This window comes from Dasypus novemcinctus, chromosome 4 (genome assembly GCF_030445035.2).
Source record: "Dasypus novemcinctus isolate mDasNov1 chromosome 4, mDasNov1.1.hap2, whole genome shotgun sequence".
NCBI classification, from domain to species: Eukaryota; Metazoa; Chordata; class Mammalia; order Cingulata; family Dasypodidae; genus Dasypus; species Dasypus novemcinctus.
This window is the reverse complement of record NC_080676.1, coordinates 16684169-16942013: the sequence shown is the minus strand read 5'-3', so window position 1 is coordinate 16942013 and position 257845 is coordinate 16684169. Positions and strand designations below refer to the sequence as shown.

Genomic DNA, 257845 nt, shown 5'->3' with positions numbered 1-257845 from the left:
CCTCATGTTTTTAATCTAACATTTTGTGTCATCTATGTATCTTCAAAAAAAATAATTTTTTTTAATTTATCAGCTAATAATTTAAGAGGAATTGATCCCGTGACTGTGGCAGATTAACAAAGTATTAACACATGAGAAGGAGACATAATATAGCCTTTAAATAGGTCCCTGAATGAACAAATGAATAAATAAATGAGCTGACTAAAGGGTGGACAGACTCACCAGGATGGGCGAGAGGGGAAACTTGAACTTAATGAAGCCATAAACTTGAGACCAGTCCTACCTGATCAACAGGTATCATATGTAATAACAGGAGCCGCTCTTTACACTTGCTCTGTTCCAGGCACTGTATAAAGTACATTTCCAACAATGGTTTATATAATCCCTATAAATATCTTCGGGAAGTTACTATTATCCCCATTTAACAGATATGGAAATGGGGACCAAGAGAGATGAGAAATACGTGCTACATTCCATGGCATGTCAGAGCTGAGATTTAAATCTCGTTCTAGTCTAATGGCAAAGCTTGTGTTATTAACCAATCCTGTTTACTGATCTGTCCAGAAAGAGGATACACCTCCAGTCTGGTGATTTAAGGTATTCGGGCAGTTCCATCTTTACAGGGATTGAAATGAGCAAGGGTAGTCCTTGGTTCGGGAGAAAGAGCCATGAAAGCATAAAGAAAAGGAAAGAGACAGGGTAGGAATTAGAGTGAGGCGGGAGGGAGGGACTGTGGGAGAAAGTTCTTGCCTCTCAGGAGAGCGGAAGTGCTCACATAACTAGCTGGGGAGGCGGAGAAGTGATCATGGAGGGACTTAATAGGAGGGCTATGGTGGGGACAGAATAGGGAGTCAGTTAATAGGTCCAGACCCGGAGTCATGCTAAGGAGCTCTGTTGAGGCCACCACCAAGCCAGTATTTTGTACACTTTCAACAGCCTCAGAATTGCCCCGCAACCCTGAGGGGCTCCCAGCTCCACTTTTTGCAGCACAGGACTTGAGGAGACTTTCAATTACATTTTTTTTGCATTTTATTATCTAAATCAGACTGCTGAGGGAAGCTTGGTTCATGAGGGAATGCACGTGCACAGTTTGAGAATCAGAATTAGGATATGCCTCTTCAAAACTATATGGAACATAAAAAATATATATATTTCTACTGAGTAGCTTTTCTTAAATATTTAGTAATATATTTAACAATATACTATGTCATTACAGCTAAATTATTGATCTATTTCATCTTATACTCCCAATGTCTAAAACCACATGACTTGGTTATTACGTTTTCCGATTCCATTGTAGTTAGGTAGCAACATTTGGGTTTTGGATTTGACACTTAGAGAATAACATACACAAGACGAACTCATACTCCATCAAAATTTTTACCTCAATTTTACTGAAAACCATTGCAGATGTATACTGTCAATAAGTACTAGAACAACAACAACAACAACAAATGTGTCTGAATTCCTTCCTAGAGTATTCCTAGATATTCAAAGCCAGTCTTCAGTGAGAAAAATTCAGAGATCATTCAGTATTTTGAATTCAGAAGTCCCCTAACATGCATACCACATTGTTCTGAGATGACAGAAATCATATTTTCTTATCCATTTTATATTATACCCTACCCATATTATATTACCCATAAATTTGAAACTGTAGCTGTCCATGTAGGATATTCTTCTCTTCACTTCACCTCAAAAATGGGAGTATTTAATTTACATCAAATTAAGAGAAAATTTTTTCACAAAGAGGGTTCTTGAGGTCACTTTCCTTAAATATAGTGGTGTTTGTGCATGAGAGAGAGAGAAGGTGGGTCAACATTAAATAAATGTTTTTAAGAATCCCGGAAAAGTTCCCATCTCTAAAATGTTGCCCACATTTTCTGAACACCAAGTCAGTGATCATGCTAACAGAGGATGCCAACTTTGTTATGCATCCAACAGATGCATCCATCAACCAACCACTTACCAGTTTTGTGAATATGGACAATCTCTTAAGCCTTGGTTCCAAAATCTGTAAGAAGGAATGATATTGTGTAGGTATCAGACAATTTAATAAGCAACTTTCAATAACATACATTCTACAATAGCTTCTGATGCCAACTGCAAATACTGCAATAACTTAATTTAATTCATTTCTGATTTTACCAGGAGTTAGGCCCGATTCCACAGGCTAAGGGAAATCTCTACAATTTTGTCCTTCAGTCACCAGTCATGAGGTAGGGAAGCTCAGACCTCCCACATTCTGACCAACTTACTACAAAAGTGAAATTATCCAGTCTGATTATCTGCTAGAAGGACTTTCGGAACTCACTGAGAGTGTTATAATTATGACTATAGTTTTATAATAGTAAAAGGATACAAATTTTTAAAAACCAATGTGACTAAAAGGACAAATATGAGAACATTCTCTCATGAACTATAGGAAATGTATTATATGAATACAGGGTGTTAATAATCGGGTGGGTTGGGGGAAAAATACACCAAATGTAAGATATGAGTTAGAGTTAGTAGTAGTATTTTGACGATGCTCTTTCATAGTTTGTAACAAATGTTTCGAAACAATGCAAGGTGTTCATGATGGGGTGACGGATGGGAGCCTTGTATGATGATATATGCATGTTTGCTTCGTAAGTTCAAAACTTTTACTATATATTTATGTTTTTTACTATATATTTATGTATTTAACCATACATTTATGTATATTCATATATGAATGATATACTTAAATAAAATTCTATTTTAAGATATAAAAAAAAGAAAAGTCAAAAGAAGAGACACATAGGGTGAAGTCTGGAAGTTCTCAAATGCAAGCTTCCATGTCCTCTCCATGTGAAATGAGAACACATCACCCTGTCAGCACAGCAGCAATATATTTTCTCATTAGAGCTCATTGGAGCTTGAGCATCCCAAATGGGGTCTCATTGCTAAGGCATGACTGATAGAATCAATGCCCACATGCTTGCACTCAAACTGCAGTGTCCTTCCCCTCATGTCGTATCCTTATCATATGAACTGTCAGGTAAGGTCTTGAGCCTAACAAAAGACACCGCTATCACATGAAATTCCTAAGATTCAGAGACTGCTTCCCCAGGAACTGGAGACAAAGACCAGCCAGGTTTCTCTTTATTCCACAATAATAAATCATCCATGAATTATCATGAGGTTTAAGTTAAACGGTGCAGAAGAAAAAGCATACAATAAGCTTTTACTTTTTGCTTCAGTATAATTTAGCGTTTCAATATCATTACAATGATGAGAAATACAGTGAAAATGAAAATTTAGTGAAAGAGTTAGCACACCAACTCAAATTTATACCAATGTTTACTTATAATCCAATATTTAGGGAAGCAGAAGAGGGTCAGAATACTGGACCTTGAAATAACCATGAATTAAATGCTGGAGGAATTGAAGACCCCACCACACCTGAATTCTATTGTCCATCATTTAGCAGATTTTCCCTTTATTGACTAAAGGACAGTTTTTCCTTCCCCTGTGCCTGCAATTTCAAATACATAGCAAATCCTTTTAAATAATAGGGTTTCATTAAGAAGGTGATAGAATAGAATGAGCATGATCTTTGAAGACGTACAAGTCTATGTCTGACTCTCAACCAAACTACCACTACCACATAAACTTGGACAGATTGCCCCTCAGAAGCTTAGTTTCTTTATCTATAAAATAGAGACAAGATTAACCATCTCACAGACTTCTCAGGAATTAAGCAAGTAATCAAATGTCTAGCACCATGTCGAACATACAACGATGCTCAAAAAATGTTAATTGCCACCTCTGCCCCTTTCTTTACAGACATGAATAGCTGAGACTGTAAGACAAAGTATATACCCCAGTTACTGTTTTAACTCATTAATATAATAATAAAAGTATATGTAAAAGATAATATTTTATGCAAGTTATTAAAGAAAAAAATCATCTGTTTCTTACAACAACCACATTGTCTTGATTTTACAAATCATACAACTGGTAAGGAGAAGAATTAGAATTTCTATGTAGGTCATTCCATCGTGATCCCACATGGTTTCCACTACACCATGAATATTAAAAATGTATTTGAGGCAAGCCACAGAACCAAGAGTTAGTTAAATAAATGCAAATGCTTGCAAATAGAGTTTTTGTCTCACTAGAATGTTCTCAACCATCCCTAACTAAATAGTAGACTCCTTTCCATGCCTGGCAATGCCTTCACTTTCAATTCAAAGCTCTCAGGAGCCAGATAGACCCTCCTGCCTTTTCCTGTCCATGACTTCAGGCAAGCCACCTGAAGCCTGAATTACGAATGTCCTTAGAGTACTTTCTCCTACTTTTGCTTTAATTTAGAATCACTGAGAGCTGAACTTCCTCAATCCTGGTATTTAGCTTTAATTAAGCAGTGAGGTTCTTGAGAAAGGGCTCCCTTGCTAGTTTCAAGGCAGACTTCCAACTTCTTTTACCACCTTCTCCATTTCCAGATCTTTTCTCTCCCTCTTTTATTCTTTCTACCAGAAAGAGGAAACACGGAGAAACAAACTATTTTTACCTGATGAATGTAAATTTTTATTCAGATCCTTTTATGTCATTTTCAGTGAGGAAGGTCAGCAACTAAATAGCACATTCATTTATTAACTCTCCCTTTCCTCCTTCACAAATTTTAGAATCACTCTTTGTCTACGCTTTTATAATCTGCATTTCATGGACACTATTTCTTATTTCCTGAAGTGCATATACTCTCTAAGAAATATTTTAAAGAAAATAAGCACTTCATCAAAAAGTTTTTAAATCTAGTTACTTTATGGTCTCTTTATAACTGTCATTAAAATTTTACCTAAGAACAGTTGTGTTTCTCTTTTACTACTGTGGCATTCAATTTTTTTACAGGAAAAGGTATACATGTATCCTCCCATCTCATAGACTATTACTGATCAACCAGGCAATCAACTTTAGGGAGTTAATGAAAACAAGTGTAAAGAAAACTAAGATGATGTTAATCAATAATTAAGGACTACTAATTTAATTTTTTAGTTTTATACACCAACAATGTTGGAATTCCTTAGATGGCATTTACACCCTGCAAAGAGGTAAAGGACTTAGTTGGTAATGTTTCTACTATCTAAATCTCTTTTACCTTTAGACTATTATTAGACAAACTAGTACATGAAGCTCCACTTGGTGGTGTATAGAGAAGAGGTGACTCAGGCAAGTTTAGCCATGACTTACCATTTACATGTCGATGCAGTATTAATCCTCTGTGGAATGGTCAGAACCCAAATTCATTGTGTGATGGGGATTGGTTGGCTTTCTTTCCTCTAGCCTTTGGTCTACCAGATGGAGAAGGTACCTTTTTTTTCAATAGCAATAACTATGTTCTACCAAAATTTTAAGTCTTGTAAGTCACCAGGGAAAGGCACAAGCACAAAAATGGGTTAAAGATTTTCAGTGGCTTTTTTTCTAAGATTAAATTTTTCTTCTCTTATAATACTAAAAATACATCTTCAAAAATCCACAAGAAAATATTGTTAAGGAATGTAGAGGTTAACTTATAATGGTTATTTCAACTATTAAAAACCTAGCCAAAATATTACTTTTTTTCAGGATATCTGGATATACGAACTAAATATAGATTTTACATAGAAATTTTTTCTTCCTCTCTCCTCTTTTATAGTGTCTAGCAGGCCCTCAGACTCTATTCTCTTATCAGAGTTGCCAAATTTGTTGCACTGTAACTTTGAGTTAAGAGTATATTGGCCTATTTTCTCAACACAAAATTGGGACATATAGTCTGACAAAAGATTCTGTGCACCTCCTAATGAAAGGAAATGTCTGGAGTAGATAATCTAGATGTAAAAATATAAGAATTCTGAGATGTTACAATACTTTTTGGTGATAGAACTATAATATTTAGAGTTAGAATATTTAGAATTTTCTATCCTAGGAAATTCAGGATTGTAGAGTGTGAGCTGTACCTTGCTTTTGAATATCTATTTCTCCATTGTTTTTGTATCCAACTTACTTGTAGCTTGTCTTAATGCAGTTCCAAAGTGCCCCATGAAAAGTTGAAACACACATGCGTTGTGCAAACTAAGGCCAGTGACTGAGCAGGACACCCTTCAGGGGCAGTGCTCACTAGGAAAGACCCCATAAACAATAGCAGTATCAGAGGTGCAGGTCGTCCAGAGCCTATTGCCAATCATCCTTCAAGACTTGGGAAACAAAAGCTCCATCCATGGAATGAGAGCAGTGGTCAAGGGTCAGGCACTGGGATCCAGGTCTTACAATTTACCAGGTGTTTCAAATATTTATAACTGCATAAAATCCCCCAAAGCTTGGTTCTTAAATAAAAACCAATTTTTTTATTACACCTCATAATTTCATGAATCAAAAATTCAGGTCAAGTTCTGCTATGTGATTCTTCTGTTTCCTGTGGCAGAATGGCTGTTCTAGAGAATCCCATATGCCTTCCTTCACATGTATGGTGCTTAAAGACAGGACTCAACTGATTATGTCAGCTAGAACACCCAAACATGGTATCTCCATGTGGAGAGCCTGACAGTCCCAGGTAGATAGATAAAACTTCTCAGTCTTTTTACCACTCAGTCTTGGAATTCAAATGGTATCACATCTGCTGTACAGTATTGGTCAAAGCAGTCAGAGATCCACCCAAATTCTAAGGGATGGGACCTAAACCCAACCTCTTTGTGGGAGAAAAGTTAAAGAATTAAGGCCATGTTTGTTAACAACCACACCAGGATTGAGTGCTTTAAGCATATGGTCATAGCCAAAATCTATGAAGGTTTTGCAGAAGACGAATATTTTTCTGGGAGACCAGACTACAGGAAATCATTCTTGAACAACTCAACCATTACTTCTTGTATTAGTCAGAATTCTCTACGGAAACAGAATCAACAGGAGATATCTGTCAATAATATGAGATTTTATAAGGTCTCTCACGGGACTGTGGGGATGCACAAGTCCAGGTTCTGAAGCAGGCAGGCTGCAAACCAGGGGCTGTGATGAAAGTCCAATGAAGGTCCTTGATGAGTTTCTGGAAGATTCTGACTGTCCAAAGACAAGCTGGGAAATTCTCTTTGAATGCTGAAATCACTTCCCCTTTTAAGGCATTCCACTGGTTGGATAAAGCATCACTCATTGCTGACAGAAATCTCCCTGAATGATGTAGATGTAATCAGTTATCTATGCAGTAAAGTCACTGGTGACTAATTGTATTACAATTAGCCCAGTGCTTGCTTGACCAAACAACAGGGCACAGTTCCCTGCCTGAGTTGACACATTAGCCTAACCCTCACACCTCTTAACCATGTGTCCCAAAAAGAAACTATTTTCATTGATATGTGTAAGTTTCTTCAAGGAAAATTAATATATACATTTCTTAAATAAAGGGCTACTGTAAAATTTTAAATAAACTGAAAACACCCTGCTCTAGTTATTGGAACAGAATATATATTACATACTCTAAACTGTATGTCAGAGTTAATTCTATTCTTTCCCTCTATATCAAATACTCTCTCTGCTATTCTACTGATCTGAATTAGTGATTCTTTCTACACAAAGATTAAATATGGCCATGAAGGCTTCCTAAAACCCACAGCCCAACATAATGTTTGAGTTACTTTCTCACTGTCTGTACTAATCGTTCTCCTTCCTTATATTGTTAACTCATTAGGTCTGTATTTTCTGACTACTCAGCAAAGATTCAAACTCCTTCCCCATAGGAATCATTGTTGTATTCTTCACAGTACTGTATTCTTCACTAGCAGATTGACTGCAAATTAATTGTTTACTGATTGAGTGATTGATAGACTATTCTCCATAGACTGTGGGAATTCCTTTGGTCAAAAACAGCTGTTAAAATGGACTTCAAAGAGTAACTCACATACTATGAACAAGTGTACACCAACAAATTAGATTAACCTAGGTGAAATGGACAAATTCCTAGAAACACACAAACTACCTACATTGACTCAGGAAGAAATAGATTTCAACACACCAATAACGAGCAAATATATTGCATCAGTAATTGAAAACTCCCCATCAATGAAAAGCCCAGTACCAGATGGCTTCGCTGGTAAATTTGGACAAACATTCCAAGAATTAACAGCATTCCTGCTCAAACTCTTCCAAACTATTAAAAAGAAAGAATCACTTTCTCACCCATTCTATGGGCCAGCATCACCCTAATATCAAGACCAAATAAATATACCACAAGGAAAACAAAAAACAAAAAAAGAAACAAAGACCAAATCCCTCAGGAATATACATGCAAATCCTCACCAAAAAAAAAAAAAAATACTAGCAAACCTAATTTAACAGCATATTAAAAGAATTTTACACTATAATCAAATGAAATGTATTCCAGATATGCAATGGTAGTTCAGCATAAAATCAATTAATATAATACACCATGTTGATAGAATGAAGGAAAAATAAATACATGATCCTCTCAATCTATGAAGAAAGGCTTTAGACAAACTACAGCACCACTTCTTGATAAAAAAAAAAAAACAAAGAAACAAAAACACTTCGACACTTAGAAAACTAGGGAAAAAAAGGAATTTCCCCAACATAAAAAAGGGCATACATGAAAAACCCACAGCTAACATCAAACTTGATATGAAAGACTGAAAGTTTTCCTTCTAGGATCAGGAACAAGAGAGGGATGCCCCCTGTCACCAATGTTATTTAACATTGTACTGGAAGATCTATCCAGAAAATTCTGCAAGAAAAATAAATAAAAGGAATTCAAATTGGAAAGAAAGAAGTGACAATTTCCCTATTTGCAGGTGACATGATCCTATACATAGAAAATCCTGAAAATTCCACTACTAGAAAAAATAAGCAAATTCAGCAAAATGATGAGCTAGAAGACCAAAACTCAAAAGTGAGTTGTGTTTCTACTCACTAGTAATGAAATATCTGAAGAAGAAATCAAGAAAAAATTACTTATAATAGCTCTCTAATAATCATTTTAGTAATTATATGAGATATATACTGTCACTACCTCCATTTTACAAATGAGGAAACTGAGATAAAGTAAAGCTAAGCAACTCGCCCGAAGTCATAGAGCTACCGAGACATAGACCTGGGAACTTAACTCAGATCAATCTGACTCTTAAGCCTGAGCTCTTAACACATACCCTCTGCTGGTCATTTATATAGAAAGGTTAGGTTATCAATATGATGTGCTCTCTGTAGAGAATCATGTCACTTAAAGAAGAATAAAATGATGGAATAAGTGCCTTGAGATTTTTTTATATCAAAAATTAAGAAGATAATAATGATAGTGAAATCTATAACAATTATACTTTCTTCTGAAACCATTACTGCTATCCTCATTTTTATTAGAACTTATGAAGTCCCAGACAAAGAGCTAAACATTTTCAAACATTATCCCATTTTATCCCTAAAACAACCTTACTTACAAGGTAGGTAGAATTATCTCTGTCTTGCACATGAGGAGGCTGAGGTCCAAGGTCATACTCTTGAACAAATGACAGATGCTGTGTTACTTAGAATAATTACCTTTTATTTACTCATTTCAGCTTATTCATTCTAGAGAGAATCATTCTTCTAGGTAATGGTGTGCAAATATCTCTTTGGGTGTCTGCTTTCAATTCTTTTGGTTATAAACTGAGATGTGACAATTACTTAACTTTCTGAAGCCCACCAAACTGTTTTCTGTAACACCTGCACCATTTTACATTGCCACCAACAAAGAATGAGTATTCCTATTTCTCCTCATCCTTTCCAATACTTTTAAATTTCTGGGTTTTCTTTTTAAATAGTAGTTATTCTAGTGTGTGTTAAATGGTATCTCATTGTTGTTTTCATTTGCATTTCCCTAATGGTTAATGATGTTGACAATGTTTTCATAAGCTTTATTAGCCATTTGTATATCTTCTTTGGAGAAATGTCTATTCAAGTCTTTTACCCCTTTTCAAATTCTGTTGTTTGTCTTTTTACTGAAAAGTTGAAGGAGTTCTTTATATATTCTTTTTTTTTTAATTTATTTGTTCCCATATAACCCACTCCCCACCTACCACCACATAATTTTTGTAAATTGTCTTTCTTTGAAGATATGTACATCCCATAAAAAATGTTACATTAAAAAATATAAGAGGTTCCCGTATTCCCCACATCCCCCAATCTACTCCTCCCACACCAACAACCGCTCCCATCCTTGTGGCACACTCATTACAGTCAGTGAACACATTTTGGGGCACTGCTGCTCTACATAGATAATAGTTTATCCTGTAGTTTGCCCTCTCCCCCAGTACATTCAGGGGTTATGGCAGGATATTTAAAGTCCAGTATCTGACCCTGCAATATCATTTAGGACAACTCAAAATCCCAAAAATTCTCCCACATCCCATCTCTTCTTCCCTCTCCCTGACCTCGGCAACTACTGTGGCCACTTTCTCCACCTCAATGTTAAAATTTCTTCTATTACTCATCACAATAGTTTTATAGTAGATTATCAGTAAGTCAACTCTAGTCCATTCCTCCATTCTTTGGACCTGGGATGGTGATGTTCTCTCCACCTCTAGATCAAGAGGGGGCTTAGATTCCACATGGATGATGGATGCAATTCCTCTGCTTGCAGTTGTAGGCGCTCTTGATTCCCTGGTGTGATGGTTGACTATCTTCACCTCCCTATTAGCTGACTTGGGTAAGACCAACGAACCAGAGAGTAGGAGTCACCACTCTGCTGAGGCTCAGGGCCCAGCTGGCACATGGGCAGTCCAGAGATCCAAGTCTCCTGAGTATGGACCATCCCTAGCACCAACCATAGGTTCAGTCAATTCTTAATATTAAACACTTCTTGGATATATGGCTTCCAAATATTTTCTTCCATTGTATAGGTTGTCTTTTCACTTTCATGATGAAGTCCTTTGATGCCAAGAAGTTATTAATTTTGATGAAACCTCTATTAGGCAGGGTTCTCTAAGGAAACAGAACTGATAGGAGATATCTGTATATAGTATGAGATTTTTATAAAATTGTCTCACGCAAATGTTGGGACAAACAAGTACAAATTCCACAGGGCAGGCTGTGAACCAGGGGCTCCAATGAGCTCCTTGATTTCTGAAGTAGAAATTGGAATTCTCTCTCTGAATGCTGAAATCACTTCCCCTCTTAAGGCCTTCAATTGATTGGATAAGCTGTCATTCATTGCTGACGGCAATCTCCTCAGTTGATTGTAGATGCAACCACAAGATGCAATCTACTCATTGATGATTAAAGGCCATGCGTTGCCCTTGTATTACTATTAGCCCAGTGCTTGCTTGACCAAATAAGTGGGCACCATTACTTGGCCAAGTTGACACAAATTAGCTTAACCATCACAAAGTTCCATTTATTTTTTTCTGTTGCTCTTGTTTTTAATATAAAATATAAGAAACCATTGCCTAACACAAGGTTCTGCAGGTTTTCTTCTAGGAGTTTTAGAATTTTAGTCCTTATATTTAGGGATTTGATCCATTTGAGTTAAATTTTGTTTGTACTGTGAGGTGTGTGGAGGGCATATTTTCAAATGTAGATCCACATTTTCCTAACTGTTTGTTGAAGAGACTGTTCTCTCCCATTTGAGTGGTTTTCACCACGTGCCAATAATCAGTTAGGCATAAATGTGAGAATTAATTTTTGAGCTCTCAGTTTGATTCCATTGGTCTATATGCCAGTTCTTGTGGAAGTATCATGCTGTTTTCATTAATATGGCTTTGTAAAAAGTTTTAAGGTTGATTTAAAAAAAAATGTGGGAAAAAAACAAGTTTTAAGATTGGGAAGTGTGAGCTGTCCAACCTCGTTTCCTTTTTCAATATGGCTTTGGCTATTCAAGGACCATTATCCTTCCTTTAAAACCTGATGGTTGGCTTTTCCATTTCTGCAAAGAAAGCTTTTGGAATTTTTACTGGGGTTGTGTTGAGTCTGTAAAACACTTTGAATATAATAGACATTTTAACAAGAGTTTGTCTTCCAATCCATGGACACAGAATATCCTTCCATATTTTTAGATCGTCTTTGATTTCTCTTAGCAATGTGTCGTAATTCTCTGCATGCAAGTCCTTTACATCCTTGGTTAGATTTTTTCCTAGATATTTGATTCTTTTAGTTGCTATTATAAGTGTAATTTTTTTTCTTTATTTCTTCTTCCAATTGTTCATTGCTAGTATATAGAAACACTACTGATTTGGGGTGTTGATCTTGTACCCTGCCACTTTGCTTAATTAATTTATTAGCTCTGTGAATTTTCAGGATTTTCTGTATATAGGATCATGTTATTTGCAAATAGGGAAGTTTTACTTTTTCCTTGCCAATTTGGATGACTTTCTCTCTTTCTTTCTTTCTTTCTTTTTTGCCTGAATCTCTGACTAGAATTTCAAAACGATAGTGGTGACAGTGGGCATACTTGTCTTGTTTTTGACCTTAGGTGAAAAGCTTTCAGTCTTTCACCCTTAAATATGATGTCAGCTGTGACTTTCTCATATATGTCCTTTGCCACGTGGAAGGTGTTTCCTTCTATTCCTGGTTTTCTACACATTTTTGTGTTTTGCCATATGCTTTCTCTGCATCAATGGAGATGATCATGTGTGATTTTTCCTTTGTTCTATTAATGTGGTGTATTAAATTAATTGCTTTTCTTATGTTGAACCATGCGTGCACACCTATGCCTATTTTGTCATTGTTTTTAAATTTTTATTCTGGTAAAATATATACAACATATAATTTCCACTGTAAACCATATTCCAATGTATAATCAGCAGTGTTAATTGCATTCAAAATTTTGTGCCACCATTACCACCATCCTTTACCAAAAATTTTTCCATTATCCAAAACAGTAAATCTTTACCAATTATGCATTATCTCCTCAATAGCAATTTTTTTTTCCATTAGTACTTCTTTTTTTTTCACCCCTCCCTGCCCCTTGTGGCTTTTTTTTGCATGCTGTCTGCTCTCTGTGTCCATTAACTGAATGTTCTTCTGTGTCTGTATTTATTTATTTTATTTCACCTCCCCCCTTGCAGTTTACTGGCTGTCTGCTTTGTGTTCATTTGCTGCGGGCTCTTCTGTGTTCTCACTTGTCTCCCTTCTTTTCGTTGCATCACCTTGCTGAGTCAGCTCTCTGCAGCCTCTGTGGGCTGGGTGGCGCTCCACAGGTGCAGGCAAGTCTGCCTTCACAAGGAGGCTTGGGGTGCGAACCCAGGGCCTCCCATATGGCAGACAGGAGCTCAACTGATTAAGCCACAGCTGCTTCCCACCCCTAGTAATTTGTATTCCAGTTTCTGGATCTATGAATTTCCTTATTTTAATTGTTTTATATTAATGGAATCATACACTATTGGTGCTTTTGTGTCTGGTTTATTTTACTCAGCAGTATGTCTTCAAGGTTCATCATCGTTGCTTTTATCAGAACTTTATTCCTTTGTATGGTTCAAAATATTCCATTCTTTGTATATACCACATTTTGTTCATTTATTCATCTGTTGATGGACACTTGGGGTGTTCCCCATCATTGACAATTTTGAATAATGCCACTATGGTCTTTGGACATTGGTGTGCAAATATTTGAGTCTCTGCTTTCAATTATTTTGGTTAAATACCTAAAAGTTGGATTGCTGGCTCATGTGGTAATTCTATACTTAATTTTCTGAGCAACTGCACCATTTCACATTTCCAACAAAAATGAACAAAGGTTCCTATTTCTCAATATCCTCTCCAACAGTTACTTTCCCTTTTTTTTTTTTTAATAGTAGCCATTCTAATCAATGTGAAATGTTTTCTCAACATGGTTTTGATTTACATTTCCCTAAAGGCTAAAGGTGTTGACTATCTTTTCATGTGCTCTTTGGCCATTTGTATATCTTCTTTGGAGCATTGTCTACTCAAGTCCTTTGCCCAATTTTTAATTGAATTGTTTGTCTTTTTGTTGTTGAGTTGTAGGATTTCTTTATATATTCTAGATCTTAAATCCTTCTCAGATATGTGGTTTCCCAAATACTTTCTCCCTTTTTGTTGACCATCCTTTTACTGCCATTATAAAGTCCTTTTTATGCACAACATTTTTCATTTTTATGAACTACCATTTATACATATTTTTCTTTTGTTTTTCATGTTTATTTTGTAAACTAAGAAACCATTGCCTATCACAAGTTCCTGAAGATGCTTCCCTAAGTTTTCTTCTAGGAGTTTCATGGTTTTCATTCTTATAATTAGGTCATGATCCATATTGAGTTAATTTTTGTATAAGGATATCCATATTACATATGGATCTCCAGTTTTCCAAGCACCATTTGTTGAAGGGAATATTCTTTCCCCATTCAGGGGACTTGGCACCCTTGTCTAAAGTCAATTGCCTCTATATGTGAAGGTTTATTTCTGAACTATTAATTTTCTTTCATTGTTCTCTATTTCTGTCTTTGACAGTACCATACATTTTTTGACTACTGCGGCCTTGCAGTATGTTTTCTGATCAGGAAGTGTGAATTCCCCCAATTCATTCTTTTTTTTTCAAGATGGCATTAGCTGTTCTGGGCCCTTTAACCTTCCATATAAATTTGATGGTTGGCTTTTCTATCTCTATAGATGGTTGTTGGGATGTTCACTGGGTTTGCATTGAATCTGTAAATTGTTTTCAGTAGAATTGACAGCTTAACAATATTTAGTCTTCCAATCCATGAAAATTGAATATCCTTCCGTTTATTTAAGTTTTCTTTGATTTCCCTCAGCAGTGCTTTATAGCTTTCTGTATACAAGTTCCTTTGCATCATTGGTTAAATTTATTCCTAGATATTTGATTTTTCAGTTGTTATCATAAGTGGAAATTTTACTCTTGATTTCTTCTTCAGATTGTTCATTGCTAATATTTAGAAACACTATTGACATTTGAGTTTTGATCATCTAGCCTGCCTCTTGACTGAATTTGTTTATTTACCCTAATAGCTTTGTTGTGAAATTTTCAGGATTTTCTGTATAAAAGATCATGTCATCTGCAAATAGGGAGCATTTTAATTCTTCCTTTCCAATTTGGATTCCTTTCATTTCTTTTTCTTGCCTAATTATCCACATAGCTCTTCCAATATACTATTGAATAACAATAATGACAGTGGTCATTCCCGTCCTATTCCTGATACTAGAGGAAAGCTTTCAGTCTTTCACCAGTTAGTATGACATGTTAACTGCAGGTTTTTCATATATGTCTTCTGTCATGTTGAGGAAGTTCTATCTTAGTTTTCTGAATATTTTTATCAAGAACATGTGCTGTATTTTGTCACAATCCTTTTCTGCATTGATTTAGATGATTATGTGTTTCTTTTTACTTCCTTCTATTAATATAATGTATTATATGAATTAATTTAATGTTGAACCACCATTGCATATATGGGGTACATCACACTTGATCATGATGTAAATTCTTTTAACATCCTGTTGGATTCAATTTTTGCATCTATACTTATCAGGGATATTGGTCTGTAATTTTTTTTTCTTTTCTGGTCATGTATTTATGTGGCTTTGATATTTGGGTGATATTGGTCTCATAAAATGATTTAGCAAGTGCTCCCTCTTCTTCAATATTGGAAGAGTTTGAGTAAGATGAGTTTTAATTCTTCTTGGAGTGTTTGACAAAATTCACCAGTGAAGGAAACCATCTGATCCTAGGCTTTTGTTGTTGAAAAATTTTTGATTACTGATTCAATCTCTTTACCACATTTCCAGGGTGAGTTTTGGTAGATAATTTCTTCTACTTTTTATCTTTAAGTTTAGAGCAATAGAATTAAGTTTGAAAGAAACCTTAGGAGTAATCTAACTCAACTCTTCAACTCTACCAAAATGCCTTATGAATGATTACTCAGGCTTTCATAGAAGGAGCCTCATTCCATCTCTGTTTAGCTTTAATTGTTTCATATTGCATCCAGTGTTCCTTTCTAGTAGTTTCATATTTTGGTCATAATCCTGTCCTTGGGGGTATACTGAAAATGTAAAATTGCTTTTTTTATTGAGTAAAATATTGAAGATCATTCTTATGTAATCATACCATCTTACATTTTCTCTTCCAATGGTTCTTTGATCGCTAGAACCTTTGCCATCTATGGTCCCACCACAAGACCATTTCTACATTCTGCTTAGTGGGAGCCAGAAATGAAAGCAATAATATGAATATGCAAGGCAGAGTCATTTTATTACCTTCTTGGTTCTTGGAACTAAAATTCTATTTAATGCTTCCCAAGTGTTAACTTTATTTTCAATTTAACTATGTCATTGTTTACCAGTGTCATTTTTTTCCAAGCCACATCAAAGACTGCAAAACTCTATGATAAATTTATCCTGTGTGATTACTATACATAATAAAAAGTTTCATTTCTAATACATAAAATGGAAAATGAAATTCAGGTTCCAGTCCATAAAGAACATGTAATCATAGAAACTTACCCCATAAAACAAAGTGAGTAATGGAAAAAGCAATTCTATAGACTACCCATTTCAATAATATTTTAAAATACATTCACAGTTTTAAAATCAATGTAATGACAGGTCTTAAGAACTAGTATCACATGGGATATTTTATTCAAATCAAATCTATGTTGATCGATGAGAAAATATTTTAATATAAAATTTATATTTCCAGTTTAATGTAATAACTTATAAGTACAAAGTTGATTTTTTTTTAAATGGTAAATTTAAGCTGACATTTTCAACTAAAATTTAGAAGACGTCTCTTGGAGGACTTTTGTATTGACCTAGTAGGAAAATTTTTGTGCAGCTAGCTCAAGTTGAAACATTCAAACTTATCTGAACAAGTTTATTCAGTCATAGTAAAGGAATATTTTTAGCCAAAATAGTTCATGGGCCTATCATGCTGTCACTGAGATTAGTATTATGGTTTATTTCATCCCACCTATGCTCCTCTTTAGGATTAAGGTTTAACTTTTACTTTATATCAACCACATAATCATGTCTAATATAATAAAGAAACAGACTAAAGGGAACTCAGAAAAAAAAACTTAAATCAATTTAAATCAAAATGTTTTAATTTTTTAATGTAGTAATAAGTCATTGGAATAATGACTACACATTATAAACATTTGTCAAAAAGAATAATAAATTCCTAGACAAGGAAAAGAGATTCTAATTCTGATTTATATCTGTAGTCCTCAGTACAGGGTTTCTGGAGTTATCCAAAAATGCCCTTCTCATTTGTAGCCAGAATGACCTGTTCTATTCTAGAATAATCAATTGCCACCAAAAATGTTAAAAAGTTCTGAGGCTAAACAAAGTATAGCCAGGTTTAGGGCATGTAATGAAGACCAACTCTCTAAACCAAAAAAATAAAAAAGAATTATTCTTAGACTTTTAGTTTCTTGGCTGCTAAAACAAATACCATACAAAAGGTTGGCTTGGCGGCGGACTTGGCCCAGTGGTTAGGTCGTCCGTCTACCACATGGGAGGTCTGCGGTTCAAACCCCGGGCCTCCTTGACCCGTGTGGAGCTGGCCCATGCGCAGTGCTGATGCGCACAAGGAGTGACCTGCCACGCAGGGGTGTCCCCCGCGTAGGGGAGCCCCACGAGCAAGGAGTGTGCCCCATAAGGACAGCCACCCAGCGTGAAAGAAAGTGCAGCCTGCCCAAGAATGGTGCCACACACATGGAGAGCTGACACAACAAAAAGAAACACAGATTCCCTTGCCGCTGACAGCAACAGAAGTCGACAAAGAAGAAGACGCAGCGAATAGACACAGAGAACAGAAAGCCAGGTGGGGGGTGGGGAGGAAAGGGGAGAGGAGTGAATAAATAAATAAAAATCTTAAAAAAAAAAAAAAAAAAAAAGGTTGGTTTAACAATGGGAATTTATTGGCTCCTGGTTTCAGAGTCTAGATGGCTTGCTTCCTCCTATGGTACATATCTTCTGGTTGGCTGGCAATCTATGGTACACTTTGGCTTTTCTGTCACATGACAATACACATAGCAGCATATTCTCCTTTCTCTTCCAAGTTCCACTGGCTTCCAATTTCTGTCTTCTCCCTGTGGCATCTCTCTCCATCTGACTTTCACTCTGCTAATTAAGGACTCCAAAAATCTGGATTAAAACCCCAGCTGATTCAGTTGGACCATACGGTCACTGGAGTAAAATCTTGATGAGGTCTTATTTACAATAGGTCCATACCCAACAGAATGTGAGCAGTTCCAAGAACATATCCAAACTGGGGTACACAATTCAAGCCACCACACTTAGGTTAACAATGCTTTGGAGCCTTCATCTCATTTTCTCATTTGCTACAGGCTATCACTAATACTGGGCAGAGTTTAACAGGCAGCAACCAGAAGAGCCAGTTGAGACTACAATGCAGAACCAACCACCAAAAAACTAATTTGAAATGTTTACTTCATATTTTTATCTTTTCTGATCTCCTCAGTTTTATTCTTTCCATCATTATGGATTGAGTTGTGTCTCCCTGAAAGATATGTTGAAGTCCTAAACCCCAGAACCTCAGAATGTGACTTTATTTAGGAATAGGATCATGACAGGTGGATTTTGGCAAGTTTAGATGCAGTCATACTGGAATAAATTGTGCCCTTAATTCAACATGCCTGGTGTTCTTACAAGAAAGGGAAATCTGGACACATTCAGAGAGACAATAAGAGAAGACAGCTATGTGATGGAAGCAGAGACTAAATTATGCCCAAGCTAAAAAACACCATGGATCGCCATCAAGACCTTCAGACTTCAGATGACTAGACTGTCACCTAGACTTTGAACTTCTAGGCTTCATAACTGTAAGGAAATTAATTTTTGCTGCTTTAAGCCACACAATATGTGGTACTGTTACACCAGCCCTTGCAAACTAAGACACCGTCTAAATGGAGAAACATGTTTCAAACTACACTGAGCCTTACGCAGTCATTTAATTTCATTGTGGATATAGACTGATTGTAGTCACTAGTTATCACACTTAAAAAAAAATCCCTGTGTCGAGAAGATATAAAACAGGGTGTTGTAGGCATTTTTAAATTTAAATATCCAATCTGAGCTCCCGTAAAAAGGAATCCAAATGACAGAGTATCACATTATCTACCAAGCTTCAGAAGAAAATAATATAGCCCTGTTTAAGCAACCAAATACAGTTTTGAATATCATAACTTTTTCAAATTGCATCTCATTTTATTTATTATTAACACGATTTCCTCATTAAGATTACTAACCAAAATAAATTCAGAATACTTTCAAATTCTTGTCAACTAGAATGCATGATTGTGGAGTTCAAAACTTTTTAAGTATTTTCTCATTAATTTAGGCGATCTGGTGTGTTAGGAGATGCAAATGGTATCTATCTCCTACAGAATTATATACAGTGGAATGGTTTCCTTCCCTCATAGAGAATAGTTTAATAAAGTAGATAGCTTCCCATCTATTCTATTCACTTGAGTGCTGAGATTTAATACTCTTGAATATCTTTTCACTGAAAAAGCATGGACAAGGAAGGCAGAAATCAAGCTCTGTTAAGGTTTATTAGCCAGGCTGACAGAGGATTTTGGTTTTAGAATCAGAAGGAGTTTCTATTAAGATTTTGCCTCATCATTTCCCAGAATTGTCATATGGCCTGGCAATCTAGTGAATGCAAACTATTAAGGGAAACAAAAAATGACCTGCTTATGCTATTAATTTTTAAATAATCTTTGATTTTTAAAATCCAGTAAATTTATTAGATACTTTTGTTATCCTCACTACATTTAGGTACTATTGATCCATTGATTTCTGAGAAAGACGTATTTTTAAAAACCCACAATGATTAGGCATTTATTGGTTTTATCTTGTTATTCTGTACCTTTTGCTTTACATATTTCAAGGATAAGTCATCGGGTGAAACAAGTTCACATTGTCTATCTTTTCCCATTCCTTCATTAAGTCTTTCTGTTTTGTTTTAGGTATGTCACTTATATATAACCAGGGTTTAAAGAAGCAATGTATCCAACACGAAAATTTTCCCCATTTAATAGATGAATTTAACATATATACACTTATTATGTTTATTAATTTATTTGGATTCTATTTTCAGAGAAAAATTCCAGGTCTATAGCAGGCATTCATGAAATACTTGTTGAATAACTAAATATATTTGACATATTTTTTCTCTGACTTCTTTCTCCTTTCCAGCCTTCTATTGTACTAAGTTTTCTTCATTTCCTCTTTCTTTCACTTTACTGGTTTGAAAGTGATGCATTCCATTTCTAATTTTTAGTAATATCATAAACCTTAAATGATTACTTTGATAATCAAATTTTACAGATATTAATTTTAACTATTTTAAGACATTGTTTATATATTTTCAGCACTGTTTCTCAAACTAATTTTCCAAACCAGAATCTAATTAAAATGACAATGGACCTGAGTCAGAACAGAAATGTTTACTACCTTGGATATTTAAATTTTATACTTGTTCAATTTTAGTATTAAATCAAGTAACTAAAGAATAATAAAACCTAAAGACAATAAACCAATATTTTAAAACCCTGCTTAAAACCCTAAGTACTTAAAACCCTAAGATGACATGTATTTTTTTTAAAAAAAGAGTATTCAATAAACAGAAATGCTTTGCTTTAAACTTCTCTATTTTTACAGAGTATTAAAATTACCAAACCAGGATGACATCCCCAATAAATATTCAAATCACGATGAGGTTTTGATTGTTATTCCTCATGAGGCTGCACTTACTATTGAGTCATTACGTGACTCAGTTTTTCATTGATGAAACGCTACGTTCCTTCAGTCAGTTATGTGTAATCAATTTTTACAGTTTTATTTGTACTGTCTACAGCAAAAAAGTAAATTGAGATTAGCATAAATCATTGTAACATTTAACCTTTTGGTTAGCATAAAACCATACATAGGAAATTTTTTTAAAAGGTTTATTTATTTATTTTTATTTCTCTTCCCTCCCCCTCCCCCAGTTGTCTGTCCTCTGTGTCCATTTGCTGCATGTTCTTGTTTTTGTCCTCTTCTGTTGTTGTCAGTGGCAAGGGAATCTGTGTTTCTCTTTGTTGTGTCATCTTGCTGCATCAGCTCTCTGTGTGTGCGGCACCATTCCTGGGCAGGCTGCACTTTCTTTAGCACTGGGCGGCTCTCCTTACCGGGCGCACTCCTTGCACGTGGGGTTCCCCTACGTGGGGGACACCCCTGCGTGGCAGGTCACTCCTTGCGCGCATCAGCACTGCGCGTGGACCAGCTCCACACGGGTCAAGGAGGCCCAGGGCTTGAACCACAGACCTCCTATGTGGTAGATGGTTGCCCTATCCACTAGGCCAAGTCCAATTCCCTACATAGGAAATTAAAGGAAGACACTACAGTTGGAAAGAATTAACATTTCCACAGTGTAGTTATTGATGGACAAAATCTATGAAAAATGAAATAAGAACAAGTATCCCTGTTAATTAAACACATTAAAAAATAGAACCCTTACACCTCAGCATTTTTAGAGAGATAATTCATTTATACAAATAAACTCTGGGGGAAAAAAAATCATTTTCCTCACTTGTGTCAAGAACTTTCCTAACAATGATATTCTTCTCTGGTGCTTATGGGGAGGGGAGGTGGAAAATTATACAGTAGCCTTTCAGATCTCATGGTAAACAGAATAATGGTTCCCCAAAGATGTCTATGTTCCAATCCCTAGAACGTGTGACTTACATGGCAAAATGGACTTTGTAGATATAATTGACTTAAGGATGTTGAGATAGGCAATTTAATCATCCTGAATTATCTGGGTGGGCCCCATATAATCACAAGGATCCTTACAAGCTAAGAGGAAGGCAAATGGGGCAGAGACAGAAAAGAGATGGGACATGGGAAGCAAAGTCAGAGTGATGCAATTGCTTGCTTTCAAGTTGGAAATGGGCCACTGTCAAGGAATGTGCTGGAAAAGGTGAGGAAATGGGTCTCTCCTAGAACCTACAGAAGGAATGCAGCCCTGCCAAGACCTTGATTTAACCCAGTAAGATCCATTTTGGACTTTTCTTTTTAAAGATTTATTTATTTATTTCTCCCTCCTCCCTCCATTGTCTGCTCTCTGTGTCCATTCACTGTGTGTTCTTCTGTGTCTGCTTGTATTCTCATTAGGCAGCTCTAGGAACTGATTCTTAGACCTTCTGGAGTGGGAGAGGGGTGACCATTCTCTTGCACCACCTCAGCTCCCTGATCTGCTGTGTCTTTTATTGTCTTTCCTCTGTGTCCCTTTTTTTTGATGCATCTTGCTGCACCGCTCTTCGTGTGGGCCAGCACTCCTGAGCAGGGCTGCACTCCTGTGCAGAGCAGCACTCCTGCATGGGGCAGTACTCTGTGCCAGCCTGCACTCCATGTGGGTCAGCACTCTGCATGGGCCAGCTCACCACATGGACCAGCTTGCCTTCATCAGGAGGCCCTGGGCATCAAACCTTGAACCCCCTATATCTTAGATGGGAGCCCAATTGTTTGAGCTACATCTGTTTCCCCATTTTGGACTTGTGACCTCCAGAAATGTAGAATAATAATTTTATGTAGTTTGTGTTTTTTTAAGCCACTAGATTTGTGGTACTTTGTTACAATGGCAGTAAGAAACTAATATAAGGTAAGAATTTCTGAGTGAAAAGGGTAATTCATTCCAAGCTGGAAGGAATGACAATTGAGAGGCAGAAAGATTAGAAACTTATCCAGTGTTATCCAGCTAGTTAGTGATAGAATCAGAATTCAAATGCAGATCTCTCTAAACTATTAATATTATTCCCTACTATATCCCTAAGAACTTAAAATAACTTCAGTGCCAAATGAGTGAAGGAACTATTCAGAAGCAAGTGGGAGATTGCCCTTCCCATGGTCAAAGTAATAGGAACATTTCAACTGGAAATTGTTGGAATCACCATAAAAATAAATACATTTAAAAACCATAAAAGAATCTCAAGTTTGTGCATAGTCCTCAAGATAATACAGAGGTAAAAAAAATCAAAAGCTTCTTTTTTACCCTGGAGTGGTTCTTGGGTAGGACAAAATCAGATTGAAATGAACAATGCACAATAATATTTCAGGATGAAGGAGCTTTTTGTAAAATGTAATTTTAAATGAGTAAGTCATAATTAGACCCTTGGTCAGGCAATTGGTATAAGTAAGCATTAATGAAGAGAAAACATTCTAGTGTCGAGGCATACATATTTTAATCATGAAAATGGTACGCGATTTTCTTATTTTCTAATTATTTTTCATTTTATTATCTAGGTTTCTCTGAGCATATCATCATATTAACTGTAAATAATGATAACTTTTCCAATTTCTTGCCAGTTTTGGACTATTATATCCTTTTAAAATTACATTGGCAATTAATTCCAGAAAAATGTTAAATAATAACAATGGGCACAATATTTTTGTGCTTCTCTATTAAGCTTAAGGCTTGAAATATAAACACTTTCATCCTGTTAAAAATGATCCATTATAATGGGTTTAGTTGTTTACACCCAAAAGATATGTCTAAATCACTGGTTTCTATGAATATGACCATACTTGGAAATAGAATCTTTGCAGATGTAATCAAGTTAAGAAGAGGTCATACTAGATTAAGAAGGGCCCTAAATCCAACATCTGGTGTGCTTTTAAGAAGAGGAGAGGACACACACAGACATAGACAGACAGGGTAAGAGGCCATGTAAAAATGGAGGCAGAAATATATTTAACAAATACAGTGCTAATTACACATTCAAATAAAAGGGGCAGAAGAACCATGTGCAGGGAAATTATAAATAAGTCTAACTCTGTTACTTTGGGAAGCATAAATGTCAAAGCGAGGCCCACTAACAAGATACTGAACTCCTGAGATTGTCTGCCCTGCTTATAGTGCCCAGATGTCTCTAGAGTCCTCAGAACCACTGCTGTTTGAGGCACTGTTTACTGTGGCACTCAGTGAGATCCTGCTGAGATATGCATAAGCATAACCTCTGGAATGATCTCCCAACTCTGAAATCTCTTAGTCATTAAAATTCATTTGTGTTTAATATTTCCTCTTTTGGTTAAGGTCTTTTTTCCAGATGTATTGCTACTTGGCACTTGGCAATAAACCCTCAGTGCCAGTGAGGATCATCCTGGGAGTCATGTCCCACACTGGGGGGAAGGTAGTGAGTTTATATGCTGACTTTAAATCTTCAGTCTGTTTATGTGCCAGCTGAGTCCTGAATCTCAGCAAAGATGCACCCCTACTTTCTAATTCATTTGGCTCACCCAGGACAACTAATAAAGGGATGATGTTGGACAATGCACATCCCAAGGAACAGAGAGTGTGTGCAAATGCAAGCAAAAGAGTTCCATCCATCTGCTCCATGGGATCTAAGCTCCCTCTCAATTAGAAACAGAATGGGCATCACTATTCCAAAATCCTCGAGATTGGTGAATGAACAATGGACTAAAGTTGACTTATTATTATTCTAGCAATGGAAGAACTTGTACAATTGATACAAAGGCAGTGACCACCAGAGGTTCTGAGGGAAGGAAGATGGAAGAATAGTTGTAATATGGGGACATTTTGGGACATTGGAATTGTTCTGCATGACATTGCAAGGATGGATACAGGCCATTATACATTTTGTCAAAACCTATAAAATTGTGTGGGGCAAAGTGGAAACTATAATGTAAATTATAGTCCATAGTTAGTAGCAAGGCCTCAATATGTGTTCATCAATTGTAACAAATGTACCACACTAATGAAAGATGTTGTTAATGTGGGAAAGTATAGGAGGGAAAATGGAGGGCATATGGGAATCCCCTATAATTTTTATGTAACGTTTATGTAATTTTTAAAAAAATAAAAAAATATGTATTTTAAAAGATGGAGGCAGAGATTGGAAGGAAGCAGGTACAAACCAAGGAACATCAAGGATTGCTGGAAGCCACTGGAAGCTAGGAAGGAGCAAAGAAGGAGTCTTCCTTCCAGCCTTCAGAAAGAACATGGCCCTGCTGATACCTTGATTCCATACTTCTAGCCTCAAAAATGTGAGAGAATAAATTACATTGTTTAAAGTTACACAATTTGTGATAATTTGCTATGGCAGCTGTAGAAAACTAATACATTCATTTATTCTTGTTTTACTAAGAACTTATTATCAAGGATGAATGTTAAATTTTATAATGCAGTCTTTATGACATCTATGGGGATGATTATAAATTTTTCTCCTTTGAGTGATTAATATGAATTATCTCACATTATTCTTTGAAGAATTCTATAAGATCAACAGTATCTCATGTTATATATAAGGACTGATACTCTGAGAGGTACAAAGTTAAGTCCAGGTCACACAACTGGTAAGTTCCAAACCAAAATGCAAACCTGTTCTGAATCAGAAATGTATTTTCTTTGCACTTTGGCAGTGGTGCGCTGCACTTTACAGCTCTGTGTTACTGGATGGCACATTGGTCATAACAAAATGCAGCGAGAAGGGAATTACAAACCATCTAATATAATCTCATTTAATTAATGTTTTAGAATAATGACTTCCTTTTATTTTGTAGGAAGGAGAACTATGCTCTTTAAAACAAATCAAGCAATACTAGAAAGCTCAGTGAGAAAAGGAAAAATGCACACCCAATCGCAGCAACCAGGAACCATCAAAGTTAACGTTGAATAAATACCCTCCTGGACTCCTTTCTAAGTGCATATTCAATTAGAAGCAGAGGGAAGCAATTTAAGAACCTGGGTTCTGGCATCAAACTGCCTGAATTTGAATTCAGACTTTAAGAGCTGTGTGATTCTGGGAATCTGATTTAACCTCTCTATGCCTCAGTTTTCTCACCTACAACATGAGAATAGCCGATAATATAAGGTTGTTGTGAGGAGTGAATTATGCAGTAACTTTTCTGTAATCTAAAACTTCTTTTTTAAAAAGTTTAAAAAATAAAAAATTACTGCAGCTCATAAAAGAAGCACTCAGTAAAAATAAACTTTTTCTAAACTGCTCAACAAAATCACATAGTCCTTATTCATAATCAGTTACAATTTCCCATTACAGAAATCTCTTCCATACATTCAACTTCAAAATTTTGAAATGTCCAGGTGTATTCATTAAGACTTGGTTTATTAAAGAGGTGGATTTCCTGTGTTCCAGCTCCTCTGTGTCCCCAGATGCCATGCTGCCCTCTATTTCCTTGGCATCGTTTCATTGGTTTCTCTCACTTTATAAGCAAATGTGCTTGTTATTTACTAAACAACAACAAAATCCTCTCTAGTCCCTGCCTCCCCATCAAGCTTCTACACTATATACCACTTTTCTGTTTACCAACATTCATGGGAAGGAAACCATACTTGCAGCATGTAACCTTTCCTTGTTCATTTACTCGTCTACCCTTGTCATCATGCTTCTGCTCCTCTTCATCTCCCAAATCATCCTCACGAGCATAGCGAACAATTTACTAAGTGCCAAGTTCAGGGTTCCCTTTAAGACCGCTCGACTGCAGCCGACACTGATGAGCCTTTACCCAGCTCTTCCTCCCATTCCCATCGTCCTGACCCTGCCCTTTATTGGCTCTTGCCTGAGACACTATAATAACGGGTTTCCCTCCAATCTGTCTTTTCAACCACCCCCAGTTTTCTTTCTAAAATCCACATCTGTTCAACTCCATAAGAATTTTTCTTGAATTACCAAAATAAAAAAGACATAGTTTTTAAGGGCAAATGCTAAAAATATATGATATAAATTGAACAAAGCAGGATAAAAAAAAGTGTATATACAGTATCATCACAACTATGTATGAATACGTGTAATGTGTACATATGTCTGTATTTGTGCATGAGAAAAGACATCAAATATTAACATGTTTTTCTCTGGTGGCAGGATTCTGAATGATTATTTTACAAATGTGCATTTATTATTCTTGTCATTTAAAATACCATGTGATGTGTAGTATGTTAGAGATCATTTAATTTTGCTTAAAGCAAGAGAAAAAATCTAGGAAAGCTAAGGAGCTTTAATATCATTCATAGTCACCTTTTGAAAGATGAAAGGATGTTTTCAGGTAGACAAAGAGAAAAATGGTATTCTAAGGTGAAGGAGAACTATGAGAAAATGCACAGAGGTGTGAAAGCACATTGCATATTCAGAACACAGATTATTCCAGAAGGCTATGGCTCAGGTGAGAGCCCATTATTATAACCTTCTCTACATTCCTGTTCATTTAATTATCTTTTCTTTATCCTTCAAACATATCTAAAAAGCCAATTCCTTTGTGAAGCTTTCCATGGCCACCTCAATTGCATAATATCTCTCTCATCTCTCTTCCCCTAGATTTAGAACATTCCTCCATATAACATTAATCACATAGAAGTAGCGTATCAAGCTGATTGCCTTGCTGGATCCCAGAAATTTGATTCCTACAGCCATTTTCCTACCTCCTACAATCCTGGCTTACATAGGTTGATTCTAGACAGTAACATAGCAAATGACAGATGAACCGTATATAGCCTATTACATACACAAACACGCACCATGTAGATTTTCCCTCTAAAATATGATGTTATTTCCAAAGGCATAAAAATACCGTGAAAACCAAACCACTGTACAGCCTATAAAAATGCCTTCCTTTCTTCAATATTTCCCTATATTCAAGATAAGTTCAATTAGAAATACAAGTAATCTGCCTTTTAAATTTGCTAGTCATTTTGGCGGAATTTCGTCTTGTGATACGGTTTCTTATTTTGGCACCATCGGTTAGTGCATAAAATAAAGTTATTTTTCCAAGTAACCTGCACAACACATCTTGTAGTTCAGTAAATCCTAGCCAGCAGAACTGTTATTCTTCCATTCAATTCAACCATTCAAGTTGGTATTAATTTTTATATGACTGGGTTGGGAAGATGGTATAGAAAATGGAAAAAAAATCCTGACCTGGCAAGTAGGGAAGTCAGGTTCTAGTCCTGGGAATGCTACCTAGCTGTGAGTCTTTGGGGAGATTTCTGAACTTCTCCTGACTCTAGCCTCCTCATCTTTAAAAGTCATTAATTGGATTAATTCACTTAAACACTTCTTCTAACTCTAAAATTCAGTATCTATTTTAAAAATTTTGTGCCAATTTACCATAACTTTGTATCTCATTTTGCACATTTGTAAATGACTGTTAACCTCCCTTCCAACACTGACTTCAAGTTTTACATTTTTTTTCAATAGGCAGCCAGATTTTTCAGACACTAGAATAATCTCACACTAAACAAAATGTTTTCAGGCCTCAGAATTCATCATTTCAGTAACTTTAGGTAAGTATTAATACTGCTATTTCCTCAAGAAACTCGTTTCTTACCTAAGACATATGAGTAATGATTATTTGTATCATATTTGCTATAACATAAACCAGGTTAATAAAACAAAATATCTATAGACTCATTCATTTTACTGCAAGATACTAGTTTTTAATGTATTAAGTGAATTACGATCTAAGACAGGTTAGAGTGTTAATCATGACCATGTGTTCCAACAATTATTTTTTTTTAAATAACACCTCAAACACTGAACCACATGCAGTTAGGCTCTCACGGTTTTAAAAAATTGTGCTGCCTTTCCCTCGGTGGGGCCCGCCCTATTCTACAATGGTGCTGGTGATCATACTCAAATCGATATAATATAAAGTCCAAACTAACGCCGTAATACCTAGCCAAACACTTTCAAAATCCTCCTAAGTAATCGGTGTTTTTACTTGGGTTTCATAATAATTTTCTTTATACAAGAAATATAAATTTTGAGTGATTCCCAGCACCAGTAGTTGTAAGGTAGAAATCAATTTCCTAAATTGACTACACACACTGATATCATCAAGCCAAAGCATTATAAAACAATCTTATCTCCTTTGAAGTGACAGAGGTCTGTCAAGAAAATCACAGAGCCAAAAGAAAACTCCAAAGTGATTTTAAAAGCTTGGAATACCTACAAATTCATATTTACCTCTTTAATTTATAGCTTCAGCATATCTTAACTACAGATATGTGACTATGAAAGCCAATGATACTTTCCAAGCAGGAATCCATTGAATCACTCCAACATGAAAAAAAAAAAAAACTCTAACTACTTTCCACTAATATTAACAAAAGTCACCCTAATAAATTAATGGACATATTGAAGTCATTCTTTAGTGCCTAACAACTGGAAAGAACAATCAAATCAGGTGTTGAAGATTTCAGATTTTAAAAATATTCGTTTATTTTTTGCTTTATAACCAAAGCCAGGCAGGGCTAGCACAATAAGTTACATTATTCAGTGCCTGTGCTTATGGCCAAACACATAAGGAAGATGGGGCCTTTATTTTCAAATAAAATTGTCCAGCTTAGATGTGAAATACTTTCTAAATCAGAACACCCAACTTCAAAGAGGAAAATTTCAGAAATTCCATGATCGATTAATCAGTTGCATAGCTTTCAACATAAACCAGAAAAAAACTCCAAAAATTCTGTTTTCTGGATTTTCAAAGATGTAATGAAAACTATAATGGTTTGTAAACATCAAAAAATTGTATTTTCATGTTGATTAAGTAATGCCTTTAACATAAAACTATAGTCATCAGTTTTTTCCCTTTGTGTCACAGAATTTTAAAATGTATGAGAAACTCGGCCAAATAACTAGTAAAATTACATTCCCACATCAGTATTTTTAAAAGCAAAAAAAAACATGATTTCCTATTATCATGATGAGACTAGAATTAATTTAAATAACTTTGGGCTTGATTCATGAAAAACAAAAATACTTACACAGTAGGGGGGCATTATTTCTGCATTTTTTTATATGCACAAGTCATGGTCTGTATTCAACTTCCAATTCAAAAAGAAAAGTTGCAGATTTATGAACGCAGGTTTTTGTGTAGTGCACAGTTCCAAAGTAAAAAATAAATAAGCCTGTTGAGAACTTATGCCTTTTAGTAGAGTGTTAAAAGGATTGCAGGCTGAACTCCAAGCAAAAAATCTCATCCCAATAAATTATTACCAAAATGTTAGTAAGCACTGTGTTGTCACACTCAGGCAGCAGGGACATAATGGTGACACAGAAGAAAACTGCCACATAAATCACTTCAAAATAGCCCTTTGCTCTGTACAAGGCAGAAACTTCCATCCTCAGCTAAATCTCATCTCCCTCCTTTTCATCTCTATGATAAAATGGCAAATGTCCAGATCACTAAAAATAATTTCAAGTAAATCCCTTGGAGAGGTTGCTGCCAAACCGAGTAACAGTCTTTCGTGATTAAGAAAAAAAAAACAAAATAGAGAATATGTAAGAAAAATTCTTTTCAGAAATGTTCTCCCTTGTAAATTTGAATTGGTAGAATAGATCACACATTTTAAACTACACCAAAGAAACTATCAATATTTGTTTTTTTCCTAATTCAGCCTTCTTAATTCTACTTGGGAAATACATCTTTTAGAAAGTATAGAAATATTTAAAAATGGATTATGTAAGTAAACTAATTTGGTATAATCAGGGCCATTTCAATAGAGGTGAATGCATTTAACTCATGAAAAATGTTCTCAGGATTTTTCTAAACTATGTTTGTAAAAGCCAATTTTAAGCATTCAGATCAGAGCTGAAATTAGTTTTTCAGGAAACATTCAGCAGAAAAATATATCTATTGTTATCTACCTTTGAATTCAGATGGATTTTGTTATTAATGATCATGAAAAGTCATTCTCATGGTAAGTAATGTAAATCAACATTATTTATAATTTTTAAAACATAAAATAGCTATCTGTGTTTTTAAAATGTATATACATACTTATAGAAATAAAGTAGGTGAGTTAAACAATTTTATTTTAACAAAGTATTTTTTAAAACTGTTATAATCTTTCATTCTCAAGTGTTTAAAGAAAACATTTTTGTTACTTTCTCTTTATTCCTTAAATTACCAGCTAATCTTGGCTATTTCATAGGTGCATCCTGTGAAAATTTTTTTCTTCAACTTTATTTGGTTCCTGTTTAATCATATCTTGAAAATGACTGGAGAATAAGCACAGACTTTGAAGATAATTTCATTAATCCTGTGAAAGCTGTTGGGAAAAAAAATGTAGACAGCACTCAACTCTCCTTGTCAATTTTGAAATAGAATTATTGCTGTTGCTGCTTTAAATTTAGCATCCTTCTTTAAACTGAGGGGGAAAAATCATCTTGCAATTTAGACAGTTACCAAATTACCAAAACTAGTGCAGCAATTCTTAATGAGCAAAACCATTAACAATTCTCCGACTGGAGCCCCTGTTCAAATACCTTGGACACCTTGTTAGCACAGAATGAGGTGTTCAATCAAGAGACTGGGAATTGGAAGTACCAGGGCACAGTTTTGAGTGGTGATTACAAGGGCGAGAGGGTGAGTGCCAAAGCAACAGTCTTCTACCCTGCAGGAAGCTGAGAAACCTTCAAGTCTACATTTGTAAATCAGGCCTGATGATTACAGCAGTCACAAGCAAAGAACATATGAAACAATTATTTGCACCATTCTTTCACTCTTTTAATTTGTTCTTAAAATGAACAAGATGATCCCCAGAGTCACTGGCATTTTGTCTTTATAAATTTAGAGCATGCTGTAGGAAATTCTTGGCACTGTAAGGAAAGGAAAAGACTAAAGGGATAATTTCAAAGAGCATTATTTTCTTTTTCACAAACTATTTTATTAGTCAGGTTTGTGGTACTTAAAATGTACAAAGTAGTCTGCAGGAGTTCAGTTTGTTATAGAGATTTTAGTTGACATTTTAAAACATGAAATTTGGAATTTTTGTTAATTATTAACTTCCAATTTTTTTGTTACTGTTTTCCATTGAAATGCAGTGACTTGGGCATTGAAACACTTACATTAAGTTGATGAGGACTAACACATAATGTTTCCGGTTTTTAATTATCTTAATCTGCTCTTTGACCACTGACAGTTTACAAATAATTTACTAAACGATTTTAACCTTGGGCTATAGAATTTTAGTTGTCCTCAAAACTCAGTAGCAAAGCAGTATCAAACTTGAATTTAAAATACCACATTTAAGCTAAATATTTTTAGAACAAGCATTATTTATCTGAAGTGAAAAAGTTGCACTGGAAAAAAAAACACTAAACCTTTCATATGCCAATACATTGGATTGACTCTATTGCTATTAAACGTATTTTAACTAAGTTGACTATTCAGACAAGTTATATTTTAGTTACCATAAAATGAAGTGTTTTTAATTGGAAAAAAGAAATGCAAATATGTATTTAAAAGTTTTGTTCTATGCTTAAAAAAATCTCAGGTATAAATTTTTAGTTTATAAAAAATGTGTATGTTTTCTCTTTATAACTGTTTAGGGAATGATATGCTAAATTGTTCAGGGGATAGTTTTGCAAATTAATTATAGACATGAGAGTTTGCATATAAGCTAACTGATCATGTTCTATATGTCTTTATAATTTCATAAATAACTTTTGTTATAAATTAATCTGAAAGACAACTTTCAAAAGAATTTGCTTAAACACCATTTAATTTTATCTCGTTTCATGCAAACATATTAGAGGTTAGATTCTAAACCTGGATTTTCTTCGATAGTTAAATACTGAAGACTATAAAGCATTTTTTAAAAGGCTTTGATCCATTTCTGAATTTGAAAATATTATAAGCTCCTGTTTATATAAGCATGAAAGGAAAATAATATAATTTAGCTTTACCAGCTGAAAATCTATTAAACAATATGATTAAATTTATTTTTGAAATAGATTTGTATATTTTCCTAGAGAGTCTTCTATTTCCTCTTGACTATTATTATTTCTGTCAGTTTGTTGACTGAATGGAGCAATACTGAGTTTCCAGATTTTGATTTCCCATTCTAAATCAATGGTTTAAAATACTATAAACTTATATGGGAGATTACCATATAATTTTGTAATATATTACAATCACATCATTTGTCTCCGTACCCGCAGTGATTGTTAAAATGTTGCTTTGCTCAATCAGTAAAATCTTTCTCATCATAAGTTATCCAAATGTAGAGGGCGCTGTTGTTCATATATTTTGAAAGTGTTTCATAAAGCAAAACACATTCAGCAAATACTTTGATGTTTGTTTTTGAAAACCTATGTATAAATTCCAGTGAAAGGGTTAATATATAGAGTCTGAAGCTAAATTCAAAGTAGCTAGAAAAGTGCTTATATAAACGATTAAATTTGCCATCAAGGTAATATGTTTTTTGATTTATCTGTCAGTTCTAGTTACCTATAATTCACTTAAAACATTCTGATTAATTCATAGAAATATTTCAGTTTTCTGGTATTATGTAAAAGAATGGCCTTGTGCTTAGGAAATACATGCTGAAAAAATTCAGGAATATCATTACTTTCAAATGGTTCTAGGGAAAATTAAGTAAAATGTGGCAAAACATGAATAATTGTAGATTCTAGACAGGAAACATTGGAGTGTTTGTTGTATTTTGTTTCCAACTTTTCTGTATGTTTTAAATACATTCTGTATGTTTCCAAAATCAAAAGTTGGGAAAATATTTTGATACCTTATATGAATTTCAATTTTTTTCTATAAGTTATTTCCATTTATTATTTTTCTAAGTGTGTGTTTTTTTAAAATTCACTGAGTTTGCTAGCTTCTTTGTGCTTAAAAAAACATATTGCAGTTCTAAAATATAAAATTTTACCCTGAATGTGTAACAAATTGACTATTTCTTTCATAGATTTCTTGAGATTGAGCAGGAAAAACAATTTTAAAACAAAAATTCGTATACATTCCTATCTTTATAAAAGGCTTAAAAATGAGTACATACTAGTGACTTCACTAATTTTTAAACTTTCCCCAGTGTCATGACTTCATAAAAGCTCTCTTCTTTTGTTCTTTGATATTATAGTTGCTGTAAAGAATTTTAAAATAGAGTAAAAAACCCAAAACAAATAATTGTTAGAACAATTTTGTTCTAAATACAAAATTTAGGTAAGGTCCTGGTGAATTTATAAAACCAATTTTAAAAATCTAACAACATGGCTGCATCATGTGTCTAGTGCACTGACTAAATACTACATAAAACTAACCAGCACCACATCAATAATAGTAAATGTTGCAAACGAATTACAAATGCATATTTAAAATGCATTAATTTAGAAAACTCAAACCAGACCCTAAAGTAGATTATATTCCAATGTAGTGTTCATTATTAGTTCTTTACATTTAATTTAATATTTAGAATAACGATTTTAATATCTTTCTGTGATATTTGTATATTTGTTCCATCTTAATGTATACTGAATATATTGATAAATGCTGAAATAGTTAAAAAGAAGATATTCTCTCTAGTTAAATAAAATCACATTTAGAATTACTCTGATTTTTGCCTCAACATTTCTTTTTCATTTTTTGCTGTCAGTCATGATTGAAGCAGCAATGATACACCTCTCTCCCTTTCTCTGTTTTTGTTTTGCGGAAAAGAGGGAGAGAAAGTTAGTGACTCCTATGTGTAAATGTGTATTCTATGCATGGTCATGGAAACTAAATCACTAGAAAGACACAAATAGAGCCTAAGGGAAAATTTTGAATGTAGCGTGGGCAAAACTTCTCACTACTCCCAAGTTATTTTAAAATTAAAATAAGCTTGGCAGAAAGTACAGGAAGAAAGAGGAATTGACTAAAATAGCTCATAACCTGACTTGTTCTTTGAATGAAGTATCTGAAACTTTGTCTGGTTAAACTGTATGTAATCTAGCACAAATAAGCATTGTCTGATTTTTATGGCATCCCTGCACATTCAAGTAGTTTTCCACCTTAAAAACCAGAGGGTGGGAGGGAATGGTAGGGGGCAAGGAATGATCCATAACTGAGTAACAGTTGTCTTTTATGATTGGCAAGTTCTTTGGGACCAAGATACCCCCAGCCTGACTGATGAGGACGCTGAGATGCAGTTCAACCCTGTCTTTATGTCAAATCACTGCCATCAAAACAATGGCTCATATTACATGAAAATCTTGTGCAAATGAGCCATAATGGGAGTGAATGACAATCTCGTAAGACCATGCAGCAGGGTCCTCCTTTGATCTGAAATACTGTTAATCTTTCTCCAGCATAGCACACTAAGCATACTTGGCAAATCCTGGATGAGAAAGTCCCTATAGTGCAGATTCAGAGATGAACAAGCTGTAAGTGAAATAGACACCAATAAAAAGTTCCATATTGGTCATAAATTTCCTTTTACTTGTTTCATTTTTTTGTTGTTCGGGGGGTGTTGTCATTTTTGTTTAGTCTTTGGCAGAACTCTTACACCTCACACATCCTTATTTTAAAAGCTTGATTACAATTGCTGTACTTGTAGTGGGTCTGAACTTTAAAGGGCTGTTGTGAAAATTATTATTTTGAAGACGACTTCCAAGGGTTATAATACTTTGAGAATGACCAAAATGCCTTATTTACATAGGCTTTGTCATTAATCATAGTGGACTCCGAGTGAAGGCTTTATGTGATGCAGCGCCAAAACCCAAAATAGAGAGAGACCTTTCAAGTCTGATGCTTTCTTCTGCAAGAAAAGAATAATTTAGGTGTTTACATTTCTAAGGTAGTTTAAACAACTACCTAACTATCTCATGAGGCATTATAGATCAGCTTTCGTATTATAAAAAGGGCTTTTCTTTCCCTCTCTAATATCAAAATCAAACTGTTTTGTTGGGTAGCCAAATATGTGAGGCACATGTAGACTAAGGCAAGCGGAGTCAATCATGGTAATTCAGAGCTGGTAGGAAATATGCCTCTTCAGTTGTGCTCTGCTTTTGAAGTGTTGCCTAAAAATCAACTATGGGCTTCAAAGAGAGAAGGATTATAGCCTTTATCCAGCAATTAATATGGCTGGAACGCAGAATGTCAGCCTCTAACCACAATCCTGGCTGGACAGTAACGTAGCAGGAATTCATTCTCCTTCAAGACCTGGACTAAATCATAAAAATGAATAAATAGCAGTAAATTATTATTAATGTGTGGATAGGAAAGAAGAAGAAGAAGGAAAAAAAAAAAATACCATAACCCGTCCGCTTCTAATGACCTGCCTGTTTTTTGACATGCAGACAAGACTTCCCAAAAAAGTGGTGTCCCCAGATCTTTAACCAGCCTTATCCACCTAGATCATTTTAATCTCCCACCAACTGTTAAGCAGAAAGAAGTGCTATTAGAGAGAAAGCTATTCCTTTCACCTCCTAACATAGATCAGATGGCAATCTCTCCAAGTCCCTCCTCCCTGTCAGAGTTCATAGGTTCAAAAATGGTCAGAATATCAAACAACAGAAAAGCAGTAGGATTTTGCAGGAAGATTTTAAGTCCATTAGATTATTCAGAGTGTTCAGAAGAGACGTTGGTGTTAGGTTTCATTTTTCTTTCTCCATCTCATTTTAAGTGCCCTCTGTCAATAGCTTGGAATAGGAATGATCCTTTTCTGCTACTGGGTTATTGGAGAATGCAAGTCCCTAGAATACTATTATTTCCATTTAATATCTTGTTACGTTTGAGAATGACTATTAAATGACAAACTATCCCTGTCTCCACACCAATAGATTACTTGGAATTAATATTGCAACATGGTATGTTTATTTGGGTTTGAAGGGAAAAGTGTCATTTCTTCTAGGAGTGAACAAAGATGAGAAGACTCTTTCTTGGATTTTGAGGAAATTCTCCCTCAAAATAAGTAGAACTCCAGAACAACCAAACAGTCTGCCCTTTAAAGCCTTACACAGTTGTTGCTGAATGTTTCTTCACAGATTTTTCTACTGATTCTAAGGAAAAATCCATGAATAAAGTATTTACATAAGAGTATCACTGCATCATGAAAGGCTGAGCAATGTCTTTCAATAATAAGCAATATTTATTGCTCAGTACAAGCAGTTTTGTATGGAAGATGCTTGAAGAATGATCACTATAAAATCAAATACTAATTAAAAATTTTGATATGTAATAGCCTCATTGATGTTACATACATATTTACCCCTGGGTCCCTCACATAAATATAGATTTACAGTCACAAAGGCCTTTGATTTTCTATATTCTTCTTGCATGTAAAATACTTTCTCTTTTATGTCACCTTTAATTTGGCACTCATAGTGAAGAGCCTGAGATGGCATTTTAGTTGCACAGAATGTTGGCAGGAAGAAGAAAGGGTTTTGATGGACTAAGTACCATAGAAAAGGCAAAATGATGCCCATAGTCTCCATTCTCTTGAAAATGGAGACAGTATGTACAACCTGAAAGAAGAATCCATCCTCCCTTTTCCATTTGTACCAACTTGCCAACTTGAAGCAGTGGGATTCCCAGGTCCTAATACCTGCAAACTCACCACCGATATGCTGCCATAGAACAATACAGAGTCCTTAGTGTTAGAAGACTTAAGAAAATCTTCAGCCAATAAAAAGAAACACTTGGGAATATGGAAGAGAACTCACATCTAATATTTCATCTGAATGATTTTTATAATGACTTAAAATCCCTTGAGAGTACAATATCATTATCCAACAAACTAGAAGATTTAGCAATGTATACTTACACAAAGGATACTGTGGAATAGCCCAACTATATATTTAGTTATCAGCAACACTTAGATGTCAGACCCAAACTGTTTAAAACTAGTTTCAGAAGAGCCATAACCTACTTGCTGTTTAATGTTACATTGACCCGTCCTATCCTATCCCTACTCCCATTAACACCTCTAATGGTCCCCCTCAGCTATACATAAATAGAATCTATTTAAGTGCACTTCTTTGTCAAAATGTCTTGCCAGGTAAAAATGTTTTATTGTTGTTACTCACATGAAATCAACATTTTTCATAGCAATATACACTGAAAACTAAAATGTTTTATTATTTTTAATGAAAAAAAAAAAACAAAAAACAAAGCAAAGTCCTGATTACTGTTTTCCATACAGTTGAATGAAATACTTCCTGGAAATCTTTTTTTTTTTTTTTTCTTTCATTATTTTTTATTTATTTATTTTTTTCACTTTTTTTTTATTGACTTTGTAATAATATTACATTAAAAATATATATGTGAGGTCCCATTCAACCCCACCCCCCCACCCCCCCTCTCCCCCCCCCAACAACCTTACTATCTAGGAAACTCGCTTCCAAGTCTTCTCATCCAGCATTTTAACATTTTTATTGATTTAATGTTTTGAATAAGTAATACGTTTACATAGGTTCAAAACTCAAAACAAAAATAAAATTGTGAACAAGTGGCAGTTCTCCTTCCTCTCCCATTCTCCATCCATCTAGTCACCCCATTCCCTAAACTGTAAATTTTAGGTATTTTTCTTGGATTCTTTATGTAGATACAAGAAATACAATCAATTACTACGGGCCCTTCGGAAATATCCACCTGCAGCTCCATCCCTCATGTTACCCTGGTCTCTTGTTTCATTGTCGTGACAATGCCCTCATTTTCCCAATATCGACCGATCTATTCCAGGCACATTTATCTTCTTCTTCCCTCCTCCACCCCCAACTATAGAAAAAGTGTTCCCTCTCCAAGCCAAGTCCAATGCTCTTGCAGGGATTTAGGCCACATCTTTTGTACTTCCTTAAAACTTTGCTCCTTCAGTTATCCCTTGCCGTCCTGCAGCTCCAGCTTCTCCTTCTCTGGGTGTTGGAGCTGGCTATTTAAATAGTTTAATAGTTTAATAGTTAAAATTAAGTAAAAAAAAAATATTAGTTCCTCAGTTGCATTAGCCACATTTCAAGAGCTCAATCGCCAATTGCCACTAATGACTATTGATTTGAACAGCTCAGATATAGAATAATTCCTTCATTGCAGAAAGTTCTATGGGACAGCATTGTTCTAGATCATGTTTCATAAATGATTGAATGGTTCAATTCCATTATTTACCATGGGTGATCTTGGCCAAGTTATTCTCTCTGCCAAGGTTCCAGTTTCTTCATCTTGTAAAGTGAGAAAAAGAAAAGAATCATATCAATTTCATGGGTTATTGCATGTGAAGAAAAGCTGTTATGTAAATTGCCTAGCATAGTGTCTGGCACATAGTAAGTGATATATAATTTTAGCCAAAGATATATTGTCATGAAAAATTTTGACTATCACTATAGATAAGGACATAGATAAAAGTATGGATACATAAATAGATACATTGAGATTAATTTTTTTGCAAAGCAATTCTTCGTTTTTTCCCCTGTAATGAATGATCTTAGCTACCTTGAAGTTGCATTTTTTTTTACCTTGGACAATGCTAATAACTTTTAATTCCCAAGTCTTTTAAAAGATGTGGACCTACATATATGCTTCCTTTCATTTTATACTTACTTTGAAAATAAGACAATACTACAGACTGTCTTAAGATGCAAAGAACGTAATATTGTGTATTGAGCACCAAACAAAGGTCCTGAGCATGTAACAAATACTCAAAAACTGTTGATGATTTTTTTGAAACTAGACATAGACACTGGATTTGTGTCTGAGAATCCCTCTCACTTCAAACTATACTTCCATTTATATGTTCAAATACCATATTTTCATTTTTTATCTTGCTCAAGAGTTAATAATCATATAAGTTTTATGTGTCTTAAATGTTCAAATCTGCATGAGTCCATCTCAATTGCTTTAGACTCTTTTCCAATTTAATTTTCATTAAAGAATCTACTTCTTGTCAGAAAGTAATACTTGCCTACCACTATTTACCAAAATAATTATTTTCCTTTAAAATCTTTGATTGTCCTTTCAAGGCACTATTATTTGAAGTAAAATAATTTAAGAGAAGTCCCCAAAATAATTAGTGGCATGACTATTATACCTTGCACTTATATTTCTGCATACAAAGTCATTATTTCTGAAGAAAATATTATTTCTATGATTTAGGTGTCTGTACCAAGATATTTTAAATATATGCTTTAAAAGGTTGCTAATTTTATCTTTGAAAGTTAAGTATTCAATAAAAATATGATAAAAATATTAATTTAACTATGCTCAGAAGTAAATGCATTGATTCTCTCATGTCATTCTCAGAGTTCTGCATTTTTTATTACACACATTACAGCTACTTATTAAACATTTGATAAAATGATATTTTGCAGAAAGAAAATTTACACAAAAATATAAAACAACTGTATTAACATATAATTTACTTTTCGTCAATATTTATAATTAGCATCGATTGTTATGTGTTTTTACATACATCCTATCATTTATTCTTTAAAAAAGTTTTATGTCTTTTAGGTATTGAAATTTATTTCACACAAAATCATTTTGTACATAAATTTCTATAAATATGATGACCACTCAAAGACATGTACATTTAAAATGAAAGTCTTCTATTGTTAAATAAATCAGGACCCATTCATAAAATGGAAATCTGGAAAGTCATTACAAAGAAGTAAAGTAGATAGCTATAGCTATAGATATGTAGATATAGATCAATCTCTAGAACATATTGTTAAATTTAAAAGAGAAAGATTGCCAAAGGAAGGGAGCAGTTTGCTAGTACTTATGTAAATATATATATATATCCATATACATTTATATCTTGAAATTATTTAGAATATTTCTGGAAGGATTAAAAAAATACCTCACTGAGAACAGTAGTTGCTTCTAGGATTGGGAAAATGGGGTGGGAAAAGAGGCTCAGAAGTGGAAGAACAACATTTGTTCTGTTTGAACTTTTACCCAAGCTTCTAAATGCTTTATTTTATCAGATTAATGCCTTCAGTTGTGAAGGCCTTAAAATAACAACAAAAATCAAAAGCAGTTTGCTGACTTATATCTCTTTACCTTCCAGACCCTTTTTGCCAAGGAAAATCTTCTCTCTTTGCCTCCATATTTCCAAATATTACACAAACCCTTCCCACAATCCATCCTTTGAGATTACATATTTATTCAAGATTTGTATGTTTGTGCTGTATAAATATTGTTTCCTGTTGAGTCAGATAGGGTACTACGATTATTTTTCCATTCTTGCATTACCTATTATTTTTCATAAAGTCAATATTTGCCTGTTTTAAATGTGTTATTTGACTGTTGTACTATTTGCCTTTAGTTAATTCCTCCTAAAACAATAGAATTGTAAAATTTATCTCAATATCATTTACTCCATGGTCAAAATAAACCAGGTCATTTTCCCTCTCAAAATCCTTCTCTTTGGGTCCTCTGATTTCCTGTAAAATTTGATCTAGTTGCTCTCTAGCCATTACATTAGAATTTTGCCTATGATGAAACCTAGATTTTTCTCTTCCTTTGTTAACTATTGTATTCTAGTGTGCACATTCTGCAGTGTCTTCCTAAGAAAAAATGTATGGAAGGTAATTTACTGAAATCTTTTATATCTGAAATCATATTTATCTTTTTTCTTACATGAAAAAGAGTTTGGCTAGGGATAGATTTTTAGGTTGAAAATAATTTTCATCAAATTTGATGCCAAATACTTGGTAGACCTTCTAAAAATGTTAACCCAGCCCTTCAATCCAGGGGCATTTTTTATATTATATTTCTGTTTTCTCCATTCTTTCTTTCTAGACCACCTATTCATTTTAAATTGGGGCTTCCTAGAGACTCCTCTTATGTGTTTTTAACATCATAGTATCCCTTATTTGTCTTTTTATACTATTATTTCAACAATTTTCTCCAGTTTATCTTTTTATCTTCCAATCCTTTCATCCATATTTTTTATTTTGTTTTTAATCCCCAAGAGTTCTTTCTCATTCTCTGATTGATTGATTGATTGATTGATTGATTGATTGATTGATTGATTGATTTTTTAGGTAGCAGTGCTGGGGAAACTGGCACTCAACTACTGAGGCACATTGGCTCCCCTGAGTTGGTTTTTTCATTTGTTTGCTTATTGTTATTTGTTTGTTTGTTTGTTTTTAGAAGGCACTGAACACTGGGAACTGAACACTGGACTCCATGTGGGAAACAGGTGCTCAACTGCTTGAGCCACATCTGCTTCTCTGTTTATTTTTATATCATCCTGTTTTGTTTCACATTTCCTTTTTTGTCACTATGATTATATCAATTGGTTTTTGTTTTCTTCTGTTTGCTGAATTGTCTCTATTTCATCACAGTTTCTTTATAATTTGCTTGTTTCAATCTCTGTCTTAACACTTGGTAGGCTTTTCCCAAATGTCTGGAGATTCTTGTCTCTCATTTGTGATTTTCTCAGTTAAGAAAATATCACCCAGAAGCTCTGCTTGAGTGGGACAGGATTAATGATTAGTAGAACCACCTTTTTTTGTTGTTGGAAGGCCTAATATTTTTATCTAGATGTATGCTTGGCTGGATATTTTCATTTATAATTAATCACATTGTTGGTGAATATTAGCCTGCCTACTAGAAATTTAGTAGCCAGGTGAGATGATTTGGTAGGAATGCTACCATTTCACTTACCTACCTCATCTCCATGCTCTTCTTTGCATTTGTATCCCAACTCTCATCACCTTATTTTATTTTCTTTATTGTTTCCGAGTCCTCCAAATTCTGGACATTTCCAAGTTTCTGTCAGACAAGTTGTCATGCTTCTATTTGTTATCTCCCTCTATAGGTGTTTAGGTTTCTACTCTTTCTACTCTGCCAACTCATTTACTACCTTTCCATTTGCTTTCTACCTTCTCAAAATCTGCTGACCCACTCCCTATTATTACTTCTCTTATACTCTTTGTCCCATGACTTTATAAATTTTGTATGCCTGTCATTTCAGTTGAGGAACAGTGGTACATGTATGTATATAGTTTGCCATGTTTAATTTGATATACATGCATTCTTTTTAATAAATATTCAGGAAGGTCCCTGAAGTTATAGGAATGTTCATATAATTTTCACCACAAGAAAAATACCAAAGTAAAGAAATCTTCTCAATGGGGGAAGAACTTGAAGTATTTATCATTGGGAAAATACAGTGTACAATTCTGTAACTAGAAGCAGCAGCAATCCCATGTCTCCTTCCTGGGAAACCTGTTTTCAGTTCAGAGAAATGGTTACTCTCCTGAAGCACCTGTAGGAGGGTAAATCAGTTCAACATTTTCAAAGATCTATTTAGAAATTTGTATTAAGGATCTTAAAAAATAAACATACCCTCTGATCTAGTGATTCCGTTGTGGGAATTTATCTCAGAAAGTCTTAATATATCCGTCTAGTCAGGGATCATTCTGTTGCTAAAACTAAATGATGAAAGACTCAAAAGATAAATGAAGGTTGGTCATAGGGAAATCTCCTAAAGCACAGTTGCTAGAAAGACATCCAAGCTTCACTGAGCTTCCCAGTGACTCATCTCTGTTTTTCTTTGTGCCTCAGCCTCTGCTTTCTCATAGCCACATCAATACCATCGCAAAACGACAGTTTGAGCAGTAGATGTACAGGATCATCTAGTTTGTTCCACACAGCTAAATGATTCAGTCACCATGTCCCAATCCATTCTCTGGGAAAATGAATCTGTTGTTCTTCTCAAGTTGGTTGTCTCCAGCACAGGAGGCAGCTAGTTGGTACAACCCAATGCCTCTTCTCAGACTACTACAGTTGGGAATTTCTCTAAGAAAGAAGTGTGGGAGTCCAGAAAAAATATTGGCACCTCTAACACAACAAAAGAACCAGTCCAGATAGTATTCAGATTATATAGTACACAGTCAACTAGCTGATTTTGACCAACTTTCAATGGCTAGTCTAGATTCAAAGATTGGCTAGAATCATGTCTCAATCTCCATCGAAGTTGTTTTAAATTCAGATTGTAATCGATCTACCAAACAAATGGTACAAAGAATAATCATCATATCAAGGATATAATTTAGTATAATTTAGAATTAGTGAATGCAGTTTCAATTGCCTCCCTAGATCCTCAAAGTTCGGTCCAAATTTCACCATGCTTGGCAGCATTCTAGAATCAAACACCTGACAGATCAGAGGCTCCTATAATCTCAGATTCATCTTTTTCTTTAATTTGCTTATATTTTATTTGAGTCCTGGGCTAGGAGATGGAAGAGAAGAATGCCAGCACTCAGAAGTCTTTCTTATTGCCAGAGAAAATACATTTAATAAACTTGATTACATTTTACACATTACATTCTTTTCTGTATTATCACCAAGTCTCCTGGAGATTTCATTGTACATGGCTTGGCAGTGGCCACCATAACATGTAACAAGTATATAACATGGTAAGAGTGCTGATAAAATGGTAACAGACACCTAGCCTCAGCATAGACAAGAGACCTGGTATTAGGAGAAAACTACAGTAAATGAGAGAAAGAAACCACTATCAAGTTCCAGGTGATTATATTTCATGTATTATATTTGTGCAAAAGAAGTGTTTCTATATTTTCTGTGTGTGTTTTTTTAAAGAAGACAGATATTCAGATTTTTATGTGACATTTCTGGATTTTGAAGTGTTGGCAGCTATCAAGATACTTTAAAATTGTGTTGTCAAACAAAGCACATCAGCTGATAGTCACAGCTGCCTACAGCTAGTTTGTGAACTTATTTACACAAATCCTACCATACATAGACAAATACATACACACACTCCATCCGCAAATAAGTATGGATTTTAATTATTGTCCCTAGGCTAATACCCAATATACAAAGAAGGAGAAATTTAGTCTCATATGCAATTTTTTTCACAAAATCACAGATTATTATAGTAGGAAAGAATATTAGAACTCAATTGTTATAACTCCATTATTTTATAGTTGCTGATTAAGATTCCAACTTAATCCTGCTGTGTCTGAAGAGTTTTAATAACTTGTTCAAAATCATTAAGACAGTAAAATACATATATGTAATTATTTGGGGATTTTTTTGAAGGATGGTAAGATCCCTTAAATTCTAAGTTAAAATTCATAACTCTGTATCATATCTCCACACACTTTCTCAAAAATTCTTATTTTAGTCCAAACCATAATTTATTTAAAAGCTTTATTTAAATTCCTTTCATAAAACCAACCAAAATTACTTCAATGTGCCATCTAGAAGCTTTTATGTAACTAAAGCGCATAATAATAGTGTGATTATTCAGAATTCAATAATATTGACATTAGTCTTTATGAACTTTTGGCAAGACACCTACCTTTAACCACCCACTTCACTTTAGACATGGACTGGTAAAATGCTATATTTATTTCAGGGTACATTTGCCCAGGTGATTTTCAAACTTCAACCGTGGCTCTTATGCCCAGATTTTTTTTTTTTTTTTTTTTTAGCTCTTTTGATTTTTCACATTGAAATTTATGGTGCATTTCACAGTATTCCCTGCTGTGTGCCTCATCAGGTCCTGGCTGCCAGGCCATTGGGAAACAAGAAATGAATGCTTGGAAAACCCTGTGGCTGTTCTTAACTAAAGAACTGCAAACATGACCAAAGTTCCGGGCAAATCCTCCTAGACTGTCAGAAGAGAAATGGCAACAAGCTGCAGCCATTCAATGAAGCAATATTTTCCGTATTACTTGCAAAGTCTTTTATTTAGCCTCAACAGAATCATATTTGAAATGATTTTATGACTGCAGGCAATACTTGGGTAGCCATCTGTTCTCTCAGATTAGCTGTCAGATGAGTAGAGTGTTTTTAGTCAATGTTTTCAAATTGCTTTAAAATATCAACAAATTCAATATTTGTTCATGGCATTGAAGGGGGATATTTTCATATTTTCATCCCAAACAAAAGTACGTTTTCCAATAATTTTGCATTGTCTCTACAGTCACTGGTATAAATAGGTAGAGTCTAACTGGCATAAAAAATGAAAGGGGGCCAAGATACCAAGATGGGTCTGTTATATCAGAGTTATCTTTGCACTTGCATTTTAAAAGCAAACCTTTAATTTAGAGATTTCTGCCTACCCACCATTACAAGGCCCTTCAGGGCAATGATCTATCAAGTTCTCACTTTCTCAAACTGTTTGTGCCAGATTCCACATCGATCACACTCGCACTTGCTGCACTTTCAACCAGAGAGCCAAGAAACAATAATTTTCAATTAAGAAACTAGCAGAAGACTCGGGGATTTGATTTATGGTGCATGACTAATTATCAAATAGCTGGCCTAATGAAAATTAAGCTGCTGGTTACTACAAAGATTTAACTCCATTTTCTTGAAGAGATACTGATATGATCCAGAATGTAATTTACTGAAGTAGCATGATGTATTTTTAAACTCATAGACATGTAATTGAGATAATTATCATTTTAAATCACAAGACTAATTATTTATATTATGATGCATTTTATGTTCAGGGTAGATATACACCTGAAATAAAATATTATCTTTCCTCTAGATAATGATTTTCATTTCCTTTTTACTCTACTGAAAGATCTAAAAATATTGTACAAATATAAGGATTGGATTATCTTTATCAAAAAAAGAAAATTAACGTGAATAGTTTTACATTTTTTGAAAATTCCTGGGTGAAAATTCTTCAGAAGAAGCAAATGAATGAAAACTTTAAAATCATCTAAGTATATAAATGAAAACTTCAAAACCATATTACCAAGTAGATGTAATAGCCATGTATATGTTTTATGTTAACTCAAGCTTTTTTTTTTTTTTGGATTTTTAAACATGGAGTTATGAATGCAAATTCCTAAAACAAGCAAACAAAAATGCTAGGATGCAGTTTACCTTTGTTTCATAAATGCAGCAATGTACCAATATTAAGGTAGTGATTATTACCATTATTAGCATTATGAACGTTATCATACTAACGTAAGGGAATACTTACAAATACTTATCTTACCACTCTGCTTTTGCTCTTCTTCACCTAAAACATTCTCCTGTACAACCAAATGGAACCACTCCTTTTCCTCAAATATCACATTCATTTCCAGTCTCTTTTCTTTCACTCACATTAGTCTCTCTATATATAAACTTCCAGAAAATCCACATTTCCAAATTCTGCCATCTTTCAAGCCTAATCTTGGATAGGTCATTTTCCATGGAACGAGCAAAATTTTTCTGTTTGTCTCTCCACTGCAACCTGGAAGGACACTTCCTTTCTTTAAAAGTCCCACAGCATTTTCACCCTATTCCTACCAGGAGATCAATGGTTCTTAATCCTGTTGCCATGAGGGGGCCTTCTGGAATCTTGTAATATTCTGTTTTGTGATCTCAGTGCTAGATCGTGGGTGTTTTCAGTTCATGACTATTTGTCAAACTATATAATTCTGTGCACTTTTCTACATGTATTAATAAATTGTACCTTAATTAATTGTACTGAAAAATATCTGTAATGGTATTCCTTCCCAAACCAATTAAATCAGATTATCTAGAATATCCGAGGGTGGAACTTTGAAAATTGGTAGTTTTAAAAATCTCCCCAGAATATTCTGGCATTCAGTCTTCTGTTTGAAACTAATGTCTTAACTAGTATCTTAAGAGAGTTTTCTTTCCTTTCCAAATTGATAATTGCCACTGGGATAGCCAAATGTGCATGGATAGCCAAAGCTGTAGTACTCCTAACCATAGACAATCTTCCAAGGAGTTTTATATTTGACCCTCTTCTATGTGATATGCTTCTGACATAATTACTGCCCTTTTCACAGGGTTGACCAGATGTTCTCTAAGACTGCTCATTTCCAAAATATGATAATTTCTATGGGTTGACATTATTGTAGAATTTGTAATACTATACTTCTCATTACAGTTTTATAGAAATTGCATTCGCCCCTTCTGATTGTGTGTTTCTTGAGACCAGAGATTGGGGACATTTTTTTAAAAAATGTTTATCATAGCACTATTTCAATGTTGTTTAGCCAACTCTGAAGCTAAAAAAGTAGGAAAGCGGATCTGGCTCAAGTGATTGGGCTTCCACCTACCACATGGAAGATCCCAGGTTCAGTTCCCAATCTCTCCTGGAGAAGGTGAGCTGGTGCAGTAAGCAGGCATGGCGAGCTGATACAACAAGATGACACAACAAAAGAGACACAAAGAGGAAAGACAATGAGAGACACAACAAACCAGGGAGCTGAGGTGGCTCAGGCGATTGAGCACCTCTCTTCCATATGACAGGTCTTGGGTTCAGTTTCCAGTGCCTCCTAAAGAGAAGATGAGAAGATGGGCAGATGCTGAGAGTACACAGCAAATGGACACAGAGAACAGACAATGACTGCAAACAATGAGATGGGGGACAGATAAGTAAATAAAATAAATCTTTTTAAAAAAATAGAGGAAGAAAGGAAAAGTCAGAGTAAAGTAAACATGAATGAGATAAATTTTGTGTCTCTCTATGCTTAGCTATGACATTTTAAGATGGCAAAAATATTAGAAATAATCTCATAATTATTTAAATCATGATACAGGAGTGATCAGAAAACATTTATTGCAATAGCCTGTCTTAAGCATATTTTTAACTACTCTCTGATATTGCTACCAAATTCATTCATACAGATACTTGTGAAGTCTCACTGGAATAAAGCATCTTACTGACAACCCTCTAATTGATCATTAACCCTGTGTATAATGCTGTCTCTCTAACCTGCAAATCTAAATATGTCACAAACTTATTTCAGAATCTTTATTATGTACCTATTTCCTAAATCCTTAGTACTCAAAGTGAGGTTTAGGGACCAGTGCATGGGTTGAAGCTTATTAGAAATTCTGAATTTCTCTGAACCTAAAACGGCCTTTTAACAAGTGAATTATGTGCACATTGAAATTTGAGCAGCTCTGACTCAAAAAAGAGGAATGTCCAAGTTCTTCATTATCTGTGTCTCCTTTCCTTCTTCCAAATGCATTCCCAGCTAATCCTTCCCACTCAACCCATGTCCCCAGCCATGTAAGCCAACATTTCCAGGAATAAACCAGCATTTTCTTGTATTTGCACATGCTGTTTGCTCTATATTGGCTGCCATCCCAAATATTTACCTGGTAAATACTTCAGTTCAGCTTATTCTCCTTCACTTGAAGTCAGACCTTCCCTAATTTACCAACTAGAGTTAGTGTTTTTTCCTCTTGTTTGCAAGGCTTTATTTTGAGTTATCACACTGTGTTTTGCTTTTTGTTGTTTTTTTAATTTTTTTTTATTTTTAAAGAAGCTTTAGAGTACATATAAAGAAATCCCACGTCTTAAAAAAAAAAAAGACAAACAACTCATTTTAAAAATGGGCAAGTGATTTGAACAGATACCTCTCCAAAGAAGAAACACAAACGGCTAAAAAGTACATGAAAAGATGCTCAATATCACTAGCTATTAGGGAAATGCAAATCAAAACTACAATGTGATATCATCTTATACCCGTTAGACTGATGGCTTTTTAAAAAAACAGAGGACTACAGTGTTGGAGAGGATGTGGAGGAAAGGGAACCCTCATCCACTGCTGGTGGGAATGTAGACTGGGGCAGTTATTGTGGAGGACAGTTTGGTGGTTCCTCAAGAAGCTAACTATAGAACTGCCATATGATCCAGCAATCTCACTGCTGGGTGTATACTCAGAATTGCAAGCAGGGACACAAACAGATATATGTGTTTTAAATAGTATATACATGACTGTGTTCCTTTAGATTGTGAGCTCCTTGAGAGCAGGAATTGCATCTTATTAAAAGTTGCATACCAGAAATCAAAACTATAATGGGGTATCATTTCAAACCCACTAGGATGGCCATTATTAAAAATATTAATAACAATGATGTGTCGGCATGGATGCGGGAAAGTTGGAACACTTGTCACTGTTGATGGGATTTTAAAATGGTGCAGCTACAATGGAAATCAGTTTGTTAGTTCTTCAGAAAGTTAAACATAGCATTACCACATGTCACAGAAATCACTCTTCTGGGTATATACCCAAAATATTTGAAAACAGTGATTCAAACAGATATTTGTACTTCAGTGTTCATAACATCATTATTCATAATAGCCAAAAGATGGAAACAATCTGGATAAACAAAATGTGGTACGTACATAGAATGCAATATTATTCAGCCATAAAAGGAATGAAGTTCTGATATATGCTGCAACATGGATGAACATTGAAGACGTCATATTGAATAAAATAAGCCAGGTACGAAAGGGCAAGTATTGTATGACCTCACTTACATGAAATACCTTGAATAAGCATATCTGTAGAAACAGAAAGTAGATTGCAGATTCATGTGGAGAGGGGAGGTGTGAATTTTTGCTTAATGGCTGCAGTGTTTCTTTTTGAAGTAGTGAAAAAATTGGGGCAATGGTTGTGGCTGATGGCGGCACGATATTGTGAATATAATTAATACCACTGAGTTGTACACTTGAAAGTTATTGAAATGAGAAATTTTGAATTGTAGATACAATAAAAATTTTTTTAAGAATTGCGTTCCTACCCAACAATATTGTAGACACCGGGAAATTGGTTAACAAATGATTTTTGTGTACTAGATGAGACCATTCCTGAGGACAAAGTATTGCAGTGTTTCTTTTACAAGAGTGCACTTAAACACCACAGATTTAAAAGCCCTTGACTGTGGTTATTTATTGACTCCTCCACCTGTAGTAGAACAAGATTTACATATAGGGTTAAAAGAGACGGGAAATAATCTAATCAGCAATCATTCTCTTTCAGTGAAGATGATATCAAATGATTAAGTTTTCCTGTCATCAGAGATAAGGTACATTTACAAATCTTTTTACCCACTCTTTATTTCCCTATGAAACATGTTTGGTATACAGACTGGATATTCAATAAATGATTTCTAAGTAAAAGCCTATAAACTCATTAACTTTTTATTTATTATTTTCAAATGCAACCCCCACTGACCTATATAAAATAACATAAAGCATTGAGCACAGTGTTGGTATAAAGTAAGTGATTAATAGCATATATATCCTCTTTTTCCAACCTATTATCCAAGCAGCAATTAAATTTCATTTTCTTTGTTCAGTACCAGAAGAAATGAAAAGGTAAAAATGAACAAATAATTCCCCAAATTCATCTTAGTTAAAAGGTAACAGAGAACCAGCAAATAAAAATTTTACTCACTTGTTTTATTTCTTTTGCCAAACTTCAGAAAAAGGTGCCAGTGCAGAGGTTTGTTGTTATTGTTGTTGTTGTTGTTTTTGTGCTGGTGATGATTTTGTTTTGCTTTTGAAAATACAGAAAAGAACTTTTGTAATACAGTATTAGCTCATCTATATCTGAAGAAGGAAATGTTGAACTAAGGTATGGGTTGTTGTGCTTCATCTCTACTTCATTTATTGACAAAATTTTTTAACTTCTTGCATTCGTGTTCTATTCTCAAAAGTTCTTCTATCCCAAGGAGAGAATGGATTACAAGAATTAACTCTGCAATAGGCTAACTATATAAGATTGTTTTGATCAGAGGTTACCACTAAGCATTGCTCAAATCAATCCAAAAAAATCAACAAAATTCTGACACACCAGTAAGATTTGAATGAATACCCACTGAAAAAGGAGAACTGCCATATTGTTTTCATTATCGTAGCCTATGAAATTGTCTTTGAGAATAGTGATACTCTTTTATGGTTTTCTACTTCTAATGCTAAATTTTCCATTTGAAATTTTGCCCCCTAAGTCAATTTATTCTCTTTTTGCTTACCATTTTCTAATGAAATAATACTATGTACACTTTCCAAGCTTACAAATTATTTAAAGTGAGACACAACTATTTGTGCTCATAGTGCATTGATGTGTGTATTTGTAAATGTCTAGTATATTTGCATGGAAAGGAGAATAAAAGTCAGAATTAACAGTGGTTACTCCTGGACAGTGAGCTTGGAGTTGACAGTAGAAAAAGGAAAATGTCTCTTGCCCAAGAGCAACCACAGAAGCAAGACAAAATGGACTGCCAAGATGGGGGAGAGACAAATATTGAGAAGGATCCATCCTTAGGCTCTGCCTAAGACTGAGGCTGGACAAGGAGAACTGAGAAGTCCTCTTAGCCTCACCCCAACTCCAGCACCTGGTCACAAACACCAGCAGCTACCACTGGAGGAGGGGGCAAGAGTGTGGAGAGAGCAGCTGTGGCGCAGGCACACATAGACTGCTGGAAGCTGGGAGTGCAATGAGGTATTACCCATACCCCATACTAAGCATCAAGTCCCAGCAGCTGGAGGAATTTGACACCTGTGGTATACTGAAGGTTACTACAGAAATAGCAAAATCCTAACCAAATTAAAATCACTGTAAAATACCCCTACATACTACTAGTACCACTACACACCTACAAAAATGACTGGGAGTTGGAGGGACGGACTCTGGCAATGCCAAGCATTTGTAAGGATACAGAGCAAGTGGAACCTTCAGGCACTGCTGATGGGAATGCAAAATGGTACAGCCTCTTGGGAAAACAATTTTTCAGTGTCTTATAAAGTTAAACATATACCTAACAAACAACCCAGTAATCCCACTTCTAAATATATATATATCCACACAAAGACTTACGTGTAAATTTTATAGCAGCTTTACTCATATTATCCTCCAACTAGAAACAATGTAAATATCCTTCAATTAGTGAATGTTCAAAAAGCTGTGGACTAGCCATACTACTCAGCACCAATAAAAAGGAGCAAAAATACTTCTATATGCAAAAACATGGAAAAATCTTAAAAACATTATGCTAAGTGAAATAAGCCAGACACAAAAAAAGCTATACACTGCATGATTCCATTTATTGGACATTCTGGTAAAGGAAAAAAAAATTAGGACTGGAAATCAGATCAGTAGTTGCTAGAGGCTAGAGGTTAAGCAAGTGGCTTGAGTACAAAGCAACATAAGGAAACTTCTGATATTGGAAATGTTCTGTAATATGATTGTGATGATGGTTAATACAGCTACGTAGGGAAACAGATGTGGCCCAGTGGTTAGGGCATCCGTCTACCACATGGGAGGTCCGCGGTTCAAACCCCGGACCTCCTTGACCCGTGTGGAGCTGGCCCATGCGCAGTGCTGATGCGCGCAAGGAGTGCCCTGCCACGCAGGGGTGTCCCCCGCATAGGGGAGCCCCACGCACAAGGAGTGCACCCGTAAGGAGAGCTGCCTAGCGTGAAAGAAAGTGCAGCCTGCCCAGGAATGGTGCCACACACACTTCCCATGCCGCTGACAACAACAGAAGCGGGCAAAGAAACAAGACTCAGCAAATAGACACAGAGCACAGACAACCGGGGGAGGGTGGGAATTAAATAAATAAATAAATCTTTAAAAAAAAAAAATACAGCTACGTATATTGGTTAAACATCACTGAAACACCTAAAAGGGTGAATTTTACTGTATACAAATTATACCTCAATAAATCTGACTTAAGCTAATGATTGGCCATTATATTCTTGGAGCATATATAGTTGATGTTATCATAGTAACAAATCACTCTACAGACTAACTTTTATATGGGTTAGAACAGTTATTTCTGTATTTCAGTAACTGATTTGGTTATTTCAATTTTTTTAAATGGTGAAAGTTTCTCGGTCTACATTCTATAACCCAAGGAGGAACCCAATCTGGTTTAATAGACTATTGGATGGGTGCGTTCCTGTTTTCATAGGCATGCTACTAAAATCCCAAAGCTAAAGAAATTTGAAGCTAATTGCCTCACAAACTAAAGAGTATCACCAGCACACCCCTAGAGAACTTACCAAGAGAATGCAGAACTGCTTGGTTAACCCAACCATCACCACAGCACCCTGGCAAAAATTAACTTTAAAATAATAATTATGGTCATAATATTAATTAGAACTTTATTATTATTGTTATTACTATATAGGAATCAAAGACAATCATTATAATAGTAGTATCTCCTCTGTCTTACCCAGAGATAGATGAGAAGGACTTAAGAGAATCTTTTAAAAACTCTTAGAGGAAACGGACAATTCATTTCCCACTTAAGTTTTTGTTTATAAGGTGAACTTGTTTGTCTATCCTTGGTACTTATTTAGGTAAAGAGAAAAGAGTTGGATAGACATGGCAGAGCAGAGGCTGCATCAGTAGTGGAAGAAGCTTGTGCTCCCATTGTTTGACTTGAAAAGGGTGTGCAAGTTAACTATAGGTTGCTAGGACCCTAGAAGCAGCTGAGCTTCAATTGTTTCGCCGTTGGGCTTCCAGAGATGACTACCTTCCTGATGAGGAAGCTCAGCAGCCAAAGGTGTGGGCATACTGCCTTGAGCGGGAGCTGGATGGGGTGCTAAAGAAAGAAGGGACAACAGAACAATCTTTCAGGTCAGGGACCTACGGTAGGAGACTTCCTGCAGGTCATCCAAATGATACCCAGAAAGTATTCAACACCAAGGGAGAAGAATACAGAGCTGTTGGCTTCTTTTCCTCTTCTCCATTTACCCACAACTGTGCCCCAAGGCAGCAAGGAGATCAGAAAGAGAAGAACGAAAGAGTAGATTATAGCTCCCTTGCCAGCAGGCCCTTTTGCCAAGGACTGTATTGGCAGTGGGAGATTAAAGCTTGAACTGAAATTGAAACTTCAGCTTTAATCTAGACTGGACTGGGACAAACTTTTGAAAACTTGGAAAAACTGGAAAGATATGAGTTCAACCTGAGATATTGTTTAAAAAACAAACAAAAAAAAAAAAAAAAAAACCCCAGAACAGTCAAATTCCGCAATGCATGTTTGAAAGCCTTCACAGGGGAAAAAAAAAAAAAGAATTTTGTGTCGATATCCCATCAAGATCATTATGTTCAACACACTGGCTTTCTGGTATTTTGTGAAGTTAAAACTACTGGTAATGTTAAAAATCCTCCTTAATTAGTAAATACCTCACCTTTTAAAGATAAATTTGGAAAGGCTCTGAAATTTATAGCTACTACTTCTCCGAGGCTTAGACCTTGAAGAAGTAGTTCTCAACTGTCTGCCTCCACCTCATTCATATGTCTTTTTCTAACACACGGCCTCCAGAACCAACTTCTGTTTCATGAACAGCATTCTTAGTCCCTTCAAGCACACATGTACACATCTCTGCATAAATTAATGCATTCGCAAGCAACTTAAGGATCACTGCTTTAAGGAATAAAGAGAGTGGGGAAAGCATACCAAGGAACTAGATGATATGTCTGAAGATTTCTTATTTTCTTTTACACCATATTTCATAGTAACTCCCTTAGAACGCAGCTAAAAAAAATAGAATTTGCTATTCCAGATTACCAGAACCATTTCATGTAGTTCTAAGATACAAATATACACACCTGGAATTTGATATATCTATCCATGTGAACCACTTAGGAGCAACTTCCAAAATTCATCTTGGACTAGGTTTTATGAAATCATCACTTTAGTCAATGACAATCATCCAATGACTGAATGAAAACCAAGTCTGTTACTTTACAAACATTGGCCCAGCAGATGACAGTGTATTTTTATTTATTTATTTATTTATTTAACTTGTAAGAAAATAAGTTTAGGATGTCAGTAATGTGTCAACTTTGAATTTAAAGCAGTATATAAAAGTTTAAAGAATAGAATGAGTTTTGGGGCATTTATTTTATGTATTTAATTAATCAAAGTTGTAGAAGTATAAAAAGACCTGAACTCTGTGTAGAAACTCTAGAAAAACACATAGACAATATTAATTTTAGGGGAAACAATCAAATAGACCACAAGACTGAAATTCTGGGGCAGTAAACACAGGCAGGGAACATTGAGGAAAGACAATGACGAGAAATGGGTCAAAGCGAAACACTTTACTGCAAGTAACAGTAACATATATGTAATCAACAAATGTTAATCAACCTGGAATTCTGTAATATAATAAATGTGTATTACAAATTTTAGGACAGCCATGAATTTGAGTACTGTTCTCATATGGTTAATACATCTTATTTCATGAAATACAAATATGCCCACTATGCACAAAGGAAGACCTTCAGCATGTCACACAGTCAGGCCTTTACTGAATCTCCTGTGCTTTCTGAAATCTGTAGCAAGTTATGAGTAACTTAAATGCCGCTTTCCCAAGAGTTCCTTACTTGTATTCAATAATGTTTGAATCTGAGGAGGATTTGACTGTTTATTTTACTAGCAACAAACAATGTGAATAAATAAATGAATTAATACTTTATCACTATCTTTTAATATCTGTGAATGGCAAGCATTATGTCAGGTAATAGTAAAAAGTATAACTTCCTATCCTTGATTTTGCTTTTTTCAAATTTCCACTTTTATATATCTTTTATCTTGTTGAAGTACATGTATCTCTGTAAACCACTCCAAGACTTCTTGTCTGAATAAGATAAGGTAGAAAAAGAAAAGAAAAAATAGTTGTTCAACTTGTAACAGAGAGGTGGAGACTTGTGAAAAGAAAAAGTCATAAACAATTTCTTTCATTTTATAAATCTCTCCACTATGCCTCTCTGGGGCAGGTTTTACTCATCCCTTTATTGATCAATTCTAACCGATTCCATTTGAGTATAAAATTTTTAAATGATAACTTTAGCAATAAAGTGTTTTACATATAAGATTATTTATAGTAATCTTCCTAATATAGGGCATGTGTGTGGTAACACACATGAACTGAAGGTTTCCCAAATCTTAGTATATCAGTATGATCTATGAGACTATTTGACATTTCCTGTCTAGTTCTTTTCCTTTTGTATGCTCACCTGTTACATCTGTATGCATACCCCCTACATACATGTTTGAACTGCCCTGGTTTTTATTTAGTTCATTATATAGACCCCTTTTATTGCCACATCTTCTCTCATATACCTTTTGCAAAGTTGAGTTCTTCAGTATAATAACGAATGTCTTTTAATAAACTGAGATAATGGAAGACAGAGAAATTGGTATGGATATAAATGACAGTTTTTTTTAAATGGACATCAAAAATGGCTTTTGAGACTATAATTCGTGAGAATATTCTCGGTTTACCTATACAGCTTACATGCGAATATGTTATTTTTATCACTTGAATTTGGAAAAGTTGGTAATTTGAAAGTATAGGCAAATAAATAATATATAATAATGATTCTCAACGCATTAGACCCAGGAAGTTTTTACAAAAATACGAATGCTCAATGCCCACCACCATTAGGGATTCTGATCTAATGAACTAAGAAAGAGGTTGGGTATGGGTGTGTTTTAAAAGCTTGCCAGAGACTCATGTGTATGTGAAAACCTCCACCTTAGCCTACCATTTTGCTTTGAATCTGAAGTCCTACTTTTTATGAACTTCCTTATGTAAGTTATAAAATTCACCTAAATACTAAAACTTCATTTGTAATATGGACATAGACTAACCTACTCCCTTAGGTTTTTCTCATGAAAGGAGAACTTGGACTATTTATAAGCAATAGTAGGTCATATTGAACTTGGCTTTAAGGAATAAACATCCAAAATGAAGTTGGCTTCAACAGCTTAGAAATCTCTCTCACTCTCATATAGAAAGCATCTGGAGATAAGTAACCCAAGTCTGCTATGTTGGTCCTAAAACATGTCTGGAAATTCTTTAACACTTCTTCTCCCAACAAGTAGAAGAGTCAAATTCCCCTCCCTTCAATATGGGCTGGCTTTAGAGACTTGCTTCTAACAAAGAGAATGCAGCAAAAGTGACATGCATGACTTCTAAGGCTAGTTTAGAAAAGACAGTATGGCTTCCACCTGGCTCACTTTCTCTTGGGATGCTCACTTCTGGATCCAGCTACCCTGCTGTGAGGAGGCCTAGACCACTTGGAGAAGACACACAAGCCTTAACAGCCAGACATGTGCGTAAAGAAGCCTTTGAAATTACTGCACCAAACAGTAACTATAGAGGGATTCAGAGCAAAAACCATTAAACCGAGCCCTGTAAACCCTTAGATCTTTGGGTGATGATAACAGTAAATGATTGATGTTTTATGCAGCTAAGTTTGGGGTGATTTGTTATGCAATAATAAATAACCAGAAAAGATGATATGGTCTCTTCACTCTCCAAAGTCTTCAAGACTCAAACTTCTTCTAATTCATGGCTCTACGTCCTTAGCAAGTGGCCTGCTTTCTCAAGATCCAAGATGTAGTCATCCATGTCTCAGGCAGCAAGCTGGAGTAAAGGACAAGGAAAAAGAGGCCAAGTTACTTAAGAAAAGTTCACCAAAGCTGCCACAGCATACTTACAATTGTGCTCCATTGGCCAAAATTTACTACTATGATGATACCTAGTTTTAGGAGACTATCCTACATGGTACACTCATGCTTTGATCCATCTGGTTGAATATGAAAAGAAATTCAAGGTCTTGTCCACTCTTTATTTGGGCCATTGCCGGGGCAGGTGGGGGGGGGCGTTCTTGTAGTAAGCAACCTTGGAGAAAAAAGTAAGCTCTTTTCTGGGACAAATACTAGGTTTTAATGCCAGGCACTAAAATAACAATGAGTTCTTCTAATTCTTCAGCTGTGATGCAAACCAACTACATGAAAAGGATAATAGCATCCACCTGTATTCCTCCAAGTTAGCCCCATGGAATTTGAGAGCAAGAGAAATCAAAGAGAATATGCCGATACTTCTGCTGTTTAATATGCCATGAGTAATAAAGTCCTTTGTTTCTGATCCAGGAATGTCATGTTATCCGTCAGAATCTATGAACATCAACAGACTAATTTATGGACTTTTAAGTAGGATAAAATCAAATCTTACACCTAACACTTAGCTGCAAATGAAGTTAGAAAATTTGGTACTTATTTTGAACAGACATGCTTAGTTGAAAATGTTATTATTTTGAAAACAACTACTTCCTATAACTGTCAATATCTCATCATTTCATTTGTTATGTACTTTTTGTTACTTCTACACTCCAAGAAATGCAGCTAATGACCAGAGATATTGTCAAATCCTTAATAAAGGATAGAAAAAAATGAAGCTACTGGAAATTGGTATGGAAGATTCAGGCATTGCATGGAACTATCATTGAGGCATCAATCTTCAATTTGTCATAAACTTCCTGCTGACTTTGAAAAGAAGCTGCTTAACTTCCAGTGACATGTAATTTAATTGAGGAAAAATTAATGTATTAGTTGCATAAAATAATAAAGGATCAGAATTATAGAATGAGTGTCAGTGGCATGAAATAAAATCTAGGAGACAAAAATTGAGCCCTTTTTAAAAGGTCATATCACAGAAGACCTTGATGTCAAAAAGAGAAATGTAGTGTGAATTAACACAGTCATCAACAATTCTGAGTTAAAAAGTGATTCAGTAGACTACATTCACACATAAAGAAGTTTTAGGATTACTTTAATCAATTTATTTCTCTTTTATTTTTCTGTTTATATAAGCAGAAAAATGATATGTATTTTCAAAAATATGTCTAATGTTTGAGAATGGATGGAGGTAATGGGAGCACATTTATTGTGAGTATAAATAACAGCACTGAATAGTAAATTTGATTGTGGTTGAAGGGAAGTTTAAGGTCATGTATGTCACTAGAAGAAAAGCTAGAGGATGAAACATGGGACTATATAACAGTGAACCCTGTTGTGGATGATGACTGGTTAATAGTACAAATATAAGAATGTTCTTTCATGAACTGTAACAAAAGTATGACACACTTACAAGGTGTTAGTAACAGGGTGGTACATCGGAAAGATAAAACTAATGTAAAGTATCTACTATAATTAACTGTAATATTGTAAATTTTCTTCAGATATAACAAAGGTACTATACCAATGCTAAGGGTGGATAATAGGGGAGTATAAAGGGTGAAGGTTTTTTCTTTTTGTTTTTCTTTTTCTTGCTTGGAGCAATGAAACTGTTCTAAAATTTATTATGGTGATAAATACAGAACTTCTGACTATACTGTACGCTGTGGATGGATTGTAGGGTATGTGAATTGCTTTAATTTAAAAAGTCTGTCCAAATAGATCTAAAAGAATTCTTTGTGCAAGTATAAAATAAAAATATACAAGGAATTAGAAATCATTGTCATATTTTAATTGACTAAATACATGAACCAATGGGTTGTGTTAACATACAGCATACAGTGACATATTAGGTTTAACAAAATAAGGTAAATTCTGAGATGAGAACATAATCTCTATACCCAACTTCTGACTCCCATCCTTAAAAAAGAAGCTGATAATCCTTAATCTTTCTCCACTGTTCTACAGCCTTTCCATGGCACCGGCAGCCAGCTCTGACCAAGCAGAGGAGGTCAACACTCCCTGAAATAGCAGATCAGCGATACAGGAAGACCTTGGTTCCTCGCATAATTCCATAAGCAAAGCCATTAACCTGTACTAGACACCTTTCTATCTCTGAACTGGTATACAAGAGGAGAGCAAAACAAACTTCTTTAAGTCAGATACTACTTTAGGTATTTCAATCACATTCAGTCCATTTGTTACAGCAGCTTATCCTACACAGTAGCTATTACAGTAAGTAGCAACCTAAAGCTAAAATTCACAGTGTATATATACTATATATCAGGCACTGTATTTATTGTGATTTACTTAACACAGAAACTCAAAAGGATGGCACTATTATTATCCCAATTTAAAAGAGAAGAAGATGGACACTGGAAGGGAATAGGTAATTGCTCAAAGTCACACATAAGAATTGAGGTTTTCCACCCAGACAGACAGACAAACTCCAGAACCCCTGCTCTTCACCACAGTACTATTACTGCTCCCAACTAGCACACAGTCCCATGAAGCATGTTATACTTGTGCAAGGTTTTGAACGGGCAGTTTCATCCATCTGTAATTCTGTGGAGCAATGAAAAGACCTTGCATCCAAAAAACATATAAATCACCATGTTTGACTTAATGTATACTAATATTGGACATATAATCATTAAAAATAAGTTCAAAATAACTGCACCAATGCAACATTACTTATAACTGATATAAATGGAAAAATAGTACCAGTAAAAAAGTGATAAAATAAAATTTTGGAACACAAACCCATTGAAATTATATGCCGCCTCAAAATTAAAGCCTTTTGCACTTCAAAGGAGTTTGCCAAGAAAGTGAAAAGACAGCCTACCCAATGGGAGAAAATATTTGGTAACCATATATCTGATAGGAGACTAATATCCTGCATATATAAAGAACTCCTACATGTCAAAAATAAAAAGACAAACAACCCGTTTAAAAAATGGGCAAGAGATTTGAACAGATGCTTCTCCAAAGAAGAAATACAAATGGCTAAAAAGCATATGAAAAAATGCTCAAAATCACTAGCTGTTAGGGAAATGCAAATCAAAACTACAATGAGATACCATCTTACTCCCATGAGACTGGCAGCTATCCAAAAGAGAGAAGACTACAAGTGTTGGGGAGGATGTAAGGAATGGGAACACACATCCACTGCTGGTGGGAATATAGAAGGATCCAGCCATTTTGGAGGTTAGTTTGGCAGTTTCTCAAAAAACTAGCTATACATTTGCCATATGACCCAGCAATTCCACTGCACCCAGAAGAACTGAAAACAAGGACACAAACTGATATATGCACACCAATGTTCATAGCAGCATCATTCACTATTGCCAAAAGTTGGAATCAATCCAAATGCCCATCAATAGATCAATGGATAAATAAAATGTGGTATATACATACAATGGAATAGTACTCAGCTATAAGAAGGAACACAGTACAAGCACATGGGATAACATGGATGAATCTTGAGGACCTTATGTTGAGTGAAGCAAGCCAGCATTGAAGGACAAATACTATATGACTTCTCTGATATGAAATAAGTAAACTAAGCTGTCTCAGAGAGCTAGAGACTGGATGGTGGGCTTAAAGGAAGTTGGGGGAGGGGAAGTTTGCGAGCTGACACCTACATGAGTGAAATCTATGATGAGCTGGAGGTAAGTATTTGTACAGGGAAGGGATAAGATGAGGGCATAGGGATAACTTTGGGTGGGACTTTGTGGGCTTGATCAGGGCTAGGGTTGGGAGGATGGGTCAGATGGCCCAAGGAACTGGGGGAAGGGCTGGGGGGAACATTTGAATATGGAAGATTGTCAGGTATGTGGTTGAAACTATAAAGGTGAGAAAACTCTTTAGAAAATATAATAAGGAAGTATTACCTGTTTAAGATGCTTAAGGGGGGGGGGCTGGCATCTGGCACAGGGGCAGGCTTCTAGGGAATGTGTGAGTGCGAGTGCTCATTTTATCACAGTGTGTTACATCATTGGGTGGAGACCCATACAATGAGTGTGAAAGTGTACCCACATCCTGGGGAGACCTGATTTCTCAGAGAGAAAAGAGTCTCTCGAGAGAATTGGTGGCTTCCAATGGATTAGGGCAGTCTAGTTTGTCAAGCCCTCAGCATTGTTGCAAGTTATCTATGAATCTGGTCCTTTAAGTAATGAAGATTGATTGTCACTGTGGGCCCTGAGGGGATGGGGAGAGAGGTATAGAAGAGATGGAATTAGGGTAACTGGGGGGCAATAGAAGTATTCCACAATATCAATGATATAGGACATGTTAAATTACACCAAAATTGTACAAAAGTCTATAGGTAACATGTAAACCATAATGTAAAACATAAGGCAATGAAAAATTTAGAAAATTGTACAGTCTAAAATATAAACAATAATGCAAACCAAAATGAGACTATGTTTCAATATTTGTACATCAGCTGCAGTAAATATTAATTGAACATAGAAAAAGATCATTGCTGGAGAAGGGGGAAAAGGGTTTGATGTTGGATATATGGGAGTCCCCTATATTGTATATGTGAATTACTGTGATCGAAAACTTTTGTGAAGACAAAATTAAAAATTAGGAAAAAGAAAAAAGAAAGCATGTAGACACTGAGGAAGAAATGAAAGAAAGTGCCTTGCACTGTACATACAGGGCAACACCTATTGCAGTGATGAAAGGCAAAATGTCAAAAACAAAATTTATAATATTTTCCATTTTTTAATACCCCAATTTATTTTTACTCTATTTTAGTTTTCCTAAATTAGTATGTATTCTATTTCTAATCTTTAAACCATCACTAAATTTCATTTTCCCATTAATTGAATTTGACAATATATTAGGCTTCATTTTTTAAGATGTTTTGGTCCACAAAGAGGTTCAACTATGGCAGGGAGGAACACTGGTGTGGGGTGTTATAGATGGGGGGAGGGAGTTCTCCAGGGCATGTATATAGGGTACATAAAAATGTTTGGATATATGTTGGGTATTTTCATAGCAGTTACAGTTACAAACAACAACTGAGGGAGTGCTGAGTTCCTACCCAGGGGAGCTCTATCACATTCCCCAGTGGAACAACAACAATCCCCCAAGTGCTATGGCAAAGACCAACAAAGAAGGATGGTCCAACAATGAGCCCTTGATACTGATGACTACACTTATGAGCCTGTGTGCCTGAAATATGAACTAGACCTAGAGCTGCAGGGTTACCTCCTAAGAGCCTCTATGTTGATCAAATGTGGCCACTCTCTAAGCCAAACTCAGTGTGTAAATGCATTACCTTCCCCCCAGCATGGGGCATGACTCCCAGGGATGAGCCTCCCTGGCACCAAGGAATTACTAACAAGCACCAGCTGGTGATGCAACTAGAAAGAGACCTTGAATAAAAGGGTCAACACAGACCAGCAGAATATCTCAGCCTACATGTTGGATCATGTGTTAAAAACTGCTTTTTGACCTTGAATAAAAGGGGGAAATGGCAAAGACAAATAGTTTATGTGGCTAAGAGTCTTCAAAAAAGAGTCAGGAGATATCAGAGGGGTTGCATTTATGCGCACCTCAGCAGGACCCCAGAGAGAGCCAAAGTAGATACAACCCCAGGTACTAGTTCTCCTGAGGGCTATGGAGATCCACAGGTTCTATGGTCATGGAAGATGGCTCTGGAATTCAATGCCATGTCAGTTGGCCCTACTTTGGAATTTGTGTTTCTGACTGTGATGGAGTTGGACTCAGATGTGCCCTTTCTACACATGCCTCTTCTGTCACTTTTACTGAACCTGTGTTTGGTGCTAGAGTTGGTGTATACTCAGGAGACTTGAATCTCTGGACTGTCCATGAGCCAGCTGGGCCCTGAACCTCAGAAGAGTTGCAACTCCTACCCTCTGGTTCATTGGACTTACCCTGGCCAGCTAACAGGGAGGTTAAGATGATCAACCACCACACCAGGGAGCAGAGCGTGCCTACAACTGCAAGCAGGAGAATTGCATCCATCATCCATGTGGAATCTAAGCCTTCTCTCAATATAGGGGTGGAGTAGACATCACCATCCCAGGGGCCACAGGATGGAGGAATAAAATATTGATTAGAGTGGACTTACTGATATTCTACTGGGGAATTATTATGACTACTAATGGAGGAAATTGTAGCACTCATGTGGACAAAGTGGCCACAATCATTGCTGAGAGCAGGTAAAGGGAAGAAGGATGTGATGTGGGGGCATTTTTGGGACTTGGAGTTGTCCTAAATGATATTGCAGGGAAAGATGCTGGACATTATATATCCTGCCATAACCCACTGAATGGACTCAGGGAGAGTGTAAACTACAATGTAAACCATTATCCATGTGGTGCAGCAGTGCTCCAAAATGTCTTCACCAAATTCAATGAATGTGCCACAATGATGAAAGAGGTTGTTGATGTGGGAGTGGGATGAGGTGGGGTGGGGGGTATATGGGAACCTCTTATATTTTTTGAATGTGACATTTTAAAAAAATAAAAAGATAGTTAAAAAATTATATGAAGCAACAAAAGTGTAATTATAAAAACTATACAGGCTTTCAAAATAATGTTTATAGTAAAATGCTATGTGGAAAAGATAGACTTGAAAGAGAAAAAGAAAGAAAATGCCTAACCTTTATTTAAGTGCCTACTATGTAATGAACAGTAAATATATTATGCAATTACTCCTTCTTCCCATCCACCATTTTGCAGAAGAGGGAGATTAGGTCCAGATAGTTAAATATTTCACTAAAGATCATGTAACTAAGAAGAAATGGTGCTGGAAATTCCAAGTAGGTCCATCTGTCACCAAAGAATATCCTTTCTATATCTTTCTATGCTACATCCCAAAATGGAATATACAACTTTGATTACAATTATAGAAAAATATGAATGAATAAGGACACAAAGTTAAAATAGGACATGAAAAATGAAAACAATATGTTGGAATGACAGGGTTATGACAATTTTTCTCCTTATTGTCATTTTTTCTTAATAGTGATTACCTTGTGTCCTAACTGCAAACAGCAACATCAATACATTTTTCCTCCACTTTTTCAGTATGTATTACTCTTGCTTAGGTGAGAGATGGGAAAATACTTAAAGGAAATACACAGTAGATTTGGGCATTGCCTTTTTTGGACCATAGGAAGAATAGTTCTTAAATCATCTCTAGGGGCAAAAAACCCAGGTTTTAATAATAAAAGGCATTTGGAAAACCAATACAATATGGCTTTTTTGTAGAACCATATCCATTCCAGAGTTTACACATGATCTTTTCCAGACTACAGTCTTATCCAGTATATAGCACCACATTGGCATGTAGTACCACCATTTATCCAATTGCACAAGTAACACATAATGCCTCTTCTTATATCATATCATATGCATCATCTGTTCCTCTCAGTTTTACTTTCTGAGATCTCCTGAATTAATTTACTTCATCCTCAATCAACTTGCCTTCACTTCTCACATTGACTAATACAAATAACCTAATCAATTAGTCAGATCTGTTCTTGACCCCTTCCAACCAGTTCTGTGTTGCAGCCAGAGTAATTTTTAAAATGCAAATCTTTTGTCACCCTATCTTATTATGAGGTTTCCCATTATCTCAGAACAAAATCCAAGTCTACAAGGCCTGAGGAACCCCCACGCCCAGGCTTATCCCCCACCACTTTTTAGTCATCCAGCCACTTTGAGATTATTTTACATTTCTCAACTGTGAAAATGCTCTCAGAATGTCCTTGACATGTGACATTCCCTCAACTGAAAGTGCTCTTTACTCTATCCCTTCCCTTCATTAACACCTATTCATTTCTCATATCTCACCCCAAATATCATTTCCATAAGGAAGTCATTCCTGATCCCACAAAATGTCAGGCGACCTTATTTTTCACTTTTATAGAGGAATGCACAATTCTTTTTAGCACTTAAAAGAATACCTTTGTTTTTATATATGTGATCATTTAATTCATGCCTGACTTTCCCAGGAGATTACAGACTACATGAAGATAAGATGAGCATATTTTCACTCATGTTGTACACCCAGCACTGAGCACAGGGCCTGACAAATGGCAGGTGTTCAACAAACACTTCTCATTGGATGACTGAATGACCTGAAAAAAGGGTGACACTGATGGTCACCCTAACAACCACTGTCTTAACGCAGCTGACATCAGATGCCTTTGTTCTCAGCTGCTTTGGATCAAAACTCATATGGCCAAAGTATATTCTGCATCAAACCAGTATGTAGATGAAACTTGCCTTTCCGTCTATTTGTTCCATTTCTGATCCTTTCATCTCCTCAATTGTATCCCCCATGCCCAGTGCTTTCTTTTATTCCCAAATTCTTGCAAGATTTTTATTTAGTTAGTTAACAAATAACAGTGAACAACTGTTCCACGCAGGGTACTGTGCTAGACACGGGAACAAAGAAATGTACAACAGTAACTCTCTCTAGGAGATAAGAATTACTACTAATAGTTGGCAGTAATTATTGCACACCTATCATGTGCCAATCACTGCTCTTTGTGATATTATCTATCCAGCTAAGACTAGATGTGAAGTACAGCCGTTATCAATGAGGTGAACAGAAACTTAAAGGCCAAATGGTCAAACCCCCAGCAGCCAGCCTATTCTTTGACCCTCTTACTTCCCCCCATTCCCTACTGATAACTTCATTTTTTCTCTTTGGGGGTTACCCAATACCAAAAGCAGGCAATAAAACAGGAATGTTTTAAAAGCCATTTGTAGCTGAGGCCAGACTCCCTGCCATGCCAGGACATCTGCTTGGAGGGAGGGCACGGAGGAATCAATCAGAAGGCAAGTTTAAGGCATGCGTTTAATGCAGCGCTCTGAAGTCTGTGTGTGTGTGTGTGTGTGTGTGTGTGTTTTAGAACTACAGATTCTCATGCAGTCTGTTAGTCTCCTACCTCAAACCAACACGGTCATGTAAGAATAAAGCAAACATTGGAATAACTCAAAGTTTGGAGGCCCCTGTGTCTCACTGCACAGTCAGTGGCTCAGCTGTGCTTTTGCGGTGCTGGGTCAACCGCAGTTGCAAATGCAGAGGCAGCAGCAAAACCAGGATCTCCAGGGAATGGGGACTCCCTTCTAGTGCCACGGATGACCTCCAATGCTCACTATTATTCTGAAAGTTGGGGAGGATTATTTGCATTTTATATGAGGAATCTGAGGCTCAGAGAGATTAATAAATTGCCAAATATCACCCAGCAAACAAATGGAAATTATTCTAACTTGGTTCTCCCTGTCTTGAAAAACCCATGTTCTTTCCACTGCACTGTGTGTTCTAATGGAAGGAAGCAATAAAAAACATTTAGAATTTACAGATTCAAGCCATAAGGTGGTAGAGAAGGCAGAGTTCCTCCGACAGGAGGGTGGTTGGGAAAAACAGCCTGGAGCACTGCAGAAAAAAATGCTCTTGACCAAAGTTACCAGTGATAGAAAGAACAAATTGCACAGTGTAGCTGACGTAAATGCTGTATGCAGGAAGAATACTGAAAAGTATCCTAGAAACAGAATGTAAAAGACTGCTGATTCTTGAACCAGGGTTATCATTGGAACCCTGTTTCTCCTCTTTAAATTCAGGCAAGACTTAGCTAATTAATCCCTGGAGGAAACCCCTACTGAAGACTTGTCATTACAATTTGCCATTACTATATCCCATAAGCTGGACTACTTGTATCCTGAATCTTGGGTATTTTAGTTTATTCTCTACCCTCATTAAATCCTTCTCTACATGAAGGTCAATCAACTTTCCCATTATATCTTTAAAATTAATTATAGTATAGCAATAACTTGTGAGCAAAGTTCACAAATTGTAGTCTTCAGTGGCTGGCAGTTATTGCAACTCTATGAAAGAGTTCTATGGACAAATAAAAGAGAGTGGTGGGGAGTTTGGCAAACTAGATGATATGCTTCCCATTCAAATGCATTCCAAGTCAAACTTTGTAAAACATCATATTTACCCAAAGTAAGCCTCTTGTTTACCTGGATGTAATGTCTGTGTTTTAAAAATATAATATTTGCTGACATTTACTAAGGGTATAATATGCACTATTGTAATTCTTTTAATTACATTAATTCATTTAATCCTCACAACCCCATGGACTGGGGAAATAAGAAACATTCCCATTTTGCAGATTAGAAAACCAAGGCACAGAGAGGTGGAGTAACTTAGTCAATGGACACTCAGTGGTAGAGCCAAGATTTTAAGAATTCCTTCTGGCTCCAGAGTGTGTGGTGTCCAGCACCCGGCTGTATGCCTAGACTTTATGCTCCTCGTGCTGAATGATGTACTGCTCCCAACCATAACATAATAGGAGCAAATATACTGGCAAATAATATCTCAGTCAACTCTCAAAAGCTCCCATAGGTTAAGCAGATATTTATTGCTCCTACTATACTCAAAATACTGGGTATCATCCACACAGTCTTCCTGACTCAAGCCAGAAAAATACACTCATGTGCTCGCAACCTCACCATAAATGTATGCTCCACTACCTAATCGACCTACATCACCCTTAAGCACCCAAGTGGAACAAAATTCCAACCAACAAACTCTGACATATGATTTTAATGTTACTACTGTAAGACAGAAGATTGACTGCAGGTATGAAATAAGAGTTCTTCGAGTCACAAGTTTTATCAATGCATCTATTCATAAAACTAACAATACAGTGGTCCTTGTTATCCCTCAGGTTAGTCTGGACTCTAGAGCAGCATTTCTCAGGGCCACCTGTTTCATACTCACCTGGAGAAATGATCTAAAATGCAGGATTATGTACAACCCCACCATATTAGAGATTTTTTGCAATGAGGCTCAGGGATCTGAACATTTAACCACCTCTCAGTATTTCTCATGCTCACTGAAGTTTGAGAACTACCAGTGAAATAAAGGATGAAAAAGGAGACTTAAACAACTTCCCGATAATGTTGAGGTCTATAAAAGAGTAATTTTCAGTAAAGGAGATATTCCTGATCTTTACAATTACACACCGTAGGATCAGGTGTGCTCTAAACATACAGCACCATTTTTTAAATACAAAAATACCCTTGTACTTTGAAAAATTACAACATTGAATAATTTGGCTCTCTATGATTATGCCTTTATATTTAAATTTCTAGAGCAATGTATGGGAATTCTGTTCATTTTCACCTAGCAAATGAAAACAAAACCAGAGGATTTTAAGCAAATAACTGTTTATTTTTCTCTTGCAACGTAAGTCCAGAGATAGTTGTTAGCAGTGGTACAACTGTTCATCCTTACCATGGAGGAACTCAAGCTCCCTGTCTTTCTGTTCTTCCATTCTTAGTACACAGCCTTGTTGCTTTATGGTCACAAAATGGCTACTTTTGATCCAGCAAAGCATTAAAGGCAAAAAGAAAAAGAAGAAGGGGTAGAGAAGTGCCAGTTGTATAGGTCTCAAAACCCTCCCAGCAGGTATCTACACAGGTTTCATTCATCTGAGCTGTATTATAACATCACATCCCAAGAGACCGAAAGATAAAAAAACATGGTCAGTTTAGACCATGGAGCAACAAACTATATCCCACAGGCAAAATTCTGCCCGCTATCTGTTTTTGTAAATAAAGTTTTACTGGAACACAGCCACACATTTTTTCCTCGTCAGTGCTTTCCTGATATCATAGCAGAATTGAGTAATTGCAATAGAAATTGCCTGGTCCACAGAGCCTAAAATATTTATTATCTGACCCTTTATTGAAAAAGTTTGCTGACTCCCAGTTTAGACTAATCATAATCCATCAAATGCAGCTGGGAAAATTGCAGCACTAGGAGTTCTGGTGGCAGAAATTAATACTGGATTAGCAATATCAGTGTTTGCCACACTGTGTGTTCTCAGGCACCATGCTTTTCACTAGATCTTAGCCAAAAGGCGGAAAAGTGATAGCCATTTTTTTTGTAATTGTTCTACCTATTTAAAAAAGAAAGGGACCTTCATAAAGTTGTATCTACCTCAAAGTCATTATTAGGATTAACTGTGAAAATACCTGTGAAATATTTAGCACAGTATCTACCACATAACAAAGATTCAATAATGTCAGCAATTAGTGCTACCATTTACATAAAACCTATTTTGTGTAAGCAATCTTTTGCTTTCCTGAACTGCTGCTTGAATTGCCTTCACATTTAGCAACTATTGAAAGTCCCTTTCAGGAGCAGATGTAGCTCAAGCAGTTGAGCACCTACCTCCCACTTGGAAGGTCCACAGTTTGGTTCTAGTGCCTCCAAAACAAACAAAAAAGAAAACAACAAGCAAAGCAAATGAAAAGACCAACCCACATACAAGGTCCCAGGTTCATTCCCCAATACCTAAAATTAAAAAAAGGAAGGTCCTCTTCACATTAAAAATTATAATTACAGAGTTGTTATTGTCCATCACCCTTTCTTTCGGCAGTTTATGATAATATGGACCTAAACACACATTCTAAATATATATGGGATACAAAAACTGATTAGTTAAATGTTCTAAATCCCAAAATTGACTTAGACATATTTACAACATATTATCTAGCATCAAATGTAAAAGAACTCTTCACTTATTTCACAGATACAATACAGTGATAAGCAATTTACCAGAAATCTTCTCTGAAGAATACTGGTGTTTTTCTGGGTCCACTCTGGTTTACTATATCTTCCAGTAGGGTTCCTGGCAAGCCACAGATAAATATTTCAGTAAATCTCACTTAGCCTTACAAGTTGTCCTGAAAGCATTCTTTTGCTGAAAGGTATTTAAAGGCTGCTTTATAATTTCTCTGTATTTATAAGAATTATTATCTTATTCTTCATAGTCAAGGAAAAAATCATATTAAATATTTCATTCCTTATAAAATGAATGGAAAATGTGTTACTAATAGAACAATACAAAGTTATTTTTTAAATATAAAAGCATAATCACAGAAAGCTGAACTCTTCTGTTTTCTCAGTGTACAATACTAAGTTCCTATATTAAAAAGACATGGATATCTACTTTCACAACATCGTTTGAAACACAGAGGAAAAAATGTTACATGCTGAGCAATGAAATTGAATTTTTTTGACTCTTGAAGGAGAGCAATCCATTTCATTCAAGTCTTTCATATTTTTAAGTTAAAAAAAATAGAAATCTACAAAATATTTTGGTAAAATCTGTGAAAATCTGCAGGGGTCCAGTGGGTAGAGTGACATTTCTTCCCTGCATCAAATGAATAACTCATCTTTGGGCCCCATCCTCATTTAGCTCCAATGAAATAATAACAGGAAGACTTGTAGAAAAATAATTTTCTGTCTATTACAATCTCTCATGCTTGTTCTAGAATTATTTATCTAAACCAAGATGTGTTGCTTATAGAATACAAGAAAGAGTTGCCCAGTGGCTTTAGGTTGGCAGCTAAGTATTTAGAGAGGGCTTTCTTTATGTTGTGGAAAAATACTCTAATACGCTCTTACAAGATAGGTGGACATGAGAAAGCAACTTCAACAGTGAGAAATTGGCCTGTACTGAAATTTTGGCCTTTAAAGAACACCACAATCTGCATTGCCAGGTATCAATAGAAATGTTGTTATTTCAGACAGGATCCACAATACAGTCAAAAGAATTACAATACTGGAATATTGCTCCCTGTCTCCAATCAGTACAAACCCTTAGACATTCAAACATGTAATGTAACACTTAAAACATTCCAAGATATTCTTTTTCATTGAGACACTGTCTGCATTGTATTCTAAGATTACCCAAGACATAGGCTTCTCAACAATGCTACTTAAAACACTTTCTAGGATTGTGGGAAGATGGCAATGAAATAACAGGCAGAGCTGAATACTCTCACAAAAACAATGGAGAAAGAGCCAAAAGCCGCCCAAGGGACCTGCTTGGGGGTCAACAGACCAAGTCAGTGCTACACAACTCCCAGGGGAGTGAGGAACAGAGGGACAAAGAAGCAAAAAACACAAATGTGAGCTACTAAGCCTCCTTGGCAGGGGGGAAGGGCTCCCCTAGCCCACCCCCAATATACTAAGTTGGGGTAAAACACCTGGTTCACTGTAGCCACCTGAGAAGGGAACAGACATCTTCCTCCCCGTCAGCTGTTTCGAGGGAAAATGGAGGGGAGGTCAGGGTGCTTTCTTCAGTGAATTCGGCCAGCACGGCCTGCTTTGAGTCTCCAATATGGAGATTCAGTGGAAGAACACGGGAAAGCCAAGACTGAAACATCTCCACGGAAAGGTGTGCTGACAATCACCATCTGGCCGGTCTGGAAACTGCATGTACAAAAACAGTTCACTCTCTGTATCCAACCCCTGGGAGAAAATCTGCACCCCTCTAGTGAGTCCTTGGCCTGATTTTGATAACTTCAGCTGGGCAATTTTAAAAACTGATAATGAGTTGAACCAAATATCATATTAAAGAAGAGCTGTGGGGGAAAAAAACAATAGGCAAAAGAGAGAAATTAGCCATCTGAGTAAATACACCAATACATTTAGATCCCTAGACATCAGCAAAATGTTACAAGCCATACTAGAAAACAGGAAGAGATGGCCCAGCCAAAAGAATAAACCAAATATCCTGAAGAGATACAAGATTTAATACAATTAATCAATTATAATCACACAATTTTCCTAAATCACTTCAAAGAATTTCAAGAAAATATTACTAAAGAAATAAAGGATATTAAGAAGACACTGTGAGAGCATAAAGAACAATTTGAAAGCCTGCAAAGAAAAGCAATAGACCTTATGGGAATGAAAGACACAATGGCTGAGATTCAAAATACATTACAGAGCGAAGTGGATTTGGCTCAATGGATAGAGCGTCCACCTACCACATGAGAGGTCCAGGGTTCAAACCCCAGGCCTCCTGACCTGTGTGATAAGCTGGCCCACATGCAGTGCTGATGCACGCAAGGAATGCTGTGCCACAGAGGGGTGTCCCCCGCATAGGGGAACCCCATGCACAAGGAGTACACCCCATAAGGAGAGCTGCCTAGTGCAAAAAAAGTGCAGCCTGCCCAGGAGTGGTGCCACACACATGGAGAGCTGACACAGCAAGATGATGCAAAAAAAAAAGAGACATAGATTCTGGGCACTGCTAACAAGAATGCAAGTAGACACAGAAGAACACACAGCGAAGAATGGAGACAGAGAGCAGACAACGGGGGGGGGGGGAGTCAGGTAAGGGGAGAGGGGAGTCAGAGAAGGGGAGAGAAATAAATAAAAAATAAAATACATTCCAGGCACATAAGAGCAGATTTTAATTGCTTCAAGACATAGTTAGTCCCTTCATAAGACTTTCATGCTAATGTGCTGGAGGTGCAGTTAATGTTGGGGTTTAAGATATATTTAGGGGATTTGAATCTCTGGACTGACAATGTGATAGCCAGGTCCTGAGCCTCAACAGACTCCAGCACCTACAATCTGATTTATTGGACTTACCACACTCAGCTAAGATGGAGTTGAAGAAGGACAATCACCACACCATGGAGCCTAGAGTGATTACAACTGAAAATGGGAGGATTGCATCCAGCATCCATGTGGAATCTGAGCCTCCTCTTGACATAGAGGTGCAATGGACACAACCAATCCAATGTCCACATAGAAGAGGTGGCATTGGATTGGGAAAAGTGGACATGGTGGACGATGGGTATGGGGAAAGGCAGGAAGAGATGAGAGGTGGAGGCGTCTTTGGGACATGGAGCTGCCCTGGATGGTGCCTCAGAGGTAATCACCGGACATTGTAAATCCTCACAGGGCCCACTGGATGGAATGGAGGAGAGTATGGGCCATGATGTGGACCATTGTCTATGAGGTGCAGAGGTGCCCAAAGATGTACTTACCAAATCCAATGGATGTGTCATGATGATGGGAACGAGTGTTGTTGGGGGGGGAGAGGGGGGGTGGGGGGGTTGGGGTTGAATGGGACCTCACATATATATTTTTTTTAATGTAATATTATTACAAAGTCAATAAAAAAAAAAGACATAGTGATTTTGAAGACAGAACATCTGAAATGGAAAAGATAGGAGAACAAAAAGAGAAGAGAATGGAAAAAATGGAACAAAGTCTCAGGGAATTGAATGACAATGCAAAGCGCACAAACTTTCACATTATTGGTGTCCCAGAAGGAGAAGAGAATGGAAAAGGGGAAGAGAGAATATTTGAGGAAATATTTGTCAAAAACTTTCCAACCTTTATAAAGGACATAAACGTCAATATCCAAGAAGGACAACACACCCCAAACAGAATAAAACTGAATAGACCTACCCCAAGACACCTATTATTCAGAATGGTAAGTATCAGATATGAAGAAAGGATTCTGAAAGCATTAAGAGAATAGCAAAGCATCTCATACAAGGGAACCTCAAGAAGAGTAGATGCCAACCTCTCATCAGAAACCATGAAGGCAAGAAGAAAGTGGTATGATGTGTTTAAGGTATTGAAAGAGAAAAACTGTCAGCTAAGAATTCTGTATCTGGCAAAGCTGTCCTTCAAAAATGAGAGTGAGTTCAAAGTCTTCACAGACAAACAAAAACTGATAGAATATATTACCAAAAGATCAGATTTTTGCAAGAGATACTAGAAGAGTTGCTGCTGCAGCCTGAAGGAAACATTAAGGGCAAGAGATTTGGAGAAGAGTTTAGAAATGAAGATTATTAGGAACGGTAAACTAATGGATAAGAAGACAGACAATAACACAATATGAGAACACAGAGCCAAAGGACAAAATGGATGAAACTATTGAAAATTTTCAAGAAGCCCTTCACATCTATGCAATGAACCCTCAAATATGGAAAGAAGACCTGTCTTGGGCAAGAACACTCCAGGAGCAGCAGAAAGTGACGCAGAGGATTAAAAAGAGTGACTCATCAGCAGAAGCAACAGATTTCTCACCAAAGTCAATCCTGACTATGACTTTGAAAGTGATGAGATTGCTGCTCTTTGTGCAGCTTTTGCTAAGAAACAGAAGACAGTGTCAACAAATAAAACCATGGCTATTGTGTCTGCTTCTGGGATGGTAGAGACTGTAACTGAGAAGGAAGATGGCGCTGCAACACCAGATGGCTCTGTTTTTATCAAAGACAGATGAAGGAAAGTGCATAGCAAGAATTATTTCAATCTGTCTTTTGATTTTCATTTAAAGTTTTACATTGGGACATTTATTCTGGAAACACAGGGCAAAACTGTTTGTGAGATAATTTTTTCAGATGAAGCATATAAATCTAAATGGTAGCATCATTGCATAGTGTTTAGACTATGCTTTGGTAAGTTAAGATGAGAATTCTGAGCAAAATGTTTTTGATGTATAAATTTAATGCAATCCAAATATATGGATGGATACATTTTAAAGACATGACTTGAAAAGCAAATTCTTGAATAGTAAATAACTTGGTCAGTGTTATTAAAATGTTGATATGTTGACTTTTGTTTTATGATTAAGGAAATAAGTGATTTCTTTCTCCCCTAGAAATTTACTGTTGTTACTATGCACTGTTTTCCTTGCTTCTGTAGAGTAAGTTTGTCACGAACTTTTAATATTCATTTTGATTCAAAGTTGCTGTATTGTTACATGTGGAATCTTTGAAATTTCAACCAGAAATGCATGCAAATGTGAACGTTCTCAAGTTTCTCTTAATTCTGATTTGTGCTTAAAAGTTTTTGGCTTTAAATAAGTTAAAGCAATGGTAGTTGCCTCCTTCAGTATTTGTTAGATGTGTGAAGTACTGATTAATGTCACAGTGATGATTTAGTTTTTAGATTATTACTGTAGGTAAATTAGTCCTTACCACAGGTGAGTCATTTTTTAAATGTGCATTTTTTTAATGAATGGCTTTTATAGATAAATCATAGTAAAATGTACTGCTACATTAAAAAAAAAAAACGGGATGATGTGTGAGAGGGATGGGGTACATGGGAATCCCTCGTACTTTCATTGAAACTTTTCTGCCACCTAAAGCCTCTTTTAAAAAAAACTTTCTAGCCTTTGGCTCTGTGAATCTATCACTACTAGGCAGGCAAAGCCCACTGTTTAATCGTGAAACCCCATTATACTTTTGTAAATACTTATATATGTAAGCACTCTGGTATTAATACCCAGGAGGAAAATTTTAAATTATAAAGCAGGACAAGGTTCTAGGAGGAGAGCGACCTCTCCCCACATTCTTTCATCTTTTCTCCACACACCTGCTATACCCTCCCCTAGGGCTACCAATGTCTTTCTACTTCCCCAGCACCTCTCTGGTAGTAACCAATCTACATTTTTCTTCCTAGAAAGTTCCCCTTCTCTGAACCTTTATGACATCTCTTTCATGTTCAATTCTTATCAACGTTCTGCCAAGTTATCCCTTGGACTATATCCAATTATATATATTTTAATTCATTCACAAACCACTGATTTGTGACCCCCAAGACAAAATGGCTAGGCATCATGCACTTTAACTACATGCATTTTAACTACAGTCAAGATCAAATGTGAGGCGGCGGACTTGGCCCAGTGGTTAGGGCGTCCGTCTAGCACATGGGAGGTCTGAGGTTCAAACCCCGGGCCTCCTTGACCCGTGTGGAGCTGGGCCTTGCGCAGTGCTGATGCGCGCAAGGAGTGCCGTGCAGGGGTGTCCCCCGCGTAGGGGTGTCCTCCGTGTAGGGGTGTCCCCAGAGTAGGGGAGCCCCGCACACAAGGAGTGCGCCCCGTAAGGAGAGCCGCCCAGTGCGAAAGAAAGTGCAGCCTGCCCAGGAATGGCGCCGCACACACAGAGAACTGACACACAAGATGATGCAACAAAAGGAGACACAGATTCCCAGTGCCACTGACAACAACAGAAGCGGACAAAGAAGACGCAACAGATAGACTCAGAGAACAGAAAACTGGGGCGGGGGGAGAAATCAATAAAATAAATCTCTGGAAAAAAAAAAGATCAAACATTAAATAATAAGTCTTTAATGGTAAAATGTCAGATATCAATAAAGGGAAGTGTATAAGGTATAATGGTTCAAGAAAGCCTTCTTGACATCTCTCAAATGATCAACTGAAGCTGCATAATCTAGCTATATTTTAAACTGGCTTCAGGGGGGAAAAAAGATTTATTGAGGTATTATTTACTTGCCATGAAATTTTCCCAGTTTAAATGTACAATCCAATCCTTTTTAGTCAATTTACAGAGTTGTGTAATCACCACAATCCAAAATTCATGGAAGCTTTCTTCATAATAGCCAAAAGGTGGAAAGAAACCAAATGCCCAACAAGAAGTCAATGTATAAACAAACAAAACCTGGCCTTCTTAATGGGGACACTGTAAGTTTCACTGACATCTTAAATCTGATCATATTATTTATTTATTTGTTTATCCTTGAAGGGTGGTTTGGATTTGGAGAAAAAAAGTTTAAGTAGTTTGAAATTCTGTTAATTCACCATGAAAAGTTTGTACTTAAGAAAAAGCCAGAATCTACTATTTTGATTATCACTAAAGGGTAGCAGAAGAAAAATTTACCATCTACATTTCTACTAGTTCCATCTACATAATGAATGTATTGTAACATTACATAAATAGGACTGTTTGTTCTTTCAGTGAGTATCAGTCCAGTTACCCAGAAAAAGACTTCAGAAAATTATCTTCCAGAGTCACGTCAGAATGATTCCAAAAGTACCGGACCCATCTCTATGTTCATCCAATTACTTATAGACAGAATACCATTTATGCTTTAAAATTTTAAATGATTCGCAGTTGGCAAAGAAAGATGATGGAAATAAATGTAGCACTGCAAAACAGTTTAATGTGTCTTATAGGATCAAATTCTAATATATTACTGTAATTTGAGTTCCACTCTGGGAAAATCCTATTCACCAAAAGCTGACCAAATTTTGGCTAAGGCAGAAAGCTTTTATTGGATGCACTCTGGGCCTTTCCATTGGGGGAAAAAAAGATTACAAAGACTGCCATTATTATATACATTTCTTCTCCCATATCCAAAAGTATACGTCAGATAGATTACATGAAACAGGAAAAGCCCACGGGAAAGCATTTCTACCTCAGCATGGAACGGTGTATGTCTCTGATGTCTCCTGACTGAAAATCAGATGAATCAAAAATGCCTTTAATGTCTTTTATACCCTTCCTCACTAATGTTAAGCCTTTTCAAAATTCTCCAATTTGTAAATAAGATGGCATTTTATTGTATTTATCAAGAAGCAAGCCTACTGTAGTTAGGGAATGCCTTTACTCTTAACCATTTTAAATCATGGCCTCTGGCTTACTTCTCTACTTGACTTTAAAATTTTATGTCAGAGACTCATTCACTGTATGTAAAATTGTTTCTGCCCATATTTTAACATCAGTTATGAATTTTATTAGAATTTATATTACTAAAGCTGGGTTTTAAAGAAACTGTCACCTGTATTTTGCTAATGTATCTGTCTTCATGTGGGAATACCAAACCCAAAAGTATTAATACTGTGAATGTATGAAAAAACAAAACATACAGAGCTCCTCGCAGAAAGAATTTAATGCCCGGTAGTTAATACATTGCCCTTGTCAATTTTTTAATTGATACCTAATACCAAGTTTTCCCAACTAATTTTTCACAATTCACCAAGCACTAATCTAGTCGATCTCAGTCCCCAATTTCTTTCAGATCCACCATTTTATAGAAGTCCCAGTTTTGTACTAATTTTACAAAGAAACTAGTAAGACTCCTGGAAATCCCACCATCCCTGCACATCCATTTATAGAGAGACTACAGATATGCCAAGACTGGGAGGCTACAGGAAGAGAATCCCCTCCTCCCAAGAGCTCCCAACATATATTTATCTGACAATCAACACTCATGGCCATCCCCTCCTACTGAGGATATGGCTTTCACTATTTAAAATATGCCCTGTTCCATCCACCTAGGAACACGAGGGATGGTGTTAAAGGTTGACTTAGCCTATGACTAACTTATCTCAAACAAGCAAATTATGAAAAAAAAAACTATGTTATTGAAAGAGTAGAAGTCTGTATTATTTGAAATGCTTCTAAATTGTACTATTATATATTTTAAACATTACAAGAAGCATTTTAGAGAATTTTTAAAAATCAATAATTTTCCTTGATGTCTGTCAAAATAATACCCATCTCATTCTGGAGGCAGGCGGAAAAGAACACTTTACATTTAGACTATCAGATGATATTGTTACTGAAGTATTGTAATATCATCAAAACTCTTTCAAAGTTGTCTTGGATTAGCCCAATAACTGATAAGAAAAAAAATCCTTGAAATAAATGTTACCATAATGCCTATAGAAACTATTTCTGCCTTTAAATTTCTACTCTATGCTGCTAATACTAATGCCCCCATTTTACATTTGGTGGGATCTGTTAGGTGACAAAAGAGACTATATTACATTATTCTCACATCCTCATGCTTTAACTCAGATTTTTTTCTTTATTGGAGAAGTTGTGGGCTTACAGAAGAATCATGCATAAAATATAGAAGTCCCCTATACCACCCTATTATTAAAACCTGGCATTAGTGTGAAACATTTGTTACAACTGATGAAAGCACATTTTGATAATTGTACTATTAACTATAGTTCATGGTTTTACTTAGGGTTCACTGTGTATTGCAGTTCCATGGATATTTTTAAAAATTGTATTCTGTTACCATCTATACAGCTTGTATATATTGTGTATACAGAATCAATAGTATTTCTTGAGAAGCTTTTTTTTAAAAAAAAAAATTTTTTAGGTGGTACCAGGGATTGAACCCAGGACCTTTTTTACATGGGAAGCAGGTGCTCAACCACTTGAGCTACATCCACTCCTCTTTGTGATTTTTTAAATATTTTTATACCAGTTTTCCTTCTCCTACTAAAACATGATTTTCATTTAAAAAATTTAATGGTTTAAAATTTGTCCTTCTTGTGTAGAAAGACATTTCCAATTCCTTGTCATTCAGACTATTTCTTAAATTAAGTTTCTCGTAGCAGTGTTAGATTTTTCTGAGCAACCTTGCACAGTTGCAAATATGTCTTTTATCTACTCATTACTCATCAGAACATTTATTGAGCATCATAAGAAACTTGCTGGATGTTGGCCAGGATAATTAGGTAAATAAAGTAATATCCCTGTCACCAAGAAGCCTGAAATCTCTGAAAGAAGACAAAACAGAGCTGAAATAAATTCCATACAAGGTGATTTGTGGTTAAGTGTCGTGAATAGTACAGATCACAATTATTCAGCAGGCTGCTACTATTGTCTCTGAAAGGGAATATCAGAGACCTATTTTTTTCTTTGTAAACTCCTATAGGAATGAGATTTATGTTCAAAATTAGCATTGCTATTAGCCAGTTGAGCAATGGGAAAATAAATGGAGAAAAAAATGATGTCTAGGATCTCTTCCTGGCATATTCTAGTGGGGTTCTCATAAAACCCATGTAAGAAATACAGATGCCTATTCAATTTTCAGATCTCAAAGACCAGAGGTTTTGTAACTTCCATTTATAATTCGTCTTTGCATGCAAGCTAATTTATAACAACAAATTCTTCATGTTTGGCTGAATTCATTTGATAGAATGTACATACACAACAAGAATCTCTATAGAAGTTAAAAACAACTGGACAGCATTCTAAAACAGCCTCTCTTCTGTGGCTTATCTGCCTCTATGCCCTTTTTATCCCCAGAGATCTCAAATTGTATTTATCTACTTCCTGTTATCTACCCTAAACCACTTCCTTAAATCTATCCTTTTCTTAAATTTCAATAGCAGAGCATAATATATTAAAATTCTAATTAGAACCTCTGAGCCCACTAGAAATAGCAGAATTAATTACTTACAATACGTTTAATTGCATTTATGTTAGAACTCTTGAGAATGTATTCTACAGAAATCTACACACATGCACAAAAATATTAATTTTGATATTTTTATATTACAAGATAATTTTAATAAGTTTTTAACAATAAGGAAATAGTTAAATTATTGTGCTGTATACATTTATATATAGTTAAATATATATACAGAGTTAAGTGGGAAAGACCTCCAAGATACAGAGTTAAGTGGGGAAAAGCAAGGCATAGAAAAATATACATATTCATAGAGATGTATGTTTGTGTACATATGCATCAAAAAACCCTTTTAGGATACTTGCCATTCTGTTAACATTGCTTTTCTATGTAGAGAAGAGTGGGATTGAAAGAGGATGTGTATGTAGAGCAGGTTATTTTCACTTTAGTACTCATGTATTCTTCAACCATTTAACACCAAACATCATAATTTATAAACACAATAATAACTTCAGAAGAAGTATTTTAGTTTATAAATATATGTTTCAGTCTACTGTTTGTAGACTAAGACCATCTGTATTCTCAAGCATTTAAAATAGTTGGTGGAAAAAATATTTTAGATAATTCATAAGCAGCTTGAAAGATTTTCAAAGCAAAATGCCTTGTTACTCTAGAATATTCTAATTCCCACTTTCTAAGGAAAAACTGCAATCTAAATTCAATTTAGGAATGTAGAGTAGTGATTAAAGTGAGTTCAGGTTAATTGGAAAAATCTTGGCTCATTAGGAAAAGGTAAATAAATGTTAGGAAGTCACTTCTTAAAACAGTTTATAAACTCTTCTGAATGTACAAAAATGGTTCAAAAGCTGGGCATTTTAAGAAACCAGGCTATGGAGGTTGCAGAAGGAGATGTAGAGAGAGAGGAATGAGAAATAATAGAAAGACAAAGATATGATTGAAATCTGGGGGGCACAGGGATATGGTTTAATTACGGGGCAGTCCGTTTAAATTGTAATCCTTGTGCTATACAAATTGACTTGAACTGCTGAGTTAGGAGGAGCAGAAAGGAGCAGCTATCTTTTCCAATTGTGGAAGAAATACTGCCCGTGAGGATGCTGGTGGGATTCGCATACTCTTCTTCTTGGGGGATCATAGTTGAGTAGCAGCAGCCTCAACCCCAACCCAAAAAGGGTAAGCATCAACTGCAAAACAGAAGACAAGCCAGGTTTCTAAAGAGGTCACATAGACACGAGACTGAGGTTCCTTCTGCCTGCCAGAGTGAAAGTCCTGGAGAACCACCACAGAAAGGCATGAAGTGGCACTAGCTTTGAGTAAATTGGCCCTTCCAGATGATATTTTAAAAAAAAGATATTAATGTTGTCTGGGTTTCTTATTTCTTCATATCTTGTACCAAATTGCATTTTCTTATGAACAAGCACCTCTTATTGAGTAGTAAGTTAATTACTACTATTCTGCTCTAGCTGGGTGCATTTGACAGCCTTGTCAAAAATCCCTAGACACCATAGATTCTGAACCATCGATTCTGTTCTGTTGGTCTATATGTCTATCTTTATGCCAGTACTATGCTGTTTTACCACTGCAGCTAGTAATATGCTTTAGCTACAGTGGTAGCTAAAGTCCAGACGTGAGAGTTCTCCAATTTCGTTCCTCCTTTTTAAGATGTTCCTGGCTATTTGGGGCCCCTTAATCTTTCAAATAAATTTGATAATTGTGTTTTCCATTTCTTTTTTTAAAAAAAGAGTGGTGGGATTTTATCAACATTGCATTGACTGTATACTAATTTAGGTAGACCTGACATCTTGATGATATTTAGTCTTGCAATTCCTGAACAGGGAATGTCCTTCCATTTATTTAGTTCTTCTTTGATTTCTTTTAACAATGTATTGCAGTTTTCTGCATACAAGTGCTTTATGCCATTGGTTAAGTTTATTCTTAAATATTTGATCTTTTCATCACTATTATAAATGGAATTTTTCTCCTGACTTCCTCCTCAGATTGCTCATTACTAGTGTATACAAACACTGTTGAATTTTGCATATTTATCTTGTATCCTGCCACTCTGCTGACCTTGTTTATTAGCTCTAGTAGTTTTGTTGTAGATTTTTCAGGACTTTCTAGGTATAGGGTCATATCATCTGCAAATAGTGAAGGTTTTATTTCCTTTTCCATGAGTGCCTTTTATATTTTTTCTTGCCTTATTGCTCTAGCTGGAACCTCTAGCACTATATTGAAAAACGGTGGTGACAGTGGACATCTTTTTCTTGTTCCTGATCTCAAAGAAAAAGCTTTCAGTTTTTCACCATTGAGGACAATATTAGCTGTGGGTTTTTCCTGTGTGCCCTTTATCATTTTGAGAAAGTTGCCTTCAGTTCTGATCTTTTGTAGTGTTTTTCTCAAGAAAAGATGCTGTACATTGTCAAATGCTTTTCTGAATCAATTGAGATGATCATGTGGTTTTTCTTTGATTTATTAATGCAATGTATTATACTAATTTATTTTCTTGTATTGAGCCACCATTGCATTCCTAGAAAAAAAACTCACTTGATCATGATGAATAATTCTTTTAATGTGTTGTTGATTTCAATTAGCAAGTATTTTGTTGAGGATTTTTGCTTCCATATTCATTAAGGAGATGGGTCTGTAAATTTCTTGTGTGTGTGTGTGTGTGTGTAATATCTTTATCTGACTTTGGTATTAGGGTGACATTGGCTTCATAGAATGACTTTTGTAGCACTTCTTCTTGTTCAGTTTCTTTGGAAGAGTTTGAGTTAAGATTGGTATTAAATCTTTTTTAATGCTTTGCAGAATTCACCTGCTAAACCATTTGATCCTGAGCTTTTCATTTCGAGGAGTTATTAGATGACTGTTTCAAATTCTTTACTTGTGATTCATTTGTTGAGGTCTTCTATTTCTTCTAGGGTCAGTGTAGATTGTATGTTCCTAGGAATTTTTCTCTTTCATCTACATTGTCTAGTTTGTTGGCATACAGTTGCTCAAAGGATCCTCTTATGATCTCTTTTATTTCTGTGGGATCAGTAGTAATGTCCCCATTTTCATTACTGATTTCATTTACTTACATTTTCTCTCTTTTTTTTTCAGTCCAGCTAAGGATTTTATCATTTTTTTGATCTTCTCAAAGAACCAATTTTTGGTTTTGTTGATTCTCAATTTTTTTATTGTTGTTCTCAATTTCATTTATTTCTGCCCTGATCTTTGTTATTTCTCTCCTTCTGCTTGCTTTTGGAATAATTTACTGCTCCTTTTCTAGTTGCTCTAGTTGTGTAGCTAGGATATTGATTTTAGTTCTCTCTTCTTTTTTAATGTAAGCATTGAGAGCCATAACTTTCCCTCTCAGCACTGTCTTCACTGCATTCCATAGATCCTGAAATGTTGTGTTCTCATTTTCATTTGTCTCAAAATGTATTGATTTCCCTCACAATTTCTTCTTTGACCCACTGATTGTTTGAACGTATTGTTTAATCTCCATGAATTTGTGAGTTTTCCCTTTTTCTGCCACTTGTTGACTTCCAACTTTATCACATTATTACCAGAGAAAGTGCTTTGTATAATTTCATTCTTGATGAATTTATTGAGATCTGCTTTGTGATCCAACAAATGTTCTATCTTAGAGAAAGATCCATGAGAATTTGAGAAGAATGTATATCCTGCAGTTGTGGGCTGTAGTCTGTATATTGTATTGTGTTTAATTTGTTTATTATATTATTCAAGCTCTCTGTTTCTTTTCTGATCCTCTGCTCAGATGTTCTATCCAATGATGAGAGTGGTGTATTGAAGTCTCCAAATATTATTGTAGAGACATTTATGTCTCTCTTCAGTTTTGACAGTGTTTGCCTCATGTATTTTGGGGCATCCTGGTTGGGTGCAGATATATATTTATGATTATTTCTTCCTGGTGAATTGTCCCCTTTATTAATATATAATGTCCTTCTTTGCTTCTAATAACAGTTTTGCTTTTAAAGTCTATTCATCCAGTGTAAATATGACTACTCCAATTTTTTTTTTTTTTTTGGTTATTTTATTCATGGAATAACTTTTTCCAGCCTTTCACTTTCAATCTTTTTGTATCAAGTTTAAGGTGAGTCACTTGTAGACAGCATATAGATGGTTCATATTTTCTCATTCATTCCACCAGTCTGTGTCTTTTTATTAGGGACTTTAATGCATTAACATTCAAAGTTATTACTGCAAAAGCAGTTCTTCACCAATTTTGATCTTTGGGTTTTATCTTTCATACTTTGTTTTCACCACTATTTTGACACTCATAGTTACTTTTTAATGATATTATCTTCATTTCTAGACTCTCTTCCAAGCCTCTCTTCCTGTCTTTTCTTTTCAGCTTGGAGTACTCCCTTTCATATTTCCTTCAAAGCCAGCCTCTTAGTTACAAACTACCTCAGTTTCTGTTTGTCTTTGAATATTCTAAACTTGCTCTCACTTTTTAAGACGATCTTACCAGGGAAATGGATGTGCTTCAAGTGATTGGGTTCCCATCTACCATATAGGAAGTCCAAAGTTTGATACCCAGGGCCTCCTGCTGAAGGCAGGCTGGCCCATGTAATGAGCTGATCCATGCAGAGTGCTGCACCATGCAGGAGTGCTGTCCTGTGCAGGAGTGCTGGCCCATGCAGAGCTGACACAGCAAGATGATACAACAAAAAAGAGACAATAAGAGATGTGGCAGACCAGGGAGCTGGGGTGGTACAAGAGAATGATTGCCTCTTTTCCACTCCAGAACATCCCAGGATTGGTTCCAAGAACCGCCTAATGAGAATACAAGCAGACAGAGAAGAACTTGTAGTGAATGGACACAGAGAGCAGACAATGGAGGAAAGAGGGAGAAATAAATAAATAAATATTAAAAAAATTTAAAAATTTAAAAAAAGACAATCTTGCCAGACACAAGATTCTTGGCTGGCAGTTTTTCTTTTGCCATAACTTAAATATATAATACCAGTGCTTTCTTGCCTTCACAGTTTCTGATGAGAAATCCACATTTAATCTTATTGGGCATCCCTTGTATGTGATGCATCACTTTTCTCTTACTGCTCTCAGGATTCTTTCTTTGTCTTTGACATTTGACATTCTGATTTGTATGTGTCTCAGAGTAGGTCTATTTGTATTTATTCAGATGGAAGCACAGTGTGCTTTTTGGACACAGATATCTATGTCCTTCAAAAGAGTTGAGAAATTTTCTACCATTATATCTTCATATATTCCTTCTACACCTTTTCCCTTCTCTTGTCCTTCTGGGACACCCATGACATGTATGTTTGCATGTCTCTTGCTATCATTTAGTTCCCTGAACCCTGTGCAGGGTTCTTTTCTTCAGCTGTTCTTTTGTATGTTTGTGTTCAGAGGCCATGTCTTCAAGCTCACTGATCCTTTCTTCTGCCTCCTCAGATCTGGTGTTATATGCCTCCAGTGTATTTTTTATTTCATTTATCGTGCCTTTCATTCTCATGAGATCTGCTATTTTTCCACATATGTGTTCAAATTTTTTGTGCTCACCAGTGTCTTCTTAATATCTGTACTCTCTTAAGCTGTTTCATTGAATTTATTAAGGAGATTTGCTTGAACATCTATGATTAATTGTCTCAACTCCTTTATGTCTTCTGGAGGCTTATCTTGTTTCTTTGACTCAGCCATATCTTCCTGTTTCTTGTTATGGATTGTAATTTTTTGTTGGTGTCTTGGCATCTGGTTTACTAAGATGTTATTTATTCTAGGGACAGTTTCTCTCTTTAGTCTAGTGCTTTCTATTTGATTGGCTTTATGCTACAGCCCCTCTTTGATACTTGAATCAGCTTAATTTGGAACTTTATGGTGGCTCATGTTTAACCAATCTGAATTTTTTCAGCTCTTTTTCATCCATTTCTTACACTTTTCCCTTACTGGTTGTGTAGTTGGATCCAAGTATGCAGTTTATACTGTAATTCATGGAGGCTAAAGCTGCCTACATTGCCCCAGGAATGAATTAAGCTTCTCCCACCTTTCTCCTCTGCCAGGGATAGGGAAGGAGCCACAGCCATGTGCAGTAATCCAAACCATGCAGGCCAAGACCATTTGTAGTTGCCTGTAAAGACTGATAAAGCTTTACACCCCTTCCTCCCCTGCCTGGGACAAGGATGGAGCCACCGGTGTGGGCAGCAAACTAAGCTGTTTGGGTCAAAATTGAGCACAGTTCATCAGGTAGACTGACATAGCACTGGCCCCCTCTTCCCCTGCCAGGGGTAGGGATGGAGCCTCAGGAATACCCAAAGAATCTAATCCCTGTGGGTTGATAGCACCTGCAGTTGCCTGAGAGGCTGAGGAAGAACTGTCCCTTCTACCCTTTCAGGGGCTGAGGTGGAACCACAGGCATCCAGCAATCCAGTCCATGTGGGCCAGAAGTGCCTGCAGTTGTCCAAAGAGACTGGGGAAACACTGTCCCCTCGTATCCTGTTCAGGGCTGGGATGGAGCCACAGGTACCAAACAATCCAGTGCATGCAGGCTGAAAGTGCCTACAGTGCCCAGAGAATGTGGTGCAGGTTCCCCCAACCTCCTCCTTGCGAGAGTTAGGACTGGAGCTTAGGCTATGGCTATTATCTCATCTAGGTGGAAAGAGGCCGGTCCCCACTGTCACTGTGATTTTCAATCAACCCTGCTTCCCCTCCTCATGCCAGGGACAGAGTTAAAGTGGAGACTACTGGCCTCTTTCTGACTTGGACAGGTTCAAACTTTAGCTGTTTCTAGAATTCTACTTCAGCCAATCAAATTCACTAATCAGTAGCTCAAGTCAGCAACTGACAGTCTCTTCCTCCCTCATTTTTGGGAAATGGAGTTTCCAACTCCAGCCAGGGAATAGTTTCTGAGGCGGCTTGCATCTCCTTTGGAGTATGGGCACCGGCCTCTGCAGCATGGAGTGCTTAGCACATGAATCTTCACTACAGACGGGAGTCTTCTCTTTCTGGTTCTTCCAAGGATGTTGCAGGATGCTCTTCTGGGCTCCCCACCAGGTGTTTTAGATAGCTCTGAGTGTTTACTAACTGTATTGTACGATAAGCTGACTCTTGGAGCTCCTTACTCTGCTGCCATCTTGCCCTCTCCTACAGTAATTTTCAAAGATTTATTTTATTTATTGCTGCTTCCCCCTGTCCCCCATTGTTGGCACTTGCTTTCTGCTCTCTGTTCATCTTCTTCTTAGGAGGTACTGGGAACCAAACCCAGTACTTCCCATGTGAGAGGGAAGCACCCAAACCCTTGAGCCACCTCAACTCCCTGTTTGTTGTACCTCTCATTGTATTACCTCACTGTGTCTTTTCATCACATCATCTTGCTGTGTCAGCTTGCCATACCAGCCCATTGCATCAGGTCTCTGTCTTGCTTGTCTTGTTTAGGAGACACTGGGAACTGATCCTGGGACCTCCCATATGGTAGGTGGGCACCCAACTGCTTGAGCCACATCCACTTGCCTCTACAGTATATTTTAAAGTTTGAAAGGGAGAAGAGACACCCTAAAGATTTCTCTCAGTCCTCAGTGACCTTAAGTTTTTAAAACCACAGTCTTAAATGTAGAATTCACAAAGGAAGGTAATGAAAAAAAATTAAGTCTAGTTCCACCCTAGTTCAGTGAGCCTGTTATCTAGCAAAACTTCCAGAGAATACAGCACATTTCACAAAAGTAGCAGTTGTAGAAAGCTGATTTGGGAAAAAATCTTAACCCTTCCTTTGTAGAACAGACTCAAAAGTGTGAAACACAGTATCATGATTTAGTTACATAGAAAATGCCCATGACATGTATCTGCCTCCCAGGGAGGATTCAGTCTAGGCTGACAATGTAGAAACTGCTAGGTATTTGTGCTTTAAAAAAAATGTTTTTAGGAAAATAATATCTTTTAAACTCAGTATCAAAAATGAAATGATACCATCTGTTTTTCATTCATTTACTCTCAATCAGAAAAAAAAATTAAGTTCTCTGTCAGCAAAGTGAATGGAAGTCTTCTGAAATAAACATTTAAAGAATTTATAGGGAAGCGGACTTGGCCTAATAGATAGAGCGTCCGTCTACCACATGGGAGGTCCAAGGTTCAAACCCCAGGCCTCCTTGACCCGTGTGGAGCTGGCCCATGCGCAGTGCTGATGCGTGCAAGGAGTGCCATGCCATGCAGGAGTGTCCCCCATGTACGGGAGCCCCATGCGCAAGTACTGCGCCCCATAAGGAGAGCTGCCGAGCACAAAAGAAAGTGCAGGCTGCCCAGGAATGGCGCCGCACACACGGAGAGCTGACACAACAAGATGATGCAACAAAAAGAAACACAGATTCCTGGTGCCACTGATAAGGATAGAAGCGGTCATGGGAGAAAAATAAATAAATAAATAAATAAATCTTTTTTAAACATTAAATTTAAAATAAAGACTTCATATTTGCAACCTAGTGCAAGAAGACAAAAGACTTTGTTTCAATAAGCAAGCATGACCTGGCCTAATGCTGTTTTATTTTATTACTCTTCAAAACAATGCATTATTTTTTCCTGTACATTTCAAAACATAACCAACTCACTTAAAAAAAAATAAGCAATTGCCCTCTTTTAACCTTCAATATCTAAGCTGGCAAAGGACATTTATATACCCCAATGCATGTGTGGGAAACATATTTTAAAAACACAAAAATTCTTCTGTAGGCAATTTACAATTTAAGGGGAAAAATAAACCTTTAATGAATGATTAAACACTGGAAATTCACATGGTATCAGAGGAAAATATTCTGACTTGTACATAATATAAAGTAGGAAAATAAATACGGCACATGGATAACACGTTTTTTGTAAAATATTCTTTCTATAGCTTAGATCCCATGTGATGTTGCAGTTGCTATAGTAACTGTATTTTTGTTCAGCAGGAAAATACTTATGTGCAGATCACTTACAGTCATACACCAAATCTCAGTGAAAATTTTACCAAATGCAAGTGATGAATTAAATTTTCAATGCATGAGCAGTTCATGTCCCTTAATTTTAAAATTACCAACAAATATTTCTATCAAGCATTATTTTCCCACAATACTATTTTTCATAAACTTCATTATCTAATAAACAAAAATGGCTGAGCTAGAAGGAATGTTTAACACCTCATAATTTAATAGTTTGCATGGAGCGGCAATACGCCAAAAAGATTAATTAGCTTAATTGATCGCAAACCATTAAATAAAAATTATACAAGCATTTTTTAAATTTCAGTTTTAAAAAGCCAATGAGCTGACTTCTACCCTTCCCCATACAAAACCTCCTCAATGGCACATACATTGAATAAATACCTCAACACACTCCATTTGCCAACAGAGTTCTAAAATCAACTTTGTAAATGTCATGATCTTGAACGCTATTGTGGTATAAATGAAGAGCGTTCCTTGAGTCCATTTGGCTAGGATCACGAGCGTACTTTGTTTCCCCAAGAGAAGAAAGAAGAGTAGTAAACCATTTTTGCAGAATGTCATTCTCCCACAACAGTTTATGAAAGAAACATCTGTGACAAGAATCTCTAATGCTTTTCTCAAAGCCACAGCTGACAGTAAAAGAGCATTGCTAAAAGTGGCAAATCAATCCCATTCCGCCCTTCCCAGAGCATGACACCTAATTTGCTATGTATCACATGTATTTTCCTCACATGTGCCGAGAGACTGTGACATTGATGTGGTGGCTTTCATCCAAGCCTCAGCTGAATAAACACTTGGGCCATACCGTGGGCAAGCTGGCATCCTTAAAAACGTCTTCTGTCCCAGGCAAGTTAACTTCACCTCGGGGAAGCATTTTTCTAAGTTTTAGTTTGCAATTTGGGCGCATAAATGGAATCTCTGAACGCTGTTTGGAAAACCTTAATTCACCAGCCATACACAGAGCACATTCTGTATTTTTTAAAACCAGTTTGCTTAGAGTAAAGTAATTTTTATGTGGCTACCTGAAAACATATGCAAATCCTACAGACAAAAACAAATAGCAGTACATAGCATCTCTAACCAAATAATCCCACTGCAGAACACGTGGTAAATAAATAAATAAATAAATAAAGACGACGCATAAGACCTGACCACATTATGTATGTCTGAAACATGTACCATTGTTTTTTGCAAACATTTTATGGAAGTATAAAATACATGTTGAACCATTTATAAATCTCAAGTGTTCAGCCTGATGAATTTTGTAAAGCGAATACTCTGGTGATCATTACCATCACCACAGAAGCTCCGGATTCACCTCCCTGACTAAACCTTTAACAAATGGGCCAACTCCATTTAAACGATGTCAGGAAAATAATTCAAGTTCTAGTAAAGAGTATAGCTATATCAAGGCCCCTCGAGTTAATGAGGATATCTCTTTTTTGTGGTCTTCAATGGACTGCAGAGAGTCTTTTTTATCCTCCAACAACCAGGAAAATCACCAATTACCATTCCCCTCCAATTAACCAAATTTTCTCCAATGAACTTTTCTAAAAATACAGGAATGGAAAAGAAAAAAAAGGAGAGGTCAGTCACCTCTGCCATGATTTGTTTGATTACCGTATTTCCCTTCCTTCCAAAGAATTTTAATGTAAACGCCCTTTTCTATCTAAAGTATGCATAACAAGGGAGAACACATATACTATAATTTTCCTGCCTTTTGGATTTCTCCTTAATATGATAATTCCCAAAGCAAACAAAAAATATATATTTTTTAAAGCTTAAGATTAATGGAGAGTACATGTGTTCTGTTATGCTCTTTGACCCACAGGGTGCACTTGAATGCTCTGTCTGTGCACTCAGTACCTGGTTAGGGCTCATGACCACCTGAAGCAGTACAAGCCTCTATTAGTAGCCCCAATCACACATTCTTGAACCTCAGAGTAGAATTTTAATGGTCCAAACTTACATACTCACTTCAAGAGTTCCATGTTTTCAGAACTTAATATTCTCTTTCTTGATTAAGTAACGTAGGAGCTTAAACATTGAGGTCATCTTTGGCACTGTCCCTTTTCCAACTATACATCCAAATGAAAGCAGGTTTTGTCACTACTACCTCCAAGCTGCGTTTTGAATCTTTGTCCTCCTTCCCTTTCCCACCGCCGCTGAGGTCTTTCCTCTTTCTTAAAAATGTTAGTGCATATGCCATTTCTTCTCTCTCGAATGACTTTTCTGTCTTTTGACTTGTAAATGCCTCCTCAGCCTTCAAAGCTCATTTGAGAGGGCTCCTCCTCCGAAGGCCATCGCTGACCCAACCAACACCCTGGAGCAGGACCCGTCCCATCATCGCTCCTCTCATGGCAAGCGTCACCTATAATTTCATGGTCATGTGTCTGTGTCTGTGTCCTCAGATGGAACAGGAATATCTCAGCTGGAGCAAGTCTTCATCTTTACGATGTGTGCCATAAGTGTATCACCTAGGATATAATAGGTACCAAACAAGCAGCGCAAGAATGAAAGGAAAGAAAATACGCTCTATCCAAAAAAGAATGGAATACCCAGAAGATGATTTTGGGTCACTCATCTGTCTGGATTTAATTCCTTAAATCACAAATGGATGTGCTGTCACATGGATGTAAGAGAGGGGTCATCAGTGAGAGTTTCAATAGCATGGGCAGAGAACCAGCAGCCTATATAAAGAATTACATTAAAAGCTCTTGAACAGGGAAGGGGATGCAGCCCAAACAATTGGGCTCCCATATACCACATAGGAGGTCCAAGGTTCAATGCCCAGGACCTCCTGGTGAGGGCAAGCTGGCCCAAGTGGAGTGCTGGCCTGTGCTGGCCCACGCCAAAAGCTGGCACAGCAAGATGATGCAACAAAAAGAGACACAGAGGAGAGATAATGAAATGCAGCAAATCAGGGAGTTGAGATGGTGCAAGAGAATGATCGCCTCTCTCCCACTCTGGAAGGTTCCAGGATTAGTTCCCAGAGCTGCCTCATGATAATACAAACAGACACAGAAGAACACACAGCGAATGAACACAGAAAGCAGACAGTGGAGGGAGGGGGGAGAGAAATAAATAAATCTTTTTTTTAAAAAAAGCTCCTAAACAGCAGGAGCCTGTTCTTTATTGATTCATTCAAAAAATGTATTATATGTATACTATATGCCAGGCACCATTCTAAATCCTGGGAATACACTAGTGAACAGAAGAATTAAAAATCCCTCACAATATGGAAGAAAGAAGGAAAGGCAGAAATGAGCAAAAAGCAAGATAACAACTAAAATAAATCATCTGTTAGATAATGATAAATGCTAAGGAAAAAAAAATAAGTCAGGAAATGGGATTATGAGAGTTTAAAATGTAGATAGGGTAGCCAGTGTCTTTTCAGTAAACACCTGAAGGGAGGAAACATATAATTTCAGTTAAAGACAGATGACATAACTCAGACTGTCTTTCCTGCTGAGAATAACTAAAAAGGCTGAAATAAAAATTTTAAAACGTGTCTTAAAAACATCAAGCAAGACAGGGAAGAATTACCAGGCCAAAATACAAGAGTCTATAAGACCCAAAGAGGCATGCCCAGGAGATGAAAGTCCTCTCTTGAGGAAGACACTATGATCTTAGGCCACAGATTATTTCTATAATCATTAAAATGCTTATAAGAAGATGTCCCAAGTAATTTAATGCCAATACATTTTTAAATGCTAGTGGAATGAGCTGGTCCCTTTTTTAAAAGTATAGAAAGAAGCTGATTTATTTAAGAAATCATACCTATGATTGATAATCTTTCCACAAAGAAAACTCAGCTCCAGATGGCTTCATTGGCAAATTCTACCATCCACTCAAGGCAGAAGTAATTTCAATTTATGAAATTCTTCCAGAGAATAGAGAAACGTGTACATTTCTCAACTCATTTTATGAGCCCACAAAACCTTTACAATGACAGGCCAAACAAAAGAATATTAAAAGCTAATTTCTCTCCTAAACGTAACTGAAAAATCCTAAAGAAAGTATTAGCAAACTGAAACCATAATTTTGTAAAAATAATAATACATCCTGGCCAAACTGGTTTTATATTATGGATCCATGGTCAATTTAATATTAGTCAGTGTAATTTACCACATAATCAGATTAAAGAATTAAAATCATGCAATCTTCTTAATAGATACTGAAAATACATTTGGTAAAACTCACCATCTGTAGGTGTTAAATCAAAAAACACTTTAGCAGGTCAAAATAGAAGAAAATTTAGTAATATTGAATATTAATATCTACCAAAAAAACCTATAGCAAACATCAAAATAAGTGGTGAAGTACAAGTTTGCACTCTGAAATGGAGAAAAGGACAAAGATGCTTTCTATCCACACTTCTAGTCACTATTTTAATTAGGTCATTGCCAGTGCTGTAAGGCAAGAAAAGAAATAACTGGAACAAGAATTGTAAAGGAACCAACAAAACAGTCACTACACTCTGATATCTACCTAGAAACCTTTTGGTTATTTACATAGAAAATCTATTATAATCTACACATAAATTACTATAATTAATAAGAGACGTCGTAAATTTTCTGGGTACAAAATGAATACATAAATCCAGTGCATTTTTCTATACAAGCTACACACAGAATATATAACTTTAAAAAATATCATTTACAATAACATAAAAAATACCTAGTATTTAGGAATAAATCTAATAAAAGACGTGTAAGACTGCCACAGGAAAAATTACAAAATGCTACTGAGAAACAAACTGAAAATAACTCAAGTCCAAACTTTGTTATATTCATGCAATGGAGGCACAATAGAGCAATGAAAATAAACAAATTATCAGTACTCACAACAACACAGATGAATCTGACAAACACAATGCTGGGTGAAAGATGTAAGACATCAAAGAGTACACTATGATTCCATTTATACATAGTTAGGAATTGGGAAAAAACAAAACTAGATATATTGTTTAAGATTCATATATGAATCTTCAAACTTAAAATAGGTCAGGGTAGTGATTAAAATAAAAGTGAAAATAACAGTTATCTCTGGTGGGGAGAAGGGGAATATGGTCAAAAAGAGACACATAGAAGCTTCTGGGTGTTCTAAATGTTCAATTTTTTATTTGGGTGATGGTTATAATAATGGATATGTTTTTATATATTCATTGTCTTATGAACTTTTCAGTATATATTGTGTTTCATAATTACGCAGACCTGTCTGGTCCACGCAAAAGCCTTCTTATTAACCGCCTTCCGGGACTTGGAGGGTGTCTTGCCCACAATGATTGCCCTGCACTTTCTGAACTATCCATCCACTCCCATGCATTCGGTTGTCACCACTTCCACAATCTGCCTCTTGGTTATTACCAGTGGATGATCTCCAAAAGCAACAGGTTCAAAACAACTCATTCTCTTCTCCCTGAGCCTACCCTCCTCGTTCATTCTCCCTAAACTTCTTTTATCCATTTTTTCCTGGTTAATAGAGTAAAAGTCCATCCAACACCTCAAGACAAAACTGTTCATGTCAAGTTGTTCAAGAACGATTTCTTTTCCTTATCACCCATTAATCCTACTGATTTCATCTTTCTATTCACATTGCCTCTGGTTGTTTGTTTGTTTGTTTGTCTTTCTAATCCAGAACTTTACTATCTGCCACCTGGACTGTTGCAGTGACTCAAGTCAAGCCTCTTCTCTTAATAGAGGATAAAGTCTAAACTCTTTAGTAACATCTTTAAGGCTATTTCCAATCTCTTCCTTCCTTCTCCCATTACTCCCACTGTCTATTTGTCTAACATCTCATGCAATAGAAAATGTTAATGACATGATCGAAGGCACAGATCCTTCTTCTCTTCCTCTGCCTGGTGACAACCTACTTCTTTAAAGCACAGCCTAAATTCCCCTCCTATATGAAGTTTTCCTCAATGTGGCCTCTGCATCTAGCCTACCCATACAAAGATTTAATCATATCTTTCATTCTGGTGACATAACATTTTCATATTGTTTGCATAACATTAATTGGATTATAAAATTCATTATTTTTCTGGACAGTTATGAGGGCAAGCTCTAGAATTTGTTAACCTGGGTTCTAATCCTAGTTCTAATACTGCTGGCTGTAGGATTCAGAGAAAGGTGATAAACTATAATTTCCTCAGCTGCAAATGGGGAGTAGTAATAATACCTATGCCATAGATTGTTTGAGGATTGAATAAAAAATACATGTACAGAAATTAGAATGAGTGCCTAGGAGGAAATAAATATTAAATAAATGTGGTTTTTGTCATATATATCTTTTAACAATGGATTAAGAACAATCTAGCAAATGTTCAATAAATGTTTCATTTTTGTTTCCTTAAACTTTATTCTAAATTAAGAACTATGCAAATACATATTCCAAAAAAAAATGCTATTTTGTGGTCATATTCACCTTTCTTTTAGATATATATTATCTCTCTAGATGTCTTCTCTCCCTATTCTTTCCATAACCACTGATACAAGAAGCTAAATGAGTGTTGCCCACACTCCCAAAGAAATAAACATGCCATAGCCCAGAATGAAAGTTCTTGATTATAGACAGCAGAACTTGTAACCTCTACCCTCATCAAAGAAAATTAATAGCCATGTTTCATTTATTACTAAAGGGAAAGGAGGCTAATGTGAACTAGGGACAGAGACAATTATAGAAGAACAGAATGAGTAAAGATAGAGGTGACAAAGAGACAGATGTCCTTTATCAATATTTTGTGAAATCAGGTCATTAAATCAACTCTCATAGTGATTTTTTTTTTAAGATTTATTTTTTATTTGTTTCTCCCCTTCCACATGCCCCAGTTGTCTGTTCTCTGTGTCATTTGCTGTGTGTTCTTTTGTCCGCTTCTGTTGTTGTCAGCAGCACAGGAATCTGTGTCTCTTTTTGTTGAGTCATCTAGTTGTGTAAGCTCTCCATGTGTGTGGCGCCATTCCTGGACAGGCTGAACTTTCTTTCACGCTGGGGGTGCACATGGGCTAGCTCCACACAGGTCAAGGAGGCCCAGGGTTTGAACTGCAGACCTCCCATGGGGTAGACTTGACGCCCTAACCACTGAGCCAAGTCCGCTTCCCACTCGTAGTGATATTGATGAGGACAAAGAACAAGAACAAAATAGTCCATATAGTCTAAAGCACTCTATGAAGATCTAAAAATATGAAACCCAACGTTATAGGTATAAGTGACATCTGTGGGAGCAGTTCTACATTAATTAAAATATATGCTCTGATAGAATAAATTAGAGAGCTCTATACTATAGTAAATAGATATAATGACATATATTTGGTCAAGAAGAGAAGAGACAGTTCACCACAGTTGGATATGATGCAAATACTATCCAGACAGTGACCAGAGGTGGTAGAACCAACTGAGGTGGCTGCCAAGCTCAGAGCTCTTCCCGAACATGAGAAAGGGCCAATGATGAAGCCGATGCTCTGTGACCTTGCCCCTCTGCCTGGAGATGACTTATCCTATGGGGATCCTGACCAAGGAGGGCCAGTCAGACTCCTTCCTTAGGTGTTTTCTGAATTAGAACTAAGAGAAGAGGTCAGTCCTTTGGGATGAGCAGGAGTCAGAAGTGATAAGACTTAGTGATGTCCGGTAAGCATGTATTCTATCATAGAAGAAGCCAATCTGAGGGACAAGAGATCTGAGAGAGCATTCAGAGAAAAAAAGCCACACAACAGACAGAGGCAAGAGTCCTGGCCACATTAAAGTCACCCAGTAGAGCGATCTCTAAGGCCCTCCTGCATCCCTGCCTTTTTTACAGACTTATGAGCGCCCTTTTTACCCAAACTAGCTTGACTTGAGCTTTTATTTAATTAAAAACTCTACTGGGAAACGGACTTTGGCCCAGTGGTTAGGGCGTCCGTCTACCACATGGGAGGTCCGCAGTTCAAGCCCCGGGCCTCCTTGACCCCTGTGGCTGGCCCATGCGCAGTGCTAATGCGCGCAAGGAGTGCCCTGCTACACAGGGTTGTCCCCCTCGTAGGGGAGCCCCGCGGGCAAGGAGTGCACCCATAAGGAGAGCTGCCCAGCACGAAGGAGGGAGCAGCCTGCCGAGGAATGGCGCCGCCCACACTTCCCGTGCCGCTGACAACAACAGAAGCGGACAAAGAAACAAGACGCAGCAAAAAGACACAGAAAACAGACAACTGGGGGAGGGGAGGGGAATTAAATAAATAAAAATAAATCTTTAAAAAAAAAAAAACTCTACTTATAAAAAATTTTTTCAAAAAAATAAAGAATGGAGAAATAACAGTTAAAAATAAATTTAAAAAAAGAACTAAAAAAAAAAAAACTCTACCTAGAAAATATAGGTAACTGGTTCCCACCCCCACTCCTCAGGGGCAATGTTTGTTCTGCACTAACAAAAAATTACTATAATGCACTTATAAAATAATAATTGCTGGATAATATATACATGGCTTACACCTGATACATCCAACAAATTGGCATTATGTATTTTACATTGATGAACTACATATAATTCATGAATCGATTCAATTGAGTATGCTGTATTCAAAATACATATTTTTCAGATTGAGTGTAGTCCCTAAATAATGTTAATTCACCTAAGGTAAGTTACCTAAAATTTATTTAAGAATGTGTTTCTTTATATTGATTTAAACAATTTGATCAAAACCAAGGAATGAAGTTTTCCTTCACTTAGAGCCATTTCAGTGTGCAAAGAAAATGTGTGTTATTCTGGCTAACATCTGAAAAGATCAATAAGGCAAAAGAAACTGTAGTAAGAGGTCAGATTTTTAAAAGGATGAAAGGAAAAGAGATTTTTAAGGAATGAAAAAATAGCATTAGAACGCATGCCCATTCACATCACATCATGTTATGCAGATCCCTATGCTATCTAATATTTACTTAAAATGGGTGATCTCCATGGCAACCAGTGGATCAAATGATACATGAGCTGACTGAGAAGTGAGGACATTTGTCTTTCTTAAAATAAAATGTAGTATATAAAAAAATGCAACCAATAATGGAGTTCTATTACCTTAACCTAAATATACGTAGGATGCTAAATTTTTAAGCTTGTGTTTTCCAAATGGAAGTTGATGATATCAATATTGCTTTTTCATGTATTCCTTCCCCTCTTTTAGCCTCCTATTTTTGCTTGGCAATTTAAAATCGAAGGTGAACAAAAATAAGACCAGTGAAATTTATTTAAATTGGATATGGTAGGCAGAATAATGGCCCCTAAGATGTCCACATCCTCATCCCTAGAACCTGTGAATAAGTTAGCTTACATGGCAAAAGATACTTTGCAGATGTGATTAATTTAAAGGCCTCGAGATGGAGAGATTTTCCTGGATTATTCAGGTGGACCCATCAATCACACGAGTCCTTAAGAGTAGAGATCTCTTCCCTGAGGTCAAATTTGAGCTGAGGTCAAAAAAGAGATGTAATGGCAAAAGAAGGCTCAGTGTGACGCTACATTGCTGGCTTTGAAGATGGAAAAGGGGGCACATGCCAAGGCTTGCAAGTAACCCCTAGAAGCTGGAACAGGCAAGGAAACAGATTCTTCCTTATCATCGCTGTAAAAGAACACAGCCTCACTGATACCATGATTTTTGCCTACTGAAACCTGTGTCAGAGTTCTGACTTCTAGAACCGTAAGATAATAAATTTGCATTTATTTATTTTCTATAGAATATGAATACACTAGGTGTGATAATTTGTGACATTGGCATAACTTCGTAAAGAAAGGCAGGAACAAGGTAAAGGAAAGAAAAGGAAAAGACCCCACACTCCCTCATCCCTACTACACGGAAATGTGATTTGACATGGAGCAAAGAACATGTCCCTTCAAAACAGTTGTGAGACTACTCACTATTCACTGACCAGTGAATTATACAGAAAAGTGATTTTTCCTAAGACAGTTTTGGAGATTTGAATGAGTGTTTGTGAATGAGAGTTTGTGTGTATATATACATATATATATATATATTTTTTTTTAATAGCTCATGGAAAATTTTTCCTCAGAACATTATTTTTCTTTCTGAATGGCCTTCCCCAGAGTGGCTATGAGGAGAAGGATGGAGGGAGAGATAAAGCACTTTCACATTCATTATTTCATTTATATATGAAATGTTTTTAAACAAAGGCAGTTTCTTTTCTAAAATGAAGTATGCAAAAGGCGTTTAACAGATTACAAGGATAAAATTGGACAGAACTCTCTTCTTTCTCAAATTATATAAGACAGGTGATCCAGATCCTCAAGATGAAAACAGTAGAATTTCTATTGATATTTATTCTTATATCACCTTTTGTTTAATTTCTATAATTTATAACATACACAATAAATGCTGCCATATATTTAGGAAAAAAAGTATTAATAAATTGAGGGAAACTCAAAAATGTTTTACACATAGGATCCATGATCAAAACAATTCAGAACTTCGGATTTAGGAAACTGCATTAATTTGTCCACAGTAATAAAGTAGATAAAGAGATGGCCAAGACTCTAAAAAGCAACTAAAAGACTTCTTAATGTGAGGACATTGATTTTAAAGCCTTTATATTTTAATGACGCAAACAAAAATCACAGCAAATTTCTATCAAAGAAGAGGAGTTTTGTATAAAATGTTGAATGTGGAAAATGTCTGTAGTTTTTCTTGTTTTCCATTTTATCTCTTCATAGGAAATATTCCATGTAGAAGAGTCACTTTTTGTATGTGGGTTTTCTGTGAGGCATATTTTGCATCAGCTAACTTTTCTTTATTATCCTATTCATTTTGAATAGTTCAACATCATATTCACTAATTTTTCTTGGGGAAAAAGTGAGACTACAAATTGTCACTACATTAACACATAAATTTCAAAGTAAATTCAAATGTAATTTCTAAATGGGTGGGTATTCTAGGTCAAATTCATTTCCTTGATCATCCTTAATGGAAACTGAGGTAAATGCTTATAACTTTAAACAATGATATTTTTATTTATTCCTTGCTTTTATAATCAGGCCGTAATCTACACTGCCTTTCTTTTCTCCCAGTATCTCCCAACACACACCCTCTTATCCCAACCTGCTGCAATCAGCTCACAATAGGTTGGCTCGAAGGGAAGGCAACGCAGAACTTTACAAAATAACAGAGAGAAAGACACAAGAGAGGAAACCAAGATGGGACCAGGGGACACATAGCTTCTGGAACTGAGAGCCTCGATCCTAGTTTCCACCTTGTATTTATTAGAAACTACCAAGCAGCTGTTTGCTATTAGAACTGCAACATCATCTACAATAGGAAACAACTACAACATCTAACAACTGCAACATCTACACTAGAACAGGTAAACCAGTTTCCCACAACACCAACCAGTTCTTTGTCCTCCAATTTAACTCTTTAAATCTCTTCATTTATAAACTAAGGTCCCTGCCTTCAAGGAATTAGTGTCTGGGGGAAGGAAAAAAACATTGCCACAAATGACTGCAATGCAAAGTGGATGGTATCCCAAGGAACATCAAAGAATATGCTTGTAAGTAGAAATGACAACTACCCACACAATCTGTCTTATTTTCCCAGCTGATAAAGCCAATACCATACAATGGATTGGCTTAAACATTAGGAATTTATTATCTCACAGATTTGAGTTTAGGAGAAGTTCAGAATTAAGGTGCCAGCAAAATGACTTTTTCCCCGAAGATGGTGGTATTCTGTGCCTGGCTTCCAGCAGTCCTTGGTCCTTGGCTTTTCTGTCACTTGGCAATGCATATAGCAATGTCTTCTCCCTTTTCTTCCAGGTTCTCCTGACTTCCAGCTTCTTCCTGATGCTTTCTCTATGTCTGAATTTCACACTGCTCATAAAGGACTCCAGTAAACCCAACCCGGTTGAGTTGGCCACACCTCAACTGAAAATAATATCTTCAAAAGGTCACGGGGAGTGGCTGTTGCTCAGTGATTGAGAGTCTGCTTCATATGTACAACGTTCTGGATTCAACCCCTAGTGCCTCCTTAAAAAAACATATCCTATTTACAATGGCTCACACCCACAAGAATTGATAAAGAACATGTTTTTCTGGGGTACCTAATTCAATCTACCACAATATCCACATTTCCTTCATCTTAATGCCAGATCTACAATATTATTATGGCCTAAAATGTTTCAGCCATCCTTGTAGTTAGGTATGGATTTGTTACTAAATTCACTTGTAGCTGATGTGGCCATGCCATGCTCTAGTTAATGAAATGAAAGCTGAAGTTGTTGAATTTCTTAGAAAGCTCTCCATAGGGGCACATCCTTTTGCCCTTCTTTAATTCTTCTTCCTACTGCCTAAAACTTGAACACAAATAGCTAAAGTTTCAGCAACATTGAAAATGTAATCCAGGGATGTGAGCATACAGAAGTTTTATTGATCCAATTAAATGCAGCAACATAAATAAAAATTTTAGAATTTCAAAATAACTGTATCCCTACCATCCCAGAAAAAAGACTTTATGATTCCTATAATGCTAGTATTTGCTAACACGTCATTTATATTTCCTGATTTTTTCTCCTTTATTTTGTCTCGTTTATGTGTCTTTATGTCCCTCCATTAAAACTGAGAATCAACTTTTTAAAGTTGGCACTTACATGCTGACAAAAATTAAACAATTACATTATTCTTTTTCAATTACTCCTATTCTTCCTATTCCTTTTTTTAAAATATATGAATGGTACTTGTATCAATTTCAAATGTCATAAATAATACTTTAGGCTGTAAAATGAATCAAATAGAAAAGTTATTCTTTACATTTTTCTTCTATCCAGAAGTACTCAAACATGTTTTATGACCTTTCACCATAAAAATAGCTTAGTGTACCATGAGAATCTATCCAAAACTGGATAAAATGAATTAACTGTCTAAGATAGGGAGGTAAGGTAGAGCTTAGATATTTCTTTTGCCAACAACTGTTTCTATACTAACAAGCTAATGTACTTTTTGGAAAGATGCCAAAGATGGTTCTATGGACTTTATTTTTTTCTTTTTCTTCATCCATATGTTCTCAAACAAAAAAAAAAAAGGTATAATATGAACATATAGAAGAAGTTTTCTTGCCCCATAGAAACAGGACATAAGTTTAATACTTTACGGTTTTTAAGGACCTGAGGATGAATTGCAGCACTGCTATTAACCAATTTGTGATCTTGGCCAAGTTGCTGGACTTTGATGAGCTTGATTCTTAAACAGCAAAATGAGAATCACAGGGTTGTTACTAATCCTTATTAAATAACATTTTATTAAACGCTTAACAGTCTTAGCATAGAGTAAGTGTCCCAAATATAGAACTATTATTAATATTGCTATTATTAGAAACACTCTGCTTGCTTTTCCTCTGCCTTCTGTGGGAGGCGGTCTTCTTGTTGGGGAGAAATCCCTCTTGCCACAAAACTGTCAACACGTAATTTCATATATCAAAATTGTTTATTAAAGTAGCAGTATATCATAGTGGGTATACAATTCTACTATCCTAAAATCTCATTCCTAGGAAGCTATAGCAACAACGTGGTCTTTGTGCAGATTTATAAATAAAAGCTTAAAAAAAGATGCTTTAAAGTTTAAGGTGGTCCAAATTTGTAATCTCTGGAAATCTTCAAAAGTGAGTTTTCAAGAGAAATGAGAGTAAAAGATAACCAGCTACATGAGGGGAAAAAACCAGCTACATGAGGGGAAAAACTGTAAGAATCTTTCCCCAGGAAGGGGAAAGAAGACTTCATACACTGATATTATCTCACAGAGATTACAAAATAACTGCTTACTGTGCATAAAGAAATGCACAACAAACTCAAAAATATCTGCAAGGTATAGAAAGCTAGAAAAAGTGACAGCTGATTTGAGAAATTAATAAAATCACAGTAAAATAAAATATGTTAAAAAACAACAAAGTAAAATACAAAATAATTACAGAATACAATACGATAAAATAAGATATATAAAATAAAATTTAAAAATATGTTCAGTGGACCTGCTGACAACGAATCAGGCACAGCAGTAAAGTAGTTCAAAAGCATATAATAAATTGGAAGAGGGATCAGGAGAAAACATCCAGAGTGCTTAAAAATAGAGATGAAAACATAGAAAACACAGAAGAGATGGTAAGAGACAAGAAAAGTATAGCAAAAAAGTACAAAAGGAAACGGTATTTCTAAATTAATATGCACCTAATTACAGATCTCAAAAAAAGACAAAATATTGACAGAACCAAAAGGAAAAACAAATCATTTATTTTAATGGGAGACTGTAGCATCCCTCTTGCAATAATTGGTAAAGTAAGCAGAGGAAAAAAATGAGTAAGATTACAGAAGATCTGACCAATATAATACATTCTACAATTTTAGGATTTTTTTCCAATACAAATAGGACATTTTGAAAATTACCCATAGGTTGCATCATAAAGGGAGTGTCAACAAATAAAGGATTGGAATCAAATGGAAGACTGGAAAGGGGCAGATGGACCTTCTTGGATGTTGCATTATTTTATAGCTTACCCTGTGTGGTAGTAACATGAATAGTCACTTTATAATAATTTATTAATCTCTATGTCTATATATTTTTCACAATAATTTTCAATAAATCTGAACATACAAAGTGTGCTCTGTGGTTCAAAATGAGATTATGTCAGAAATTCTTCACAAAATGAAAACTAGAAAATTTCCCAAATCCTTTGAAATTAAGCAATATATTCCTAAATATCACATACGTCAAAGAAATATAAAGGAAATTAGAAAATGTAGTGAACTGTATAACAAAAATTTGGTACATCAAAACTTGCAGGATGACTCTAAAACAGCATTTAGAATAATATTTGTAGCAAAAAATGTATCTATTAAAAAGTGAAATGTTGAAAACAATGGACTAAGCACACTAAATATCTATCTAAAGTAGTCAGAAAAAAAGAATTACAAAATTCCAAAGAAATTTGGGAGTAGGAAATGAATAAGATAAATATAAAACAAAACATTTTAAAAACTTCAAATAGAATAAACAAAGTCAAAGTTGGTTGTTTGAAAAGACAAATCCTCTGGCAAGATAGATCAAGAAAAAGAGAGTAAAATAATACCAAGACTGAACAGGAAGAATCACTGCAGATGCTGCAGGCATGAAACAGATAAAAAGAGGATATTATGAAAAAATATACAGATAAATTGCTAGAAAAAAAATGTAGCTTAAACAAAACTTGACTCAATAAGAAATGGAAAAGTAAAATCATCCTTTAAAGAATTGAATCAAATTTCTAAAAATCATAGAATTCTTCCAGAGAAATAGAAAATCATTTTAAAATCTTCAATTTATTTTATAATAAACTTGATAGCAAACCTATAGGATAATATGAGAAAGGACTATTAAAAGTCAATATCGGGAAGCAGACATGGCTCAAGCAATTGGGCTCCCATCTACCATATAGGAGGTTCAGGGTTCAATACCCAGGGCCTCCTGGTGAAGGCAAGCTGGCCTGTGTGATGAGCTGGCCCGTGTGGAGTGCTGGCCCATGCAGAGAGCTGGTGCAGCAGGATGATGCAACAAAAAGAGACACAGAGGAGAGACAATAAGAGACACAGTAGACCAGGGAGCTGAAGTGGCATAAGAGAATGATCGCCTCTCTCTCACTCCTGAAGGTCCCAGTAGTGGTTCCTGGAGCCGCCTAATGAGAATACAAGCAGACACAGAACATACAGCAAATGGACACAGAGGGCAGACAAGGGAGGGAGTGGAGGGAAATAAATAAATAAATCTTTTTTTTTAAAGTCAATATCATAGTCTCACCTAGAATACAAAAATCTTTTTTTAAAAAGTTCAAAAACAACATGTATTAATATAAAATCTATAATATATTATGAAACTAGTTGAATTTATTCCATATTAAAATATTGGCTTAATGTTAATAATAACAGTCAAATAATACATTTCACCAGGTTAACAGAAAACATGAGATAAACATATTATCATCATAATAAAATGCAGAGAAAATACTGATAAAACTAAATCCCTTGATGATAAAAATTCATACCACACTAAGAACAGTAGTGAGCTTTCTTAACCTAACATGAGGAACGTATAGAAAACCCATACCAAAGCAAATTAAATGTTGGTCTTTGGAAATTTCCTGTTTGAGATGAGGGAAAAGGTAAAAATGTCTGCTATCAAAATACCTATTCAATATTTTAGAGGAGTACCTATCCAGCCAGCACAAACAGGAAAGGAAGTAGCAGTCTTGAAAAGAACATAAAATTGTCATAAACAAATGATAAAATTAAAGGTATAGAAAATCCAAACTGTTCTGCAGATTAATAATTAGAATTAATAAGAGTATGGCAAGGTTATTAGAGTTAAATCAATTTAATTTTAGATGCTAGCAACAAATAAAAATAGAATTAAATATATAAACAATTTCATTTAAAATATAATAAAAATTATCAAGAACCTAGGAAGAAATCAAACACAATTTTCTAAAGAGAAAATTACCAAAAAATATTATCAAGCATTTTGAGACATAATAAAGAAATAAAGTCTAAATAATTAATAGCATACCATAACAATGCCCCTATTAATAATGATGATGACAAGATAGTATATATCATATCATATCATATCATATCATATCATATCATATCATATCATATACCACATAGACCAGGCAGTGTTCTAAGCACTTTACCAACAGTCACTCATTTAAAAACATTTGCTTTGTCTAACAACCCTACAAGGTAGTCATATTATAGCATGTTCAGAGATTGGAAGACTGGGTATTTTAAAGATGCCAATTCTTTCCAAATTGATTTACAGCTTAAAAAATGTAATCCCAATTAGAGTTTCAACAAGGACTGTTTGTTTTGGTTTTTTTGGTGAACCTTGCAAACTGATGCTAGAACTCATATGAAAATACAAAGGCCTGGGAATAATTATGATATATCCAAAGAAGAAATTGGGGAGTGGTTTGCTCGACCAGATATCAGTATCTATTAGAAAATTACAGTATTTAAAATTTTTTTTGTGTTTATACAGGGATAGACAAATAGACAAACGTAATAGAACAGAGAGTTCAGAATAGAACTACACATACATGGACACTTGGTTTTTGACAGAGGTAGCAGAGCAGAGCGGTGGGGGAAAGGTGGCCTTGTTAATAAACCATTGTAGGGCAGTTGGACACCCGTATGAAAAAAAATTCAGCTGGACCTCTGCATCACACTGTTCACAAAAAACAATTCCAAATGAGTTAAATATCTAAAATTGAAAACCAAAATTAAAAGGTATTTTTAATATGGTGATTCATGGGGAAATTACAACTAATGTAACGTATGGATGATAGTTAACACTAACATTATATTTTGCAGCAATGGTGAGAAGATTTTTTTCCGATACTGAGGGAGTATAAGGGGGTATGGGATTTTTCCTTTTTGGAGTAATGAAAATGTTCTAAAATTGACTAAGGCGGTGACAGCCCAACTCCATGATGAAAATGAAAGCCACTGAGTGTACACTTTGAATGGACGGTACAAGATATGGAGCTGTATAACACAGAGAATCCAGGGGTGGATGATGGACTGTAGTTAGCAGGACAAATATGAGAATGTTTTCTCCTGAAAGAATAACAAATATATAATACTAATAGAGGGTGTTAATAACTGGGTGGATTAAGGGAAAAATACACCAAATGTAGGATATGGGTTATAGTTAATAGAAATATTTTGATGATGCATTTTCACAGTTTGCAAAAAATGCCTCATAACAATGCAAAGTGTTGGTGATAGGGAGATGTATGATGATACACAAGTTTGTTTTGTCAGTTCATGATTTATATACTATTCATTTATTGTTTATGTATGTGCATGTGTGAATGATATACTTCAATAGAATTTTATTTTAAAATAATAAAATATGAATGTGAAAAATAAAAAATAAATTTTTAATTGTATTTTTAAAAGAATATCTTCATGACCTAACTTAACAAAAAATGTATTAAACAAGACAAAAAACACTAGTCATAAAGTACATGAATAATACATTTGACATAAAGTGAATATCTGCTATTCATCAAAAAACATCAAGATAGTGAAGAAGCAAACTTAAGAATGAGAGAAGATATTTGCAGCACAATCAAGAGACAAAGGCCTAGAATCTTACAAATCAAAAAGTAAATGATAAATGCGATTTTTTAAAAATGAGTAAGAGACAACAAACAGGCACTCCTTTAAAAATCCAAATTTTTTATAAAAACATATAAAGGACTCAGCATAATTAAAAATTTCACAAATGCAAATTAAAACCTCAATGAGATACAACTACTACAAAGACTTGGCAAAATCTTCAAAGTATAATATCAAGAGAATTTGGACTACCTGGAACATTCATACACTATGATGGGAGTGTAAAATTGTACAGTTTAGCATCATCCACTCAAGATAAAGATATCAGATCTTATGATCCAGAAGTTCTACTCCTGGTTTTATATCTTAGAGAAACTAATGCAACAATGCATCAAGAGAACTATATAAGAATGCTCACACCTGCAATGTTAGCAAGAGTCAAATACTAGAAACAAATATCTATCAAGAGTACAATGGATAAGAGAAATGTATTATGAAATACCATACAGCAATAAAAAATAAATGAAATAGAGCTATTTACCAAACATGGATGAATTTATAAACATGATATTGAGCTAAAGAAGCAAAATAAAAGGGTTCTATTTTTTGACCTGTGTTGTAGTTAACATGAAGTTTTTCTTAATAACCCTTCATTAAATATAGGTATATGTTGAATGTACTTTCCTTAAAGTATGTTACAGTTTGCAATAAAATGTTAGAAGAAGGAAAGAAAGGAGGAAGAAGAGAGAGAGAGGAAGGAAAAGAAGAAAAGTGAGGAAATTAGGAGAAAAAAATTTGGTAATTCCACCTTCCCAGCATGATATAAAGTTTTTAATGTACATGGAAAAACATACTAGTACCCATGAAAAGGTAATACATAGTTCAAAATGCAATTTTTTAAAAATAGTTATGCATTTCACAGACAGATATTTCATTTTCTCTCCCCATTTGAGCTGAAGCAAGATATAAACGTATTTGATGAATCCTTGAAACAACCAGATATATTTATTGATTCAAATAAATGTTGAGCACTTATACTGCTTAAGGAATTGTATTAGATTCTGAGGATTCAGAGAAGCAAAACATAAATCTTGTCCTCAAAAACTTTACATTTTAGTAGAGGAGTTGCACAAATAGAACAGCAACAATAATAAGAATAACATATTTTGAAAGGAGTGAGTTATTGAATCACTGAGGTTAACTCCTAACTCAAGAACTTGTGGGAGGAGAAAAGATGCCTGATAAAGGCCTATTTCTTGAAGATCTGAAGCTTCAATCTTGAAAAGTAAGTTAAATGTGAAGAGCAGGGAATAGGGAATACTCTGGACTCTTATCATGTGCAAATATTATTTTATGCATGTGAAATACTTCTCATTAACTATAAAGCAAGTTTTAAAATTCTTATTTATAGGTCAAAAAAAAGGTCAGAGAGTTTAGAGTTTAATTATCCTATCTAGCCTAAGCACATCATTAGTAAATGATGAATGCAAGAGTTAAATACATGATCTGATACAAAAGCACATGTACATTCATTTAACTCAAGAAATGTAAACTGTAGCTAGCCCCTCAGTAATTTTAATTCTACTAAGATTAGATAACAGTTGGCAAATAATTGTATCTATATGTTTGTGCTAATGTGTGTATGATAAAGATATAATTAACAACAATAATTTGACAAATGAGAACACTCAAGGAGAAAAATTAGATGCGAGAATAATTACAATTAAAGGGAATTATAGGACTTCCACTTCTGTTATTCGCAGAGTAGTTTGAATGCACCCTCCCATTGAAGACAACTAAAAACCTAGATGAAATATACATTTTTGCAAATATTGTTGCATTTCATTGGATTTCTTTTTCTTTTCCAGTTTCCTCATTTGCTCTTTTATCATAATTTTTGCCATTTTTAATTTTTTGAGCTCAATTTTTTTCATTTTTATGAGAAGTCGTGAACTTACAAAACAATCATGCATAATGTGCAGAATTGCTATACATTACCACTCCATTAACACCTTACATTACTGTAAATACCTTTTAAAATATAATGAGATAAAACTACAGTAAGAATTACCAGTCCAAGACCCAGAGAGGTAAATCTGATCCTCAGATTATATTCATACTGTGTTTGTCTTTTGGAGAACACTCAGGACTAGAGCAAAAAGAGAGTCCAGAGTTCACCAAGGGTGGATACTTCGATAACCAGCTCCCAGTTTAGGATGAGCCTCAAAGAGGTGCACTCTAGGAATTAAGTTGCACTTGAAGTAAACTAGCTCTAGAATGGACTGTTCGCTCGCTTCAAGTCATCTCTGATCCAATATAGCAAGCTCTGAATTTGTATTAAGGTAGTCATGAATTGCTAGTGCCTATGTGCTAGGACAGAGCAAAGAGAATTCTTTTTGGAGGAAGACAGCATCATCCTCAAATATTGTCTTCAATATGTTTTTCAAACACAATGACTAGCACATAATTGAACATAACCAGATACGCATGAAAACAAAAAACTATTTGATAGCCATAACTACTACTCTTCTCATCTATAAAACTACAATGGCAATTCTTTAAAGGAAAAAAGGAAGACAAAAGTAAATCATAAATCTTGTAGGGAGCTTGATTTGTCCCCAAAAATTCAATTGTCAAAGAAAATCACAGAGTATATTATCCAGGTCTTCTGCACAGAATACATAGTAGCTTCAAAGAATAAGTATAATAATCTAATTATAATAAGTATAATAATCTAATATTCTCAGTCATATATCAACGCTAAAGAGTTTTGAAATGTGTCATCATCACATTTCTAACAAAATCTTCAGGCTATATTTCCATGTAAAATCAAGCTTCAGTTGAAATTTTACAGGTTTCCAAATGAAGCAAGAAGTTTTCTCTTACATTTCAAGGAAATTATAATGAAATCAAAAGTTTATGTGAATACTAAATATATTTGGGCAAACCAATGATTTTTGATAAATGTCTTAGAAAACTCAATATGCCCCTCATTTTATAAGATAATAAAATGGAGATACTTAGCATGGCATTTCTTTGAGGTAATGAGTCTATGATTAGCATTATTTCTTACTTTTGCTAAATTGCAATTTCAATTTATTTTGGTTTTTGTGTAAGTCTAGTTACCTAAGATCTATAAAATTAGCATGTTGAAGTCTAGGATATAAAGCAAAACCCTTTATAAGTTTCCGTAGCAAGTTATTTTCTTAGGGGTTCAAAAGAGCCTGGATAGTTTGTTCTCTAAAAAGTAAATAGGTAAAAAAAAGAAAGCCATCCTTTAGGTGGCTGAGAGACTGACTCAAGCAATCTCATTTGGTTAATTCAGTTTAATTATCTTCTGTGAATTCAGTTCATTCAAATAATTTGTCAACCAACTAAGTTTTGCAAATCATTGATTCTGTTTTTTGCTAGTAAATACCAATTGGAAGAGTCACTGTTTTGTGGTGTTCTTAAGATTCTTGTATCACTCCACCTGTGTGACAATCAACTTCCTTCCAACTCAGAGGTCTTTTGTATGTTGCCCTATTTTCCTTCAAAGTATTCAGTCAATCTTTTTACCAAGGACATACCTTAAAGAGTATAACCTCTTTAGAAAGAAATGACTTCAGTACAAATAGGAGGAGGCACTTTATCAGCACAGAAATAACTGGTAAAAACTCTGATTAGAAAGAATTTGGAGAATAACTTTTATCAACAATATATAAGAAATTTTCCACATAGCCCAGAAATATTAAAATGTAAATGAGTCAATAGTGTCGCTGCCTAATGAGTCATTGCTCCAAATTGACTCATTTTCATTTTGGAATACAAGTTATCTTTAAGAAGTTGCCATTAAAAGAAAACTGAAGCAAGTTGAAGGGTTTACTAAATATTTCTCTTTCTTATTAAAAAATTAAATAGTACTTATGTGTCTAACATAGCTAAGTACAAAATTCTTTGTCTACCCATGACACTTTTATAATTTGCATCATAGAAGTGAATTTCATTCATGTTGAATGATACCTACTATTATGCTGCATGGTAGGTTTCATTTATTCGTAATTTTGAATTGTTTAAGGAAGCTTTTTTTTAAACTATGACTCCCCTTTCTGCTGTTCTTTGGAATTTCACTTTTTAATTTCTATGCTATAATGAGTGTTTGATTTCAAAGCTTGCAGAGATATGACAGCTGAAACATCCTGAGTTCAAAAACAGGAAAATTCAGTACAACTTCCATTTTACTTCAAGTTGCACATATTCTCAGAATCTGCTACAATTATCCCTGCTATTAAAACTAGACTTCTATGAGGAGCATTTGATCAGGAACAAGCTCTATTAGTAATGTTATTTAGAAAAATAACATCTTCGAAAGCTAAAATTCAATACTCCAAACTCTTGAAATAGTCACCCTTTTATTTTTGAAAAGTAAATTCCCAATACAAAAAATAACCAAATTTTAAAATTAAGTAATTTGCTTTCAGTATGGTTAGACTTTTAGAGGGGGAGGGGTAGCATTATAGCAATGAAAAGAATTATATATCAATGTTACTTTAGGAAATAGGATACAAAAGTATATTACAGAAACTAAAACCAAAAAAAAAAAAAAATCTGCTCCTGTTCTGGTAGTTACAATTCTATCTTTATTTAAATTACTACCTGAACAAATCTAAACAAATAACAATCTTTGTTACTTAATTTACCCTTTGTATATTTTGAAGAATGAAACTAATTTTTAAATCCCATAAAAGTGTACAGATAAAATAAATAGCTTGCCTAATAACCACCCCTATAGAACTAGAAGGGAAATAAATGAACAAGTGTTTTAATTCTGGTGTTATTCACTTCCTTTTGATTTTGAAAATAAAGTATATATACTTACATCATTCAAGAGTTTGTTTTAAAAAATTAAAATTGGTATAGGTTTTCTGATTTTTTAAATATGTACCAAAGAACATGAAACATCATCTATAATCCCACTATCAAGGAAGATTCAATTGATGCAATGTTTCCAAACATCTCTCAATACATACATATGTAGTTTTTTTTTTAAGTACATTTTTATTAGAGAAGTTATAGGTATACAGTAAAATCATGAAACAATGGAGTTCACATATATTCCCTGTATTAGTAACACCTTGCATTAGTGTCATACCTTGGGTATAATTGATGAAAGAATATTATTATAATTTTACCACTAACTGTAGCAGTTTATATTAAGGCTCACTGTTTACACTGTACAGTCCTATGGCTTTTTAATTATGATTTTAGTAACATATAAACAACATAAAACTTTCCTCTTTAACCACATTCAGTGCTGTTAATTACGTCCACAGTGTTTTGCTATCATCACCACCACCCATGTCATTTTTAATGGGCTTATGCTAAAATGCTACATTTTATTCTACATATTTCACTCTAGAGTATTTTACAGGAATCTTTCCTTGTTAGTAAATATAAATATACAATATAATTTTTAGTAATTACAGAGTTTTCTATTATCTGGCCAAATCATAATTTATTTCATGGATATTCAGGCTATTTGCCAGCTATTACAATGTTACTATTCCAATACGTCAAATCATCTTTGTCCAGTCATTTCCTATGAATAAATTTCAACAAATAAGTTTGCTGAATCAGAGTATATAAAAGTTAAAAATTGATATGGATTGTTAAGATGACTATACCAATTTTTATGCTCGTAACAGTTCAGGAGAGTACTCATTGTGCTTCATCTTTGCTAATACTAGGTCTTAATAATATCTCTCTTAATGTTTTTTCCTAAGTGAATAGTCAAAATGATCTTTTTAACAATTTGAATTTCTTCCTCTTGTAAAATGATTGACCATCTTTTTAAATGTATATTTCTTCTCATGAAATTTTAAAAGCAATTTCTTGATGCAAGTTTTCTTTGGCAATTCTGAAGTCTAGCAAAAAAAAAATGTTATGCAAGCAAAACACAGATCTGGCCTAAATAGAATAACACAAATATACTACTGAAACATGTGGCTAAACCATAGTCGCATCTGATTGCCCTATAAATTGTTTTGAATCAGTTACTTACAAATTAGCTTATTTCATTCACACTACTTCACATTAACTTGACAAGCAATTTTTAAAGTGAAGAAATGTGTGACTATTTTCAAGTTTGTTTGTTTTTAAGTATTTCACAATTGAAGGCATCTCCCTCAGTGACTGCAGAGGTTTTGGACTAGATTTTCCTTTATGATCCCGTATGACTGTCTCATGCTTATGATTCCTGCTTCATGAGGAATAATAATGGTCAAACTGGCATGTAAGGAGTACCCAAAGCCAGAGTGACATTCATGTACCAGTCTAAAGCTGGAGTCAGAGATATCAAGAAGACATGAGCTGTTCCCAAGACTTTGCATGAGCTCTAGCAGGGCTTGCCCTCACCTAGCTATGTGCACCTCTAGGGACTTCTAGTGACTTTATTCCCTCCATAGTGCAGATGCTCTCTTAATTCCAGACCTGAATATAGTACCAAGACACACTGCAGACCCAGTCCTGATACTTCCTGGATGTCTTCTGCTTAGCTAACACGTACAATTTTTATATTTTTTAAAGAACAATAACTACAGTTAGCTGGGGTTTTTGACTACTAACTTGGCCTTTTTAATTTTACCTATTTAAAAATAATTGTCTTGACTAAGGAAGGGAATAAAAACAGAGCATCATCATGTAAGTAGAGCCTTGCACGTCTGTCATTATTCTCCCTCCTCTCACACCAGACAGAAGAAGCAAGACTCGGCCTCTTCTCCAGGTTCCCAATAATAGTGTTTCTGGAAAGCCCTGAGAAAATCAGAATTCACAGAGGAAAATCCCATTCGCCTGCGATTGTTATTTGTGCCATTACCTTAAGGCTCTAAGCCAGCACTCAATAGTCTCCTGGGGCTCCTTTGTTAGTGGGGATAATACACATAGAATAGTCTTCTCGCTTTCCAGAATCCCATTTTAACTAGAACATGCCTATTTTCACAGACATCTCTTTCTGAAAACAAAGTAAGTATCTATCCCAAAGTTTGCCTCCCATTCATCTCTGGAAAAGAATGGTCAAAAAGATTTACTTTACAGAACACATTTTGTAAAAATGTCATTTTTAAAGCACATTTTATACTTTTCAAATCTTTTTATTTTTTTTCTTTTCCTTACTTCATTAGGTTATTGTGAATATCTAATTTGATTGGACTTACTCTGCCTTCAAACCGGAAAGATTAAATATAAATAATAGAAGTATATTTTAAAAATTCACTCAACTTCTTTCATTGTCAGGCAACTGGAATTTTACATGGAAAAATACCTGCTGGATAATAAAATCTCAAATAATTGCCCTCAATTGGGGACTAAACTTTTACAACTTGTTTACTTAACAATTGACTTAAATATAAAGATGCAGTGACTTAACGTTCTTCGTTGAATTGTCTGGTTGCTCCATCAGGAATGATGCTCTAGGGAAAGAGAAAATAAAGTTTTCTTCCTAGGATGAGAAAAGCTTGATTTCTGAGTTCTTACTCTCAAGAACATGAATGTTCATTTTAACTTCAAAGAATGCTGTACAGTGTCTGCTTATTCATGTGGCTTGGTTTAATTGCTAATTCAGTGTTGTTTCTGAGGTACTTAAACTTCCGTAATGAAGATTCACATAATGAAGTATTATGTAGACTAATTAATGAGTATATAATGCCACATAAAGTTATTGTAAATGCCAACAGTTATCATCATACATGTTAAGACTTCATTGTGCTTCTGAATCCACTGGGCTGGGTATCTAATTCCATATTCAGTACTTCATTTAGGATGGTAATGACCCTCAGCTCTTCCCTAGAGTCTCGATATAGGAACCTCTATCAATAGAAAATGAAAGGGCAGTCTGGATTTTGAATAAGGAAGACTATATATACAATTCAAATGTTACTTCTGCCATCTAATAGCCCAGTGATCTTGAGTAATACCTTTGAAATGCTCAGTGTCAGGAGATTTATAATGAGGGTAATAATATTCATTTAATCAACAAATGTTTGGTGAGTATATATCATGTTCCACCCCTGGAGAGACAGCAATGGACAAACACAGCCCCTGTCCTCTAGTAACCTAGTGAGATTTCTAGGGAGAATATAGGTCTACTAAGGACATTTTGAGGGTTGTGTTTTCTTTTAAAAAGATTTATTTATTTATCCCCCCCACCCCCACCCCTGTTGTCTGTTCTCTGTGTCTATTTGCTGCATCTTCTTCTTTGTCCGCTTCTGTTGTTGTCAGCTGCACGGGAATCTGAGTTTCTTTTTGTTGCATCATCTGGTTGTGTCAGCTCTCCGTGCGGGCAGGCGCCATTCCTAGGCAGGCTGCACTTTCTCTCGCGCTGGGCGGCTCTCCTTACGGCTGCACTCCTTGCGCGTGGGGCTCCCCTACGCGGGGGACATAACCGCGGACCTCCCATGTGGTAGACGGACGCCCTAACTACTGGGCCAAGTCCGCTTCCCTGTGTTTTCTTTTGAAGATTGATATCTGTCACTGTTTCAAGATCAAAAGTATCTTTTATAAGAACTAAAATAAAGTTCTAAGACTTAGAAATTTTATTTTCTATTACAAATATTTAGTCAGCTAAAATAAATATTTTTAAATCACTTAAGAAAAGAGGACTAGATAGGATGAAAGCCCTCCATATATAGAGGTTTGCACTAAGGCGAGGGAAAACAAGTGCTTTGATATTATTAAGTATATGTATCAGAGATTCACCAAGGGATGGATGCTCCTCTCCCACCCCCAGACGCAACCACTTTTCTGATGTTTTTCCATTATGGTTTAGTTTTGCCTATTCTAGAACTTCATGTAAATGGAATCATACAGCTTACTCTTCTGTAACTCAATTCTTTCTCTCAACATGGGCATTGCATATATCAGCAGTTTAGTTTTTTCTTTCTGGGGTATTGAAAATATTCTATACCTTGATAGGGTTTTGCTTTACCTGTCCTGTTTATGCATTTGTCAAATCTTTACATTATATATTTAAAATGTGTAGTTCACTGTAAGTAAATGTTACCTCTAAAAAAAAAACTATAAACAATTGCAAAAAGTCACAAAATTTAAACACTTAACAGAATCTATTTTTCACACCAAGAAAATTGCCCTATAAGCACAAAGAAATATAATCCTAGCACCAAATGTGGCTGTAGTAAACTGTTTACATAATGATAATGTAAATTTCATTTATTGGTTCTTCAACTTTTAGGCTGAACCTATACTCAAAATACAGGCGATTTATTTGTAGTTAGTAAGCAGAATGTAAATATTAACAACTTTGGCAAAACAAAATGTAAATGTTAACAGTAGAATGATAAAAACAAAAGTAAATGTAAACAGCTTTGGCCAAGAGAAATCAAGAAGTAGAAAGAGGGAGATATGGTGGACTGAAGGTAAGGATCAGCTGGTGTTATTTTACACACAGAGGATTTGAGATACTAAGAAAAAGTTGTTAACACAATGGAGTTATCAATATATTATTTAAAGGTCCAAAATGTATCCAACAGAAGATTTAAATATAATAAGATAGCTAGTGAAATTGGGGCCAGAAGAGAAGGAAAATTGGATTAGTGTGAACTGATTCTCATATTTCATCACAGAAAAATTGATATTATCATTAAATCAGGAAATTAGATGTATCTACATATTTTTGGCATTATAGAGCAAAGCAAGACACAAACTTAAAAAAAAAAGTAATGACAAAAGTTTGCTTCAGGGGGCTGAGACTGAAGACAAGAAAAGTATGACAGGAAACTAATGTTTTATATTATGCATTATTTATTATTTGATTTTTTAGCCTTGCTAATACATTTTGATTAAATTTTTTAAAATAAGGAAACTTACTATGTATCTCAAATATAGTACTTGTTCCAAAATATATAAAAGTAGTACTTGTTCCAAAATAATTCTCATCAGCAAACCAGATCTGAGGGTATATTTTATTAAATGATTAATGTAATTATTCACATTAACTTTACAGACACACTTGAGATGTGGATTGGCAAACAGAATTATTTATGAGTATCTCTATGTACCTGGACTTGTACTAGACACCATACAGTAGGATTATTACAAAATCAGAAGTAATCCCTTCAAGGAGTTCTCTTTCTGGAAAAAAAAAAAGTTATTTTAGACAAATATAAGTGTGCCTGCAGATCAATATTCTCAACCAATGTAGTTGGTGCCAAGGAATAGCAAACTTCCTCTTAATCCGGAAGGATGTATGAGGCAAGTTTCTTTATCCATCAAAATAAAGCAAGACTAGAAGAGAAGGAAAATGGGTTCCAGGTGAGAATGCTCTTAGGGAGTTTTATATGACACAAAGGAAAGGAAAGCACATTCATTTTCCTCTCCTCCCAACTGTTCTAATGGCATAAAGTGCTGCTGTCCTACCTACATACATCTGCTTGCAGCCCAGCATCTGCAGATGATTGCTTCCAGGTGTTTGCCTGAAGGAAGATCCTGAAAGTCAATGTAAGCTGGAAGCCTTGCCTCCAGGAGCAGATGCTGGCTTGAGAAACGTGCAAACCTCTGCAGGTATATTTTGAGAAATAAAGTTGAGATCAAGTTCCTGAAAAAGAGATAGTATAAATTAAGAACTTGGGGAATTAATTCTAGAATATTTTATATTGGCATATATAGAACATTTTTTGTGCGAAGCTCTGTGTGGTTCACGAATAAGAACCTCAGGTTCTGTTTCTTCTCAGAGAAAAAGAAGACTGCTATTATTCCAGACATTTCTATTTGCTATAACCAGTCTAGAAGCTGAGAACTTGGATCCCAAAGGGGCAAAATTCATTTAAGATAAAGTAACTATGGAAAACTGCAAGAGTGAGTGGTGACAGGGATAACTACAATGTATTTTTCCATTAGGGACTTCCTTTTCTGTTTTCTTTTAAAAAAACATAAGAAGAAATATCAAAATGTCATATTTATTGACACCACAAAATTAGCTTAACTCTTGAAAAATGTTTCTCCAATGAACATTCCTGAAATTTCCTGGATTAAGCTCAGGAGAGAATAGAGATGAGCAGATGATTTGGTCTTCTGTTAAACAGAAATGTGTGACATTTATTTATGCATCCCGGTTGTCCCCATGAGGGTGCTCTTGTACTATCTTACTATTCTGTCACATATTCTAGTACAGTTAATCAAAAATCACAGTGGTAGTCAAATTCTTACTTTGTTGCAGAATATTAATTATTGTGTAAGTATGCTCACAGCCACACACATTATTTAAGAAAGATAAAAAGCTACCATAAAAGACAAAGGATGTGTTTCTTTTTTGTGCCTTCCTAAAAACTTTAGACCTTTTCGACATTCAGTTCGAGATAGAATTCATTCTTTCCTTCATCTATTTACAAATTATTGAGGGTGAACTTTCCTAGTAGCTAGAGGAAAATTCAAAACAGAATATAGACACTGATCCTGACCTCAAAAATCTTAGGACCTTTGTAGAAAAGATGAAAAGATAAAACATGTATATTACCCATAATGGAAGGTAGAGCACATTAAGAGAGATTCTTATGAAGTGACAAGGGGTAAGAGATTGCAGACATCACTTCCAGTTAGGATAAACTACAGGTTTCACGGACACAGTGGTGTTTAGGCGCTATACTGATGATTGGTAAGATTTAAGGAGATCAGTGTGACAGAGGAATAACATTAGATACAGAGGAATAACTTGATGTGTAATTCCAAGTCCTTTTACAAAATATCTAAATATCTAAAGAAGGAGAAAGAGTAAATTACAACTTTTATGGTAATTAATAATTGGCAAAAGGAGAAACACAAATTTCTCTAAAAATCTAACTTGTATGAACAAGATGTAGCAATGTGCTTATATGAAACATTAGAGGTCTTAGACAATACAATAAGACAAGAAGAAGAAATAATATGAATGCAAAAAATAAAGATAAAGTAGTCATTATTCATGCATGATGTGATTTTCTATTAGGAAAATCCAAGAATTTCTACAAACTAACATACAAAAAATAATAGCCTTTATAACAGCAAAACCTAAGGAGTAGAAGTAATGCAAATAGCTGAAAACTGTTAAGAGCTATATTCTAGGCATGTGGTAACTCAGTTACTCTTTACAACATCCCTAATTGTGTTATTATTGTTCCCAATTTAGAGGCAAATAAACTGATTACATTACAGCTAGTAATTGGTGTACAACTCAGTACTTGTTCCAGAACCCAGACTTCTTCATCCTGTCTATTTACTCTAGAAAAAAAATCCCATTTACAATAACAGCATAATTGAAGAGGTTACTAAGGATAAGTCTAAATAAGTCTCTATATAGGTAAAACCTATATAGAGAATTTATGTATGTGGTATTGCAAAGTCTCTGCTAGCCTTGGTATCACTTTCTAGCAATAATTGAGAGGCAGTGTTTTTTTTTAATTCAAACATGCTTAGCCCATTTTAAGGAAAGATATTTTTAAAAAGCCTTTAAACACTGAAGAGATATACAATAACAAGAGTAGGAAAGACCCAATACATAAAGATGTCATTTCTTCCATAATTGATAGATGTAATGCAAATCCAATCAAAATACCAACATATTTTAATTAGATAGGCTTATCTTAAAATTTATACAAAAGAGAAAATGGCCAATAATGGCCAGTACAAAAAGGCAGGACTTATTCTAGAACATACTCAGGCATAATATAATAATATAGTAATTAAAATTCAGGGGTATTTGCATACAAATAGGTCAGTGAAACAGAAGCAATCCCATGCATGTATGGGAACTTGGCATACAGCATTAAAAAGCAATGGGCACAGGATGTTTTGCCCAAGAAAAAGGACCAGGCAAATTGACTATCCACATGAGATGAAATATAATAAGATCTATAACACACTCCATACACCAGAATAGATTCCAGATGGATTAAATACTAAAACGAGTAAGGAAGATAATACAGTGGAAAATTTCATCACCTCATGTTACATAAAAATTGTTTAAATAAAACAAATATAGCTCATATCAGAAAAAAAATTCTTAATTTTATCTGCCTTAAAATGCAAATCCTCTATATTAAAAGCACCATAAACATTTATAGACAAATCTGATAGAAAGAGGATATTTGCAATGTATATAACTCACTGTTTTATTGTTGTTTAAAAAAAAACTAGAAAAACAGGCAGATACATGAATAGGCAATTCACAAAAGAAAAACTTCACAGGGCAAATAAATGTATATTACTTTTTTCAGTTTCACTAGAAATCAAGGAAATGTAAATGTGCATGAAAATAATATGATATTACTTCAAATTCATCAAATGTAGAAGGACTCAGAGTACTAAACCATTTATGGAAGTTTTAAAACATGAAAAACAATACACCATTTTGGATATAGCTTTTATCTTAAAATGTATTAAAAATATGGAAAGGAAGTGAACACACCAATTTCAGAACAGTGATTTTGCTAGGGAGAGGAAGGGAGGTGAAAGGATTGAAGAGGGAAAAAAGGAACTTTACTTTTAAAATGATTTGAAGTAAAAATTATAAACTGCCAGTATTTGTTATGTCTGTTGGCTATTATGTGTATTTGTTAATATGTTATTTCCACACTCTTCTGTAGCTTTGAAAATAATTAATATATGTTAAAGTTTGATGATGATTCTCCAAGTCACTAAATTTCCACAGATTTTTCAAGTCTCCTGATTGTTCTAATGAGTGTAGTCACTACTTCAGTTCATTCAGCCCAGGAAACATAAAAAATGAAATTCAAGCCCTGCCTTCAAGAGTTCACAGTGTGATTAGAAAGTCATACATGGAAAGAAAGAAAAGATAATTACACAGTGGGAAGGGCTTGCACATAATATAAACAAAAAGGAATCTTAACTTTGAGGTTAGCTTAATATATATTACTTAGGTCTTTTTTCTATTTGTTTTTAAATTTCTTAGAGGAACTATATTTAGCTGTTATAGCTCCCTTTTCTCAAACCCCCTAATTTTGAATAACCTCCACCCAGTCTGCATCTACAGCCTACATCCTGACTCGTTTTGAATGTCTAGCACCATGCAGCAGGTAAGATACCCACCCTATTTTTCTACACTCACAATTTTGTTTGACCATGTCAAACCAGACTCCTTAGGAGAAAGAGATGATTTGCAAAAAAAGTGAATCATTTCCATATATAAGCAATAAGGGATTACTTTTTATAATTTAGCAGTAGTCTCCATTCTTCAGCTAGAATGATGATAGCTCCCTTACTGCAAAACACTGCTTCAGTAATTATACTGGTCCCTCATTTTTAGAGTAAGCTTAACATGGAGACAAATATTTTTAAAGACAACTTAATGTGCATTTGTAACATACATGAAATTATAACTGAGGAAGGGAAAATAAATATGTGAAAGAATTTTACAAAGTATTTTAGTTTTCCAAGTATGAGTGCTTTATAAGAATAAATTAAATTCTTCCAGAAAGAAAGAATTCCAGAAAAAAATCAAAAATGAAAGGATGGAGGAAAAAAAGGAAAGAAGGAAGGAAGGGAGGAAGGGAGGGAGGGAGAGACAGAGGAAGGAAAAAGAGAGAGAAAAACTGAGGGAGGAAGGGAGAGAGGAAGGAGAGGAGTGATGGAAGATAGGAAGAAGGAAAGAAATAAAGGGAAACAGAATATTGATGACTGCAAATATGATAGCAAGCAGGATTTTGGAAATAAAGGTGGGCAGTTATAAAATTTCAGTTCTGAATAAATGTACCTCTTGTATGGTGGCTGTTGAGGATGCTTCTCGGAGAAACTATAAGGAAATTATTTTTGAAATCATGGTATTATGAAACAGAATACATAATCTTTTTTTCAATGAGAGTATCTTAATAACCATGAGCCATCTCAAAATCTCCATAAATATTTAGTAAGTCTGTAACAGTTTGGCCTTCAGCAAAGTACATATCCAGTAGTATTACTAAAGTGCAGTTTCAGTGCTAGGAATTTAAAACTACAGCATAATGAAAATTACATACTTAATTTACTAAATCCCAACTTCCACAAATTATTATGAAAGAAAAGCTTTCTGAGGATGTCTGTAAGTATACGAACACCAACACAGAATTTGTCCTTGGCTTTTTATAAGAAATCACCTCTTAAAAAATTTTTGTCATTGTATTTGTTGAGGTATGAAAGACATTCCAGAAATTAAGATAGATAGGTATTTAAAGGAGAAACTTAGGAGTGGATTCCTGATGTTTTTACTTCTCAAATTAGGAAAGACCTTCAAATATTGATAAGAAAATATATAACGCACCAATATTCACAAAGATGTGACTCCTATTATGGCCCATTCCTTCACCCCATCTTATTCTGTACTGCTACAGAAACAACAAATAGGAATTTCTTATACTGGGGACACTGAGACCTTCATGATATGTGCTCTTGAGGGTTCTGGCACCGGTCTTAGGGTGCGGGGCTGAGAGGAGGGGATGACTGGGCCCCAGAATGACGCGCGGATAAACCTCATGCTGTATTCAACATTACTCCTTGCGATCTTAATCAACTACCATTCTGAGTAGAGCTCACACTTCCTTCCCATAAGGCTTTCTAACCCCTAAGAGTAAAACATCCCATTGCACCTGCCTTTCTGAAATTTACAGCCCCTTCAGATACAATTAAATTTATGATGGGATCTTTATAAAAGAAATATGATAAGAATAGAGAAAGATATGTGAAGCAGATAAAACATTTTCAGGTTGAAACTAGTCATGTTTCTAGAATATACAAAATTAGAAAGCTGCCTTTTCTATTGGATTTTTCATCCTAGGTTTCTGCTTTAAAACCTGAAAAGATATTACCTGGCATTGCTCACATTACCCTGGGAAATAGAGAAACGTGATTTCTATAAGGAAAAAATGCCTAACATTTCACATTCTCTGAGAGATAAAGTAAAACCTTGGATAGAAAAGAAAAAGAGTATCTATTGTAATATACTTTTTATTTTATAATGTCTTACAAAAAGATTTTGTTTCTTCACTAAAGATTCATTTTGGAGTTTTGCTTTTAACTGTGTGACCATGGGATTTCAAATAATGCAGCCTTTCTCAACTTTAGCACTATTGAAATTTAGGGCTGTAAAATTCTTGGTTGTCAGGATTGCCCTGTGCACTGTAAGATTTTAGTAGCATCCTAGCCTCCATTCACCAGATACCAGTAGCACCCCATTTGTCCCATCTTGTAAGAAACAAAATTGCCCCCAGACATTGCCAAATGCCCCCCAAGGAACAAAATCAACCAGGATTGAGAACCTGATTTAATGATTTTTCAAGGATACAGAGGTAAAATTTATTTGCCAGTCATTTAAAAAACTAAATTATGAGCTAACATGTTGCACAAACACCGTATTTGCTTTTAAGGACGTCATAGTGTGCTTGGAATTGCAAAATTTACTTGTATGCATATCTAAAGAGTAGAATATAATAAATACTCATGCAAGTGTATATATATATATATATATATATATGTACATCACAAGGAAATATATGGTCCAAGGAATTATCAAAATAATCGCAGTTCTGCAAGTCCAAATGTAAGAGGACCCATAAGGGAAAAATCAGAGAAGAGTTTATGGAATAGTACATTTTTATTTTAACCTACAAGTTTGGGATTGGAGGAAAAACACTGGGTAAGAACAATCTGACCCATATCTGCAAAGGCACATTTAGTGTATTCCGGAAATGAGAATGGTAAAGCTAGATGGAAAAAGGATTCTTCTCTTTCCATTTTTAAACATTTTATGCTTAATTATATCTGGAAATGAAAATGTCATTTCCCATGAGAAAGGGGATATTGCTACTGACCCCACAAAAAATAAAAAAATAAGAGGATACTATGAACAACCATACACCAATAAATTAGAAAACCTGGATGAAATGGACAAATTCCTAGAAACAGTGAATCAAAAAAAGAAAAGAAAAAAGAAAGAAAGAAATAGAAGATCTCAATAGAACAATAACAAATAAAGTGATGAATCAGTAATCAGAAACCTCCCAAGAAAGAAACTCCAAAACAAGATGGCTTCACTGGTCAATTTTACCAAATATTTCAAGAATTAACACCAATCTTGCTCCCATCTCTTCCAAAAATTGAAGAGGATGGAACATTTCCTAACTATTCTATGAGCTCAACCTAACCCTAATACCAAAGCCAGATAAAGATAAAAAGAAGAGAAAATACCCCTCATGAATCATAGGTGCAAAATTCCTTGACAAAAAAATTAGCAAACTGAATCAAACAGCACATTAAAAGAGTTACACACCATGATCAAATAGGATTTATCCAGGTAGTCAAGAGTGGTTCAACATAAGAAAATCAATTAATTAATGCAATACACTACATTAATAAAAGCAAAGGGGAAAAAACACACAGTCATCTCAAGCGAGGCAGAAAAGGCATTGGACAAAATCCAACACTGCTTTCTTGATTAAAAAAAATTTACAAAAGTAGGAATAGGAAGGAACTTTCTCATCATAAAAAATGGCATATTTGAAAAACCCACTGCTAACAACATACTCAATGGTGAAAGAAGAAAAGCTTTCCCTCTAGGGTCAGTAACAAGACAGAGATGTCCACTGTCACCACTACTATCCAAAATTATAAGGAAGAGGATTTGGCCCAGTGGTTAGGGCATCCGCCTACCACATGGGAGGTCCAAGGTTCAAACCCCGGGCCTCCTTGACCCGTGTGGAGCTGGCCCACGCGCAGTGCTGATGCACGCAAGGAGTGCCCTGAGACGCAGGGGTGTCCCCTGCATAGGGGAGCCCCACACACAAGGAGTGCACCCTGGAAGGAGAGCCACCCAGCGCGAAAAAAGTAGCCTGCCCAGGACGGGTGCTGCACACACAGAAAGCTGATACAGCAAGATGACACAACATAAAGTGACACAGATTTCAGGTGTTGCTGACAAGAATACAAGTGGACACAGAAGAACACACAGCAAATGGACACAGAGAGCAGACAACTGGGGCAGGGGGGAAGGGGAGAGAAATAAATAAAAAATAAATCTTTTTTTAAAAATGATACTGGAAGTTCTAGCTAGAGCAATTAGGCGAGAAAAAGAAATAAAAAGCATCCAAATTGGAAAGGAAGAAGTAAAACGTCACCTATTTGCAGATTATGTGATCCAAATATAGAAAATCCTGAAAAGTCTACTTGAGATAATAAATGAATTCAGCCAATTTGTTGGGTGCCAGATCAACATGCAAAAAAACAAAGTGTCTCTATTCACCAATAAGGAACAATCTTAAAAGGAAGACAAGGAAAAAAATCCATTTACAGTAGTAAATAAAAGAATAACACATCCAGGATTAAATTTAACTGAGTAAGGGACTTATACATGCAAAACCACAAAATATTGCTGAAAGAAATTGAAGTCTTCAATGAATGTAAAGACATTCAATGTACATGGATTGTAAGATTAATATTGTAAAGATGCCAGTTCTACCCAAAGGGATTTATGGATTGTTGCAATTCCAGTCAAAATTCCAATGTCTTCTTTGCTGAAATGGAAAAGCCAATCATCAGACTTATATGGAAAGGTAAAAGTCCCCAAATAGCCAAAAACAACTTGACAAAGAATAAAGCTAACTGATGCATGCTTCCTGACTTATTCCTAGTTACTTATTATTTATTCCTGGATTATTTCAAAGCTACAGTAATCAAAACAGAATGGTATGATAATATGTATATTTGTTTTGTAAATTCACAGGTTTTACTGTACACTTTTGGGTATGTATGTTCATGTATGAAGTATATATTTCAATAAAGTTTTATTAAAAAAACAGAATGATACTTCCACAGGGGCAGGTATATACACCAATGGAATTGAACTGAGAGTTGGGAAATAAGCCCTCACATTTATGCCCAATTCAATTTGACAAGGGTATGAATTCTACTCAGTGGAGAAAGTATAGTCTCTTCAACAAATGGTGCTGGGAAAACTGGATATTCATATGCAAAAGAATGGAGGAGGATCCCCATCTCATACCACATACAAAAATTAACTCAAAATGGATTGAAAACCTAAATGTAAGAAGGAATAAAACACTCCTATAAGAAAATGTAGGGAAGCATCTTCAGGTTCTTGGGTTAAGCAATGATTTCTTAGACTTTTCACCAAAAGCACCAGCAACAAAAAAATAAATAAAATATAAAATGGTACTACATCAAAATTTAAAACTTTTGTGTATCAAAAGATTTTTTTCACAGATGTGAAAAGACAACCTACACAATGAGAGAAAATATTTGGAAACCACATTTCTGATAAGGGTTTAATATCCAGAATATATAAAGGTATCCTACCACTCAACAACAAAAAGACAAAATTAAAACTTGGGCAAAAGACTTGATAGCTGTTTCCCCAAAGAAAATATAAACATGGCCAAAAAGCACATGAAAAGATGCTTAATATCTTGAGCTATCACAAAATGCAAATCGAAATCACAAGATACCATCTCACACCTTCCAGAATGGCTGCTATTTTAAAACTGGAAAATTACAAATGTTGAAGAAGGTAAACATTTGGTCATTGTTTGTGGGAATGTAAAATAGTACAGCTGCTGTGGAAAACAGTTAGGTGGTTCCTCAGTAAGTTTTGAATTCGCATACAACCCAGCAACCCCACTTCTAAGTATATACCCAAAAGAATCAAAAGCAGGGACTCAAACAGATATTGCACACTGATGTTCACAGAAGCATTATTCAAAATTGCCAAAAGATGGAAGCAAATCTAGTGTCCATCAACAGATGAGAGGATAAACAAAATGCGATATATACATAAAGTGGAATATTATTCAGCCATAAACAGGAATGAAGTGCTGATACATGCAACATCACGGATGAATCTTGAAGACATCATGTTGAGTAAAATAAGTCAGGCACAAAAGGTCATATAGTGTATGATCTCTTTGATATAAAATAACTGGAATAAGCAAATCCATAAAGTAAGAAACTAGAATACAGTTTACTAGGGGCTGAGTTGGGGGGGGAGGAATAGAGATTTAACACTTAATAAGTACAGAGTTTCTGTTTAGGGTCATGGTACATTTTAGTAATAAATGGTGGTGATGGTAGCACAATATTGTGAACATAATTAACACCACTAAATTATATGGTCGAATGTGGTTAAAGGGGGAAATTTTAGGTTGTATACTAGAATTCTAAAAAAAAAAAAACAGAGGCCTACACAACACAATGAATCCTAATGTTAACTATGGACTATAGTCAATATATAATTATAATAATATTCTTTCATGAAATGTATCAAAGATACCATAATAATGCAAATTGTTAATAATTGGGGGAAATATGGGCTAGGAGGGTATATGGTAACTGCATCTGCTGCATAAATTTTTTGTAAAAGTTCCACTTCCAATAAATTTTTTTTAAAAAATAATTAATTCAAAGAGAAAACAAATGTGTTGTAATATGCAGTATAATGAGGGAGTGGAGTGTAGACATTGCCAGGTAATTTTCAACAGGTAAAGAATTTATCACCATTAGGAATGAAATTTTTAATTTCAGAATAAGAGAATGACACTGTTTATAACTGTGCAAATACTTTTCAATAACAATTATTTTAGAATTTTTTTTAAAAAGTTTGCTGCTGCTTCCTTTGATTTTAATGAATGAAACACAATACTGAGATTTTAAAAGTTTTGGATATTTGACACTAAATGCAGTGATCCCCAATTATTATTTTCTGATTAGAACTACAAAGTCCCAATGACTGTGCTAGACATTTATAAAATGTTTCATGTATAGTTGCATCTTTATTCAACATCAGCCTCCAGATGGGAACTATTTTTCATGGTTCATAAAGCCAAATCCAGCTGCTACATTTGGACCTACATAAGGAATCCACAGTTTATTGCTTCCACAGTGCTTATAAAAGAATTGCTGTTGTTTCTTTAGCCATGGTGCAACTCACTCCTCTCGGTGCAAATGAGATATCCAAAAAGAACTTTCAGTGTCTTTTTATAGTTGATTACTTAGCAGTGCTATGTGTCATAGGATCCTGGTTTTACAACATTTTCTAGATATCTAAGCTAGCTTAAGCAAAACAATCTCCAACTGTAACCATAGATTGAGCAAATTACCAAAGTGTTCACACAATTTCCTATTAAAACCCACAATGGTTATTAAATACTTCTATAATCTTAGTTTTATTAAGAACAGGAAGTGCACAGTTTCCCTTCCCTCCTCACTCAGCTAATCTGGCGCTTTGATGGTCATGTGTTTGGAATAACCATGGGGTTTCTACCACAGTATAGTCTTCCCACAGCTAAATGGAATTAACCCTGTCAAACCTCAAAAAAAGGAAGAAAAGAAAAGAAAAAAAGAATGCATCTCATTGTTAGAATAGAAATACATTTGGAACTTTGAGTGATTAACAGTTATATTAAAATACAGTCAGTTTGTGCTTTGGACATTTTAAGTAGGGCCTCCAAGGAAAAAGAAACATCAATTTCAGAAAATGGAAATTATTTGCAAAGTAACTTATGGTTATGTTTTATTGTTATCTGTAGATGTCAAGTGTTTGGTATCTTCTCAATCATGTTCATTAAATACTTCTTAGATTCTGAAGTAACCTCAACTACTTTTGTGTGTGTGCCAAAAAAAAGAAAAAAGAGAGAGAAATCTAAAATCCTAGAAGAAAAAAGAGATGGAATAGTTAGTACCTAGTGAGTTAATGTAAGAGTATGACAGGGAAGTAAGTTTTCTATTAATTGGGAAACACAAACTATATTAAACCACTGGATAATCCTTGTCCTGCTGAGTTTCCCCAGAGGTCTGATACAGTGCCAAAGCCTCTTACGCATACTGAGACAAAGCTTATTCCAAGCACAATCCAGCTTGTGGAGCCACCATACTGCTCCCTGACAACCTCCAGTTGCACTGCCTCTGTATTTGTGTATCCTGCTGTTCATATTGACTTGGTCGCAAAGCCACAATAGCTATGAAAACAAATATTTGTTATCTATCTATATTGTTAGCTCTATCAATGCAGGTAAACTGCTCTGCTCCCTCTTTTCACTTGTACATAGCTCGTGCAAATAGTTTTCTAATATATTCTGAGATTAATTTGGTAATTATAAACCAGTTTAGAAACACACGTTAAACAGGTCATATAGTCACCGTTTCTATTTCAAGATAATTCTGAGTTTTGACCCTTGTGCAAAGATGAGCAAACGTGTATTCAAAAACAGGTTTATTTGGATTGTCCATTTCCTTTGCCTGCTCAGGAACCAATTGATATTCTGTTCGGAGTTTTACTGAAATCTATTTGACCTTTGACAAGAGATTGTGCTGACTTGTCTGACTTAAATTTTAGGAACAGGGCTTTAAGTTATTTTTTTTATTGAACTATGTAGAATATAGGTGATTTCAGAAAGGCATTTTTATTTTTAAGTCAATTCTATTCATTCTTTAAAAAAATAGGATTATGTCCATTGTGGCTGCATAAATATATAGTTTGCAAAAGTGTTTGTAGTTTTTCTAGTATAAGAATGTCACCTAAACCTCTAATCTGACAGAGGTAACAGAGTATCTTTTTTTTCAAAAAGGAAAACAAAAAGATTAACTTGAATGCAATCATACGTAAAATTCAAAACTGGACTTTAAGGTTTTTTGTTATTCAAGGCTAATATAAGCACTAAGAATAAAAGTTATTTCATAACATTTTAAAATTCTGTTACCAAATAAAGCTTTTAGAAAGTAAAAATAAAGTAATATTCCTGCTATTAAACTAAGATGTAGATCCTTTCTACCTATCCTGTAATTAGATAGATTATTTAAAACTGGGAAAGATATACAGTATTTAAAATTACATAAACAGAAAATACTGTATCAAATTTTTAATTAGTGACAGATTACATCACTGGTACAAGTTTTGAGAATCCTACTGGTATCAAGAGATGTATCCCTTCTTTTTCTGTTTAGTTATTTCTTCTATTTTTCTTTAATTAAGGGGTTATTCATATCCAGGAGAAGTTGGTATAAACTTTAAAATTCAGCATGTTTTTTTCCCATAGATGAATATTCAGAATCAAGACCAAAAAAAACATAAATAATCATTAAAATCATAATCTTGTAATCCATTAATAGCCTTGATCATGCCAGAAAACCACCAACTCATTTTCAGGCACTCCCTTTTCTAAACTATTATAACAGAGTCCCTATATTTAAAAAAATTACTGAAACTATAGAGAGAGAAAAAAATAGGTGGGAATTTAGAACCTAAAGAACATAGAAATATAAACAGGAAAGGCACCGTGTGCCACCTCATCCCAACTGGTTTACAGCTTTAACCAAAATATTTGACAACTACTTGCTTTACTTCAAACAAATCAACATTTATTAACTCCAGAAAGATTATATCAATAAGGAGATATTGTAAGCCACAGTTTTAGTAATTTCCTTCTTAAACATTTCAAGACAGAAAGTGGATATTTACGAATATCCTTTAAAGTGGAAATGGCACTCAATCGATGCAGGAGAATGAAATATAAGCCCGCTAGTAGCGTAGAAAGTGATCCCATATTCTAGACTGAAACAGAAAACCGTCAGAAAACTCGTTTACTGTTATTCCTCCTGAACTCATTTGCCATTCTGCTGTGACGTAATTTACAGCACGATGTCCTCTAATTTTCTGTGTCCATCATTTAGTACCTCACAGGGAAGCATCGAAAGGAAAGGAGTAGATCAATAGCTCTCAAAGGGGCTCTCAAAATGCCCAGGGGGCATTTTCCAGTGTCTGGGGACATGTAAGGCTGTCCCAGTTGAGGGTGAAACGCTCCAGGCATTGGTGGGCAGAGGCCACAGATGCTGCTGAACAGCCTGCAGCGGACAGGACAGACGTCCACAATAAGGGATCATCTGACCCCAAATGCCGATTGAGCCAAGTTGGAAAACAAAAACAAAACAAACAAAAACAACACAAAGGTTCTTTCAAGTGGTTTTCTTTTTCTTTTGTTTGCTTCTTTCCTGAGGAGAATGGATAAAGTCCCTGATAGGAACAGTCGCCCTCAACACAGACCTGAATCTGTTGCTGTCTCTAATTCTCCTCTAAAATAATCTCTCGAAGTTCCAGGGCTGTGCTTGTGGATATCAATTTTTGTTTGGAATGTTGCTTTCAAATCATAGATGCTACTTGGGTCTACTTCTTCCTCCTTAGGATCAGACACGCTTATGGGCAAAACTAACATTTTTCTGAACTTGGCCTGTGGAAAAAATTGCAATTTTAAAATGGGAGAAGAAGGGAAAGGAGAAGCCAGGAATCACAATCCTTTCTCCCTCGAAACTGGTTGGGAAGCTAACTTTACAAGAACTTCCCCAATGGAGCAGCCAAACAAGGTACAAATGTGGTGGGCCACAAGGATGAACTTTGTTCCCCCTCATTTGAAAATTAAGACAAGAAAACTCAATGATCTACTAGTTTAACATTTCCCAAAATGTATTCCTAATACCAAAGAACCCAACAGTCAAATAATGTCAGCAAACATATTAGCACCACCCTTAAAGATTCTCAATACATGTTAGTATAGTAAAAATTCTGAGAAATGCTGGAATAAAAGCCTCCTTTTAGAGTTTGGGTTATCTACTGTTTCTCACACTTGACCACAGAAATGCTTTTTTTGTGGAATCTTTTAATCCTAAATGCACCTACTAACATGTGGGAAGCACTAGCCCCGTTTTTCTAATGCAGAAATAAAGCATTTCTTTTTTCTAAAATCCCCCAGTGTTCAAATACCATCTAGCTAGTGCTGCATGCAGTGATAACTAAAGATGCTAGGGAAGCAAAACTCCATGAAATAATGCAAAATACCTTCCAATTAAAAACATTATTTCAGTCAAAACCAGTTATTAGGCAACAAATTCTCCAAAGTTTTCATTTCTGCTCACATGAACCTGCCCAAGGAACACACAAACCTAAATGATCAAAAAGCCTTCTTTCAGTTAATATTTCAAAAATTTAAGCGATTTTATCACTACATAAGATGTAGAACTTAAAAGGCATACATTCATCCAAAATATGTGGTTATTCTACTTTTCATTTCATTTTTTAAAAATTAATCTCGTTTCTCCGGCATTCTTGCAAACTATGTTAGGTATGTCCATTTGATCTTCTGAGTGAACACAAGCATCATGTATGTATCAAGAATTGCTCCACGTGTTTTATGCGTAGCAGCTCCTCCCCAGCAACCCTGCGCGGTAGGCACAAGTATTATTCCCATCTGAGAATCAGGTTTCAGACCAATTGCCCGCTTTTAACTACTGTAATCGCTTTAACCCCTATAAGGGCTGTACATTTAGCAAACACATCACAAACTCTACTTCCTTTGTGTGTGTGTGTGTGTCTATCTCTCGCTCACTCTCTCTCTCAACCTGCACACACACACGAGGATTGTAAGGTATGTATTACTCCTCTTGTTACATATGTGACGAAACAGAGAAAGAGAAATAACTTGCCCACGGTTACAAAGCCAGAAAATGAATCCCAAATATTAATCCAGGGCTGTTTCTACTACATGTTGCTGCTGAATCCTTTCAAGCCTTCTGGGAAACTCCTAAAGCTGCTCACAGCCCTTCTCTGGGACAGCTGAGAAGCATTCGCTAATCTCTGAGCTGCTTGTCCTTTGTGGTTTAGCTTGGCTGAGACATAAGAAGAGCCCGTTGAGAATAGCAATGATGCAGATGCCTGGAAATGCCCAGCAGGTAAAACGACCTGTACAAATAATGTCCTTATTGAAAAGGTCTTCCCACAGTTCTAGCTAGCACTTTCTCGCATAAATTAACTTTGTTCAACCTTTGTTCAGTGTTCACTGGCATCTGAGAATGTGTCATTTTGTTCACTGCAACCATAATAAAAATAATATTAAGGAAAAGGAAGATGAGGAAATAGACTCCATAAATAATACTAAATATTTTTCATTGAAAATTTGTCTAAGGTTCTATATTAAAACAACAGAATAATACTTGCATATTTGTTTGCTGGAAGAAGTATTTTCAGTAATTAGCTTCCTAGCCCTAGCATAGAATTTACCAAAGAAAGTATGTGCTGTAACAAGAGGTAAACTAATTTTGTTTGATGTTGGCATTTTGGTAAGAAGTCTTACAAAATGATGAAGGAATTTTAGGAGGAGATTTTATTTTTCTCACCTTAACCAAATTTATCACAGAACTGTTATCCTTAAAAAACATAATATATATAACTTTATAAGTCATCTCCTCCTTTAAGTAATATTTTGGTGCCCTTCAATATTATAGCTAGTTAAAAACCAAGAAACTGAGAGGTTTATGGACAAAACTGAACTAACAATGTAAATTGATTTGAACAATGTAAATTGACTCTATACAAATTATGAATATTTTAAATTCCAGCAGTTTACTCGAATTTTGAAATGTATCTGTCAATGTGCTTAGCTCTCTACATATATATAATTGTCACATGTTCTCTCAATTATGCTCATAATCAACAAAATGGGAAAGTTGGCCAGATGGCCAAATTATCTGCTGAGGTTTAGGATAATAATAACAATTACAAAACTAATTGCTAATATATAATAATATGCTTTATGCTAGGTGCTGTGTAAATTTAATTTAAACCTCACAACAATTTCATTAAATTTTATTTTATTATTATTATTATAAGTATTGTACTTTTTGGGTGATACTACACCCAATAAGCACCGTGCAAGGCCTTGCCCTTGGTACTTCCTTGTTAATTTGCCCCTCTTTTTGCTATCTAAAAGCAATTGACCTGCCTGGGAAGTTTTAGAACTCATCAAATCTTCTGGAAGAACTTCAGACTGGGGATGCCTTGAAACCATGCCATATCAAACATAGCTCCCAAGAGCCATTCCTGGGAAGCAGATGTGGCTCCCATCTACTATATCAGGGGTTCCCAGGTTAGGCCCTGCAGAGAAATGATGCAACAAAAGAGAGACACAGAGGAAAGACAATGAGAGACACAACAAACCAGGGAGCTGAGTTGGCTCAAGTGATTGGGTACCCCTCTCCCATGCTGGAGGTCCCAGGATAGGTTCCCAGTGCCTCCAAAAGAGAAGACAAGAAGAAAAGACAAGGACACAGAAGAACATGCAGCAAATGGACATGGAGAGCAGACAGGGAGTATAGGAAGTGGGGGAGGAGAATAAATAAAATAAAATATAACTTAAAAAAAGGCGGCGGACTTGGCCCAATAGGGCGTCTGTCTACCACATGGTAGGTCCGCGGTTCAAACCCCCGGGCCTCCTTGACCCGTGTGGAGCTGGCCCATGCCCAGTGCTGATACGCACAAGGAGTGCCCTGCCACACAGGGGTGTCCCCACGTAGAAGAACCCCATGCGCAAGGAGTGTGCCCCTTAAGGAGAGCTGCCCAATGCGAAAGAAAGTGCAGCCTGCCCAGGAATGGCACCGCCCACACGGAGAGCTGACACAACACGATGATGCAACAAAAAGAAACACAGATTCCTGTGCCGCTGACAACAACAGAAGCGGACAAAGAAGACGCAGCAAATAGACACAGAGAACAGACAACCGGAGTGGGGGAGAGGGGATGGGAGAGAAATAAATAAATAAATCTTTAAAAATAATAATAATAATAAATATTTTATAACTTAAAAAAAAAAAGTTATTCCCATTTGAAGCCCCATCATAAAACTTCCCAGAAGCTGTCTAACAAGGGCAGGGAAACATCCCTCAGTCACCTGAATATCTGTAACACTGAACAGCTGCTCTCAGGGCTAGAGCTTTGCCCAGTGAGTTTCAGGCATTCTCTTTCGAACATCAGGTCACTCCATTGGCTTATGAAGTTGAAAACAAGTCTTTGTCAAGTGATGGATATGGCACCTTATCCAAGTAATGTCTTCTTGTTCTTGGATTCCTTAAAAAGAAATTAGCTAAGAGAGAAGAAACAAATTTCCGGGACTCAGACCAGCAAGCAGTTTGGATATTGATTATATTCATGCTGAACAGCTAATATTTCAGGGGAACTGAAGATATCCAAGAGTCATAAACTAGAAACGTCTTTCAAGGACCATAATCTTTTCAGTGAGGATATGAAGAAAAGGGAGGCTAAAGAAAGTGAAATGTAGGAAGAAAGAAAAGGAGGAAGAAAGGGAAGGATGGAGAGAAGGGGGAAAACAAGGAAGGGAGGAATGGGTGAAACAGTCCATGGAAAAACATAAAATCCCAATCCCATACTCCTGCTGTAAAATCAACCTACATTGTTTCATTTTTCACATGAGCTGAAATGTGTCTAGTCGTATCATATTTCTGGGGTACATAATAGTAAATGTGACCAAAATGTGCTAGTTATATTATCAGATAATATATATGACTTGTTTTTTTAAGATTACATCTTAGTGATTTATATGAATCTGTTTAAAAGCATCTATAGAAGCTCGATAAATCTAAGTTAGGCCATATATGAACTGAATACTTATTTCTATATGTTCCCACTATTAGAAGAGTATCTTTTCCTTAGAATTAAATACAATGTGTGTGCTCCCCACAATCTCTGTCCCTTTTTATGTTGTGTCCTCTATATGTTATGTGTGGCCCACAGTCAACACATTACAGATGTATTTCTGAAATGTATTTAATTGAATGTAGGTTAAATTAGTAAATATTATGATTCCATAATTCCTGAAGTTGAACAAGAAGCAGAGGAGCATTTTCTAGCTTTCAAGTATCAGAAATGTATAAACAATATCATGTAAAAGTAAAGTTTTTACTCAAATCACCCTCATTTACTCCCAGCCAATCTCTCTACTTTGAGCTGTACAAAATCCCTTCTGTGTACTTGAACTCCTAGGAAGCATTTTGGGTGAGTTCTACTTTCTCTGTACCTAGAAACACATAAACATGAAATGCATTAACAACAGTGAGAACAAATCTTCACCTCTGTCATCCCATAGGGAGATGAAAATATTCTCTTAATTTTAAACCTATGCCATTTTGATCTTTCTGAAAATGCTTAGTTTCAAAGCTTCACATTTTTCCTAATTTCCAGGTTGCAGATTTTTTTTTCTTGCACCTATTTTCTGCCTTTTTCTATATCACCAAAAGAGTCAGTGAATTGAAAATCACATATTTGATGAACTTTTATAGGTAATTTTATAATGTGGTGGCTTCATTCTGACTTGCAGAAGCAACCATAGAGGAGTATGTTTGTGAATGATGTATTGAAACGCACATGTATTGGTCAATATTATGGTTTGCTGAGTGAATTATATATAAATGTATGAATGCCAATGATCATTGTCCATTTCTATCAAATTCGTAAAATATCTTACTTAGCCTCAAAAAAGTTATCACTTTTTTTCTTGATTATAGGCAATGTTAAGTCTGAAAAGCAAAACTACTCCTAGATTTTTGCACATATGTGTGATTTTCTCAAGTTTTGTTTTCATATCATATTGACTATCCCAGTCAGGTACAGATTAATTCTTATGACAATATGAGACTTTGCTGAGTTTTGAGAATAATAATAGATTTCAATTTGTAGCTTTCCCCTCCTGCCAACACTGGTTTTATTTTATTTTATTTTATAAGAAGCTCTAGATTTCATAAATGATACATTGAAAATTTAAGGAGATTCCCATATACCCCACCCCATCGCCCTCCCACACTTTCCACCATTAACATCTTTAATTAGCATGGTACATTTGTTACAGTTAACAAACATATATTGAAGCATTGCTGCTAACCATGGTCAAAAGTTTGCATCATAGTTTACACTTTGTACTGCAAATTTTTATAGGTTTTTGACAAAATGTATAATGGCCTGTATCTGTCATTGCAGTGTCATTCAATTCCAGTGTCTCCCAAATGCCCCATGTTATACCTATTCTTCTTCTTAGGGGCTCTTATGCTTTGGATCACCTTAATGATAAAATTGCTTTGTTAATTTAGTCTTTTAACAAGATTTAATTGGTACCTACACTGTTTCACATGCTGTGCTAAGCAATGGGGACACAATTAGGTAAACAAGAAATGGCTCCAGGCCTCCAAAAGTACATTTAGGGGAAGCAGATTTGGCTCAATGGATAGAGCATCCACCTACCACATGGAAGGTCCAGGGTTCAAACCCAAGGCCTCCTGACCTGTGTGGTGAGCTGGCCCATTCACAGTGCTGATGAGCGCAAGGAGTGCTGTGCCACGCAGGGGTGTCCCCCACATAGGGGAGCCCTACAAGGAGTGTGCCCCATAAGGAGAGACACCCAGAGCAAAAAACGTGCAGCCTGCCTAGGAGTGGTACCACACACAGAGAACTGATGCAGCAAGTTGATGCAACAAAACGAGACACACATTCCAGGTGCCGCTGACAAGAATACAAGTAGACACAGAAGAAGAAATAGTGAATGGACACAGAGAGGAGACAACTGGGGGGGGGTGGAGACAAATAAATCTTTTTTAAAAAAGTACATTTAGTAGGGAGGGAAATAAATGTTGTACCACAAGTGCAAGTTGTTTCAAAACTAATAGTATCAAATACCTATGCAAATTCCTATGCATAGGACAAATACATACATAGATTTTCCCATGAAATCCTTCCTGAATATTTTAATTGAAATACAAATAATCCCTTTACCACACATGTATATTAAAACAAGGAACTTGCATTTGCCTTTCTTCTAGGCATGGTGGAAGTTCCTGAAAATACAAGTCATTTTACAGGAAAAGTCCTCTTAAGGAAAAAAATCTAGAAAGGAAAATACAACTGTATACTACACGTGATAATGCAGTATGGGACATACTATATAAGATAAATGTGCGCAAATTACTATGCTAGAGGAAGAGGTGAAAAATATTTTTTAAAGAAAAAAATGGTTAGGATATCTCCATAGGGCTTTATATCAAAGCCATTGTAATAAATCACTCTATAATACTGACCTATTGTGTTCTGTATGTTCTATTTGGAAAAAAAAAATACCAACAAACTACATTCATATATCCATGCCCCTCACAAGTGCACAGACTTTTCTAAAAGCTAGGTGCCTTCCTCCAAACACGCAGGGCATTTTTATTTCATCTTATGCACAAGGCACTGGTAATACAAAGACATGTTAATTCAGGTAGCAAATGCTCCTGTTAATACAACAGGAGCCAGACAATTTTCTCAGAGAAGCCTTCCTAAATAGCAGCTAATCTATTTTGTGCTTGTCCACAACTCTCTAGTTAGACCAAATTAGGTACTTTATAGAATTTAACAACAACTCAGATTATGTTCCTCATTTCTCCCCCACTCCCCCACCTTGTCGCCTGTCTCTCAAACCCAGAAGTGTAGACTTCAGGAAGGCAGGAACTTCTTGTGCTTCCCTACTTCGCCCTCAGTGCTGAGAATCCCGACTGAGCCCTCCTGGGTACCCCCGAGATTTATGTTAAATGGCTAAGTAAGGAATACCCAGGGAAGTACATACAAGCACTGGTGCCCTAAGCCTACAGCACCAGTCCCGTTTTTACCAGTCATTAAAGTTTTGAATTTATTGGATTTCCAGAAAACTATGAATTTGGTTGCCAAGTGTAAATGGCTCAAAAATGCATAACCACGTGAAATCCGAATTCTACTGACAAACACAAAGGAATCTCTGTCTACCGTCTATCACGGCTAATATGCACCTCCCCTGTCTGTAAAAACAGTTACGTCGTAGCCACAGCAGCTACCGCAATGGTTTATGAAACTTGCATCGAGCTGTGAGCACATTTTTAAAACTCTATTTCACGTGTCAATTCTTAATTTATATGTCTTGTTTAGCGGGGTGGAATCCAGCTGAACTGAAATTATAATCACATATTTACCCATATCTTAATTATACTGCAATAGTATTGAAGCCTGAAATATAAGTAGAATTTTTTTCGCTTTTCAGGTTCAACTGCATTTTTTTTTCCTCACCCAGGCCCCCAAAAAGATATTCCTGAGGTAAGAACTGGCAATACAAAAATAATTATTTGAAAAACACTAGATGAGGTGAGTTGTTGCTTCTCTACTGGAGGCCGGTTTAAATTGAGCTAATTTGTTTTACCAGTAGCTTAAGAAAACCCCAGCACAGCGGCACAACAATTATATCCAGGTGCAAGGACTTAATTCAACTAATTCTAGGTGGATCCTTCCCGTCTGCATGGTGGGGCCCGTTTTCAGCTGTGGCGCAGAACAGATGCCTTGAAAAAGCTTCTGTAAACATGACCCAGCCAGGCCTTGAATAGGGATGTGGAAGTGTTTCTGCAAAATAAAAAAGCCATGATGTACGTGATACTCTTATGACCGTAATTCCAATATACATGGTGGGAGTTATTTGAAGTATGGGAACAGAATATGGAAAGTAATTTATTCCTTTGGATTGTTTTTCATACAGAAAGTACGGACATTTAAACTTTTAGAAAGTGTAAATATTCATACAAACTTTAAAATCCTTTTAATGACATAAATATCAACTAAAACCATTAACACAGATATAGACACGTGGCAAATGGCTTCTGAAAGGACTTTAATGATGCTCCAGACAGGGAAAGTATAGAACATCAGATGAAGGTAATGAGCCTCCAAACAATAAATGCACTTGCCCAAGTTCATTAAGCAGCTTAGCTCAAGATATCAGACTACAGTGGAAGTGCCCACAAACTCTCTTTCTTTAAGGCATAAATTTTTTAACCAAATAAATTTCAGGTTCTTGCCTTATTTGCTTTTTAAATAACTTTATCATTTTTGAGCAAAATAAATAAAAGAGCATTGTGATTTGAAAGCTAGAAATGTATAACCCTATAGGCAGTATTCTCTTTTTCTCATACACTTCTAGCTAATAATTTCCTTCAGAACCTCTTGTGGGTTTTTTTTTTCCCCACTCATTAATGATGAAATAAGAACAGGAAACACTTTATAACTTAATATTGTAGCAAGCATTGCCGTTTATAGTGCTAAAATACAGATATGCCAGCATACAATGGATTTTTACATAATTAAAATTTACTGCTAATTTTTACTATAGCAAGACTATCAGCTAAGCATTCTCTACGTGTTTCCCTGTAACCTTCGACTGCCAAAATTGTTGATTCTAAATGTGTTAGTAGATGATCCTTTCAATTTGGATTGGAAACTATATCGTAAGAGGTAACTAGTTTGACATCTCTGCCATTTCTCACTTTACCCCAAACAAGAGTTTTCTATCAAAGGCAGTTTTTAAAAACTAAAATTTTTCTTTAAAGCTTCTTTTAATTTTCCCAACTAACTCTAGCCACAAAGCTTGATTTTATTAGGAATACTCTGTAAACATTAACAGTACGAATTAGAAGTATGCCAGACAATTTGAATTAAACCATTAGGTAGTGCTTATTCAGATGTAGTGCGCATAGTCTGGACATTTTGAAAAACATCCAAATGGGACACAAATAAAAAACTGTCAAAAATCTAAATCAAGTTCAGCCAGGCATACAAGACCAGTTCCCAGGAACTGAAAGGAAAAATTAAAACCCAGTCAGAAGTCCCGAAAAATCATAAAACTAGATGACAACATTTCTTATTTTTTGCTAGTGGGTCCTAGAGAAGAAATTAATAAACTTTGATAGGTTAAAATCTCAGGGGCAGTGAACAATAAAATTAGACATTTACAACCTCATAATGCTCAATTTCCTCATATGTAACAAAGTAATTTCATGTGATATTCGGCTCACAATATTCCAGATCACAATTACATCATGATATCCCCATCTAAGTAGTAAGCCTTAACTCAAAGAATAAGTTTTAACTGATTCATCATAAATCATTTCTATGATATATAAAATCAACTTCTTATTTGAAGGAGAAAAGAAAGAGAAGATATTTGGTAATGAAAACGTTTTTTAAAAAACAGCAGTATACAGGATGTTCAAAAAAAGATATTTTGATATCCTTTTTTTTAATCTTTCAACAAATCTTTTTTGGGCACTTACACTTCATATGAGTCAAGGTAAAAAAAAAACTTAATTCTGGTCTCAGCAACTCAAAGTCTCATAAGGAACAAAACACACTAAATAAAATCATTACACTTTACTAACTCAACTAAAAATCACAGTATATTTAAATACTATTTTAAAGTTTATTTGAAACTATTGTATACATTTAAACTAGTTATCAGGGTTTAGATGTTAGTGTTAGTTTTTCTTCCCAGGTGAACAGAAATTTATTATTCTCTCCTGTGTCTTAAGTATTTAATGAAGCCTGAGAATTAAAGATAAGAAAATTTGACTCTGTAACTAAACTTTAAATACTAAAATCACCTAAAAATCTTTATTTTCACAGAATAATTTAACAGATGAGAGATAATTCCAAATCTCTGTGATCCCTATTATAAAACTTATTACAGAACATTAAAGTCTATGAGTGACCTTAGCGATGATCTAACTCATGACTCTCATTTCTCTAACCAGAAAAACAAGGTCCAGAGAGGATGAGTGACCTGCCACTAATTAGTAACAAAGATTTAGGTCCCAAGTCTGTTGTATTCCAGTCCAGAGAATGCCAACATTTTACTTTGCTAATACTCAGCTCAAATTTGTGTTTTTTCCCACATGTAAAATATATATGCAGAAATTGTTGGTATTATAAAGAAAGAAGAGTTCAAACTACTCAACTCTTGAAAATCAATTTGTAGCAGCTACCACCACTCTCTATCTCAAGCTAGAGTGGGCAGTGTTACAGGTAAATTCTTTGTTATTATAATCCCATAAGATAAATTTCCAGCATGAAAGAGTACTAAAATTGATAAGTATAGTGTCACAGATTTCTCAAACATACCTAGATAGTGAGAAGCTGTGGGAAAACGATCTCTAAAGAAGGAAGAAGGAAATATTGTTTCCTGATATAGAAAACCAGTTTAACTTCTTGAAATTACTGAATATTAACTCTGTCCATGTTAAGGTAAATATGCTACCACTACCAAAACTTCTTAGCTAAAATTAAAAATAAAATATGTCCCATTTTTCACTCTTTACATTCCTGTATCCCACTGGGTAAAACACCAATATTGGAAAAATAAAAAGCTCTTATATGAAACTGGTAGAAATGATGATAAAGCTGTGGAATAGCATTCCTCTCTCAGATTGTTAACATGATTTTTAGCACAGTTTAACAATAAGTGTAATTTTAGCTTCAAAGAACATTGTTTTTATTTCTATTTTTTTCTGCTTATACTTCATAATAGATAATTACAAGTATAATCATTTTTGGTCATTGGTCATTAATTTGTTTCAGCATATGTACCTCAGTGGGCAGTAATTACTGCACAGCCTTCAATAAGATATCATTAACAAAATGAGAAGATCAGAGAAAATTGTTAATTACTGTAAGTGCTCCATTGGCTCCTCCCTGGAATAAACAAGTCTAACAATTAAGATCACACTTACTTTTTGCCAGATTGTATTTTGCAGGGCAAAAAATTTTTAAAAGATGTAATGCTACATAAATTGAAGAAAAGACATTGGGGGGGTAATATTATTTTCCCTTTAAATTCATATCAGCAAATCTAATGGCTCAAAAATAGCACCTCTTGCATGAGGAACAATTTCATAAAGGCTTTTTGTTAATAATGAATGAAAACATTAATTGGCTACTGCACCCCATTATAATTAAAATGAGAAATACCTCAAAATTATGGAACTGTTTTAATACTCAAGCTATTTGTACATCAAGTTAAATTGATTTCCTATTAGCCCATGTATATAGACTGATGAATGTTTTAAATGCTCCAATTAAGAACAAGCAATATGCCACACAACACAATTAGTTTGGGTGGCCAGTATAGAGTTCCAAGCATTTCTTAACATGGTATTTACATGATCTGAAAGCATAATAAAATATCTGTCAATTCAAATCTTCTGGCTCGTAATCTTCACTCCTTTAATCCATTACTCCGAACTTCCTAAGCACATTGATTAGTCCTCCCTAAGCATTTGTTTTCTGTCTCCAGAAACATGTGTGTATACATACATACATACATACATACATACATAAATTTTCCATCACTGTACATTCAGGTCTTCTCCTTGACTGGGTTTGTTGTACATCTCAAATCCAAACTCTGCAGCTGTTCATGTCTTTCTTTTTTTTTTTTGCCCTGATCAAGTCACATCTCATTTTACCTTTATTCTTCTGCAGTTTCAGGCCTTTCCAATCTCCCTTCCAACTGGTCCAGCTGTACCTTTTACAACCCAGCTGTTGAGAGTCTTTTACAAAGACCCTCCCTCTTCCTGAAGAAGTCTTCCTCGCTTCTGGATTTTTCTGGCCTTTTTTGACGTTCTCTCAGGCTAATCTGAGTCCTTCAAATCCCTCTTGACTGAAGCCATTTCAAGTCTATTTAGACATGATCATGATCACTTGTAAAACTTCCCACACAACATTATAATCATTAACATATATGCAATATAAATTTTTCCAAAGTTCTAGGATATAATGTTTAGAAATATTATTTTCTAAATTCATAATATCAAGAGTAGTTGATGTCAAAAGATGATATGCTAAAAGGACCAGCATTCCAATACTTTTTATAGTCATTCAGAAATATGAGCAGCTAGATATGTTCTCTTTAAAAGAGTCCTTACCTTTGGTGATAACTCCCTTACAAACTTTCAGAACTAAACAAATTACCAAATGCTTCAAGAAATACTAGTACTGCAAACACAAAATAGTCTCTGATCTCTGCCCTTCACCTTCCGGCATCTCTTCAGCATTCTAGAGTCAATCTCCGTCTAATGTGTTCCCAGAATACCCAGGACTTCCTTCTTTAAGGAGTATTTAGGATTTTGAATTATAGTTCTGTTTCCTTTTCTGTCTTCCCAGCAGACTATAAAGTCTTGAGTAAAGCGGACTTTGTATCTCACACACAGTGCATGTTTGATGAATTAATTGAAATGAATGGCCTCAGGTAAGAATAAAGTTTTTTTTTTAATTTCTCAGAAGTCACCAGTGGTTTTGAGACAAATTTAGACTACGAAAATTTTGTTTTAAACAGTTTAAAGAGAATCTGAATTCATTTTTACGTGATTTATTTGCTTGTTTTGTTGTTTGTAATCATTATTGCAACTCCAAGCACATGTGCCTATTCCTTTTAAAAACCTATTGTTTTTTAACCTGCATAGTGCTGTTTGGAGTATTTAGAGACTAGCAAATCTCAGTTAGTTTCAGATTTCTGCATATAAATGTGTAACATGTAAAATTTATCTGCTCAGAAGTGCATATATATATCACAGAAGTGTGCTTATTTACATACCTATAACTCATGTATCTAATAACAAAGACTCTTTCTATTTTTTTGATGTCACATTTCCACAGATACCATATCTCAGCAAGACACAGGGTCTTGCTTTCACTAAACTTCACATCTCTTACCATAAAGAAAGCAAGAATCTAATTAATGAATTTAGTAACATTATTTCCATTTAATACACACATAAACATGTCAACAAATCTAAATGTGGCAACCAAAATGAAGGCTGTACCAAATGTAATTTTAAATAATTGAAGGGGAAAAGTACTTATTAAAATAAAACCAATCTACATGGTTTCAGAATATATTTTAACACTCCATTTTTTATAGCACATGTAATGATCATTAGCTAACTTGAAAATGATCATCAAAATAAGTCAGAAAACTCACAAGATGCTTCAGATTTTTATTCCTCTTTAAAAGCACTCTTAATGTTTAAAACGAACAAAATTTAAGGTTGTCTTTGGCTCCTACTGGCCATAGGAATTCATGACTTACAATTGTAAGCCATCTAAACACATATACTAATTTTTCAAGAAATGCATGAAGTCAAGGCTGAGGCATGATTCTGAGGTCTCTCTGGTCATCTTCAAATTAAAGTGTATTATTTCCTAAATTTGTGTTGCCCTTAATTTTATGGCTTGTCGTCACCTATGCTGGAAATCTTTTTGTACACATTATCATAACAAATTTTAAGAATACATTTAAATACCATATTTTTTTCATTTGAATGTGCCATAGAATAGGCACTTCATTCTTTATCATTTTAGAAATTCTCTTACCTCTCACCATTCCCTTCTATGCCCACAGTAAAAAACAAAGAATCATTACTGAATTAGGGAAAAGGGGAAACTGAGACTCCCTTTTTATGTTAAATATCTAGAATAGAATACTGTTTTCCAATAAAAGCAACCTTGATTATATTTCTTGAAATCTATATAACAAAAGCCAGTGACTTAGTAAATGCTAAATAAGTAGTTCACAATTGAGACTCCAATTTACACCAAAATAAAAAAAATACTGTGTTATTTTCAGCTTCCACTTAGAGAACCCATTTCTAAAGAGAAAAATGACTTCAGTGGGTTTACTCACTGACAGCAGGAATATAAACTTCTGAAGTCAAAATCTTTTTTTTAATATGCATTTCTGGGAAATTTTTAAGGAAGTTATTAGACTACTTTGCAAAGGTACAAGAATCAAACTCTTATCAAACTGTTGCAGGTATTCATGAAAACTGGTCATAACCAAACTGTTTAAGAGAAAATTGACTAAACAAGGTAAATAAATTATGGTACAATCACATAACGATTATATAAATAGCAAGGTAATGGGACCGCATTTTTTTTAATGTAATTAAAAAAATAAATAAATAAATGATTTTTTAAAAAAAAGAATAAAAAAAATAGCAAGGAAAGAAGCTTAAGGTATACTACAGAGGAAATAATATTACGCAGTGTAATGTATAGAATGAGCCTATTTACATATATATGTGCTATGGCAAAAACACACACAGACACCATATACATGTCAATGCTTTCCCCTTCGGGCTAGGCACATGGCTAAACTACATAGCCTAACATGAGCAGAAGTGGTTTTCAGCATTTTGTGACCTGAAACATATAAACATCACTCTTGCCATCCTCTCCCTTTCCCCACCATGGCTGAAGAGTGAGGTTGGTTCTGCCCTGAATGACTGCGTGGAACAGAGAACTGCTGCAATGCCCCAACTGCTGACAGTCCCCACATAAAACATAAACTTCTATTGTGTGAAGCCACCAATATTTTAGAGGGTATGTTTCAACAGTTATGATGACCTAACTAATATTATTCATTACAAAAGGGTAAAAGTTAATATATATCAAAATGTTAACGTTGTACCAATTGATTTTTTGTATTTTATATTTTCCTGCAATAAACACCTATTAGTTGTGTTAAGCTTTAGGAAAAGAAAATCTTTAGTAGTAACATCTCATAAATGGGATCTTTAACCCTTAAAGATACTGTTTTCAAATATAGAAAACTAAATCCCCATTTTCAATAACACAGTACATTTATACAATAGAAGGGAAGTATGCATTTCACTGACGCTGCCCAAATTATGCAATGTTCTGGTGTGATCATATTCTTTAGAAAACAATTTGAGCTTAATATGCAATAAATTGATTTTTAGGGGCATTTTTGCCTTGGTTAATGTCCTTAACATAATCCATAATTCACCCTCATAACTGTTGTTATATGGAGAAAATCCTCACTATAAGTCCATTTCTACCCCTCAAATCCTGAACAAATTAAATACCATCCCACACCATCTCTCCTCTCCAATATCTCCACACTTGACTGGATCATCATGACTAAACATGTCAGATCCGACAAATTCATTAGCTCTTAGAAGACTTTAACTCAGTTTTTAAGCCTTCTGACATACCAGTCAAAACTCTGTTAGTGTGATTTACAGTTATATTAAACATAAAACATCATTAAAATAATAATGAAAGATTAAGGCGTCAAGCTACAAATTCAGAGAAAAGAAAGTTACCCTGCACTTGGGAACTAAGTATAGTCTTTCTTAGCCAGCATCGCCTGGGCTGGATGGCTCAGAGGATCTTCTGCCAGGGACTGCTCAACTAGAATTGAAAAACATGGATTTGAGCATTTCAGAGCATTCATAATCTGCAAACAAAGCATGTTCAAATTTATCTTGATTTGTAAGAAGAAATCAACATCTTCATCTGTTTCTTACTTTGGCTTTACATCAAGGTTTCACATTTTACTTGTCCATAGCATAATCCCACTTTACAGATAAGGAAACTGAGGCATAGTTCAGATAGTTCAGCTCACTCTCACAAGCCAAGAGGGAATGGAGGTGTAACTCTTCCATCTCCACCACCACAATCCAACTCAGGATTCTTTCCCAGTTCTTCCCTTTGCTTCCTTCCATGAATGTCTTTTCCAGGAAAATAAATCCCTCAGGTCTCAGATCTTGTCCACCTTGATGACAGGTGGGAACTTCTGGCTCTCTACCTCCCCCCATCCACTCCAGTTCAGTCTGCAGATTTGACGTAAGTAGTCTGTTTCTCTTTGAAGATTTTCTACATTTGCTAGGGTGAACTCTTGTCCCTCAAAGACTTTCATTTCTGTAGGCTTGTCTGCAAGCCAGAAAATTACCTTAGACCAAACTATTAACTGTTCTGGGAAACTGGATTACCTGTTTCCTATTGTAAATGTTACACCTGTTCTATTTTAGATGTTGCAGTTGTTCCCTATTATTGTAGATGATGTTGCAAACAGCTGCTTGGTAGTTTCCAGTAAATACGAGATAGAAACTAGGGTCGAGGCTCTCAGTTCCAGAAGCTGTGAGTCCTCTGGTCCTATCTTTATCTCCTCTCTTGTGTGTCTCTCTCTGTCTTTTATTTCATAAAGTTCTGCATTGCCTTCCCTTTGAGCCAACCTATTGTGAGCTGATTGCTGCAGTTAACCCTCAGAGACAATATGTGTATCTTATGTAGTCTTATTTCCCCGGTGCCTAACATAGCTCTTAGGTCATTATAGGTTCTCAGAGGTAAATATATGAATGAATGAATGAATGAATGAATGAATGAATGAATCTACACCATCTTTAAAAGATATTAAATGAAAGGAAATTCACAATTACTATAAGTATATATCCCAACTTTTCTGCTTCTGTTAGAGTAGTCATTTCTATGTCTCCTTATCTACTAAGAGACATCTCTGTGGCACTGGCTTGGTCTAGCCAGTAATTATAAGCTTTCATTTGGGGCCCAAATTATTGTAAAACTGGGACTCAAACATTGTCCTTTATGAAATGTCCCCAGTCCGTTTTTCCTGTGGATAGATTATAACTAACTGAAAAGACATTTTCAATCATTTATTCTTTCTATAATTATTTATTGAACAACTACTAGAATCCAGAAACATGGGCTCTATATAACAATGTGTACAATCCAGTTTCAGTAGTCAAACCAATCAGAGCCTGGTTAAGACAAAAACAGACAATTACAATACAATAGAGAAACAGTGGGCATTACAGGTATCACAGAGCAATGGGCTGGGTAGAGGTAAGGGCATGAAAGAAGGCTTCTTAGAGGAGGCAACCTTTGATCTGAGCCTTAATAATTACTTTGAGTTAAATAAAAAAAAGAGGGGTTCAGGTTCCAAGTACAGAAGAGAGGATGTGCAAAGCAACTGATATGAGATTTGTGGAGAATAACAAACTCTAATTCTAAAGGAGAAAGGAGGGGGACTACTATACACCATATCGGAGTTTAGTCTTGGACTTTAAAGAATTATTATGTACACAAGAATCTATTTTTGACACAAGTATTTATCATTGAAGCATATCCTGCCTAGTCTACCAGGATTTGATTATTTTATGCATAGTATTAAAATAAGCAGTCATGGAAGGAAATATGGATACCAGTATTTAGGTATTTCCTTAAGTTCTTGGTTTTCTTTCTAGGAAGAAATAACTTTCTTCTTAGAGATTATCTGAGGGTAACTACAATAGCTAAAGACATATTCCCTCCATCCTGTTGGTCATATTCACGTCCTCTCACTCACTCACTCACTCGTACACCTGTTTCTCTCTCTGTCTCTCTCATTCTCTCTCTCTCACTCTCTCTCTCTCTGTCTCTCTCTCTCTGTCTCTCTCTTTCGGCCACTGCTATTGCTGTTTCTCTTTTTTCTGTCTCAACCATTTTGCCTTCTGATGCCATTTTCACAAAGGAACTTAATAACCATCTTTGATTCTCCTGAAACACTTTCCTAAGCTAACAATATGAAACATTGGGTCAAAATACAGCTCTCTATTGACCATCTTTATGCAGCAGGCCAGATCTTTTTCACTTGTCATGTCAGCATACATAAAACACATCTGGGACTTCGGTCTGCCCTGAATCTTGAAAGAATTGAGCATAAACAAAATTTTGGAATCCTCTGTTGATAATAACCCATTCAATATAGCACCTGGTGTGGTTTTTTATTAGAAAAAATAAGTGCTGTGCAAAGCGACAGTGATGCAGTTTGATGGAGCTGCCCCTAGAATGCAATAAAGAGCAGAGGACACGCTCCTTGGAGTGTGTTCCTGAATTAAAAGCCAGTGACTTAAAAGTTCACTGTAGAACCCAAACAGGGGGAGGTGCTTTCTCTGCGGCTGTTGGCAGCACTGAGCGCATCATTAATCTATCCTGGTTAGCTACTTACATCCAGGTGCAACTCAAAGTGCAGTGCATATTTTATATATATTTTTTGTAAAACTTTATATTATGTTTGGTGCTGGCTAACTTTCAAGCCAATGTACTTCTCCTGTAATGAAAATGAAGTTATACTGCTAATGGGTTCAAAATTCAAGGTCCATGTATCTAGAAGCTGTATGCTTTGTTACAGTCTAGATTTTGTAATTCCCGTTTCTCCTTAGTTTATCATTTGGGGATATAGTACACATCCAATCTTTTCTTTTTGAAAACATACAATATTATTGAGGAAAATATCTAAAATATTTATTCTCATTACTTTAATTTGCAATTACTATAAAATAGGTATCTTATGGTGATGAAAGGCAAAATGTAAAAAAAATTAGTATGTTTTCATTATTTTCTATTATCCAAAATTTTATTTATTTATTTATTTTTATATATTTTATTATTTCTAAAACTATCAATATTACTTCATTTTCTTATTGGTTGTGTTTGGCTATTTTATTGGCTTCATGTTTTAAGAAGTATTGGATTACAGAAGGGTCACAACTGTAGCAGGGAAAGATCATTGGTGCAGTGTGTCAGTGATGGTAGATACATGGGAGGAGGCTCACCTGGGCATACATACAAGGCATATGTGTTCAAATATTCATGGGTCATTGTCACAGTGGGTGGAGAGTCACACAATAACCAAAGGAATTCAAATTCCCATCCTGGGAAACTCCGCCTCATTCTCTAGTGGAACACCAAGAATCCCCTGAGTACAGGGGTATTGACTAGTGAAGGAGGATGGTCCATGGACAAGCCCTTGATATTGAAGACTATGCTTATGAACCTTTACTCTTGAAATGAAATCTTAGCCTAGTATTATAGGGTGCATAATAATTGCCTCCTGGGAGCCTCCTTGTTGCTCAAATGTGGACTCTAAGTGAAACTCAGCATATAAATACATTACCTTCCACCCAGCATGGGACATGACCCCCAGGGATAAGCCTCCCTGACACCAAGGGACTACTACCAAGCACCCACTAGCAATGGACCTGGAAAAAGACTTGACCAAAAGGGGGAAAAGGTAAAGACAGATGAGTTTATGTGGCTAAGAGACTTCAAAATAAGTCAGAGGTTATCCAGAGGTCACACTTATGCACATCTCAGCAGGATCTCATTGATTGCCAAAGTAGATACTACCCCAGATAGCAGGACTCCACAGGGCTCTGGAGAAATCCAGACACTATAGGCAGGGCAGATAGTTCAGGAGTTTGGTGCCTTGAGAGTGGGCCCTAGTATGGAATTTATGCTCCCCAGGGTAAGAGAGGTAGTGTTTCCCAGTTGTGGTTTCCTTACACATGGCTCTTCTGTTCTTCTATCTGAATCTATAATTAGTACTAGAGTTGGTAGATATATGTCCAAAAGATTTAAATCTTTGGTCTGTCCATGTGCTAGCTCGGCCCTGAATCTCAACGGAGTTGCAGATCCTACTCTCCAGTTCATTGGTCTGACCCAAGACAACTAACAAGGAGGTAATGATGGACAACTACCACACCAAGGAACCGAGAGAGTCTACAACTGCAAGCGAGTCCCATCCATCACTTTAATGGATCGCAGCCCCCTCTCAAATAGAGATAGAGTGAACATCACCATCCCAGAATCCTCAGGATTGGGGAATAAAATATGGACTGGAGTAGACTTACTGGTATTCTATTATAGACATATCGTGATACTAGCAATGAAAGAAATTATGTCATTGATGTAGAGACAGTGGTCACTGGAGGTGCTGAAGGCCAGGAGAGGGAAAAATAGGCACAATATGGGGTCATTTTCAGGACCTGGAGTTGTCCTGAATGACATTGCAATGACAGATACAAGCCATTATATATCTTGCCATAAACTACAGAATTGCGTAAGAAAGAGTGTAAACTACAATGTAAACTATAATTCATGCTTAGTAGCAATGCTCCAAATGTGTTCATCAATTGCAATGAATGTACCACACTAAAGAAGGATGTTGTTAATGTGGAAAAATGTGAGAGGTCTGGGAAGCAGGGCATATGGGAATCCCCTATACTTTTTATGTAACATTTATGTAACCTAAGTATCTTTAAAAAAAAAAAAAACAGTTGTAATATGGTGGTACTTTTGGGACATTGGAATTGTGAATGATTTTGCAGTGACAGATATAGGCCATTATATATCTTGTCATAATTTACAAAAAAATATGTAAGAGAGAATGTAAACTATAATGTAAACTACAATCCACACTTAGTGCCGATTCTCCAATATGTGTTCATCAATTGTAACAAATGTACCACACTAATGAAGGACGTTGTTAATGTGGGAAAGTGTGGGAGTGGTAGGGAGTGGAGCATATGGGAATCCCCTACATTTTTTATGTAACATTTTATGTATCTAAGTATCTTTTAAAAAATAAAAAAATAATAAAATAGGTATCCAAATCGAGATTCTTCTTATCATTTTCACATGAAATTCACAGCTTTACTAGATGTTTTCAGAGTAAGAGGAAATCCAAGAATATTTTAATATAAGCAGTTAGGAGAAATTGTTTAATGACTATACAATTAATCCTAATTTCAGATTATTTAATTTAATCATATTTTAGTTGTAAATAAGAAGTATCCAAATAGTCACGTCTTTAAAATAGTCGCTTTAATATCTTAAGTCTGAACCTTCAATTTTAAAGTACGCATTAATTTTATTATTTTATTATTTCTTCCACCTTTATGCAAAAATGTATTTTGCCAAATTGATAAAAATTATTAGTTATTCTGCATATTTTGAATAGACCAAATGACTCTGCCAAAAAAAAATCAGCAGGTACATTAATTCATTCATAATATAAAATGGAATTCTATGTTTTCACAAACATAATTACTAATATTTCCCTATCACTGCTAGGATCCTACTTTGAAAGTTTTCTTAATTATATGTATTACTGTTGAACTTTCATCATTGGAAAGCAATGAAAATAACTTTGAAATAAATATTTAAATAGTGATATCATCAACTATTGAGGTATGCTATAACATATTTATGATGAAGGAAAACTTCAAGACATAAGTTGCAAACAGACCAGCTGTTTTCTTAAAGACTAAAATCTGAACTTTAATAACATTTTAAAGAATTAAGTGTCTTTGGATCCTTCTGCATCACCTAGGCAACACAGTTCAAGTTCTCCTGATGCAGTCAGACATGGCACTGCTCCAAAAACCTAATCCAACTCAAATCCTATTTTAATGGATATTTTCAGAGATAAAATAATACAAAATATCTATTTTATAGCTGCTTCTATTCTTATTCCACTTAAGGGTGATAAATGTTCACAATATGGCAAAATGATTCATTTGTTGGCTCTATTTGGGAATGCCTATGATTCCTAAAAAAAAGTTTTGTGTATAATTGAATTGTATTTTAAAACATCAGAATTTTTATTCTTTATTATGCCAAGAAAGCATATGGAAATATGAACTCTGATGGGTTATGGTTTTTTCTGATGCTGGAGCATATTTGCTCCCTTGTAAACATTTCCTGTGATGCAAAAACAGATAGTTTTGTGTCCTAGTAAAATCTATTAGTATAGGTAGCATATTAGTCTTGACTTCTGAAATATGAACAAAATAAGAAAATCCAGTTTGTTAAACAAGTGACTGTAAATATTTGATACACCCCCTAAGCTAAAAGTATATGTTTCGTGCGCGAATGTGTGTTTAGTAGCTAGCTCAGTTATAATCTTTTCCTTTTTTTGCATTTGTTTTTTCAATTACTGAGTTTAACTCTCCCTGCAAGTCTAACAGTTGTAGAGCAAATATAATGATCCAATGGCCCCTGATTCTGAGGGCACAGATGTCATATCAACACAAAGAACAAACAAGTTAGTGATGTTATTCCACACCATAGTTGAGATGAAGAATATATGGTTTCTTAACTGATTGTTTCATAATCGTAAAAAATCTATGTTACAAATAACTTGGTCAATATTTTTAGTTTGTAAAAAAACTGAACATGAGCCACAAAATATTGGATTTTTATAAATTTTTGAAAGACTTTGTAATTTTCTGAATTATAAAGTACCAAATATAGAGTTTCCATGTTAACTCTAAATTCATGTTTAAAACATGAGTAAAGACTATAATAGTCATTGCAATTTTATGTGAGCATTTCTTTTCTAAAAGGAGTATAATTTACACTTACATTTACTTGTTAATTTCACCATTTCCCAAGCACGCGTAATCCATAAGAATGTTAAAACACAGATTCCAGGACACAGTAGCTCATGGGGTCCTCATGAAGTGGAAGTTTTAGAAAAACTGATTTGGATCTACATCTGGTTTTGTTTGTTTTTTTTTAATTTTACTTACTTATTTCTACACACACACACCCTCATTGTTTTGCGCTCACTGTCTCCAGTCTGAGTCCATTCACTGTGTGTTCCTCTGTATCTGCTTGTCTTCTCTTTTAGGAGGCATCAGGATCAATCCTGGGAGAGAGGTGCTCAATTTCTTGCACCACCCAGGATCCCTGCTTTGTTGTGCCCTATTGTCTCTCCTCTGTGTCTCTTTTTGTTGCGTCATCTTGCTGCACCAGATCTCTGCGCAGGCTGGCACTCCTACATGGGCCAGCAATCCACTCAGGCCTGCTCTCTGCTCACCTTCAGGAGGCCCCAGGATTCGAACGCTGAACCTCCTGTATGGAAGATGGGAGTTCAGTCGCTTGAGCTACTTCCATTTCCCTGCATCTGGTCTTAATGTCCTATGGCCTATGAATTGACTAAAAAGCCACAAGTTCATTCTTTAGAGATAGAATAGGGATACATGTACTTATAGATTTAGCTTTATACATAGATAATGCCATAGGCATAGATACCATAACAGAAACTTCTTAGTGAGAGAAAGATATATGCATAGGTGATAGATCTAGGTAGCTATCATAATACAGAACCATTTTATCAAGTTAATTCCATAAAATTACCAGTGGAAATCAACTGTCCTTTTTGGAGCAGACATATACCTTAAGCATAATGAACTCATGGAGAGAACCAGTACAAACTAGCAACTGAAACTATTCTCTATGTATCCTCCTACTTAATCATATATCTCCTCAAAGGTCTTTTTGCTTACTAACATATAGGCAGACTGCATGTGCGTATATGTGTGTATTCATGGAGTTTTAAAGCCATTACTAATGTGTTAAAATTAATGGCTAGGCAAGATTGAATTCAGCAAAATTAAATGTTTTGAAAACAACAATTTGAAATTTTTGACCTATTCTGTTCAAACAAAAACAACAGGGAAATAAAAATTGAAGAAATAAAACTACAGAATGAATCACCATGTTGATAGAGACACTATTCTTTTTTTTTATCACTGGCAACAAATACTGTCAGATGTTTTCTTTGAAGTGACAGGTTTATTTCATTCATTTTTTAAAAAAGCTTTATTGAGATATAATTCACAGACCATACAAATCACCCACATAAACAGTACCATTCATGGTTTTTAGTATATTCACAGATAAGTGCAACCATCACCATAATCAATTTTTAAACAATTTCATCACCTTTAGCTGTCACCCTCATCCTGTCATCCTCCACCCCCAGCCCTAAGCTACCACTTATCTATTTTCTGTCTTTACAGATTTACCTATTCTGGATATTTCATATAAGTGGAATCAAACAAGGGTATTTTGTTGACTGGCTTCTTTCACTTAGCACCTTTTCAAGATCCATACAATTTGTAGCATGTACTAGTACTGCACAATTTGTAGCATTTTGTATCATGTACTATGAGCATATATTAGTACTGCATTCCTTTTTTTTTTGTCCTAAAAAACACCCACTTATTGGGAAGTGGATCCGGCTCAAGCAATTGAGCTCCTGCCTACTACACGGGAAGTCCATGGTTTGGTTCTCAGTGCCTCTCAAAGAAGACAGCAAGCTGGCGTGACAGGCAGGCACAGCAAGCAGACACAACAAGATGATGGAACAAGAGACGCAAGAAGGAAAAACATAATGAGAGACACAACAAAGCAGGGAACAGAAGTGGTTCACCAGTTAGGTGCCTCCCTCCCACATCAGAGATCCCAGGTTCAGTTCCCTGTGTCTCCTAAAGAGACAAGGAAGACAAATAGACACAGCAAATGTAAAGAACAAGGGGGTGGGGAGAAATAAGTAAATAAAATAAAGCTTAAAAAAATAAAACACCCACTTATTATCAGTTTCCAAGAGTCTGGAGTCCAAGTACACCTTAGCCAAGTCCTCTCCTTTTGGTCTCACAAGACTGCAATTAAGATGTCAGCAGAAGCTGCATTCTGATCTGAATCTTGAAGTCCTCTTCCAAGCTCATGTAGTTGTTAGCAGAATTCACTTTTTGTAACTAAAGAACTCATAGTGGTTTATTTCTTGTAGGTCACCAAGAGTCACTGAGATCAGGGAAAACCTAAACCTTCTTTGAAGGGCTTACTTGTTCAAGTCAAGTCAACCCAGGCTAATCTCCTTTTGATTAACTCATCTGCAAATTTCTGCAAATTACATCGCAAATTTCTTTTATGAGTCACTATTCTTTGTGTCTCGAATTATCCTACTCCAATTTTCAGTCAATATTAGCCTGCAAAGAGCAGTTGAAATCAGTCCCTTTCAAATTTTAATGTGTATACAAGTCACCTGGAATCCTTGACTCTGATTTAGTTGGTTGGTGATGTGGTCCAAGAATATGCATTTCTAACCAGCTCCCAGAGTGCACCAAAGTTGCTGCTCCATGGAACACCACTCTATCAAGAGGAGATAAACAAAAGCTACAAAAGGGAAAATCCAAGACTCTACCACCATCCATACACTATTATAAAATTTAGGGGTGGTTGTCTTTCAACAATGAGGGAGAGTTTAAGAGAAGCAAAAGCTCAGGAAATGCATCACCGCTAGATCTTCCCTACAAACAATACTACAGGAATTTCTTCCAAATGAAAGGAAAGAACTCTTTACAGCACATTGCAACAGCATATAGAAATAAAGACTTCCAGTAAAAGTAATCACAGGGGTAATTAAAAATGCCAGTACAGGTGCAGATGTAGCGCAGTGTTTAAGTGCCTGCCTCCCATGTACAAGGTCCCAGATTCAATCCCCAGGATCTCCTTTTTAAAAATTGGCAGTACTATTGTATTTTTTTTGGTATGTAACTCCATTTTTTTTCATTCTTACAGGTTCTGACATGCAAATGCATAAAAAGTAGTGAAAAAGCTGTGGTCTTGGACACATGATGTATAAAGATATCATTTGCAGAGCAATAAAGAAGTGGGGGAAGGTGGGGTATAGGTACAGTGTTTGTGTAAGCTATTGAAGTTAAGTTAGTATCAGATCAAATGGGATTGGGGAGCAGATGTGGCTCAAGCAGTTGAATGCCTGCTTCCCACATGGGAGGTCCCAGGTTCAGTCCCCAGTGCCTCCTTAAAAAAAAATAAAAAAGCAAATCAAACATGATTGTTACTGGTTTAAGATGGAAAATTTAAGCCCCATAGTAACCACAAGAGAATACATGAAAAATACAAACAGAAAGGCATGACAAGTTTCTCAAAATGGCACAACACAAAATATCAAATGAATATGAAAATAGGCATTAATGGAAGAATTGAGGGACAAAGGGGGTATAAGATTTACAAAGACCAAACAGCAAAATGGCAGAAGAACATTGTACATTATCAGTGGTTACTTTAAATGTAAACGGATTAAACTCTCCAGGCAAAAGGCAGAGGATGGCAAGATGGATTTTAAAAAAAAAAGAAAAATAGCATGCCCTAACTATATTCTACACACAAGAACACACCTTAAATTCAAAGACACAAGTAGGTTAAAAGTTAAAAGATTAAAATATATATTCTAAGCAAATAGCAAAGTGTAAGCAAATGAGAGCTGGGGTACCTATATTACTAACAGACCAAAAAAAAAAAAAGGCTTTAAAGTCAAAACCAAAGAAGGCTACTCTAAACTGATAAAGGGGCAACTCAACCAGAAGATGTAACTATTATAAATATATATGCAACTAACAGCAGAATTCCAAAACATATGAAACAAATATTGACAGATTTGAAAGGAGAAATAGTTTTACATTAATAGAAGCCTTCAGTACACAATATACAGAGAAAATCAGTTGAAAAATAAAAAGCTTGGATAATAATATAAGCCAAGATTATTATAACAGAAATATATAGAACACTTCATCCAACAGCAGCCAAATACACATTTTTCTCTTGTGCACATTGAACATTCTCCAGGAAAGACAATATGTTGGGGAAAAAAAAGTCTCAAAAATTCAAAAATATTGAGAGGATACAAAGTATTTCTAATCAAAACAGAAGGAAGCTAGAAATCAATAATAGAGGGAGAACTGGAAAATTCACAAATATGGAGATTTAAACAAAGCACTTTTAAATAACCAAAGGATCAAAGAAAAAAATCTCAAGGAAAATTAGGAAATATCTTGAAGCAAATGAAAATGAAAACACAGCATAGCAAAACTTATACGGGATTCAGCAAATGCAGTGCTGAGGAAAAAATATTGCTCTAAATGCTTGGCCCAGTGGTTAGGGCGTCCATCTACCACATGGGAGGTCCACGGTTCAAACCCTGGGCCTCCTTGACCCGTGTGAAGCTGGCCCACGTGAAGTGCTGATGTGCGCAAGGAGTACCGTGCCACATAGGGGTGTCCCCCGCGTAGGCAAGCCCCATACACAAGGAGTGTGCCCTCTAAGGAGAGCAGCCCAGAGTGAAAGAAAGTGCAGCCTGCCCAGGAATGGTGCCGCACACACGGAGAGCTAACACAACAAGATAATGCAACAAAAAGAAACACAGATTCCCGTGGTGCTGACAACAACAGAAGCAGGCAAAGAAGAAAACACAGCAAATAGACACAGAGAACAGACAACCAGGGTGGGGGGGGGGGAGGGGAGAGAAATAAATAAATAAATAAATAAATCTTTAAAAAATAAATAAATAAATGCTTACAATAGAAATGAAGAAAATCTCAAATCAGAGAACTAACCTTACAACAAGAGACTCTAGAAAAAGAAAAGCAAACCAAAATTGAGTAAGAGGAAGTAAATAACAAAGATAAGAGGAAAGATAAATGAAGTAGAGAACAAAAGAAAAAAAGAGAAAATCAACCAAACCAAATGTTGGTTGTTTGAGAAGATCAATAGAATCAACAAAACTTCAGCTAAACTGACAAAGAAAAAAGGATAAGAATGCAAATAACTGAAATCAGAAATGAAAGGAAGGACAATACTATTGAATCCCAAGAAATAAAAGGTTTATAGTAGGACATTATGAACAACTGTTCACCAACATATCATACAACCTGGATAAAATGGTCAAATTCCTAGTAACACACAACTGCCTACACTGAATTAAAAAAGAAACAGAATATCTCAACAGATAAATACCAAGGAAAGACACTGAATAATTAATCAAAAAAGACCTCTTCACAGAGAAAACTGCAGGACCTAATGGTTTCACTGGGAAATTTTACCAAACATTCCAAGAAAAATTAACACGAATCCTGCTCAAATTCTTCAAACAAAATGGAAGAAGAGGAAACACTGCCTACCTCATTCTATGAGACCAACATCACTCTCATAACAAAGCCAGACAAAAATACCACAAGGACACAAAATTACAGACCAATATCCCTAATGACAGTAGATGCAAAATTTTCAACAAAATTCTGGCAAACCTAATCCAGCAACATATATTTTTTTAATTATACACCATGATCTAGCAGGATGTATCACAGGTTTGCAAAAGTGGTTCAACAAAAGAAAATCAGTTAATCCAATGCACCACATTAACAGAACTAAAGAAAAACCACATGATAATCTCAAGTGAGGCAGAAAATCCATGTGAAAAAATCCAGCATCCCTTCTTGATCAAAAAAAAAAATCTCAGATAATGAAGAAAAGAAGGAAACTTCCTCAATATGATAAAAGGCATATATATGAAAAGCCCACACCTAACATCATATTCAATGGTGAAAGCCTAAAAACTTTCCCTCTAGAATCAGGAACAAGACAAGGATGCCCATCAATGTTATTCAACATTCTACTGGAAGTTCTACCCAGAGCAATTAGGCAAGAAAAAGAAATGAAGTAAAAGACCTCCAAAATGGAAAGCAAGAAGAATAATTTTCCCTATTTTAGATGACATGAAGCTATACATAGAAAATCTTGAAAAATCCAAAGCAAAGCTCCTAGAGTTAATAAATGAATTCAGCAAAGTTTCAGAGTACAAGATCAATGTGCATAAATCAGAATGTCTCTCTACACTGTACTGAATTATCCCAAGAAGAAAACAAGACAAAAACTCCAATTAAAATAGTAACTGAAAGAATCAAATATCTAGGATTAAATTTAACCCAGGAGCAAAAGACTTGTGCACAGAAAACTACAAAATGTTGCTGAAAGAGATCAAAAAATATCAAATAACTGGAAGGACATTCTCTGTTCATAGATTGAAAAACTAAACACGGTTAACATGTCAATTCTACTCAAAGTGATTTACGGATTCAACACAATCCCAATCAGTCATGGAAAAGTCAGTCATCAAATTTATATGGAAGGGTATGAGGGCCTGTTTTAGTTTGCTTGAGGCTGCCCATACAACATACCTGAAATGTGTTGGCTTTTATCATAGGAATTTCTCTGGGATAAAATCTTACAGTTCCAAAGCTGTGAAAATGTCCAAATCAAGGCATTATCAGAGAGCTTTCTTACCATATGTTGGCTGCTGGATCCTGGACTCCTGCCACATGGCAAGGTAAAATGGTGGGTCTGCTAGTCTCTTTCTTCCTTCTCCTCCAGGTGCACCTTCTCTTTCAGTGTTGAGCTGTTCCATGGGCCTAGCCTCTTGGAGGTCTCATTGCTTCAGCTTCTCTGGTGATTCAAGCCTCTGGCCTCTCTCTGAGTCTCTCATGACTTCTCAGTCATACTGCAGCTATAAGCAATCCTGGAGTCCTTTCTCACAAGGCAGTGTAAAATGGAAGTTGTTTTTCTCTGTGTGGTTTTGCTTTTAGTTCTCTGCTTATATAAGACTCTAATAAGAGAGCCAAGGCCCAACCTGGGTCACGCCTCACTGGTGTAGGCCCTAAAGTGATCTAATTAAAAAGTCCTTTAACTGAATCCAACCAAAATGTCCCACATAAAATAAACTTTATTAAAAAATAGGCTTACACACACAGGAGTGGGTTAGCTTAAGAACATTAAAAATCAAACCAGGACAGAGCCCAAATATCCAAAACCAATATGAAAAAGAACAAAGCCTCAGGATTCACACTACCCATTTTTAAAACTCATTATAAAACTACAGTAATCAAACCAGCATGATATGGGCACAAGGACAGACACAGACCAATAGAATCAAATTGTGAGTTCAGAAATAAACCCTCACTTCTATGGCCAACTGATTTTCCATGAGGGTGCCAAGTCCATTCAATAGGGAAAGAATATTCTCTCCAACAAATGCTTCTAGAACTGAATATCCAAAAGCAAAAGAATGAATGTAGACCACTGCCTCATACCACAAACCAGAATTAACTCAAAATGAATGAAAGACCTAAAATAAGGGCCAAAATTCTGAAACTCCTAGAGGAAAACTCAGAGAAGCATCTTCAGAACTTTGTGTTAGGCAATGGTTTCTTAGATTTTACATCAAAAGCATAAGCAACAAAAGAAAAAGTAAATGGAGCTTCATCAAAATTAAAAGCTTTTGTTCCTCAAAGGCTTCATCATGAAAGGAAAAAGATAACCTACAGAATGGGAGAAAATATTTTGAAATCATGTATCTGAAGAGTTTAGTATCCTGGATATAAAAAGAAAATCTTACAATTCAGTAACAAAAGGACAAACAACCCAATTAAAACATGGGCAAAAACCCTAATAAACATTTCTAAAAAAAAGATATGTAAATGGTTAATAAGCACATGAAAAGATGATCAACATCATTATCCATTAGGGAAATGCCAACCAAAATCACAATAAGATCTGGTGACTGGCTGGTGGTCTTCAGAGCTGTGGATCTGTGTGTTCTGAGAGGGTCAATGCCACAGCCACTGTATGTGGGGCCCCTTGGGCCACAGTTGGCATTAACAATGTCTTTCATCTTTGAGTTGATCTAAAATGGCTTAAGCAGCATGCTCCAATTCCCAGGACTCTACAGAAAATGTGGGAAACTTGTGTTCTTGGGTTTGGACAATGTAGGCAAAACTGCTCTTCTACACATACTCAGAGATGATGAATTGAGTCAACATGTTCCAACTCTACATCTGACATCAGAAGAGTTGACAATTGATGGAAGGACTTTTTACAAGTTTTAATCTTGGTGGATATGAGCAAGCACATCTGGTTTGGAAAAATTTTCTCCCAGTCATTAATGGGATTATCTTCCTGGTGGACTGTGCCGATCATTCTTCCCTGATAGAATCCATAATTGAGCTTAATCCAATGTACCAACCCCTTGCATACACAGTGTGCAAAAGGGGCAAAGTTATGGCGAGGTTTTCCACTGACTTTCCCAGTATATTGAGTGGCGTTTAGACAGTGAAAATAAAAGTTTTACTTCTCTGGACTGATCCCATTCACAGTTGCCTCATGAATGTTTCTAATAGAACGAGGAAAGCTCTCCAACCATGTATGGAGATGAGATGCCAGGAATCTCTGGTCAGCTCTCTCATTGCCCACTGGTGACATGTGCTCTTCTCCACATTGTCTTTTTAACACTGCCTTGCGCTGGTGCATCTCAGGACTTAGAAGCTGGCAGGTTTTGCCAAGTAAAGCTGTTTGCCATCATGAGGCACCTGAAAAGGAAAACACGTCTCAGCACCATGGTTAATTTAAAAGACAGTAGTTCTATTTTCTTAAGGAAGTATTATTAATGTAACTGTGTCCCTCCTAAGTTTTTGAGTTCATAATTTACTTGGTCCAGAGTTTTCTATTCTTCTTTTTTAAATCCCATGAATGGCATTTAGATATTTCATAAAATTACAAACAGATACACACTGGAAGTGAGAACTCAGCCAGGTGAACTTACTCCTATTGAATTAGCAGGTTGATAATTGGAGCTCCTGAGCTCCCCTGAGCTATAACTTCCTGGTAGTGGGTGGCATCTCTTTGTGTGCAGAGAACGAGGAAAGGGACAGTACCCTGACCTTGACAGTTGCAGCAGTTTTCCATTGTGATGAGTAGGGTCATTCATCATCAAGGAATGTGGAACAGATTGTTTACTGAGGAGTTAATTATAGAATGGGTTATTTTTATTATTACTGTTATTACTTATAAAATTAGGAATTTCAGCCACTCTGCTTTTATACTGCCATGAAATTTCATTTTTCCCTATAGCATCTTCCTTACTCATTTCAGTTATAAAAAGTAACTTTAACTAATATTTCTGAATAAGAGAATCAAACAAGGCAAAGTTAACAGCTTGAGGGCTCTTAATTGTGCAAACTCAGGTCTAAAAAACCTGGTATTGTAACATTGGTTTGAATCTAGGAAAGATTTACTCAGTGAAATTTCCACTTGCAGAATTTGTTCTGTTTTATTAGGCTGGTCCTGAGATCTGTCTTTTACTCACATCTTTTCTCTCTATCAATTATCTATTTTTTGGTGTTTAAAGCAAAGATTAACATCTGTAGCTTTCTCATATTTTGGGGGGGGATCATGAAATTACCCTTTCAATTCCAGAAATATGCTGGGGAAAACATTAATCCAAGAACTCATATAGGGCTGTTCCTTTTAAGTCAGCACCATTTCTTGTTGGATAGTACACACCAGGTGTAAAAGTGTCAGCATCCCCAACGGTGTGCATGAGGATTATTTTTATAGCATTCTATTTCTTCTAATACCATGTGTGAAATTAGATTTTCATTATCTTAACCTAAGTTTCACCCTCATAGTAAAAGAGGAAGGGACTGGATAAGGTCTTAAGATTTGACGTTATCTTTATGCATTTTTCCTTTCATGAAAGTTTAGAGGTAGTTTCCTCAAAATTGAAAATTGTGATGATTATACTTATTTGCAGAGGATTGAACTAAATTCAGTGAATCCCTGCTGACGTGAGGATAGGGAAAATATGGATAACGTATTCCTTGGGATGTAAAAGTATTATTATTTAATTGGATTTGTCATTTTTAATCCTCACTACTGCTCTCTTGGTGAAACGGGTCAGGTACTGAACGCAGAGGCTCAGTGAAAATAAGTCTGGGAAGAGCATGCATGTCATTTATTGGCAAGGCATAGTGGATAAAGGCAAAATTATTGGTTTGGAAAGGAATAAAGCCTTAAGTGAACAAATCTAGCTAACAGTGAATGAACTAGGTAGTTGACTTGCATGCTTTTTATTTCCTTTGGCTAGGGGTTACCCATACTTCTCTATACAGGGGCATGAAAAGTATGGTCATTTCAGTGTTAGTGTTCTTGTTTTTTGTTTCTTTCCTTTTTGTCCCTAAATCACATGATAGTAAGCTAGAAATCTATGATACGGTGGCTCTTTGTGAACATGAATTATTTTGGTCACTGGAGAAAGAGGAGATTGAAAAGTCAAGTAGCGCCATCTATTTCTTCCCCACAGAACACCATTCATGTAATATTATATCTGAAAGAAAATGCTGTGAGGAGCTCTGCTCCAGACTGGGGATCAGAGCTTGGTATAAGAACTCCCATGAATAGAGGCTTCATTCTGTTTTATCAGAGTGCATATAAGTCCTAGTTCAGGAAAAGCAAAAACCGTCATTGATAAAAGAAAGTCATTCTCTATCCTAAGCATTTTAATAACATAAAACAAAATAAAACAAAATGAGATACCATATCACACCCACTAGAATGCCTACTATTAGAAAAACAGAAAATAGCAAGCATTAGTGAGGATGTGCAAAAATAGAAACATTGGTTCTTTGGTGGTGGGAATATAAAATGGTGTAGCCATTGGAGAAAACAGTTTGGCATTTCCTTAGAGTGTTGAAGTATAGAATTAGCATTATGACCTGGCATTACCACTTCTAGGTATTTTACCAAAAGAATTGAAAGTAGGGACTCCAACAGATATTTGGACACCTATATTCATAATGGTATTATTCACAATAGCAAAAAGCTGAAAGGAACCCTAGCATCCTTCAACCAATGAATGGATAAAGAACACAATGAAATATTATTCAGCTATAAAAAGAATGAAGTTCTCTTACATGCAACATCAATGAACCTGAAGATACCTGGTTGAGTGAAATAAGCCAGACACAAAAGAACAAATATTATATGACCTCACTGATATGAAATAATTAAATCAAGCAAATTCAGAGTCAAAAACTAGAATACAAGTTAACAGGGGCCGGGGTATGGGTAGAGAATGGGGAGTTAATACTTAAATAGGTGCAGAGTTCCCGTTTGGTTGATGAAAAGAATTGGTAATGGATGGTGGTGATGTTGCACAACTTGTGAATGTTCATTAACAGCATTGAATCATATATTTGAATGTGATTAATAGGGAGAAATTTTAAGTTCTATACATGTAACTAGAACTAAATTTATTTTTTTTAAAAACCTAAGACTGAACAATAGAGTGAGGCCTAATGTAAACTATGGACTGTAGCTGATCATACAATTATAATAATATTCTTTCATTGATTATAACAAAGGTAACAAAATAATGCAAAGTGTTAATAATAGGGAAAACTGTGCATGGGGGAGCGGTTGAAACTCTATTTTTTGCTTGAGTTTTCTGCAAAACTGCTCTAATAAAAAAAGAAAATGTAGGGATGGAGAAATAGATTGCAAAGGAAACTTACCATGGTAGCAGTCTGTTTTTCTGTGGAAAGACAAAAAACTAGAATAAAAAAAATTTGGTTGGTTTCAGAAAAAATTTTAAGTGAATTGAAGCATGTTTTGTTACTTTTTAACTTTCTGTTGGTTTTTGGGTTTTTTATTTATAATATGCAACTCTGTTGATCAGTTGGAATTTCACCACTTTATACAGTTATGAGTAACATCATCCATATCAATAAATATTTATTGTATTATTACTGTGTATAACTTATTAGATCCGATAAGCATACAAAGAAGTTTATTCTTAACAATTTATTTTATATTTTACTATTGTACTTCTAATAAATCAACAAATTATTTTGAACACGCACAATAAAACAAGAAACAAAATAAACGTGAAAATGGATTGAAGAGGAATAAAGTAGAAAATAAAAATGAGACCAGTCACAAGATCCAATATTAAAATAATTCATATAATAAATTCTTATGTTAATACATTTGACTCTGAGGCTGAGCTTTCTAACAGAGCCGAGAGGAACATGTAATCATACTCAAGGTCTCCAGGCATTTATTCGTGAAAACAGAACTTTCTGAGGAACTGATAACTGGCAAGAATTTCCCTGGTATGGTTCTATGAAGGATGCTCTGTGATATAAGCACCTCTGTCCTCAATATTATTGCTTCAATGCACACTCATTAGTAAATACAAGAAGAAAACATTAAGGGAAGCGGACTTTGGCCCAGTGGTTAGGGCGTCCGTCTACCACATGGGAGGTCCGTGGTTCAAGCCCCGGCCTCCTTGACCCGTGTGGAGCTGGCCCATGCGCAGTGCTGATGCGTGCAAGGAGTGCCATGCTACACAGGGGTGTCCCCCGCGTAGGGGAGCCCCACGCGCAAGGAGTGTGCCCCGTAAGGAGAGCCGCCCAGCGCGAAGGAGGGAGCAGCCTGCCGAGGAATGGCGCCGCCCACACTTCCCATGCTGCTGACGACAACAGAAGCGGACAAAGAAACAAGACGCAGCAAAAAGACACAGAAAACAGACAACCGGGGGAGGGGAGGGGAATTAAATAAATAAAAATAAATCTTAAAAAAAAAAAGAAAGAAAAAAGAAAACATTAAAAGCGTACAAGCTGGAAAAATAAAGCTTATCTCATGATTCAAAAGTTATACAAAAATAAAAATCAGCAATGTCAGTTAAGACATATTCCTGCTGCATTTGCTGTAATTATTAATTGCTGAGTGTGAGAGGTTTTAGCGAAGTGTTGAAGAATGAATAGTAACTTTAAGCTGAAAATGTTCTCAGATGGCATAATGGGAAGAAAATGACTCAAAAATATTGATACCAGTGGCTTGTAACAGAGTCAGCACTACCCACCTAAAAATTAATTTTTCCCTCTACCCAGCTTCCCTTCTAGCTACACTCACTCTCTCTCATACCCTCAACAGCCAAATTTCTCAGTAGCATCGTCCATTATTGATGTCTCCATTATTTCACTTCCCATTCACTTCTCAGCCATCTCCAACCTGGTTTTCACTCACATGATCCACAGAAATTACTTTCATAAAAACTGCCATTCCTAACTTACTAGTTGTGGAATATCACTTTGCAAATCTTTTCCTATTTGAATAAGAGAGGCAATGTCACTGCTATAAAAAAAAAAATAAGAAAAATCAGAACAATGGAAAGAATCTGGTGAAAATGTAGTTCTAGTTGGAATTGAAAGATTGTAAGTGCTATATATATTTACGTAATAAAATCGTAAGATTGTGAAGTATAAAATAGTCACAGGAGAGCTTAGCAAAATATAAGTCACAGAATAGCTTATGAAATATGTTGATATGATTATGTATTAATGAAAACTGCTATATTCCTTTACAAAAATGCTTAAATAAAATCTTCACTTAATAATAACAGCATAGACAAGCATAGTATTTATTTTTATATTAGTGGAATAATGCAAAGGGGACACATTTTTGTTCGATTATTCAATCATTCTTCTTTTGGCTCATGTGTCAAATTTACTTTTAAAAGATCAGTTTTCCTATTTACTGCAATTGATAGTAATTGTCTTTAAAATTCAAAATTTTAATGATCCTGAAAAAAAATATCATTATTTATAAAATAAATTTTATTTTCAAATGCTAATAAGGCCAAGAATCCTGTATTACTTAAAAACATTTCAACTCAGAACTTCTTCAGTGTATGACCCAGTACCTGCTTTGGAAAATACTAAGATAAATAAGACACAGTTGCTTTCCTCAAGGGAGAACAGAGATGATGACAATAAGAACTATAAGAGTTGTAAAGATAGGTACGGTAGAACGAGAAGCCAAAACCACCTGCAGATACATACCAGAGAAATCAGAGCTAACACCAGAAATTTAGTCTAGTCAGTGTATCTCACCATCCGCCCTATAGACACTGTGGGTTGGGCAATTCTTTGTTGTGGGGAACTGTCCTGTGCATGGCAGGATGTTTCACGATATCCCTGGCCTCTACCCGTACAGACACTAGCAACTGACTGAGACAGAGCCAGAGTGGGAATTGGGTGGCATCCTGAAATGCCGACCAAATCTGGGCTTGATTCAGAAACAAGTATAATCAGTAATAAGAGTAATAATGACAATGAACACAAACAGGTAGATTTAATGTGCTGAATCATCCAAGAGAGAGGAAATGATATTTGTTCTCGGCATTATCACAGATCATATATATCCAAGGTCTTATATGCCACATATGTATCTCACACATAAATACACAAACACACACACACATATAAACTACCCATGTTTTACAGACTTAGAAACTGTAGCTGTTGAACATTTTGTAACTTTCAGCATTCATAATGGCCAGCAATGATAAACAATGTATATGCCCAGCAATGAGGAGTGGTTCAATAAATTATGTTACATCCACTAAACATGATTTCATGAAACCATTAATAATTATAGTCACAAGACTTATCTGGCTTCAAAAAGATATTGCTTTTGCTCTAATGTCAAGGGACAAAAACAAGTTGTAAAATTTTAAGATCACTGTAATAATATAAAAACTATGCAACTAAAATAAAAATATATAAAAGAAAAAATAAGAAAAATTCATCAAAATGCTATCAATGTAGTAACATAATAGTTTTCTTATTTCTGTAATGTGATTTTGGAAAACCTATGAAAATATTTTAAAATATTCATAAATTATTTAAAACATAGTTTTCTATTATTTCTTTAACATTTCAACATGTAGATGACACATGATAACTATGATTGATCTTATTATAGTAATCCTCCCCTTCCTGGTCTTGTGGGAAAATTAAGTTTCCCTGCCCCCCCCTTGAGGTTTGTCAGAACCATGTGATTCAGTCAATAAAATGTGAGCATAAATGACATGTCACTTCCAGATGAAATCATTTAAAAGCTGATGATGATTCTCCCTGGTTAAATGGCAAACCTTGAAGCCTCATGTTGAGATGGAGGCATCATAAGATGGTAGAGACTCTATCCCTAAACCCCTTACTTATCTGGAAGAGCTATAGCAGATCCCCTACCCCCGCATACCCTGTACTGATATGTAGAAATACAAACCTTTGTTATTTTAAATTGTTGAGATTTAAGGGTTGTTTGTTACTGCAGCATAACATAGTGTATCCTGACTTAAAAACTCAGTCCTTGTTGTGTTGCTTTCTCATTATGGTAAGAATTTTCCAAAGACCCAGCCAAAATCAGATACCTGCCTGCTTTAGTCAAATATGTACAAATAAAAATTGCTATATAAATGATATTCTTTAAGAAATTTCAGAAATACCAAGGATCATGAGGGGGGCACAAGAAGGTTAAAGATCTTGTCAAACTACAAAATAAAACATCAAGGATCATATATACCCTTTTTTAGAGCTCTTTTAAGAATTTTTATTTGTTAATTTGATATTATCATCCTGATGTATGAAGATATACCCTGAGCAAATAGGCAGACATGAATAGTTTGACACAGAAACACAACTAACTAAAGTTATTTAAAACTTTCATTCCTTTACAAAATAAGTTTAACTGTGAAATAACATTTGAAAGATTTCTTTGAAGGCTTTTTTCACTCTAATTTGCACTGTGACCATGAGGTTTTGCACAACAATTTTGTTCCTTAATAATTGGTTTATAACCAAAATATCCCCCGTGCTTTAATACAATTTTCCTTTGCTTCAGAACTTTTGCTTATCTCCCACTTTGATTTTAGTAGACCTTGGATGAGCGAGACTAATTCTGTGTATATTCACTGAGGCTATTTAAGCCTCAGGGAAACTTGTTTCTCTCATGAATTGCTGCTTTTGGGAACCCTGACAATCAAGGCAGGAGGTCTCCTCACTTCCCAGTCCTTGGAGATAACAGGATTCTGGCAGCCACTGGACTGGAAGAGTGGACATTCAACCCTGAGGGTCGAGAATTCCACCAGGCAGCAATTTAGTCCACACTTGGAGCCATGAGAGAAAGCAGGGTCACTAATACTGGAAGGATCACATCTTGATTTTCTTACTGTCAATAATATCAAGTAAAACGAGACCTGGCATTCTCCAATGAATTGATTGTGCAGGCAATCAATGAGGCTGATTGAGAATGACGTTCACAAATCCAAAGACGCTATAAGATTCTTGCTTCCATTTGTCAATAATGGAATTTGAGCTGTTCAACAATAAAAAGTAAACTACAAGGAATGGTTAAAAGGAACGTGTTGGGAAAGCGGCCATCATGTTTCCTGTCACCCCTCCTTGGGCTTGCCCACTCAGAGCCCTCAGCCTGGAATGTTCTTATATTGGCAAGTTATGCATCAAACCTGTTTCTTAACTCAGATTCTTCTTTCATATTTGGATGCTCTTTCCCCATTCCAGAGTCACAGAAGTTTAGGGGAAGTTCTATTTATCACCTAAAAGTATGTATCATATGGCACCTGGCCAACCCCATGAGTATATCTGCTCCTGGCAGGGAGGGAATGGAGTCTTCCCCACTGTGGCATGGCAGGGGTGTGTGCAGTCCCTGCATCAGCCGTCAGGAGGGGCCTCATTGCCATGGGCGACCTATGCCCACCACTGCAGCTGAACTTGTTCTGTTCTTTCTCTATATGAATGAAGCATTTTTCCAACCAGTGTTTGTGTGTGTTGTGTCTGCTGTGGGAACTGTGATATGGGAACCATAGAGCAGGCAGATGTGCCTGAACTTCTATTCTTGATGACTGGTATATCTTTGCCATTCTCCATGGGGTGGGCCTTCTCCCCTCGTGGTAGCCCAGAGCCTTGACTCAACAAAATTGATGGACCTAAGTTTCGAGAAGCAAAGAACCTATGAGGGAGAGAGTGATCAAATACTTCTCATATCCCTAAAGTTCTAAATATTAGAGACTGGACCAAAGGGAAAACCCATTCATTTTGACTCTGTTTTGGTTTAGCATGGCAATTTTTTTGACACATTGGTAGTTACAATCAGATGTGTGATTTGCAAGTAATTCACTTTTCATACAAATGAGCACAGATTCAAGATTGTTCTTAAAGTAAGGTCACCCTCACATGCGTAACCATTTACATTCTTGAATGGAGAAGAGGGGAGCAGGTTTGTATGCCAAAATGGCACATTATCCACAGGTTGCAGTGTCAGTGCATTGGTCTATTCATAGTGCGTTGTTCACGGAATAGCATTATACTATGTGCTACAGTGGACAAAAAGCAGAGCATAAAGAACATCAGAGTGCAATGTTAGTCATACATTAGAATGGCTTGCTGGGTTATTCCTGTGCAATGTCAAGGAAAAAAACTTTAAGTTACTGTCTTAGCTGGTTTTAAGTTTTAAAATGAAACTTTCATAATACAAAATATTCTAGAGATTTTTCATTGCCCTTGAACCCTTTTCATCTTTTTATAAAATTAATTCTAAACTATGTTGTTCTTTGTTGTTTTCTAGGTTGCGAGCTGAAGAAGCCAGGGACTATGTTTATATTTTTATTAATGCTTCTAATACCCCACAGTGTCTAGCACACAGTCTACAGTCACTATGCATTAGATGAATTTAATTGGATTCTTTATTTTCAACATGGTCATTCTCCCTAATATCTTTACCTAGGCTTCAGATACTCTTGCATAAAAGAATGTATTGTACAGCATATAATGTCTCTTGAAGAGAGTATAAGAAGATAAAAGGCAGAAGAAGGATTAAGTTCTGTTCTCTTCATAAAGCCACTTACTCTTATTTATTGACAGGAATTGAAATGGTCGAAAAGAATAATGTGTAAAACATACTCAATAGATTATAAAATCAGAATCAAGGGGAAGACAAAAACAAATATTTTAGCCAATAATATCATATTGGTTCATATGACAAAACATTCAATTTGTCTCCAAGCTTCATAACGGCTAAATCACAAAAGAAACTTATAAAGGGGTATAGTTGTTAGTTAAAATAGAAAGAAATATCAACTCCTCACTGTATTAGTCAGGGATCTTCAGAGAAAAAGAACTGACAGTATATATAAAATATTATGTGTGCATGTGCGTGTATGTGTAAATACTATGAAGTTTCTTACAGGAATTGGCTCACATAACCATGGGGCAAGTCTGAATTCCATAGGAAGAGTTGGGAACTCCAATGAACGCTTCAGTGAATTCCCCAGGAGAAGCTGGCTGGCTGAAGTAGGGACAGAAATTCTTCTTTCTGATTGCTGAAATCATCAATTCTCCCTTAAAACCTTCCACTGATTGGTAGAGACATCTTTCTTTGCTGAAGGCAATCTCCTTTGTTGACTCTAGATGTAACCAGCCATAGATACAACCAGCTGAATCAACTGACTAATGATTTAAATTCATGAAATTCCTTCCAGAAGCAATCAAGTCAATGCCTGCTTGATCAAGCAATTGGACGCCATAACCTAGCCAGGTTGACACATGATCTTAGCCATCATAATCACAGAGGAAAATTCTAATTCTTGGTTTGTAAATTCTAAACAAATTTTCCTAAGGGACTTAATCTGGGACCTCTAAAAAATAAATAGACTGAATATTGTTGCTTCTTGTGATCTCTTTCAATAAAACTGAAGGCAGAGAGAATAATTCTACCCAGGTATAAGTTAATATAGATGGGGAGACATTTTGCCATTCTGTCTTCAAACTGGATCCAAGGATAAAACATTAGTATCCCAAGAGGTTGACAGAGGGCATGACTTTGAATTAAATATCTCAAAAATTTGCTTCTCACAGGCAAATTTTATAGTGGAGGTAGTACATGGGAAAGATCACAGGCTTTGAGGAGATCTGGACTTGACAAACTGTTTGATGGTAGACAACTTATTTCACTTCTCTGAGTCTCAGTCATATTGGTATAAATATGCAGGTGAGGATAGAGACAGAACATCAAAACTCATCTGACTTGTGCCCTGGAAAAGTACCACATACTGCTGAAAAATAAAGAGTGCCTAGAGGATACATATTGTTGTTTGAAGAAGCAGCTACATACTTTAGATTCCAGTTGGACAGCTAGAGCTGTTATGATTTTTAAGATACCTCAAAAGCCTATTCAAATTCTCATCCTATAGAAGACCTATCCACCTCCTCATGGATGGGAGGCAAAATCAGGACTTTCCTCAAGAAGCAATTGTGTACATGATGTTTTATTTATACATTTATCAGTTGATGGACACTTGGGCTGCTTCCATCTTTTGGCAATTGTGAATAGTGCCACTAAGAGACTTGTACAAATATTTGTTCAAATCTTTGTTTACAACTCTTTGGGTATATGCCTGCTAGTGGAATTGCCAGGTCATATGGTAATTTGATACTTAGCTTTCTGAGGAACTGACAAGCTGTCTTCCACAGTGGCTCCACCATTTTACTTGCCATCAGCAATGAATCAGTGTTCCTACTTTTCCATATCCATCCCAACACTTGTTATTTGCTGTATTTTTTTTTAATAGCAGCCATTTTGATGGGTGTGAAATGATATCTCATTGTGGTTTTGATTTGTATTTCCTAGAAGGCTAATGATGTTGAACCATTTGTATATTTTCTGGCCATTTGTATATTTTATTTGGAGAGATATATACTCAAGTCTTTTGCTTATTTTTTATTTGGGTTATTTGTCTTTTTTGGTTAAGTTGAAGAATTTCTTTATATATTCTGGGTAGCTAACCTTTATTGAATATTTTCTCTCACAGTGTAGGTTTTTCATTGTGTGGGGCTTTTCATGATAAAGTCTGTGGAGGCTCAGAAATTTTTAATTTTTAAGAGGCCCCATTAGATGTGAAGTCTAAGAAAACACTGCCTAACCAAAAATCTTAAAGATGCTTCCCTACATTTTCTTTCAAGGGTTGGAGGTGAGGGCAGCACAACATTGTGATCATAATTAACAGTACTGATACAGAACTGAATGTAATTAACTGATAAATGTCACTGTGTACATATGGTAACAGAATATTCTACTATAGAACTGTTGTGACTCTAGCAATTGAAGAAATTGTATCATTGATGTGGAGACGGTGGCCATGGGAGTTGCTGAGGGCAGGAAGGAGGAAGGAGGAAGAGGTGTGATATGGGGCATTTTCGGGACTTAGAGTTGTCCTGAACAATATTGCAGGGACAGATGCAGGACATTGTTTATCCTGCCATAACCCACTGGATGGACTGGGAGAAAGTGTGAGCAATAAAGTAAACTATGGTCCTTGCGGTGTGGCAGTGCTCCAGGGTTATTCACCAAATGCAGTGAATGTGCCTCATTGATGAAAGGGGACGTTGATGTGGGAGGAGTGGGAGTGAGGGGGTGGGGAGTGGGGTATATGGGAACCTCTTATGTTTTTTAACATAAAGTTTTGTGTGATCTATTTATCTTTTTTTAAAAAAGACAATTTAAAATTTTTTTCAAATCCACGTAACTACACTACACAGTGAACCCTAGGTTAAATAGATTATAGTTAATAGTACAATTATAAAAATACGCTATCATCAATTGTAGCAAATATTCCACACCAATTCAAAATGTTAATAATAGGATGTTATTTGGGAATCTTTTATTTTATGCATGATTCTTCTAAAAATCTACAACTCCTCAAATAAATTTTTAAAAAAGAGACATTTTTAAAAATGTGATTGACCTGCAATAATTTGACAAGTATTCAGTAAAGAACTGAGATTTCCACAATACAGAACTTGTCCAATATCAGCCCAGGAAGCAGACAATTCCATTTGACCACCTTGACCATAGAAAAACCTCAGTAACACTTCCAAGGTATAGAAGATTCTGAGCAGATTAGCTTGACAAAGTGAGTTAGCTGCAAATATATGCCCAAATCATTGAACTCCTTGACTACTGTACGGAGATATTTAGTATTCACTGTCCTAATTTTAGAAGTATTTCTGTGCAGATGAGTTTCATTTTGTCCTAGTTAATATTTAGTCAATGTTCCTGGCAGTAAATTCTAGGGCCATTTGCTTCATGGAATCATAAAACCAGGTCATTGGGATGTACACAGATTCCTTTCCAACTATAAATGTGGTGCAATGTTACTTCATATAAAAATGACTAAATACCAGCATGAATATTATACAGAAGTGGAACTAAGGCAATTTCTGTTTTCCATCATTTAACAATACTATATAGTCTTTAAAATGCAGAAGCATATCCCTTTTAGATGTAAGAAGTATGGGGCACAGAAAATCAAGTTATACAAAACATTTTCATAAAATAATGTTTCTTATAATCACCTCTAAATTCTCTAATTTCTGTGTTGATGCACATGGTTCTCCTAAAAGACCTCATAGCCATTCTTCTTCCAAAAGATCTTACATTCTACCTTCTTCTTCTAAGTCCAGTGGTTCCATTGTATTTGATAATACTTTGTTTCAGAATAAAACCTACATCACAAGAAATACAAGCAAGGTACAAACAAAGAAGGCCAAATTTTTCACATAATATAATTGTTTTTATTTCTCTCAAAACTCTGGTTTTCCAGTTTTGCACCTTGTGCATTTTTTTATCTGAAATTAGTCTCGCTTCTAACCCTCTCCCTCCACACATCGCCACCCCCTCCAAAAATAAAAATAAAAAAGCCTAAGTGGAGTAATGCTCCAAATATCCCAAGGGAAATCTTTTCCATTTTCATCCATGAAGAGAGAGAAAAATGTACATCATCTCAGCAGCCTGTGAACGATGGCTTGGTAAGCCTAGTCCTGTTGCTAGTGGCAGAAATAATCATGCTTTGTATTTATGTAATACCTTTCTTCTGTTGAGCTTGCAGGATATTATGTGTCTTGCATCACTAATCTTCATAGCATCCCCCATAGTTGTGGGAAAAATTGAAGTGAGGGCCGTATTTTAAACTGAAAGATCATGGAATGGGCAAATTTGATAAAGAAGGGTGCTGAACACAGCTGATCTTGTTAAGGGTGTATGGAAATGTTGTGAGACCAGACTCTCATTCCCCGTCACACTATATGCACCATTTTCCATAAATGAATCTTTCTTTCAATCTAGAGGGAGAGCCATGACTGAAAGCTGAAAAGAAGAAAGATTCAGTGTCTAAGCAGCAGAGTGGAACCTCAGGGCCTCTGCGTTTTCTTTTTAATTCTGTTCCTAATTTGTGATGTGACCCCAAGAAACCTTTTGCCCTCTTTAAGCCTCAATTGTTTTACTTACAAAATACTATTGTCCAAAGCATGTTGCTCTGCATCCTGGCTCTGGCTTCCAACACTCTACCCTTTGTAGTGTCCTTTAATTAATTTGTTCATCTGTTCCAAAAAAATGTATATTGAGCATCTTCTCTGTTTACAGCACTAAACTAGACACTTTGGGACTCCAGAGGGAATGAATCTATCATCTGGAGCTTAAAATTTAGAAGCAGGACTCTTACAGGTATAAAAATAATATATTCTAAGTATTATGAAATGATGCTAATGATATACTAAACAAATTCAGAGGACTTATTTCTGGCAGGCTGAGTTAATAGAAAGAGCACTGAATAAGGAATAAAACCTCATCTAAATATCCATTCCTGCCCCCTTACCAGCTCTCTGTAAAAGGTATGAAATTACAGCAGAAATCACAAGGTTGTTGTAGTAAGAAAATAAGAGATTTTTGGAAAAGTCCCTAAAAATACTAGGCAGCAGCAAATGAAAGTTTTATCTTTTATTAGAATTGAAGAGAACAGATAATGCTGCAAGTAAATAGTGTTCAGAATGGTCTTTGAAAGACGAAGAATATTTAAATAGGTGGAGAATATTCTAGACAGAAAGAATAGTATAAACTAAGGCATAATCAGAAACAAGCAGATATACTAAGAGACAAAGTCAAAGGATCAAAAGTCATATTGAGAGAGATGAACACCTTCAGAACATGTAGAATGGTAGAAGAATTGAAAGGGTGAAAAAAGTGAAATCAAGAAATTATAGTGTGGGGAGCTGTTCATTTAAGATATTCAGATGTTCCAAATGTTGACAGTATCTGAGGGGAGATGATAGATCCATGGTGAAATGAACTGGAGATATAACTTATCAAAAATGAGGTGATAGAGGAAATTTTAGTCTAATGTAGGGCGAGTCAAGCACAGGGACACTGGTGATAGCGCAGCATAGAGAAAAAAATTCTGAACCTGGTGCAGAAGCCATCAAAGTATGTGAAAGATGGGAATGAAACCCAATAAATGGTAGAATTAAGGTAGACTGAAGACTGACAAGAGCCAGATTACATGAAATTGAATAGATTAAAAAACAGAAAATAGAATGAAATAGAAAACAATAGGAAAAAAATGAGGATATACAAGGTTCCATGGTTTGACTGAAGTGACACTTGGCTTACAATCCTCCTAAAATGCTATTTTCCAGCAAGTAGCTCCAACCTACCCAATAATCCAGAAACCTTTCAGGTCAACATCCAAGCAATGATTAAACTCCATTCTTCATGGCCCAGGCATAGGGCAGGATAGTTGGAGGCCATCCCTTCACCATGATCAATGACTTCTCTATCAACACATACCTTTCTGATTCCTCTTTCTCCTCTCCTCCTCTCCCAACACACACTCACACATACCTAATTTGAATAAGTTAAAAGTAGCTTAGACTTAAGAAATACAGTTCCTAGCCTACAAGAACAAAGGTATGTGTTACTTGCTTGAACAGTATTTACCATGACATTGGGTACATGTGAACAATTTTAATGTTACCATTCCATTATTTCATCCATGTTGCAAAATCATGTAACATTAATTGAATATACCCTAATTTATAAATTCTGGATAAATTCAGAGTGGCAAAATGATTACCTCTTTTCCACTGTTAGGAAGAAGTCCTTCCATTTGACTGTAAGATATAAAAATATATTGGTTCACTGTAAATTCTGTTCTTAGATCCTAATTGATGAAAAACTAGTATAATCCATAGCATTTTGCAATAAATAAAACATTTAATATTTCCTTTTTTTAAAAAAACACACACAATTGACAAATGAGCTAGGAGCAAAAGATTCTTTCAGTTTGTTGCTCATTTTGTTTTTCACCTTCTGACCTAGTTTTTCTTTCTTCTTTTGATAACTGATTTGCCTTTGATCAACAAGAGTAAATGTTCAATGATCAGAATGCAAGTTTTCCTTCAAAGAGCAGAAAAATTTCTTGATGAACAGTCTTATGAGTAATTCAGTATTGACTGTCCACTTATCTATAGTATGTGGTTATTGATTGAAAAAAGAAAGAAGGGAGGGAGGAAGACAGAAAGAAAGAAAAGAAGTAAGATACAAAAATCATGTCATGCAGTTATGAGTAGGACTCCTACAAACAACCAAAATGTAAGTGCAATGTTGGTCATCATGTTCAAATTATGTCATTTGTAGTGATTAGACATCATATACGGGTTTTTATATGACCTCCTTTCCAAACTCAGGCAATGCCTTAGTCTTAAAGGCATCGCAACATTTAGTGATACCTTTATTAATAATGATTACTTTTTCTCAAATTTCCACCTTTTTGCTGAACATCAATTCTTATGATTTTCTCATTGTGTACATTAACTTCTCGTAAATACATGCTAAGTGTTCCTATAGCTGACCCTGAATCTATCACTGAATAAAAGCAGAAGTTCCTAAACAAGCTAATGAACACTTATAAACTTATTTAGGAGGAAATAGCTCCCTTAGAATAACCTCATAGAAACAGATGCAATAGCTTCTCCATAACAGGCATAAAACTTTATCCCTATATGCCAATTCAGTTTAAAAATGACTTCCATGTGTTTTATTTCATTTGATCCTCACAGCATCCCAGTAGAGGGGGTTAGTAAATATGTTTATTTTCTATTTTCCAATGAGATAACCTATTTCAGATGAAAAAACTAAGTATCAGGTAAATAATTACTTGCTCAAGGTTATACATATAATAAACTGCATAGACTAGAATTTGTGTCTTTGAAAGGTACCAAACTATACGTCTGTTTGATCTAAAATGGATACTAAAGAGAGAATCTTAATAATTTGTTCCTTTGAAAAACCATCAATTTCAACACAATATGATATGAAAAAGAAATGAGAGGCACAGGATTGTAAAGGGAGAGATGAAAGTCATTTGTAGACAAAATTATTGTCTTCATAGAAAAGGCAATGAATCTATAGATAAACCATTGAAAGAAATAAGTTTACCAAAGAGACCTGATAAACTTGTGTTCCTATACACAATCCAAACCTTTTAAAATATAACTTTAAAATCATATTCATAATAACAACAAAAAAATCTTATGAAGTACCTAAGACCAGACTAACAAAATGATACACGAACTACATAAGAAAATTTTAAAATATCATCAAAGTCACAAAAAGTAATTCATAAATAACGTTTCCTTGACCCCAAGCCTGTTGTTTTAATTGAAAAACCCTGAAATATAAAAATTCATGTCATTACCAAATATAAAATTATGACAATATTATGTCATATGGATCAAGGAAGGCTTTATCTTTTTAGCATTTATTGCCTAATATTTTCCTGGCCTGTATATCAACACCACCAAAAAAGTTATGCTCATTTAAATTGTTAATATGATTTTTAAGTGGCTAGTGGACCAAAAAGGCTATGATTAAAATTACTGCCCTTTCCACTTGTAGGGGAGGATGTGGGAAAATTAGAACTCTCATGCCCTAGCAATGGTAATGTAAAATGGTACAACAACTTTGGAAAACAATTTGGCAATTTCTTGAAGAGTTAAACACGCACCAACAATACAATCCAACTATTCCACTTCTAGGTGTTTACTCAAGAGAAAAGAAATGTTAATTCAATGAGTTGTGCCCGAATGTTCATAGCCATTTTAGTTGTAGTAGCCAAGTGGAAACAACCCAAATATCTATCAGTAATAAGTACAAACAGCAGAATGTTACTCAGCAATAAAAAGAAAATAGATGCAAAACCTTGGGATGAATCTCAAAATAATTATGCTGAAAGAATTTAGAAAAAAAGTACGTATAGTATGATTCCACTTATGTAAAACTCTGGAAATGTAAACTAATCTTTAATGACAGAAAAGAGCACAGTGGTTGCCTAGAGGCTAGGGGAAGTGAGGGAGGGAAGGGTGAGAGGAATTACACAGGGGCAAGAGGAAGCATTGTGGAGTGAAGAGTGATGTGATGGTTTCAGGCTATTTATATACGACAAATTTATCAAATTGCACACTCTATAAATGTGCAGTTTATTGCATGTCAAGTATAACTCAATAAAAATTTTAAAGTGATATGTAGACCAGAGTAGTTTAGCAGAGGGATTTTACAACCCACAGAATTCATAACATGATGTTCTTATCTTATCTATAATTTTTTAAAAATTCTTCTATAAAAGATATTTTTGTGCTGTACATTTATAAAGGAATAAATCTACAGACTTTATGATGTCACTGAGTTTGGCTGGTAGAAGACCTTAATTTCATTCATTGTAGGCGTTTAATTGCATCTAATACTTTGTGAAGTATCGAGATTTGGAATTTAAAGTTTATCACCCATTGTTCACAATGATACTGAGTGGAAGATCATTCTCTCCCACTCAGAGTAGGGCATGCAAATATGTAAATATGTAAATAACTATGAAATAGTCACCCATTCAGACTGACTATCAAGTTGACTCACATCACGCCACCATTTGGTTTTCATTGGTAAAGTATTCAAGATTGGTGGACCCACGGTCGCATCACTCTTCACAACCCACCGAGATCCCCGGCAAGCAGGTTGGTGATGGCGGGAAATATTTATATCTCCAGAGGTATCCCCATCAATAATTAGTACTAGTGAGCCATACCTCCTTATCCCCTAAACATGATAAGTTAAGAGGAAAATAAAAAATAGCTATTCCTCCAGAAAAAAATGAGATGTCCTGAATTAGAGGTGATGGGCATTATTTTACATGTTCAGTCATCACCTACCACAAGATGCTTAACAAAATTATGTTTGATAATTTTGTTTGATTAATTAAACAAACTAAATGGAGCCCAAACTAGGGGCTGTTAAATTAAAATTCTAAGAAGATTCAGTATGCTATATGCCCTCTTCAATCTTCACGCCAGGTCAAAATGCATGTATCCATTTTGCCACAGTGGTAAGAAACTGCTCCTCAACTTCACACTCTGATGCTGACGAGTAGTAAGCCTGCAAAGCAACAAGAATTCATATAAAGCAGCCAAACCTGCAGCTAGCTTGGAAGTGAATGTGGTTAGAAATCATGGCCCATCCTCTGGGTACCAGCCCTGTCCACCTGAGCGCTGGTAGGGGATGGAGAAGTGTGGGAGCGCTGTGATGGTGGCTGAGTCAGGAATGACAGAGCACTGGCAAAGGAATCATTCTTCTAAAGCCTTGATCAACCTCGCCGAACTTAGGGGGTCATATCCTACACTGTGGTAATAAAGCCATTGCCAAAAAGGTAATACCTTTTAACGATTGCTATTTGTTCAGAAAACCTTCATCTAACCGTAGGGTGTCAGCAACTTTCCACTAGGAAAATGAGCTAGAAAGTGAGACCCTTTAGGAACTTCGAGCAGAGGTGTCATGTTGACTATGAACCAGTCTTGAAGCATGTTGTATATCTGTAATTTTTCATCTATAACTGGTCGATTCTAACATATTTTAACTCCTAAGATCCTCCAGATTTCTCATAAGATTGTCATCTGAATTGGAGGTGAAGGACATTATTTTACATGTTCAATCATCACCTACCACAAGATGCTTAACAAAATTATGTTTGATAATTTAGCTTGCAAATAAGGTTTAGAGTACTCTGTAGTTATGCATTCTTTCATATGGTACCCAGCTTTCAATTTGAAAGGGTAGTTCCAATTTAAAGTAGCATCTAGAAAGGAGTCACCGGTACAGGCTTTCCCTACTTCCCATTAAAATATATAGAATTAAAGACCAAAGCTCATACATACTATCACCAAAAACTGAGAATGAAAAAAACACCTTATGTCAAAATCCAGGTGAAAAGTTCATGAACTATGAAAGGTATATAACTGTATTGATTTTTTTTTAAATATAGGCTTTGCTTCAATAAATAGAAACCACCTGAATAAAAGATATTCAAAATGCTGACTATTCTTTAATTTAGGCACCCCAATTTATAACAACCTGAAAACCAGGTATTAATTTCTCTACTGAAAAGGTTTAAAGTGCTGCATTTTTAATATGCCAGAAAATTAGTTTATACATGCACAGAGAGAGAAATTCCTCCCCATCGCCAATTCCCCAAACATGCTCCCTACATTCATTCTGAGATCACCTGAAAGGATGGGGAATGGCAGTTTCCCTCCTGGGAGGTATACTCTGAAAGAAGTTAAGTGCTCCAAGCAGAAATCAGGTAGTAACCCCTGCTGGGATTTGAAGGTTTTATATATATTCCATTAATTCAGAGTGCTGGGGAAATCACGAACATACCCAGCAGCCAAGTCTTAAACCCTGAAACCAGGAACAAGCAGTCCCAGTGTGGGAACTCTCCATGTTAGGGCTCTCTCACCTTGTGGTTTTATAAATACCACCAACCCCCCCTCAGGCAGCACAGATTTTGCTCTCCTCTCTGAAACCAAGTGGGACATGTAGAGCTGCCATCTACAGACTCTGACCCAAGCAGTTGGGCTCCCCCGGAGACATGATAGGATATCTTCCCCTGCTCTTATGGATCTTTTGTGCTGTATAAATGATAAAACAAGCATTTGCTGCAAGTCTTTCTTGTGCCTGAGTCTGTGTTCCCACAATGCACTGGACAGCAACTCCTCCATACATGGTGTCAAAGTCCAAGAGGGAGATGGATAGAATAGCACCTAAGGAGAGCAGAAGTATGGAGAGTAAACTCCTACCATAAGCAGTAATAGAATACCAACTTGCCCTCTGACATCATATCTAAAAAGAAAAATCAACTACATTCAAAGAGACAAAGTGGGTCCAGGACTATCCCTGCTTACGTCATAAGTGTGGATAGGTCTTGCATCATTAATAGATGTGTAAATGTACACACACTTGATATCTATGAAAAAATAATATAGGATCAGGAAAAGATAGCGATAACTCTGAAAATTCTTCATTTACTCATTTGTTCAACAAGCATTTTTTAAATCTGTTCTATGTAATCAGCACTGTGCCAGAAACTGCGCATAGAATGGGAAATAGATCGTACACAAACACTCTCTGTATTAAGTATGCAGTCAAATGGGCAAGGAAAATATTAATCAAAAAAGCATACACATATATATTTACAAACTGCTGTAAATATGAAGAGAAGTATGGAAGGACCTAAAGAGACTTACTGCAGTTTCCAACTCAAAGTTTTAGAAAACTCCTTGGTATTTTCAATAGAACATAAGATAACATGGTTATTATTAAAAAGAAACAGAAAATCATAACAAGGTAACAAGGCAAGAGAAAAAGGGAAATGTGTACAATATCAAAAGAGTGCAAGGAAATTAAAGATACATTGGCAAAATAAAAATCCCTACTGCAGAGAAGAGAATGAAACTGATACTGAGAAAATGGAATCAGTAATTTGGAGAACAAAATTAAGAAAATCATCCTAGAATCGAGAGGAAAAATACAGAGATGAAACTGATTTTTAAACAGGTATTATAGTTTTGTATGGCATAACATGGGAATAACTGGTGTTTCTTAAAAGAAACCATAGCAAATGGAACCAAAAGAAGTAGTCCAAAATGTGAGGGACAAAGTGGATGGAATATTCTAAACTGCAAAAAGTCTTGTGTATGAATTCCAAGTAAAATCATGAAAAGAGAAACACTTTGGCAAAGTTTTTAAATAAAAACATTGAAAGGAAAAAAAAAGTCTTAAAGGTTCTCAGTTAAAGAAAAAAGTGCAAATATCTATCTGATTCAAAAATTCTCCCTCAAATCACAAAATGCAAGAAGTTAATGGAGAAATGTATACAGTTTTGAGGGAAGACAGTTGTAACCACAGGCAATAGAAATGCCATCTTATTTAAAAACTCAAGAGAAACAGACTTGGCCCAGTGGTTAGGGCGTCCGTCAACCACATGGGAGGTCCGTGGTTCAAACCCCAGGCCTCCTTGACCTGTGTGGAGCTGGCCCATGCACAGTGCTGATGTGCCCAAGGACTGCCCTGCCACGCAGGGGTGTCCCCGCGTAGGGGAGCCCCACGTGCAAGGAGTGCGCCCCGTAAGGAGAGCCACCCAGCGCGAAAGAAAGTGCAGCCTGCCCAGGAATGGTGCCAGTGCCACACATGGAGAGCTGACACAGCAAGATGATGCAACAAAAAGAAACAGATTCCCGTGCTGCTGACAACAGAAGCAGACAAAGAAGATGATGCAGCAAATAGACACAGAGAACAGACAACCGGGAGGGGGAGGAAGAGGAGAGAAATAAATAAATAAATAAATCTTTAAAAAAAAATAAAAAGTCAAAAATATATCATCTGAGCGTCCTCCTAGAAAAAAATGCAAAAATTAACTCTATTTCAGATGGAACAACAAAAAAAAACCTGAAAAATAAAGGCACCGTATGAAAGAACTAATGGTGTAAGTAGAATCAAAGAAACTGCCTACATAATTATAAATTTATTTATACAACAGACTTCAGATGTTTCAACTTATACTTGAAAGAGAATTTTTATCATGTAAACTATAATTTAGTAAAAATAATCTAAATTTTCAAATGCAAGATTATATTACTAAAGAAAGGGTAGGAAGAATTGAGGGAAAGTAAATATATGCCTCCTTACTTTTCTTAAATTGGGGAGGGGAGCAGGTACTGTAGTAAAAATACGATTTCCCTGTTGGTTGTGGCAATAAGACTAATACAGTCTAAAATGTATTTGGAAAGGTAGGCATAAAAGTAGCACTAGCTAGTAAAATTAAAAACAAGATATCTGTACTCTTCCCAAAGCCCTAGTGAAGAAAAGAGCAAAGAAAAGAGAGAACATCTCCCATTGTGTCCTTTACCCTGTTCACATGTCACCACCAGAAGTTCAAAACTCATCACCTGAATCTCCTCTCCATACTGCTTTGTTCATCCCTGTAACTGTCCTATCACTTACCCTTCCCCAACTACCGAAAATTTTCTGCAGTGCATTTTGCCATTATTAATCTGTCATTGAAAAAGCCTTTATATCCTCAAGTTCTCTGAAGGTTCCTTTGTTCTTTTCACCCTCTTGCTCTAAGTGGCTTTTTCCTAAAGACAGGTGCTCCCTGCAGCTCTCTCAAGCAGTGGCCGCTCTCCCATGCTCCTCACTTGCACAGGAGTTGGAGAACATGTCCTTTTTGTATCCCCTTGTCACTTCCAGACCATCCTTCTTCCCTCTCTCCTCCCTAAAACCCCACAGCATGTTGTTGATCAAATGTCACACCCCCAGGTCACTTGCAATCCCTCATTCTCCAATTACGATTCCTGAGTTAAGGCCACGCTCTCCAGCACAACCCATCATGTCTCTGTGGTTTCAGTATCCACTTACATGAGCCTTTCATTCCTTGCCTTCCTCTCCTGCAATGATCTTATCATCTATCCTGTCTCAGCCACTCATTCTAATGAGCGCACCCTAGACCTGCACTGTCCAGTACGGTGGGCACAGGCCACATGTGCTATTGAAATGTGACTAGTGTGAATGAGGGGCTAAACTTTAATTTTAACTAGTTCAAATGTAAATGGTTTAAATAATATGTGATTTTATTTTTGAAAAACTTTAAGAATGTCTGGATCAACATGGGGCATACCCAAATTTACTTTTTCAGTTGTAAATATGAAATCTAAATACAGATCAGGTATTTCTGGTGAAAATTGAGCTTCTGAATTAAATGCACTGTAAATGGAAAATATGCGCCAGATTTCAAAAATTTAGGATTTTTTAAAAAGAAAGTAGTATATTTGAATAATTTTTAAATTGATTCTTTGTTGAAAGAATGATATTTTGGATATATTTAGTTCAATAAAATACATTATTAAAATTAATTTTACTTCTTATTTTTACGTTTCATGTAGCTACTAGAACACTTGGGACTTGCATTGTATTTCTATTGAACAGCACTGCCCTAGATTTTGTTATTGTTACTAATTGCATCCCAATCCCAATTTTAAAGATTCTACTTCTTGATCACAAACTCCTACCTTTCCAGTTGCTACCCCAGCCCCAATAATAATTTAATCCCATCAGGACAATCAAGCCATTGATTCTACCACCTCAGATTGTCCCTCTTCCATGTCTTCAGCTCCCTTTTACCTAACTTAGACTCCATGCTCAACCACAGAAAGAAAGAAAGAAGAAAGAAAGAAGAAAGAAAGAGAGGAAGGAAGGAAGGAAGGAAGGAAGGAAGGAAGGAAGGAAGGAAGGAAGGAAGGGAGGGAGGGAGGGAGGGAGGGAGGGAGGGAGGGAGGGAGGGAGGGAGGGAGGGAGGGAGGGAAGGAAGGAAGGAAAGGAGGGAAGGAAGGAGGAAAGGAAGGAAGGGAAGGAGGGGGGGAGAGAGAGAGAGAAAGAAGAACAAAAGACGTGTAGCAAAGAAACATTTATAGCTAGATTGCATTGTGTTCTCCAATAAGTGCTTCAAATTATTTCATTTGAATCTTTCAACAAGGAGGTAGTTGCTAATTTTATTCTTACTTTACTGATGAAGAAACAGAGACTGGGAGTTAATAACTTGCCCAATACCTTCTGGATAGTAAGTGGCAGAGCTGGCATTCTAATAATGATCTTATTTACAGTCTTCTAGTTCCTCTTATATGCGCTACACCATGATGGAAAAGGAGAATCAAAGATGAGCTTGCTGTCTGTTTAAGTTTGCCACAGGCTGCTGATGCAAAATACTAAAAATGGGTTGGCTTTTATAATGGCAATTTATTAGGATAGAATCTTACAGTTCTGAGGCTGTAAAAATGTTCATATCAAGGCATTATCAGAGATGCTGCTTCACCTAAGGTTGTCTGCTGGCAGATCCTGAACTCCTGCCACATGGCATAGGAAATGGCAGCCAGTCTCTGCTCTTTCCTGCAGGCTAACTTTCTTCCCAAGCTCAGCAGCCATCAGGCATATAACTGATCTCTTCCCAGGTCTGTCTCTTCAGCTTCAGGCTGTCCCATTGATTCCAGCCTCCAGTGTCTCTCTCTTCCTCTCAGGGTTTCTCTGTCTTTCTGTATCTGTAGACAATCCTGGAATGCTCTCTCACATGGCAGGGTTAAAAAAAAAATGGCAGCTCTGCTCCTCTCTTCTCCATTTATATAGGACTCTAGTAGGAGGATTAGCACCCTGAGCCCGCAATCTAATCAAAGGCCCTTAACTAAAGAGATCCAATCAAAAGTGAGCTAATCCCAAATAGTCCTTTAACTGAATCTAACCAAAAGTTATCACATAAAATAGGTTTACAGGCACTGGAATGGGTTTTCTTTAAGAATAGGATTTTCTGGGGTCCACAAAAGGCTCAAACCAGGACGTTCCCTAAAGCAAATTTTGTCTTATGGCCTCGTGGTCCTTTGTTTTCTGCCTGAATTTAGCTCACAATTTTGACTTCCATCTGCTGTCCCTGATTCTGATGGCTGATTTTACATGTAAATCCCAGCTATGCTTAGTTCTCTTCACAACCCATTCTCCATAATCTACTTCTTCCAACAGCTCCAGTAGATGGAATCATGTATTTATTCATCCAACAAATTTACTGAGGACTTTATAAGTACCATCTCTGCTGTAGGTGTTAGTAATACAGTGATGAATGAAAGCAGAGGTCAGCAAACTTTGTGGATAAAGGTCTAGGTAGTAAATTTTTCAGGCTTTGTGGACCAAGGGAGAAAACCAAGGATGTAGGTATTTAGATAACAAGAGAGAAAACAAATTTCCCCAGTTTCTCTTTAATGAAATTTAAATATAATAAAAGTTGAGTACAATTTTTTGTCATGAGAGCCTACTAATGAAAAGAATGAAATTCTCTTTTAGAGAGGACATCTTGCTTAGTTGAAGTAACTGTTCTTTATAAGCAAATTGATTGCAAATGTTCATCTGTATTTCCTTGGCTTGCAGGCCATACATACACGGTGGGCCAGATACCACCTATGGGCAGTCTTGTTCCAGCTAATGAACTAAACAAAAATAAAGTCCTTGCTTAAAAGAGGCTTATATTCTAGTGATGGGTGGGAGATACAGACATTAAACAAATATGTCAGGTGGTAATAAATGTTTTTTTAAAAAATTATAATACTAAAGCAGGGTATAAGGAATAGAGCGTCACCACTGAAAGTTGGCAGGGGCAATGATTTTATATAAAGTTGCCAGACAAGGCTTCTGGGACCTAAGCAGAGAAATGAAGAAGTAAGTTAGTCAGCCAACGTGGTAAATGGGGGAAGAACATTCCAAGTGAAGGCAGCCTGGCAAAGAGTAGCTGTGAGCTTAGATCAGAGGGTTGGAGTGGAGTGAAACCAGGGGTAGAGTAGTAGGAAATGAAGTCAGGGAGGTAGTGAGTTTGGACCAGAGAGGTCCTTTGCATGTCTTTAATCCTGGTGAAAATGTGAAATCTATGAAGCATGGCAGGAGAGCAAGAGAATTGGTTGAAAACTGAGACAGGACACAGATTAATCATTTCTTCTCTACTCTCATTAAATGAGATTGCACATAAGTGTCAACATTCAACAGGTTTCAATTCACTCCCTTCTCCCTCCCTTTTTGTCTTTTAGTAAGTGATCCAGTGAATATTTGGTGAACATACAGACGGTTTCTGAATATCTGAGGAACATACAGACGGTTTTTCGGTATTTAAATCAATTCAACAAATCCATATAGATGACCACAATATGCCTAGAAATTTTCTAGTTTTTGTGGGAGAAATGAAAGAAGCACAAGACAATGCCTTCCAATCTCTCTTAATCGGAGTATGCATGAACAATTAACAAAACTCCCTTCTAAAATTCCTTATGGGGTGAAGTCTTTAAGGTAGTGGCCATACCTACCTTAAAGTATGGTAGGTCATTCCTACCATAAAGAAGTCCAGGGACACAGAGCATCCTTCTCCCTGCCCCTGTCCTGCCAATGGTTGTGCCCTTGACTTCAGTTCCCCCAATTAGAAAATCTACCCCTGACCCTGACCTGGAAATTACAGGAGTTCAAGTTTCACTGCAGCACAGCAAGGGTCTGGGAGGACAGTTCTGGCTTATTATTTGCTGTGGTATAAACTGCCTAATCCTTGTTGGTCATTCACTTTCTACCCTGATTCATCAGCCTTTCCATGATCCCATGTATCCCTGATTTTCATCCAAAAAGCCAGAGTCAATTTCTATTGCCAGCAACCAAAGAATCCTATACTGCAAGCTCAGACAGCAGGACAACAAATGTTGCACAGAGAACTAATACTATTACACTAAAAGTAATAAAATGTCATTGTGAAATATATATTTGCAAGGAAGTGACACTTGTATCTACCCTTGGTAGCTGAATATGAATTAAATGAGTCCAGGAAAAGAAAAAGGGATAATTCTAAAGAGAAATGACAAGGTGAGTATGGAGATGTAGTTGTGCATAGTATGTACTGGAGAGTGAAACAAATGAGTGATGTTAAGGAATCATAAGAGTTTAGATATTGAATGGCTACGGAAATTTTGGAAATTTCAGATTTTGGAAATTTTGATTGTCAAAAAGAGGATGTAGGATTAGAATCTCCATGCAAGGATGAAGGAGATTTTGACTAAGAATTAAAATCCTGAACATGAATGTATAAAAAAATTATGCCCTAGTGAACTACATCTGCCATTATTTAAACCACTAATAGTTATTTCACTTGTGTATTCCTATGTATTATTGTTATTTCTGTGTCATATCCTATGCATTGATTTGCTGCATATTTTTTCCAACCTCCTTCGAATGTGCCTTCATGTACTATAAAAACTGGATAGTTAAAAATTAAACTTTCCAGACTTCCTGGCAGTTGTCTTTCTAAATATGATGCCCTACCATCAGAAGCGATCATGCAAAACTGGAATTTGGACTGAATTAGTGGAAGAGAAACTACATGAAAGAGTCATTTGCTACTTGATATTGTGACAGAGTCAGAACAGAGCTGAAGCTTTCCTAACAGCTTCTCAGTTAAACAGGCAGCTTCCTGCTTACGACAGCATGAGCAGCTCCCTTGGCAGCCCAGTTCAGGAGGGTGCTTTCACAGGTGTCCCTGAAAGCTCAACCTAGAGTCTGTTTTTTTCACCCTCCCATAGATCCAGTAAACCATTTAACTTAACACCCTGTAATAAATCTTATTTTATCCTTAAGCTAGCTAGACTGGATTCTGGTCTCTGAAACTAATACATGACAAATATTTATTCGAACTATACCACTTCAGAAAAAAATTACCATGTTATAAATAGCACACATAGGTATGAAAACACAGCACCATGCTTCTTTCCTTTCTAAGTCTTGAAATACTAAATTTCACATTATTATTACACCCAAAGTCACTCGTGCTTTTGATAAAAGAGATGCCCTACTTATCTACACAGTATTCATTAGGGAATATCAGTGTTAAAAGAATAAGTAAATTATGTATAATTTCCATGATTAATTTTTAAAGTATAAAGTAAAATTAATTCTGCTCAAGACATATTTATTCAGCTGGAGTGATATATATTATTTAATCTTTAATATATTTTACTAAAATTATCTGTTGTGATGGCATCAAAAGTCACCATGAATATTCTATTGTACTATTGATATAATGAAGGGTTTTTTTTTGTTATATAGCTTATTTGCATAATTCACTCAGGAACTTAAATGAAGATCCTTTCCCCAGAAAAAAAGTTAAACAGAACAGGTATGAGGTCAATTCACAAATGTGTGGAGGCTAAACAACACAGTCCTAAATAATTGGTGGGTCAAAGAAGAAATGACAAGTGAAAGCAGTACATACATTGAGACAAATGAAAATGAGAACACAACTTATCAAAACTTATGGAATACAGCAAAAACAGTCTTGAGATGAAATGTATACCCTAAATGTCTATATTTTAAAAGAAGAAAGAGCTAAAATCAAAGATCTAACTGAACTGGAGAAACTAGAAAAAGATCAGCAAACCATTCACACAGCAAGCCAAAGGAAAGAAATAATAAAGATTAGAGCAGAAATAAATGAAATTGAGGAGAAAAAAGCAATAGAGAAAATCAACAAAACCAAAAGTTGGTTCTTTAATATCAATTAAATTGACAAACCCCTAGCTAGACTATGAAAAATAGAGACGATGCAAATAATTAAAATCAGAAATGCAAGGGGAGAAGTCGTGACTGACCCCACAGAAATAAAAAGAATCATAAGAGGATATTATGAGAAACTCTACACCAACAAACTAAAAAAACTAGATGAAATGGACAAATTCCTAGAAATGCACAAACAACCTACACTTACGCTACAAGAACTACAAGAACTTAACAAACCAATTACATTTATTTTTTGAGCATTTATTTTTTATTGTACTTTTTCAAAGATACATAGATCACAAAAAAATGTTACATTAAAAAATATAAGCGGTTTCTTACATACCCCACACTTCACCCCACCCCCACTCCTCCCACATCAACAACCTCTTTCATTATTGTGGCACATTCATTGCATTTGGTGAATACAGCTTGGATCACTGCCACATCGCACGGATTATAGTTTACATTATAGTTTACACTCTCTGCCAGTACATTCAGTGGGTTATGGCAGGATATATAATGTCCAGCATCTGTCCCTGCAATATCATTTAGAACAAATCCGAGTTCCAAAAATGTCCCCACATCACATCTCTTCTTCCCTCTCCCTGCCCTCAGCAACTACCATGGCCACTTTCTCCACATCAATGCTAAAATTTCTTCCATTACTAGTCACAATGGTTCTGTAGTCAAATACCAGTAAGTCCACCCTAATCCATATTTTATTCTTCCATCCTATGGACTCTAGGATGGTGATGTCCACTCCACAGCTATATTGACAGAGGGCTTAGATCCCACATGGTTGATGAATGCAATTCTACTGCTTGGAGTTGTAGGCTCACCCGGTTCCCTGCTGTGGTGGTTGTTGGACTTACAGATCAGCTAACAGGGAGATGAAGATGGTCAATCAATCACATTTAAAGAGACTGAATCTGTCATCAAAGATCTCTCAACAAAGAGAAATCCAGAACCAGATGGCTTCCCAAGTTAAGTCTACCAAGCATTTTAAAAAGAATTAACACCAATTCTGTTTAAACTCTCCCAAAAAATTGAAAAGGCAGGAAAATTACACAACATATTTTATGTCAACAACATCACCCTAATACCAAATAAAGACACTACAAGAAAAGAAAATTACAGGCCAATCTCTCTAATTAACATAGATGCAAAAATTCTCAACAAAATACCTGAAAAAAATCAAACAGCATATCAAAAAGATTTATACATCACGACCAAGTGGGATTTATTCCTGGTATGCAAGGGTGGTTCAACATAAAATCAGTTAAGGTAATATACCACATTAACAAATTGAAGGGGAAAAAAACACATAATCATCTTGATAGATGCAGAAAGGTATTTGACAAAATCCAGCATCCTTTCTTAATAAAAACATTTTGAAACATAGGAATAAAAGGAAAATTTCTCAATATGATAAAAGGCAGGTATGAAAAATACATAGCCAACATCATGCTCAATTGGGAAAGATGGAATGCTTTCCCTCTGAGATTGGAAACAAGACAAGGATGCCCCTAGTCACCATCGTTAGTCAACATTGCACTAGAAGTTCTAACTAGAGCAATTAAACAAGAAAAAATTCAAAATAAAAGTCATCTAAATAGGAAAAGAGGAAGTAAAACTTCATTATTTGCAAATTACATGATCCTACATTTAGAAAATTTTGCAACGTCTACCACAAAGCTACTTGAGCTGGTAAATAAGTTCAACAAAAGTGGCAGAACACAAGATCAAAACCCAAAAATCAGTCATGTTTCTGTACACTAGTATTGAACAATCTGAGGTGGAAATCAGGGGGAAAATTCCATTTACAATAGCAGCAAAAAGACTCCAATACCTAGGAATCAATTAACCAAAGAAGCACAGGACCTAATCCAGAAAACTACAAAACAATGTTAAAAGAAATCAGTGAAGACCTAAACAAATGGAAAGACATTTAATGTTCATGGATTGGAAGACTAAAGGTCATAAAGATGTCAATCCTACCCAATCTGATTTATAGATTCAATGTAATACACAATCAAAATTCCTATATCCTACTTCACAGAAATAGAAAAGGCAATTACCAAATTCATTTGGAAGGGAAAGTGCACCCAAATAGCTAAAGACATTCTAAAAAGGAAGTTTAATATGAGGTGAGGGGAATTTTGCTCTCTGACCTTGAAACATATTATAAAACTACAGTGGTAGTTTTTTTTTTATTTTTATTTTTATTGACTTTGTAATAATATTACATTAAAAATATATATGTGAGGTCCCATTCAACCCCACCCCCCCACCCCACCTCTCCCCCCCCAGCAACCCTCATTCCCATCATCATGACACATCCATTGGATTTGGTAAGTACATCTTTGGGCACCTCTGCACCTCATAGTCAATGGTCCACATCATGGCCCATACTCTCCTCCATTCCATCCAGTGGGCCCTGTGAGGATTTACAATGTCCAGTGATTGCCTCTGAAGCGCCATCCAGGGCCGCTCCATGTCCCAAAGACGCCTCCACCTCTCATCTCTTCCTGCCTTTCCCCATACCCATCAGCCACCATGTCCACTTTTCCCAATCCAATGCCACCTCCTCTATGTGGACATTGGATTGGTTGTGTCCATTGCATCTCTATGTCAAGAGGAGGCTCAGATTCCACATGGATGCTGGATGCAATCCTCCCACTTTCAGTTGTAATCACTCTAGGCTCCATGGTGTGGTGGTTGTCCTTCTTCAACTCCATCTTAGCTGAGTGTGGTAAGTCCAATAAATCAGATTGTAGGTGCTGGAGTCTGTTGAGGCTCAGGACCTGGCTATCACATTGTCAGTCCAGAGATTCAAATCCCCTAAATATATCTTAAACCCCAACACTAACTGCACCTCCAGCACATTAGCATGAAAGTCTTACGGAGGAAGATCCCATCTGAGTCCAGATTCATCACACATAAACACCATTTCCAAAGAGGGGCCATCTGACCTGGTAGTTAACCCCATCGGCCATGACCATAACTCCCATGGGTCTCTTTAGCCCTCAAAGGAACCAATATCTGGGGGTTGCATCTGCTTTATCTGTCTCTCTGACTCTGCTCAGTTGTGCATGAGGACAATCCTTCTGCCAGCCTCCAGACTCTTTTTTAGAAACTCGTAGCCATATAAATTCATTTCTCCTTTCCATTTCCCCCTTACTTTAGGTCAAACAGCATTTTAAATACAGTGGTAGTTTTATAACTGCATAGTATTGGCATAAAGATAGACACATTGACCAGTGTAAATAAAACTGAGAATTCATAAATAAACCCTCACCTCTACAACCAACTGGTTTTAGACAAACCTGCCAAGTCCATGTTGACAGGACAAAACAGTCTCTTCAACAAATACTGCTGGGAGAACTGGATATCCATAACAAAAAGAATGACAGAGAACCCCACTTTACTCCCTATACAAGAATCAACTCAAAATGGATCAATGACCTAAATATAAAAGCCAGGACCATAAAACTACTAGAAAAAAATGTAAGGAAACATCTTAAAGACCTTGTGGAATGTGGTGGCTTCTTAGACCTTGCACCCAAAGTACATGCAAAAAATAAAAAATATATAAATGGGATCTCCTCAAAATTCAACACTTTTGCACCTCAAAGGATTTTGTCAAAAGGGTGAATGGGCAGCCAAATCAATGGAAGAAAATATTTGAAAATCACATGTCTGAGAAGAGTTTAATATCAGTGATATATAGAGAGATCCTACAACTGAAAAAGAAAAAGAAAAACTACCCAATTAAAAAATGGGCAAAAGATTTGAATAGGCGTCCAAAGAAACACAAATGGCAAAAAAAAAAAAAAAAAAAAAAAAAGCACATGAAATAATGTTCAGCATCACTAGCAACTAGGGAAATGCAAATCAAAACTACAATGAGAAGACTGTGGGAAGCTGGCATAAGACTAGCAGGCAGAGCCTCAATTCTTTCACAAAAACAACAGAGAGAGTGAAACGTTAACTGGGGGGGCCTGAATTGGGGGTCAGCAGACCAAATCAGTGTACCCAGGAGTGTGAGAGACAGAGAGATGAAGAACCTGAAACAACAAGCATGAGTTACAAACCCCCATGGCAGCCAGAAAGGACTCCCCTCCCCCACCCCCAAGATACTAAGCTGGAGTAAAATCCCTGGCTCACTGCAGCTTACTGAGAGGGGAACAGACATCTCCTCCCTGTCAACTGTTTCAAGGGAAAAGGGATGGAAAGCTGAGGGACTTCTCTTCAGTGAATTCAGCCAGCAGAGCCCACTTTGAAAATTGGCTCTGGAGATTCAACACAGGAACATAAGAAAGCCAAGACTGAAACACCTTTGTGAAAAAGTGTGTTGACAAGCACCATCTACTGGCCATTCTGGAAATTGCATGAACAAAACCTGGTTTTGGTTCTCTTTGTACCTTAATCCCAGGGAGAAAAACTGTGCCCCATTAGTGAGTCCCCAGACTCACTAGCCAAAGGAACAAACCAAATATCCTGAAGAGATACAGGATTTAAGACAATTAATTAGTGATAACCACAGAACTCTCCTAAATCAATTCAAAGAATTTAAAGGAAACATGGCTAAAGAATAAAGCAAGACACTGGGTGAGCATAAAGAACAATTTGAAAACCTGCAAAGAAAAGTAGCAAAACTTATGGGGATGAAAGACAAGATGGATTAGATTAAAAATACATTAGAGGCATTCGTGTGCAGTTGTACTGTGGATGGGCATGACAATGGTGATGCTGTTGGGTTCAGTGGTGCTGGTTTGTGAAGGGAGTAGGATGGGGGTGGTGAGTTGGAATATCCATGGAACTGGAGGGATGTTGGTGAGCTCTGGAGATTTGCAGGTCTGTGGTTAAAACTACAATGTTGGGAATGTTCTTTTGGCAAATAGGGCAGGGGAGGGCTATTTGTGTAGGATATTGGATGTGGAGCGGGGGGAACAGAGAGGACACACCTGGGGCAAGCTTCTATAGAATATGTAAGTGTTCATCATGTCATATTGTGTTATATCAGTGGTTGGAGACCCACATAATAAACCAGAAAACATTAAACTTCCATCCTAGGGAGTCCTGCTATATTCTCAAATAGAAGGGGAAGAAACTCTCAGGAATATAAGGAATGCCTCATAAAAGAAAACAGACCAATATGTCAAGTCCTCAATATTATTGCAAGTAACTAAAAATCTTATTCTTCAAAAAGTGAAACTTAATGGTTCCCACAGGTCCTGAGGGGAAGGGGAGGGAAGAGTAGAAGAGATGGCATGTGGGGCATTTTTAGGGCATTAGAATTGTTCTGCATGATCTTGCAATAATGGATACAGGTCATTTTAAGTTTCATCAAAATTTATAAAAGTATAAGGTCCAAAAGGTAAACCACAATGTAAATCATTGACCAGTATAGTAGCAATGCTTCAATATTTGTACATAAATTGTAGCAAATATACCATCCACATGTAAAATGTTATTAATAGGGGAGGAGGAAAAGGGGAAAGATGTTGGGTATATGGGAATCCCCTATATTCTGTAGGTGACTTTTCTGTAACCTAAAACTTCTTTGAGGATAAAATGAAAGAAAAATAGACACTGATAGAATATATTGAAGAAAATGTCACTGTAACCTAAAACTTCTTTGAGGATAAAATGAAAAAAAATAGACACTGATAGAATATATGGAAGAAAATGTCACTGTACATATAAGACAACAGATTTTACAGTGATTACAGACACAGTGTAAATTTTTTTATTCACATTTTTTCAATTTTTAAAATTTTATTTATTTTTAAAACTACCATTATTATTTAATCTTCTTATTAATTTTATTTGGTTATTTTGTAGGTTTCATTTTTGAAGGAGCTTTGGATCACAGAAGAGTCACAACTGTGGCAGGGGAGGATCATTGGTGTGGAGTGTCAGTGATGGGGGATACATGGGAGGAGGTTCACCTGTGTCATATCACTAAGGCATACAAATGTGTTCAAGAATTCATGGAGCATTGTCATGAATGGATGGAGATCCACACAATAAACAAAAGAATATCAAATTTCCGTTCTGGGGAGCTCTGCCACATTCTCTAATGGGACACCAAGAATCCCCCAAGTACAGGGAGATTCTTCACAGTGACTAGGAAGGAGAATGGACCATTGGTGGGCCCTTGATATTGATGACTGTACTTATGAATCTTTCCTTTTGAAATTGAAACTTAGCCTAGTATTATATGTTGCCTAAGAGTTACCTCCTGAGAGCCTCTTTGTTGCTCAAATGTGCCTCTCTCTAAGCCAAACTCAGCATGTAAATGCATTACCTTCCCCACTCCCCCTGGCATGGGACATGACTCCTGGAGATAAACTTCCCTGGCACCAAGGGATTATTACCAAGAACCAACTAGCAATGTACCTCAGGAAAGACCTTGACCAAAAGGGGGAAAGGGTAAATACAAATGAGTTTTAATGGCTAAGAGATTTCAAAGTGAGTTGGGTTGACATTTCAGAGGTTATGCTTATCCACATGTCAGCAGGATCTCATTGACTGACACAGTAAAAATAGCCTCAAATAACAGGGCTCCTGAGGGCTCTAGAGATGTCCAGAAACCATAGGCAGGGCATACAGCTCAGAAGTTTGGCACCCTGCGAGTGGGCCCTACTTTGGAGTTTATGCTCGCTAACATGACAGAGTTGGACTGTTGTGGTTTCCTTATACATGGATCTTCTGCCCATTCTATTTGAACTTATAGTTAGTGCTGGATTTGATAAGTATATGTTTGAGGCTTAAATCTTTGGTCCATCCATGTGCAAGATGAGCCCTGAATCTCAGCAAAGTTGCAAAGCCTACTCTCTTCAGTTCATTGGACTTACCTAGGATAACTAACAATAAGATGATGATGGAAAATGCCCATTCCAAGAAAAAGAGAGAGTCTGCAACTGAAAGCAAGATAGTCCCATCCATCAGCCCCATGGGCCTAAGCCTCCTCTCAATTAGTGGTGGAGTGGGTATCATCACCCAGAATCCTCAGGACTGGGAAATAAACTATGGACTAGAGTAGATTTATGGTTATTCTACTATAGATTTATTGTTATTCTAGCAATGGAAGAATTTTTATCATTGATGTGGAGGCAGTGGCCCCTGGAGGTTCTGAGGGGAGGGAGAGAGAAAAACAGGTGTAATATGAGGGCATTTTCAGGACACTGGAACTGTCCTGAATGATGTCGCAATGATGGATACGGATATAAACTATAATCCACATTTACTGACAATGCTAAAAAAATATATATTAGAGGGAAAGGATGTGACTCAAGCAGTTGAATAACCACCTCCCACATGGAAGTTCCCCGGTTCAGTTCCTGGTGCCTCCTAAAGGAAAAACAGTCAACTAGCAAAAAACAATGTGCAAACAATGAGCAAAAACAGACAAGAGAGCTATCTCAAGGGGGAGGGGATTATTAAAAACATAAATCACATCATGACAAGCTTTTAAAATATATATATTAGAGTCACACAAGAGCAGATGTGACTTGCTCAAAGACAGAATTAATGATCTAGAAGACAGAACATCAGAAGAGTAAATGACAGGAAGATAGAAAGAGAAGAGAATGGGGAAAAAATGACTGAGTCTCAGGAAACTGAGTGACAACATGAAACACACCAACATCTGCATTATCGGTGTCCCAGAAGGAGAGGAGAATGGAAAAGGGGCAGAAAGAATATTTGAGAAAATAATGACTGAAAACTTCCTAACTCTTACAAAAGACATAAATATCAATATCCTAGAAGGACAATGGACCCCAAATGGAATAAATTCAAATAGACATACCCTGAAACACTTACTTTTCAGTGTGACAATTATCAGAAATAAAGGATTCTGAAAGCATCAAGAGAAAAACAAAATATCACATACAAGGGAAACTTGGTAAGATTAAGTCCTGACCTCTCATCAGAAACCATGGAGGCAAGAAGTAAGTGGTAGAATGGATTTAAGGTAATGAAATAGAAAAACTGCCAGCCAAGAATTTTTTCTCTGGCAAAATTGTCATTCAAAAATGAAGGTGAGCTTAAAGTCTTTGCAAACAAGCAAAAACTGATAGAATATATTATCAAAAGACCAGAATTACAAGATATACTAAAGGGAATGCTGCAACCTGAAAGGAAAAAACAAGGATGAGAGATTTGGGGAGGAGTGTAGAAATGATGATTATTAGGAAGGGTAAATTAAAGGGAAAAATAAACACAATAAACCAATGTTACAACGAGAGCTGAAGGTCAAAATGGATGAAGTAAGTAATGCCTTTACAGAAATAACATTTAATGTTCATGGCTTGAACTCCCCAATCAGAAGACATAGACTAATAGAATGGATAAAAAATGTATTAGCCACATATATGTTGTCTACAAGAGACCTATGTCAGATGTAAGGACACAACCAGGCTAAAAGTGAAAGGCTAGAAAATATATACCATGCAAATAGTAACCAAAAAGAAGCTGGATTAGCAATATTAATAAATAACAAAATAAATTTCAAAAGCAAAACTGTTATAAGAGATTAAGAAGGTCATTATATATTAATAAAAGGGGCAATTCACCAAGAAGAAATAACTGTAATAAATACTTATCCACCTAACCTGAGTGCCCTAAGATATGTAAGTCTCACACTTATAAAACTGAAGGGAGAAATAGATGTCTCTATGATAATAGTTGGAGACTTCAGTACACCACTCTCAGAATTGGATAGAACATCTGGACAGAGGATAAATAAAAAAGAACTTGACTAACATAAAAAGTGAACTAGGCCTAACATATCTACAGAGCATTGCACCCCAAAACAAAGGATATCATTCTTTTCAGTGCTCATGGATCCTTCTCCAATTAGACCATATGTTGGACCACAAGATAAGTCTCAATAAATTTTAAAAGATTGAAATTATAAAAAACACCCTCTCTGATCATAATGGAATGAAGCTGAAATCAGTAATGAGCAGATGAAGGGAAAATTTATAAATACATGGAGACTAAACAACACACTCTTAAATAATCAGTAGGTCAAAGAAAAAATTGCAAGAGAATTCAGCAGATATCCAGAGGTTAATGAAAATGAAAACACAACATATCAAAACCTATGGGACACCACAAGGGAAGTGCTGACAGGGAAACTATAACCCTCAATGCTTATATTAAAAAAGAAGAAAGAGCTTGTTACAACCCAACTCCTAAAGGGCATGAGTTGGTGAGGCCATGAGACCAAAGAATACACCTGGCATTTAGTCAGGAGAAATTCTCTGAAGGTGGCAGTTCAAAGAAAGAAGATAGCACTCAGCAGAGAGATGAGAAAATGAAGGGTGATAATATTAATGGGGTTTCAGAACAAGGGCAACCATAGAGTATGAGAACAGAGTTCCTGCTAGAGTCACGTGAAACATATACATGGGGTGTGATGATGTTTTTTACTACTCTCATAAGAAGGACATTTACCAAGGACATCTACTGCTTTGGGAAGATTATAGTTTACAATAACATCTACACATTCTCTCCCCTCTGTTTTGGGTTGTTAGCCTTTAACTTATGCCTAGGTCACACAGGTTGCTCCATGCTGAAGACCTGGGGAAGGGGAACTAAGCCTCATAGAGCTAAAATTGAACAGCTGCACACCTGGAGCAATTAGAAAAAGAACAGCAAACTAATCCCAAACCAAGCCAAAATAAAGAAATAGTAAAGTCAGAGCAGAAATGAATGTAATCAAGAACAAAAAACCAATAGAGTCAACAAAACCAAAAGTTGGTTCTTTGAGAAGATCAACAAAATCAACAAACCCTTACTAGACTGACAAAGGAAAAAGAGAGAAGATGCAAATACATAAAATCAGAAATGAAAAGGGAGACATTACCACTAACCCCACAGAAATAAGAGATTATAAGAGGATACTATAAACAACTATATGCCAAATCACTAGACAATGGAGAGGAGATGGAGAAATTCCTAGAAACACATGAACCACCTACACTGACCCTAGAAGAAATAGAAGACCTCAACAAGCCAATCACAAGTGAAGAGATTGAAAAAGTCATCAAAAACCTCCCAAAGATGAAAAGCCTAGAACCAGATGGCTTCACTGGTGAATTCTACCAATCATCAAATGATCTAATACCAGTCTTGCTCAAGGTCTTCTAAAAAGTTGAACAGGAAAGAATGCTACCAAATTCTTCTATGAAGCCAACATCACCTTAATACCAAAACGATAAAGATTCTACAAAAAAAAAAAAAATTCCAGACCAATATCTCTAATAAATATAGATGCAAAAATCCTCAACAAAATACTTGCAAACCAAATCCAAAAGCACATGAAAAGAATTATATACCATGATCAAGTAGGTTTTATCCCAGGTATGCAAGAGTGATTCAACACAACAAAATCAATTAGTGTAATAGACCATATTGATAAATTGAAGAAGAAAAATTACATGGTCCTCTCAGTTTATGCAGAACTGATATACAATCTGAGTAGGAAATCAGGGGGAAAATCCACTTACAATAGTGACTAAATGAATCAAATATTTAGTAAAAATCTTAACCAAGGACATAAAGGACCTGTATTCAGAAAACTACAAAGCAGTATTAAAAGAAACCAAAGAAGACAAGTAAATGGAAGAACTTTCCATACTCATGGATTGGAAGACTAAATATCGTTAAGATATCAATTCCACCCAAACTGATTTACAGATACAATGCAATCCCAATAAAAATCCCAACAGCCCTTTTTGAAGAAATGGAAAAAACAATTATCAAATTTATTTGGAAGGGTATGGGGCCCTGAATAACCAAAAAGTTCTTTAAAAAGAATGAAGTTGGAGGACTCTCACTTCCAGATTTTAAAGCATATTACCTAGCTACAGTGGTAAAGACAGCAATGGTACTGGCATAAAGACAGATAGATTGACCAATGGAACTGAATCAAGAATTCAGAAACTGACCCCTACATCTACAGTCAAGTGATTTTTGACAAGGCAGTCAAGCCCTCCTAGCTGGGCCAGAACAGTCTATTCAATAAATAGTGCTAAGTTAACTGAATAGCCATATCTAAAAGAAAGAAAGAAGACCCCTATCTCATACTTTACATAAAAATTAACTCAAAGTTGATCAAAAACATAAATATAAAAGCAATAAACATAAAACTCCTAGAAGAAAATGTAGGAAAACATCTCCATGAGCATATGCCACAAAAAAAAAAAATTCAATACTTTTGCAACTTAAAGGACTTTGTCAAAAGGGTGAAAAGGCAGCCTACTCAATGGGAGAAAATATTTGGCAATCACATAGCCAATAAGGGTTTAATATCCATGATACAGTAATATAAAGAGATCATGCAACTCAACAATAAAAAGACAAACTACCTGATAAAAAAATGGGCAAAAGACTTTAAAAGACAATTGTCCAAAGAAGAAATGCAGTAACAAAGAAACATGTGAAGAAATGTTTGACATCACTAGTGATTATGGAAAAGAAAACTACAAGATAAATTTCACACCTATTAGACTGGCCACTATTGAAAAGTCAGAAAACTGTAAATGTTGGAGAGAATGTAGAGAGATATGAATGCTTATTCACTGTTGGTGGGAATGTAGATTGGTACAGCCACTGTGGAGGACTGTTTGGCAGTTTCTCAAGTTGAATACAGACTTGCTATGTGACCCAGAAATATCATAACTACCCAGAAGAACTGAGAGCAGTGACACGAACAGATATCTGTATTTCAATGTACATAGCAATATTATTCATGATTGTCAAAAGTTGGAAACAACCCAAGAGTCCATCAACTGATGAATGGATAAACAAATTGTGCTGTATGCACATGATGGAATATTATGCAACGGTAAGAAGAAATAAGTCATGAAACATATTACAACATGGATAGAACCTAGAGGACAAAATGTTGAGTAAAGCAAGCCAAACACAAAAGGGCAAATACGACTGAGCTATTATGAACTAAATATGTTATGTAAATTCATGGAATTAATAATTAGGATATAGACACTAGAAAAACAGAATGAGAGCAGATAATGGAAAGCTGATGGTTAATCTGTGCAGAACTGGTTAAAAGGTTGTTTGTAAATCTTTGGAAATGAATGGAAATGGTGAGAGCACATCATGCTATTTGTGACTAACAGAGCTATTATATGGGTATGGCAGTGGTTGAAAGGAAAGTCTAAGGTATATTATCAGAAAGAAGGTTAAAATATGTAATATAGGATTGTATAACATAGTGAAACCTCATGTAATATCTGAATATGGGTGATATTGCACATATAAGACAGTTTTTACAAAATATAAATACAAATATATCAGAGAAGGAAAAAGAAAAGCAGCTATGTATGGCAGGGGAAGCATAGAAAGATTGAGAAGTGATGAGTTTTATTTGTTTGTTGCTTATTATTATTTTTATTGGAATAATGAAAGTGCTCTAAGAATAATTGAAGTGATGAATGCAACAATATGTGATTACACCGAATACCACTGACTGTACACTTTGGATGGAATTATGCTTTATTAATATGTATCAATAAAATTCTTTAAAAATTAAAGGGACAGAAGAACTATGTGTAGGGAAATTATAAGAGTCTGACTCCATTACATTGGGGAAATAGGTTACATGTATTCCAAGGTAAGCCCAACTACAGGGTACCAATTTCCTGACGTTATGTGCCTTGCCAATATTGTCCAGATGTCTCTAGAGCCCTCAGTAGCACCCCTGCTTGAAGCATTGTTTACTGTGACAGTCAATGAGATTCTCCTGATATGTGCATAAGTGCAACCTCTGGAATGACCTCCCAACTCACTCTGAAATCTTTCTTTTTTTATTGAATTTTTTGGAAGATACATAGATCACAAAAAATGTTACATTAAAAAATATAAGAAGTTCCCACATACCCCACACCCCACCCCATCCCTCTCTCCTCCCACCTTAACAACCTCCTTCATCATTGCAACACATCCATTGCATTTGTTGAATACATCTTGAAGCACTACTGCACCATATGGATTATAGTTCACATTGTAGTTTACACTCTCCCCCAGTACATTCAGTGTGTTATGGCAGGATATATAATGTCCAGCATCTGTCCCTGCAATATCATTTAGGACAACTTCAAGTCCCAAAAATGCCACCACATCACATCTCTTCTTCCTTCTCCCTGCCCTCAGCAACTACTATTGCCACTTTTTCTACATCAATGCTATAGTTTCTTCCCTTACTAGTCACAATAGTTCTATAGTAGAAAACTGTAAGTCCACTCTAATCCATATTTTATTACTCCATCCTGTGTACCCTGGGATGGTGAACTCTGAAATCTCTTAACCATAAAAACTCTTTTGTGTTTAGTATTTCCCCAAGGTCTTTTTCCAAATGCATTGCTAGTTGGTGCTTGGTAAAATAATCCCTCTGTGCCAGGGATGCCCATCCCTGGGAGTCATGTCCCATGCCAGGGGGAAGGCAGTAAGCTTATACACTGAATTTGACTTAGAGGAGGCCACATATGAGTAACAAGGAGGTTTTCAGGTGGCAAATATATATTACTAGGCTAAGTTTCAATTTTACAGGAGTGGGGTTTTCATAAGTACAAGTATTAATATCAAAAGCCTGGAGTATTGGTCTGACCTCTTTTACTAGACACTGCTTATGTACTGGAGAGCTTTTTGCCACTATATTAGAGAATGTTACAAGACTCCCCAGGATGGGAATTTAATATTTTGTTGGTGGTGTGGGTCACCACCTATTGAAATAACACCCACGACCACAAGAACTCATTCATATTCCATAGAGTCATGCTCTAGGTGCACCCTTCCCCACACATCCCCCCAACATCAACACCTTGCACCAGTGATCCTCTCCTGCCATAGATGTAGCTTTTCCGTACTCCAAAACCTTCTCAAAAATAAGCCAAAAAATATTTCTTGCATTTTGCCTTTCATCACTGTAAAAATCTATCTTTTATGTATGTTTACAATTTCTACTGAATGTTCGCCCAGTGTCTTCTTATTTCACTTTTCACTTAATTTTAAAGAAGCTTCAGGTTACAGAAGCTTCATATAGAAAATATAGGGGATTCCCATTTACCCCACCTCCTACCCCTCTCACGTATTCCCCTATTAATAACATTTTACATGAGCATTGTACTTTTGTTACAATTGATGAACGAATATTGAAACATTGCTATTAACCCTGGTCAATAGTTTTATGGTTTACATTTTGCACCATAAAATTTTATAGATTTCGACAAAATACATTGTGAACCATATCCATCATTGCAAAATAATGCAGAACAATTCCAGTGTCCTATGTTTCTCCTATTCTTCCCTCCCCCTCACTATAATCAAATCTCTGTAATATATCTGTATATAATCAGTCTCTGTAATCTACCAACCCCTTCAAGTTGGCCTGGTCTTCCTTATACTTGGGCTATTCTTTCTTCAGGATGTATTCCACCTGGGGACTGCATGGCAATTACCTTTTCACCTAATAAACAAGCTTAGTTCAAAAAAAAGTACAGTAAGTATCATTTCACACCTATCAGAATGGTGAATACTAAAAAAACAGAGAACTACAAGTGTTGGAGAGAATTGGAGAGATAGGAACACTTTGTCACTGCTAGAGGGAAAGTAGAATGGTGCAGCCACTGTGGAAAGCTGTCTAGCTTTCCTAAAGAAGTTGAATATAGATTTGTCACGTGACCCAGCAATACCACTACTGGGTATATACATAGAAGAACTGAGAGCAGTAACACAAACAGACATCTGCACACTGAAGTTCATAGTGGCATTATTGCCAAAAGTTGAAACCAATCCAAGTATCCATCAACTGATGAATGGATAAACTGTGATGTATTCACAAGATGGAATATTATGCAGCTGTAAGAAATAATGAAATCATGAAGCATATGAAAACATGGATGAACCCAGAGGGCATTATATTGAGTGAAACAAGCCAGACACAAAAGGACAAATATTGTATGACTGTGCTACTATGAACTAAATATATTGTGTAATCTCATGAAGTTACTAACTTGAATATGGGGCACCAGAAAATAGAATGAGTTTAGGGAATGGAAAGCTATGGGTTCACTTGTGCAGAACTGATTAAAAGAATGTCACTAATATTTGGAAATGAATAGAAAGATGAAAGCCCTACATAATGTGTGTAACTAGCATTATCATTATGTAGGTATGACAGTGGTTCAAAGGGAAAGTCTAAGGTCATGTATATTACTAAAGGGAAAGCTAAAAAATGTAACATGGAACAGAGTAGCATCCTAAAACTGCATGTAAAATATGAATATGGGTAAAACTGTATATAATGATCATTTTTCTTTGAAGCTGAACAAATGTATGCTTTTGTCTTTTTCATTTTTTGTTGTTGAACAAATGTGTTAATACCATAAAATGTTAATGTCAGACAAAAAACTTTATGCTAAGTGAAAGAAACCAGACACAAAATACTACATATTGTATGACTCCATTTATATAAAATATAAATATAAATCAATTTATAAAGATGAAATTAGATTAGTGATTATGTATGGCTGGGAAGGAATGCTAAGGGGTATGGAGTTTTTCTTCTTGGGGTAATGAAATTGTTCTAAAATTTTTTGTGGTAATGAATACACAACATTGTGATTATGCTAAAAGCCATTGATTAAACACTTTGGAGTGATCATTTTGTACATGAATATATCTCAATAAAGCTGCTTAATAAATAAACAATCGAGCAAGAATAGCCATAAATAGTCCCTATGTACAGTAGGGGACACAGAGACTGAGAGGTGAAGAATTTTGTTTGTTCGTTTCTTGTTTGTTATTATTATTATTGAGATAATGAAAATGCTCTAATGATTAAAGTGATGAATGCACAACCATGCGACTATATCAGTACTATTGATTGTACACTTTCAATGAAATTATATACTTTATTAATATGTATCAAAATTGATTTGTTTTAGAAAAAGATGAAAGAGCTAAAATCGGAGACCTAACTGCACATCTGGAGGAACTGTAAAATGAGTAGGAGGGCGGCAGACTTGGCGCAGTGGTTAGAGCGCCTGTCTACCACATGGGAGGTCCGCGGTTCAAACCCCAGGCCTCCTTGACCCGTGTGCAGCTGGCCCATGCGCAGTACTGATGCGCGCAAGGAGTGCCCTGCCATGCAGGGGTGTCCCCCGCATAGGGGAGCCCCATACGCAAGGAGTGCGCCCCATAAGGAGAGCTGCCCAGCGTGAAAGAAAGTGCAGCCTGCCCAGGAATGGCGCTGCACACACGGAGAGCTGACACAAGCTGACACAAGATGATGCAACAAAAAGAACACAGATTCCCATGCCACTGACAACAGCAGAAGCAGATAAAGAAGATGCAGCAAATAGACACAGAGAACAGAAAAGCGGGGTGCAAGTGGGGGAAGGGGAGAGAAATAAATAAATAAATCTTTTTTAAAAAATAAATAAATAAAATGAATAGGAAACCAATCCCAAAGCAAGCAGAAGGAAAGAAATATGAAAGATAAGAGCAGAAATAAATGAAATGGAGAAGAAAGATGCAATAGAGAAAATCAGCAGAATTAAAAGTTGGTTCTTCAAGAAGATCAACAAAATCAATAAACCCTTATATTAACAAAGAAAAAAGAGAAAATGTGCAAATAAATAAAATCAGAAATGTGAAGGTTCACATTATCACTGGCCCAGCAAAAATAAAAGAGATCATAAAAGGATACTATGAATGACTGTGTGTCAGCAAACTAGACAATGTTGATGAAAGGGACAAATTCATGAAAACACATGAAAAAAAAACACACTGACGGTAGAAGAAATAGAAGACCTCAACAAACCGAATCACAAATAAAGAAACAGTCATCAAAATCACCCCAAAATAAAAAGTCTATGACCAGATAACATCACAGGTGTATTCTACCATTACCAATCTTGCCCAAACTGTTCCAAAAAATTAAACAGGAAGAAATGCAACCAAACTCATTTTAGTAAGCTAACATCACCCTAATACCAAAGTCAAATTAAGATATGAGGGCAGGGCAGCGGACTTGGCCCAGTGGTTAGAGCATCTGCCTACCACATGGGAGGTCCGCGGTTCAAACCCCAGGCCTCCTTGACCTGTGTGGAGCTGGCCCACGTGCAGTGCTGATGCGCGCAAGGAGTGCCCTGTCACTCAGGGGTGTCCCCCACATAGGGGAGCCCCACACGCAAGGAGTGCACCCCATAAGGAGAGCTGCCCATTGCGAAAGAAAGTGCAGCCTGCCCAGGAATGGCAACGCCCACATGGAGAGCTGACACAACAAGATGATGCAATGGAAAGAAACAGATTCCCGTGCCACTGACAACAGCAGAAGCAGACAAAGAAGATGCAGCAAATAGACACAGAGAACAGACAACCAGGGTGGGAGGGGAGGGGAGGGGAGGGGAGGGGAGGGAGAGAAATAAATAAATAAATCTTAAAAAAAAAAGATATGAGGGCATTTCAACATTGACCCACAGAAATAAAGAGTATCATAAGAAAATTCTTGGAAAAATTGTAAGCCAACAAATTGGACAATTTAGATGAAATGGATGAATTTCTAGAAACACGTGAACAACCTACATTGATGAAAGAAGAACTAGAACTCAACATACTAATCACAAGTAGTAAGATTGTATTAGTCATCAAAAACCTACCAAACAAGAAAAACCCAGAACCAGAAGACTTCACAGGGGAATTCTACCAATCATTCCTGAAGAACTAACGCCAATCCTGTTCAGAATCTTCCAAAAAACTTAACAGGAGGGAACATTGCCTAACTCATTCTACAATGGCATCATCCCCTAATACCAAAGCCACATAAAGATGCTATGAGAAAAGAAAATTACAGACCAACTTCTCTGATGAATATAGATGCAAAAATCCTCAACAAAATACTTGCTAACTAAATCCAAAAACACATTAAAAAATTATACATCACAGTGAAGTGGGCTTTATACCAGTTATGAATGGGTGGTTCCACATAAGAAAATCAATCAGTGTAATGCACCACATTAATATACTGAAGAAGAAAAATGACATGATTATCTCACTAGATGCAGAAAAGGCATTTGAAAAGATACAATATCCTTTCTTGATTAAAAAAAAATTTCCAAAAGATACGAATAGAAGTAAACTTTCTAAATATGATAGAGTACATATAAGAAAACCCCACAACTAACATGTACTCAGTGGTGAAAGACTTAAAAAGTTTCCTGCTGAGATCAGAAACAAGACAAGGATGCCAATTCTCTCCACTGTTATTCAATATTGTGCTAGAAGTTTTAGCTAGAACAATTAGGCAAGAAAAAGAAATAGAAGTCACCCAAATAGTAAAGGAAAAAGTAAAACATTCACTATTTCCTGATGATATGTTCCTATATTTAGAAAATCCAAAAATTCCACAACAAAACTATTAGAACTTACAGATGATTTCAGTCAAGTGGTGGAATTTCAAGATTAACATGCAAAAATCAACAGCATTTATGGACACTTCTAGTGAGCAATCTGAGAAGGAAGTCAGAAAAAAATTCCATTTACAATAGTAACTAAAAGAATCAAATATTTAAGAATAAACTCAACCAAGGACAAAAAAGACCTGTATTCAGCACACCATAAAGCATTACTAGAAAATAAAGACGTTCTAAATAAATGGAGGGACATTCCATGTTCCTTAGTTGGAAGTTCCTTAGTGTTAGCTGGAAGACTAAGTATCACTAAGATGCCAATTCTACCCAAACTGATTTACAGATCTTATGCACTCCCCCAAAAATTCCAATATCCTTCTTTGTAGAAGTGGAAAAACCAATTATTAAATTTATCTGGGGAAGCAGATGTGTCTCAAGCAATTGGGCTCCCGTCTACCATATGGGAGTTCCCAGGTTCAATTGCTGGAACCCCCTGGTAACAGTGAACTGACCCACATCATGGAGAGCAGTCCTGTGCCACAGAAGAGCTGGCCTACACCGAAAGCTGACACAACAAGATGATGCAACAAAAAAGAGACACAGAGGAAAAACAATGAGAGACACAACCAGCAAGGGAACGGATGCGGCTCAAGTGATTAAGCGTCTCTTTCCCATATCAGAGGTCCCAGGATCATTTCCCATTGCCTCCTGAAGAAAAGACAAGAAGAGAAGACAAGCAGACACAGAAGAACACACAACAAATGGACACAGAGAACAGACAATAAGCACAGGTGCAAGTAGGAAGGGGGATAAATAAAAAATAAAAATAAATCTGTTGTGGGAAACTGCCTTACCTATTTGTTGCTTCCTGTTATTGTAGATGATGTTGCAATTGCTTCCTATTATTGTAAATGTTACCTTATTGTAGATGTTGCAATTGCTTCCTGTTATTGTAAATGTTGCAGTTGCTTCATGCTATTGGAAAAGATGTTGCAAGTTGCTTCCTGCTATTGTAGAAGATGTTGCAAGTCGCTTCCTGTAGCAAACAGTGTTTGTTTGCTTTCAAATAAATACAATGTGGAAACTAGGATTGAAGATTTCAGTTTCAAAAGCTGTGAAGTCCCCTGGTCCCATCTCTGTTTCTTCTTGTGTCTTTCTTTCTATCCTTTTATTTCTTCAGTTCTGCATCACCTTCCTTCATGCAGACCTATTGCTGAGTTGGTCTTAGCATAAATCCTTAAAATAATTTATCTGGAAGGGTAAGTGTCCCTGAAGAGCCAAAACATCTTATAAAAGAAGAATGAAGTTGAAGGATTCTCATTTCCTAATAACATATTATCTAACTATGGCAGTAAAAAACAGCATGGTACTGGTATAACAATAGACAGATTGACCAATGGAATTGAATCAAGATTTACAAATAGACCCTTACATATATGGTGAAGTGACTTTTAACAAAGCTGCCAAATCCACTCAGCTGTGAGAGCAGCCTATTCAACAAATGGTGTTTAGAAAACTGGATATCTGTATCTAAAAGAGAGAAAGAGGACCCCTATTTCACCCCTTATACAAAAATTAATTCTAAATGGATAAAGGACCTAAAAACCATAAAAATCCTAGAAGAAATTGTAGAGAAGTATCTTCAAGATCTTGTAGTAAGGGGTGGTTTCTTGGACTTTACACCCAAACATAAGCAAAAAAAGAAAAGTGAGATAAATAGGACTGTCTCAAAATTAAACACTTATGTATTTCAAATGATTTAGTTAAGAAAAACTAAACTCAATGAGAAAAAAACTTCAAAAACCACATATCTATTAAGGATTTGATTTCCATGTTATATAAAGAGATCACACAACTTAACAACAAAACAACAAGCAATCCAATTAAAAACTGGTCAAAAGACTTTAATAGACATTTTTCCAAAGAGGAAATACAAAAGGCCAAAGACACCTGAAAAGATGTTTAACATCACTAGCTATTGGGGAAATGAAGATCAAACCTACAATGAGATATCATCTCATGCCATACAGAAAGGCCATTATTTACATATTTTTAAAAAGAAAAACTACAAGAGCTGGAGAAGAACACTCTTTCATTGTTGGTGGGAATATAAAATGGCACAGCCTCTGTGGAAGACAATTTGGCAATTCCTCGGGAAACTAAGTATAGAACTGCCACATGATATAGCAATCATGCTATTAGGAACATATTCAGAAGAACTGATAGCAAGGATGTAAACAGATATTTGCACACCAATGTTCACACCAGCATTATGCACAATTGCTAAAAGATGGAAACAACCAAAGTGTCAACCTACTGATAAATGTATAAACAAGATGCATGATATATATATATGATGGAATACTATTCAGCTGTAAGAAAAAAATTAATTGAGGAAGCACACGACAACATAAAGGAAACTTGAGGATATTATGTTGAGTGAATAAGACAGGCATAGAAGATGGAATATTATATGATCTCACAGGTATGAAATAAATATAATGAATAGACCTAATGGAGTTGGACTATGAAGTGTAGGTTGGTAAGAGATGGAATATGGGTTAAGAAGGGGCAGATGATGCTGTTTGTATGTAGAATGTTTAATAAGGTGAATGTAAATATGTGGTAATGGATGGACTTGATGATAGCACATTACAGTGAGTGTAGCAAGCACTGTTTATTTATGGATGTGATTGTGACTGAAATAAGTAGTCTAGGGAGGTTAATGTTAGTTGGAGGACAGCCGGAGGATAATATAAGGAATGTGTAACAGGGATTTTAGTGGTAGATAAGGATTGCAGTTAATAATATAAATAAAGAATGGTCTTTTATTAAAAGATGTTGGGAAGCAGACTTGGCCCAATGGATAGGGCGTCCACCTACCACATGGGAGGTCCATGGTTCAAACCCCAGGCCTCCTTGACCTGTGTGGAACTGGCCCATGTGCAGCACTGATGCACGCAAGGAGTGCTGTGCCACGCAGGGGTGTCCCCGCGTAGGGGAGCCCCACGCGCAAGTAGTGCTCCCCATAAGGAGAGCCGCCCAGTGCAGAAGAAAATGCAGCCTGCCCAAGAATGGCGCTGCACACACAGAGAGCTGACACAGCAAGATGACGCAACAAAGAGAAACACAGATCCCCAGTGTCGCTGATAAGGATAGAAGCGGTCACAGAAGTACATACAGCGAATGGACACAGAGAGCAGACAACTGGGGGCAGGAGGTAAGGGGAGAGAAATAAATAAATAATAAACCTTTAAATTAAAAAAAAGGTGTTAAGAATGTGAGGGTACATGAGGAAAATATAACTAATGTAATTTATAACTATAGTTAACAATATTGTAATATTTCTGCAGCAACAAAGAAGTTAATATAATAATAATGCTAAAGTTAAAAAAAGGAATATGGGGTTTTGTTTTGTGAGATATGAATATGATTAAACATTTTTTCCTCTTCATTCTTTTTCATTAATAAGGAGACCTTTTTAATTAATATTTTATTTTTAAAGTAACTTTATATTATGTAAGAGTTATGTAAAAATTATAAAGGATTCCCCACTCCCTCCTACTCCCACTCTTTCCCACATCAATAACATCCCTCATTAGTATGGCACATTTGTTACAATTGATGAACAAACATTGAAGCATTGCTACTAACCATGGATTACAGTTTATACTATAGTTTACACTCTGTCCCACACAATTTTGTAGATTATAATAAAATATGCAATGGCCTGTATCTATCACTGCATTGTTATGCAGGACAACTCCAACATGCCAAAAATGTCCCTATATTACACCTATTTTTCCTTGTCACATCCCTTAAATCTTTGATCCATCCATGTGCCAGTTATGTCCTGAATTTCAGCAGAGTTGTGACACCTACTGTCAAATTCACTGGACTAACCCAGGAAAACTAACAAGGAGATGATGATAATGCCAATCCCAAGGAACAGAGAGCATCTGCAACTGCAAGCAAGATAGCTCCATCTATCTGCCCCATGGGATCTAAGCTCTCTTTCTTTTTTTTTTTTTTTAAAGATTTTATTTATTTATTTAATTTCCCTCCCTCCCCCCGGTTGTCTGTTCTCTGTGTCTATTTGCTGCGTCTCGTTTCTTTGTCCGCTTCTGTTGTCTCAGCGGCACGGGAAGTGTGGGCAGCACCATTCCTGAGCAGGCTGCACTTTCTTTCGCGCTGGGCAGCTCTCCTTACGGGGCGCACTCCTTGCGCATGGAGCTCCCCTATGCGGGGGACACCCCTGTGTGGCAGGGCACTCCTTGCCCGCATCAGCACTGCGCATGGGCCAGCTCCACACGGGTCAAGGAGGCCCGGGGTTTGAACCGCGGACCTCCCATGTGGTAGACGGACGCCCTAACCACTGGGCCAAGTCCGTTTCCTGAAGCTCTCTTTCAATTAAAAACAAAGTGGGCATCACTATCCCCAAATCCTCAAGATTTGGGAATGACCAATGGACTAAAGTAGACTTATTATTATTCTCCTATAGACTTATTATTATTCTAGCAATGGCAGAACTCTTATCATTGATATAAAGGCAGTGGCCATCAGAGGTTCTGAGGATTAAGGAGACCTTGACTATGTCATTTAATTAATCTGTATTCATCAGTGTATTCTTCTGAATACTGGAGGAATAGTTGAATTTGTTGCTGGAATTAGGTGAGATAAAAGTGCCTGGACAGAATTTTTTAGAAGAAATGCTTCCCTAACTTTTTAGACTGCCTTTTGTCTGTTATTTTCTTTTTTGAATTTGCAATAAAGTTTTATTTTTTTAAAAAAGTAAATGTATGCATCTTTTTTGTGTCTCTAAAACATTTTTCTTGATTAATTAGAAAGTTATAAAGTAATTAGTCCTGCTCAAGAAATATTTATTCAGCAGAAATGACAGAAGCTTTTTGATGCATTTTACTAAAATTAATTATTTCATTGACACTATAGTCACCATGAAAATCTTATGGTGTTATTGATATGCTGAGATTTTTTGTTATGCAGACTATTTGAACAATTCAGTCAGGGGCTCCAATGAGGTTCTTTCCCCATAGAAAAAGTTAAACAGAACACAAGATCATTCATAGTACCAAAAATACACAAATTGTTTTGTGCAAAGGTAATTTGTGGGTTTTTTTAAAAGATTTATTTTATTTATTTCTCCCCACCCGCCCCCCTGTTGTCTGCTCTCTGTGTCCATTCTGTGTGTTCTTTTGTTTCCATTTGCATTCTCGTCATGTGGCACTGGGAAATTGTGTCTTTTTTTTTTGTTGTGTCATCTTGCAGCATTAGCTGTCCATGTGTGCAGCGCCATTCCTGGGCGGGCTGCATTTATTTTTTGCTTGGGGTAGGCTCTCCTTGCCAGGCGCACTCTTTGCACGTGGAGCAAGCACTCCTTGCGTGCAGCAGCACTGCGCGTGGGCCAGCTCACCACATAGGTCAGGAGTCTCCCGGTATCAAACCCTGGACCCTCCAAATGGTAGGCAGATGCTCTATCAGTGGAGCCACAACCACTTCTTGTAATTTGTTTTTAATAAAAGAAATGGGGGCCGCGGACTTGGCCCAGGGGTTAGGGCGTCCGTCTACCACATGGGAGGTCCGCGGTCCAAACCCCGGGCCTCCTCAAACCCCAGGCCTCCTTGACCTGTGGGGAGCTGGCCCACAGGCAGTGCCAAACCCCGGGCCTCCTTGACCTGTGGGGAGCTGGCCCACAGGCAGTGCTGATGTGCGCAAGGAGTGCCCTGCCACGCAGGGATGTCCCCACATAGGGGAGCCCCACTCGCAAGGAGTGCGCCCCTTAAGGAGAGCAGCCCAGCGTGAAACAAAGTGCAGCCTGCCTAGGAATGGTGCCGCACACATGGAGAGCTGACTCAAAAAAAAGATGACGCAGTGAAAAGAAACACAGAATCCCGTGCTGCTGATGACAACAGAAGTGGACAAAGAAGACGCAGCAAATAGACACAGAGAACAGAGAACCGGGGTCCAGGGGGAGGGAAGAGAAATAAATAAATAAATAAATCTTTAAAAAAATAAAATAAAATAAATGTTCCAGTGGTTGACAAGAGAAAGAATAAATCTGCTTCATTGTTGTCATTGTTTACAAAAGGAGAAGGATTTTTTATATATTTTTTTGCCCAATATCTATTGAGTATGTCAGTATACCAGTTTACATTCCATTATTGGAAAAACATAGAAAACTGATTTTAGTATGCCTTTTCTTTCAACAGCAGAGTATAATCATTTTTAAAAGAAATTATGAAATCAGGCATTATAGTGTGTACATTTCACATTTATTTATAAGACTGCATGGTATATCACAGATACATATATTGCTTGTGGATGTATTAGCAAGTCCTTACTACCACATAATCTCTGTTTTGTATTTCTTTAGCAATAGCTAACAAATTCTAATCAGGTCATACTAAGATTTGATCACTAAGTAGTTAACCATACGTCTGTTGGTTTAACTATTAAGTACTTTATTTGTCTTGAAATATTATCTTTTCATAATTGTTTTCAGAAAATATGCCAACAGTTACTGAAGAGATGACACCTTTAAAAATAGAAATTGTAGGCAGAAATAAATCAAGCCAAAAGTCAATTTGATAAAGTTTTTATGGGACACCTTCTATGTATGTTGCATTGGCTTAGATTCTGTGGATTTGAGAGGCTCGCCTAAACAGCACAGCAAAAAATGTTAGAGAAGAAGAGAAAAAATAATAGTAGCTTCTAAATCTGAGAAGAGTTGGGTTTCTCACACACTTAGCTATGCAGCTGGACCTCAGGGTCACTTCCAGGTACCTTCAGGGAGGAGAGCAAAAATTCAGTCATTCCTAACCACATGCTCCTCTTCTTATAAAATCCATTTTTCATTCTGAAGGGGAATCTGCTTCCTGGAATTTATGCTTAAATGCAATTTGGAGTTCTTAAAAACATAATCTCCTTAACTTAAACATTTTGCATTTGCATGAGGCACCAGGGAATATGAAATGATGCACTAATTGAAACATGACTTAATAAGCAGTCCATAGAAACCAGGAAAGACCCTGAACTGTAATCCCAGCTTCAGTGCCACTTGCTGTGTTTCTTTGGCTTAATTGAATAACACACCAGAATTTTAGTTCACCCCTTTGTTAAAAGAAATAAACAATGGAGGTACCAGTCACTGAAAAATAAAAGGATATATTAACTAGTTATTTCATTTTGTACAGGTTGAACTGTATATTATATCTGTAAGACCAATGTTTGCTGGATATAAGGCTTCCCACTTTAAAAGCATTTTCTGTAGGGAAAAGTCTACCAAAATCTATTTAACCATTTTTGGTTATTAATCTATCAACCTAATGGTATACATATTAATATTTAATTGAGTAATGTGCACATTAAGAATTTAACAAATTTAAAGGGCATGAGCCATTAAAAAGAGGCAGATCCATAAATACCAAAGGGAAGACTCTCCAAAATATTGGTAAATGAAAAATATCAAGGTATAATACAGTGTATAGTATGCTATGAGTTGTTCTTAAAAAGGGATATATGGGTGTGAGAATCATTCAATATTCTGGCACAATTCCTTGGCAGTAAGTTTCTTAGAGTGCCTAAAGCTACATTTATTTCATTCTCATAAATATACCACCTGTCGGGGTAGATGGTTCACATTAAATGTTAAACAAGTACATTTGTACTCTATGACTGTCCTCTCTAGTTGCCATTTGGGTACTCCACAAATGAAACAAAAATAGCTGTATCTAAATATGTAAAGATTTTATAAACTTTTTTAAGGAGCTCTGAAATTGCAAGCCAACCAGTAGAAAAACAATTACATAAACTGCATTATATCCCCTTGGTGAAATATTGTGTAACCATTAAAAATTAGTTCTAAAGTCTATGTAGCAAAAAATATATATAAAAATAAAGCCTATGAAGCAACAAATAAATATTTGTGGTAAATAAAAAGCTAAGTACCTTCTCAAGCTGAACATACATATACTCTATGTCCCAGCAATTCCACTCCAAGGTGTATAGCCAACAAAACTGTGTGCTTATACATTCACCAAGGGAGGCAGATGTGGCTCAACAGATAGAGCATCTGTCTACCATATGGAGGTCCAGGGTTCAAACCCAGGGCCTCCTGGCTTGTGTGGTGAGCCCACATGCAGTGCTGCCGCGTGTAAGGAGTGCCTGCCCACGCAGGGATGCCCCTGTGTAAGGGTGCCCCCCATGCAAGGAGTGACCCCTGCACAAGGAGAACCTCCCCACATGAAACTGCAGGCCACCCAGGAGTGATGCCACACACACACAGAGCTAACGCAGCAAGATGACACAACAAAAAGAGATACAGATCCCCAGTGCCGCCTGATGAGAATACAAGCAGACGCAGAAGAACACACACCAAATGGACACAGAGAGCAAACAATGGGGGCGGGCGGGGGGGGGGGGGGACAGGGAATAAATAAATAAATCTTTTAAAAAAAGACAAGGACAAGAATCTTCAGAGTACCATTATCCAAAATCATCAAAAATGATTTATTTATTCACTCTGCTATTAGTGGACAATAGAATTGTCCTTTGGCACTTCACATTTATAGAATCATTACCATAATTTTCATGAGAAATATATTACTGTCAATCCTCTTAGCACAAAATAAAGAATTAAAAATCTATTCATTCTAGTTGGGACTCATAAAATAACAATAGACAGCGGTTTTAAAAGTCACTTAAACAGCAGTATCATGGGCCTCTCTAACCTAGTCATTTTAGGATTTGGGAATGATCCTGGATCCTGCCTTTGAAGATTGCTGTACAGCTGGGCACTGCAGTTCACTTAACCATCTGGCTGTAATGGGAGACACCTCTGGTCTCAAGTGGAGGCAGAGCCTGCCAGCACACATGGCGGGTGCGTCTCCTCCCAGCAACCTCGGGCACAGCTCACCGCTACGCCCTGCGAAGTAACACTTCACCGAGAGGGTAGCCATTAGCTTCAGACATTAGTGGAGCCAGGGCACTATCAGTAATAGCAGGAGAAGGCCGGGTGGAAAGCCAGGGCTAGAGAGGGCGCTCGCAATGACAGAGAGGAAGGTGACGACAGGGGCAGCAGCAGCCAGGGATGCGGTAAGAGCCACAGGAGGAGAAACCCTGAGCCGCTCACTTGGTTCAATGGCTCCCCCAAGGCGAATGCATAAAAGTAAGAAATCATGCCATCTCATTATATGCTGGCTTCAGTGCCAGCCCTCCGCCAGGGTGACTGACTGACACAAGCTGAAAATAAACGGCAATAAAACTCCCAGTTCTCTCTCTGAACCCACAGAGTGGTAACTGCTTATGGACAGGACAGCTGCGGGCTTTGACAGCATCAATTATTTCAGATAACAAAGTGTCACTTGACAACCACTTTAAATAGTTTGAAGATCCCGGCAGGAACTACTTCAAAGCAAAAATCCTGCCTTGTGTCTTTTATCTGATCTGAATTTCGGAGGGGCAGAGAGCGGAGGAACTAAAAGGCAAACCCTCCAGACCATGAGAGAAGAACATTTGGAAGTTTCCAAATTGTTCAGGTGGATACCCAAGCAATTTGTCTCTCCCATCAAAAAGGAAAGCTTCTTTCCGACTTGTCTCTGGATGACAATTCATGGAAAGCAACTAAGTATGCCCATTGTTTACGAAACAACATCTGTTCTTCCTACATGAATATTAGAATTCTTCAGTTGTTTCACAAAACGCTCCCCACAACTTCTCATGACACAGAGAAGAAAGCCCAGCTCAGGAAACTGGATCTGTCCTCAGATACAGGTTGTCACACTTAGTATGCAAGGAGTGAAACAAGGAGAAATTGCGCATTTAAATTCAACTTACATCAAAAGGATTTGCTTGTCCAAGCATTAACCATATTATGAGATTTAAATCACCATTACCTAGAAAATAATCTCTTTGGAAAATTAACCCAAGGTTGAAAATTTAGGTTGGAAATCACTTAACAAGGGAAATCTCTATAAGATACAATATTCCTTCGAGAACAGGGTTTTAGAATTATATACATAGCTTGAAACTTAAGTGTGTTTTCCAATGTCTATTTGTTCTTCCATTCAACAAATACAGCTCAGGACCTACTACTTACAAGGCAATGTGCCAGTACTAAAGAGGATAAAAAGATGGACTGGATGCAACCGAAGTCTCCATTATTTTATAATCTAATAGGGAAATTGGCACATGTGATAATATAATTGAAAGAATATATGATTTTATTGCTCAGTGAGCACCTGACACTGTACCAGGTACCAAGAATACACCAAGATTCTAGATCCTGGAAGCTCGAAATGCCAGACATACAAACAAGTTACAAAACAACATGAAAAAGACTGAAAAGAGGCATGAGTGCTAGAAAAGCATAAAGGAGGAAATGACTGAGCTGTCCAGGGAATTCAGTAGGGATTGATTGCATCTGGAGCCTGAAAGTTGAGATGAGTTTTGAAGGATGGGTAATATTTCACCTGGGAGAGAATAAGGATTGAAAACATAGATGATATTCTAAGGAAAAGAAACTATAGATTAAAAGGCACAAATGTGAGAAGTTGAAGGGATCATATATCCTGGAATTCAGTTTTTGCCTGTTGTCCTGACATAATTATTTAATAGTAACCCCTTTCACTCTCTAAAGAGTTATCTTTTGAGCAATACGGTATATGGTAAGCCTAATGGAAGAGAATATCATCATCCGGAATTACTAGAACCTAGGGTTTATGGAAGAAGATGAAAGAGAATGAGGGAGCAAGCTAAGAATTAAGGGTTTTTTTCCTTCTTGTAACCAACAGGCAGACCTCAAAAATGTTTAACATGAAAACTATCAGAATATATGCTTTTTAAAAATATGACTGGTCAGTTATTTAGGGATTGGACTGGAAGGTGCCATGAATAGAGAGCCTGACATTATAAGTCTAAACTAAGGTGCTAATGAAGAAAATCTAGGATATAAACAAAATTATCATGTAGAATTGATAAAACCTTAAAGACTGATGAACAAAAGCAGACATCCAGGCCAGCCTCTTTCCCTACCCACTCCCCACTAAAGTTATTTCTAAACTTTTACCATGTCCTTCAATCCCCCAACCACATCCTGCCCAATTCTCATCCATAAAACCAAACTTCCTTGAAGTCTTTCCCTTCATCTCCAATTTTAAATGCCCACATCCCTTTTCCCCCCATCTTAAAAGAAGCATCCCTACTCCTAGGATCCTGAGTTTCTGATGGTATCACTTCATTAATTCCACAAATAGTAATTTGGCCTCACGATGTGCCAGACCCTAGGTTTGGGTCTAGACACCCACCCACTAAGCCCCCTTCTGGTCTTAGCTCCAAAAGTTTCTATATCTCTCTTATCTTCAGTCTTCCCCTTATCGATGTAAACTACTGCACATGCTCATTTCCCCATCTATTGGAGAAAAAATATTCCTCCTAAATGTCCCCAATTGCTCTCATGCCTTTCCTCTCTAAATGTCTTGGAAGAGTGGGTGATATTCAGCATGCCCAGCCTTATAGTTTCTGGGCTCCTGAGTACGTAAGAACAAGAACAACAGCAATAACTGACATTGATTACTTACTATGGGCCAGGCACTGAAGCAAGTGTTCAGTCTTATCAATCTTCTCAACAACTGCCTGTGATGTTAGTCCTATTACTATTCCTTTTTTTTTTCACTGATGAGGAACAGATATGGTGAATTTGAATACGTGAACCTCAGAAAATGAGGCTTAGAGAGGTTAATCAAAAAGAGCTACTCACTGGGGAACCTCAGCCAAAGAGACCTAGGCCATCATCTATTTACTGATGACTCTTAATAAAGACAATTCTAAAACTGGCTCCTCTTTCCTGAGCTTCAAACCCATCTTTGGAATTTCCTACAGGACTTTTCCATTTGAATAACCTACTGGAAACCCAAAATCAACATGCACAAAACTCAACCTCTAATCACTTTCTTCCCTAGCCATACCTCCTCCAAAAATAAACCTTCTGGCAATCTACAGTAGATACTTCAGAGTGAACCTTGACTCTTCCTCCTTCCTCTGAACCTCCATAACCAACTGTCGACCATGTCCCATGAGAGATGCATATAAAATCTCTTGCCTATCTACCCCTTTCTTCCCTTTCACTGCCCAAATCCAGCCTTACATAATCTTTTGACCACAACATTACAACAACCAAAGGCTTCAATCTCTCAATCACTCCAATTCCTCTTTAGCACAATCATCAGAGTCATCTTTCCTATTCAGCTCTAAACTTGTCATCCCCATACCTAAACCTTTAAGGGCTCAAAGCTCACCTCAAATATCAGCTCCTTTTTGGAATCTTCCACCTGTGTGCCCCACCCAAAGGAGAATTAGTCGTCACCAGCCTCAGAGTTTTCCCATCTTCATTCATATGCAAGAACAGTATTTACCACTTTTATGATGTTTAACTTTGTATATTGTGTTCCTCACTCTCTCAGCCCAGACTGAGCATCCCTTGAGGGAATGGGTGTGACATTTTTCACCCTTGTATATCCAGCATGAAGCATAGTGTTTGGCATCCATGTAAAATAAATGTTTATTTAATTAATAGATTTCGCAGATAAATAGATAATAATCAAAGAGTAACATGTCCATGTACAGAAACACACTCAAACCATTTTTTAATCAAATAGGAAGACATTCATGAAGCATTTTACTACAAATAAGTCACTGGAAGGAAAAATGACCATGAGAAAACAGTGTCTAGTGTTTCTAGCCTCAAACAGAATGTAGGAAATCTCACAGAAACTTTGCTACCGAGAGATTTTTCAGACCAGTCTTGTACTCTTCAGAGGTATAGAGGTCAGATAACCAGAGATTAACTTCTCTACGCATCCCTATTTTGAAGACTTATCTGAAGATTCCTAAGATTTCTTCTTCCCATTTCCCTCTGCTCTATTCTTCACTCCCCCCTGCCCCCCATCATTGGGAATGTTAGTAGTTTTTGAAGAAATCAATACCTTGCCACTGGGCTCTCACAAGGATAGCAGCATAGGTCTAGCAGGTGAGTCACTATACAGCTGGTTATGAAAACAGCTGCAAACCTTTCCTGGGGACATCAGCTGGAATGCTAAAGGGCAGAATGTGGCCTTAAGATGAAACCGAATGCAAAGTCAAAATTAATTTAACTTATATTTTATTTATGACTCCATGAATTAATAATCAAGGATATTTTCATGCCAAGTTTTTAAGCAGTAGAGTAGTCTTTGATTGAATTAATATTTCCCTTAGCATGATACTTAAAATATTAGCATAATAGAAAGCATATTGGAGTGAAATTTAAAAGTCCATTTGCAAAAATTCTTTGTACTTTAGGATTTAGATATTAATAAATATGAATTAGTGAGGAGGTAACAAAGAATCTTATACAGACCATAGCGCATCCATGATAAATTTTGTTTCAATGTAATTTTCTTGTAGCAAAATTATATTTATATTTTAAAAATAAGACTAGGTCAGAGCTTATTTTGCAGACATTCATTATATTTGTCTAATTGTTTCTAGCCTAAAGCAATATCCTTAAGCATTATTCTTCTAATTCATGTCCAAAAAACCATTTCAACTAAGAATCTACTCAGATTCAAGAGTGATGAAATAGGTAGGAATGAACACTATGAATCAGGAAATGGTGGCATACCCAAGTGGTTCTTTATTTCATAAATGATGTAGCTATTACTCCTGTGAATCTGCAGTCTCCTTAATCAACACAAACCTTTCCTTTCTGTTTGATATGTATATGTCCAGATCTTTCTTCAGCAATTATTTTCAAATACATTGATGTACAGAAAGAAATGACCATTTTTAAAGGCTTGACATTTATATCTTACTGGTAGCATTATTCTGCAACTAACTTTCTCATAATCGCATCAGTAATTAAGAACAGAAACCCTAGGATCAAAACCCAGCTCTACGCTTCTACCACCTGTGTGTCACTTAACCTCCTCCACCTAACCTCAGTTTTCTCTTCAAGGAACTGGGAATAGCAACATGACCTCCCTCCTAGGGTTTTGTATGGGTTAAATGCAAATCCTTTAGAATATGACATAAATGCTATATGTTTTAGCTTACTAGTATTAGCAAATGCTATTGTCCTCCTGATTCTTCTTAATTCCTATTTTTCCAAATTCTTGAGCCCTTGGAGATATCCTACATCTCATGATTTTAAATACCATTTATACACTGACAACACCCAAGTTCATGTCTCTGGGATGGAACTTACTCCTGATCCAGATATAAAACTGCCCAATCCCCAACCCTAAAAAGATGCCTGATGGACATCTAAGACCTACATGGTCAAAGCCTATACTCCTGATCGCTCCCTCCCCAAGCCATTCCTCCCCTCTCTTTCTTGCACTCCGGCTAAAGCCCTTTCACCCCACATCCTATCTATGAGAAAATTCTGTTGGCCCTGTTTTCCATATATGTATATCCAGAATCCAAGCTCTTCTCACCACATCAACCACCACAACCCTGGTCACAGCTATAAACATTCTCATCTGGATTACTGCAGTATTTCTCATCTGAAATCCAAACTGATTTCCCTACTTCCAACCTTGTCCCTCCAGTCTGCTCTCTACACAACCTCAGAATAATTCTATTAAAACAAAAGTGGACCATGCCTCTCCACTGCTTGAAGTCCTGCAACGATTCAGTTCCGCTCAAGTCAAATCTGAGGTCCTCACAATGGCTACAAGCCCTACCTACTCAATGGGCCCACACACACACACACACTTGTGCCCTGAGCTTATCTCCAACTAGTTCTCCTCACTCACTCTGCTCCAGTCACACGGCCTCCCTGCTATCCACAAACACACCAGGTATGCTCCAAATGCAGGGTCTTTGCCCTTATTCAAACCCTGACTAGTTACTCTTCCCCAGAATATCAACATGATTCCCTCCCTCACATGCTTTATGTTTTTTCAAAAGTATTCTTCTTATTTAGGACTCTGGTCATACTATTTAAAATTACAAACCATCCTTTCCATGTCTCCACCCCAAACCCCACACTTCGTATCTTGTTCTTTTTCTCCTTAACGCTAATCACATACAACATTCTGAATACTTTACCTTTTAATTTTGTTTCTTGCCTATCTCCTTATAAACACACTATAATATAAGCTACATGAGGTCAGATTTTTTTTCTATTTTGTTCATTGTTTTATTTCCAGTGTCTAGAGCATAGTAGCTCCTTTTAAATATCAATAATAATGAATGTGAGTAAATACTTGATAAATAAATCAAGGCACTATGCCTTAAAAATGCCCTTGAGTAGTGATATTTTGATTGTTTCCTGCAGTGTGCATGCCTGTGTACACATGTACAGGTGTTTCCCTGGAGTAGATACCAAAAACTAAAAATGCAGGGTCAAAAGATTTTATACTGCCTACTTGGTCTCCAAAAAGTCTCTAACAATTTACATTTCCAAGAACAGTGTATAAGAGCGCTCCTTACAAATTCACCTCTTATACTTGCGTCATTTAATTTACCATTCCTTTTGTCTAGAAAGTCCTCTCTGTTCCCAATTCCCATTCTCTCCCTTGTAAAATCCTACCCACCCCTCAAAATCCAACTCAACTTCCATGTCTCAGGTGCAATCAACCCCCTCTAAATTCCCTAGAAGCTCAATTAGTCATTTCCTCCTCCATGCTTTCCTAATAGACGTTTTACACACCTCTCCTTTAGACTTTACCATGTTATTTTGTAATCTGTTTGTATGTCTGATATACCCATTAAGATTATGAGTTCCCAGAATCTAGATCTTGATATAGCCTTGACACCTGATACAACATTGAGAAATCAATCAGTCAATACAATATTTCCTTGAATGACACTGATTCCTTCTCATTTCTCCCAGAGATTGTAATTCATTCATTCTGGAGTGGGCTCAGGAAATTACATTTTTATCCAGCACTTCGGGTGATTCTAAATTTATTGATCCCAAGAGAACATTGTAAGGAATGATATTAGTAAGTTATTCTGGAGAAAGTATATCAGAATTATGTGCTGTAGAATTATGTCCAAACACCATCCTTATTGACGGGTTTGTTTTAAAATCTTAGTATTAATAGGTAATTCTCCCAGAAGTTCATGAATGTTGGTCTTTGACTCAATAAAATAAATGTGAGAATAAAGTTTTCCTGCTACCAATTACCCCAGTTAAATTAAGTCAAATAACTTCAAATAAAGTTTCCTGTTATTTTAGAGTTACAGCCTCACTTTACTGAAACATAAGCCAGAAAAGTTATTGAAGCTTTCAAACAGGAGGAAACAGGAGCCTATAGAAAATGAACACATTATTCAACACCTGCCCACAGCAGACACACGCAACAGCTAGCACAGGTGTTCTTATCAATTCCCATTTTATAGAGGTGAACACTGAGGTGCAGAGTAAACAACTCGGTCAAGTTCATATAGAAAATATACTTTAGTGAATAAAAATGATTTGTGTTTCTTGAGAGGAAGAGTTACCGAACACTACCATTTAACCGTTGTGTGATCATCTCCTTGAGCTTCAGGTTCAGGAACGAGCAACATTGAAAAGAGACCAATTTGCTGACCAAAGGAGACCTACAGAAGAAAGTCAGTAGGCACTGTGTCAAGAGGCAACAAAGATGATAACCCAGTATGCCACCCTTCAGCACCCCAACATGAAGGCTGTTATAGACATGGTCTCTCAAAAATACGTGGTCAGAGAAGTGCTTAGGATAAGAGCCATATTGTGCCTTGGTAGTAGGAGGCAGTGAGACAACGAGTTTTAACAAAGAGCCTGGATTCAACTCATCTCCACCACCATACTCGATATTTGGAATCAGACATGTTATTTAATCGCTCTTAGCCTCCATTATCTCAAAATGGTAATGACAATAATACTTCCTTAATAGAAGAGAGGTGGTAAATGAGCAAATGAACTTAAACTGTCTAACATGTCACCTTCCACTCAAAAAGTCTTGGTTATTACACCACAGTGTAGTCAAGTGGCCAACTGTATGAACATACAGAATTTCCCTTCTCTTATAACCAGAAATAAAATTCAATATATTTTGGCATCATGGCCAAGCCAGCAGGATGTGTATGCTCCTTCTCAATGTCTGTAAAAACTTGAAAGATTGACTTAAGGTAACAGTTTGTGTTTATTTGATGTTGCATAAATATTACCTAAATAAAATTCTCAGAGAACTAGTAACTTTGAATTTTGTGGCAGAAAGTAAATTCGTTATCTTCTTATCCAAATCTGGAAATGTTATCCCCGTTCTATCTACTTTGAGCAAAAGTGTATGTAATATTTTATTTCTCTGTTTAACAAGGTGCCTTCTTTTGTGTTATAAACTCTGTCTTAAATTTTTATTCTTCATATGATAATACCTATCATATGGTTTGTAATAAATCGGTTTTTTTTTCATAAGGTCTTATGAAATATTAATGGTAGACCTAAAGTGTGTGCTAGTTAAGGTAACACAGAGATATATAGATGATTAATGTGTTTTTAGCAAAGATACCACCAGAAAAATTTATAATACTAGCATTCTAAACAAGTCTAAGCAAGAGTGATAATGTTTGATATTACATTATACAAATTGCATAGAAATTGTGGAATGCATACATTATGCACCACATTTATAAATTATCCATTTAATCCTCATGTTAAACTAGAGATTACTTTATATTTTAAAGCAAAGTCAATTATGTAAGAATTTTCCTTCTGATAAATTCTGCCATTTACCAACAGAAATAACTGGGCACGTGATTTTAAACATTTAAACTTGATCTGGTTAATTTTTATGTAAGTTTTATGCCTTGCATATTAATTTTGGGATAAAGTATCATTTAACTCAGATTTGAGAAAAGAATATAAGTTTATTCTTATCACAAAACTTTGAAGGAAGATGTATTATATTTACACCTCATTAAGACGTAATGACCATGGGGTCCTATGACTTTCTGGAAAGCTGAGGTATTATGAGATCCATTTCTCTGAAATATAATGAATAATTTTGAATTGTCAAGAAAATGATATTCAATAGTATGAAGCTACCATCCTTGTTGGGATGCCAATATTGTGAATTAACTGTCTTAGATCTATAAACCATCAAAGCCCCAAATGTATCTTAGCATCAAGTTTAAAACAAGCCTGTTTAATATAAAGCATATGTAAGAATGAATACATCATTCATCTTTGAAATTTCCCACTACTTTAATTTCTAGATTCACTATGAAATGATTTCTAAGACAAGTAAACTTTTCATATTTTTAGCTATTGTTAACTATAAATTACTTTCATCCACCATCTCAAAATAGTTTGGAAAATGGATAAAGGTGATTCAAGATAAAGTTTATTTATTTTATCTAATTATTTTGTGCAATAAATTGTTCACCCACTTAACTTTCTACTTGTGAGATGCTGTAATAAAGTGAGTTCTTGGGAAGTGGATGTGGCTCAACTGATAGAGCATCCACCTACCATATAGGACGTCCAGGGTTTGATACCCAGGGCCTCCTGACCCGTGTGGTAAGCTGGCCCACGTGCAGCGCTGCCACACACAAGCACAAGGAGTGCCATGCCATGCAGGGGCACCCCGTGGAGGGATGCCCTACACTCAAGGAGTGCACCTTGCAAGGAGAGCCACCCCATTTGAAAAAAGTAGAGCCTGCCCAGAAGTGGCACCACACATGGAGAGCTGGCACAGCAAGATGATGTAATAAAAAAAGAGACACAGATTCCCGGTGCTGCCTGATAATGCAAGCAGATGCAGAAGAACACACAGCAAATAGACTCAGAGAGCAGACAACAGAGGGGAAGGGGAAAGAAATAAATAAAATAAATCTTTAAAAAATAATAATAAAGTGAGTTCTTATTTGAACATTAGGCTGCTTTTGGAAACAACAAGTTTCTCCATTGTCACTTTAGAGGACATAAAATATCAAATAGTGAACTGACCGGTGTTCTGCTGGGGAACTATTGTGATTAGTGAGGGAAGAAATTGTAGTAGTGATGTGGAGAGGGTGGCCACGGTGGCTGCTGATGGTCGGGAGAGGGAAGAAGAGGTATGGTGTGGGGGCATTTTCAGGATTTGGAGTTGTCCTAAGTGGTGCTGCAGGGACAGATGCTGGACGTTGTGTGTCCTGCCGTGGCCCACTGGGTGGACTGGGGGAGAGTGTGGACTACAATGTGGACCACTGTCCATGTGCTGCAGCAGTTCTCCAGAATGTATTCGCCAGGTGCAGTGGATGTGCCACAATGATGGAAGAGTCTGTTGATGTGAGAGGGGTGGCATGGGTGGGGTGGGGGGTACATGGGGACCTCATATTTTTTTAATGTAACATTTAAAAGAAAATAAAGAAGAAGAAAAAAAATAAAATTCTTCATATGACTTTCCTTGTAAGAACCAAACTTACATTTCGGTGACTTTTATTCAAACTCACACTGCTGAATTGCAAAATGTTGTCTTTGTCCTTAGACCATGACAGAGAACTTTATCTGCATTCAAATTGCCTACTGGTTTGTGGTATTTCAATAATAAAACAGCAGGATTGAAGGCTCATGATGAGAAATCTGACTAATTACCTGTTAGATGATAGATGGTTGTAACTCCGCAGTGCCAGTCACTGAAAACAAAACACTTCGAGATATCAATCAGCTTCCTGACAAATCCAATTTCCCTCACATTCAGTGGACAATAAAAGGGAATTTTACCTCTAACATTGACACAGCACAGACTTTTAACTTTAAAATATGCATAATGATATTTTAATAAAGTACAGATTTTTTTTAAGTAAATTAGTATTTAAATTTCTTTCATATTCATATTTCAATCTCACAGCTTTTAAATAGATGGTGGAAATAATTAACATTGTAAATCTGTATTGTATTACATTGCAGAGGGCAAGGTGTACTTAATAGTAGTTTTTCTATTTTCTTTCTGTACTTACATTATACTAAAGTTATTCACAACAACTCTAATGACTGTGTTCACTTTCTTCATTTTTTTTAATTTTGTGGTAAATGAATTGGATGAACATTCTGTACGAGATTCAAAAACGCCCAATTAACACTGCCACATACCAGCATGTGGGCAGAGTTAGAGCAAAGAGGGACTGAAGCATGGAAATTGAACGAAGGCCCAAAGACACGCCTCTTCCTAACCCTTATAAGGAGTGATTACATAGTAACATTTGGAATTTATGGTTAACCTAATAAGTTTAGCCTTCAGTTTATTCTGAAGAGAATAAAACAAGAAGATTAAAGGTGGCAAAAGATGAGAAAGGAACTGAGGTTATTTGCTTCCTCACCATTGAAGGAAAATCAGTTTGGAGGCAAAGATCAAAAAGTTTGATGGTATATAGTTTGAAACCAGGCACTTTCAAATGTTTTTGTTGAGAGGGTAATTTGAAACAACTTCACTGAAGGAAAATTTAGCAATAACTATCATGTTTAGACACAGCAATTCACTTTAGGAATGACCTCATAATTATCCTAATACTGCTGTAGGAATGTTCACTGTAGCATTATCTTTTTTTAATTTTTTTTATTTTTAAAAAAGCTTTAGACTACACAAATATTACATGAAAAATATAGGGATTCCCATATGCCTCCCCCGTGCACCTCCCATACTTTCCCACATCAACAACATATTTTATCAGTGTGGTACATTTGTTACAATTGAAAATGAACATATGTTGAAGCATTGCTACTAACTATGGGTGACAGTTTACATTATTTTAGTAGTGAGAAAAAGCTATTTTTAAATAAAAATAACCAAGGTTCCTCAATAAGGGCTTGATTTAAGAAAGTATGGGGGGGCAGCGGACTTGGCCCAGTGGTTAGGGCGTCCGTCTACCACATGGGAGGTCCGTGGTTCAAACCCCGGGCCTCCTTGACCCGTGTGGAGCTGGCCCATGCGCAGTGCTGACGCGCGCAAGGAGTGCCATGCCATGCAGGAGTGTCCCCAACGTAGGGGAGCCCCACGCACAAGGAGTGCGCCCCCTAAAGAGAGCCGCCCAGCACCAAAGAAAGTGCAGCCTGCCCAGGAATGGCACCGCACACGCAGAGAACTGACACAACAAGATGACACAACAAAAAGAAACACGGATTCCCAGTGCCACTGACAACAACAGAAGCAGACAAAGAAGACGCAGCAGATGGACACAGAGAACAGACAACTGGGGTGCGGGGGGGAGAGGGAGAGAAATAAATAAATAAATAAATCTTTAAAAAAAAAAACAAATTGAAAACATTAGTAATTTTAAAAAGAAAGTATGTACATCCATACAACAAAATTCTATGCAGTCAAACACAGAATCTAAAAAGGAAGAGGCAGACCTGTATGTGCTCTTTTAGAACACTATTCAAGACATTTTAAGAGAAAATAAAGCTAGATGCAAAACAAGTTGTTTCCATCCTTTTTAAAAGGATATAAATGCAAATATATGCTTGATTATGAAAAGAGAATTTATGGAAGGATACATAAGAAAATGTTGCTGTGGCTGCCTTTGGGAGAGGAGTCTGGAGGACTGAAGTAGAAAGGATACTTACTTTCCATAGTATACCCTCCTGCGTTGTTTGAAATTTTACATTGCTGTTCCATTTCCTTGGAAGGAAAGCAGGGAGGGAGGGCGGAAGGGAGGGGGGAGTCTGCTTGATTTCAAAATCCATCTTCTACTGGTCCCACAGTCATAAACTGGGAGTGGTAAACTTTTTTAGAGCATCTGAATCCTGCACTTTTTGAAAATAACTATGGGAACAGAAACACAAAAACATGGCCCAGATTGATGCTAATGAGTTGAACTTGAACTTGACCATCCCCTGAGGCTGCCTGCTTGGCTGTGACCTAGACTGTAATTGAGTGATTGAGGACTGCGGTATCTAATTCAAGCCACGTGGGAAATGAAAGGTCACTCTGGCAGGGAAGCACATAAAATGTACATTCTATCTATCCAGCCAGGCAAAGAAGGGGATGTACAGGGAATTGAGAATTTGTAAAAGTTCAAAAAGTGGAGAATATGTTCCAAACTCATCCTATATTGGAATATTATGAAGAAGCTGAAGAGAAACACATGTTGGTATGCTGCATCTTTGTCTTTTCACACAGAGGATGCTTTGTCTTTTCATATATTCTTCTACAAGGTAGGAATTAGACCTACAAAAGTCAGAGAAAATCTCAAGATGACTTAGTGCATTCTCAAGACTAGCTTTACCACTAAAAGGAATCAGTCTTCAAACAATACCTGATTAAGGAGCATTGAGAGATGATAGATGATAGATGATAGATTAGATATAGACAGAGACATAGATACAGATAAAGAGGTGGATAAAGATATAACTTGAAATCTATAGCTATAGCTATATCCATTAAAGGCATTAACATGTTAATACAAAGCAGGAGTCTAATGTATAAATAACTTGGTTCCAAAGTGATGAAAAACTCAGGTAAAAGTGTGACTTATAATGACAAGCCAAAAGGAGATTTGAAGCAAAATATTTTCGTGTCTCCAAATTTTACCAAAGGACAGTCCTGGCCACAAAATTTGTAGACTACAGGCCCTTGAATCAGTAAAACTTGAAAAAGAATAATTCCTTTTCCATTGAACACCTTTTTTTCAATTACCTGTATATGTATGTATGTATATACTTGTACATATACATTCGAAATATATTTAAAGATTAACTATGAAGACTAAAAAGCATTATAAAATGATGCTCAAGAAAAAAATAAAAATAATTACATGCCATATGAGGATGTGTAGCAAATGGTACTCGCATACATCTGAACCCACACACTCATAGTAGATCTATTCATAATAGCCCCAAAACATAAACAAACCAATGTCCATCAACAAGTATATGGAGAAACAAGTTGTTGTCTATTCATATACTAAATACTGCATAACAATTAAAAGGAATGAAATACAGATATAGGCAACAACATTATGCTACACAAAAGAATTCATGTACAAAATAGTTCATAATATATGTTTGTATTGATTTGAAATTCTAGAAAATGCTAAACCAATTTCTAGTGGCACAAAGCATATCATGGTTTGTCTGAACTTAGAGCTGTGGAAGATTAATTGGGAAGTAGTAATGAAATAAAAACTTTTGTCAAAACTTTTCAAAATATATACTTAAAATAGGTGCACTTATTGTTTGTAAATTATACCTCAATAAAGTTTATTTTAAAAGCAAAATGTGTCTATCCTAATAAGTATAACTGTGTAGAACATATGTTCTATATAAAAGTTTGGAAAGAAAAATTGATCAATAAAAGCAGTCTGATTTGTTGAATGTGGAATTGTGGCTACAACTTTCCTAGGTTTTATTTAAAACTCTATTAATGTTGATAATATTTTAAGTCTTTATAACACATAAGATCATACCAAGTACATATATATTAATTTATAGTGGAGGCGGATGTGGCTCAAGCAATTGGGTTCCCATCTACTATATAGGAGGCCCAGGATTCGATGCCCAGGACCTCCTGGTGAAGGCAAGCGGGCCCGTGTGGTGAGCTAACCCACGTAGAGTCTGGCCTGCAGGGAGTGCTGTCCTGTGTAGGAGTGCTGCCCCACACAGGAGTACTGGCCGATGGGGAGATCTGGCGCAGCAAGATGACAGCAACAAAAAGAGACACGAGGAGAGACAATAAGAGACATAGCAAATCAGGGAGCTGAGGTGGCACAAGAGAATGGTCACCTCTCTCCCACTCCGGATGTCCCAGGATCAGTTCCCACAGCTGCCTAATGAGAATACAGGCAGACACAGAAGAACACACAGTGAATGGACACAGAGAGCAGACAATGAAGGGAGGAGTGAGAATAAATAAACAAATCTTTTTTTTAAACTATGTGTACCACATCCACATGTGAATTTTTAAAAAAATTTTATATTAATGCTCATCAATTATAAAATACTAAAACATAACATACAAAACATTTGAGAGTTTGACTCAAATATTGAAGAGTCTACCATATTCAAACTCTATGTTGATACATTGACACTGAGATATAAAAGATTGAGATTTTGTTCTCCAGTATCTTTCAACATCATCTGTGAGAGATCTGCTCATCAAGACTAAATGTAATCCTTTTGTTGGTTTTAAAAATGAATAAAGTCTAGTTCTCACTATGAATCTATGCCTATCTACTTGATCTATGTGAAGATTGAATAAGGGGGAGGGACTGAAAATGGAGATTACCAACATGTAAAGAAAAGAAAAAATAATGTAAGACAATAAAAGAGAAATTCTTAATATCAGTTATTAAATAAAATGATAACAAGAAAATAAAATATAAAGAAAACACAAAAGAAATCAGAAAAGGAGTAAAATTATAAAACCTTTCATTCTGGGTTCCCACGAGGTAAAATATAAACTAACAAAATAAATTCACTTGAGGAAACAATCATATGTATTGTCAAATTATATAAAAATGTATTATATAATGTACAACAATAGACAGTAAATCCAAAAAATTTAGATTATGAAGAAAACTCTGATATAATAAAAATATTTGGAGTACTTAATGAAGTTATCAAACTTTAACAGTCACACTTGCTCTCTCTATACTAATTTATAACTCACTAAGTTTTCCTAAGTACACAGTTACCAGCATACCTATTTTTCCACCAAAATGTTCAAGTAACCTTGAATTGGGCCCCAGAGTTAGTCTGCAAAAGATAATAGAGATCTACCCTTCCTTTACAGCACTGGAACCTGGGAAGAAATAAATTCACAGAAAAATATCAAATCAAAGTAAACCAAGATTTGAAAAGAGATACAGTTGAAGAACTAGAAAAAATAAAGTTCAATGTTCTCGTTGGACTTTGAGATGCAAATATGTGATATCACTGTAAGCAGCAACATTCGATGACACTTGCATCATCATGAAACACTAATAAAGTGTCAGTACTTTAGCTCAGGGGTGAAAAGTCAGGGTCCTGGTAGACAACATGGGTGAGAAAGAGACTAAAAAGAAGTTAAGATGGGAAAGTAAGGACGATTTGAAACAAAGTGGATTAAAATTTAAAGACTAGTACATAGATAATATTGATTTAAAGGACATACAAAATTATGGATGAAATTATAATGAATCTAGGATGTTCTTCAAAATAATATGGAGTAGGGAAGCGGACTTGGCCCATTGGATAGGGCATCCACCTACCACATAGGAGGTCCACAGTTCAAACTCAGGCCTCCTTGACCCGTGTGGAGCTGGCCCATGCACAGTGCTGATGCATTCAATGGATGCCCTGCCACGCAGGGGTGTCCCCCGTGTAGGGGAGCCCCACGTGCAAGGAGTGCTCCCCGTAAGGAGAGCCGCCCAGCGTGAAAGAAAGTGCAACCTGCCCAGGAATGGCACGGCACACACAGAGAGCTGACACAAGATGACGCAACAAAAAGAAACATAGATTCCCGGTGCAGCTGATAAGGATAGAAGTGGTCACAGAAGAACACACAGCGAATGGACACAGAGAGCAGACAGTTGGGTGGGGGGGAAGGGGAGAGAAATAAATTTTTAAAGATAAATAAATCTTTAAAAAATAATAATAATAATATGGTGTAGGGAATGGGTGAGGGTACAGAAGAAACATAACTGGCCATTTGTTGATAATTGATAGCTGATGAACCTGGATGATGACTAACTACATAGTGTTTTAATGTAATATTTTGTCCCATTTTTATATGTTTAAAGTGCTCCATGATTTTTTTAAAGCATATAAAAAGATAGTAGGAAATGACAGTGGGGCAAGAACAAGAGAGATTTAATGAAGGTGTCCTTACAATTCATTGTCCACACTTGTACATGGAGAGAGTGAAAGGAATTACTTTTAATAACTCTAACCACTGCTGACCCAAGCCAGGACTGTCCTAGGTAATTCAGAATGTATAGTCACTGTACTTTGAACCATCAGATTTCAAACATCAAGCTAATGTGATTTAAGATTTGTTATAACATAAGGAAATGGGGACAGCAAGTTGTAACTGGGAACATTTTAGATGATTAGCAACCATTTGTTTTCAAGTCTCTCTGAAGAAATAGCCCCAAATCATTGTCTTAAACACTGCTCTTTCTGGACCAAAGGCTACAGACTAGTACCTGGGCTTAAATAGAACCTGCTGATGTATTTGCTTGGCCTCCAATGTGTTGGGCCATATAGTGCTTTTGTCAAAACTTTACCTAGTTGCTATGGTGGTTTGAAGTTGTAAATACCCCAGAAAAAGCATGTTCTTAAATTTAATCCATTCCTGTGGGTGTGAACCCATTGTAAGTAGGACCTTTTGATGAGGCTACCTCAGGTAAGGCATGCCCACCTCAGTCAGGATAGGTCAGAATCCTCTTACTGGAGTCCTTTATAAGAAGAGTATAATTAAGACAGAGAGAGTGAGAGAAAGCACAGAAGCAGTAAGCTGAAATTCAGTGGGACCCAGAAAAGAATGGAGAGGCCCTGAGAGGCTACCATGTGCATTGCCATGTGGCAAGCAAAGGACCAAAGATCATCAGCAGAAAGAAAGTGTCACCTTGATAATACCTTTATTTGGACTTTTCCCCAGCCTCAAACTGGGAGCAAATAAATTCCCATTGTTTAACCTGACCCGTTTTGCGGTATTTGCTTGAGCAGCCTAGGAAACTAAAAAAGTTGTCAACCATTCCAAGCTGAAAAAATGGCACCTTAAAATCCAGATTTTAAGGGTGGATTTGGAGAATTGGAGGAACGTTAACGCGAGGTGGACATCATTCTCACACAGCAGCACTTGACAGGAGCAAAGCGTTCTCTCACCAGTCTACTCCGGTGCTCACCTCTCTCCAGCGATTCCCGATGGTAGGCTGCTTTGCTTATGCTCCTTCCTGGGCTTCTACAGGCATCTGAGTTTTCAACCTCAACTTTAGTTTAAGCTCTCAGCATTGAAGCAGTGGAAGCGAAGTTGACTGCAGAAGCTATCATTTACAGACAATTGGAGATCAAAATCAACAAGCCCAGAAAAAGGGTCTAGAAATTTCTAAAGATTTGTAGGTGATATCATACTATTAATCGGTGTGTGTTTTATTTTTATTTTTTGTACTATTACTCTTAAATTCAACCTAACAGAAGTTAATTCTATGCAGTAGATCAATCTAAAAAAGAACTTCTCTACTGTTAAGTTCATTTGATAATTCTCATGGTAATATAGCTTGAACTATTCAAGTAGGGCTCTCTAAAATCCCCTTACTTAAAAGGACAATAGCCAATCTACAGCACAAAAGCAAAATGCACAGCCCAATGACTGCTGCCCCCTGCTCTTTCAACAAGCCCACAACGTCATTGGATGTACAATTGTTAGCAAATCTTCATTAATTACAAGCCTCATAAGCAGCTGTGCCGTGTGGGAGGGTGGGGAGAGGCATGTCCTGTCTTTATAAGAGTGAGTTTGGAACTAAAAAGGAGTTTCCAGCTACAAAACATTCCAAAATAAGATGAGTTTTGAGACTGGAGAAAAAAGCTCATGGAAACAGGGATGCTCATCCTGGACACAACTAAACAAAAACCTTCACTTTTAGCACAAAGGAAATTAAGAGCTATAGGTGGTTTCAAAATAGGGACTTTGTGCTTTGGAAAAAATATATATTCCTGGCCAAAGGTATCTGGATCATAAACTGGTTTCTCTTGTGAGACAAAAACTGTATAGTGTTTTTCATAATCCAGGAAAAAAGAGGATTCAAAAAGGCCATTTTGGAGCACTTTATTTCCTACTGGTTTCCATCATGACATTCCCACTGCAGCAAGGCTGATGTCTACACTTGTCCCCATAGAACACCATTCAAAATGCTTGATTCTCTTCTATCCCTGGATTTCCACTGATAATTACACCTATGTTGGTGCTTCAGCATAGGTTTTTAAAATCTTGGTACTAAAACACAAGAGTTAAGACTTATTTATACAATCATCCCAAATATTTTGTCATCAGTCACATAATGAAAAATTATACAATGATTAAGAGAAATGAACTAGAGCTACGTAAAACAATATGAATCCCCTAGTACATACTGTCTGGTGAAAAACAGTTGCAGAATTCATAATAACATTTTTTTCATCCTACAATCTCACTATCTCCATTTCCTCTCCTCCTATTATCTCCTTAGAAACACTCCAAGGAGACATTCATCATCATCACTTAAAAAAGGATCATGTAAAGGTCACTGTTACCAAAAAGGGATCAGTTCTCTGTCCCTGTCTGACTTGGCCTGTCATCAGCATTTAGCATAGCTGATCATTCTGTCCATACTGAAACATTTTCTTCTTATGGCTTCCCACACACTACCCTGTCCTAGATTTCCTCCTTCCTCACTTTCTGCTTCTCAGTCTCCTTTGCTGGGTCCTCTGAATCTCCATGACCTCTAAATGTTGGAGTGCCCCACGACTCAGTTATTACATCTCTTCTCTTCTAGCTCTACCTTCCTTTCTTGGTGGTCTCAGTCTCAAGGTTTTAAATAGTATCAACATGCTAACAGCTCATAAATCCAACTGCCTGCTCAACCATGCCACACAAATGTCCTTAACATTCCCTAAAACTGAGTTCCTGATTTTTCCATACACACTTCCAAAATCCTCCCCTTTTATATCTTCCCTACCTCAGTTAATAAAAACACCATTCTTCTGGGTGTTCAAGGCCAAAAATTTGGTGTTAACCTTCACTTCTCTATTTCTCCCATAACATACCTCTAATCCATAAGAAATCTCTCTTGGTTTTACCTCCAGAATCGATTGAGAATCTTTACTGCTCGTCACCTTTTCTGCTACTTCTTTTTTTTTTCCGACAAAATTAATTTTATTTTATTTTTTATATTTTTAGCAATTTTTATTGTCTTTTTTTAAGATACATAGATCACACAAAATGTTACATTAAAAAATATAAAAGATTTCCATATATCCCACCCCCCATTCCTCCCAACCTCTTTCATCAGTGTAGCATTCATTGCTACACTGGTGAATACATTTTGGAGCACTGCTACACTGCATGGATTATAGTCTGATATTTGGGCATTTTCGGGACTTGGAGTTGTCCTGAATGACACTGCAGGGACAGATGCAGGACATTATATATCCTGCCATAACCCACTGAATGGACTGTGGGAGAGTATAAACTACAAATACACTATAATTCTGCTACTTCTTTGTACAAGTTACCATCATCTCATTTTTCTAGGCTCCTTACATCTGTAAAACCCCTTCAATCTATTCTCCACACAGCAGCAAAGGGAACCATTTAAAATGAAAGTCAGATCAATTTACTTTGCTCAAGTCCTTCCAGTGTCTTCTACCTCACTCAGAAAAAACCCAAAGGCCTTAAAATTCTTAACAAGAACTTCAGGGATCAGTCCTCACCTCCTTCGCCCTACACTGCTGCCATCCCTTCATCATGCTGACCTCCACTATGTGTCTACCCCTCGTTCATGGACTCCTTGGTGTTCCTTGAACATGCAGGTCACTCACTGTTCCCTCTGCCTGTAATACTCTTTCTCTAGGTCCTCTCGTACAAATTTTGGCTCAAATGTCACCTACACAGTGAGCTATTATCTGGCCATTTTTTTTTCCCTCTGGCCATTTTAACAATTTCCTACTTATTTTTTGTAATTTATTTTTCTACATAGCACTTATGATTTCCCCAGATACTATACAATGTACTTTTTTCCCTCTGTCTACATTCTCTAGAATGTGAGCTCCATAAGAGCAAGAATTTCTATCCGTTTTGTTTGATCCTGAATCCCCAGGACATGCAATTAACATCTATTAAATAGTTAAATGAATTTGCATCATACTATTTCTTTTCTCTGGCATGCGTGTGTGTTTGCGTGTATCTCCAAATTAAGTTCAGCTCTAAGGGTAAATAGGGAGAGGGTGAGGGAGTCACGACTGGTGGGGGGAGGAGGCAATCAAGATGGTGCTTTATCCTTATAGGTGCTTTTTTAATTTTTTAAATGTAATAGTCATTAATTATTTTCATATAATGGATAATGTTATTAATGTACTACAAGCAAATACAATAAGTCCTATCTCCTGGTCGCCCAGCTCCTGCTGCCTTCCTCCAGCTATTCCTGATTAGACCAGGGTATCCATCTAATTCAATCTGGAAAGTAAGATTTTCTCTACAGGAATTTAAAATGGGGTTATGAGAGATGAAGTCAGTGAGAGAATTGAGAGGACTGGAACTGTAGGCCATGTGGACTTTGAAACCAGATGAGTGCCATGTTAACTTTTTACACGTGTAAAAAGAATTTATGGAGAGACAAAGGAACCAAGAATGAGGAAAAGGAAGCTTCTGTGAAAGGAGAAACAGGCAACTAGATGGAGGAGATGTGGGGAGAAAGAGATGCATGTAGCGCCTACTTTTCAAAGCCATCACATGTAAAAACTATATTCTGTCTCCTGTCCATACTCTTTCCTTTGATTAAATGCATATTAACTTGAACTAACTTAAATAGGATTATATTTCCTGAAATTTTAGAGCCTTAATACAAATATACAACATCTTCCACATAGTATAAACTGAGACAATATCCTAACATTTTTTAAATTAAATACAAGACAATTAACTTCAAAAAAATGTGCATAGTCACTGAATCCATTGCTTTTATTAAAGACGTATGAGAAAGGAGTACTGTCATCAGCACAGTGATGTAAAACATCCCCTGGAAAAGTGTCCCTTCAGAATCAACTATTAATAATAAAAGGATAAATTTCACTTGCTTAGAACTCTGGGGGAACAATTGGACAGGAAAAAGTCATATTTCCTGATAATAGATAAGCAAAACATAAACAGGTAATGGGGGACAAAAACTTCATACAGAGGGGAAATGGAGGGACAGAGGAGCAGAGAACATGGTCGCCTTTGAAGCTAAGTTGGTATTGAATCAGGTTATAGATGTAGGTCATATAATACAAAGCTCAGGGTAACCACGAAGGAAGTATTCCTAAATTATACAGAAAAAATGAAAACTGTATCAGATACATCACAAAAGAATGAGTAAGAGAACAGGAGATTACAATAACAGAAAATGGATGCACAAAAGATATGACATCGAAAAACAAAAGCCAAATGGCTGAAGTCAGCACTGTCCTTACAGTAATAACACTGAGTGTTAACGGATTAAACTCCCCAATCAAAAGACACAGACTGGCAGAATGGATTTTTTTTTTAAAAGCATGATCTAATTCACATTGTTTACAAGAGACTCACCTTAAACATAAAGACACAAAAAGCTGAAAGAGCAAGGGTGGAAAAAGATATTCTGTGCAAATAGTAACCAAAAAATGCTAGGTAGGTACACTAATATCATATTAAATAGACAGTAAGTGAAAAGCTGTTACAAGAGACAAAGACTGACACTATATATTAATAAAAGCCAATTCACCAAGAAGAAAAAACTGTCATAAATATTTATACACCTAACTCAATATTTATGCTCCAAAATTCATGAGGCAAACACTGGCAAAACTGAAGGGAGAATAGACACCTGTACAATCATAGTTTGAGACTTCAATACACCACTCTCATCAACAGATAAAACGTCAAGACAGAAGATCGATAAAGAAACAGAGAACTTGAAAAAATTGGTAAATGAACTAGATGTAAGAGATACATACAGAACACTGTACCCCCAAACAGCAGAATATACATTCCTCTCAAGGGCACACGGATCATTTCCAGAATATATCACATGTGGGGCCCAAAACAATGCTCTATATAGTTAAAAAGATTGAAATTACACAAAGCATCTTCTCTGACCGTAATGGATTGAAGTTGGAAATCAACAACAGGTGGAGCACTAGAAAATCCACAAATATAAAAACATAGATTTAATAGGTTATATAATACCCTATTAAATAACCAGTGGGTCAAAGAATAAATTGCCAGAGAAATCAGTAAATATCTTGAGACAAATGAAAATGAGAACACAACATAACAAAACTTATGTGATGCAGCAAAGTAAGTACTGAGAAGAAATTTATACCCTCAATGCTAATATTTAAAAAGAAGAAAAAGCTAAAATCAAAGCACTAACTGCACCCCTGGAGGAACTAGAAAAAGAACAGCAAAATAAACCTAGTGCAAACAGAAGGAAAGATATAAAGATTAAACAGAAATAAATGAAATTGAGAATAAAAATCATTATAAAAAAGAACATTAACAAAAGCAAAAGTTGGTTCTTTGAAAAGATTGATTAAATTGACAAACCCTTAGACTGACAAAGAAAAAGAGAAAGAAGGCATAAATAAATAAAATCAGAAATGAGAGGTGGGACATTACTACTAGGCCCACAGAAATAAAAGGTATCATAAGATGATAATATAAACAACTGCATGCCAAAAAATTAGACAACCTAGATGAAGTGGATAAATTTCTAGAAACACATGAACAACCTACACTAATTCTAGAAGAGTAGAATATCTCAACAGACGAATTACAAGAGATTGAATTAGTCATCGAAAACCTCCCAACAAAGAAAAGTCCAGGACCAGATGTCTTCACAGATTAATTCTACCAATCATGCCAAAAAGAATGAATACCAATTCTGCTCAAATCCCTCCAAAAAATTGGAAAGGAGGGCCACTAACTAACTCAATCATGAGACGGAAATCACCCTAATGCCAAAGCCAGTTAAAGATATTACAAGAAAATATTATACACCAATTTCTCTTATGAATATATGTGAAAGTCCTCAATAAAGTACCTTCAAATCAAATCCAACAACACATTAAAAGAATTATACACCACAATCAAGTTGATTTTATCCCAAGTATGCAAGGGTGGTTCAACAAAGGAAAATCAATTAATGTATTATAATATACCACATTAACAGAATGAAGAAGAAAAAATCAAATGATAATCTCAACTGATGCAACTGCTCTTGATTTTTAAAAAACACTTCAAAAAAGGAGGAATAGAAGGAAACTTCCTCAACATGATAAAGAGCATGTATGACAGCTCATCACATCTAACATCATACACAGTGGTGAAAGACTGAAAAGTGTTCCAAGATCTGGAACAAGACAAGGATGACCACTGTCACCACAGTTATTCAACATTGTGCTGAAATTTTAGCCAGAGCAGCTGGGCAAGAACTAGAAATAAAACACATCCAAATTGGATAGGAAGAAGTAAAATTTTCACTATTTGCAGATGACAAGATCCTATATACAAAAAATACCAAAAAATCTACAACAAAGTTGCTATGAACAAATTCAGCAAGGTGCCAGGGTATGAGATCAACATGAAAAACTCTGCAGAGGTGCCCAAAGATGTACTTACCAAATCCAATGGATGTGTCATGATGATGGGAACGAGTGTTGTTGTGGGGGGGAGAGGGGGGGTGGGGGGGTGGGGTTGAATGGGACCTCACATATATATTTTTTAATGTAATATTATTACAAAGTCAATAAAAAAAATAAAATAAAATAAAATAAAATAACATGAAAAACTCAGTAATGTTTCTATACACTAGCAGCAAAGAGATATTTGGGAAAATATTAAGAAAAAAATTCCATTTACAATAACAACTGAAAGAATCAAATATCTAGGAATAAATTTAACCAAGAATGTAAAAGACTTGTCACAGAAAACTATAAAACATTGCTAAAAGAAATCAAGAAGACCTAAAGAACTGTAAGGACATTCTGTGTTCATGGATTGGGAGAGTAAGTATCATTAAAATGTCAATTCTGAGTAAAATGATTTACAGAGTCAATTCAATCACAATCAAAATTCCAAAAGCCTACTCTGCAGAAATGGAAAAGCCAACTATCCAAATGTATTTGGAGGTAAGGGATCCCAAGTAGTCAAAAAAAACATCTTGAAAATGAAGAACAAAGTTGGAGGACATACACTTCCTGACTATAAAGCATATAACCAAGCTACCACAGTCAAAATTGCATAGGACTGGCACAAGGATAGATATATAGACAAATGGAATCAAATTGAAAGTTCAGAAACAGACCCTCACATCTATAGCCAATTGATTTTTTTTTTATTTCTGTCTATTCCGTGTCCCAGTTGTCTGTTCTCTGTATCTATTTGCTGCACGTTCTTCTTTGTCTGCTTCTGTTGTTGTCAGCGGCATGGGAATCTGTGTTTCTTTCTGTTGCATCATCCTGCTACGTCAACTCTCCGCATGTATGGCACCATTCCTGGGCAGGCTGCACTTTCTTTCGCGCTGGGCGGCTCTCCTTACGGGTCGCACTCCTTGCGCAGGGGGCTCCCCTCTGCAGGGGACACCCCTGCGTGGCACGGCACTCATTGCACGCATCAGCACTGCATGTGGGCCAGCTCCACACAGGTCAAGGAGGCCCGGGGTTTGAACCATGGACCCCCCATGTGGTAGGCAGACGCCCTAACCACTGGGCCAAGTCCACTTCCCCCAACTGATTTTTGACAAGGCTTCCAAGTACACTCAATTGGGAAGAATAGTCTCTTCAACAAGTGGTGCTGGGGAAACTGGATATCCAAAAACAAAAGAATGAAGGGGGACCTCCATCTCATACCTTATACAAAAATTAGCTTAAAATGGATCAAAGACTTAAATATAAGACGCAGAGCTATAAAACTCCTAGAAGAAAATATAGGGACACATAGTCAGGATCTTGTGTTAGGTAATGGTTTCTTAGAATCTATATTCAAAGCACAAGCAACAAAAGAAAAAATAGATAAATGAGACCTCATAAAAGTAAAAACCTTTTGTTCCTCAAAGGAGTTAATCATGAAAGTAAAAAGACAACCTACACAGTGGGAGAAAATATTTTGAAATCACATATCTGATAAGGGATTAATATCCAGTATACATAAAGAAATCCTCCAATTTAACAAAAAGACAAACAACCTAATTTGAAAATGGGCCAAAGATTTGAACAGACATCTCTCCAAAGAAGATACATTAATGGTCAGAAAGCACTTGAAAAATGTTCAACTTCAGTAGCTATCAGGGAAATGCAAATCAAAACCACAAGGAGATATCATTTCAACCCCATCAGAATAGCTACTATTTTTTAAAATGGAAAATAACAAGCATTGGAAAGGATGCAAAGAAACAGGAAAATTCATTTATTGCTGGTGACATGTAAAATGGTGTAGTCACTATGGAAGAAGTTGGTGGTTCCTCAGAGAGCTAAGTATAGAACTACCAATTGACCAATTGGCAATCTCCCTACTACGTATATACTAAAAAGAATTGAAAGCAGGGACTTGAATAGATATTTGCATACCGATGTTCATAGCAGCATTATTCATAATTGCCAAAAGATGGAAGCAACCCAAGTGCCCATCAATGGATGAATAGATAAATCAAATGTGGTGTATACATACACTGGAATATCATTCAGCCATTAAGAAGAATGAAGTCCTAATGCATACAATAAAGTGGATGAACCTTAAAGACATCATATTTACTAAAATAAGCCAGACACAAAAGGACAAATATTGTATGATCTCACTGATTTGAAACAATTAGAATAAACGAATTCATAGAATCAGAATCTAGAATGGGGGCGGTGGACTTGGCCCAGTGGTTAGGGCATCCGTCTACCACATGGAAGGTCCACAGTTCAAACCCTGGGCCTCCTCGACCCGTGTGGAGCTGGCCCATGCGCAGTGCCGATGCGCGCAAGGAGTGCTGTGCCACGCAGGGGTGTCCCCCGCGTAGGGGAGCCCCACGCGCAATGAGTGTGCCCCATAAGGAGAGCCGCCCAGCGCCAAAGAAAGTGCAGCCTGCCCAGGAATGGTGCCACACACGCAGAGAGCAGACGCAACAAGATGACGCAACAAAAAGAAACACAGATTCCCCGTGCCGGTGACAACAACAGAAGTGGACAAAGAAGACACAGCAGGGAAACGGACTTTGGCCCAGTGGTTAGGGCATCCTTCTACCACATGGGAGGTCCGCGGTTCAAACCCCGGGCCTCCTCGACCCGTGTGGAGCTGGCCCATGCGCAGTGCTGATGCGCGCAAGGAGTGCCCTGCCACGCAAGGGTGTCCCCCGCGTAGGGGAGCCCCACGCGCAAGGAGTACGCCCGTGAGGAGAGCCGCCCAGCGTGAAAAGAAAGTGCAGCCTGTCCAGGAATGGCGCCGCACACACTTCCCGTGCCGCTGACGACAACAGAAGCGGACAAAGAAACAAGACGCAGCAAACAGACACCAAGAACAGACAACCAGGGGAGGGGGGGAAATTAAATAAATAAATAAATCTTTTTTTAAAAAAAAGAAGACACAGCAAATAGACACAGAGAACAGACAACGGGGGGTGGGGGGAATAAATAAATCTTAAAAATAAAAAAAAAAAAGAATCTAGAATATAGGTTACCAGGGGATGGGGTGAGGATAGGGAATGGGAAGTTAAGGTCTAAAATGTGCAGGGTTCTGTTTTGAATAATGGAAATGTTTTGGTATTGGTTGGTGGTGATAGCAGCACAATGTTGTGAATGCGATTAACAGCACTGTTTTATATAACTGAATATAATTAAAAGGGGAAATGTAGATAGTATATATGCTACCAGAATAAATTTTTTAAAACTCCATGCATCTATACTACACAGTGACTCCTAAGTTAAACCATGAACTTAAAGTAATAGTACAAATATAAAAATATGCTCCCAATTGTAACAAGTATTCCACACTAATGCAAGGTGTTGGTATATAGGAATCCTGTATTTTATGCATGATTGTTCTATAAACCCACAGCTTCTCTAATAAAGAAATAAAATAAGTCAATAAATAGGAATGAAGTTTTAGTTCATGAGACAACATGAACTTTGCAAACATTATGTTTAGTGAGATAAACCATACACCAAAGGACAAATATTGTACAATCTCACCATATGAAGTAATTAGAATAAGCAAACTCATAGAGTTAGAATCTAGAATACAGGTTACTAGGGCCTGGGTTGGGGATAAGGCATGATGAGTTAATGCTTAATTTGTACAGAATTTCTATTTGTGTTGATTCAAAAGTCTTGGAATGGATGGTGGTGATAGTAGCACAACACTGTGAGTGTAATTAATAGCACTGAACTATATATGTGAATATAATTGAAAGGTAAATTTTAGGTTGTATCATGTTACTAGAATAAAAATTAAAAGATAAACTTTAGGACTGTACGACACAGTGAACCCTATTGTAAATGATGGACTATAGTTAATAATACAATTATAAAAATGTTCTTTCATGAATTATAACAAATATACCACACTAATTCAAGGTGTTAATAATAGGATGGTATATGGACAATAAAAACATGCCCTAATATAAACTATGAACTACAGTTAATAGTAAAATTATAATACCTTATTATCAATTGTAACAATATTATCACACTAATGCAAAGTATTAATAATAGGGAGAGGAGGTGATACAGGAATGCTATATTTTTTACATAATTTTTCTAGAAACCTATAACTTCTCTAAATGGGAAAATGAAACATTATGAGAAGATTAACACCAAGTCAGATTCTTGCTTTTGAATGATTATTCAAATCTATATTAATTTGCATGCCCTCACTACTTAATTTTGAGGTTCATTGGTATTAAAACTATGCTTTATTCAGCAAAATTCCTTAATTCTACCACATTTTTCCTTTGACTAAAACAACTGTTTTCAACTTCAATATTCTGTAACCTTGGTAAGGAGAGTTGCATGTAGTTTGCTACCTGATAATCAAGTATCTAAGTTTATGACTTGTTTCCTGTTTTTAAGAATTTGGACATGTTTAGTTACTTGCATTCCCATATGCAGTCATGAGTAGAAGAGAAATATTTGGGGTTACACGTTAGCACCACAAGATTCTCACATTATTCTAGGCATATTTTTACTAGGTCCCAACCAATAATCTGGAATATTCATAGGTAGTATGTGACAAAAACGTGAACTTCATTCTGACATCTTCCTAATTCTAAAGACCTCTAGTTCAGAAAGGCATTCCTTGGCCCTCAAGTGAAGGTGACCACACAGAGTCTCTGTCACATTGTTCCATATTGATTTTCCCACTTAATTTCACTTCACTTCCCATTATCTGATATTTTTCTGGTTTCTTTCTTTTTTCCCCATTTAAAGCATAATCTCCATGAGAGCTTGAATCGATTACCCAGCACCCTAGAACATGTTTTACCTGGCACAAAATACAAACTCAACAAATATTGGAGCTACAGGAATGAATGAATGGGTCCATCAACACGCCGAGCAGCGCCCCCTCCAGGGCCTGCACGCCTTCTCTTTTCTCAGCTGGAATTCTCTCCACCTTATTCTTCTCGTGGTTGTCTCCTGCACATCATTTAAGTTAAATGTCACCTCCTCAGAAAGACCACTCGTCATTATACTTAGCCTCTGCAAACTTAGGCCCTGTCCATCTCATTACCCTAATTTAGTTTTATTACAGATATTACGACTATCTGAAATTACCATATTTATATCTATTTTCCATGTTTATGGTTGTCAACCTCCTCTCACTAGAATGCAAACTCTGTAGGAAACAGTAACCTGTTCACTGTATCTTCAGAACCAAAAAAATGGCATGGAACATAGAAAGCATTCAATACATGTTTGATAAATGAATTAATGAAAGGATCAAAATTATTGTTTTAAAATAGATGTCGATACGTGTTTTCTCTGTTCTTCTGTATTGGGATATTGGCAACAAACTTAGTTCCCATAATATACAAACAGTTTCTTGATAATTAAAAGTTCTCTAGGACATAGATCAAATGATTGCCAAATTTTAATTTTGATGTATTTAAAATCCTGGCTGTGTGCAAGTGACTTATGAGCATTAACTGGTTTGACTCTGACTATACTTACTTAAGAGAAAATTTTTCTCTCTTTCCTTATACAGATTGGAAAATCAAATCACAAAGGAAACTTTGCTACAATTTAACCACAGCTACTCAGTCTTGTCAAATGTGTGTCACTATCAGATGTATTTGTATATGCAGATACACAATTCCTAAAAGAAGAAATTTTCCAACCCAAAAAAGTCATCATATGCTTACTTCCTCAAATAGAATTAATAAGTCACACTTTACAGAGGTCTCAGATCTAAGGGGGAAGGGGACTTCTCCTCTGGGTCAGAAAATCACAATTAAAACCACCCCACACAATTAAAACCACCCCACATCAATTACTGAGTTGACCATAGCAGATAGGCTGGAACAGCCAAATACAGAGGCATTCATATTAAAACCAAGTCTGTCTTGTATTCCTGCAGTCCTTCACCCCATTCATCCACCCCCAAACAACCTATGAGCACCTACAAGATCTCCCTTATCCTCACTGCCTTTTGGAAGTCTTTTCTGATTAACTTCAATCAGTCAGTCAACAAATATTTATTAAGCACCTATTATGTAGTGGACTGTTTGGGCCCTGGAAATGTATCAAAGAACAAAAGAGACAAAAGTTCTCACCCTCATGGAGCTTACATTCTATTTGCATCATATTCACTTTAAAGACAGATAAACACAGAGATGATGCTAGTACCTGTTTGATAGAGTTGAATGCATAGAGTCATAGATACATCAATAGATACTATGGTTGGTACATTAACATATAGCTACTCTGTATCTCCCAGAGAGCTCAGAATCATACCACTAAATAATATATTTCGGACATGAATCAGGTATGCTGTTTTCAAATTGTTTCCTATGACATTGTATAAGCATGTTCTGCCCTTTATGAAAATGTTCTTCATTTTCTTTGTACTATGTTCAGGGGGCAAGTTGAGCAGTGCCCTCAAATAGACTATAAGTTCATTAACTGATTGTTAAATAATGCATTACACTAATGAGGTGCTTTTTAACTTTTTTAAAGGTATTTTAATGCCCATTACATCACTTTTACTGTCACGTTAGATCAAGAAGAAGATGGTGGGTTGCTGTAAAGGGAAAGTGAGTAACACAAGTAGTATGTCTGGGACAAGAGGACTTGTTGTTAAGAACAAATCCAGTGTAGTTTTTTCCCCGAATTTCTAACAAGTCCACACCCTAGGAAACCCAGGCATCAGGCAGTTTTCAATGACAGCACAAGAAGCGGGAGAAGGGAAAGAAAACTTGGGGCCAAAGAAAAGCCAAGTCCAAGGGCACACTCCGGGGCTAGTTCAGGGCTCTGGTCAATGATGTATTTTCAAACTACACTTTGTTAAAAATGCATATTCCCGATCACCACCTCTAACCAGGACAGTCTGATGCATTAGACCAGGGGTTCTAACAAGGCGCGCGTGAGCTTGAATTGCAATTCAAAAAGACATTATTCTTGTGGGGATGTGTTAGTGCGGGTGTGATATATGTATTAAATAATATGCAGCACAGCATGGACTTTGTACGGGGTCCATGGTTTTCACCTGACTGGCAAAGGGGTCTGTGGAAGAAAAAAGATGAAGAACCCCTGCATTAGAGCCTTAGTGAAGACCAGGAATCTGAAATTTTAACCCTCGCAGATGATTCTGATGCAAGTACTTTGAGAAACTCTGGTCCCGAGAAAGCTCACCCTGCAAAGTTTGGGCTAGAGAAACCTAATGCACAATTTCCAAAGCTTGGCATGTGCAGACAACAGTTTGATACCAGCAATCTGTTACAGCAGGCAAGAGACAATGATAAGGAGAGCCCTAATTTCTGCATGCTGTCAGAAGAACCGCATCTCATCAATTCTTCTGATGTGTGGCACCAGGGAGGAAAGAACTAGGATGCTTCTAATGTGCTAGCATCATTCTGGGATCTCAACTTGTTCATACCCTTGAGGATATTTGGGTCCCAGGCAGGAAAACTTGGCACAGCGCAGGGAAGAAAACTAAGACAGAATTCCAATCTGTGAGCAGGCCTCGTTGGGGGGGAGTAAGAAATATTGCCACTTTGAAGGGTTCACTTGTTCTCATTCCTAATTTTTCAGACCTGTTTAGGAAATGAGGAAGTGCATCATAAGCTAAAAATAAAGTCCCATCATGAAACCTCAAGTTTGAAAACCATGATTTAATCCCAAACCCTATGATGGATTACAGCTGAGGACGCTGATGTATTTGCTACCTCTAGCTGAAAGGCCCAGAAATGGATTCGGAACGGCAGATATGTTACGGAAGAAGGCACAACCAGGCAAGACTTAACCTTGAACCTCAGAGTCCAAGTCCACTACCAGGACTGTGGATGGCCTAGCAGTATGCTACAGCAATGGCCTCATTTTCAGATCTGTGACTATCATTATTTTTTTCAACATACTGAGGAAGTTTTTGTCATAATCAAGACACAAAACCCTACAAGTTGACCGTTGACCATAATAACTAGTTCTTTCCACAGATGTCAGAACAATTAGATGGCAAGTTTAAATTATTAACCAATATTTTTGTTTGCAGGGTGTTAGTGATATATAATTTGTAAGAGGTGCCTGGAAACATATTAGTGAATATTTTTATACATGTGAAAATCAAGGATAAGAGAGAGTCATTAGATAGAACAATTACACACATAAGTAAACAGTGAAAATGAAATTCCACTTTTCTAGTTTTAAAGCCCAAATACTTTCATGTTGACTTTATGGTTTCTCTGGTCATAGACAGAGAGCTACGTAGACACTGGTAAAATTGTTCTTTTTATCTCATTTATAAACTTTTTATTAAGAAAAAATTCAAAAATATATGTAGAGAGGATATGATCATGTACCTCAAGGACCCATCACTCAGCAATGAAAATTGTGGTTCATCTTATACTCACTCCACCTTGCCCAAGTTTATTTTGAAGCAAATTCTGAACATCATATCATTTCATCCATAGTTTGGCACAGGTCTCTAAAAGTTAACTATTCTTCCTAAAAATAACCATAGCATATAAGATATTACATGAGATAGTTTAATGAGATAAGAAAATATTACAGTTAAGTTACAGTACATGAATTTATGTATATTATTTTATTGCTCCTTGGAGGGTTTCCCAGGGTGATTTGAAGTTGAGAGCTGAGTGTTTCTACTGACAGGTTTTTCAAGTACAATGATTTTTCCATAGCCGTTCAAGCTCATGATTTTTTTTTTCATTAAAGATATTCCTAAAGGAGAGGATGTAGCTCAGTGGTTGAGTACCTGCTTCCCATGTACAAGGTCCTGGGTTCAATCTCCGGTACCTCCTTAAGGAAAAAAAAAAAAAGGATATTCCTAGTCATCACGTCTTCTCAAACTCAGAAACTTTCAAATGAATTATTCTGATTCACATTATGAGTACTGGATTCGAATATTGTCAGATTCCACACTTGAAGCTTCTATCTTCATTGATTATGATGACAATCAACTAAATCATTTAATTTCTCTTGAGAACTACGGAGCACCTTGATTCCAGAGACTAATAACGGCTCTGGTGTCAGAGGCAGAACTCTGTTGAAAGTAGTGAAAATAATGATCCAAATGTTAAAATGTTAAAATGTTTAAAAAGTTGCCTTTCAAAAACCACTCTACTTCGTAGCAGATATTGCTATTAGTCCAATAGTAAATATTTACATATTACAATAGCATGATATCTCAGATATGCTTCTAGAAAGTCCTCGGGGAGAGTTGTAGGTGGAAGTATAAACAAACAAGATTGGCCATGAGTTGATAAGCCCAGAAATTAGATGATGAAAGTTTATTAAAGTATTCCCTCTACTTTCATATATATTTGAAATTGTTCAGAATAAAAACTTTTTATAAGGAGGATGGGAACTTCATGAAAATGACAAAGCACACACAAAATCCTAAAACATACTTTGCAAAGCCTCCCGCCCAAATCTTTTTACCCAAACAGCTAACAAGTGCCAAACAGATTGGTCTGAGTTAGACCACTCTCGGGTTGACCAAAGAAAGCAACAAACAAGAAACAAAAAAACAGAAATCTGAATAATATATAAACCAACTGGCTATTTCTACTTCTTTAATTAGTTGTAGGTTAGTTTTACTTAGAGTTTTTTAAAGACCTTGAATGCAACCACTTTCAAAGAACATGAATTATTCCTCGGTTTCATGTGGTGACTATCAGATATAATAAAGAAGACATAAAATTTCCTTAGAAAATATTGTCAGGGCATCAAGTCAGCCGCAGGGAAAGGAAAAACATGGCTTAATATTTCAGAACATATCAAAAATTCATGAAAAAATTAGTATGCTGATACTTTGACATTAAGTATAAAAACCGAATAAAATGAACAAACGATAATAAAAAGAAGAAGAAACTTTGTTAGCAAAAAGGGAATCTACATGTAGAACAAACAAGTAATAGGAGAGAAAGTCTGTACAATTCTGAAAAGTGTAAATGGCCTGGTGACCAATCCATGCCTGAATTGTCAGAACCTGGTCTCTGCGTGGTCTGACCCTTTTCAAATATAAAAATAGATACCCTGGGAGCTGAAAAGCTCTGACCAGTCCCAGTCCCCAGTGCTCACAGAGCCTAAGCCCATCCATGGGAGCCCGGGCTAGCTGACTGCAAATGGGCACTCAGACAAAACTGCCCCCTAAGACAAAGACCTGGTGAGGATTCAGGCTGCAAGCTCACAGCACTCCTACCACCACTCCAAGAAAGGCCTTTGGAAAATTTCATATTTCCGTAGGCTCTAGAGCAATGGTCAGAGTAGAGAAGAAGGAGGAGGAGGGGAGAGGAAGGGAGAGGGGAAAGGGGGAGAAGGAAGGAGCAAGACAAAATATATATATATGATGTATTTTGTTTGGATTAAAAAGAGCATTTATATTTTCAGGCCTCTACTTCCTACTAAAGATAATCAAAAAGTTAAAATCCTTCAATTAAATTTTGTTTATACCTCCTAATGGCCAATACCATATTTTACCTCTTATTTTGTTTAACTCTCCATATCTCTCCTATTGTATTTCTGGAAAGTAAAAACCATTTGGAATTTTTTCTTGAAATGTCCATAGTCTCCACCACAATGACCAAAATTGTCTTTAGAGGTTGTTTTACTGATTAATGAATTAATCAATTAGTTGTTCCAGTCAGGTGTGGTCAGTTGGTGTGTGTCAGGCAACAGCTGCAGAACCTGTAGATTGAATGATCTGCTGCTGAGTATGTTTCCTTCTTTATGCTGCTCCAGCAATGAGAGGGTGCAGGGAGTTGTTACATTTTCCTCTTATTTTTGTTACTATACACAGTGGGATTTGTATCACTTTCTGTGAATTAACACATAAAGCAAACATATTCTACATCTGTTTACATAAGGCCAGAGAAAGTCACTCTTCCAAATGCATGCCTTTGAAAAATTGACTTTAATAGTGTCCCCTCCCCCCGGTTTAAAAAAATGGGGGTTTATAATCCACATAAGCAAAACTCTAGAAAAACAATTTATTTCATTTCCAAACTAAAAAAAAAAAAAAGGAAAGATAGATTTTCTGTAGGCTCTCTTGTTTAACAGGGTGCATATTTCTGAAACAGAATTCTCAGAAAAGAGAGACCTTAACAATGTGCTTTACAATACGAATTGCTAGTCACTTGCATTTACATCCAAATCAATTAAGCAGATTTTCCTGTCTTAAAATTTTTTCCAAATAAAGTTTTACCTTTAAAAGTTTTTGTTTTAATTCATAAACAAGAGTAAGCCAAATCACAGCTTTTACAACCCTGTAAAACTTTAGTAAGCCTCTTTGCCGTGGCACTGAATTTCACAAGTGAAAAAGCTAAGAGCCAAGGAAAACACTGACTTTCCCAGAGCTTAGAGTGAAATCATGACTGAGGTAACTCCTAAAATCATATAACTCCCACAGAGTATTTTCTAACTTGTACAAATCACATATTTGAAGGCATACAAACATATACATACATATACATAATGACCATGAACATTTTGCTACTTCAATTATTGCCTTAAATCTGTAAATATTTATTGATTCAAGAACCATAAGAGAATTAGTTGATTGTTTTAATGTGGTGAGTATCCTGGGGTTTTTCTCAGCCACAGTGTTATACTCATAGTCTGAAATTTATCTTAGACCCATAAATTCCAAAAATAGCAAGGCTCTCTGGAAAGATTTATAGTACATAAAAGAAGTAGTACATAAAATAGAAATGCAGCAATGAAGTTATTGAATGCTGATGAACTGTCGTCTTCGACTCCAAATATTTTTTCAACCCAGTTAGCACACACTTTAAAAGAAAGCGTAGGTATTACATGCCACAAAAATAGGTACCAATCATTGAAGAAGGAAATAACAAATTTGGACTTTGGACCTTTGTTTACTTGCTTTCATTTGCCCTAAATGAGGTTTCTTTCCATTTTTCCTATTGCATAAAGGAACACATTTTTTCCTAATACTTATAACACACAATTCTCCAAAAAATTTACCCCTGCATGTTTGAGGTATTTTGTATATTTTTTGGTATGGCCATTTAAATTTCCTAAAATTCTCCTTCATAAGGACTTAAATATTACAAATATGCTTGCACTGTATATGAGAGTGAGCATCATTTTTATTCAATTTTACAAAATAATTACCACACTTTGGAGAAACCATTGCATATGTGTTAAATGTTTACCATATAATTATTGGTCAAAAATAAATTACTAATTTCAGGGGGGAAGAAATGGTCGGCACCACAGTTCTGAATCAAAAGCAATCTTCCGGGTTCCACATGTTCCAAGAGAAATTTTAAATTCAATCAGTTGTTTTCCCATTTTTGAAACACTAAACAAATTATTGGTATTTTAAAGTAATTTTCTGGATATTTGTAAGTCCTACAGATATGAATGAGTAGAGAGGCTTTTTATTCTGCCTGGGTAGGTACTGATGTTACATCCACATGTCTGAAGATACTTTTTATTTTTGAAAACTGCCATTTACTGAGAACACACGGTTATACCTGTAAGGTTTTATTTTTTATATATAGGGCCTTCCAAATGGGTTTTTAATTCAATTAGCTAATTTCAAGGAAATTAGTTATGACAGAAAGATAATATTCAAGACGATTGAATTTGTGAATTGAGTGTTTCCACTTATACAAAAATTGTCTGTGATTTAAATGAGTTCCTAGCTTCATTCTAAGTTGATATTGTTCTTCTTCCAGCAAATCACATCACGATCACCTGTAGAATTCCGTTATGAGTGGCATGTTGTGCTCTTTTTTCTTTCGCAGGGAAAAGTATAAAAAAAGAATTCGCCTCACAATGCCCCTGCCCTGTCCTCTATCTACATGGCAGTAGTCCTCAGAAAAAGGTTTTTAAAGATGTATTAGAACAAGAACCAAAAACTGGTATGATATTGAAGAAGTTATTGCTGCTGGAAATTCTGTCTTAAGCCAAATATTGTAAGTATACATTCCTTTAAACAAAAGGAAACTGCTTTTCATGTCAGCAATGAAAAGCTTCATTCCTGATGCCGCATTACACTGTTCATTTATCTTGGTCCTATTGGTGTGAGGTCTTTTTTTCCCCTTGTTTACTGGATAACCACAATAATTATATCAGATCTCGCTGCTAAGGATCTGAGCAAACCGAAAGGGTGATGTGAACACAGGAGACCCAGTTTTTGGCAACAACACTGCACCCCCCACCCCCAACCCGCTGCTAGAGACAATTTATCAACTCCTGCTTAAATCTACAGGAAAGTTGTGGTGACGCGATTCCCACACGGACACCAAGAATTCCCCCAAACCAGGTACAAAGTGAGGGACCCACAACCTCCCGAAGTGGACCCAGGGGCCAGACCTGGAGAGAGGAAAGTCCGAGGCTGCTAACGGGGCCTTGGGAACCGAATCGCTGTTTCTCATCCCATTCCTCTTTTTACTTTCCCGCTCCTCCCCCCCGCCCCCCAAAAGAAAAAAAAAAAGACACCTATATCAGCCGCTGCCTTAAGAGCTTACCGCTTTCTTTGCAACAATTAGTGCCCGGTAATTACTGAGGCAGGCGCCCGGCGCCGGGCCGGGGCTCGGGGCAGCCTCCCGGAGCCCCTGACGTCAGCGGCCCCGGCCCGCGTCAGAGCCCGAGCCGCCCCGGGGGTCTGGGCCGAGGGCTGCGGGGAGTGCGGGCAGGGAGTCCCGGGCAGCGCGGGACGAACCCCCAGAAGGTGCGCAAGGGGTGTTCCCCGAATCCGCCTGTTAAGTCCTGTCGGTTAAGCCGCCGCGCCTGGAGACCCAAACCCTGCGTAAGCGGCCGGGGCTAAGCGGGTGGGGGGAGGTCTGCGCAAGGGGCCAGAGGCAAACGCAGGGCAAGTCGGCCGGCGGCGAGTCCTTTCTTCCTTCCACTCACGAGCCAACGTCATATTGTTTCCACTGACTCCAGAAATGTGGACCTTCAAAAAAAAAAACACACCCAGACCCACCGTTTCGACCTCAACGTGATGCACCCTGGAGTTGGTGGTCCCGGGCCCGGGGAGGTTCTCGCCTGCGCGCGTGTCGCTGGAGATCGCAACCTGGGGGGGGGGGGGGGGGGCTGGCACCTGCCCCCAAGGGGGGAAGAGCAACGCGATCTCAAAGTTGCTGGTCTCCATCTTTCCTCTCCCAGCCCTCCCCCAAACTTTTCTACCTTTCCCAACCTTAGCCCAGCTACTGCGACGCTCCCAGACCTAAGGGGCTCTCAAGATTATGGAAAGGTCGGATTTTCCAAAGGGGGCCTCGGCCGCTTTCATCCTGAGAAGCGTCCCCCGCCCCCCCTTCCACGCAGTTGCCCTCCTCCAGAG

General features: G+C 36.3%; 1 long non-coding RNA gene across 1 annotated transcript; it reads right to left on the bottom strand.

Annotated features, from left to right (window-relative positions):
- Positions 1-55525: 55525 nt before the first annotated feature.
- LOC131278175 (uncharacterized) lies at positions 55526-257285 on the bottom strand. The gene is made up of 3 exons (XR_009185429.2): positions 257031-257285; positions 161056-163133; positions 55526-57877 (listed from the first exon to the last, which is right to left on the bottom strand). It is a non-coding gene; the product is annotated as an uncharacterized lncRNA (long non-coding RNA).
- Between the last annotated feature and the right edge of the window lie 560 nt (positions 257286-257845).